Source organism: Cervus elaphus, chromosome 9 (genome assembly GCF_910594005.1).
Source record: "Cervus elaphus chromosome 9, mCerEla1.1, whole genome shotgun sequence".
In the NCBI taxonomy this organism is placed as follows: domain Eukaryota; kingdom Metazoa; phylum Chordata; class Mammalia; order Artiodactyla; family Cervidae; genus Cervus; species Cervus elaphus.
Genome location: NC_057823.1, coordinates 63257743 through 63503811, shown reverse-complemented (window position 1 = coordinate 63503811; position 246069 = coordinate 63257743). Strand labels below are relative to the sequence as shown.

At 45.1% G+C, this 246069-nt stretch overlaps 4 protein-coding genes, 1 long non-coding RNA gene and 1 pseudogene across 18 annotated transcripts in view; 4 read left to right on the top strand and 2 right to left on the bottom strand.

Annotated features, from left to right (window-relative positions):
• Window positions 1–12902: 12902 nt before the first annotated feature.
• ANXA6 (annexin A6) lies at window positions 12903–60635 on the top strand. 3 transcript variants are annotated; one of them, XM_043913336.1, is made up of 26 exons: window positions 12904–13047; window positions 22511–22554; window positions 28113–28203; window positions 29211–29305; window positions 29848–29961; window positions 30917–31007; window positions 31932–32011; window positions 33060–33116; window positions 33911–34004; window positions 34428–34523; window positions 35778–35836; window positions 36835–36957; window positions 38231–38289; window positions 39619–39697; window positions 41416–41497; window positions 42685–42779; window positions 43232–43345; window positions 44798–44888; window positions 45648–45727; window positions 46521–46574; window positions 51061–51078; window positions 51949–52042; window positions 53188–53283; window positions 55923–55981; window positions 57308–57430; window positions 60214–60635. In XM_043913336.1, exons 2-26 carry the CDS (start codon window positions 22537–22539, stop codon window positions 60271–60273), a joined length of 2022 nt encoding a protein of 673 aa, XP_043769271.1. In that variant the 5' UTR covers window positions 12904–13047; window positions 22511–22536; the 3' UTR covers window positions 60274–60635. The 3 variants fall into 3 exon arrangements, with proteins under 3 accessions (XP_043769273.1, XP_043769271.1, XP_043769272.1); XM_043913337.1 differs by lacking the exon at window positions 12904–13047 and adding an exon at window positions 13092–13270; XM_043913338.1 differs by lacking the exon at window positions 51061–51078 and having other exon boundaries at window positions 12903–13047.
• Window positions 60636–78640: 18005 nt separating this feature from the next.
• Window positions 78641–123677, top strand: TNIP1 (TNFAIP3 interacting protein 1). 3 transcript variants are annotated; one of them, XM_043913330.1, is made up of 18 exons: window positions 78642–78817; window positions 94477–94648; window positions 95849–95983; window positions 97403–97488; window positions 99090–99170; window positions 102091–102282; window positions 105663–105757; window positions 107254–107374; window positions 111167–111256; window positions 112892–112957; window positions 113119–113250; window positions 115541–115669; window positions 117994–118122; window positions 119508–119633; window positions 120142–120207; window positions 120862–121053; window positions 121873–121963; window positions 123172–123677. In XM_043913330.1, exons 2-18 carry the CDS (start codon window positions 94513–94515, stop codon window positions 123204–123206), a joined length of 1902 nt encoding a protein of 633 aa, XP_043769265.1. In that variant the 5' UTR covers window positions 78642–78817; window positions 94477–94512; the 3' UTR covers window positions 123207–123677. The 3 variants fall into 3 exon arrangements, with proteins under 3 accessions (XP_043769266.1, XP_043769265.1, XP_043769267.1); XM_043913331.1 differs by lacking the exon at window positions 123172–123677 and having other exon boundaries at window positions 78641–78817; window positions 121877–121963; XM_043913332.1 differs by lacking the exon at window positions 94477–94648.
• A 540-nt stretch (window positions 123678–124217) lies between these two features.
• GPX3 (glutathione peroxidase 3) lies at window positions 124218–132404 on the bottom strand. Its single transcript, XM_043913333.1, has 5 exons — window positions 132247–132404; window positions 127574–127727; window positions 126242–126359; window positions 125699–125798; window positions 124218–125260 (listed from the first exon to the last, which is right to left on the bottom strand). Exons 1-5 carry the CDS (start codon window positions 132331–132333, stop codon window positions 125039–125041), a joined length of 681 nt encoding a protein of 226 aa, XP_043769268.1. The 5' UTR covers window positions 132334–132404; the 3' UTR covers window positions 124218–125038.
• A 14574-nt stretch (window positions 132405–146978) lies between these two features.
• On the bottom strand, window positions 146979–175884 carry LOC122700432 (annotated as a pseudogene).
• Window positions 158294–193313, top strand: ZNF300 (zinc finger protein 300). 10 transcript variants are annotated; one of them, XM_043913320.1, is made up of 6 exons: window positions 158294–159085; window positions 180579–180705; window positions 181343–181386; window positions 189848–189974; window positions 190218–190340; window positions 191447–193313. In XM_043913320.1, the coding sequence occupies exons 3-6, from the start codon at window positions 181375–181377 to the stop codon at window positions 193024–193026; spliced, it is 1842 nt and encodes a 613-aa protein (XP_043769255.1). In that variant the 5' UTR covers window positions 158294–159085; window positions 180579–180705; window positions 181343–181374; the 3' UTR covers window positions 193027–193313. The 10 variants fall into 10 exon arrangements, with proteins under 10 accessions (XP_043769255.1, XP_043769263.1, XP_043769264.1 ...); XM_043913328.1 differs by lacking the exon at window positions 180579–180705 and adding an exon at window positions 180507–180541 and having other exon boundaries at window positions 158918–159085; XM_043913329.1 differs by lacking the exons at window positions 158294–159085; window positions 180579–180705 and adding exons at window positions 179711–179847; window positions 180507–180541.
• A 47056-nt stretch (window positions 193314–240369) lies between these two features.
• Window positions 240370–246069, top strand: part of LOC122700427 — a 7613-nt gene continuing 1913 nt past the window's right edge. The window contains exons 1-2 of the long non-coding RNA XR_006342772.1: window positions 240370–240617; window positions 241325–241417. This is a non-coding gene — a long non-coding RNA (uncharacterized LOC122700427). The remainder of the gene's footprint in view (window positions 240618–241324; window positions 241418–246069) is intronic.

The window sequence follows — 246069 nt, the reverse complement described above, 5'->3', positions numbered from 1 at the left end:
CAAGTTATGATGAAAAAGGATAGAATTCCATGAGAGGCAATGGAGAAGGGTGTATAAAGTGCCCTGGAGGAAGGGCTGAAAGGAATTTCTGAAGAAGTGCTATTTAAGGAGAAACCCACAACAATAGTAAGAGCTAGTCAGGCAAGCTTTGAAGAAAAGCTCTGATTTCATGCAAATGGACTCTTTCAATAGAATTTTGAGTGAGGCCTGGGATTTCGGAATCCCGGAAAGATGACCTTCAAGTTACAGAGCCTTAGTATCACAGAATCTTGAAAGAACCACAGATTCCTCAACAGCAAGTGGAGTCTTAGAATGTTACAGACTAAGAATCTTCACAGACAAGAAGAAAGGCAATCTTGAGATCATTTATTTCCCATCCCCTCCTCTCTACTAATGTACAGATAGTAACAAAACAAAAACTACACCGCAAGGTCATATAACCCAGCCAGAATAGCTCTTGCCTCTTACTATTTACAGACCAGGACACTATCCATTTAATAAATAATAATAATGGTGGTGGTGGCTTAGTCAATAAGTCAAGTCCAACTCTTGTGACCCCATGGACTGTAGCCTGCCAGGTTCCTCTGTCCATGGGATTTTCCAGGCAAGAACACTGGAGTGGATTGCCATTTCCTTCTCCAGGGGATCTTCCCTACCCAGGAATCGAACCCAGATCTCCTGCACTGCAGGCAGATTCTTTACTGACTGAGCTATAATGATGTTTAAATTGATAGTCTCTACTAAGTACTAATTTCTGCTAAAGGATTTATATCATTATATCAATAAATTCCAAAAGCAAACTTGCAAGGTAAATACTTTTATAATATCCATGTATTGTAACTGAAAAAACAGAATCTCAGAAGAATAAATGGTTCACGGTCGCTCTGCTAGATGTGGTGGAACCAGACCCCTACAGCTTTGATGGTTATTTGCTTTTTAATTTAAAGACTATGCTCTAGAGACTTCCCTGGTGGTCCAGTGGTTAAAAATCTGCCTTCCAATGCAGGGGACAAGGGTTCAATCCCTGGTTCAATCCCTGCTGTCACATGCCTCAGGGCAACTTAAAAAAAAATAAGACTGTGCTCTAAAGCACTGTACTGTGCCTCCTTTTCTAGTTGCGGTGGCTTTCAAGCCTGCCCTTTTCACCATGATCCCAGCTTTGCTGTGACTTTCTCCTTAGGGGTCAAGGGAATCTCTTAGTTCAGCTTTGCTGTGGGGTGATGAGGGGTCTGGAGGGTCCACAGTACCCTCTCCAGTCAAAGAAGCCTTCTGAAGACGTAGTTGCTGTTGTTCAGTCACTTGGTCGAAAAGCTGGCTTAAAAAAAGGCTGGCTGAAAACTCAACATTCAAAAAATGAATACCATGGCATCCGGGCCCATCACTTCATGGCAAATAGATGGGGGAGGGGAAGGAAACTGAAGATCTAGATGTGGTATCAAACCTAGAAGTGAGTTTGTTTATGAGACTCAAGAGACACGGTGAGAGAACCTGAGTTCGTGTCTGAGCTTGGGCACTAACCAGCTGTGTGATGTGACTGAGTCACGGAGCTTCCTGGGGCCTCAGGCTCGGTGTCCTTTAGGTGGATTATAGCGCCTGCTCTCTCTGCCTCAGCTGTGCTGAGATCATGGAGGCCAGCATGTTTCCTGATGTATGAAATACAGGTAGTGATTCTAAAGCTCAGAAGTTTCTCTTTGACAGTGTACACTGATTTCCTCTAAATGGTAATATTTACCAGAAGCCTCAAAAAATATTCACTACTGTTTTTATTTGGAATTCAAGTTTTAGAAAGTAATCTCAAAAGTGTGCTGAAAAAAACAGAATCAACCTAAACATTCAACACTAGGCAATTAGATAAGTAAATTATACTATTATCATGGAAAGGATTTGATCCAGCTACTTAAATGTTTTGAATAACAATATTCAATCACATGAAAAAATGTTTAAAATAAAGATTTATGGAGGATAAACTAATATTTGCAAAACTTCCCTGGTGGTCTGCCAATTAAGACTTTGCAGAGTGTTCGGGTTTGATCCCTGGTCAGGGAAATAGGATCCCACAGGCTTCATGGCACAGTCAAAAATAAATAAATAAATACAACTTTTAAAAATAAGTTATTTGTGAAAAAAATAAAAATCAACTTATTAAAAAATAATAATATTTTCGATATGTTAACTTTTTTTTTCTAAAGAAAAGTCTGTGTGTGGTACATAGTTCACTTCAGTTCAGTCGCCCAGTAGGGTCCGACTCTTTGAGACCCCATGGACGGCAGCACACCAGGCCTCCATGTCCATCACCAACTCCCGGAGTTTACTCAAACTCATGTCCATTGAGTCAGTGATGCCATCCAACCATTTCATCCTCTGCCGTCCCCTTCTCCTCCCGCCTTCAATCTTTCCCAGCATCAGGATCTTTTCAAATGAGTCAGCTCTTCACATCAGGTGGCCAAAGTATTGGAGTTTTAGCTTCAGCATCAGTCCTTCCAATGAATATTCAGGACTGATTTCCTTTAGGATGGACTGGTTGGATCTCCCTGCTATCCAAGAGACTCTCAAGAGTCTTCCCCAACACAACAGTTCAATAGCATCAATTCTTTGACACTCAGCTTCATTTATAGTCTAACTCTCACATTCATACATGATTACTGGAAAAACGATAGCCTTGACTAGAGGAACCTTTGTTGGCAAAGTAATGTCTCTGCTTTTTAATAATGCTGTCTAAGTTGATCACAACTTTCCTTCCAAGGAGTAAGTGTCTTTTAATTTCATGGCTGCAGTCACCATCTGCAGTGATTTTGGAGCCCAAAAAAGTCTGCCACTGTTTCTCCATCTATTTGCCATGAAGTGATGGGACCAGATGCCATGATCTTAGTCTTCCGAAATGTTGAGCTTTAAGCCAACTTTTTCACTCTCCTCTTTCACTTTCATCAAGAGGCTCTTTAGTTCTTCTTTGCTTTCTGCCATAAGAGTGGTGTCATCTGCATATCTGAGGTTTTTTATATTTCTCCCTGCAGTCTTGATTCCAGCTTGTGCTTCATCTAGCCCAGCATTCTCATGATGTACTCTGCATATGAGTTAAATGAGCCGGGTGACAATATACAGCCTTGATGTGCTCCTTTTCCTATTTGGAACCAGTCTGTTGTTCCATATCCAATTCTAACTGTTGCTTGTGACCTGCATACAGATTTCTCAGGAGGCAGGTCAGGTGGTCTGGTATTCCCATCTCTTAAAGAATTTTCCACAGTTTATTGTGATCCACACAGTCAAGACTTTGACATAGTCAACAAAGCAGAAATAGATGTTTTTCTGGAACTCTCTTGCTTTTTCAATGATCCAGTGGATGTTGGCAATTTGATCTCTGGTTCCTCTACCTTTTCTAAAACCAGCTTGAGCAACTGGAAGTTCATGGTTCATGTATTGTTGAAGCCTGGCTGTTGAGTATTACTTTGCTAGCATGTGAGATGTGTGCAATTGTGCGGTAGTTTGAGCATTCTTTGGCATTGCCTTTCTTTGGGATTGGAATGAAAACTGACATTTTCCAGTCCTGTGGCCACTGCTGAGTTTTCCAAATTTGCTGGCATATTGAGTGCAGCACTTTCACAGCATCATCTTTTAGGATTTGAAATAGCTCAACTGGAATTCCATCCTCCCCACTAGCTTTGTTCGTAGTGATGCTTCCTAAGGCCCACTTGACTTTGCATTCCAGGGTGTCTGGCTCTAGGTGAGTGATCATACCATCGTGATCGTCTGGGTTGTGAAGATCTTTTTTGTAGTTCTTCTGTTATTCTTGCCACCTCTTCTTAATATCTTCTGCTTCTGTTAGGTTCATACCATTTCTGTCCTTTATTGAGCCCATCTTTGCATGAAACGTTCCCTTGCTATCTCTAATTTTCTTGAAGAGATCTCTAGTCTTTCCCATTCTATTGTTTTCTTCTATTTCTTTGCACTGATCACTGAGGAAGGCTTTCTTATCTCTCCTGGGTATTCTTTGGAACTCTGCATTCAAATGGGTATATCTTTCCTTTTCTCCTTTGCTTTTCCCTTCTCTTCTTTTCACAGCTATTTGTAAGGCCTCCTCAGACAGCCATTTTGCTTTTTTGCATTTCTTTTTCTTGGGGATAGTCTTGATCCCTGTCTCCTATATAATGTCACGAACCTCCATCCATAGTTTTTCAGACACTCTATCAGATCTAGTCCCTTAAACCTATTTCTCACTTCCACTGTATAACTGTAAGGGACTTGGTTTAGGTCATACCTGAATGGTCTAGTGGTTTTCCCTACTTTCTTCAATTTAAGTCTGAATTTGGCAATAAGGAGTTTATGATCTGAGCCACAGTCGGCTTCCGGTCTTGTTTTTGCTGACTGTATAGAGCTTCTCCATCTTTGGCTGCAAAGAATATAATCAATCTGATTTTGGTGTAGAGCATCTCGTGATGTTCATGTGTAGAGTCTTCTCTTGTGTTGTTGGAAGAGGGTGTTTGCTATGACCAGTTTTCTTGGCAAAACTCTATTAGCTTTTGCCCTGCTTCATTCTGTACTCCAAAGCCAAATTTGCCTGTTACCCCAGGTGTTTCTTGACTTTCTACTTTTGCATTCCAGTCCCCTATAATGAAAAGGACATCTTTTTTTGGTTTTAGTTCTAAAAGGTCTTGTAGGTCTTCGTAGAACCATTCAACTTCAGTTTCTTCAGCATTACTGGTCAAGGCATAGACTTGGATTACCATGAAATTGAATGGTTTGCCTCGAAAATGAATGGAGATTATTCTGTTGTTTTTGAGATTGCATCCAAGTACTGCATTTCAGACTCTTTTGTTGACCATGATGGCTACTCCATTTCTTCTAAGAGATTCTTGCCCACAGTAGTAGATATAATGGTCATCTGAGTTAAATTCACCCATTCCAGTCCATTTTAGCTCGCTGATTCCTAAAATGTCGATGTTCACTCTTACCATTTCCTGTTTGACCACTTCCAATTTGCCTTGATTCATGGACCTAACATTCCAGGTTCCTATGCAATATTGCTCTTTACAGCATTGGACCTTGCTTCCATCAGTAGTCACATTGATAACTGGGTGTTCTTTTTGCTTTGGCTCCGTCTCTTCATTCTTTCTGGAGTTATTTCTCCACAGATCTCCAGTAGCATACTGGGCACCTACTGACCTGGGGAGTTCATCTTTCAGTGTCCTATCTTTTTGCCTTTTCACTGTTTATGGGGTTCTCAAGGCAAGAATACTGACGTGGTTTTCCATTCCCTTCTCCCGTGGCAGGTAAGTTCCCATAAACGTTGCTATTATTGCTGTTGTTGTCATGATAAATAATTATGCGATGATGTAGGCTATCTTTGGATTGGAAAATCATGACTTTAATTTTTTTTCATCTTTTGATTATCTATAATGAACACCCATTATTTTTATAATGAGAAACAAAACAATGAGAAAAGTGGGTCTGTGATTTTTAAGCCTGTCTTCCTTCAGTACACTGATTCCCCAACTCTTTATCCTCTAAGTGACCTGCCTGGCCAAAACTAGGTGTCCTCGTAAGACCCCAGAGCAGAAAACAATCTGCTTTGTGCCAGGTGAAACTCCTTATGTGCTCTTCCTTGGACAGAAGTGACCCTCAAGTGTTATGGAGAAATGTCAGGCACTGAAACAGGCCTTAGAGAACTGGTGGAGGAAAAGGTTCTTCCTGGTGGCCATGTGATCAGTCTGGGGCGCCTTTCTCAAATGAATTTAAAGTGAGACCTGAGGGGACTTCCCTGTTGGTCCAATGGTTAAGACTCTGTGCTTCCAATGCAGGGGGCTTGGGTTTAATCCCTGGCCAGGAAACTAAGATCCCACATGCAGTGCAGTGTGACCTAAAAATATAAATACAAAATAATAAAATAAAATAGACCCAGAAATTCCCTGGTGACCTAGTATTAGGACTCACACTTCCGCTGCTGAGAGCCCAAGTCAAATCCCTGGTCCGGGAACTAGGACTCCACAAGCTATGTAGTACGGCCAAAAATGTTTTTTAAAAATAAATTGAAAAAAAAAAAAAAATGAAAAAAAAAAAAAAAATAAATAAATTGAGACCCATCTCTGGACGGAGGCCGGCAGAACTAGGAACTGCCAGTAGGTGGCAGTATCTGACCATCTCCAGCTTCCCCAGGGGGCGTGCCTGCCTGTGTTCCTTCAGTCGGAGTCTGGAGTGGGTGGCCACGCCCTCCTACAGGGGGTCTTCACCACCCAGGGACTGAACCTGCATCTCTTACCTCTCCTGCATTGGCAGGCTGGTTCTTTACCCCTAGCATCACCAATCAGATCCTGAACTTCTCTCATCTTAAATCAGAGAAACCACAGTCCAGCGAAGGGAAGTGAGAAAGTCTGGAATCCCAGTCCCTTGTTCTGACCCGTGTCACAGCACCACACCGTCTCTTAACTCTTTGGGAAGGGCCACTCCGTGGAGGAGGGGGCTTGGGGCAGTGCCAAAGAGATGAAGTCATCTTAGCCTGCCCTCTCTTCCTAACACAGACATCCTTTGTCTGTCTCCTTTCAGGCTTTGTCTCCACCAGCCAGTGAGGCTGTGTGACATATGCTATTCCACAGTCCCCGGATGTTTAGGCTGTTTCATTTTTTGCAATTAAGAAATACACTGTTGGGCCTAAAAAAGCTTTCTCTGTATTTCAAACTATTTTCTTTGGACTAAAATTTCTTAGGATTAATTCCCAGAAATGAGATGATCGGCTCAAAAAGACTGAGTGATATATCAGACTTTTTTCTGTAGCTCTGCCAATAAGGCCCTGGGCTCTGCAGTTAAGGGGACCTGGCTTTCCTTCCTGCCCTCGGTTCCTTGGGCTGACTTTGGGCAAAGGCCATAATTTCTCTGAACTTCAGTTAACCTTACTGCAAATCCCTACACTTGTACACTCGATTCCACTCTTTTTAAAAAATTATTAATTGACTGCACCAAGTAAATAAAGGTCTTAGTTGTTGCATGTGGGAACTTTAGTTGCAGCATGCAAAATCATAGTTGCAGCATGTGGGCTCTAATTCCCTGACCAGGGATCAAACCCAGGCCCCCTGCATTGGGAGCTTGAAGTTTTAACTACTGAACCACTATAGAAGTCCCCTAGTTCCCACTCTTTGTCCATCATCTGTGCTGTCCCTCTTTATCTGATCATTTGCATCAGCACGTGAATATGCTGTGATGCTTCCAATCATTAAAAAAAAGAACCAAAACCCTCCTCTTGACCCCATCCTCCTGCCAGAAACTGCCACGTATCTTTGCTGGCCTTTAGAGCAAAGTTCCTGGAATAAGTAGCTGATGTTTCTAATCCTCAGCCCATTCCAATCAAGTCTGCACCCACAACAATCCATCGAGTCTGCTCTTCACAGCACGGGAAACAGGGCCTCCCATGTACTGTAACACATCAAATAAGCCTAATTAGTTTAACATCTCCCTTTTTACAAGGAGAGAAGACAAATCTTTGGTACATTTGAGAGACTCTATGAAATATTTCAAATCTCAGAGTTAGTTCTAAGAAAGACTTTGTTGAGAATTTCTTTTTGGAAAGTTTGTCAAAAATATCAAAAGTTTTCAAAACACTTGGTCAAACAGGATCATAGGTCACTGCGAAAATACACTTAGTTATCCATTTAAATATTAATAACAACGACTTCATAGGCAAACAGAAGGTTATGTAATTCTGAGCAAAATTTAGCTTTTTTAATATCCGGAGGACTAAAGACCTGAAAAGACAATGTAGAAAATAAGGTGTAATTTTGGAAAAACAAGCTCTACCTTTTACAGTCACTTATTATCAAGAGCAGACCAATAGGAATAAGCCAATAAACAAATTGGCTTTATTTACTGTGGATTAATCCTAGATCATGTGAACCTGAAAAACATTTGGCTTAGTTTCTATTATATTTTGGGGAATATACTCAATTTACATAGTGCTTTTTTGTTTTAAGCCAATTAAATAGAGCTCTTTTACAAATTAGTTGTAGCAACACCATCTGAACATAGAAAAAAATACCATATCTATACAAATAGACACAAAGATCTCACAGTTTTCATTTTAAAACTTTAGTCCTTAATCAGGTATAATACAAAACTCACTAGTTTATAGAAATTATTATACCAAGTGAAGTAAGTCAGACAGAGGAAGACAAACATATGATATTGCTTATTTGCAGAATCTAAAAAAAGGATGCAAATGAACTTATTTACAAAACAGAAACAGACTCACAAACATAGAAAATAATCTTATTGTTACCAAAGGGAAGAGGGGGGAGATAAATTAGGAGCTGTAGATTAACATATACACACTACTATATACAAAATTGGTAAGTGGGACTTCCCTGGCAATCCAGTGGTTAAGACTTTCGATCCTTGGTCAGGGATCTAAGATCCCACACGTTTAGCACAGTCAAATGATAGGTAGGTAGATGGGTACAAATAAGCAACAAGAACCTACTGTATAGCACAGTGACTATATTCAATAACTTGTAATAACCTATAAAGGAAAAGAATCTGAAAATTTGCTATATACTTGAAACTAATGGTAAATCAACTATTATGTCAATAAAAAGACAAAAAAAAACCCTCACTAGTTTATAAACAACAGTTGGAATAAATTGTCTAGTCACTCAGATGACTAAATAAAAGTCTTTCATTATTTGTGGAGAATATCTTTAAGACCTGTATTTGCCCTTGACAAACAATTTTTTTTAATTTATTTTTTTTTAATTGAAGGATAATTGCTTTACAGAATTTTGTTGTTTTCTGTCAAACCTCAACATGAATCAGCCATAGGTATATATGCCTTTGACAAGCAATTTTAAGGAGGTAATTTGAACAGTCTTTTAGGTAATTTGAGTTTTAAAATACCTCTTTTCCTTTTTAAAATTTTTTCTTCTCCAGTCTTGGGAATTGGAGATGGCTTAGGTAAGAGTTCCCAGAGAGGTTATAAGCCTTTTGAGATAAATAGGTATGGTTTTGGGATCCATGAAAAGGAATGGGTAGAATTTGACCTGCCTTTACAGCTGCATTTACAATTGTGCAAATATTTGTTAAGATGTAACTTAAATGATATTGCAGGTTGATCTACGCATCCAGCTGCACAATATCTGGTTTTAAAGGGGGTTGTCATAACAGAAAGGGCAGTATGGATAATCTTCTGCAGGGGATAAATCTCAGCGTTACAGAAAGGAAGTTCAGAGATAGATGGATAGCAGGTAGGAGAACATTGGGTGGACACTCAGAGGAACAGGAAGGAGCAGAGGGAGCTAGAGAGAGCACTCTCAGGAGCCTCAGAGGATTTTTCCAATGTGGAAATGCTCTGAAATAATTGTGTTTCTCCCAGGGAAGCGGTTGTGGGTTCATTATATTTGGAGGCTCCCAATACCAATTGAAACAGGCTTCCTGTTATTTGTTGTCTTACATCCTTTTTCTAATTAACTATGTAGATAAACTAATTTGGGAATTTCCCAAAAGCCCCAAGTTGGTCAATTTAATTGTAAATCATCCCAGGTAATTACAGTCCAGCAAGATAAACGCTTGCAGGACTGGAGCACATAGTTTTTACACAGGAGTTCCGGGGGCTGCTTTACAGCCTTTACCTTCGGTGGTGGTGGTTTAGTTGCTAAGTCATGTCCGACTCTTGTGACCCCAAGGACTGTAGCCCACCAGGCTCCTCTGTCCATGGGATTCTCTATGCAAGAATACTGGAGCCTTACCTTCAGAGAGGAAAATTTTCATTTTTCCAAGAGTGATTACTCACCACACCAAAATGGGAAACAAAGTCCTGAAAACTGGCACAGAGGACACTCAAATAGAACAGAACTTCTTCTAAGGTGGGAGGTTCAGGTACAGGCTTAGCACCACAAGCCAGGATCATCTAAGAAAACAGCAGAGCACAGTGGACTCTGGTAGGTGCTTTATTCCAGTCCATGATGATGCTGGAGTGAGGGAAGAGGCAGGTCACTCTGTATCCCATTTGTCGGACCAGGTCAAAGAAAGAAGTGTGGAAGGCTGCAAATAAGAAAAGAGATTATTTGGTCTTAAGAATTGCAATTTGGGAGACACAGATTCCAGTAAAACTGAAATAGTGTTCCAAAGAAGAGAAAGAGTCAGGGGCTTATAATTACAGGCAAAAGCCATGAAGCTGGGAATTCCCTGGTAGTCCAATGGTTAGGACTGTGTACTTTCACTGCCAAGATCAATCCCTGGTTAGGGAACTAAGATCCTCCAAGCTGTGCAGTGTAGCAAAAAAAGGAAAAAAAAAATTAAAGAAAAACTGCACTTGTATTAAAAAGCCATGAGGCTGGACTCTAATGTAAGAAAGTAAGTATTTGTCCTTAAGGGATGGCTGTTTCAAGTTCTTTTAGGGTAAGGGTTTGATGAGTACCAGTTAGCCTCTGGATGAAAACAGATGTTCTGGACAACAACAAATTCCATCAGATTCCATCTAGGCTAAGACAAGCATAAGTCACACTTCCTCAATGGCATCCAGTCTCCGTATTTAGAGAGCTCTAACAAATACCAAGTCCATTTGGATTTTCCTTTCACAAGAGGGCTGCCCAGAGAGCTAAGTAAAACATTATTTGGGGGTTAATATTTGGTAAGCTAAGAGATAAGTGTTTGATTCAGTAGACTGAGTGCAGAGGCTTGCCCTCACCAATAGCGTAGAAATCATCCAATCCATTGAGGGACCTAAGGAACAAAAGGCAAATGAAGGGCAAATTCACTCTCTCTTCTTGAGCTGGAAAATCTCTCTGTTTCTGCTTTTATTGACATCAGAAGCTACATCTTCTTATCTCCCCGCCCATCCCTGTCCCTACCTTCCCGCCCCCTCCCTCCCTCTGGCTCACTCCACTCCACTGGCCTCCTTGCTGTTCCTTCAACATTCCAGGCTTGCTCCAGCCCTGGAGCATTTGTTCCAGCTGTTTTCTCTGCTGAAAAGCCTATGTAACATTGCAACTTCTCCCATCAGCCTGGGACACATCATCTGCTTTTTCTTCTTTTTGTCCAAAGCACTTATCACCTTCTAGCATACTGTCATGTTTATTTACTGTGTATCTATCTTCCCTCTGCTGGAATGCAGATTCCATGAGGGCAGAGATCACTGTGTTTGCTGATAAAGTTTCTAAAATAGTGCCTGGTACAGAGGAGGTGCTGAATAAATATTTACTAATGAATTGTGAGGATTCAATGTGGCATTGCAAGTAAAGCATTTATAATGGTGCCTGGCTCATACAAAATTCTCAATAAATAGCAGACACTGTTATGATGCTTGAGGAGACCTCACCTCCATCCTTGCTTGGGCCAGCCTCATCACAGTCTATCTCAGTAGGTGTTGCTTCTGAAGCCAAGCAGGACCCTGTGGGGCTCCCACATATAAATCCTTTCTGCATCCCCATTTCTTGTTCGCAGAAAAACAGGCTTTAGCCCCATGACCTCCCGTGAGTTCCAAGCCTGTAAGTAAGTTCAAACAGTTGCTAATCAGGGAAGGGAGGGGATGTGGAAACAAAGGAGGAGCAGTGCAGAGAAAATAGTGCAGTCTTGAAGCAGGGTCCTGGTCCTCCTGAATGAATATACGTAGCAATACCTTTGAGTTATTCTTCAGGAACCCGTGTCCGGTAACACTTCTGCTAACAGCAGATGTCATCTTAAGTTAATCATGTAATTAATGTACTTATTTAAACCATTAATTATTTTAATTTCTTCTTAGTCTCCTACTAGATTCCATTCATCTTTTGGTCACAATTTAACACCACTCTCATTCAAAGATGTAGGTTAGGCAGGATCCATCTGCCATTAAAGCATCTTTTATTGTTGCCAGATTATAACTATATAATCTTTATTTTAACGAAGACCTAACTATCTGTCTTCCATAAGAGTAGAAGCTCCTGAGGGCAGGTCTGGGCTTCATTTACTATTTGCACACTGGTCTCCCAGCTCAGTGCCCAGCATGAAGCAGGTGCTCAATAAATGTTGGGGGAATCAATAGATGAACATACTCCTTGCTAGAGGCTTAGAGTTCTCTAAACAAGTGACAGATTGAAGACAACATTTGGAAGAAGTTTTGATGATCCCTATCTTTTGGTTGAGCAAATTGAAAATCAGAGCATCTAAGAGTCTTGCCTATGAAGACTCAGCAGCCCAGGGTTGCCATCTTTCCATCAAAGCAGAATTTCCAAGGGGTGAGTGGAGGGTGGGAAGTACTTCTGATTTTACTGCAGCATCACCTCCTGTAGGAAGTCTTTACAAATCCCCTGGGGGACAGTCATTCTCAGTTCCTCTGGATTCCCAAAGTTTATCCCTTTCTAATTATTCTATGGTTTCCCCTCGCAGCCCCGAATTATAACTGCTGGTCTGTCTCCCTTTCCGTGGGACTGTGCGCTCCCCAGAGCAAAGCTGGAGCAAGCGCCCCTCCGGAACCACCTGGCCCAGGTTGGAATCCCCGCTCCACAACTTACTAGCTGTGTGACCTTCGTTTAAAAACTGGGTTTCTCTGGGCTCTCTGGAAAGTGGCTAAGTCATGTCACAGACCTGATGGGGCTGCTGAGGGATAGAATCTGAGCAGGCAGATTAAATGCTTGGCTTTAACTTTGTTAAACTTCAAGGTCCTATTTCTCAACAAAGCTAGCGCGAGCAGTAGGAATTTGGGGGAAAGTGTACAGAACTGGAGTCAGGAGCTCTGACTTTTGGCCCTGAATGGCCGAGTGACCTTGGCCAAGTCCGCCTCCCCTCCAGGTCGCGCGGGTCCGGGGACTGAGCTGGGACGGAGGTTCTCCCGGAGAGGCCCCTCCCGGGTGGTGACATTCTAAGATTCCAGGAGAGAAAGAGTTTGGGGATGGGGGAAGGGTGGGGGTGGGGGAGGCGGGGCGAGCCCGATTGGCCCCCGCGCGCCACGTGTCCGGCCCGGGAGCCGAAGACTGTCCTCCTGGCCCGCCCCTGCGCTGCGGCTGCTAGCTCTGCTAACGGGCTCTGACCCAGCGAGCTCCGCGTCCGCGTGTCGGTCTGCCCCTCTGTCCGTCCGCTACGGGAGGCTTCCGCCGCGCGGTGAGTAGGTTGAGGCTGGAGACGGGATCGCTCCAGGGGAGCCCGCCACCCGACTCGGGGTGGGGGGGCGTTGTAGGGACCTGAAGGGAGACCCGTAAACGCCCAGTCATCGCTGACCCACGCCTGCCGCCGGCTCCGGGAGGGGCGCGGGGACCGGGAACTCGAGGGCGCGGTAACCCGAGAGGGTCGCGGGCAGCGCAGCGGAGCAAATCCACGGCCGCAGGTGCGGAGGCGGAGGGCGCGCGGGCTGCGGTTTGGAGAGGAGAAAAGGAGAGGAGGAGGGAGGGGATAGGGGGTGCTGCTCTGCAGAGGGTGTGGAGGAGGGGCGGAGGGCCCCTGGGATCCCTGCGGTGCGGGGCTTGAGAGACTTTGAAGGCCCGGGATTGGATTCACCTGGATGGGGTTTAAGGGCCCGCAGGGAAGGGTGTGGCTGGAACCGAAGACTGGGCAAAAAGAATCAGACCCTGGGGTTGCACCTGAAATGGCTTGTGTGTGTCCCCGAGGGAGGGCCCTTTGTGTGCTGACCGACGTGGGGCCGGCTGTCCACAACTCCGGGCCCCATGGACCCTCCCGCCCTCTAGGGACCACTCCTCTCTTCTTATTTTTATTTTTTTTATTAGTTGGAGCACTCCTCTCTTCTTTTTATTTTTTTTATTAGTTGGAGCACTCCTCTCTTCTTTTTATTTTTTTTATTAGTTGGAGCACTCCTCTCTTCTTTTTTTTTTATTTTCTTTATTAGTTGGAGCACTCCTCTCTTCTAAAGGAGACCCCCAGCTGTGCTCCGGGGGCCTTGTGATGGTATGGAGGCCCCACCCTTCCTCCTGATCCCCGCAGTCCAGGGTCGGCCTTTCCAAAGCTTGGGGGCCTCAGATGACACCTCAGATGCTAGCATGGGTGTGATATTCCCTGAGTCCAATCAGGGCTCCACCAGCAGCATGCAATGTGACCTTGAATCCCTAGCGTTCCCTTTCTGAGCCTCAGTTTCCTTCTCCAAGTCCAGAACTGATAAGCCCAGCCCCTCTCAGAGGAAGCAATGGCTGTGAAAATTGATTTGTCAGCTGCAGAGAATGATGAAAGATTTGGGAAGTCTGGATTACAGGCTTGGGAAGCCTGGCCTACCCAGCCCGGCCTTGGAAGGGGAAGGGGCGGGGTGGTCCTTTGCTTCCTCCCTCCCCTTCCTTTCCTCTCAACCTTGGTGGGTCTTCACCGACAATTCCAAATTTGGACAAAGGCCTGGGAGTTTGTAAAAGAGCTCTGGTTTCCCTGGTCCGCCCTTTCCTCTCCCTTCCCCTCCCCCCCACCCACTACCCAAAGCACACCTTAAATTGCCGGCCCTACTGACCCAACCTGTCGTCGTGATCTGCTCAGCCCCCACTTTGAAGGTGAATGGCCGCCTAGTTTCGGTTGTCTTGGACCCTGCCCTTCTGGCTGGCAAGCTCTGCACCAACGCTGAGGGCACTGGCCTGGGGGTCAGTGAAAAGTTGGGTCACAGTTCCAGGTGCCGGGGTCCTTGGGCAAACCCCTTCCTGCTCTGTGCCTTAGTTACCCTTCTGTAGGAAAGTCTGCTGAACTGACTGCCTCTCGCTGTGCTGGTGGTCCAGGAGTCAACTGTTCTGAGACTTAGGATTGTGGGGAATAGGGTGGGGCAGAGGCACCCATCCCCCTGGGCAGCTGTGACAGTCACTCATCCATCTTTCTTTGCCTTCCACTCTTTGTTCCTGAGGCCCAGGCTGCTGGGATACAGAAAATATTTGTGGTTTCTGGGTAAGGGCCACAGCTGTTACTGAAGCAGACTCTGTCTTGGAGTGTGCAGAGAAGGGGGCTGCCCCTGAGAAGCCAGGGAGCTGGCCTGTTGGGCTCATTCCTGAGATGGGGTCGGGGAGCTCTGCGGTGTTGGGTACCCGCCAGCGTCTGGAACATCTGCACTGCAGCACCCAGAGGAGCTCCGGCCACACCCAGCCCCAGCCTCTGCCTTGCACTAGCCAGCCGGGCCCAGGCACACTACTACCCCTCTGGGCCTTAGTGCCCTGCTCTTTAGAGGGATAAGGGCTGTGCCCAGGGGACCCAGCTGGTCAAATGGTTTGGGGCTACTGGCTCTTCATGCACCATTCTAGAATTTTCCATGGAGGTCCAGTCGTGTCCCCAGCCTCACCCCACCCAACCCCTCCAAGATACTTCCTGGGTGGGGACAAAGCACAGGGTGTGGTCTCGACCCTGATTTTCAACTTGTCTGTTGCTCTAGCTCCATCTCAAAAGAGGAGAGGAAGTCTTGGGTCAGGGTGCCTTTATTCATCCTTTAAAACGTGTGGGTTTGGAATCCAGCCACACTCCCTTTCCTTCTGGGGTTGAGAAGCTCTCCCCAGAGACTAGCTAAGAAGGACTGCCTGTCCTTAGGTTCTCTGAGCCTCAGATCCCCCGTCTGTAAAATGAGGATGAGGTTGATATTCACCCTCACGAGATTATAAGATAGCTGCTGCTGCTGCTGCTGCTAAGTCGCTTCAGTCGTGTCCGACTCTGTGCGACCCCATAGACGGCAGCCCACCAGGCTCCCCCGTCCCTGGGATTCTCCAGGCAAGAACACTGGAGTGGGTTGCCATTTCCTTCTCCAATTATAAAATGGCAGATGTGAAAGTGTTTTGAGAGCACCCTGCCCAGAGAAGCAGGTGCTACTGCTAGAATCTCAGAAGGGTGTGGTGCTTGAGGAAGCAGATGACCTGAGCCTCGGGTTCCTCATCTCCAAAACGGGTGTCTTTGTAAATAATAATAAAATAGTAACTTCTATTATTTATTGAACCTTCTAACTTACCAGGTCTTGGCTGAACCCTTGATATGTTGGATGCTGTTACCATGCCCTTTCTGCAAATGTGGAAACTCAGTTATCAGATGTTTAGGGTAGAAAGAACACTAACATTTACATACGGTGTCCTGTGCTCCAGGACGTCTTCTAATCACTCTTGTTCTTTAGTCACTAAGTTGTGTCTGACTCTTTTGTGACCCTGTGGACTGTAGCCCACCAGGCTCCTCTGTCCGTTGGGTTTCCCAGGCAGGAATACTGCAGTGGGTAGCCATTCCCTTCTCCAGGGGACTTCCCGATCCAGGGGTCAAACCCGTGTCTGTCTCCTGCATTAGCAGTGGATTCTTTACCTCTGAGCCGCCTGGGAAGCCCCCTTCTAAGCACTAGATATGTCTTAATTTTTTTCATGCTCACCACAGCTCCTCTGAGGTAGGCACTATTTTATCCCCTATTTTACATATGAAGTATGTGCCCAAGGCCACTCAGCTCCTAAACAGTAGGTCGGGCTCCAGTCTGTGTGCCGGGAGACACTGTTCTTTGTTGTTGCTCACAAAAGTGGCCTGAACTGGGATTCAAACCCAGGCCAGTCCAACCCAAACCTGGGGCATCCCAGATTGTCTCCTGGGGCCTTATCCTGCCTGAGGATCAATGGTTCTGGGTCAGAAGAGGGGAAGACACTGCTCTCTAAGAAATCCGAGTGCTGTGAGCTAGGGGGTGTGCCCGGGCACAGGGCCAGGAACGGCTTTTACTCTGGCTTCATTAAGGCAGGTCCTGGCAGGGGGAGGGGCTGGCCTTTGGTGTCTTCCTGCAGACTGTGATGGGGAGGAGCCGTCAGGAAAGGAGAAAGGGGAGGATCTAGATTTTGTAGCCCAGGAGCCTCCAAAGAGGGGTGCACACACCCTGGGAAGCACTGAAGATGATTTACTGGGATGCCAGAAGAAACTGTTAGACCTCTTACTATATATGCTTTTAATCTCATGCTTAAAAAGTATGTTTGTTTATCGTAATGAATGATCTTTTTTTTTCTTTTGTTACTGGTGGTATATGGGATCAAAAAAAAAATGCAGGTCACTGCACAAAAATTTGTCAACTTCATTGAGGTGGGAGATTCATCTGTCCTATCATCTTTTCTACCCCCAGCTCCTGCAGGTTTTGAAAAATGAGGCCCTGCTTAATCACTAATGTTTTGTATGAGAGAGGAAAGTTGCTTAACCCCTCAAGTAATTTCCTGTCCTGACTGTATAATGAGTTTGAAAACTGGTTGACAAGATGATTTCTTTTTATTCTATGATTTTTTTCAAAGGAGTCACTAAAGAAAGCTTGAAAATTACTCAGTATCTTTCACTTAACAATCCTTATAAACCACGCTTGGTAGTAGGGGGTGCGTTAAGGAAACATACACAATGATTTTCAGGAAAAGGTAAAAAGGTAAAGTGATTCTACCTTTATATCACTCACACAGATATAAAAATGATCATGTGCTAAAGATTTTGTTCTAGTCAATAATCAGTGACTGGACCAGGCAGATGTTAGAACCAGCTCAGAAGAGAATAAGTAGTTACTTTTATATTGAAAGGAATGTACAAATGGAGGCAAACTGGTTTTTCCACCAGAGGTGGGGGAGGGGAAAGGGAGGGAAATCCACCCAACTTTTTATCAGCTAGGACAGAATTAGCATGTCTCTAAGAATTGTGTTTTTATAGATTTTTTTTTTTTCCCCTTGTAATACCTTGAAGACAAACAGCCTCCATCTAATTGAGTAATGATAAATCCACAGTGGTTGACCCAAGCATCTCACGAGTAGATGGTTTCAGAGTCGTGCTGTGGTTCAAAGGTGGGAGAAGTCCCTCCTGGCTTCCTAGAAGAGTTAGAGTCACTTGGGAGAGTTCAAAAATTTCGAAAGTCCAGGCCTCATCTGTGGCCTGTTGAGTCTCTGGAGGTGGCCTTATGCTTTGCTAAGTTTGAAAAACTCCCCAGGTGGTTATTAAGGAAGTCAGAATTGAAAAAGCACTGATTTTGACGCTAGAAGACTGATTAGAAAGTGCTAGTGGAAGAGATTCCTGGTTTAGGGGGAAAGAGGGTGTGGTGGTGGGTGAAGAAGAAGAGGAGGGCAAGCAAATCAGGAAGGATGTCAAAGGCCTTGAATGCCAAGCTCAGAGGGCCTACGTTGAAGGAGGTCTTTGGAGATGAGTGGGCAGTCCCTTGGGAACTCCTGGGGCACAGAGGTTTGGGTGATTTTTTTGCATGATTTTCCAGATTATTTATAAAATTGCCCTTACCCTCTACACCTGATCTCATACCCTAATACTTAACATCTCTCTCCTCCCAAAGGTAGTGCACTCAATTCCTCCAAAGCCAGCAGGCTGCGTTTTGAAGACAGAAGTGCTTTTTCTTATGCTGATGCTGCTTCTCCCCTCCTTCTTCTCCTTCTTTTGCTTCATTCCATTGAGTCCATATTCTTGATTGTGTACTTCTGTCAGCCTGAACCCCTAATATGCATCTTTAACTTTATATGTATAGCAGACATAAAAATGGAACATGAAAGGACAAGATCAATTTATTATTTTTATCTATCTACTTAGTTGTGCCAGGTCTTAGATGAGGCATTTGGGATCTTTAGTTGCATCTTAGGAACTCTCAGTTGTAGCAAATGGAATCTAGTTCCCTGACCAGGGATTAAACCTGGGCCCCATGCATTGGGAGCTCAGATTCTTAGCCACTGGGCCACCAGGGAAGTCCCAAGATCAATTTAGAAAGTTGTAAGTTGTAGTACTCTCATCCTGCACCCCAATGGATCATTGTGTCTGGTACCCCACTTTGGAGACCACTGCTCTAATGACAGTGATTGTTTTAACAGAAGCTAGCGCCACTAATTCAACATTTACTCTGCACTTCACCGTGCTAAGTATTTTACTTGCCTTACTTTATTGAATATTCACGAAAACCTTATGAGATTGTCATTTTAGAGGTGAAGAAACTGAGTAAGAGAGAAAAGATGCAATTCACCCATGGCCATGAGCAGTTAGTTTTTGCATTTAGGCTGTGACTGCAAAGCCTGCAGTCTTAATTACAAAATGCCACGCTGTGTCCTTTGTAAATGTTTGGGACTTTATTTTGTAGATGTGGAAATTGAGATTCATGTTTAGGTAACTTAGAAAATTACAAATTGCTAGGGGGTAAAGCTGTGACTGAGTCTGACCTCCAAGCCCATGCCTTTGCAGGACTTGAACGAGACCTGTCTGGTTCTCGGTTTCTGCAATGCTAAATTTGGGCATTGGTGGTCGGGCCAACCCTGGTATTCTGTACCCCGGAGTGTTCCTCCTGGAGTCAGTCCTGTTTGCTCACAGCCTGAAGGACTAAGGCAGGAGGTAGTCACAGCAGCACAAGGCCAGAAGGCCCCTCTGCCTTGAATGGGTTTCTGGAATGATCTATCCTGATGAACCTTCATGGAAATCCATGTCTGAAGAGATTCAGAGTTTCTGGGAGGAGAGAGGCACCAGTGTAGAGTGGCCATACCTGCCAGTCTTGATAAGCTATTTCAACCAAGATGATGAAACTTGCATACTGGGGGTAGGAAGGGGATAGAGAGGAAATCTGTGGCCTTGGGGGAGAACTCTCCTAGGACTGATGTTCTGAGATTTTGCTGTGAGAATCCCTGGTTGGTATCTGCAAAAGTCTCACACCCTCTTTGGGTTTTCCCAAAGATGGAGTAACATTATCCACATTTTGCTGATGAAGAAACTGAGGTTGAGAGAGGCAACCTGGCTTGTCTGAGCTTGTCTGAACAGAGGGCCAGGCTGGGAACCGAACCTGGGTCTTTTGCTTTGGCCTCTTCCTCACGTCCTATTGCAGCGAGGGCTCATTGCTGTGTGGAGGCTTGTGATGACCTGAGTGTGGGAGGCGGAGATATTGGCCATTGTCTGGGCCTGACATGCCTTTATCTTTGTCTAGAAAGTGAGGGACTTGAAACAGTGGGTTGTTACATGTGGGATTCTGAAACACTGGATGTAAAACGTTTATTATTCAGGCAACTTGAGAAGTGTCATCTGGGTCACCCTGGAAGGGATCAGAGCCCCTCGTAAAGCCTCGATGGTGCCTCTGTGATTAGCTCCAGAGCTTCCCCCAGCCCTCAAAGGAGGGGCTATCGAAGCTCAGCTCCCTTGAACTGCACTCAGAACATGCAGTTCTGGACGATGTTTGTTTTCTATGTATACACAAGACATGCGCTCACAAGAGGCACACACAAACTGCTCTCAAAACCCAGAGCATTTTCCCAAAGACTTGGAGGCCCCTCCTCTGAGCCATCCAGATGGGCCTGGGCTGCCGCCAGCTGCTAAAGTTTCCAGCAACAAGGCCAAAGGAAAATGCTTTGAAGCCGGAGATGCAGGTGACTTCCAGCCCCTCCTGCGATCCCTTTACTGTGCTGGCCTTGCTGCTCCCTCACTTTTGCCCACACCATCCCCCTGGCCTGGGGAAACCCAGAGCTGGCTCCTGGTCGAACCTCGCGGGTAGATGTGGGCTCCCTACCCACCGGGGGAGTTGCCGTTTCCTGAGGCGAGCTCAAGTTTGTACCACAGGGCCCCTGGTTGTCAGGGAAACGGCAGGGTTTCCTCAAGCTCCGCTCTGAGCTCTGCGGTTACAGGCAAATCGCTGCCCTCTGCTCTTCGCTCAGGTCTGTCTGCTGACTGCCTGCGGTTTGGGGGACTTGAATTCAGGCAGTAGGGACACATAGATAAACACGACAGAGTCCTGTCCTTAGAATATCACCCAGCACACTGAAGGCCACCACTTACTGAGAACACATCTCTGCCTGGCCTTGACCTAAGTTGAGTCTCATCCTCCACCTCTCCAAGGCAGGAAGGGGAAAGCCCCAGTTTTGTACTTAAACTTGAGTTCAGAGATGAGCCATGTGCCCGAGGTCACATAGTGAGTAAGTGACAAAACGGACTTGAGTCCAGGTTTGTCTGTCTGACTCCAAACCTGTGTTCCCACTCTGTTGCAGGTCTCCAGTGGCCCCAGAGTGAGAGCAGGATTATGCGCTGAGATCAGGGGCTGCTTTCCCCTTAGTGTGTGGGGGTGTAGGATGGGGGTGATGGTATGCAAAGACCTGGAAAGCATGCAGGTTAAGCATCTTATTCGTTTATACCCTCTGTTCTGGTTCAGCTCCCTGTGGGGGTCTTACTGAATTTAAGTCTGATAAGAGTTTGTTACTTTTACTTTTAAAAAGTAATACTTAGACCTGATTTAAAAAGATCAAATTGTACAGTCCTGATTAAATGGAAAGCACTAGTCCTTTCTTCTCTAATCCCAAGATCGCATCTCTTCCATCTCTGCCCATCTGCCAAGAGAGGCTTCATAGCCCAGCCCCTCCACCCTTCTCTTCCCCTTTTCAAAGCAGTTAACATTCCTTTTTGCATTTCTTTTTGGGTAAGATATGTTTGTTTCTTATTCTTCCACTGTAGATTCTGTGTCCTGACACCCTTTTCAATGAGATTGTGTGTCCTGTTTGTTCAGTCTCCACCCTCACCCATGATCTGTCCCATTAGAGAAAAACCCAAAGTCTTTACAGTGGCCTCAAGCACTGGTCCCTTGATGCCACATCCTACCAGTGCCCCCACCCCACTCCCTGCCACCATACTAGCCACACTGAGCTCCTTGACCTCACTGCCCTCAGGTAGCAACATGGTTCATGATACCTCCAAACGCCCCACCCGCGATCACACCCCTTGTCACTCTCTCCCGACCAAGTTTCAGCTTTTCTCCTTAGTTTTTATCATATGCATTTATTATTCTTCCCCATTATAGAGGGGGCTCCCGAAAAGCACGGGTTTTAGAAACTCGTTTACTGCTGTATACTCCGCGTCTACAGCAGTGTCTAATCAGAGTAGAAACTAAAGAAACCAGAGCCCCTCAGAATTCACAGCAGGTGACCCAGTGCCCCTTGAGTGTGCTCATCTGCAGCCTGTTAAGCCCTGTATTCTGGGCTATTCTTGGTGACTTGGGAGGAGAGCATGTATGGTGCAGATGGCACGGACCCTGGGATCTAACTTTGTTGGATTCAGGTTTTTTCGTTTTTTTGGAGTAGAGTTGATTTACAATGTCATGTTAGTTTCAGCTGTATAGCAAAGTGATTCCATTACATATGTATATATTCTTTTTCAAATTCTTTTCCATTATGTGTTATCACAAGATATTAACTATATAGTAGGTCCTTTTTGTTTATCTATTTTGTATGTAGTGATTCAGTTTTAACCTGTATGATCTTGGACAAATTGTTTAACATCCCCATCCTTAGTTTCCTCTATGAGAAAAGGGAATTTGGTGCCAGAAAGGATTGCTGGAAGGGTTCGGTGAGATGGCATCTGGGAAAGTGTCCAGCATGGCCTGGAGGAATTGTTCTGGTCAGTGCTCATATCCTCTTTTCCTCTTCCAAATTCTCGCAGTTCCAGGATGGACCCTGAAGAGTCCATCTATTATCCTCCCAAGAATGTGCCTGTCCCTGAGCCGCATCTTTGGGTGTGATTTAACCTGAAGGGCTGGATGCAGTTGAAAAAGAGCAGGCGGAGCACATTCTCCCTTGGGAGGAAGGAAAGGTGGGGAAATCTGGGGGAAAGAATAGAGGGAGTCAAAGTGCAGAGGCATCTCATGGCATTTCTTTTTTCTCCACAGTGTTTTCTGCTGCAGAACCTGAGACCATGGCCAAACCAGCACAGGTAAGGAGCGTCTCCCCTTTCTGTAGTACTTCCCCTGGGCCTGGGCTTTTCCTGGAGTCACTGGGCCTGCAATACAGACCCCCAGTACCATCAGTTTTAAAGGAGCTGAAGAGGGTCTCAGGCTTTGTTTGCTCCTATTACAAGTCACAGCTCATTGGATGCAAGTGACCAATGAGAACACACAACATCCTAAACACAGAGTATGTGTATCGGCTCACATGACCGAGAAGCGCGGGGCTTCAGGTCTGGCTGGATGCAGGGGCCCACCTGATATTGTCAGGATTCTGCCTCCATGAACTGGGTCTCATCTGGGTGGCTTCATTCTTGGACAGATTCTTCCTTGATTTCTCCTACTAGCTACCAGAGGTTCTAGGCTTCCCTTCTGCTTCCTGGGCAACATGCAGGAAACAACATAATTTATACCACATGATCCCAGGGGAAGTCCGGGGTGTGGTTTTCGTTGGCTGGGCCTGGGTAACTTGGATCTGGGTGCTGGAGTTGCTCCTTCCTGAACTGCATGGCCCAAGAGTGGTTCCCCCTGGCAGGGAGATGGATACTAGACGGGCAAAAACATTAGACGATGCTCTCTGCTCTGGAGGTGAAAGTGTTCCCTGTCACTGGCATTTGGGATGAAGTTTCCCTGGCTTGGGAGGCCCCAGTCTTTCATGCCATCTGAGCGCTTTGCTGGGCTGTAGAATTTGAGGTGTATCAGAGATGTTACTCCTGTGTGTAGCCAAGATTACGTTCCTGCCCTGGTCAAAGGTATTGCTCTGTGCCAGGGTTTGCCTGAAAGTGATCCTCTTGGCTGGCCTTAGAGAAAAAGACATGGTCACTGTAACGATGGGGTTGAAAAGGAAGAATAAAAAACAAAGAGACCCCTGACTTGACCCCTTTAGTCCTTCACGTTGATCATAGATTGGCCACAGACATAATACAGGAGCTGCTCAATCTTGGGTGAGTTCTTTACCTTCTTGGGGGCCCCAGTTTCCATTATGAGGTGATTGAGCTAATTGAAAGTGAAAATGAAGTCTCTCAGTTGTGTCCGACTCTCTGTGACCCATGGACTGTAGCCTACCAGGCTCCTCTGTCCATGGAATTTTCCAGGCAAGAGTACTAGAGTGGGTTGCCATTTCCTTCTCCAGGGGATCTTCCCGACCCAGGGATTGAACCCAGGTCTCCTGCATTGCAGGCAGACGCTTTACCATCTGAGCCACCAGGGAAGCCCCTAAGTGATAACTAAACATTGTCCCCATCGTCATGACTTGCCACCCAGTGCACGGATGTCTTAAGGATATCTGTTCACAATTCTTGAAGAGCACAGTGTGTTATATGATGTGAGACCAGTGCTCAAAAGAGTCTTAGCCACGGCCTCCCTGTCAGCCTGAGCAGCACACTTTGCACCAGTGGCCTCTGTGACCCGGGGAGGGTGCTGGTGGTTATAGACTACGATCCAAGGCCTAATTCTTGCTGCTCCCTGTTTCCCAAATCATCCCAGAGTTATTTCCAGAGAGATAACTTGAATTGCAGGATGCCAGATGACCCTAGTGGACAGATCGGGCCCTGGGAGCCGAGTGGCCAGGACCTAGGACACGCATTTTTGGACTCTTGGTCCAGTGCTCCAAAACCCTACTGTCTGCCTGGCTGACCTGTGCTTTGTTGTCACCGTGGACCAGCAGCCACAGACATCCTGCAAGCAAGAATTCCAGGAGGAGAGAGCTCTAGGAGTCCCTTGTCCTATGGGATGAGTTGAAGCCCCCCTGTGTTCATGCATGGTGCTGGTGCTCTGATGGTGCTCTGGGGGCATGCAGATTGAGGAACTCGGAACTGGAGAGAGCTACTTGGGAAGAGCAAGGGGGCTGAGAGTAGAGGGGATCCTGGACCAGAGGGGAGAGAATGTAGTGTGTGCAGGGCAGTAAAAGCAATTTGGATGCTTGGAGTGTGAGGGCTGGGGGAGGGAGGAGGGAGCTGAAGACAGGACAGATCCTCCTTGACTTGCAATGGGGTTACCTCCCGATAAACCCATGGTGAGTTGAAAGTGTCATAAGTTGAAAATGCATCTAACTCACCTACCCCACTGAACATCAGTGCTTAGCCTCGCCCACCTTAACTGTGCTCAGAACACTTACATAAGGCTGCTGTTGGGCTAAATCATCTAACACACAGGCTATTTCATAATCAAGTGTTGAATGTCTCATGTAACGTATTGAATACTGAAAGTGAAAAACAGAACGGTCGTGTAGGTGTAGAATGGCTGTCAGTGTGTTAGTTGTTCACCGTTGTGGTTATGAGGCTAACTGGGAGCTGCCCTGCTCAGAATCACAGGAAAGGCCCCTACCCAGGAAAAGGTCAAGATCTCTAATTAGAAATAACAGTTTCTACTGAAACACTTCTTGAAAAATCAAAGTCAAATTAGTCAGGAACTTCCTGTGCTAGTGAGAATGATCTTCCCTCCGCTGAGCTGTAGTTTGTGTCCAGTGCTCCTAACTCTTAGCACCCCAACTCTGCTCCTACCGTGCCCCTTTCCCAACACACATGCGTGCTCACACATGTGCACACACAGGCACAGAACAAGCCACTCCATCTTTTCTCTGGTTCAGGTCACTCCCAGTTACTTCTGCTGTGATCCTGGTGACATGCCCCCATCTTTCCTTCCAGAAGGGTGGACCTTGAGGCCCAAACCCATGAAGAAACAGGGTGATGTTACAGAGTCCCAGAAGCATAGTCCTGTGGCCTCTGTTTTGCAGAGGGGTTCTGGTTTGAACATAAAGGTGGCAATAAGAACAGTCTGAGGACGGGGCAAGGGGCTGGTGTCTGCAACTCCAGAGCTGAGAGGGAGGCCTGGGGCAGGCCCAGTCCAGGCGGCCCTCAGGCAGACTCCCCGCCATGCAGCCATCTCTCTGAGTCACGTCGCTTCAGCTCCCGAGAGGCCTCAGGACGCCTCCTCGAGAGCAGCCTGCGTGCAGCCCAGGGTCCCAGCTGCTCACCAGCTGGCCTCAGAGCCTGCTGAATATTTCAGGGTGGAAAGTCCTTTCTCCTCCTCTCTCCCCTCCCTTTGTGGGGTACAGGGCCAGGAAACTGTCTGCTGGGGGAGCGGCAGGCAGTCAGGGTGAGGTGAAGGAGCGGTGTTGGCCGCACAGGTGGTGCTCGGAAATGGCAGATTCACCAGGTTGGTGTGAGAATGACTGATGGTGGGAAACCTGGGCGATTTGAAGGACTGTGCCTGCATGTCTAAATGTGACCAGTGCTGGCGTCCCTGGAGTCCCCCTCTCCCAGTGGCTGTGATCCTGCTGGCAGGCTATGTATTATCATTGTGCAAAGACCCACAGAGGGAGAAAGACTGCCATGCTGCAGGCCAAGCCCGCCGCTAAGGGAGCCTTTTGATCGGGCCTTGTGTCTGCAGTTAGACTTCCTCTGCTCCATACAGCCTCGTCTTTTAGCTGCAGCCTCTGCCCCAAACACCGCCTCAACCCCACCCGGGGGTGAGGAGGGGCAGGGGCCGGAGGGAAGGTAGCAGCTTGCTGCCTGGACCTCTGCTCTTCCTCCTGTGGGCTCCGCTGCCATCTTGGCCTCTTCTCCTTCCTTCCTGGCCACTTACAATCCCACCATCTTGGCAGCTTTGGACGTCCGCATAAGCACTGAAGAATCTGGGCCCGCCTCCGTGAGTGCTCTCGCCTGCTCTTAGCTCCGGACCTCTGCCATGCTGCTTCCCTATGTGGAGCCTTTCCTTCCCTCCCCCACCCCTGGGGCCAGCTGTTGCTCATCCTTTAGCGCTCTGCTCGGCTTAGACTTCCCTTCCAGGAAGTCTTTGATCTGCTCTGGGTGTATTCACAGTCACATGTCTGCCCGCACACCTGTCTACCTAAGAAGCCAGTAGAGAGTGCCTAGTTGTGCTAAGCCCTGAGCTAGGTGCTGGGATGACATAAGTGGGCAAGACAGACTCTCTTGGAGCTTTCTAAAGCGAGTGTCTCTTTTCTGGTCCGGGTAGTTGGCCTGTGTTACTCTTTCCTTCTCTGCCCAGCAGTGCGATTAGGTTGCAGGGGATTCACGGGTGGCGGGAAGGGAGCCGTGTCCCTTTCTGTTGTCTGTCCTGCCAGAACTTTAAATAGCACTCCTGTGCCCACGCATGCATACCTCGGAGGAGCCAGCAATGGCAGACGTGAACCACAGGGCCCCTGAACGCTTGGCCAGGCCCTGCAGTGCGGGCACCGGGAGACACAGGAGATGGTCCGGAGGCTCACTGGCTCCCACGCACTTCTTGTTTTTTCAGGCAGGATTGTGTGAGCTACCCCACCCGTCCTGGTCCCCTCGTCCAGCTTGAATTGCCCTCCACTGTTTTCCTGCATTCCTTTGCCTCTGTAGTGGAGTATTTATTACTAGCTCTATGCTAATTTGTAGGCTAGTCTCTCTCCTCCGCTGGGTTGGAAGCTCATGAAAGTCAGTCTTGGGTCTTCTTTCTCCCATAATCTTCAACCCTTCATGTCGCGCCTGGCACAGGCTAAGTGCCCATCACCACGCAGTGTGGTTAGCGCCCTGGGCTCTGGCATCCTCCACTCTCTCAGCTCTTGGTTGCTATCCGGGCCCCGTGGTTCTCAGGGCTGTGTGTCTGACCCACGTCTGACTTCTCTGTGAACAGCCCTTTGTGCATTCAGGTTTAACATCTAAGATTCTCTCCCCACATTTGCCCCAACGACCCAGCCAGCTTATCCTCAGATGCCAGCTCACGGCTCAGCTTACTGGGTGCAGAGGAGCGGCACCTCGTCTGGGCAGATTCTGAGGGTAACTCTGGGCCAAGGCACCCCTCTCCCCCCAGAAGCTGGCAGCTGCAAAGTTTCTGGAGCTGGAGAACCAAATGGTCACTGGACAGAGATGTGGGTCCTGTGTGACCCCAGCAAGTGGCTTCCCTTTGTGGGGCTCGGTTTCTTTGTTTCTGTGACAGATCATCTTAAGTGCTTCTACAAAATGCTCTAATGGTCACATTTATAAAGGTGAAAGGGCTTTGTACACCGCAGAGAGACATAAACACATGAGGGGCTCTTGTTTGTTTTGCAGAAACCACTCCCACCCCCCTACTTCAGTCTGGTTCTTATCTCTCCCAGATTCTGGGAAAGGGGTGCAGAACTGGGGGCTTGGCTGAGCCTTCCTGCCAAGGGGAAGAGGCACCGTCCTTGGGACAGGTGGTGGCAGGAGGTATGGGGAGAGTCCTCCCTACTCTTGCTGCAGCTTTCTGTAGCTGGTGCTCCACTTTAGGAGTAGGGAGCTCAGCCACTGTCCAGGTGAGCGGTTGCGGTCTGGGGTGAAGCAGTGCAGGTGAAGATGGAGACACATGGCAGATTCTGTCTCATCGTCTTTGTTTAGTCTAAAGACTGTGAAAATACACCCCGGCTCTTGCCATGGCTATTATGGAGACTGAGTTTGGGGATTTGTAACAAATATCTGAGCATTTTAGGAGCAGCAGGGACTTTTATCCCATGGCCAGGGTTGGGAGGTAAGCTGGGGTTGGAGCTGGGAGCCTCGTTCAGGCCAGGTCAGCAGCTCACTCTCTGCTCTTGTTTCCACAGGGTGCCAAGTACCGGGGCTCCATTCGTGACTTCCCCAACTTCGACCCCAGCCAGGATGCCGAGACTCTGTACAATGCCATGAAGGGCTTTGGTGGGTGCTCAGCCACTGCGAAAGGGACCCGCAGGAAAGGAAGCAGGGTTCACCTAGGCTTGAGGGTGTCCCCCTCTTTTGGTTATTCAGTCATTTTTTTGTCTCTCTTTTTTTTGGCCACGATACATGGCATGCGGGATCTAAGTTCCCCAACCAGTGATTGAATCTGGGCCCCTGCAGTGGAAGTGCAGAATCCTAACCACTGGACTTCCAGGGCATTCCTTGTCTCTTCTTTTTATTATTTTTTATTATAATGGACTCTTCCCATGGTGCTAGTGGTAAAGAACCCGCCTGCCAATGCAGGAGACATAAGAGATGCAGGTTCAATCCCTGGCCCAGGAAGATCCCCTAGAGAAGGACATGGCAACCCACTCCAGTATTCTTGCCTGGAGAATCCCATGGACAGAGGAGCCTGGCAGGCCACAGTCCACAGGGTCGCAAAGAGTCGGATATGACTTAAGCGACTTAGCACACATACATTCCAGGCCAATAAAACGGTCTAATGATTAGAAGAAGCTTTACCAGTAGACCTGCCACCCAGTTTGAGAACTGGCACTTGCTTGCTTATGTAGCTGAAACATCATGGTAGGTCTGCCTCCTGATAGCATCACTTTGCCTTTCGTCTTGGGAGTAAGCACTCCCCTCAATTTGCACCTTATTATTTTCCTTTACTTTTCCTGTCATTGAAAGAACCTATCCTGGACATTAAGACACCTGGGTTTTTCTAAGCCAAGCTCATTGGGAGACCATGGGGGGACTCCATGCTCCTCTCTGGGCCCCAGTTTCCTTGTGTGTGTGATGAGGTACTAGATCATGGGCTGTCTGAACTCAGATACTTCATGTGCTAGCATCTCTCTCAGGGGGGCTCATCAGGTCCCCACAGAGCCCCCCTCTGATGCCACTGCCTCTTGTGAGCAGAAGGCTGATACCGAGGACTGCAGGGAGCACCTCTGTTGGGCTTCCTGGAGGCAGGTTGGGCAAGGTGACTGCTGCCTTCCCTCTTCTAGGCAGTGACAAGGAGGCCATCCTGGAGTTGATTACTTCCCGGAGCAACAGGCAGAGGCAGGAGATCTGCCAGAACTACAAGTCCCTCTATGGCAAGGTAACCATGACAACCAGAGGGCTGGGGCGGAGGAGGCATGCTCTGATTCATCCAAAGGCCCAGGGCCTTTCCTGAGTATTTTACTCCAGCTCAGCTTCTATGCTGGCACTTCTGCCCTCGTTTTTTCTTCTCTCAGTTAGGCAGGGATCATTCAACCATAATTGCATCTAGAGCACCTGCTGGGCACTGTGCTAGGGGTTAGGGCTACCCAGATAAATAAGACCCTAGGGTGTCAACCTGTGGATTCACAGTGGGAGAGACACAGTGAACAAGTTAACACATGGTTCACTGCAGGGAGGAGGCACGTGCTGCGGACTGCAATCCTGCCGTCTGCTAGCTGCGTGCCTCTGGGCAGGTTACCTGATGTCTCTAAGCCCGTTTCTGAAGGCCGATGATAGTATGTACCCCTAGAGTGACGATTAAGTTGGATTACTTCGCCCAGTGCCTGTACAGAGTAACTCTCATTCAGTGTAATTCTTATCATTATAACTGCTCTTCCCCGTCTTCTTCCATCTCCTCCTCCCTCCATACCTCCCAACCAGGACCTCATTGCAGACTTGAAGTATGAGTTGACGGGGAAGTTTGAACGACTGATTGTGGGTCTTATGAGGCCACCTGCCTATGGTGATGCCAAAGAAATTAAAGATGCCATCTCGGTAAGAAGCAGGGTCTGTGTGTGTATGAGGGTTGGGGGTGTGGTTCATGGGAGATTGCAATTCTACAGCAGAAATTCAGTGAGCCCTACACCCACCCCACACATATACCCTGCTTTGAGGCAGCAGCCCAAGTCCTGCTCCAGAGGGCGCCACGGTCCCTCCAGATGGATGGAGGTGGCATAGATGTTGGTGTGAGGCCCACCCTGTGAAAGGGGACCCTGGGCCCACACCCCACCCCAGTCGCTTACCTGAGGAAGCAGGACATGGGGATGTGGAAACAGATTGTGTCCAACACCCAAAGGCCAAGGGCATCGTAAAGGAGATCAGGAGGACAGGCCCTGGGCTTGGGGTGGCTGAGAGGGCATCACAAAAGATGAGGGGATCAAGTTGGGCATGAAGTCTGGAGAGGGTTTGGTTGACCAGAATGGGCAGATTATTCCAGGCTGGAGAGGAAGTAGTTGTGGAAGTGTGTTCAGGATATGAGGGGCAGGCCAGTCTAGTGGAGGTGGAGGGTTTCTCCCTACAAAGCAGGAAGAGCTTAAAGGCCCTTGAGTGTACTCGGTACTTTACATTTATAAAGTGCTGTGATCTTTGCCTCAGATGAGCTATATGAACTTGTTTTCATAAGCTAATAAACTTAGCAGTGTTAGAGATTATCACCTTCTCATACTTTCTGTGAGTTCAGCAGAGCAACTAGTATCATTTCCATTTTAAAGATGAGAAAAGTAAGGCCCAGGAAGATGAAGTTTTTTTAATGAGCCATCACGAAGCAAGCTGCCTGCAGAGGCGGCACTAGAACCCCCATCTTTAGATTCTCAGGGCCACAGCTCAGGATCAGTGCCTAAGATCCTGAGTGCTGGGGGGTTTCCCAGCTCTGATCACCCCAGGTTCCCAACTCAGGGCTGATGGCCTCCCATCTCAGCCCTTGACTCACATGCCCCTTCTCTTCTCCCAGGGCATTGGGACCGATGAGAAGTGCCTCATTGAGATCTTGGCCTCTCGGACAAACGAGCAGATCCACCAGCTGGTGGCAGCATATAAAGATGGTGAGATGGGCAAGAGGGGCCATTCAAGGTTTTTCAGATGTGTAATGAAGGTGCCCATGAGAGTAGGGACCCTAAGACTCTACCCATCCACCTTTTTTCCTCCTTCCCTCTGATCTGTCTGTCCATCCATCTATCCATTTAGTGAGTACCCACTTTCTGCTGGGTTCTCAGCATATGGTGGTGGGCATCCATACCATCCTGCCTGAGAGCTAATGTATTAATGACATAATGAGGGATATAGATAATAAACAGGTAAACAAATGGGATGATGACATGTGGTAAAGAGTTATGAAGGACACAAACAGAAAACAAGCATCCAACTTTAACTGGAGAGGACATGCTTCAGATAGGTGGTTGGGGAAGCCTGTCTTGGGAGGAGACGAGCAGGAGCCAGTTATGCACAGAGTGGGGAGAAGACCCTGGCGGGAGAGGGAATGACAAGTCCGAAGGCCCCGAAGCAGAATAAGCCTGGTGTCCAGTGTCAGGCTGGAACAGCAGAGAGCGGGACAGGCTCACACAGGGCCATGTAGGCCAAGGGAAAGAGACGATGTTTATTCCAAACCTAGTGGGAAGCAGAGGAGCCCGTGATGAGTGTGGGTCTTAAGATAGTCACCCATGTTGCCATGGATCAGAGAAGCAGAAAGAGCAGTTAGAAGGCTGCAGCCGCTGTCCAGGGGACAGCGCTGTCTGGAGTAGGACACCACAGGTGAGGATAGAGAGATGTGTGCAGATTCCATCTCACCGTGTCATGAGTCAGTACAAAGAATTGTGAAAATATAGCCTGGGTCTTGCGCGACCAGCGTGGAGACTGGATTTGGGGGTTTGTAACAAATATCTGAGTATTTTAGGGGCAGCGGGGACCTCTATCCTGGTTCCCTGGGATGTCCTGGGGATGGGACTAGAGCTTGTGTTCCTTCCTGGCAGCCTATGAGCGAGACCTGGAGGCTGACATCACTGGGGACACCTCTGGCCACTTCCGGAAGATGCTTGTGGTCCTGCTGCAGGTTGGTCTAGCTTGGGGCCCTCTGAGCTCTCCCCCAGGGTGCAGAGGGCTCGGAGCACCTTGTCCCTGTTCCCCTAGACATGGTGGTTCAAGAGCGGCTCCTTGGTGGTTCCTCAGGTGTAAAGTCCTCCTCATGTTTCCTGGCCACCTCTCCCCTCTCCCCATCTTATCCTCAAACTTGAGATGGTCTCTTGGGCTTGCCTGAGTTCAGTATAGAAGCTGAACGTCCAGGGTCTGCACAGGCAGGTGACCTGCATCTCTTTTCACACACCCTGTCTCTCTTGCGCTTCTCTGTCCTTTTCTCTCCACAAGTACCCCCTCCTCTATGCGCCAGCCTCTCTCTTGCCATGGCTTCCCCAGCAGGGGCGCCAGCAGGGCCTCTCTGGGGCTGCCTGAGTGGCATCCTCCACAGACCAGCCCTGCTGCTCCCTCCCAAGCAAGGTTGACATAAAAACATAAAAAAGAGCATAAAGAGGCTGCACGGTGGTGTCCACAGCTGAATTCTACCTGTTCAAACTGTGTTTTTTCCTTTGTTCATTTTCCTTCACGTGTTTTTTTTTACACTTTGAGTTAGTTGCTAACATTTAAAACTAGGGAAATTTTGCTCTGAAATCAGATCTCTGGATTCTTTTGAATAATCGAAAAGTTTTGGGAACAGCAGGCCTGCTTATTCTCAGGACTGTCCTGTTTGGTCCACACTCCAAGGATAAAGGAAGAATCCAATGGCTAGGGACCCTGTGATTCCCTGCGAAATAGATGCTGTGGTCCTCTATGTGTGTGTGTGGCCGCACCCTGCAGCTTGTGGGATTTTTGTCCCCTGACCAAGGATTGAACCCGGGCCTGAGGCAGTGAGAGTGCAGAGTCCTAACCCCTGAACCACCAGGGAATTCCCAGGTGCTGCGGTCTTGTTCCAGTGGCAGCTGTCAGTCTCTTCTCCTGGACACCCTGGGCCACCACGGTTTTCCTAGTCCTCCCTGTCTCCACCACTGGCATCTAGGCTTTCTCCCAGCTCTGGTATTTGAACCAGTGTCCCTTGTCTTTCTTCCCAGGGTACCAGGGAGGAGGATGACGTAGTGAGCGAGGACTTGGTGCAGCAGGACGTTCAGGTAAATAAGCACCAGTGGAGATTGCTGGGCACAGCCGGGCAGCCCGAGAAGGGGGAGGGACGGAGGCAAAGTAATTTGCATCAGATACCAGAAATAACTGACTCACAGCCATCATTATATAGCGCTTTGCTGAAGGGAGGGTTGAAGTTGGCTTTCAAAGCTACATAGAATATGTAAAGCTGGTGAGATGTATTTTGGAGCTTTTATTATTTGTTCATTTTTTCATTCAGTTAACTAATATTTTTTGAACACTTGCTATATGCCAATCATTCTGAATGCCAAGCATTGGGGAATCACAAATGAGCAAAGTCAAACAGTACTGGGGAGTCAGACATATGTTAATCACACAATCACATTCTCTTTGGATATACCATATATTCCAGGTGTTTTGAATTCCCACTATATGCCAGTAATACTGTAGGTAGATACAGAGAATGTAGGACATAATTCCTATTCTTCAGGAGTCGATGCTGTAGTGGGAAGCCAGGCATATAAATATTATATATTATAATATACAGTGAATCAAAGCTATAAAGACACAAAAGTCTAGAAAAGGGAGTGAGGGAAAGAGAACTCTGCCTGGGACATAGGAAGTGCTTTGAAAACAAATGAGATGTTTAATCTGGGCCCTGAAAGTTGAATAGGAGTTTCCCCAGAAAGAAAGGAAGGAAGCTAAGAGGTGTATGCAATTACTAGCATGTTCAAGGATCTGGCAGTGGTTCTGAGTGGCTTGGCTGGTAAGTTCTGTTTCCTGGGGTCTCTTCTGTTAGTTAAGTCCCACTTCTCCCCTCCAGGACCTGTATGAGGCAGGGGAACTGAAATGGGGAACAGATGAAGCCCAGTTCATTTACATTTTGGGAAATCGCAGCAAGCAGCATCTTCGGTTGGGTGAGCTCCAGAGAAGACCTACGGCTGTCCCCTGGGGGTTGTACCAAGATTTCCTTTCTCATTTCCTTTTCTGCTAAGGAGCATGATAGTGCTTCACCCACAACCCAAACACTAGTCCTGATTTTAAGACCGTGGCTTCTATGGTCCCTCATGAGAGGTCTTAACAGGGTGTTCAGCCCCTCCGTCTCAGTACAGTCCCTGTCTTCATGTTGGAACAGGAGGTGTACACAGTCCCTCACAGCGACACGGTGAGGCTGCATGGTGGCCGGTGACATTCACGACCTTCCCGCCACCTCCCTAAGTGCCAGCCCTGCCTTCACAGCAGCGCTGTGGTCCTGACCACTACGTCTCCCCTCCTGAAGTCCCTGTCGCTTCCAGTGTTATGAGGGTGCCTTTGACACCCTGTCTCTCTGTCTGACTCAGTGTTTGATGAGTATCTGAAGACCACAGGGAAGCCGATTGAAGCCAGCATCCGAGGGGAGCTGTCCGGGGACTTTGAGAAGCTGATGCTGGCTGTCGGTATGTCCAAGGTTACATTCCCAGGGCCTTTGAGAGATTCAGGGACTCTGGCCCAGGGACATAGGGATTGTATGGTATGGAGATGGGAAGGAGAAAACCAGACAGGTGGTGAATTCTGAAGGTTTAGCTAGGGCTGTGTGGCCGAGGCCTGGGGTCTGGGAGACTGCTTGGACACTGCTGCCCCCGACTCCCTGCTCCCATGTTTGTGATGGGGCCGAAAAGCACATGGGGTCAGGGGTCAGGAAGTCATGACCAGGAGAGCGGGTTTTGTGGAGCATCTGCTGTGTGCCTGGTGCTCCGCTGAGTGTTTACTCTTTACAAATGACCCAGGAGTGGACACTGTCATCATCTCCATTTCACGGATGAGAAAACCGCAGCTCACAGAGGCTGTGTCTCTTGCCAAGGGGTAGTTTTGTAATGAATCGGGGTACTCTTGGCATGCGGGAAGCTAGGAGCTGACCAGTCAGTGGTGGAGTCAAGATTCAAAACTCAGCCTTCTTCTCAGTCTGCTGTTGACTTGGAGAAAGTCACTTATGCTAAGTGGGCCTCAGTTTCCTCATCTGGTAAATGGGGATGGGGAGTGAGCCTCCTGACCCAGAGGCTGTGGGCACGTCCTGACATCGCATTCCCAGGGCATTCTGGGATTCTGGCCCAGGAACACGGGGCTGAGAATGGAAAGGAGAACTGTGTGGTATGGAGGTGGGAAGGAGAAAACCAGAATGTCAGTTTGCCAGCCAGACGTTCCAAAAGTCACTGTGTCTGAGCCTGGGATAGGTTGCATGAGTGTGTTTCTTGGGAATGAGCTAAGGCCCAGCACTCATCCTCTTGCCCAGAGCTGTCCCCCACCAACCCTATCTCAGATAGTCGGGTTGTGGCCCGCTCTGCCAGCAAGATCCAGAGGCTGGGCCAGTAATGTTCTATCATAGCAGACTCTAAAGAACCACCTTGTCTAGCCCCACCTCAGGTCCTTCCCACCCGACCCAGTTCCTTGAAACACCAAAGGACCAGAAAGATGAAGGGGGTCTTTGCACTTCCGACATTACAACAGGCCCATGTTCTGATTTCTCTATCCCCTGGGTTTGTGATAAAAGTGGTGGGTTTGGGGTCCTCAGGGATTTCAGATTATCAGGAATCAGGATTCTTCTCAGGTTTGAACTTGGTGGCTCCCAAGGAATGGAAATAAAGAAGGGCTCAGGCCACCCCATTGCCCTTCCAAGGCAGCCAGAATAACTACCTCTTCCTTCCTCTTCTCAGTGAAGTGTATCCGGAGCACCGCAGAGTATTTTGCTGAGAGGCTATTCAAGGCCATGAAGGTGCGTGGTGGGGTTGATGTGCCCGAGGTTGGGGAGAGGGGCTCTGTGTACCCCCACAAGATTGTCGGGACTCTGGCAAATGCTTGGGAGTCCACTGGCCAAAGAGAGCATTCAAGGCTTTGGCCATAAAACCGAGTGATGGCACTTTGTCCCAGGTGAGCTCCAGAGCCCGGGGTGCTGCCTATCATACACCTTCCCACCCAGATACCTACCCTGTTCTCATGATTGTTTAGGGGGTGCAGTGACATCGTGCCCCCAGTCCAGCCAGCCAGCTGGGTTGGAAGCCCATGCTTTATTTCTAAATGCTAATTAACTAGAATGTTTATATATAATATACATAGGAAGTGAAAGACATTTTGGCATTGCCTGCCAAGACTTGTGATGTTCATCCTAGGGACTCAGGGATTCTGTTCCTGGCGAGTACTGAGAACAGATTTTCCTAGGACTTTATACACACAACACAGAAGGTGGTGATATCTTCATAGTGCACCAGGGTGAATGAACACAGTCATTTGTTGTCAGAGGCCACAGGCCCAAAGTCCCTGCAAGTGGCCCATTCTCTGTCTTCCAGCGCCAGACTGGACCCAGCTGGGTCCAGCTATCCAGAGACGTTCGCCTGTATGATGTGTTCATAAAATCATTCATAGCAGTATGGTCCATGTCATGAAAAAACTAGAAACAACCCAGTGCCTATCAGGAGTAGATGGACAAATAAATGCATAGTGGTGTATTTACAGAGCTCCAAAATGTGCAAATTTAAACCATACCTTGCTTAGAGTTACGAGGAAATCAAAGACGGGAATGACACGAAGTGGGGGAAGAAGACGATAAAAGCAGGAGGGACATCAGAGAGCTTCAGAGGGAATGGCAACATTCGGCTTCTTTCCTTCTTAATTTTAAGGTTTTATTACAAACATTGTATTTTCAGTTGAGCAGGGGACTCTTAGCAGGCTAGCCTCTTCTCAGTTCCCCATCCCCCAAACCCACTCGTCTTGCAGGGCCTGGGGACTCGGGACAACACCCTGATCCGCATCATGGTCTCCCGCAGCGAGCTGGACATGCTCGACATCCGGGAGATATTCCGGACCAAGTACGAGAAGTCTCTGTACAGCATGATCAAGGTGAGGTGCTCACGGGGCTCCAGAGGGGGCTGGGGTGCTCTCCCAGGAGCAAAGGTGTCGTCCTAGAGAGGTGGAGTCTTGTGGGAATTGCAGGGGCCCTGCCTGTGCCACCTTCAGGGAGCTGAAGGCAACTGCAGAGAAGCAAGTGTCAGCTTAGAAGCAAGGTGCTCGTAAGACGTGAGGCGCCTCTTTAGAGGAAGGCAGGACCAGGTCATGATGGGGGCAAAGCTGAATCTGGGATGAAGGCTCCATCACTAGGGTGCGCCTACCTCCTAGAGGCAGCGCAAGGCGGGAGGACAGAGGCAGGTGTCCCAGGTGAACACAGCGGGGTTCATTTGGGACTCGCAGCCCCTGGGCCAGGTGGTGACTCTGGGCTGTCCAGCCCATGTGACTTGTTCAAGAGACAGATGTAAAGCTGGATGGTTTCTGCTTGTTTTGGGTGAGTGGGATAAAGCTTTCTGAGTTCAAGCTGTGCTCCCTAACTAAAGAATTACATAGGCATTATGTGCAAAAATAGCTCATGGGAAATGTCTGAGAAAAACTAGAATAAGCAAAATAAGTCTGCTTCTTTACCAAAGAACTTCTCACAGCCTTCATTATAGTTTGTTCACTATGAGGTAGCATATGCCGTGTCTATCAAATGTACATTTGTTTGGTTTTGGCATTTCCCAGTGTTTTTGCTCAGTCCATTTTATGGACTATTTTACATAGGAGGGCTGGGCTAGGGTTATCTGGTGGCAGGGGTGTGTTGGGGCCGGCTCACATTGGCTTGGGAAGCATCTCTTCTTCTTTTTCTAATTTTTAAAAATATTTACTTATTTGGCTGCACCAGGTCTTAGCTGCAGCACTCCAGGTCCTTGTTGTGGTATGTGGGATCTTTAGTTGAGGCATGTAGGATCAAGTTCCCTGACCAGGGATAGAACCCAAGCCCCCTGCATTGGAAGTGCAGAGTCTGAGCCACTGGACTGTCAATGAAGTCCCCAAAGCATCTATTCTTAATTCCATGTGCAGTGAAGTCATACTGGTAGCTTGGAATTGTCCATTAGAGGAGATAAGCAATCGCTACAAACCAGGTCTTTTTCTCTGTTTCCCAAAGAGCCAGTTGGTAAGTGCTTACCATCACACCACTATTTGGTGGTGACCGAGAGTGACGGCTCCTGTAAATCCATGGTCAGCCTGCCCCTGTTTGGGGCTATGCAGGACCTCCCCTTCTTGTCTGAGAGAATCCCAGGGCTGGGTGAGAGGTGACCTTTCTCTCTGTCTTTCTCCCCAGAATGACACCTCTGGCGAATACAAGAAGGCTCTGCTGAAGCTGTGTGGGGGAGATGATGAGTAAGTGGCCTCCTGGCCCCAGGCTGGAGGGCGTGGCCTCAGGTGTGGCCGGTCAGGATTCTCCTGGCCTCATCCTGATAGATGGATGGATGGATAGATGGATGGATGGATAGATTAGATAGACTTGGGAATTCCCTGAAGGTCAGAACACTGCACAGGTGAAAAGACTTCTGAGTGTCCATGTACGCGCACATGAGTGTGGTCTCTCTTACATGGAGACGTCTGCTCGTGTGAACTTGGAAAGCAGTCTAGGGATGTGGATCAACAATCATAATATGAGGGTCTAGGCCCTGCTACTAACTTCTCAGCTGCTTCTCTGGTTCATCATCTGTTAAATGGAAAAAGTACAGATGCCTGCCCTGGCTACTCATTTATTCAGCATCTATGCATTAAGCACTCTCCACCTGCAGGCTTTGAGGGGAAGCATTGATGAAGCCTCCAGCCTAGAAAGGCACACAGACCTGGGCATGTGTACATGGTGGGGAAGTGTACGTGTCTATGTGCACTCTCTAGGTGGGAGTGGGGAGGTTCCTGAGATAATGAGGCTGAGATCCAAGGAGAAAGGTGATGAGTTGAAGACAGGGCCTGGAGGGAGAGTGTTTGGGGTGGAGAGAGAGCCTGGAGATAAGAAGGTGCTGCCTGGCTCATTTATGTAGCTGAGGTCACACTTTTGTGTTGCGCTGGGGAGATATGAGACTGAGAGGGGGGCAGGGCCTGGGACTTCTTCCTGGCACATGAATCTCCCCTAAGGAGAGCAGAGAACCAGCCACTGGAGGAGGATTAAACTGGGGCATGACTTGACCAGATTTGGGTTGCTGGGAAGGGAACTACAGGTACTCTGATTTCCCTTCTCCGGGACTTCTAAGGATCCAGTTAAACAGGGAATACAAGAGCCTCCTGTTTACCTTTGGTAGGTGCCTTGGGAGCTGGTTCAGTTCAGCAGGTATTTACCTGGCAGCTGATAAACCAAGGCGCTTGGCAGAAGGAGAGGTAGAGATGACATGGCTCGAAGCTGGTCGTGGACATGTTTGTGAGGGGAGACTTAGATAGGAAAGGGGAGGATGAGGGATTCGAGAAATCTCCTGCCTGGGGCTGGGGGCCAGGAAGGCTGCTGGTCAGAGCTAGCATTGTCGGGAGTCGAAACAGGGTAGAAGGTTCTCAGAAGTGGAGGGAGGGCTCTGGTGAGTGGGTGAGGCCCAGGCTGGAGAGAGGGTAAAGCCAGATGGGTTTACCTGAAGCGTGTGTGTGCGTGTGTATGTGTGTTGTATGTGTGAAGTGTGCCCACGATGACCTTCCCTCCTGTCCTCTCCCTAACACCCTCCATTCCAGTGCTGCTGGCCAGTTCTTCCCGGAGGCAGCGCAGGTGGCCTATCAGATGTGGGAGCTTAGTGCAGTGGCCCGAGTAGAGGTCAGACCCTCCCCACCTCCTGCTTGACCTCTTGACCACTGCTCTGCGCGCACCTTCCTGCTGCTCTGGTTGGCACCCAGCTGCCCCCTGGTGGCCAACCAGAGACACTGAGTCTCGCGTCTTGAAGCTTCCTGTTTTCTGCAGAGTGATGGATTGGTGGGCGGGCACTCTGGTGTTGGCATCTGATTCCTGCATTCACCTCTAACATGCTGGGGAGCCTTCTGGCCCACTAACTACGTACAGATCTTGCTGAATGGAGATTTGGTTGGTTCTTTGGAGGGGCCTATCCCATCCTGGGTCCAATAGTTGGGTTTTGGAGGCGTGGAAGCTGAGAACAGATGGGCATCCCTGGTGGTACTAGAGGATTCTTGGTTGTCCTGAGCATCCTCAGACCCAGGGTCTACACAGGGCAAAAATAAAAAGTTTCACAGAAGTCCTCAGGGCAAACCAGCCCCAAGGTAGCACTTGGCCCCTACAAAAATATTTGGAACCTTGGACTCTATTGCTCACTTGCTAGCTGCCTTTGGCAGGCCCCCACCTCCCTCTGTCTCCATCTCCAAAGAGGCTGCTGGACATGGCGGTCCGGGTGCCCTCCAAGGGCTGATGCTCTGATGCTCTGATGAAACACTAATGCTCTAGGACAGTGTTTCCCAAATTGTAAGACAAGAGCCGTCATTGAAGATGATCTTAAGTCATATGAGAAATGAGTTTTTTTGTGTGTGGAGGAGAGACCTGCATGGCATTAAATAACACTGACCCAAAAAAAAACCAAACAAAAAAAACACTGACCCTCATGCAGTGTGAAAGCTATTCCACTTTAGTTTAATCAATATTTAAATCAGTAATCAATTATTGTTAATGCCAAGGAGGAAGTCTCAGTTTGGTGCCACATCCTTGCCACAGTCGCTGATGTTCCTTTTTCATGAAGAGCTGAGAGAGCTAGCTTCAGGTTCAGAGCTCTTGGCGAGCCATGGTATCTTGTTAAATTTGGTGATATTTGAAAGCATATATTTTTGTTTTTATGGCATTTATTTTTGCGGGTTATCTGATTATGACACATGACACCAATTTTCTATTCATATAAAATTGTTTTCATTCATTAACTCATTGAGCAGATATTTTTTGAGTGCTTACCCTTGTGTCAGGTACTTGCGTTATATCAAAGAACGAAATGGACCAAAACCCTTGCCCTTTAGGAGTATTCAGTACACTTCAAAGTGAATGTATTTAAGTAAAACAGAACAGTAGCTGAATTAAGTTAAAGTGTTAAGAAATAGCATAGGGCGTGGGCAGATACAGAAAACATTGTGAAGGTCATTCGGGGGAAATGAAATCTGGGCAGCTCTGTTCCAGTATTTCAGAACATTTCAGTTACCTTTTCAGGGAGAGCATTGCCCTGTGAAACGAGAAGACCCTGGGAGCAGGGCTTTGTTGTGAGAGCCTGGTGGGGCCAGAGCTGGCTCCTGGGGCAGGAGCCCGGCCCCTCTGCCCTTGACAGCATTTGCCCTGCTCCCAAGCCTGGGTCTGTCTCTCTCCTCTTCCCTCTCTCAGCTCTAGGACAGGGGTCTGTCTGCTGTGCCTTCACCCCCGCCTTTTTCCCCCAAGCTGCTTGGTTTGGGGCTCTTGGGGAAAGCCTCCCCTCCTTCGCATGCTCCTCTCCTGGCCTGGCCCCTGGGGGGCCTCCAGACACCTGCTGACTCACTTTCTGCCTCTTGTAGCTGAAAGGAACCGTGCACCCAGCTGGTGACTTCAACCCTGATGCAGATGCCAAAGCCTTGCGGAAAGCCATGAAGGGGCTTGGTAAGGGGCACCTGGAAGGGGTCGGGTTAGACCCTGGGGCAGAGGAGGATGGCAGGTCTGCAATGGGACCGGCAGGGGCAAAAGCTGAGGCTTCAGACTGGAGTCTGCAGGATAATAAGGACTTTATTTGCCTTGAGTCTCCACCCCCCTGGAGCCTCCTCCAGCTCCCTTAAGTATAGAGAAAAGGGTAGTGAGGGGGTTTGTCAGGAACCATCCCAGAGACCAAGGTGCTCTCAGGTCCTAGTATAGAAGTGCTAGGTGATGAGGTGGGTTTTTGCTCTGGCTTTTTTGCTAACTCACCATGTGACTTTGAGCAAGTCCCATAACCCACCTAGGGGTGTCAGGATCCCATGCATAAAATAAGCAATGTGGACCCTGCAACCTGAGGCCAGTTCTGGGGTAGGGACGCCCCCTGCTGGTCACCCATGTGCAGGCCTCCGTTTGGTCCCAATGGGAGGAAGCACCTGTGGGTGGATGGTGGGTCCTCAGGAAGGCCAGCAGGGGCAGAGCATCAGGGTTTGTCTTCCATTGCCCTCTCTCCCCCATCTGTCTAACAGAACCTTCCAGGGGGCCTTGGGCTAAGCCTTTTAACTTCTGGGCCCCATTTTCATTTGTCTCATGAGAATAATACCTAGGAAGATGACAGGGCTAAAAATGCTCTTGAAAGACAGAGTCCTGTGCAGGGTCTGAGGTTGATGGAATTGGTCTGAGAGGCAGGAAGCGGTACCCTGATGCCTTCCTGAGTCAGCTTGCTACAGTTGGAGGGACTTGGGGTCCAGCTTTCAGGGATCACAGGGAAAGGACATAGGGTCCCCAGCAGGACTCCGGTTGTCAGTTGGAAGGATCCGTTAGTAATCTCTCTAGCTCTTCATGATGCAGGTGTGGAAGTCAGGTCCAGAAGGGGAGGGGACCTGCCCAAGGGGTCAACCATGGCCAGACAAGGAATAGAACTCAGAAGTTCTGACTCTCAACCCAGGGCCCTCTTTTTTCTTAACTTGTGATCCAGCAGAAAAGTGCAGAAGGAATCCAGGGGAAGTTAGTGACTAGGCCAGAAGCAAGGCTCCTGCAGGGGCATAAAGCTGGCTGGCCTGGCCTCTCCCCCGGCAAAGACAGATGGGGCCCATCGCTGGGGGAGGTGGGGGAGCTGGGCCAAGGTCTTCCTCTGATCTGTCGCTTTGGGGTCTCAGGAACTGACGAGGACACCATCATCGACATCATCGCCCACCGCAGCAATGCCCAGCGGCAGCAGATCCGGCAGACCTTTAAGTCTCACTTTGGCCGGGTAAGGGCCTCAGCCTGGACACCAGGCCCTGCATCTATGCTTCTCCTCTGATGGAGCTCGGCGTGCACACATGCCTCTCCTCGCTGCACCCCGTGTTCCCTGTGATCAGCGGTATGTGTGTGACTGGCTCCCCTAGGGCTGCGATCAGGGATATAGCTGCATTAGCAGCATCTAGCTTTAACTGGTTTCTCCCAGGATGGAAATGGTACCGCCCCCTTTCCTTTCCTGTCTCCTGCCTCCAAGGAGAGTGGGCAGGTCCCCCTCCTGCATGGTGTTTTCTCCATCCGCTTTGTGGTGCTGGTGGCGGTGGTTTTGAACCCAACATCAGCCAAGGCAGACACAGATGCCCACGATTCCTACATCCCGTGGAGCCCTGCCTCCTCCTTCCATGTCTCCTACCTGTCCCGAGTCACGTGCTGATGTTGACGTGACCTTGGCTCTGCCCTCTGCAGGACTTGATGGCTGACCTGAAGTCTGAGCTCTCTGGAGACCTGGCAAGGCTCATTCTGGGGCTCATGATGCCACCAGCCCATTATGATGCCAAGCAGTTGAAGAAAGCCATGGAGGTAAAGTGTGGGCACCAAAGGGATGGGGTCCAGTCTGTGTGGGTGCTGGGGGACACAGGCGCTCCTCCTGAGCCCAGGTGGGTTGGGTGTGAGCCCCTCCCACACCTGTCCTGGGCTCAGTGTCTTAGCTGGTAGTTCCTTGTCTTGTCAACCCACAAGGCGAGGCTTTGCTTTTGTCCCCATTTTATAGATGAGGACGCTAAGGCTCAGAGCTTAAGTTCCTTGGTCAGAGTCAAAGCACTAGAAAGTAGCAGAGCTGGAATTCAGATCACGTCTGTCTGTCTCAGGAGCCTGATTTGACAACTGCGTGAATCAATCCACTAGAGTTTTAGTCTCCTTAAAGATTAAGAGAAGAACAAACTTTCCCTGGGCAAAGCCAATTAAGATTATTGTCTTGAAAATTCCTGGATAGAAAAGTGAATGACTTACAAACACAAAATGAGGAGAAGGATAGGGCTAGACCATGGATCTTAGGACACTCTGAGGATCAGGCTGTCCTCACCACACATCAGTTTTTATTTTCATTATTTCTTAACTTTTTGGCCACACCATAAGAGCGTGTAGGATCTTAGTTTCCCAACCAGGGATCGAACCCATGTCCTTTGTCTTGGAAGTGTGGAGTCTTAACAGCCAGGGGAGTCCCCACACCAATTTTTAATAGACTGATGAAGATACCCTTCAGGTCAGAGGACTCAGGGACCGGTTAACCCCTGGGCAGTAACCTCCCAAGACAGAGACTTGTCTTACCTTTTTTATAGTCATTGCCCCAGCAGCTTACACAGTGACTGGCACATAATGGGTGTTTAACAGATATTTGAACTCATCAGTCAGTCAGTCTGTCTTGCCTGCTTCCTCCTCTCCCCCAAAGTGAGGACCTTAGCATAGTGGGCTCCCCAGCTGCCTCAGTCCATGTATCACCCATCCAATCCAGATGTAAACAAATATAGCTTGTTTTCCTTAAAGCACAGAACATCTTTTTTTTTTTCTGACAAATATGTGTTTACCATGAAAACTTGAGAAAACATAGCAGAACAAAAAAGAATATTGAAATCACCTGTGATTCCCTTGCCCACCCAGAGACCACGGTCACTGTTACACTGTGGTGCATGTCCTCTGTCCTTTTTATGTATTTATATATAAATATTTATATTGAGATATGTGCGTATAAGCATTATTATACACACACACCTGTATATGCTATATTCTTTGCTTTTTAAAATTTTTGGTCCAAAGCAATTCTCATGGGAGGTTCTGGAAATCTTTACAAGCTGGTGTAGCCCTTTGATTGTGCCAAGGTCTGGGCAAGGGGTAAAGAGAAAATGAGGGAGGCTTGATCTGAGTGTTGACCTCCTGCGCAGTGTCCTGGAACAGGAGTCTCCTTGACCTGGGCCCCTTGGGCCTCTGCATAGGGGTCAGGGCTGTGCTTCAGATCCTCTTTGCCTTGCCTTCTAGGGAGCCGGCACAGATGAAAAGGCTCTCATCGAGATCCTGGCCACTCGGACCAATGCTGAAATCCAGGCCATCAATGAGGCCTACAAGGAGGGTGAGTGCGGGAGACCTGTGGCCCAGTGCTGCGGGGAGGCCCCGGGGAAGAGCCAGGCCCCCCATCTCCCCAGCTCAGGCCACAAGGCTGTGATGAGCCCCTTGGGTGCGCCCAGCCCTGTGTCTGGGGGAAGGTGCCCCCGAGAGAGTCCCAGCAGGACAAAGGCCTGGAGGTAGAGGAGGGTTTTGACTGGGAGTGGGAGAGAGAGCACGCAGGCCCCCGGAGAGGGGAGGGCGGCTTCACGGGTATGTGGCCTGTGCCCTCACACATACCCCGTGTTCAGAAGGCCCTGTGTCTGCATGCTTTACTATCACCATCTTGCAATTCTTCATAACTTTTTAATAAGTGATTCCATATTATTCTGAAGAACCTTGAGTATCAGTCAGAAATGTTTAAGGCTTTTGTCTTCTAAGCAGCTTTAAAATGGTAGAATCTTTGAGCAGGGCAGTGACGTGATCAGAGCTGTGCCTTTGGGTTCAGCCACTGCCATGGAGGGGGGAAGGTAGGAGAGAATGAAGACAGGGAGGCTGTTGTCCAGGGGAGGGGAGATGCGCTGAGCACTCAGCAGGGACAGGGACAGAGTGAGGTGATGGACCCGCGGCAGATCAGTAGCAGGGTGGCTGGTGGCCCCCAGGAGCTAAGGACACACTCCTTCATCCCCACCACCCCGCCAGCACTGCTCTGGCTTAAATCGGTGCTTCTTGGACCCCTCCCCCACTCTCGGCCAGCAGCCGCTCACACCTCCTTTTCCTGCCTCAGACTATCACAAGTCCCTGGAGGATGCTCTGAGCTCAGACACGTCCGGTCACTTCAAGAGGATCCTCATCTCTCTGGCCACGGTGGGTGAATTCACAGCTCCAGACCCGCTTGGCCCTCTGGGGCCCTCAGTGGGGGAAGGGTCCCCTGCCTGCTACGAGAGGCAGGGGGTTCACTCCTGATGAAAAGAGGATGTCTTCCCCTGCTGCCTCCTAAGATTCTTACCACCGAGGCGGTTGCTACTTGTGCAATGCCTTCTCCATTGTTCACTTTTCAAAGCTGACTTAGTGCCCCCTTCTCCAGGCAGCCCTCCCTGATTGCTCTCAGCCTGGCTTGTTGGGCCCCCAGCTGACAGGACAGAGCCATTGTGGGTGACCTTTCCCTGTGTCATCATCCACGAGCTTCTGTTACCGAGGACCTACTGTTTAGCTCAGGGAACTCTACTTGGTGCTCTGTGGTGACCTAAATGGGAAGGAAATCCAAAAAAGAAGGGATACATGCATACGTGGAGCTGATTCACTTTGCTGTACAGTAGAGACTAAGCAACCATACTCCAATAAAAATTAAATAAACACAGGGGGGAAAAATAACAGCTGTTACCAGCTCTTGAATTCTCGCAACCCGGGTACTACACCCTGAGGCACAGTTATAGCAAGCTCACTGTGCGACTCTGGCCTTGGGCCAAGTGCCTTCCGAGTGTTCATGTTCATGTTCATGCTCAAGACCACCACCCTGGGAAGACAGGATCCCTGTCCCCATGTTACAGATGCGGGAGAGCGTTCAGAGAGGTGAGTGGCTGAGTACTGCCCTCTGGCTGCTGAGGGATGGAGAGGGTGGATGTTTGGAGGCTGACCTTTCCTTCTGGTCTTGCTGCAGGGGAACCGTGAGGAGGGAGGAGAAGATCGGGAACGGGCCCGGGAAGATGCCCAGGTGAGACACCCCATCCCACCACCCCCTTCCCCCTGCCCAGTGACTCCAGCTGACTTCTGTCCATGCCAGCCCTGGCCGTCTGGGAGTGAGGAAGGTGCCTGGAGGGGCAGGGCTGGTGTGACTTTTTGACACTGAGACTTTCAGCCCCTTGCAACTCTCCACCCTTAGAAGTGAGACTGTGACAGTTTCCACAACTTTCAAAGAGAGACTTGGGAGGGTGGTGCTGATTCTACTGACATTTCCTGTGTGAAGAGTAGGACTCAAGCCCTAGATCCTCAGATCTGAAAGGAACTTGAGGATTGTCTGAGTCAGACTCCTCATATTATAACCGGAAGATGGAGGCCCAAAGAGGGTGAATGACCCCTGAAACTCACACAGCAAATCAGTGGCCCAGGTGGAGTTGGGCCACTGATTGAGCAGGTCTTGGAGCTTACTGGGAAGGGGGCCTGAGTGCTAAAGGTCATTATTTTTTAAATGGGATCCAGGTCGAAGGGAATGTCCTGGGAGCCCTCGAAAGGGAGTTCATTGAGGTCAACCAAGGTCTTCTGCATTGCAAGCAAATTCTTTACTACCTGAGCCGCCAGGGAAGCCCTTCCTCCTTAAAACTCACCCCAAATCCATCCTCCATCCCAAAATCCATCCTCCAGGGAGTTCCACTTGGTGTTTGGGTCTCCCTGGGAAGCTGTGCTTCTAGTTGCTGCCAGCAGGGGGCAATAGTGGGCCTTGCTGGCCGCCACTCTTCAGAAGATAAGCCGGGAGAGAGAACCTGGGTGGTGTCAACTGAGGGAGCCAGAGCCAGGCCCTGTCCAGCTCAGCTGCTTCTCCAGATTTGCAGGTGCTAGACCCTGATCTTAGTGTGGACTCATTGTCTGACATCTAGAAACATTGGTTTCTCAAGTAATACATATTCTTTTGTAGAAACTTTAGAAAATACCAAAACAAAACCCCATATCCTGCTGCTAGTAATAACTATTGTTAATGGAGTATATCATTTTAGTTGTCTTTATGTATTTATAGAAATAGATTCCTGGTTTATAACAGTTAAAAAATGAATATTTTGTGAATATGGTTACTTTTTTTTTTAAATTTTATCTTTTGGCTGCACCGCACAGCATGTGGGATCTTGGTTCCTCAACCAGGGATCAAACCTGTGCCCTGTGCAGTAGACGTTCAGAACCTTAGCCACTGGACTGTCAGGGAAATCCCATATATCATTTTTTAAAAATCAACAGCATCATTTAATGGCTAAATACTATTCCATCTAAGAATCTGCCAAACTGTTTAACCAGCCCTTTGCCTAGTAACCAACTCTCATCATGTTCATGATTTTTTTTCCTTAGAATAGATTTCTAGAGGTGAGTTGGGAATACTACAAAGTGTACAAAACTTGAAGGCATTTGATATGCAGAGCCAAGGTTCCCCAGAAAAATAATGACATTAGTGCCTGATGGTTTTATACCTCTTCCTTCCCACCCTAAGTTCTTGGAGTCTGGGTCTGTTATGATCAGGTGACATATGTCCGGTATTTACCTGGTGCCCCACAGTATTGCAAATAGCTTCCTCTTTACTTAGTGTTCCCATGTGAGCAATAAATCATGTAAATGATCTCATTATTATAGACCCAGAGTGAAATAAAGAGTTGTGACCATTTTTAGATAATTCAATCTCCAGATTATTTTTTAATACAACAGCTTTATTGAAATATAATTTGCATACCATAATACTGGCCCATTTAAAGTATACAGTTAAGTGGTTGTATCTTCACAGATTTGTGCAGTCATCACTATGGTAATTTTAGAACATTTCATCACCCTAAAAAAAACCCTGTACAAATTGCGTTCCTTTTCATTTCCTCCCAACCCCCCAGCCCTATGCAACCACTAATCTACTGTCTGTTTATATAGATTTGCCTATTCTAGACATTTTATATAAGTGGAATCCTACAATATGTGGCTTTTGTGGCTAGCTTCTTTTACTTTATTATAACATTTTTATACATTTTCATCCATATCATATCATATATCAGTACTTCATTCCTTTCCATTGCCAAATAATATTTCATTTCATGGAGATATATATATATTTTACCTCCATTAGCTAATAGATGTTTGGGTTGTTTCTACTTTTTTCACGATTATGAATACTACTGTAAACATTTGTGTTTTTATGTGCATGAATATTTTCATTTCCCTTGGTTATATAGGAGTAGCATTGCTGGATCATGTGATAACTCTTTGTTTAGCTTTTGGAGGACTTGCCCAGATTAATTTTGGCATGAAGTAGCTGAGCTAATAAGGAAAAGCTCTTGTGTTGACTATCTGGAAAATTATTATAGTAACTCACTGCATTTTTCATATTACAAATATTATGATCTTAAATATGCTTTGCAAAAACAAATATATCTGGGGGTTCTCTGATCTAAAGTGAAGAAACTTTGGTACTTTAGGTTCCTTTTTGTTTAATTTTTTTAAACATCTCCCTCTTTTTAAAATAGCAATCCTAGACTTTTTAGCATAACGTTTGAAAAAACTGTGGTAAAGTACATTTAGCACATCTTACGATTTACCATCTTAACCTTTTCAAAGTGTAGTTCATCGGTGGTAAGTACATTCATGCTGTTGTGCAGCCATCTCCACCGTCCATCCACTGACCTCTTCATCCTACAAAACTAAAAGTCTATACTCATTAGACAGTAACCACCCACCTCTCTCCCCCCAGCCCCCACAGGCCCTGTTCTTTTTATCTCCATGAAATTGACTACTCTAGGTACCTCACATATTTGAAATCATAATAGTATTTGTCCTTTTCTGACTAATTTCACTTAGCATAATGTCTTCGGGGTTCAACCAGGTTTTGTGTTTTTTTTAATAGATCTTTTTCTTTAAGAGCTTTTATTTATGTATTTATTTTGGCTGTACTGCTCCGCATGTAGGATCTAGTTCCCCAACTAGGGATCAAACCCATGCTCCTTCCAGTAGAAGCGAGGAGTCCTAACCACTGGACTGTCAGGGAAGTCCCAACCAGGTTGTTTTTAATGTGGGAAAGTGTAGATAAAACTGGAAGCAGGGACTTCCCTGGTGGTCCAGTGGCTAACACTCCATGCTCCCAATGCAGGGGGCCAGGGTTCTATCCCTGGTCAAGGAACTAGATCCCACATGCCACAACTAAGATATGGTGCAGCTAAATAAATTAAAAAAGCAAACGAAGCAACAACAACAAACCCAGAAACATCCCATAATCCTAGTAGCTCTGATAGCTCCTATTTGACTTTTTTCTAAAAAATTAAAATAATGTGTTTGTATGTTGAGAAAATATGAACATAAAATTTCAGGAAAAATACAATGCCAAAGTTCTTCCCCCAGTCCTTCTCTTTAAAGGTAATCACTGTCAACAGTATCCTGACTATCCCTCTAGCACAACTTCCCAGTAAATATGTAAGAGTGAGCATACTTTATCTTTTCTTATTGAGGTAAAAGAAACACTTATATGCAACATGGTGTACTTTACTTTCTTGCTTGATTTAAATGGAAGCTCTCTCCTAGCAGTCCTGTAGACCAGTCCCATTCTTTTTACTAGCTGAGAGGATTTCCATTGCTAAATGAACCATAGCTCCATTAACAAGCAATCTAGTAAAGGTTTCCAGTTTTCCTCTATTACCAGTGAGCACCCTTATAGTGTATCTCCAAAGATATAGTTGGCTAGTTTATTTGCAAGAGAAATTCCTAGCAACATAGTTGCTTGATCAAAGACATGTGCATTTTGAACTTTGATAGACATTACAAATTTATGTGGCAAAAATGGTTTCTAAAGAATAAAGCTATTGAGAAGTTTATGAAGAGGATGATTTCAGTCTGCTCAACAGAATAAAGTAGTCAGCAGAGTTTTGGGTAAACAGGCAAAAGCAAAACTCCACCCGGGGGGAGCAGAGGGCTGACTGTATTTCGTTCCCAGGCCCTGCGAGTCACAGCCATTTGCCTAACAAAATAGTGTCCTAACCTCAGAACTTTGTGCTCAGCATGATGCAGTGATGGAAGTTCACCCTTGTGAGATGACTGGGGCAGCTGGCATTTTCCCACCTGATCAGCTGCGTGTCCCCACCCCCCAGGCCTCAGCTTTCCTGTGTCCTGTCTGTTACATGAGAGGGTGTGTGACAGGTCTCTGGAGGACCCTTCAACCCCGATGTGATGAAGGGTGTAGGGACAGGGCACTTCTCACATGGAACTTCTCGGTGGCAGGCGAGAGGGGCAGGGTGTCCTGCCCTGTGTCCTCCGGTTATCCCTCCAGTAAGCACGTCCATCGTTAATTCTCAGACCTGTCCTCGTTTTGAGTCCATCTCAAAGATCAGGGGAAGGTGTCCCCCCAGCCCCTCCTTGCCCGCCCCGCATGCCGAGCCGGGCTCCCTCACCTGCACCCCAGCGCCCCCTCTCCGGGCCTCCTCTGACTCTCGCCTTCCCCTCTCTCCCTTCTCTCTCCTCCCTGCCCTCAGGTGGCTGCTGAGATCTTGGTGAGTGCCCTGTTCTTCACGCGGGCTTTAATGGTCTGAGTCTGGCTGTGCCTCTGGGTGGGGCTGAGCGGGCAGAGTCAGGCACGATTTGGGGGCCTGCCCCCCAGGTTCTCTCTCTCCCCTTCAGGACCTCCAAAGAACCCCACTGCATGAAAAATGGGCTGGGCAAGTGTTTCCCAAACTTCACCACTCAACCACCCGCCAGAATGGTGCTATATACCACCGGCTGTGAATAGTGCTTTAAATGGACTCTTATTTTAACCCCAAATGAGTTGTTTTATTTTTTACTTTCTGAATGCGCCCTGTGGCCTGTGGGGTCCCAGTTTCCTGGCCAGGGATCAAACCCTCGCCCCCTGCAGTGGGACCACAGAGTGTTGATTGCTGAACCACCAGGGAAGTTCCCAAATTGAGTTATTTTAAAGGAAATTTCATATTGATGTAAATAGAACTGACCCGAAGATCACTGTGGAAATAAATAAGTGGTGTGTAAACACGTTTGCCTGTTTACCACACTTGGGGAAACACTGGCTAGGCCATCTTTCCTTGCACACATGCACACACACACTTCCCCAGAGAGGCTTTCAGAGGGGTTTAAAGATGGAAGAAGAATCTGAGTCTCCATGCCCAGTCCCTGCTTGCCTTTCCCCCGGGCCCAGTCCTGTGTCCCCAAGGCTAAGGTGGGGGTGCTCTGTGCTCTGGGTGAGTCCATGTGGTCCCTGGGAGCCAGAGAGGGATGTGGAGACTGAGGAAGGGCCTCCTTGGGTGACTGGGTTAGCCCAGCTTCTCACCACCCTCGACCTGGAAGTGAAAAACAACCAAGGCTTTTTTGTGTCTCCCCTCCCCATTCTTGCCCCCACCTGGACTCTGCAGGAAATAGCAGACACGACCAGTGGAGACAAATCTTCCCTGGAGACACGATTCATGATGATCCTCTGCACGCGGAGCTATCCGCACCTCCGGAGAGGTGAGGCCCAACTCCCTCCCCTCCCAAGGCAGCGGGAAGATCCCCAACCCTTGACAGGAGGAGCCAGCTGCCCACCCACCCACCCCTTTCCCCAGCAAGGGAGTTTGTTGGCTGACCGGGACTCAGGAACCCCAGGGTCTGGTCCTGGCTGTGATGCTAATAGCATCATTGAGCCTTGGGCCAACTCTCCTCACCTCCTTAGGGAAACACGGGTGATGTCTGGGATAAAGGATGGCAGGTGGCTTTTGCCTCCAAGGCCAACTCTACAGGGTTCATAGTGGCTGCCTAGAATGCTGTGTTGAGAAGGATTTGAAGGTTCTGTGTCACGGCTCTTTGGTGACATCTGCCAGGAGCAAGGCAGTGAAGGGTGGTGATGACAGAGACCACGTGCATGTCTTAGAGACACACTCAGGCTGCCACATGCACCGCTGTTTGCGGCGACCCTGACATTAGGTGGTTGTGAGGTGCCCTTGCTATTAAGACAGTGACATTTTAACGTGCACGTGACTGGTACTTGCCAATGAAATACTTAAGGGGCTTTAGCACAGTGACTAAAAGAATAGACTTGGGAGCTGGACTGGCTTGATTCGAATCTCCCACATATCAGTCATGTGACCCTGGGCAAGTTACTGAATATCTGTGCCTTCCTTCCCTTCCCTATAAATATGGGATTTTAATTCTACCTCACATGACTGTTGTGAGGATGCAAAAAATAATAATACACCAAAGTGCTTGATACCTGATAACTTCCTTAGTGTTATCATTGTGATTACTTGCATTAATCTCTATCCCAACTTGACTCGGGAGGAAAGGGGGGCCCAGAAAGGGGGAGGGGTTCACCCAAGGTCCTTTGATGAGCTTGGGGGACAGCTGTGAATAGCATGTATGCTCCTTCTACTACCCCAATCTGAGTTCCTGAAACTTGCCTGAAGCTCTGGGGCAGTGTCTGACTTGATACAGGCTTGGCTCAGAGCTCAAGGCAGCCTTGAGGTCAGAATGTTTCTTCCACAGCAGCCCTGCCCAGTGGATTTAGGTCTGGGCTGCAGCCACCCCAGCTGCTGCTGGGTGGTGGGGGAAAGGATAATGTCCCCCTAAACCCCGCATCAGAGCTCACCTCCCACCTCCGGGGCTTCTCTTGGGGCCAGTCTTCCAGGAGTTCGTCAAGATGACCAACTATGACGTGGAGCACACCATCAAGAAGGAGATGTCCGGGGATGTCCGAGACGTGTTTGTGGCCATTGGTAACTGGCGGGGACCAAGGGCAAGGGCTGGGGAGGGACAGGAAGCATGTCCAGAGTCCCTGGATGAGTGTGGCCTTTGCAACTTCTTTAACTACTAGTTCTGGAAAATAAGCACTGCCACTTCTTGGGGTCTGCCGGTGTGTGATTGGCGGGGTAACATGAGGACTCGTTCTAGGCGGCAGGGCAGGATAAGGAAAGAGCTCTCTCTGGGGAGGTAGCTGGGAGGGTGATGGCTGGACTGGGGTTCAGTGTCCTGCAGGTCTAGGGTGTGTATGCGCACACACACCTTTTCCTCCTCCCAGCACCTGGATCCCTTTGGCTACTCTCTTATTGCATAATATTAGTTCTTGCCTTTGAAAAGTCTTTCCGCTTTTGGATCTCAATTCTCCATGTATACAAATGACTGAGTAGATACAAGCAAAGGTCAGATTTGTTTTTATTAGCATTAGTGATTAGCAGTATCTTATTTTATGACTACAATACAATGCGTTGTATTGATGCACTTTTTTTTTTAATCTTACCTTGAGGTATCAGTGGAAGGTTTTCACATAATTGCCATCAATTACAGGATGCCTCTTGATTTTAGGGACTTCAAAAGCCAGGAAAAGTTATTTTAGAACATAGGAAGCAGAGGTGTTATTGTCATGATGTTATTGTTTAATTTATAGTGGATCTTTACCAGCTGGGAACAACACTTAGGAGACAGAATAGCATAGTAAATCCAGGTAGAGTCCCATCTGTGCCACTTATTAGCTGTGCAGTTATATCCTTTAGCAGGTCATGAAAACCCTGTGCCTCAGTTGTCCTCTGAAAAGTGGATGTGATAATAGTACCAGATTTAAAGGAGTTAATTATACGACACAAAAAACACAGCCTCCTGGCACATAAAAGGCACTGGATAAATATTAACTTCTATTGTTATTTCCTGTCAGGCCCTGCGTGAAGTTAGTTGCACACAGCTTTGTTTGAATCCTCACAAAGTGCTTTTATCTGCTTATTTTATAAAGTGGGATGCTGGGGTTCAGCAAGGTTATATATCAGTAGTGGAAGCAGGACTGGAACCAGAGGCTATCTGAGCCCAAAGCACAGGCTCGTATTAATCCCAGAGTAATTGGTCTGTGGAGACGCATCTAGACCTTGCTCTCCTCCTGTTGCTCCCGCTTTCCTCTTTTCCCACCTAGAACACGTGTATGTACATGTGTGTGCATAGACGTTCCGCTCCACTTCACTCCATCCCATGGCAGGCCCCGGGGTCCTTTGAAGCAGGTGGGTGGGCTTCAGGTTCCAGGGAAGGCTTTCCGGGTTGGTTGCAGAAGATGGAAGTTTCTGCCCAGTCTCCTTAACCACACTGACTGAGCCCACGCTTGCAGTCAGGGCAGGCTCCTTGGAGAAGGTGACAGGACTGGGGATGTGGATTTGGGGAGGTAGAGTAGTGGAGGGCAGACAGGAAACTTCTCCTTACCTGGGGGAAACAGAGGAGATGAGAGAACAAAGGGAGACAGGAGCTTTGATTTTCAGGTCGAGGAGCTTGGGTTTTGTTTAGGATGTGGTAGGGAACTACATATGGACCCAGGAAGGTCAGTATATGATGTGGTCTTTCCCACAGGGTCCTGAGCCTGCCTGCAGGGGTGGGTACATGCATGAGTGTGCCCTTGGGATGCATGGCTCCAGCCTCTTGGCCCCTGCCCTCCTCATAGAGATACTTTTACATCCAGAGTCATTCTAACGTTCTGGCTCTGGCGTCTGAAACCTCCTCCTTAAGCTACCTGAGACACCCCTTCTGATTCCTATGAGCTCTGGGGCCTTGGAATCCAACAGCTGCTGAGGGCTAGAGACCCACCCGCCACCCCCAGCCTTGGAGGGTGGGAGGTTGTTACATCAGGCAAGCAGTATTTGGGGTGGCGCTAGGTAGATTGATGCAAACATGTGCAGACTCTGGGGCAATCCTCAGCCCCGGGGATTGGCAGTGCCCTAAATTACACTGACAGTCTTTCTTTGGCGTAGTGTTTCTCTCCATCAGGAGTCCTCAAACATTAGGCTGTACCACAGTGAGGTGTGCAACCAGCCAGGTTTGTGCTAACACCAGGAATGCCCCAGGCAAAGTGGGGTGAGCTGGTCACCCACCTTCCAAGGTCCAGATTCAGCACATCCCGGGGGTGGGACACAAGAATGTACATTTCTACCAGGTTCTCAGATGATGCAGACAACTTCCAGGAACTAAACTTTGAGAACTTCTGCTTGAAATATTTCTTGAATCTGAGTCTCTAGGGTGGAGCCTAAAACCTGAGTTTTACTCAAGTTCTTCTTTGATTCTGTTGCACTTAGAAGTCTGAGGCCCTGTACCGTGGCTTCGCGAGTGGTTTCTTCCCTTTGAGTCCTCTGCGAGCCTTGGTTAACTACAAGCACCTCAGCAGGAAACGAGAGGCAGCTGAGTGAGAGCCAGGTCCATGGATGAGACAGAGGAGGTGTCAGGAGGGGGAGTGAAGGTGTCAGGCCTGGGGGTGACCCTGGCTTGGCCACGACCCTGGGCACAGGTTGCAGGGAGAGGATATGCTCCTTCAGTAGCAGCATCAGCAGCCCGTGGTCGGGCCACACCTCCTCTGACCAAGTGCCCTGCATCTCTTTCTTCTTCCTACCAGTTCAAAGTGTCAAGAACAAGCCTCTCTTCTTTGCCGACAAACTTTACAAATCCATGAAGGTAAGAAAACTTACTCGTGTGTTCCTTTCCCCTTGAGCACCTCCACCCCTATCAGCACAGGTGGGCACCACCTGCCGGGCCTGGAGTTGGGGTGGCTTCCGCCTGATTGATGTTTCTCAGCCTCTGTCCCAGGCCTGGTTCTAGGTGAGCAGTTCTCCACCAGGGGTCACGTTGCCCCCTGGGGAACCCCTGGGCAACGTTCAGATGCATCTGGGTGTCACAGCTGGGGGAGTGTTGCTTTTGGCCTCCAGTGGGTAGAGAGCAGGAATGCTGCTAAACAGCCTCCAGTGCACACACACAACCCCACAGCAGAGAATGGTCTGGTCCCAGATGCCGAGGTTGACAAGCGTATTCTGGGAACTTGAAAAGAACAGTCTCTGCCCCCCTGGCACTCCCATTCTAGCAGGTGAAACAGTGTCTCCTGTGACAAATGATCACAAAAGGAAGCGAGTGCTCAGCTCTGGGACTAGCTCTGGCTTTCTGAAAACCCAGGCCACTCTGGCCAGCCTCCCAACCCAACAGTGGAGTCCCAGCTGCTGACAGAGCCTGGACATTCTGTTTACTGGGAGTGAGCCTGGGACCCCTCTTAGTCTTCTGTCCTCAAACATGACAACCATCTCTTGAGCCCTGGCCATGTGCAGCCCTGACTCCTCAGCTGGTGTTCTGAGCTCCCTGGGGGGCAGAGGTGCGCCTTGGCTGCCCATATATTCCGTGTTCTGTGTCTGCTCCTTGGATGCCCTGTATTAGTTTCCCAGGACTGCTGTCACAAATTGAGTGTTCTTTCACAATTCTGGAGGCCAGAAGCCCAAAATGAAGGTGTTGGCAGGATGGGTTCCTCCTGGAGGCCCTAAGGGAGAAAAGCTCTCCCATGCCTCTCCCCCAGCTTCCGATGGTTGCCTGGAACCCTCGTGTTTCCCGGCTTGTGGCTGAGTCCCTCCAGTCTCTGCCTTTATCTGTGTGTATGTCCACATGTCCTTCACGTAAGGACACCAGTCACTGGATCTTGGGCTCACCCCAATGCAGTATGTCCTCTACTAATTTCATGTGCAAAGACGCTATTTCCAAAGTAGGTCACCTTGTAAAGCTCCAGGTGGACATGAATTTGGGGAGCATGCTATTCAGCTCATATAGGCAATTATTGCCTCTGTCTGGCCAGTCCTAGGCACAGGGGAGTTGGAGTCAGGGCTGTTTATGGAAGACAGAGGCAGGATGTCCCACCCCGGGTTGCAGGGGAAATGGACAGGAGCAGATGGACACCCACGAGCTCCTGCCTGACCTAGCCCCCTTCCTCCTGCTCTGTGTCTCCCTGGCACCTGACTCCACCAGGGTGCTGGCACAGATGAGAAGACCCTCACCAGGATCATGGTCTCACGGAGTGAGATCGACCTGCTCAACATCCGGCGGGAGTTCATCGAGAAATACGACAAGTCTCTCCACCAAGCCATTGAGGTGAGGGGCAGGTGGGATGAGAGGTCAGGGGGTAGGGGGGAGTGTCAGATGCTCCAACATGGAAGTTCTTATTGTTCCCAGAGTGTCACCTCTTAGAACAACCAAGACGTTGCTAAATGAGAGGAGATCTGCCTTACTGTCCATACCAAAATAAATTCCAGATGGACCAAAGGCTTGTAATTTAGGATTTCCCGAATAAAACAAGAGCCCCTTTTCTTGCTTTTTAAAAGCAATTTTATTGAATCATAATTTACAGACCACAAAATTCACCTGTTTTAAGGGCATGAGTCAGTAATGTCTCCTCCACAGTTCAGTGTTTTCATCACCCCACTGTCGTCCCTTGTACCTGCTTCCACTGCCCGCTCTAGGCAGCTTTCAAGTGACTTTCCATCTCTAAAAACTTGCCTTTTCTGACTATCTCATGTCAATGGAATCAGGTATATGTCTAGCTTTTTCGTTTATGAAGCCTGTTTCTTGAACGTTGAGATTGACCGAAATCTTAAAGCTTGATGCTATACTTGGTTGACAAGACCGTGGCGAAGCTCACAGGCAGTCTCAGACAGACTTGGTGGAGATGTGAATTGGTAGAACATGTTTATTATTTTTTCTTCCAGTTTTACTGAGATGTAATTGACATATGATATAATTGACATATAACACTATATAAGTTTAAGGGTACAATATAAAGATTTGACTTGTATATATCATGAAATGCTTATCACAGTAACTTTAGTGAACATCCATCATGTTATATAGAAACAAAATTAAAGAAGTAGAAAAATGTTTTTTGTGTGTAATGAGAACTTTTAGGATTTACTCCCAACTTTTGTATATTATTATATAATTTTTATATATTATATATTACAGCAGTGTTAATTATATGTTTCATGTTGTACATTGCATCCCTAGTGCTTATAACTGGAAGTTTGTACTTCTTGACTACATCATCCAGTTCCTCTTCCTGCCACCTACAAATCTGAACTGATTCCTATGAGTTTATTTGTTTTTGAGTTATAATTGATCTATAACCCTCGGTTATTTCCTATTATACAATGTAGTGATTTTTTTTCTATACATTTCAAAATGATCACCACAGTAAGTCTACTTAAAATGTGTCACCGTACAAAAGTATTAGTTATTGACTGTATTTACCACACTATACATTTCATACCCGTGACTTTCATTTTAATTGGCAACTAGAAGTTTGTACCTCCAATCTCCCTCACCTTTTTCTTTCCTCCCTCTCTCCCCTCTCCTCTGCCAATTGCTATTTGCTCTCTGTATCTATAGCTCTTTCTTTTTTGTTAGATTCTGAGTATAAATGAAACTATACAGTATTTTTCTGACTTATTTCACGTAGCACAATAATCTCTAGGGCCATCTATGTTCTTAGAAATGGCGAGCTTTCATCTTTATGGCTGAGTGATATTCCATTGCATGTATATACTACATCTTTTTCATCTATTCACCAGTTGATGGGCACTTGGGCTGCCTCCACACCTTAGCTATTGTAAATAATGCTGCTGTGAACATAGGGGTGCATATATCTTTTCTAAGTAATGTTTGTTTTCTTTGGATAAACACCCAGGAGTGAAATTGCTGAAACATATGGTCATTCTATTTTTAATTTTTTGAGGAATCTCCATACTTTTTCCATAGTAGCCTATTTGGCTGAAAGTTTTACTTTCATTTTAGGTCTGAAGGACTCATTAACAAAAGAAACCACTCATTACACACACAATAAACAATTTTAATATTTAATAGAGGATTATTTGACTTAATTTCATGTACAGTCATTTAAAGAAAAGAAATAGAAACGATCGAGAAAGGTAATAGCATATACATCACCACACTGAGCCGAAACCCACATTCAGACTTGAATAGTGCTGGGAAGTTCCAAGTAAAAGCAATCTGGTGTCTCAATGGGAAAAAGGTCTCTGGTGGTGCATCCACCCCACAGGTGAGCTCTGGGGGCTTCCGATTATAATCCCAGGCTACAGACTTGTATCATCATCAGTTTGTACACAAAAATGCAGCTCTGGTTTTCCTATAACATTTATAATGCTGTTTGTTTCACTTTGTGAATCCTAAGACTTCTTCAATACTAGGGGGCTGGCCAGGCCTCCAGGGCCTCAGGAACCTCCGAGACCTACCCCCTTTCTTACGCAAAGTGCTGCTTATGTGCTTGCAGGCAGGCACGTAGTCTAGGCAAGGTCAGAGACAGTCAGAGGCCTGCTTCTGAAGCCTAAATAAGGCTACCTCCATTTCTATTTCCCTAACATAAACCTAATGATGTTCACATAAATTTCTGCAAGGGCTAGTACCCAGCAAGTGCTCAATAATGTTTGCTCAAATAAGGGATCCCATAACACATGTATTAATGATCTTGGGGGGAGAGTATTAGCAGAGTATAAGGGAAGAGGCCAGAATAGAGGGCTTCACAGCAGAGGGGGAACCTGATGGCAGACAGGGTTTGGGGGCAGTGCAGAGGGCATGCTGGATGCAGGAGTGGTAGGCGTTTAGGTAGTAAGATGCTCAAGATGCTTCCAGAAGGAAAGGAGGGAGGTGAAGCCACAGAGCTTCATGAGGGTCAGGCCACACAAGGCCTTGAGGCCAGGCTGAGAGCTTGGACATCTTCCCTGAGGCTAACGGGGAGCCACAGAAGGGACATGGGGGCATTTATGTGTGGGGGGTGACATCCAGGCTGAGAGCAGCTGGGAGGAGGGGGCCTTGAGGTCATCGATACTGTTCCACTCACTCTGCTCTCCCTCTGACCCTGCCAGGGTGACACCTCCGGGCACTTCCTGAAGGCCTTGCTGGCCATCTGCGGAGGCGAGGACTGAGGCCGCTGGTGTTCGCGGGCACCTCTGCTGAGAGATGGTCAGCAGCACCGCCTGCCACGACCCAGCCCGCTGCTCCAGCTTCAGAGACTAAAGAAGGGACAGGGTGGGGGGAGGGGTCAGGGTGGGCGCTTGTCTTCGCTGGGGTTTAGGGAAAACTCCCACTCCCGTGAGCCACTGAGGGCCCCGCACAGTCACCCCTGCTCCCGTCTGAGTGGCCGAAGAACCGGAGCCACCGATCCCGTCCACCTCCACTCCCCATCCTCCTCCTCCTCACGCCTTCCCAGCTTCCATCCCTTGTCACAGCCACTGCCCTGGTCTGGGCTTTATCGAAGCCAAAAACATACTGAGCCTCTGTCTGTGAAGTGAGTGATGTGTGTGTGCTTTTATGGTGGGGTGTGGTGGCAGGTGCCAGTTCTAGGGGAGGGGAGGGAGGAGGAAATGTGTCGAGCCAGCTGACAGTCCTCCCACTGTTTCACTGCTACCTCATCCCGATTGTTGTGCTAGAGCACTGAACCAGGGGCACAGAGATCTGGGTTTAAGTTTGCACCCGCCTCACACCTGCTTTGTGACCTTATGCCAGTCTCTTTCCCTCCCCAAGTCTCTATTTTCTTATCCACAAAATATAGGTTCGACAAAAAGATCTTGGCTTATTCTTCTACATTGACATTCTAGGATGTGCCTCCAAATCGTTCCCTTTCCATTTCTTCTCTCTTTAAATAGAGATATGCAGGTACATAAATGCATTTCCAAGGGGGATCTGTGATTTTGATGTAGAACCTGCAGCCTGAGTTATCGCCATTGGAGCCAAGGTGTTAAGCTGCCCGGGAGGGGCTTCTGTCTTTCCACCCTTTCCTGGGAATCCCAAACAAGGGTCAGAGCTTGGGTCCAGACTGAGAAGGCTGGCCCTGCTGGCTCTAGGTTTCAGGTCTCTTCTTTCTCCTCTGCTGCCTGGATGTTGCTCTGTGAGCTCTTCGTCTGTTAACCTCTGAGCCCAGACTTCCTCTTTTGAACTCTTCAGGGGTACCAGATGTGATCGTGATCTGGGGAGGCCTGTGGAAAGCTTCCACTTTGTGAAGATCAGTGATCAACAGGTCAGCTGCACTTTCTCCATCTCCCTGACCTCAGCTCTGGTTCTGCTCTGGGACTCAGATCTCACATTGCCCAGCACCATGGCATGTGGGTGCCTGGGGGCTGGAGGGCTCTGCTCCCTGTCCCGGCTGACCTGCCCCCTCCTCCTGCAGTTCAGTGTGTGTTTATTCGCTGATCAGGGAACAGGGTGAGGGGTGTTGGGAAACATGCTGGTCTGGTCTTTTTCCCTAGCTGCGCTGTGTGTGGCGTGGGGGAATCTTAGTTCAGTGATAAGGGATTGAACCTGTACCCCCAGCAACAGAAGCTCAGAGTCTTAACCCCTGGACCACCAGGGAAGCCCCACGTCTGGTCGTGTGTGACCTTGGACCAGCCCCTGCCCTCTCTGGGTCTCTGTCTTCATGTGTGCCGTGAGGGGTTGGCCCTGACAGTTTTGAAGAACCCTCTCTCCATCTGAACGTAATGAGTCTGAAAGTCAGGCAGTTACCGTGTGTCTTCCCCACTTCCTTCCCTCCACCAGGCTGTGAGCCCAAACTCTGTGAGGGTCAGCTGAGACTTGTTTGGGTATTTGCCCAATTTGATTGTTACCATAGGTAAATTAACATGGCGATTCAGAGCTGTGGAGTCAGACCTTTGCCACTGACTGACTGTGAGCATGTTATCTCTCTGAGCCTCAGTTTCCTCGTCTCTAAGACAGGGCCCAGTCCCACCTCTGGCACAGCCTTTGTGGAGTAAATGAGATAGTTTGTGGAAGTTCAGGGCTGCCTGGCCCAGAGTGAGGGGCTGGGACCACCCACCCTGAGCCAGGCGCCACTGCCGGACCTGAGAGGTGGCATCCAAGATGTTTTCTTGAGCTTTGCTTTCAGGAAGTTGTCAGCAGTGGATCACAGAGGCATCCCAGAACGAATACGACAGTGTCCTAAAAATACGCACTGAGGGAAGAATAGGTTGAGGGTGGGAGTGGTGGAATCTGAGGGAATAGATGTCGGAAGGCCTCATAGGCCCGGGGGGGACACAGAAGCGGAGAAACCAGGAATTTCTAGAATTCCTAGAAACCAGGAAGAAGGAGAGCTCACACGGAGTCCTGCCTGTGTACACCACTCTAAACCCTCTACAGGCAGTTTTCTCAGTTAAGGGATGTTGCCTTCTGAGATTGGTCAGCAGTAGGAGGGAGACCCTCATCTGCTTTTGTTTTATTTATTTGGCAGCATGTGGGAGCTAGTTCCCTGATCAGGAATAAAACCCGGGCCCCCTGCATTGGGATTTTGGAGTCGTAGCCACTGGACCATCAGTAAAGTCCCCGCTCAGTGTTTTGAGTTTTGAGGGGAGGTAGGCAAGATTAGAAATGGGAATTGGCATCTAATTAGAGGAGCTTGTAAGTCAGGATTGTATCATAACCCAGGGGTGGCCTTTGGAGGTTCTTTGGAAAACCTATGGGAGACCTCTCTGGCAGTCCAGTGGTTAAGACTCTGTGCTTCCACTGTCGGGGGCAGGGGTTCGATCCCTGCTCGGGAAACTAAGATCCCAGGTGCCATGCAGCATGCCAAAAAAAAATTTTTTTTTTTTTTTTTTTTTTTAAAAAGAGAGGCTATGAAGAAAGAGAGACCAGTTGGAAGGCTATTAAAATAGTCCCACTAAGTCCCAGGTTCCTGCAGAAGAAACCATGCCTTTTCCTTGAAGCTGTGACGGAGGAAGGAGTCACTGCTGTTCTGAATCCAAGACACCTCGTCCATCCAGTCATCCACTCATGCAGCTTGTCCTTACTGAATGCCTCCTATGTGCCATGCCACGTGCAAGATGCTAAAGATATAAAAAAAGTTAGACCCTCGTGGTCCTCATCCTTAAGAGATTCTGTTCAAGTGTCCCTCCCACCCACCTCTCTCCAAAACATAGTATCATACAACACGGGAGCTTGTTTCTGTGGCCAAAGTTCAACAGAGAGAAGTGGTGGGGTCTAAATTAAAAACGAAAGGAAAGAGAAAGCGGAACCCAGACCGCTGCTGTCTCAAAGTGGGAGCACGGGAGGATGGTCGTGACATCCTAAGTGTGAGAGGGGCCCTCAGAAATTCTCACCTCCCTTTCAGCCAGACAGACAGCTGACACCTCACAGGCCCAGGGTCACAGAGCCTTTCAGTGGCAGACACAACCGGAACCATGCGGTTCTGACCCCAGTCCGGCACTTATCAACACCCCCGCAGGTCCTTCCACTTCCTTCAGTCTTCCCTAGAGGGCTTCAGCCTTCCTCCAGCTCCCAACTGGTCCCCTCCAGCCCTGAGCCCTGCCTTTTCCCTCAAGAAAAACACTTCCCAGCAGCTCTGGTCTGTGGTGCACTTGGGTCTTTACGGCCACGAGGAAGTGTGTGAAGGAAGTGGCTGGTTGGTAGGAGATTGCCCTTTCGACCTGAGCCGAGAGTGACGACTTGGGGATTGCCACCGTCCTATTTCCTGCTTTGGAGAGCTCCGTGGGAAGTGTGGGCTATTTACAAGACCCCGATATTTGCTGTGGCCGGCTTTGCTGAGAGCCAAGTCACCGCCAGAGTGATCCCACTGGAGAAGTCCCTCCTCGGTCATCCTCCTCTGCTGTTATGACAACTAACCGGGAGTCGAAGTGCTGAGGCAGCACGTCATGGATGGACTGAACGGGAAATGATCTAAGAGATCATCCGAACCAACCCTCCTCTATTTCCCAAGTTGGGAAGTGGAGGCCCCAGAGCTGGACTGTGGCCCTGGTGTGACCCCTGTGACCAGCGCCCACTTGTCCTGATTCCGGCTCTTCTCTCTGCTGACAGCAGAGCTGAGAACAAGAGGGAGAAATGTCGAGTTGACTGGCCCACAGTTCAGAACCCAGAGCGGTAAATCACCACTCCAGCGGGCCTCTCCGCACCCTTCAGACCTCAGGTTTCCCAGGGCAGACTTCCCCTACTTCACAGCAGCACCCAGACGAGTGGGAAATGCTGGTTCTGCACCGAGTCCACCGCTCAGTAGTCAGATCTATGGAGGGAGGCAGGCAGATGGGCCTGGATCTGAATGCCAGCCAACCACTGGGAAGTAGATAGGTCACTTGGCCTCTCTATTCCTTGACGTCCTCATCTGTAAAATGGGAACGACCAAGATTTCTATCTCACAGTGTTGTTGTGAAGATGAAATAAGGCAATGCATGTCTATCTCTGAGCACACTGTCTGGGACACAGCAAGGACTCAATAAATACCAGCTCTTTGTTATTAATCAATAGGCTGGATTCCATTTCAGAGCAGAGAAAGACAGAGAAGGAGTCTCTTTCAAGAGCCTCTGATGATTCACTGAGTCCCTGCAACTGTGCTCCTTACTCTCAGAGAAGGCTAACTGGGAAAACATTATAAGAAGAATTCAACCAGGCACACGGTAGCAACGGACCACAGATGAACCACAGACAGGCCAGAAAAAGACTCCCTGGAAAGTGGATATGTGAGAAGCACCTCAAAAGATGGGTAGAGAGGGAATTTCCTGGCTGTTCAGTGAATCAGATGGTGAGCTTTCACGGCAAGGGGTGCAGCTTTGATCCCTGATCAGGGAACTAACATCCCGAAAGCCAAGTAGCATGGCTGGGGGTAGAGGGGTGGGGGTGGGGAGAGATGGGTAGAAAAGATATTGAAGGAGGGAGAGAGTCCTTTGAGGTAAGATATGGAGGTGGGAAGTGGAGGCGGTGGGGTGTGCTCCTGAGGGCCCTGGGCCCCACATCCAGCACGAGGACACCATTCAGGAGGGTCATGGAGATTCCAGGTTGGAGTATAGCCTTTACCCTCTGGGCCCTGGCCAGCCCCTGAAGGCGCTGGGGATGGGAGTAGTAAGATCAGAGACGTCCTGAGAAAACTTTCTGGGGATCAGCATGGAGGAGGAGACCAGCCCGGCAGCTGGGAGACCATTGGACAGGCTTGCAATTATTCCCCAGATGTGGAGGGATGAGGATGCGAGCCAGGGTAGGGGAAGCAGAGATGGAGAAAAAAGAAGAAGGATGCACGGGGGAGCGAGAAACCAAGGAAATTGCCCGAACTGCTATGGGGAGCAAGAGAGGGAGGCCAAGATGAAGCCAGGCATCATCGCCTGGGAGCCAGAGGCAGCAGAAAGTGTTTAAAAGGCAAGAAGAAACCAAGGCCTCTGGTGCAGGTCATCCCTTCACCCTCTGCTCAGATAGGTGAGGCCCAAGGAGGCCCTCGAACAGAGCCATCTGGGAACGGGATCTTCCTCCCATCTGTGGGATAGTCCCACTCCTTCCTCCAGCGACCCCCTGCCCTAATGCTGCCCGCTGTAACCAGAACCCCTGAGGGGCTACTCCACTGAGATGGCCATGGACCTTGAGCTGGAGATAGCCATGGGCGAGGAGGGGAGGGCCTGATAGGAGAGCAAGGAGGATGGGGGCTGACACAGAAATCTCAAGCCAGTGCTGGGCCAACCATCTCCATTTCCACTTGCCCTTACATCTGGCATCTACTCAAAGCTCATTAAGTACTATTAACCACCCCCCACACAATTCCAAACCACAGCCACGCACAGCCACATGATATACACACTCTGTATACCCAGACTCAGAAATACATATTCGTGACCACAGAGAGAAAAATGATTAGGTCTCAAATACACAGAGGGTCACGAACAGAAAGACAGACATCGCTGCCCATAGATGCACTGGTGGCCACATGGGAAGGGCCTCACACACATAGGCACACTTGCTTTTCACACACACTTGCTAGGGCAAAGGTGAGTTCACACTTTTCTTGGCACCCAGCCTGGCTGTGGAGCACCAGGAACCTGTGACCTGCTCATTCCTGTGTATGTTCTTTGTTCTGTTCCTCCATAGGAGGAAAAACAGCCAGGCTGTCTGGGGGACAGACTTTGGGCCTAACCGTGCCCTGCCTTGCCCTCTGGGGAGGCAAGATGAGCTCCCTGGAGGAGGGGGATCAGCCTTGCAATGGAGGAGAATCCCCAGGGAAGGTTTCCCAGAGGAAGTGAGGCTCAAGGTGAGTGAAATATAAAGTTGCAGGAGGAAGAGAGAGAGATTTTCCTTTAAAAGTCTCCATCCTGTTCTTCACTTTTCTCAGCCTGCTCTAGAAGAAGCTGGTAGTGAAAGGGTTAACAGCACCACCTGCCCCACGCCCCTTCCCCAACCTCCTCTTGGGCCTGGGAAAACCTGAGCACTGGGATTTGCCCTGATGCCTTTTCGCTGTTCCCAGGATAAAACTCCCCAGGTGAGTGAGATGGAAACCTAAAATGAAACCTTGCCAGACTTCCCGGCCTGGGGCCCCATTACTGTCACCCTTGTCAGCAGCTGCAGTACCAGATCCATTATGATCCTGCCCTCTGCCTGAAGCCTGCTCTCCTCCTGGGGCTGGAATGTGCGCTTGTGACTTCCCCTCCTGGGTCTCAGGCTCCTGACCTTCCTACTCAGGAGGATGTTTCAGGAACTAAATGAGATTAAGCACACGCAGACCCTAGCACAATGCCTAGGTACCCAGGACGGTCAGGTCCTATTACCTGCCTTCCCAATTCCCTGCCTCTCCCAGGGCCCCTTCTCTCCCCCTGGTCTTCTCCCATCCTGGGGTCCAGGTTAATGGGAGTGCAACATTTGCATAGACATGAGACCTCACACCGGGGAAATTCCCCTGGTGACCAGGCTTCCTTTCTGAGGTCAGGCCGCATCATCAGACCCCGCTCCTTCCTCTCTGGCTCTCCCCAGCCTCCTGCTGGCTTTGGTCCCTTCCATCTGGCTGCTGTAGATCCAGGCTCACAGATTTAGTCCCATCCTTTCATCCTGGGTGGTGTCCAAGAGGGTGTGAGGGTAGAGGGTGGGCTGGGAATCTGGAATGTAAACAAGTTACAAGGGATACAGGAAAAGGCAAAAGGCAGGAGGTATTCTGGAAACCTGGACTGTAATGCTAATGTGACTTTGGGCATAAGCCTTCCCCTACCTGGGCCTTAGTTTCTCCTTCTCTCCGGCCAGGGTGTTGGTCTGAATAATCTCAAAGCTTTGTTCCAGAGCTGATAGGCTAAGAAGCCACTTCCTTTAGCAGCACAGTCTTGCAACATTTGTCCTTGGATCTTCCTCCTTTGACCTGAATCTTGCAACACTCTGCCCTGTATCTGTTTCCTTGGGAAACACAATTTTGCAAAACACACCCCTAAATTCCATTTTTCAGACGTTTAGAGAATTCTATGCACCTCCTTCCCTCGACTTGGCTTGAGTTTTAATGTTTCCTTTCACATTCACCATGTATGATGTCCTGTGACCCACAAAAGTGGAATAGATCTTCCAGATCCGTCCTCCTTGTGGTCTCTGCCCCTGGCACTGAAAAGACACCTTCCTTGATACATGAAAGGGGAACAGTGAGGTCCTGTGAGCACCTGCATGAGAACCAACCGTTAGAAAAGAACTTTGAGGGACTTCCCTCAGGGTCCAGTGGCTAAGACTCCATGCTCCCAATGCAAGGGGCCTGGTTTTGATCCCTGGTCAAGGGAATTAGATCTCACATGCTGCAACAAAGATCAAAGATCCTGCCTGCTGCAACTAAGACCTGGTGCAGCCAAATAAATGAATATTAGAGAAAAAAAAAAGGCAACGCCAAATAAGTATTTTTAAAAAAGACCCTTGAAAGCAGTGGGCAAACTTGTGACTTTGATTAACCTGGGGAGCTTTTAAAATACCAATTCCAGGCCATACCCCGCCCCCTGAAATTCTATTATTATTACTATGAAGTGGGGCCTGGACATCTGTATTTCCACAAAGCTCCTAAGGTGATTCTGATGTACTGCCTGGATTGAGAGTCACTGATCTGAGGCCCCCCACCCAACACCAAATGGATCAAATAATTCTGACGGACACTAAAGTTGATGCACCCCTGACCTATAATATTCTTTATGAAATTCTCCTAATGGACACCCCTTCTATACACATAGCTCTTCCCAGGGTTACAGGTGGACAAAGAGAATTGATTCCTTTTCACAAATGAGGAAGGTGAGAGACAGAGAGAGGAAATGTCTGCTGAGGTCACACAGTGAGTCAGCAACAGCAATGGGCCTAGCACCTAGTGGATGCCGAGCACCCCTGGCATCCTAGGCCCATGCCTAGCACCCCTGGACTCAAAGCATTTCTGCAGAAGTCATGGATTTGACATCTGGGTGACCCAGAGAAGTGCTCACACACTCGGTACCTCCCACTAGTTTGTGGCAGTGAGTTCTCCTTGGCTGCCTGTATCTGAGCAGGCAATTCTCATTTCAGAGTTAGAAGACCCAGTTTAGGGAACTTGGGCTTCTCAAACTCCACTAAGTTCCAAGATCACCCCTGAAATGTTATTTAAAGTGCCATCTCTAGGTCCCTAGCCCCCAGAGAGGCTGATATCTTAGGTCCATGGTGGGATCTAGAAATCTGCTCCAAGTCCTGGACTAGGTTCCAATGGCACTGGGGTAGCTTTCAACAGAATTGGTGAATCAGGAAACCCACAGAGTCAAATCCATTCATTCGCTAAATAAATATTGATTGACTAGTATGAGGCTGACTCAATGCTATTCCTACAACATTAGCAACAAGACCAGAGACGTCAAGATGGAAGAGGAAATTAAGGAGGGAGGCACGGGATAATTAAGTATCGAAGTCATTCGTCCTATTCTGTGAGAGCTTCCCCCTGTATATCCACATTTCACTCATCTTTTGAGGTTCAGCAAAGGTCTCATTTCCCTCAGGTGAGCTCTGGAGACGTTCATTACCTGAGTTTGAACTCCAGCTATGCCACGTAGTAGCTGTTGGCTTAGACCACTGTAAGCCTCAGTTTCCTCATTTGTAAAACAGCAGTGCCAATCTCACAGGGTTCTGATGAGGAATGCATTTAAGAATACTTAGTTCCATGCCTGTACACATTAATCTGAAGTATTAGCAATTAGTGTTATTATTTCCTGACCATCTTGGCCTGCTCTGATTTCTCCTTCCTCTGAACTTTTAGCTTTCCTTACAGTATCAGAATGGAAGATCCCTTAGTGATCATCTATCTGATTCCCTCCTGTTATGAAAGGGGAAGCTGAGGACCAGAGAGGTGATGGAATTTGCCCAAGGCCACACAGCAGAGCCCCGACTCAAACTCAAGTCTTTCTGATGCCCAGTCCCAGGGCTTCTTCTTCCTTAATATCTATACCTTGACCCAAATAGAGAAGGCAATTTCAGGACATCTACGGCTGGAAGAAGGAAGATGGGGAAGAGAAGGTGAGAGGAGCTGATTGCTTTCAGCATTTCGGCAGGGAAAGCCGAGAGCTAATCTTCCTACAGGGTGTGCAAACCAAATGTTCAAATTGGAGATTCCAGCTCAGGTGGGTCTAGCTCCTTGAGCCTTGATAGCTCTTTAAGTTCCCTCCAACCAGTCCTGGGTGGGCGAATTCATAGAGGATCTATGATTTTTGTGGCCTTGGGAGAGGACATCCCATGTATCGGGGGAGTTTCAGAATCCAGGAATCAGGGCTGGATTACACAATCTCCTGATGAGGAATCTGAAATTCCATTTCCTTGATGAAGGGACATTTTTTAAGTTCCCAGAAGGCTCTGGCTGACTCAGGGGGCTTATGCGGGGCTGCTAGCAGGCTTCATAAAGGGGGCCAGGAGGGAGATCTCTCACCCTGATGCTGAGTCCTGCCATCATCCCAAAAGCCTGTTCCTGAGCTGTTGGGGACATAAGGGAGGCCTTGCCATCTGGTATCAAAGGGAAAAGATGGAGCATCTGATAGCGAGGGTGTGAGAAGATATATTTTTATTCCCCAAAGAGAAAAGAGTTCATGTTCAAAGAAGCGTATTATCCTTTGTGCCTGGCCTAGCTCAAGGACTGGTGTCATTCATTCTGCAGAACTTTCTGTGAGGTTTGTCAGTGTAGCTGCTTGCCACCTGTGGCTACTGAAATATTTAAAACGTGTCTTGTGCAAGTGGGGGCCTGAGTGTGGTGTGGGAAAGAGCCCTGGGCTAGGAGTCAGGAAGTCCCTCGATTTACTCACATGGAAATTCACTTCCCCCTGTCTGTTCTTTACTTCCACATCTGTAAAGTGAGGCTGTTGGGCAGGAGTTCTCTCTGGCATTCCCTGGGCAGTCCCAATCTGAAGGGCACAGAGCAGTAGAGGATCAGAGTCAGTGGACTCTCCACTCCATCACACCCTGTCCCCCCATCTCCCAGTGCCCTGCCCCTTGATATCCAGCCGTGTGTGTTTCTCCAGACCCACCTCTGTGACATCCCACTTGCATGCTTCAGACTCCATGGTTTCAACAGTGGTTCACTCCACTGACAGTGAACAATTTTCAGTTCCCTGAATGTACTCTCTTCTCTTTGCATATTCTGTTCCCTTTGCTGAGAACACCCTTCCTTATACTCTTGCTTGGCTACTTCTAAGTCTCAGCCAAGGTGTCCCTTCCTTTGAGAAGACCTCCCAGATCCCAAATCCTGACCAGATGCTCCCTTGTCCAAGCTCCTATAGCTCCCTGTATTTCTCTTGTCAACATACATCTCTACCACACTTGACTGTAATTACCTATTACTTTGCCTACAGCCCCCAGAGCAATGCTATCCAGTAGAACTTTGTATGATGATGGAAAAGTTCTATACGTGTGCAGTCTAAGGTGGGAGCCACATATGGCTACTGAGCACCTGCAATGTGGCTGGTGCTACATTGTAGGAACTGAATTATTAATTTTATTAATTTCAACTAATTTATATTTAAATAGCCATGCATGGTTAATGGCGATTGTACTGGACAGGGCAGCCCAGAGTCTGTGAGCTCTGAGTGGGCAGGAAGTAGGTCTGACTTGTCCATTCCTATGTCTTCAGTGGTCTAGAATGTTGTGTAAGAATGAAGAAATTCCAGAACTGGGAGAAAGGTCAGTTCATCCAGATGGTCCCCAAATATCCCCCCACTCAAGTGTCTTTTCAGTAGATAATGAGCTGAGACATTCTGTTTGTAAAGTTCAATTCAGTCACTCAGTTGTGTCCAGTTCTTTGAGACCCCATGGACTGCAGCACACCAGGCTTCCCTGTCCATCACCAACTCCTGGAGCTTACTCAAAATCATGTCCATCGAGTCAGTGATGCCATCCAACCATCTCATCCTCTGTCATCCCCTTCTCCTCCCGCCTTCAATCTTTCCCAGCATCAGGGTCTTTTCCAATGAGTCAGTTTTTCACATCAGTTGGCCAAGGTATTGGAGTTTCAGCTTCAGTATCAGTCCTTCCAATGAATATTCAGGACTGGTTTCCTTTAGGATTGACTGGCTGGATCTCCTTGTAGTCCAAGGGACTCTCAAGAGTCTTCTCCAAACCACAGTTCAAAAGCATCAATTCTTCGGTGCTCAGCTTTCTTTATAGTCCAACTCTCACATCCATACATGACTACTGGAAAAATCATAGCTTTGACTAGACAGAACTTTGTTGGCAAAGTAATGTCTCTGCTTTTTAATATGCTGTCTAGGTTGGTCATAGCTTTTCTTCCAAGGAGCAAGCATCTTTCAATTTCATGGCTGCAGTCACCATCTGCAGTGATTTTGGAGCCCCCCCCCAACATAAAGTCTGTCACCGTTTCCATCGTTTCTCCATCTATTTGCCATGAAGTGATGGGACCAGATGCCATGATCTTAGTTTTCTGCATGTTGAGTTTTAAGCCAACTTTTTCACTCACCTCTTTCACTTTCATCAAGAGGCTCTTTAGTTCTTCTTCGCTTTCTGCCATAAGGGTGGTGTTTGTAAAGACATTACAAAGAATGTCTGTAAACTCTCATTTTAATTACCATCACAGGAGGCTGGCAAAGCAGGACTCATTATCCTGTTTTACAGCAGGGGAATCACTGAGGCTCAGGATGGGGAAGTGAGTCTCAAGATTGAGTGCAGAGCTGGGCTGCTCATCGGTGGGTAGATCTCTAAGGCCCCACTTAGCATCCCAGTGAGATCCGGCCCAGAGGGAAGGAGTGGGCTTTTCCCTTCCCTGTGGAGAAGCCATAGAATCTAAGTGGAAACAGATGGGATGATGGGAGGTCGGGGGTGGGTAGGAGGATGTGGGCTGGGTGTCTGGTGATTTCCTCAGGACCCTGGGCACTGGAATCCCCCGTTTTAGGCAAAGGAAGAGACCGAGGTCCTTGGGAGAACCCAAGGGTGGGGCAGGGTGGGCCGGCCAGGTGGCCTCTGCCCCCGTGTCTGTTCCTGGCCCAGCCACAGAATCACCAGCCTTCTGGCGCTCCCCCGGAGCCCCCTCCCCACCCTGGAATTCACAGCGAGTGACAGCCAGTCTGGGAAGTGACAGGTGGGGAATTGACAGAGGAGGGCCCTGCGCTCTGCCAGGGGGCGGGATGGGGCCTCGGCTGAGTTTGTGGGGCTGCCTGCGCCTCCATCTCGGGGAATTCCCCTCCTGCCTAAAAGTCAGCCCGGCCCAGCTCTTCTTCCTGCAGAAGCACAGTGAGCCGAGGCGCCTTCTCAGGCGGCATCCCCCGCTGCATAGACCCCGTCGTCTTCTCCTGCCCTTCCCCAGGTGAGTGAGCTGCCCAGGGTGGTAAGCCAGGACGGGCCAAGGCTCACCGCACAAGACGGTGGGGCCACAGACCCTCTGGCTCTGGGCCACGAGCCACCTGGCCCCCAGTTTTCCTGCCAGCCAGTGTCTGTGGCTGCCCTGGCCCAGCTCCCTCGCCCACCCCTCAGGGCCTGGGCTCTGCACCTCTACCCCCAGTCTGCCCTCATTCTCTTCTTGCTGCTCTCCCTCCATTTCTTATTTCCTCTTCCTGCCCTCCTCTCCTTGCCTCCTCAGCCCATCGTTTTCTCTCTGGTCGCCAGCAGTTTTCCCAAAGGGAAGGAAAAGAAAGATCTGTTTTTGTCTTATCCTTTTCCCAAGAGAAGGGAGCAGGTTCGTAAGTGTGAAGGCAGGTGTCTGTGTGTGTGTGTGTGTGTGTGTGTGCACGCATGCTCGAGCAGGGTGAGGATGTGTATCTATGTTCATGAGCGCGTGTCAGATCTCCCCAAGATGCTTATGTGGATGACCGTGTGAGGCAGCGCGTGTGAGCATGTTTATGTATTAGTGTGAGTGTGTCTCTGAGTGTCTGGGTCATTATGTGATTGTGTGTCAGTGAGTTTTTGAGGGTATGTGGGCGTGTGTGAGGCACTTCAGTGATCTAAAGCTAGACAGGAAGAGACCAGGTGGGAGTCTGCGCTGCCTCCCTTGGGAACACGGTGGCAGGCTGCTGCCCTCCTTAACAGGGGGCAAAAGGGCCTGCAGAGGGCTCCCCACAGGCTCTCCTCCAGGGCAGCTGGCCCTTCGATGGTTGAGCTCCTAACAGAGAGAGCCCAAGGCGCTAGGAGTGGGTGACGGCTGGCAGACAGTGGTGACGCGGCCTCCTCTTTGATCACAGACAGTCCAGATTTTCCAGAGCCGATCAGAGGCCAGCCCAGGGAAGTCCCTGGCTAGGAGGGGCAAGGAGCGGAGGCCAAGTCACCGTCACAGTGGCTTCTGGGCTAGAGAAGCATGAAGGGAGAAGTGGGAGTGGCCCAGAAGAGGGTGCATAGCAGAGGCCTTGGGGTGAGGCTGAAGGAGAATTGTTCTCAGGGCCCTGTCAGGGCGTCCCAGGATTAGGAAATGCTCTGGGTCCCTCAAGTCTGCTTCCTTCAGGGGCTGGGAGGAGCCTGGCTGACCTTTTCCCACTTCCAGGAGGATGACAAGGGGCAAACCTGGCTCCAAACCCAGATCCACTTGACATTTTGAGCTGCAGATACGGGAGGCCAGAGGGAGAGGGGCTGGAGGAAGGGAGGCCTGGGGCTCCTAGGAACTGTAGGAGGGGCCTGGGTTGGCCACGTCTGCTACAGGCCATGGCTGGGAATTCCCCGTGTCACTTTGCCCTTGCCTCTCCTCCAGCAGTGCCCCAGAAAACCTAGAGTAAAAGGCAGGCCCAGGGATGCAGTGGAAACAGCTGGAATGAAAAATAAAAAAGAAAAATAGGAAAGACACTGGAGGAACAGTCAGGAGAAATGCCTTCTAAGGCCTGATGTTTCCAAGAAAATTTCGTGAGGTCTACGCAAGTTGCTCCACAGCTCTGGGCTCTGAGGTCCTCACTGGAAGGAGATGAACGATCCCTGCCCGCCCTGTGGACTGGGTCATGATTATCATTGTCACCTCTCCCTGATGTCAAGCTCCATGATGTTCCATTCTTTCTACTCTGTGCACTGTTCTAACCCTCCTGTTATTGATGAGGACCCTGGGGGAGAGTCCTCATGAGGTGTAAGTGCCAGGTCTGTCTGACTCCAGCACCCACCTTCTCACCCTTGCGTGACATGCCTCTTGAAAGTGGGGCAAACTGTGACTATGAAATGGGTTAACTCGTCTTAAAGTGCTGAATGTATGTGAAAAGTTATGGCTTTCTTAGTACCGTCGTATCCATCCTCTTGTGTGGTTATTTGGGAAATAAATAGAATTAAAAACACCTTTTCAGGCTGAGGGTGGGAAGCAGGGACTATAGACTCTGCTCACTGATTTAGTCTTTACTCCCAAATATGATCACCTTGTACGACTACAGCTGACACCATGCGCTTGACATGCATTTCTCACTTATCACTGAAATCTCCCTCTCATACGCACACACCCAACACCAAAAAGCACCTAGAATCTATCACAGGGTTTTCCATTCCTGAGATTGCCCCCAGGCTATGGAGACGTGGGACTGGATCTAAGGAGGTACCCGGACCCAGGAATGATCTTTTCTTAGCTCATTGGTTGCTCATCACTCCTATCCAAGGCTCTGACTCACTAATTAACCTGCAGGAGTGAGGAAGGTGCTGTTTGCTTTAGAAGCTCTGTTGCCATCACTGAGGTGTGGAAATAGCATCACTCTGGCAGCAGGAGACTTAAGTACTATTCCAAACTTGCTGTAGGACTTCTGACAAGTCCCTGGCCCATGCTGGCCCTCAGTGGTTTCATCCCTATAGAAAAGGGCCCTTTCTCAGGACCCTTTAAGGACTGGCATGTTGAGTTCTGTGCCCTGCAAGCTGGCAAAACTCTACAGCCTAATGCTCAAGAGTGTTCAAGAGTTTAAGAGCCAGGATCTTCATGTTCTAGTGACTTGTGGCAGTGGAAGCCACCTAACACCTCAGAGCCCCAGTTTCATCTGTGAAGTGGGGGCTATAATGGTTCTGACCTCAGAGGCTGGTTGGGAGATACATTATGTGAAAGTGCAGACCTAGCACACAGCAAATATTCCATTGATGTTACCTCCTTATGTCTTTAATACGCAGACTTCACTCCTCTTTAGGCACTTGATTTCGAGCTTAACCACTTACAGGTTGAGAGTTTTTGGTATGTATTTTATTTCTCTCAAACATGGATTTAGGTGTGACTTTGGAGCAGCCTTGGTGGAGGTGGTAGAAGGGGGCTGGCAGTAGAAAGGAGACTGGGTAACTGCATGCCTTAAAACAAAACAAAATGAAACCACACACAGGTCTTTTGATTCTCCTCCCAGGTGGGGATTTGCATAGGTGCCTGTCCTCACTCTGGAAGAGCAAGAGGTTCCCAGTGGCCTGAGTCACTCAGTTCTCAGTGTCAGACTCAGCTTCCCAGTTTGGCAAGTTCCTTTCAGGTCTGGAAGGAGCAGAGGGTGCCAGTCTAGGGGGCCTGTATCCCACCCTGCCGAGCCCCCAGAGTTGAGGGTCCCATAGAGTTTGTGGATAGTGGGATGGAACCTAGGGAGGCTGCATTCCTGGGTTTAACACTAAAGTTCTACTCAATGCATGTGATTCACATCTTTTATAGTGGTTTAGCCACTATCTTTTCTTGAATGCCTACTGTGTGCCAAGCTCTGGGCTTGACTTACATGATCTCATTTATCATGATCACCTAAGGGTAGGTAATCATATCTCCACTTTTTAGAGAGGAACAGAGGCTTAGAGAGGTGACCCAGGAAATCAGTGTTTGAGTGGTTAGAAGCCCACTAGTTAGGTCCATAGCCTGTGATCATCATGAATGTTGAGTTTCTGTAAGAAAGTAAGAAAAATTAGGACACATAATGCAGTGGAAAGAGTAAATATGACTTGGAGCCAAGGTCCTGGGTTCCAACCCTGGTTCTGTTACTCAATGTGTGTGGCCTTAAGTAAATCCTTACTACATCAGTCCTCAACCTCTTTGGCACCAAGAACGGGATTCGTGGAAAACTGTTTTTCCATGGACTGGGGTGGAAGGGATGGTTTTGGGATGATTCAAGAGTGTTACATTTGTTTCTATTATTATTACATCAGCTCCACCTCAGATCATTAGGCATTAGATTCTGAAGGTTCGGGACCCCTGCTTTTATTACACTGAAGACTCAGTTTACTGATCTGCCAAATAGGGGATTGTGATCAATATTCCTATGGCCTTTAGCATGGTGGAATGTTTGAAAGTCAAACAGACTGGAAAGGGCGAAAGCAGTGAGTGGAGTCATCACTTGGAAGAGATGACTCTTCTCACACATTGTAAATGTTAATAAAAATAATCCGAAAGTAGGGAATCGGGCAAAAAGATGACTATGTGACCTTTTTATGCCATTCTAGACCACTGTCTAACAAGCCCACCTCTAGGAGTCATTCTGCACTTTGTGGAATGAAACAATTCACCTAATTCTCTAAGGTCAGACATTTAGAAAAACAGCTGAAGTAGTTTGGAAACAAGACGCAAATAATTGGAGACTCTTCATTTTTTAAAGTAAATTTCAGGGTTCATGAGAAGACTTGGGTTGGGCATTCTAGGAAAAGGCAAATTGGGAATTACAGACAAGAGCAGAACAAAAACTAGACTGGGGGACCCTAATGGGTGAGGGGATGCCTGAGAGCTGCAGTATGAATCAGTCCAAGATTGTAATCTCCTGGTACCCTTCTGAATTGGTTTCACTCAATGGTGCTTTGTTTGGGGTTCACATCCCTCTCTCCCTCCCTCTCTTCAATTTATTTTCGCAATTAAGATGAACTAGAATTAATATTAACCCCTTTGAAGTAACTAAAAGCATCATAGGATGTCATAAAGCCTGAAAATACTTGGGTAGGGGTGTATGTGTGTGTTTTCACATACAGTCACAGTTAATTTACAGAGCTTTCCTGTAAAATGAGGGCCTATATGGAATAGGTCCCCAGATCCTTTCTGAGGATGAGGGCCTGTCAATCACTAAATTTTCCATAGTTCCAGTGAAATGAATCTTTTAGAATAAGTTTTTCATAAAGCCATATTACCTCAATTTAAAGAGCTGTTCTGTATTCCTGTTATAAAGCTGTTCTTTATACAAGCTATTCTTTATTACAAGGCCTTTCCACTTTTTTTTTTAAATTTAATTTTACTTAAAAAAAATTTTTTTTTTTTGGCCAATCGGTGTGTGAGATCTCAATTCCCCTACCAGGGATGGAATCTGTGCCCCCTGCAATGGAAGCTCTGAGTCTTAACCATTGGACTGCTAGGGAAGTCCAGGCCCTTCCACTTTACGAAATTAAAATTTACCCTCTTTTAAATAAAATGATAGGCTTAAAAAAACAAGTGTTCCCAACCTTCACCATGTTACTGCTCCTGCCAGGTCTGGGGACTCCCACAGCCTGTTTGCATGATCTGACCCAGGTAAAGGTAGACGGTAGGAGGTGGGCTCCGGATTTGCCCACTTGGGTTTGAATTTTGGTTCAGCCACTTACTGAGGTCTCCCTGTCCCTTGTATTTTAATTTATGGCTTAAAATAAAAGTGGGGGGGTGGGGATAGAAAACCATCTCACTAGGGTGGCTGAGCAAATTAAATGAAGCTTACCAAGTCTGAAGCAATAAGGGCACAAAAAACGTCAGCTGTGACAATAAGATTCTTTAAGGGTACTTTCAGCTCAGAATTTCCATGAGCTCTGTAAGAAGTCTTAGGACCGAACTCTGGGACCCGGAGCTCTAGCTTTGGCTCAGCTACAAATGCTTACTGCTTTTTGGCAAATTCCCTCCCCGAGCTCCAGTCCGCGTGCCCCTCGGCCCAAGGAAGGGGTGGGTGATCTCTGCGGCTCGTTCTGCTCTGAAATTCCGGCTTTCGGGGTGGCCCCTTTCTGGCGCCCGGAGTTTCCGCAGCTGGGAGTGCCTCGGGGGTGGCCCGGAGGCTACCTAGGGGCCGGCCTGCGGGACGGGACTCTGGTGGCCAATCTGCAGACTCTCTCCGGCCCCCTGACCTCCGGCGGCTGCTGTTTACTTCGCTGGGTCCCACCCCGGCGGCTGCTGGCCAGCCCAGACGGCGCCGCGTGATTGGGCAAGCGGCCTGTCAATCGCTGGGGACTTTCCCAGGGGTGGGGCGGCCCGGCCCCCAGCACTTCCTAGTCCCTGGCCAGGTCCCCCAGCCCGGAGCTGGGATCCTGCTGAGTGCTGTGAGGCCAGAGCCTGGCGCGGGCCTCTACCCTATCCCTGGACTCGGGACTGGACGCGGAGAACGGGGCGCTGTCTCCCAGGGCCCCCACCCTCAGGTAAGCCGGCTGGGCGGAGCGGGGATGGAACGGAAGGGAACCCGAGACTGGGCCGTTCCGAGTCTCGGCAGTGACCGGGCGTGGCGCGGGGAGGTCAGGCCCGGCCTGGTGGCCTGGCATTTTGGCTCAAGGGCTAGCCTCGAGGCACGCAGCGCCTCCGAGGGTGGCGAGGTCCGGCTGAGTGGGGAATCCCTGATCCGCGCGGAGGGTGGTGGGCGCGCGTGCGCACTGAGTGGGCGAGCGCGTCTGGGACCAGCGTGCAGGGGATGTGCAAGGCGTGCAGACCGGCGGGGTGGGTGTGTGTGTGTGCGGGCGTGGATCTGTTTACAGTATGGGAGACCAGTTTTGGAAGCAGTGTGCACACTGTAATGAAGAGGGAAATAGCTTATTGGGCGCTTTCCAAGTGCTGATCTTAACTCGTCACATGTATTAAACTCATTTGTCACGGTCACCCTCAAAACGAATGTGATTATTATTATCCGTATTTTACAGTTTAGGAAACTGAGGCATTTGGAGTCATATAGTTAGAGAGTTGCACAGTTAGGATTTGAACTCTAGCGTTTAATTCCAGACTTCGTTCTGTACTTACTGTTTCTGTTGAAAATATTTTGCCCTCTGTTGGAGGCAACATTTGGGTGCATTTGTAGTGAGTTTGGGGGATCGATTTTGGGTGTGGAGTTTCTACACGTGTGTGTTTTCCACTGTAGAATATTTATCTGCAGGAGAGTGCAAGGTTGTGTGTACATGAAAGTGACTGTATTGTACATTCATTAATTGTATGGGAATTTTGTGGGTGGGAATTTTGTGCGATAGGTGAGACTGTTTTGGTTGGGGGGGGACTTTTGTGTGTGATGCAGAAGAATCAGCAATGTTTATCCCCACCCCCTTGCAGAATGACAGTGCAGAGAAATCTGTGGATTCCTAATGCATCATTTTTATTTCACAGTATGTCAAAATGTAATTTAATCAGCTCTTACTCATTTTCCAAACAATGTGGTATGGTAGAGGGGAATTCAGCACCTGATGAGAGATCCGGAAAGAGGACTGTCTTTTTTTTTTTTTCTTTCCTGACAATGGATACTGCATTAGGAGGCTGGAATATTTATTAGCTCAGGCTCATAGCAATCCTATGATGTATTAACATCCTTGTTTTACAGCAGAGAGAACTGAAGTAGTGAAAAACCAATAAGGGTAATGGTAACAGCTTACATTTGTCAGCACTTACTGTGTGCCGGTCACAGTGCTTTATGTTTAGTATCTCTTTTAAACTTTCAACAACCCTAGGAGAGAGTCACGATTAGTAGCCTCAATTTTCAGGTGAGGAAACGGAGTCCCCAGAAGGTTAAGACTTGCCCAAGACTAGTAAGCCTTGAACCCTGAGCACTATTTCCTTTCCACTATCCTGGCTGTGTCCTGGAAAAATAATGTGATCAGAGCCTGGCACTTCATGGAAGCACCTGATCATGTCCCTCTGGAGGCAGCAGGCCTGAGTGTCCTGTGTTCTACATACTTAGGTGAATCTGTTTTCCCCACCCATGGGCATCCGTGGGCATGGCATGGCACTCCTGCTGAGGGTTGCTGCCTGCCCCTATTCCCACACCAGGGCCTTTGGGGCCCCAGGAAGCCATGGGGTCTGACTCATACCCTTACCCCCCAGTCCTGCCTGTGACTTGGGCCCCGGATGTCCTGGGTTGGGTTGGCCGACCTGATTTGAACACCTCAGACTTGTAAGAGGTTGGCTATTGGCCTCCCTCTCTGGGCTCTCCTGAGTACTGTTTTACTCTCACACTCACTGTGATTTAACCACAGCAGCCTGCTTTTTCCCCTGTTCAACATGGCAAGTTTATTCTTGCTTGAGGCCTTTGTGGATATTGTTGCTTCTGCCTGGAACACCTTTCCCCAGCTCTTTCCACGCTGGTTCTTCCTTATCTATCAAGTCTCAGCTCAAATGTCACCTTCTCAGAGGGGCCTTCCCTGACCTTTCTATGCAAAGTAACTCATTTTTTCACTTTCTGTCATATTACTATTATATATATATTTAATACACTCATCATGCCTTGAAATGACTTATTGCATTGCTTATTTGCAAATGAGAACGCGTGTGTAGAGATACTGTATATGTCTGGGAAACAGTAATTTTTAGTGTTTGCTTGTTTGTTGTCTTTCTCTTTTCCTGGAGTGGAAGGGTGGGAGCAACGACCTCTTTAGTCTTCACATGTGCATTCCTGTCACTAGATAAGAGTGTCTGGGATAAGACTGCTGGGTTTGTTCAAAGGATGAGTAGAGTAGAAGAAACAAGAATAATGGTGCATTTCACAGATAAGAAAATTGAGACCTAGAGATGGGAAGGCCCTTGTCCCAGAGAATTAGTGTCAGAGTTGGGGTGAGAGCCAGAAGTTGCTTCCCAAGACATTATTTTTTCCTCCAGATAGTCAGCAAACAAGTCCTGACAGTCCTCTGGCGTGGTGCTGTGTAGAGTGGCATGATGCTTATGGTTCTCCGTCCTCCAGGAACATGTTGTGGACTGGGCAGAAATGTGCCCTGAGTGCTAGCTGGAAGGCATAGTGTCCCAGCAGTTGCCTGGCACTGAGTCTGAGTGGGGTGTGGTGCAATTTGGGGGGTGCGAGGTGGTCAGGGGGCTTCTGTAGGGCAATGACTTCAAGGCCAGGCCCAACCAAGATGATGAGGTACAGAGCTCCTTCTGGAAGTTAGGAAACTGGGCAGAGGATTTGGGGTAAGGCTCTCCTGGGTTGGGGGAGCTGACCAGCTAGGCTAGGAAAAACCCTAAAGTCTTGACTCCCAGGCAGAGAAGTGTCAGTTTTTCCCCACTCCGTCGGCAGCACTGGGGAGTGATCAGAGCAGTTGGTTGGTAAACCTGAGCGTGCATCAGAATCCCCTGGGTGGCTTGTTAGACAGACTGCAGGGCCGCATCCCCGGAGTGGCTCAGCCAGCTGGTGGCAGCGATGCTGGGGCTGCCAGACCAGCTGCTCTTTGAGAACCCGCGATGTGGCGTGCCTGATTTAGAGTTAGCACACCTGGACGGGCGCTGTGCCTGCTTCCTCATCTGTAAGATTCTGTGATGTAAGTGCTGCCTCCAGAGGGGTGCACGTGAATGAGACAGTGCCTGTCAAGCACTCAGCAGGGCTGGCATGGGGCTGGCACAGTGTAAGTGATCCGTCGCTGCCAGCTGCTGAACATCAGTCTTACTAACAATGCCGATCTTGAGGATGTTGAAGGGATTTCAGGAGGAGGTGATGAGGAAGGTCAGATGTTCCAGGCTTCAGCATAACTTGCCCTTCATCCTCTGCCACCTCTGGACCATGCTGTGTCCTCTCTGGATGGATCGTCCTTTGTGGTATCTCAGACGTCCTTCCATCCCTCTTTGGAACAGTGGAAGTATATACGTGGGAGGGCTGCAGAGGACATCTGGCCCAAATTTCCTCAACAGCACCCAGCACCCCACAGGTGATGAGCCAGCCTCCCCTGGTCCCCACCACAGCGTCAGGGAGTGCTCTGTGGGCGGCCCCTTCCAGTGCTGTTACAGGTGGCTCGCTGCGGTGGGCCTACCTCCTCTCTTGCCCCCTTTTTTCCCCTCTGCTCATGGCTCACTTGACCCCTTGGAGGGAGGGAGGAAGGAAGGAGAGGGAGGACAATAGGAGGTATGGTAAAAAGAGTGGACAGCTGGCCAACAGAGGATCCAGGTTTCCTCGCCTCTCTGTCTCCACTGTCCCCTGCAGCCTTGGGCGAGTCTCCCTCCCTTGGCCGGCTCTGGTGTCCCAGCTGGAGAATGAGGGAATTGCACTGACAGATGTCTCAAGGCCGTCTCTTCCAGAAAACTGTAGCCCAGCGACTGGGCTGCCTTCTCTGGCCCCGGCGGTTTCTGAGTTCTGCTGGGCCAGGCCTTTCTCTGCCCCCACCTCCTGGCTTCTTGCTGCTGCCCCTCTGCCTGCCCCTCCTTTATCCTACTCCTCTTTGGAGAGTGTCAGCAGCTCCATGAAGCGTTGCCAGAAGGAAGGTACAGCCACCACGGCCTGGCCGCTGGCAGGAAGTTTTTATCTGCACCCGCCCTGTGACCAGCTCAGGATAGTCAGCCACTCTTCTGATAGGAACGGATGACTGGGCTGAGGAGCGGTGGCTCTTTGTCCAGGGGCCATCCCCAGGCAGCGCTGAGCTCTTGTCTCCCCAGGGACCTCACCCTGGGGCTGTTCCTTCTGTCCTTGAGCACCTGCTGGTGGACAGGCCGGTGGCCCAGGCAGGGGTGTGTGTGGGCGGTGGGGGCAGTCGGGGAGGGCTGGGGATGCTACAGGAGTCATGTCACCAAGGCGTCCTACTCAGCGGTCAGAGCTGGTATTTTTAGGGCGGGCGTGGGGGTGTCCCATGAGTCAGGGGCCCTTGGTTTGGTCTCCACCCACAGTGGAGGAGGCTTATACCACTCTCAGCTGGCTGGCAGACCATGATACTGGTCAGCTTCATCTCTGTGGTCTGAGGAACCCTGGTCTTGCCACAGCCCCACTTCTGCCTCTGGGATGCAGCACCCCCCGCACCCCGATCCCAATCTCTGGGAAGAGGAACAGGAGTCTAAGGATGGCAGCTTTGACTTTTAGACAATGCAAAGGAATCTTTAGACACAGAGGGTAACATGCAGACACTTGGGAGAGCCACCATTCAGCTTAAGAAATAACCTATTTTCTGTTCAGTTGAAATTTCTCCCTGATCATCTCCTTCCCCACTCTTCCAGAAGTAACAAGGGTTCTAAATTTAGAGTTTATTCTCTTGTATTTCTCTACAGTTTTATGGATATTATAAATATATATATCCCTAAACAATATGTAATATTGTTTTATATGTTTTAAGATGTTACTTAAATGTTTCGAACTGTGTTCTTCTGTAGCCTGCTTGTTTTGCTTGTTATGTTTGAGAATTTCATCCCTGTTTGGATCTCTGGTTCTGGCCTGTTTGTTTTTCACAGCTGTATAGTATTAATAGAGGCTTCCCTAGTGGCTCAGTGGTAAAGAATCTGCCTGTCAAACAGGAGATGTGGATTTGATCCCTGGGTCGGGAAGATACCCAGGAGAAGGAAATGGCAACCCACTCCAGCATTCTTGCCTGAAAAGTCTCATGGACAGAGGAGCCTGGAAGACTAGAGTCCATGGGGTCACAAAGAGTCAGACATGACTTAGTGGCTAAACAGCATAGTATTAACATTTGCTGGTATGGAACGGCCCCGATGTCTTTATTCATTTTCTTCTTCATTAGCTTATTTCCAGTCTTCACTGTTAAAACAGGACGTCTATGGCTTTTATCTGGTTGGTAGTCCCTGGAAGCTGTTCTCTTCCTAGCCATTATGGCTCCTGTTGGGTTAGCGCTTCAAGGTCTACAGGGAGTTCTGCGGTTTCTAGTTGGTCCTCATAGCATTTCCTTGGGGAGAGGAAACCAGGAAAGTGAGGTCTGCTCAGGGTCACTTGGTGAGGGAGCAGAACCACGATCTGAACCCTGGTTTCACAGAAACCCTCTTTTCACCATATTTGGTATGAGGGGAATTCTCAAAAGTTGTCATCTTCCCCCATGGAGAAGGGCTGGAGAAAGCCTTTGTTGGACGCAGCTTTGGGCATTTTAGGCACAAGTACACAGGGGGACACTTGAGTCTCCCTTCCCTTTAGGCCCAGGGTTGGCCTAGTGTTCTTTGACCCTATAGCTGGTAGGCGAGGGGCTCCTCCTGGGTCAGCTGTGCCAGCTACTGGGTTGGGGGGGTGGGTGGGTGGGGAAGCCAGGCTTCTAGGCACGGAGTAGGTGCACCAGTGGATCCCAGGAGCTGTGAGGAGGCAAAGGCTAGCAGGCTGGAGTTGCTGGGCTGCCTTCTCAGCCCTTCTTAGGGGGCTGTTGGCAGTGGTGAGTCCAGGCTGGGGACTGATGATCAAGTGGGGGGCATTCTGCTTGGTCCTTGGGAACTGGGCCACCTTGAGCCCAGCTCTGCACCTGTCTGGACTCAGCTTCCTCTCCAGCAAAGCAGGTGTAGTAAGGCCCCATGTGAGGGCCCACGGACAGTGGACAGAAAGCCTCACCTTTGCTCCCACACCAGAGTCTTGCTTTTCTTCCCACCTTTGTCGCCTCAGACTCAGCCTTGACCTTCCTGAAGCTAGATCCTTTCTGGAAGGTTCCACGTTGAAACAATCTACAGTTGCCAACTCTCCATCTGCCAAATTCCTTGACTAGAAAACTCAACCCTGGACTTTACCTCTTGATATTTTTTTAAACATTCTGTTAGCTGCTTTATTAAGTCTTTATATGATAACTAGTCATCTACATTTTTTTTTCTCTATTAATTTCACTTTGGTCAAATATTTCCCAGAATGAAATTAGAGGACAGGAATTTCCTGCATATATGTAAATTATTTATCATGAAACAATGTACATTACAGACTGTTAGAACTGAGAAAGACCATAGAAATATTGATTTTACTAATGAGTAAGTTCTTTGGTTCAGGTGATGAAGTCCCTCCTGAGTTGTGAACTAGTCCCTATAGCCTGTCTGTACATAGGAAGGAGATTCATAATAAGGAGGCTCTCATCCCTGCCCTCGGCCAACCAGCCTCATTTGGTGATGGAACAATAGCCCTTCCTTATTGTTCTGACTTTGTCAAGCAACTTAAAAACAAAGTCAACTCTCCCTTTAAATGAGTTACAAAATAACATGTGCTCATTGGAGAAAAAAAACTCCAAAAACTCAAGGGACGCTAAAGGTATAAAGTAGAAAATGAAAGTTGTCTTTTTTTCTCTTTCTTCTCTTCTGCCTGTTTTTTAAAATCAATTTTAAAAATAGAACAGGCTAGATTACCCTTGTAAAGAGTTAAAAAAATCTAAGCTTTAAAATAAAAGTTTCCTTTGATTCCAATCCCCTAGCCCAAGTCCTTCTCTAGAGCTGACTACTAGCAGCGGTTTGGTGTGTATCTTTCCAGACCTTTTCTTGTGCATATGTAAGATTTTATAGTATATGTATATGTTTATGCACACATACAGGGCTTCCCTTGGTGGCTCAAATGGTGAAACTCTCTGGCTGCAATGCAGGAGACCTGATTTTGATCCCTGGGTGGGGAAGATCCCCCAGAGTAGCTACCCACTCCATTATTCTTGCCTGGGAAATCCCATAGACAGAGGAGCCTGGCGGGCTATAGTCCATGGGTTTGCAAAGAGTCGGACATGACTGAGCAACCAACACTAACACACATACACACACACATACACACTCACACATATAGTTGTGTATGTATAAATGCATGTAACAGGATAAATAATATCTTATTATATATACATCAATACTTTGCTTTTTGCCTTAACAGTATTTTATGGGCATCTTTTTGTCATTGCAAAGCAGTCTGCCCATTCTTTTTGATGTCTATGTACTATTCCATTGAATGAATGCACCACAGTTTATTAAACTAGTCCCCTCTTGACAAACATTCAGGACATTTTTGCTATTACAAACCTTTTGTCAGCGTACATCTTTGTCCAGTCTCTGTGTACAGTGATACAGAGATTTCTAGCTTCTTAAATAGGTGGTCACTGAATGAGTTACCTCTGGCTCTTTAAATAATTGAAACTTCCTCAAGCATACTTTTTTACAAGATAACTTTCATCTCAGCCATACGAACCTGATTTCTTTTAAATTAATTTTTATTGAAGTATAGTTGCTTTACCAAGCCTGATTGTTGACATAATTGTGAACGGACATTCTTTACTGTGGGTGACCCAGGTATAAGAAAAGCAAATGTCTACACAGCTACATCAGTAGAAACATAATACCTAAAAGAGTGGAGATGAAAGTTCCTCTGTTTGGTCAGGCAAGCCACATCTGGAGTGTTGTGCATTTTCAAGGTCAGCTACAGATAGGGTGGGAGTGGAGGGAGCTGGGTGGGGAGGGGTCCGGAAGCCTGGCCCTGCGAAGAACAGTGCAGGGAACAAGGGCTGGTCTGCTTCTAATGTGCTGCAGGTTCCAAATCTGCTCAGGGCTGAGGTGGAGAAGAGGGGCATCTTGTTCCTTATTCTCAGGGACCCCAGAGGGCACAGCAGGGGCAGTGGAAAGCAGAACTGGGAGCAGCTTCACTGCAGTTAGTGCTGGCTGCCCGGGGGTGCTCCTTGGGGGGAAAGTTGGTCTGGGTCACTAAAGATGGTCAACCAGAGTCCCCTGGCTCTCCTGGGGACTGGATGAGCGTGGGTCTGAATCTCCCCTGAGCTTCCTTTCAACCTGAGACTCTAAGCCCTGGTGACTGCTGGCAGTCAATTGCAGACACCTGATCTCACGCAGAGTTAGTGACACGTAGAGGCAGCGGCCGGGAGCCGGGGCATGTTCCGGGTCGTGGGGCAGCAGGACTGGTGCCTCCCCCTGAGCTTCAGCCTGTGCCTCTCCGTCAGTGCCGGCCAGTGGAAAGGGCACTGGTGTTGGAGTCTGATAGAATGAGGCTGGATTCTTTGTTCTGCCACTAACCAGCTGTGTTTCCTCAGGCAGATGACTTAACTTGTCTGAGTCTGCCTCCTCATCTGAAAAATAGAGATGATGCCATCCAGTCAAGAGGATTGGTTTCCTTGCTGGAAAATAGGAATAAGAATTTTCATCTCTGTGTGGTAAGAAGAAAATGAGGGAATACTGTGCATAATGATGCAGCGCAGTGCCTGGCATATGGGAGCACAGAGCTGTCAGGGCCTATCCCAGCTTTAGTTAGATGCTCCTTGGTCCTCTTAGGCAGAGTTTTCAGCCAGCTAATGGCCCGGTCCTCCCCACTGTGCCTAGGCTGGTAGTGTAGACCTTGGATCTTGGAGGCTAAGTAGGGGCAGTGGGGCTGTCTCTGTGGGTGAGTCAGTGGATGGGAGGGGGGAGGAAGGACATGGGAGATGCCAGCTGTGCTTGAGAGACATGGCACTCAGGCTGGCCTGGAGCCTGGATGCAGACCAGGGGGGAGGGCAGGACCCGGGGAAGGGCTGCAGATATCATCCGGGGGTTTCCAACTGCTCCTGGGAAGGCGACACACCCCTGAGAGCACTGCAGGAGGGTCTGTGAAGCAGGACATCCACTTGGGCGTTGGGAGGGATGGGAGCTAGGGGGCATGTGTGTGCGTGCTCAGTCATGCCCTACTCTTTGCAACCCCATGGGCTGTAACCCATCAGGCTCCTCTGTCCATGGGATTTTCCAGGCAAGAATACTGAAATGGGTTGCCGTTTCCTACTCCAGGGATCGTCCTGACCCAGGGATTCGAATCCCTGTCTCCTGCATCTCCTGCATTGACAGGTGGATTCTTTACCACAGAACTTCCTGGGAAGCTTCTGAGCTGGGGAGAGTAGCCTTTTCAAGATCAGAAGATTTTAGAAACGGATGGCAATATATTACAAGTTCTGAAATGTTAGAACTAGAAGAGGTCTTAAAAATTGCCTAGTCTGCCGCCTTATATTGTATTATTGCTATTGTCAACGACTGCTCCTTTTAGAAAACTGAGGCCAGGTGATGGAAGATGTTTGCCATGGTGTATCTAGACTAGAGGGTTTCCCTGGTGGGTCAGTGGTAAAGAATCTGCCTGCCAATGCAGGAGACGTGGGTTTGATCCCTGGGTCGGGAAGATCCCTTGGAGGAGGAAATGACAACCCACTCCAGTATTCTTGCCTGGGAAATCCCATGGACAGAGTAGCCTGGCGGGCTATAGTCCATGGGTTCACAAAGAGTCAGACATGACTTAGCAACTACAACAACAACCTCCACTAGATCCCATGATTCCTGAGCCCCGCCCATTCCTCATATTACACTCCGTGCCTGCAGCCTCTTTCTTACTGAATTGTTTGGAAAGACTGATTAAATCCTTGGCTTCTCACTAGTGAGATGCCGGGGTGGGCTTCTTGGGTACACACCATCTAAAGTAGGTGCCGTGTCTCTGCTGACAGTCATCAAGAGGACTCAGCCCGCTCTTTGACGGATGGACCTGGAGCCACAGTTTCCCTGATTGTGAAATGGGTGGAGTGGTCTGGAGGTCATCATGAAGTGTGGAAGTGGGAAGATTTTTGTTTTAGTTTGCAAGATGTTTCATAATGCCTCACTTCCCGTCAGCCCTTGGGGGACTTGCAGGATATTCCCATTTACCATCGAGGAAATTGAGGCTCAGATGATTCCTGATCTTTTGTGAACGTGGCCTTGGTCCAAGGGCTTCTCTTAGCTTCAGTTTCACCAGCTGTGGTATTGTCCCAGTGTTCCTGCTTACAGTTATTTGCAATTCACAAGAACTAAGTAGATGCCACAACCCATCAGCTGGGCAGTTAGGGGCTGCCTCAGCCTTTTAGTAAGAACCTACTAAGTGCCAGGTACTTTATGAGTTATTATAATTATTATCATTTAGGAAATCTTATTATAAAATGAATACATTTCTTTATTAAATAAGTCAAATAATCAGGAAATAGGTAAGAACTCCCTTCCAATTGTACACATATTGTTTCATTTAGTTTCTTTCATCTGACGTCCGTGGATTCTGTTATTTTTTCTGTCTTGCAGATGAGTCTCAGAAAAGGTGAGGGGCTGGTCAGTGTCACCCAGCCTGTAGGGGTGGGCAAAGCGGGGACCAGGGCAAGGCCCTGGGGCAGCATGTGAGAAGGGTTCTGGCTAAGGGTCTCATCGTGCACTTGGGCTCCCCGTTCTTTGTTGCACCCCGCGTGCCCCATCTGCTTTCGTCTCTGATCCTGCCCTGTCGGGACCCTTTTTTCCTGATCTGGGGCTGTACTATCTGGTGCGTGTGTGCTGGGTCCCCTCCTCTTTCTTGCCTTGTGGCTGACTCCCAGAGTTTGGGTCTCCATGGATCCTTAGGCCAGCATGAAGATATCACTCAGTTTCTGTCTAGTCCAGGCTCCTCCCTCTGTGCCTATGAGGGAGCTGAGGTGCACAGAATGGACAGCTTGCCTGTGGCCGTCAGAGTGTGCAGTAGAGTAGATGCCAGGACTTCTGACTTTCTGTCCTTGCCTTCTTTCTGGAGACCCTTCCCTTCGCCACACTGTCACCCCCACCCACCAGCATCCCTGCAGCCCCTGCCGTTCCCTGGGGAGGTCGCTGCTGGCCGCTGTGTCCTCCCAGTTCCCAGTGCCAGAGATCTACTCAGGCTGTCCTCCCTGGGCTAGCAAGAACTTCACTTCTGGCTGGCCTCAGGATGCAGCCAGTGCCCGGTGGCATTAGATCAGGCTAAGCTGCCAAGTGGGCCTTAGTTTCCTCACCTGTGGGACAGATGTCAGTGCTGCCTCCTTCCCATGGCTCTCTTGACAATCTAGTGGAAAAACATGCTTGAGAAATCATAGCGATTTTGCAAATGTTACTAAACAAATTCATATCATTTGGGGACCCTGGGAGCCCCTACTCCTGGCACCAGCACACAGCTAATTGAAAGACAGCCTCTGATGGACTGAAGTGTCTCAGCGCAGAAGCTGGAATGAAAACTTCATTTTGAACCTAAGCTTTTTCAACCTTTGCCTTGGGTGGAGGTTGCAATTTGGGCCTGTGCCCCACCACCTCTCCTCCCCACCCCCCACCCCGACTCCTTCCCATCTTCCCCATCCCCACCCTCCGACCCCCACTCACCCCTCCCTCCTCACCCCACCTCCATCCCCTCAGCTGCTGTCTCCTTCTCCTCTTCTGACTCCTTCAGTTTCAATAGCATCATCTCCATCTCTACACTCTGTGGTCACTGCTTGACCAGCCATCTGTCTGGGCCCTTTTCTGCCCCCAAACCAGGCCATTCTGGTTCCAGTGGGCACCCCCAGGTTTTTCGGGGTGGGCTGTGGGGACCCCACCCCCCAGCCTTGAACCAGGATCTTGTTTTGGAAGAAGGTCTGAGCTGCCTATGTCTTTACCCCCAGCTGTTTCTGTTTTTGCACAGTGGGTTGGTGTCTCCTGCTGGTGGGTCACCTGATCTGTAGCTGCTAGACCCAGGCCCAGGTGGACACAGAGTCCATGCTGACTTGGCAAGAACCGGGAGAGGGGGATCTGCAGTGCAGTGAGTGAGTGCAGGAGCAGAAATGGAGATGGGGCAGTGGCAGACTGGAGAGAGAGCAGGGCCCTTCCAGCTCCATCCTGACGTTGTGTGTGACCTTGGTCTTCATGCTCCGGAGCCTGACTGCTGCCCTCACACCCTGAGTGAGGGTCAGATGAGCTCATGTCCCGGGATGCCTAGGCGCTGAGCTCCAGTACTGCCCCAAGCGAGGCATGGGGGGTGGGGTCAGCACCTCCTTTCCCCTGTCTATACCCATCCCTCGGTCTGTGATGGAGGGAAATGTCCCGTCAGCGTGGGAGACAGGATGATGACGCAGGCCCTCATTCCAGGAGCCTTGGGGCGCCTGGTGATGGACTTGGCCTCGTTGTCCTTGGAAATTCCTATCCAGCTCTGTCATCCTGGGACTAAGTCCCCTCTCTAGGAAAGATCTCAGAACCACACAGACCAGGAGGAGAATTCCCATCTGCCCGGAAGTCATCCTGAAACTGCTGCTGACCATCTGGGCATGAGGTCAGTGGGATGTGGAAATTCCCTGTTCCCCTCTTTGTGTTTCTTGCCTCCAGAAGTCCAAGCTGTCCTTTGGGTAGCTCTTCTGGTCTCCAGAGAAGACTTTCTCACAGTAGGCTATTTGCTCTGGGCTCCCTCTTCCTGCAGCTTGTACTCTCCCCCTGCCCCCAGCTCTGCCCACCCAGGCTGGAGTCGAGAGAATAGCCTGCCTGCCCCTCAGCTGCTTCCCCTGAGCCCCCTTCCCTGGAGGCTTCCCAGTGCTGAGGGAGATCATGCATGGTTTGGAGAATGTGAAGGTGGGATTTCAATTCCTGGGTCCTGCCTCCTGCTCTGTTGCTTGGTGTTACATCTGGGCATCTCTGAGGGAGCTTGGCTGTGCCAGGGCTTGATCCAAAAGTGTATGGCTGTCCCGGTGTCTCTGGTCAGTGATCACAGTTAGGCTCTCAGGATGTTTGCACATGGCTTCTCAGGAGGCAAGTGTGGGATCCAGGGCTCCTCTGGTCCTTTCCGTCTCTCTGCTCTGATTAGAGATTTACTGGGGCTCTGTTCTGGACCATGCTGACGATACCTTGGTAGACCAGATGGACTTGGTGGCTGCTCTCCTGAAGCTTTGAATCTATTGGGCAAGCCAAGTGTGGAGCAAAAATATTCCCAAATTATCACATATTGTCAACTGTGAGTTCCATGTAGGGTGAGTGTGGAGTGGTGAGCAGGAACCCAGACACCTGCTGTCACTTATCACCAGAGGTGCTTAGGGTTCCTTGCAGGTCGCGAGCTCCCCATCTGTGGACTCCATTCAGCTGTCAGTCACCTCTCACTTTCCAAGTGCCAGGCCTGCCCTGGCACCACAGATGAGGAGAGCATGCTCCTGCCTCCAGGAGATTTTCAGTCAGATACATAAAGACTTACCCCAGTCATACGTATTCCATTCTGGGCGTAAGGGCTTGCTGGAGAGGCTCACAGGAGAAAGGGGAGCACAGAGGTAGGAACCCCCCCGCAACATCTACCAACATTTGGAGCTCCTTGCTACATGCCAGTCACTGTGCCAGGAGCCTCACCCACACTGTCTTCTAATTAATTCGGTGAGCACTTCAGAGCTTTCTTTGCTCTGCTGTGTAATGTTGATCTTTTGAGTTAAAAATAAGTCCCCCGTGAACTGGTGACTTCTGTGTTGGGTGTGTGGGCAGCTGTCCTGTGCCTCTGGGGCTCCGTGGGGTGTCGGTGGCTCACAAGTGTGAGTTTCTCTTGTCTGTCAGTCTTTGGGGGACGGGGGTCCCACTCACCAGAACTTTGTTTTTCTTTCTGGCTCATGGCATCCCAGGGTAATGGGGACCCTGTGGCCTAAATCCTTGTTATCTCTTGTGCTATAGGGCAAGGGAAACAGCCCAGAGTGGCTGGATAGGTAGCTCCATGTTATCTTGCAAACAGGCTTGAACTTGCCTGTTGCCCCTCTGGCCTGAGTCTTGGAGGGAGCTGTGTGAGAATAGCAGGTGGTCAACTCAGCTTTCTTAGGTGGACCTGGATCTGCATCTTGCCTCACTTGCTGGCTGTGTAATCCTGGCTGAGTTTTCTAACCTCACTGAGCCTCCATTATAAAGTGAGGATAATACTATATATTTTGGGGCCATTGTACAGTTTAGCTGAGATGATGCAGCTGAAGGATTTAATGCAGTGCCTGGCAAGTAGGTTAATGAATGAGCTGTTATTATTAGTCTTTTTTTTTGTACTCTTTTCTTTTAGTAAAGCACTTGTGGGTGCTCAAAGGATCTTTTGAGGATCATTTTGGCCTTTGGGGTGGTGATCTTGGGAGGGGGGTTTTGGGGCTCCAGGTCCTTCTGGAGCCCCTGGTGGTGGAAACCTTTGGAGCTCTTCTGTGGTTGGTAAGCTCTTTGTAAGGCTGGAGGCTGAATCAGTTTTTCAGCCTCAGGGCCTTTGCACTTACCATTCTCTCTGCCTGAAATAATATTCCCCCAGATATCTGCATGGCTAGTTCCCTCACCTCCTTCAGGTGAGCCCTGAAGGCGAGCACTCATTCCCTGTGAGCCCTTTCCTGACACCTTCATTTAAAATTAAGGCCCTACCTCATACTTCCTGCTTAATTTCTGTCTGTAGATATTTCCATTACCCCCAATACTGTGCTCATCTCTCTCATTGTCTGTCTTCTTCCACCACTACCATGTAAGCTCCAAAAGGATTTTTTTTTTTGTCTATTTTGTTTGCTGATAATTACCTAGCACCTAGACTAGCATCCAGCACAGAACAGATGCTCAATCAATAATTGTTGAGTGAATGAATGCAAGAAAGAAGCTTCTCTACTGTCACAGAAGTCGGATTCCTGAAATCACTTTGCAGAGAGGTTTCAGATGAAATAAAGCCAGTGAAATCGAACAGAGTAGGGCAGAGCACTTGCTGCACAAGCAGATGGTACTCTGATGGAAAATCCATCTGTTCATTAGAACTGGAAGGAGGAGGGTGACAGTGTCAATTTGTATATTAAATATTAGTCAGGGGGGTTTCTTTTTTTTCTTCTTTCTTTTAGAAAAGCTAGTGTACATATAAATGGAACTTCGGATTGGATGACTTGCTTATCCCTTTGGGCACAACATTTCACTTTAAAGATCACTGATTTAGTGTAAGACTTTCATTTCCCCTCCACAGAGAGGGGAAGGGACTGCCCACGATCCCACAGTGAGTTAATAGCTAGACTGTTTATTCATTCGATAAGTGTTTACTGGACATTCCCAGCAGAGCTGATACCCTGCTGGGCGCTGGGGATGCAGTGATTCAGGGTCCCGCTTCTTCTGGACCCCATCAGTAGGACTTGAAGCTCACGTGTTTTGACTCCCAGGCCAATGCTTTTTCTTATCCTCCACATTGCACCTCACAGTTGACTGCTGTTCCCAAGTGAACTGGGGGTGCAGTGAGGCTGCCAAAAGACACTGGTGGTGTTCTTAGGTCACCTGAATAGAGACAGAGTACCCAGATCAAAGGAAGCGACTATCCTGCCCTGCTGTGCCATGGGCAGACCAGCCTGTGGTGCTGTGTCCTCGTCTGGGTTCTGGGGACTGCCTTCCAGGGCATTGATTGTCTAGGATGCTTCAGTGGCTCGGCCAGCCCCCTGACATACTGCTGTTGTCCTTCCAGCCAGGCGGGTACCACGGCAGGGGCTGAGCCAGCCTCATGGAAGGGAGAGGACCATACCGGATCTACGACCCTGGGGGCGGCGTGCCTCTGGGAGAGGCGTCCGCAGCTTTTGAGCGCCTAGTGGAGGAGAATTCCCGACTGAAGGAAAAAATGCAAGGGATAAAGATGTTAGGTAAAGCAGACCCTGCCCTCTCCCTCCAGAGCTCCGCCCTCAGCCTGCAGTGCTGACTGGCACACGCTTCTGCCCAGGTCCCCTCTCTCCCTCCTGGCCCAGCATCGGCTCCTGCCTCACAGCTGCGTCTCTGTGTGCTCCTCTAGCAAGGTGGCAGTCTTCCCAGCCGTGCGTCCCCAGCACCCCGGAACCCTGGTGACCAGACTCAGAACACCATGAGGGACTGAGAAGGAGGTGTGGGGTGGTGGAGAGGGAGCCGGCAGGCCCGGTTGGCAGACCTGGGGAGTAGCCATGAATAGGCCATCTACGAGAAGCACCAAAAATGGGGAGAACTGGCATCACCAGGGCAACCAGGGTCCAGCCCCCAAGTGTTAGAGCAGGGAGTCCAGCTTGGCCTGAAGCAGGGCAGGAGGAGACCCCTTGATTCCTGGCTCTCACCCAAGCTGTCGCCACTGCCCAGGACCAGCCCGCTTCCCTCCACATGGCTGACTGGTCCCCGTCTGTCAGCACCCAGCTCAGATGCTGACTCTTCCTCCATGCGAGGTGTTCACTGATCTCCCCATGCGGAGGGGACCCTTTCCTCCAGATTCCTAAAGCTCTTCCTTCACCTCGCTGCCTCATTGTCTGGCCTTGGGCTTTGGGAGTTGAGTATAGCTCCCAATTTCCCAAATGCTTTCTCCCTGCTTGGCAGATCTCTCCTTGGAATGGCAGATTGGCGAAGGAGGGATGGTGTTTCCCTGTCTCTACTTATACAAGAAGGCAAACAAGGCCCAGAGGGGTGGTGGGTGATTGATGTTATGGAAGGTCTCCTCTCTTCAGGGAGCCCCTGACTACAGGCTGTAGGCTGTGGGTAGCCCCCCCTTGGGACCATGATGGTGGGCTTGAAAGAGCCCCTGGTTTTGTGGAATCCTCAGTCAGGTGTGGCAGGAATGGGGCAGGAAGAAGGTGCTGGAGGCCAGAAGTTTGTTCCCAATTCCCCTCTGCTCCTTTCCCTCTGGTTTCAAGGCCTCTTCCTTATCAGGCTGTTTCTGGCCGTGGGCTGGAATGATTTGTGTCCCATGGAGCCCCCGAGGTGATGCAGGGAGCGAAGTCCAGGACCTGGAGCACCAAACCCAGGCAGAATAGGCATAGGGGTCAGGGTGGAGAGCCAGCATGCTTAACTGAGTAATTTTGCTCCTCCTTCCCCCGTTGTCTCCCCAGGGGAACTTTTGGAAGAGTCCCAGATGGAAGCATCCAGGCTGCGACAGAAGGCAGAGGAGCTGGTCAAGGACAGTGAGCCACTCCCACCGCCATCTCCCTCTCTGGCCTCCTTCAGTGACCTGGCCGAGCTTGCAGGTATAAGGGGAGCCCGGACGGTCCTCTGCCCATACCCTCACTCTCTAGGCCCTTAACCGAGGAGTCCCTTCTGAGTCAGAAACCCACCTCTCCTTTGTCTGTCCTTAGGCTGCAGACTGTCCTCCCAATCATGTTGTGGCTACAGCATCCCCCAGAAGGTCAGATTTGGAAAGGACCTCAAAATAATCTTGTCCAGAAATGGCTGGTGACTCAGCAGTCCTGAGACCCTGACAGACATTAGAAATGGATTGCGACAATCCACTCCTTCCAGGATGTGGGCTCAGGATCTTTATCAATATAACTTACTCAATACATATTTGATGAGCAGTTGCTATGTGCCAGGCATTGCGCTCCAGGCAACACCTTTGGGTTGCTAGAGTTGGCATCTGAGTCAGAAGCTCTCTGGTCTACCCTGCCCCGCTTCCACTTTACAGGTGGGGAGGCTGAGGCCCATGGCAGAACTGGGCTTGCCTCTCGGCCTGCAGCAGCGCCTTTCAGATGTCAGGTCCATATACTGCCTATTAAGGGAAAGTGCCGAATGTGACTTAGGGTTAAAGTCCTGTGTGTGATCATATGCATTCCTCTGGCATGTCTCCACATCCAGGGCAAGGTCTGAAACTAGGGAAGAAAAGGACTCAGATGGTTCCTGCAGGTTAGGTAACCTGCAGCCTCAGCCCAGGCCAGTGTGCCAAGCTTCCATTAGGCTTCTGGTGACATTTACTGAATGGACGCGTGGAGGAGAGTGATGATCTCAGAGTCTGCTGTGCTGCAGGCAGCGGGCATTGCCAGCTTCCACTTGTCCATTCAATAGTATTTTCTTTTTTTTTTTAATTATGAAAGTATGATAACACATTTACAGACTAGGAAAATACAAAACAAGGTTACATATAATTCTACTATCTTCAATAGTATTTTCTGAGTCCTGAATGGATGCCAGGCTCACCTCAGGAAGGAACCGTGCAGCTACCCTCAGGGGGCTCCCTGGGACAATAGCCCCAGGAATTCATGGAGGGAGAGCTCAGTTCTGCAGTTGCCAGCCGGGTCAGTGGGTGACCTTTCTGTGGTTGTTTTCTTACCTTTAAAATGGGGATACAAAGCTGTCTTGAGAATTGGCCAAGATAGTAAATATAAAAACACTTTGTTAATTGTAAATTGTCATCCGTGTCATTATTGAGGTAGGTCCAAAGTAGCAAGGAGCAATGATCACCTTGGGATTTTCCCAGTGAGAGCAGGGAAGATGGTCTCTGCCCAGTTTCTGCCCTGTTGTTCCAGAGCCGTCATCCTGGGACCACCTCACATCTCCCCAGACTCGTGGAAGGAACTCTTGAGAATTCTCCGGGCCAAGGCCATTCTTAAGGGGGTGGCATCTGGGCTTTTCCTCTTTCTCTGCTTCTCACACACGTTTTGTCAATTCTCCAGGAAAGGACACAGCTGTCCCAGCAACCCCTGCTGACCCGGCACACCCAAGCAACAAGCCAGAGCCAGTCCCCAAACCTCCATCCAGTGTAAGTTGCATTTGGAGTCATGACAAAAAGTTGCCTAGATCTCAAGGTCCCGTTGGCAGAATAGGAAGAGAAATGTTTGGGGTCAGGAAACCTGGTTTCTGACTTGCCGGGTGATATTGGCAAGTTAATCTCAGTCTCTCTGGGGCCTCGGTTTCCTCATTTTCATATGAAGGTCAGAGTTCATTCTCACCAGGAAAACCCTGATATGCACAAGGAGTTCCTCCCATCTGCCTGGTTGTGTAATGTTAAGCACGTATCGACTGCACAGTGCTCGGAAAGTAGGAGGACATGACAGGCAGCTCACCTTCTCAGCAGGGGCTTCAAAACTGTCTTCTGCAGATTTGCCTTGAGAAGGTCGACTTGGTATCCTAGGACTGGAAGGGACTCAGGGTAGTCGTATCATTTAGAGTCTCCATCCCACAGATGAGATTCAGAGAGAGAAGAATGTTTTTCGAGGTCATGTAGGACAGCTGAGGAGGAGTAGAGGGGAGAGGGAAACTTTCTGGGGCAGTGCCAAGGCCTAGAAAGTTGGAGGCTGGGGGGCTCAGCAGAAGCTGAGCACAAGAGATCCCTCGATCCCTGCTCTTTCCTGGGACAAGGGAAGGCTGAATTAACCTTTGTTCGACAAGGTTTAGCAGCAGTCCCAGAGCCAGTTGTTGGTCCAGCGGGGCCAGCGACCCGTCTGTTGGTTGTACAACCAGTATCTGCTACTTGGAGTGGCTGGGAGACATGGCAAAGTCTGGAGTCCTGGTTCACCCTAGATTTGTGTGTGTCCTAAAAAAGTCTCTCTAAGTTTGCCAGTTTCTCATTGAGACTTACCCCAGATCAGTCCACTCCCCTGGGATCTCTGGGACTGGGTTGGCAAGGCGGGCACAGGACCGCCATGGCCGTGGCCACACTCACTGCTGCCTGTTTTTCCCAGATAACCAGTCGGAGACTCCTAGGTCTGGGACATGGCTCAGGTGCCATCACAGGGATGTTGGATTTGTGGTCCTTGAAATGCAGTCCTACTTTTGCATTTATTAGTGAGAGGCCCTCAGTTTCCTCCTCTGTCCAGTGGGGATGTAACCTTCTGACTACTCCGCGGGTTGCTTGAAGAAAAAATGGAGTTCATGAAAACATTTTATTTTTATTCTTTTTTTGGCTCTGCTGCACAGCATGTGGGATATTAGTTCCCCAAGAACCTGTGCACCCTGCATAGAGTCCTGACCACTGGACCACCAGGGAAGTCCTCATGAAAGTACTTTATAAGTGCAAGGCCATTAAAAAAAGATAAGATCCTAAAATGCTAAGTACTTTGAAGGTTAGCTAGCCCAGTATCCCTGATTTACAGATGTGGAAACTGGCCACGGAGAATGTGACCTCGAGTCACACAGTGGGCTGCCGGCAGACTTGCTGGGATTTATTCCTGCTTCATGGTTTGTGAGCTCAGCCTGGGCTGGCACCTCCCACACGGAGGGGCCGCCCAGAGGACTTGGATGTGAGAAGGGATTTTTGGTCCCTCCCTTCTGTGCCCCCTCCACACTCTCAGCTATAGGGTCCATAGAGGAGGGGCGAGGGGTTTTCTCCCAGGTGTTCCCTGACTCCTTTTTTCTGCACAGAACACCTCCTCTGAATTTGAACTGGTCCCCGCCGAGGGGCCTTCTTCACCGGAGAGCAGCGGCCACACCAGAAATACGATGGTGAGTGGACGGCAGGTCCCTGGGCACACCCCCCATCTCCTCTCTGTTTCAGTCACCTGGCCCCGGGTGAGAGGCACAGGACGCGCTCACATCCCCTGGGCGCCTCGGAGTCACTTGGGATAGGTTCAAGGGGCCAGCGCTGGGGCGCCGGGGGGGGGGGGGGGGGGTGTTTCTCGCTCACATATGCAAATCCGTGACTGGTGACTTCCCCGTGGGCCACACGAGCACCGACCATTGTGAAAGTCCAGGCACGTTGCCAGCCCCGCTGCCTCCGCCAAGCACCCAGCACCTCTGCACACTATGACTCAGCCTTTGGGGCTGTGGGCTCGTAGCCCGGGTAGAGTAGAAAGGGTCAGAAGAACCCAGAGCAGCTTGAGGCAGATGATTGGCATTCTGTGCAGGCTCTTGGGTTCTCCCAGACTCCCCTTTGGGGCATGTATGTAGGAAGTTAAACCTTGCGCTCACACACAGAAAAACATACACAGTCCACCAGCTCTGAGGTGTCCACCTGGTCCCCACTTTACCTTACTTTGCTGCTTTTATGCCAACTATGTCACCCTGCTCTCTCTTAAAATGGCAGACTTACTGGAGAACCATTGAGGAAGGCATGGAACATTCTTCAGAAATCTTCCATATCCTACCCTCTCCTCCTTTTCTTTCCCTCATCCCTTGGAGATTTTTTTTATTGTTATACAGACAGTAGGTCATCTAACCCTTCACTGATGCCTCGGTTTCCACTGCCTTATTTGGGGCACGAATGTTGTTCTTTAAAGTGAAAGGCTTTGGGAAGTGGGAACTGGGGAGAGGAGGGAAGTGAGGCAGAAACTACTGGTTCCCATTGCAAACCTTGGAGAACAATTTGACTCTTTAAGCTATGAGCAGTTGATTAAAAGGTTAAAATTTCAAGTTAAAAGCCGAAAAATACATTAACATATAAAAATTAAAAATATTGAATTAGCAAGGCAGGATACAAAAAGGTTGCTCTTTAGTTCACTGATTGTCTCTTGTGTGAGTCAGTCCCCAGGGTGAGGTCTCCATCAGGCTGCCACGCAGCTTACACTGGAGAGGCTTTGGGGACACGGGGCAGCTCTGGGTATTGGGAAGGTTCTGTGTTTCCTCCCCTGGGAATGTCTACCCTTGGTCCTGTTGTGTCCCTGAGGGTTCTGAGAAGCTGGCCAAGGAGGCACGATTCCCCACCCCCCGCTGCCTGCTCTGAAAGCATTTCACTCTATGACCCTGAACTTCATCTCATCAGATGATCATCCTTCGCCCCACCATGAGCTTATTCTGTGCTGAGCAAAGACAAGACAGCCTCCCTGTCCTCTGGGAGCTTGCAGGCCAGTCAGAGAGGTCAGAGAGATGACACAGGTCCCCAGCTTTAAAAAGAGCACCATTGGCTGCCTCAGACCCTGTGTGGAAAGAGGCACCTGTTAGAATAAGGTGCTGACAGTGTTACGGAGCCATTCACTGGACACTGTGCTATGGCCCTCAGGGCATTTCCACTGCTGCGGAGTTCAGACAAGGGAAGTCGCCACAGATGGAGCATCGGGAAGCCCAGGGTCTGGCCTTGGCTCTGCCACTGATTCATGGGGCAACTTTGGGCAGCTTTCTTCTCCCCACACTTTGGTTTCTAGACCCGAACCTTGAGGCTTCATGTAGCTCTGACGTCCTGTGACTTGCATCAGTGTGATGGAGGGCCTGCTAGAGCCGCTCACAGGAGGGCAGAGCCAGGAAGGATGAACAGAGGGGACACCAGGGGAATGAAGGCTGAGGAGACATGGGGCCTGGGGGCTCAGGCAGGGGAAGGTGGGCACTCAGGTACCTGGCTGAGGAGCTAGGGGCTTAAGGTGGTCAGCTGTGAGGCACCCCTGTGGATCCTTGGACGTGGTGTTTGGCATAGCTAAGGCACTGTCTGTGTTCTAGACAGAGGAGAGAGAGAGACAGGTTCCGAGACTGGACTATCTTGCCCATGGTTTGCTTCCTATCTTAATTCTCTACTAGACTGGGTATCTTTGAGCTATATGGAGCTATGATTCTTTCTTTTTTAGATTAATGAATTATTTTTGGCTGTGCTGGGTCTTCATTGCTGCACACAGGCTTTCTCTAGTTGTGGTTAGCAGGAACTAAGCGCTTGTTGTGGTACACAGACTTCCTTATTGCTGTAGCTTCTCGTTGCAGAGCATGGGCTCTTAGCATGCAGTCTTCCATAGATGTGGCTCGTGGGTTCTAGAGCACGGGCTCAGTAGTTGTGGAACATGGATTTAGTTGCCCTGCAACATGTGGGATCTTCCCGGACCAGGGACCAAACCTGAGTCCTCTGTAGGCAGACGGACTCCTGACCCCTGGACCACCAGGGAAGTTCTAGAGCTATGCGTCTTAGTGTGTTTTGAGTCTTAGGTCCTTTGAGAAGTTGGTGAATGCTTGGACCATCCCCCAGAAGACACGGGAGCAGACATGATAGATAGTTTCGATGTCTGCGGGCCGAGCCTTGCTGAGTGGAAGAAGCAGCGCTGTAGATAGACTGATTTTTTTTCCTGGGCTTGCCGCTTTCATGTGTCAGTTCACCTGCAGGGGAACCCTGTGGGGTAGAAGGGAAGAAAGGGGGTGTGTGCGTGCAGTAGATGAGGATTCTGAGGCCCCATAAACATGTGACTGACCTAGAGGCCCTCGGCGAGGCCTGGAGTGTGGGAGGAAGGCGGCTCCACCACTGGTGAGACAGCCAGTGGCCCGGGAGTCCTGAGGCCTGCACTGTGAGTCAGCCCCAGACAGGGAACCTGGGCAACTGGAGAATTTCCCCAGGCTGAGCTGGGATCAGAGGGGGAAACTGAGTCATGAGGAATGGGGAAGCAGAGGGAGAAAGGCTGGAGAGACCTGCTCAGGCTGTGCTGAAGAGCGGTCCGCCCCCACCCTCCACCCCCAGGAGCTGGGCCCCCTGCCCCAGGAGGACAGCAACCTGATGCTGCACCTGCAGCGCCTGGAGACCACCCTGAGTGTGTGCGCCGAGGAGCCCGACCACAGCCAGCTCTTCACGCACCTGGGCCGCATGGCCCTCGAGTTCAACCGGCTGGCCTCCAAGGTGCACAAGAACGAGCAGCGTACCTCCATCCTACAGGTGAGGCCGGGCCCGGGGCGGGTGGCCCAGGATTGGCCGTGTGGTTTCCCCCTCCGCTTCCTCCAGCTCTTCCGAGGAGTCCAGGGGACCACAGGCATTTCCAAGGGCGTGGTTGGGGACCCGTCTCAGGCTTCTTGTTCAAGGTGGTGAGTGGGGTAAGGAACTTGTGGGAAGGGACAAGGAAGGAAATTGGGAAATGGTGGGGTGGGTGATGCAAATTTCATGGTTGGGGTGACTCTGGAGGCAGTGGATGCAGCAGGTTGGCAGCATCCTTGTCTTTGTTCTTTGCATACAGGTGTGGACAGGGAGGGGACAGGGGCTGGCCCCTTGCATGTTACTGCCCTGCCCCCTGAGGCAGGAGCATCATTATCCCCATTTCACAGCGGGGGCCACAGCCCTCGAGAGGTGATTTTTTTTTTTTTTTGGCCTAAGGTCCCCAGTTAGTAGATGGTGCAGCTAGAATTTGAATCTCTAAGTCTTATTCCACAGTCCATGCTCTTAACTACCATCCCAGCCTGCCTCCCCAGTGGAGGAGGCTTCCCCTTCATAACCCTCCCTGTGCTGTGAGAATGAAGTTAGATTTCCTTCCTAGGCAAGGCATACAGCAGAGTGATTGTCACACACACACACACATATATTCTTTTTCAGATTTTTTTTTTGGCCGCACTGTGCGACATGCAGGATCTTAGTTCCCCGACCAGTTATCGAATCCATGCCCCCTGCATTGGAAGCACAGAGTCTTACTCACTGGGCCTCCAGGAAGTCCCACCCCTTATTTTCCGATCAGGTTCCTATTTGTTTCCTTCTTAGCTCTTACCATAGTTTGTAATAATTTTATTAAGTGGTTTCTTTGTATTTGTTTTTTTCCTTATGCTCCCTGCTAGAATGTAGGCCTCACAAAAGGGGCAGGTGCCTTGTCTGACATGTCCACCACTGCCAGTGTCTGGCACTTCATAGGTGCGGAATGCGCATTTGGTAAATGAATGAATGAATGAACAAATGGTCTCACACATGAGCTCTCTTAGCCACTTTGATGGAAGATAGTGACCTTTGTGATGACCTCTCTCATCTGCTTTGTGCCAAGGGTATTTGCCTCTTGCCCAAAAGGATAGCACATGAGGCCTTGTCCTGGCCTTCTCTTAGTGTCCAAAGCAGGACGTTCTGTTCTCTGGAGGCCCCACCCAGGGCCGTGGCATCCTATGTATTTTCCCAGCCTGTGGGTGGAGGTAGATTAATCCAGTTCCTTGTCATTCTTTCATTGATTTGTTTCTTGGTTCCCTCAGCATTTCTAAGGCCAGGCATGGCATGAGGCCTCTGCTGGACATTGCAATCAGTCATAATGGTTTTCTGTTCCTTCATGTCTGATCACCCTTGAGTTCCAGGGTGTCAGAGAGGGCTGGATTTTGCTGTGGAAACAAGCAGCTCTGAAATCTCCCTGCATACTGTAAACATTTCCCCTCCTGTTCTGTGTGGCAGGGGCTTGTTTCTGCTTTGTGGCAGAAACAAGGCCCCCACTGTCTTGTGCTCTTTGGAATATGAGGCAGCCACAGGGAAAAAGAGACCAGAGAATTGTGCATGAGCCAGCCCAGAGGTGACACTTGTCACTTGCACTCAGCTTTCATTGGCCACAACTGGTCATATGATCACGACAAGCCTGGGAAACAGGAGGGAGTGGGTGAAAGGTCCGGTGAATATCACTCACTGTTTCTGTCTCCAGCCCGACTCACAGAGTGCCACCTCCCTTCTCTGCTCTTTCGTCACAGGAGAAAGAGGCACCATTTAGGGTCTGCCAGATGGTGTTTAATCCCAGCAGTGATTCTTAAGAACTATGCAATCTTATGCACATTTTTTTATCTGTACTAGCCTAGTTTTGGTGAAAGAAATGGCAGCCCACTCTAGTGTTCTTGCCTGGAGAATCCCATGCACAGAAGAGCCTGTCAGGCTACAGTCCATGGGGTCGCAAGAGTCGGACACGACTTAGGGACTAAAGAGAGACAGAGAGAGCGCCTACGTTTGGCTGTACCCCTCAGCTTGCAGGATTTTAATTCCCCAACCAGGGATTGAACCTTGGGCCATGGCAGTGGAAGCGCCGAGTCCTAACCACTGGGCCACCAGGGAATTCCCTGGCCAGCATTAAAAAGTGAGCTGAACTGTGTAGCTTTGGGAAAGCCGTGAGGCTCCACTGAGGCAGTGAGTGGAAGAGCACCCCACTGTGTATGGGTCACAGGTTAGTTGCTCACTAGATATTTGTTGAAAGATTGAGTCGTTTAGTCCTGACCTGGTACATCTCCGTTACTAGTTAGCCACTCCCTTCCTTCCATCTGTGAGGCCCTGAATCTGGCTGCCCATCTTCCACGTCCCCCACCTCACAGCACTTCAGACATGCATCCTCAAAGCTTATCAAAGGCCTGGCAGCTGATGAGGCCCTTGTGTTCTCCCGGCCTTGTAGGTCCTCATAGCAGCCCTGTAAGGGAGGCAGGAGAGGAGTAGTTGCCCCACTTTGTAAGGGAGGGAATTGTGCCTCAGAAGTGAGGAAATCCTGAGCTACACTGGGAATTGGTGACATCTTGACCAGATACCCTGTCTTCCCACTTGCCAGCTGACAACCTCATGACCACCCCCGCTTCGATGCCTCATTCATTCTCCAAATCGCCTAAGCTCTAGGCCTGTTAGGACTCAGGTCTTCATGGTCCTTCATTCATTTGGCACTTCAGTCATTCGGTTGTACATTCCTTCAGTGAAATTAAGTGTTGAGCTGTGCTGGATGCTGGGCTAGGTGGGGGTCCTGCAGGGGACAAGAGAGTGGTGAGGGGATCCCAGCCTTCTGGAAGCTTGTGGACTAGTAGGGGGTGGGGTGGGTGGACACAAAGAAAGTAATGACACTGATGATTCTGGAGCTGTAATTGTCACAGGTACCAGGAGGGTGAGAGCAGGGACCTGTGGGCAAGGATAATGGAGGTGACCTGGCTTACCTGAGATGTGGGAGTCAGGGAGGACTTCTCGGAGGAGGTTTGACATTTAGGCTAAGACTGGAAGCAGGAGTAGAAGTCAGCCAGGGGAAAGCTGGTGTGGAAGAGCATTTTAGGCTGTGGGAACAGAGGAGGAGGGATGACCTTGGAGGACCAGAAGGCCTTGTGACTGACTCTTGGTCAGGCCTCCTCATGGCTGGCTCCTGCGGGAGCTGATGCAGAGAGGAGCCTGAGTGGGACTTTGGCTTGACTCCTGCTGTCCCAAGAGGAATTGGGTGAGGCCATGCAATGGGGATATCGTGCTGGGACGTGGTGTGGTTATAGCGCCTCCCCCATCCTCCAGCATCATTCTGCATTTGGGGTGCACTCCTTCCCTTATTTTGCCCCCATCTCCCTCTCTCTGTCTTGCAGACGCTCTGTGAGCAGCTTCGGAAAGAGAATGAGGCCCTGAAGTCCAAGCTGGATAAGGGCCTGGAACAGCGGGATCAGGCTGCTGAGAGGCTGCGGTAAGTCCAGGCTCCGCAGAGAAGGCGTGAGGAGCCGGGTGGGCAAGCGGAGGGCTGTGGTGTGTGGCACTGATTTCTGGGTTGAGAGCGCTGGGCCCTGTGCCCAGCTCTGCTTTGGATGTCAGGTCTCTTGGTCTTTCTCCTCGAGTATTTCCTCTCTGGTTCATTTAATACCGTGGAGTGTTTGTGTATAAAGTGTCTTCAGAGCTTCAGAAGTTCTGGACGGAAGTGCACTCCTTCCTTGGGAACCTGCCTGTTAGCAACAGCTCGCTGGCTGCTGGAGATGGAGTTCTGGACTTTGCTGCCCTCTGCTGGTCACCATCCTGTCCTGCAGAACCGTCAGGGAATGCTCTTCTGGGCTGGCTCCTGGTCTCAGACTTAGTTGTCTGTCAGAATCACCAAGGGTCAGGAAAGGCATTGCAAGTTTGCACTCTCCACCCTCTCTCCTGTGCTGAGATTCTGATTCGGTGGGCCTGGGGTGAGACCTAGGTGTCTGCATTTTCCAGTGGGCCCATAAACACGTTTTCTGTGGTTACAGTGTAAGCGTGTCCAGGATCACCCCAGAGAAACACTGGTCTTGACCATCAGAGCTCAGCCCTTTGAGATCACGTGTGCCAAACCCCTCACCCTGCAGAGGGAAGCTGAGGCTATTTTCATAATGAACCCAGTTGGCAAACAGAATATGAAGAAATATTTTCCACATTTCAGTCATACATGAATCCATATCACCATTTATCTTGTATCTTTTTTATCACCTACTTTATTATTTACTTAAGAATTTAATTTGCATCATGTTTTTACTGAAGATTATTATAAAGAAAACTTGCACTAGATAACTGGAAAACAGCATTACTTGGAATAAATAGAAGATGCCTCCAGCAATAAATACAACAAAAATGGAAAGATGATTAATTCTGGTGAATTGCCCACTGAAGGCTCTGAGCCTTGAGGGCTGCTCTTTCACAGTCAACACGGGACACTTGGAAGCGCTAGAGAGGCACCCAGGACCTATGAGCACCAAACAGACTTACCCGTGCAGGTTGTCTGAGGATTATTGGAAAGGGTGGAACTTTCTCAGAGAGTGTGAACCAGGGTTATTTCTTTATTTGGCTGCACCATGCAGCATGCAGGATCGTAAGTTCCTTGACCAGGGATCAAGCCACACCCCCCAGTGGAAGCCTGGAATCTTAACCATTGGACCACCAGGGACGTCCCAATCCATGGTTATTTAATGCAGTGTGGATGTATCCTGAAGATCTCACATATACAGACATCCCATAGTTGGGGATGGATTGTTGGTGAAGATCAGAGAATTCCAGAGAGGTCGTGCAGAGTGGTGTGGGGATGTCATTTGTGGTTCCACCTGAGGGCAGGTCTCAGGGACTCTCCTTACTCCCCAGGACTCAGCTGCAATTCAGACGAGTAAGATGTCTGAGACCCTCTGTCTCCTCTACCCGGGGCTGGCAGTATGACCTTTCTGTTTGCCTCCAACTCAGGGAGGAAAACCTGGAACTTAGGAAGTTGTTGATGAGCAGCAGTAAAGACGGTGCCTCTGGGCGGCCAGGCTCACCAAAGATGGAAGGCGCAGGCAAGAAGGGGGCGGCGACACTGCAGCAGGTATGTGGTCAGAAACTCCTTCCCCAGATCCGGATGGCCAGTGCCCAGCCTCCGGGGCAGGGAGCCAGTCCCACTGCTGGAAGGTTCCAGTTGTTAGACAGCATTTCCTTGGCTTTTTCTGACAGTCCACCTCCCTGGAGCTTCCACTTCTCAGCCCATATTCTGCTGCCAGCTACAGGGAGCGTCCCATTCCCTAGAACACACACTTAGCCTGTGGGCTATGACCATGGCTCTATGGGGTCCCCACATCTTCTCCAGGCTGAATAGCTGCAGCTCCTTCGATCATTGCTCATAAAGGCGATGGCGAGTCATTTGTGCTGTCTGGGCATCTCCCCTAACTCGTTCCAGTTTGTCAGTCTCTCTTACAGGGTGGCTCCCAGAATCAGTTTAATGTCTCAAATACTGCTAGTGGAATTAGGATGTTAGCTTGAGAGAGCCCCTGAGGGGACTGTGTTCAGCTCCTGTGGTCATGCTCCGGGAGCCTCTGACATGCAGAGAAGAGGGTGTGGACTCAGCAAGGCCTGCAAATGCCCTGGGCCCACTTGCCTCCTCCTCACTGCTGCTCCCAGTGCTGGCTTGCATCCAGTTCCTGCATGGGAGCTGGCTGGCCCCTCGCCTGGTCTATGTCTTCCTGTAGAGCTGAGTCCCAGCTTTTTACTGACATATTTTTCCTCTTTAATGAGGTTTAATGACTGCACAGCCATCAGTGTCTTTAACAAGCCCCACACTTGTGTAATAGCAATAATTATCTTAATAACTTAATTCCTTATTACTATGTGACAAGGTAGAGTTTACCCAGGATTTGCAAATTCATTATTTGGTTTGGCTTCCTCTCTACATGTCAGGGAGGCATGGCGGGGACTCTTACTCCATGAGACTGCCATGGCTGTTTATGGCAGTAGGTTTGGAGAGGCCGTGTGACATCACATTGTCCAGATTCCTGTATCCACCTGCTGTTGTCAGGCAGACCTGGGGTGACAGGACGACATGCTCATGATCTGCCTTCTGATTCGCAGCTCATGGAGCCATTCTATTCTTCTGTTTACATCTCGCATCAGGGCCTGCCTTGTCTGCCCTCTTGTGGAAGTGCCTTATGGATTTTCCTGATCTCCTGTGGATTCACGGCGGTATATGGGCAGCCCTCTTCACTTTTCCAAAGCCCTTGACATCACTGGTGTCTGGAAAGGCCAGATGCTCTTACTGCCTTGCCCGGGAGGAAGGTCCCATAAGAGGCTTGCATTGCAGGTGATGGTGAAGCCTGTGCCTTGCAGTTACAAGTGGGTTAAATGCAGGCTCAACCCACCTCTTGTCAGCGCTGCCACCTTGGACAGGTTACATGAACTTTCTGACCTCAGTTTCCTCCTCTGTGAGATGGAGATAATAACTCCTACCTCAGAGGGTGATTGGACAGTTCAGTGATGTGATGCCTGCGAAGTAGGTTTAGCACTTGGCAAGTGGTAAACTGAACATTGATTGTCACTTTTAATGACAGACTTGGTTTCTCTTCTCTGTGGACAGGGGCTTCCCTGGTGACTCAGCTAGTAAAGAATCCACCTGCAATGCCGGGGACCTGGGTTTGATCCCTGGGTTGGGAAGATCCCCTGGAGAAGGGGACCCACACAGTATTCTGGCCTGGAGTCCAGTCCATGGGGTCTCAAAGAGTCAGACATGACTGAGCGACTTTTATTCACACTCACTCACTCTTCTCTGTGGAGCTTAAGGGTGCACCTCCAGGAGCACCCCCTCTTCCTCCTTCCCCAGTAATGTTAAGCACAGCTCCCCTGCAGGAGGCATCAGGCTTCTAGGGGCAGGCCCATCTCTCACTTTTCTTAAAGGAGTTGGCATCCCTGGAGGACTCCTCTAGCCTTCTCCCCTTACTTCTGGGTTCTGTGGTATACTTACAGACCTTAGCTTGCAGGGGCGCTTGAGCCTCACAAGTTCATTCAGCCCGACCTGGCCAAGTCACAGGGGAGTGTGTGTATGTGTGGTGTGGGGGAGTGGGAAGGCAAGGAATGGAAAGAATGTGGGCAGTGACTCCAGGACAAATGCTGTCAGGCCTGCATGATGTCAGGTTGGGGCCTGTCCTGTTTAGTCTTGTACTGAGGGTGTGGACCTTGGCCTGCATCATTCAGGTCCTTAGAGGTAGAACTGGTGATCAGTTTCTTTCCTTTCCTTTTTTTGGTGTTCAATTTCTGAATTGATGACATCCTTCTGCTGTTTCACCACAAAGCTTCATATTTTAAAAAAATTTTTAAACTTTTTGTTTTAGTATAACTGTGGATGTGTAGAAGAGTAGCAGAATAGTGCAGAGAGTGCCTATCTCCTGATTGCCTTGACATCTTACGTAACCATGGTTCAATGATCAACACCAGGAAATGACCATAGCCACGATACTATTAAGTAAACTACAGACTTGGTTCAGATTTCACCTGTTTCTCATTCATGCCCTTTTTCTGTACCAGGATTAAATTCAGGATCCCACATTGCATCTAGTTGTACCATCTCTTTAGTCTCTGCCTGTGACAGCTCCAGTGGTTCTTGTCTTTCATGAGCTTAAGGCTTTCAGCTGTTTTGTAGAATGTCCCTCAATTTGGGTTCCTCTGGTGTTTTCTTATAATTAGACTGATGTTGTGGATTTAGACAAGAAGACCACAGGAGTGACATCTTGTAACACGTCAAGGGTACGTGATGTCAGTATGTCCATTTACACCCAATCTTGATCATTTGGCTAAGGGTCTGTCTGTCAGGTTTCTTCATAATAAAGGGACTAATTTTTCTTTTGTAATTAATAAGTGTTTATTTTCGAGGATGTGCTTGAGACTGCAGATGCGCTGTTTCTCTTTATACTTATTTTAGTAAACACTGGCAGATCTTGACTGCCGTGATTATCACTACAGCCTTCTAATGGTGATTTTGGATTTCCCTCATTCTTTCTCTGTTTACTAATTGGAATTCTTCTTGTCCCTTCTCCCCCATTTATTTTTTTATTCATCTGTTTCTATTAATATGGACTCAAGGATATTTTATCCTTTGGCTTATAACCCAACACCATCGTGATTTATTTTCTTGTTCAAATTCTTCCTGCTTTGGTCATAGGAAGTTCTTTCAAGTTGTCTCCTATGCCCATTTGACATGCCTTTCTTATGATGATGATTGAACACTTCCTTACTTTCTATAGCATCACAAGTTGCTCCATACTCACCTTATATTTTCCCTGCCCCAGACATGAAATTAACCACTTCTCCAAGGAGCCCTGTTTCTTTTTGTTGGAGAATGCTATTTAGAGACCAAGATCTGTGCTTATTGTTACCTGAGTGACACTGCTTTAGGCCCTCTCAGAGGCCAGGGCAAGGAAATACATGTACTGATCACACGTGCACACATGTCTTTATTTGTATATCTTTTAATAAAACATTTTAAAAATAAACACTTTATAAAATATTTTTAAAAGTAGGTAACTCTTGTCTTCAGAGGACTTTTGGCTGATGTGTGGAGGAGGGGAGGGCAGTCGGCAGTGCCATAGAGATAGAGCCTGAACAGGGAAAGAAGTGTCTGTGGGGAGCGGGCAGGGGTAAGAAGGGCCTCGGAGCCACTGAGGATCAGGGAAGGGGAATAACGGCCTGTGTGGATGCCCTAAGGGGCTCAGTTATGGCTGGGACTGGTGGGTGAGAGGGCAGAGAGGCAGGAGACCGGGGGCTGGGTCTCGGGGGTGAGTGGCCTTGGAGGAGCACTGAGTGGGTGAGAGAGTGCTGCCTGAGGCCCTGCTGAAGGCCCCTCTGTGTTCCTCCTCAGGCTGGTGTGACGACAGGTAAAACCCCAGAGGTGGGAGCCCTGGGTGTGGCTGAGAAGAAGGTGAGGCTGCTGGAACAGCAGCGCGCAGAGGTAGGTGGCTGGAGGCGGTGGGGGTGCCGGGGAAGATCCTCTCCCGCTTCCGGGACCAGCAGGGCAAAGGCCCTTCCTGGCCCCGGGCTCTGACTGGTCTCTGTGATGAGTTGTCATGGTGACCACTGAACCACCTGCCCAAGGATAAGACATGCTGCCTTGCCCTGGGCTCTTGTCTCCTGATCAGTCCCCCTGCCCATAGGAGTCACTCTGAGGACATGGCATTCGGGGCATGGCCTATAATTGTTGAGGGGGGGAGTTTAGAAAGTCTCCCGTGGCGAACCCTGAATGGTGGTGAAAGGTTGTGATAGGAGGCAAATGCAGCATCAGGAAAGGGGAGCCTGGGGTTCATCTGTCACCACGAAGCTGGTTCAGGAAGGGTCTGTCACAGAAGGAGAGACCCCATACCTGCTTGTAGCACTGCTCCAATTAGCCGAGAGTCTCCAGAAATTGAGGCTCTTCCCTTGTGTCTCATGCATATTCCTCCCCTGATGTTTCTGGACCAGAGGTGGGAACCTAATCTTCTCCATTGACCAAGCCCCTCCTCTCCTCACAGCTCAGGCCTTTGTCTCAATCCCTGAGCTCTCTGCCCTCCCTGGTCCTCCAGCACATTTGAAAGTTAGGCTCCATTGGTCTTTTGTTTAGGTGCATATTCATGTAGGTTTTCTTTCTGTATTGCTATAAGATTTTTTTTTATTACAAAGATACTACAAAAAATATTCATTATAAAAAGATGTAGCATCTCACCTCCTGGAAATGACCACAGTTGATAACAGTTCTTTGCATATTCCTGAATTTTGTCTGTGTACTTACTAATGTATGACATTTGTAAAAATGATATCAAAATACCACATTGCAGATTGCTTTTTTCCTTTCTTAAAATTAGCTGTATATTTGAGGGTATTTATTATATTTGTATATAAAAGCATACTCTGTGATTCTTTAATTCTGAGTACTTTTTATCATATTTTAATGTTGTTGGAATTAGAAAGGATGCCCTTTCCATTGTTTTATTAATTTAATGGTGTTGGATTGTTTTCCTTCACTGAAGAATTGTCGATACATCAAAATTATGGCAAGTAATTAGTGTCATCTCAGAGCAGAGGCAATGTATCAGGCGCCCAACTTTCTGAGTAGCTGTGCAGTGCTCCGTTTTCTGTTTAATTCTATCATTTTCTTAACCTATTTCCAGTGCTCAAGTTTGCCTCGGTCTTTTTGCAGTATAAACATTGTTGAGATGATCACTATTCCACATATTTTTTACACACTTGTGCAAGTGCTTCTTTTGGTTACCATCTTTCAGAGTGGAATTATTTGGTTAAAGAGAACTTGAAGTTAATACATAGTCCTGAATTGCCCTTCTGCATGGGTGTGGGTCCCATAATTCTTTACCAGAATTATGTACTGTTTCTGTGTCTTGGTGTTAGTCTTGCTTTCCTGGTGAGGGTAAAATGTGGCGGTTGATAAAGGTGACTCACTGGAGGAAAGGTTGTGAGAAGCACGGGATCAAGGCAGCGTGTGGACCCACCACCCACACGTGCTGCACGATGTGCCCGCAAAGCTGGTGGTGGTGGCGTTGGCTGTCTTTGGTCCTCCTCTGCTTATCTCCCGCTAACCCCAGTCTCTCCCCCGCAGCTGCTGGAAGTGAACAAGCAATGGGACCAGCATTTCCGGTCCATGAAGCAGCAGTACGAGCAGAAGGTATTGTGAGGGTGATGGGAACTCCAGGCCGCACCCCTGCTTCTCCGCGGGGCTCTCAGGGCATCCTCAGCGCTGTGCATGCTGCTTCCCTCGCCGCAGCCTTGAACTGTGGGTGTCCGCCCCGGCCCTCAGTCGATCCCTCTCTCTGCCTCTGAACCCAGATCACGGAGCTGCGACAGAAGCTGGCAGACCTGCAGAAGCAGGTGACTGACCTGGAGGCTGAGCGGGAGCAGAAGCAGCGCGACTTTGACCGCAAGCTGCTCCTGGCCAAGTCCAAGATAGAAATGGAGGAGGCAAGTGTGACTTTGGGTCTCGCAGACTCAGCTCTGGAGGCCTGCTCTCTCCTCCCCATCAGCTGGGAGCTGGGGGTGGGGGTCGGGAGACCCGGTTCCCTCTCTGACTCCGGGACTCAAGGCCTGTGTGGCCTGAGGCAAAAGCGCTTTCCTGCCTTCTGCCTCAGTTTCCCACCTGAAAATCGAGGTTGGATTAGGCATGTTTTTCATTTTTTTCTTTTTTCACATGGAGAGCTTTTTGTTAATTGAAAGTCTCATGGTCTAGGGAGCTGTACAGGGAAGCACAAAATGTGAAAAGATTCCCCAGGCCAGCTCTAGTACACTTGACGGGGGCGGGTGCTGTGGAACCTGCACAGTGGTGATGGCTGTTGTCAGGGAGGGGCTCCAGCATTAGACAGAGCTTCCTTTAGTCCTTCGTCCGGTCACTGTTCAACAGTGATGCACTAGGCACAGCGCTGGGTACACGGGGTCAGCAGTGAACGGCCACCCCCGCCCCTGGGGGAAGAGACATAGAACATCTAATGACAGAAGTAAATGAGCAGATGTGTGTTAAGTACAACACAGGAGGTTACAGGGAGAGAACATGAAGGGAGGTCAGATTCATTCGGGGGGTGTGGCGGGGGAGCAGGAACAGGTCCCTGAAGAAGGAGCTTCTGACCTGTCGTGTGTGTGACTGACACCAGCCAAGGCCCTGATCCTGGGGCAGCGTCAAGAGGAAAGGCCATTTGACCCCCAGGCTCTCTGGAGATTTTGTGTCACCATGTGTTCACCTTCGTGAGAACTAGGCAGAGGCTGCTTTTGCCTGACTTAGAAATGGCCATTTCCAACATGGTTTGCATTTCAGAGTTCGCTCCCGTCAGCAGGGGCCTTCTCCAAGCAGTCAGCCTGCCCTGGTGACCGCCCCGTCCCTGGGGATGTGTATTACGGGGGACACTGCCTGTCTTTTCTTGTGAGAGCACAGTCACAGCTGGGGCAGTCAGCCTGGCCCTGGCTCCCGTCAGTGGGTGGGCTAAATTCCTGATGCTCTTTCCGGTCAGCTGGGGGAAAGGTGGAATTTCAGAACAAAGCGTGGCCCCGTGGATAGGAACACGGAGCCATAGAGGCCGTGCAGACCAGGGCCTCTTACATGGGAGCCTGTAACAACTCCCACAAGATCCAGCCAAGGCTGCTGTCTGTCATCTCCAGCTGAAAGCATCTCACCAGCTAGTTTGTAGAATATTGACATGTTAACACAACAGTTACAGTCGGGAGTTTCCCCAGACCATCTCTCCTTACCACCCCATCCCCCAGTTCCAGGCCCTCCCCAGTGGTCATCACTGTTTCCATTTGGGTGTATCTCTCCAGGCCTCTTAGCACACATAAACACACAGAAATAGTTTCGTGTGGGTATGCCTGGCCCTTGTACCATACTGCCCTCTTCTATTTTAAACCCTCCCTTTGGCTTGCAAGGGGACAGAGGACACGAGAATTAGGAGACCTGGATTCTTGTCTAGCTCTAGCTCACTGTGTGGTCTTGGATAAGTCACCTCTGGATAGTCCTGTAAAGGGGCTAGGACTTGATGCTCTCTGAGGGCCTTTCCAGCTGTGACTATTAGCAGTAAAGAACCTGGATTGTTCCATAGTACGTATGGAAGTGGGGCTTCCACCTTGAAGCTTTCCCCAGTTTCTTTTCGGCAGGAGTGTTCTTACTTTAACCTCATAGGACTTTGTTTCTCTGTGGAGGACTCCTTTCCGCCTCATGCTGTGTTTATCTCTTTGAGGGTCTTTTCTCCACTGTACCTAGAGACTGTAAGAGCTGAGAGGTCCTTTGGAGACTTTCAGTGACATCACTTTCTGTGTGTTGTAAAAGACCCCTGTGTGAGATTGGTAGAAATTGTGACTTTTCTCTCTATAAATTGCAGTCAAAATTTTGCACTCGGTGTGGGGGCTCACAGATCTCCTGAAGCCCATCTGTGACTCCTGTTAGGAACCCCTTATCCATGGCAGATAGATGAGCTTAGACCAGAGAAGGCTGTGACAATGCCCGAGGGCTCACCTAGCTGTTGGAGGAGGTGGTGATGGAACCTGGGGCCTTCCACTTAGTTGAGCCGCCCCGTCCGTGAGGACAGGACCATGTGGACATTACTACTGTCACACGGGTGCCTTGCACGGGGCCTTGTGCATGAGCATCGTGCGGCTGCGGAGTGAGAGCTAGCAGGGGAGGTGCGGTCACCCGGGGACGAGGCAGGCGGTCAGGGGGTCCGGGCCTCCTGCAGAGGCTCCCTGCTCACCAGCCCCGTGGCCCCTGCAGACCGACAGGGAGCACCTGACCGCAGAGGCCAAGGAGCTGCGCCAGAAGGTCAAGTACCTGCAGGACCAGCTGAGCCCCCTCACCCGGCAGCGGGAGTACCAGGAAAAGGAAATCCAGCGGCTCAACAAGGTGGGTGTGGCCAAGGTCTGGGGAGGGGCAGGGCTTCCCTGAGCCCTGCTGCAGAGCCTGCCCCATGGCCAGTACCCCCAACCCTCAGCTCAGGAGGGGTGACTCCTGGGTCAGGGTAGGGGTGCTGAGGCCTGGGTGCGGCCCCGGGGTTTCTACTGCCTCTGCCCCGCTCCCCCCACGCTGAGTGCCCGGCTTAGCTCTAACACCGCTTCCCAGGCAGGCCTTCCCGAGTCTCCTTTGAGTTACCCTGTTCTATGGCTAAAGCAACAGCAGCTTCTTTCAAACCCTTCTGGCATTTTCTTGTGATTACTTACTGACAGTCGGTCCTCCCATCCAGTGTTGGGAGGTATGTGTCTTCACCAGGGCACATACCCCCAGCGCCTGGCACCAAGCATGTGTTCGGGAAAAACTCACTGAAGGGAGTGGATGAGCTCTGGCCTGAGTTCCTGCCCTTGAGAAGGGGGATCCAGGGAGATGCGGCCCGGGGCGGGGATGGGGCTGGGGCTAGGGGCGCCCAGGTAAAGGGACCCCTCTGCTCTGAGCTAAGGTGAGGGGCAGTGGGTTGGGCTGGGGGATGGTTCTAGTCCCAGTTATAGCCCCTGTAACCTATCCGGGTCTCAGTTTTGCCATCTGAACCCTGGCTGGAATCATGCTAGCCCTGCCCACCTTCTAGTGCAGGGGTTAAAGGAGTGAGCTGATGGAGAGGCTTTGAAAGGAAACTTTCTCGAAGGCTCAGGTTTTCCTCCTGTTCTGTCTGCCTGCTCTTTCGGCTCACAGCAGACTCTGTTGTGAGTTTGTATTCCTTGGGCCCCAGCCCTACTTGAGTGACTCTTTCTGCTTGGTTTTGGTGTTGGGTAAGCATTGATGATGCCAAGTGTGGGGACTTGGGATTTGTTCTCAGGGAAAAGAATGATCTATCCCAAGCTGGGGGACTTGGGGCTCTAAATCCAGGCAGAATGTTATATGTGGTGCTGGTTGTAGAGATGACCCAGGCAGGATCACTGCTGTCCGAGTTTCTGTGGTGTAGCTGGGGACAGAAACTTGTAAGGATGACTAACACAAGGCTCTCCCTGTCCCTTGACCTCAGTCTGCTCATCAGAAAAATGGGACAGATGGAGTGGGAGGTGCAGTCATAGCCTTCCCTCGAGCAGTCTGAATTTATGCTTTAAATATATGTACATAAGTTTTCTTTGTCTGCACCACGGCCTAGTTGCAGCATGTGGGATCTTTAGTTGTGGCGTAAGAACTCTGAGTTGCAGCATAGGGGATCTAGTTTCCTGACTAGGGATCAAACCCAGGCGCCCTGCATTGGGAGCTTGGAGTCTTAGCTGCTGGACCAGGAAAGTCCTTTGAATTTACTCTTGGCTCTGCAGTTTCCTCTTGTTGCTGGGGGGAGTCAAGGAGACAAAGAGGGGCCTGAGTCCAAGTTGGCCAAGGTTTCCCCAGGGTCCAGGGAGGCACTGTGGGCAGTGCTGTCACATGGCCAGCAGAGGCCCTGCTGTCCAGGGCACTAAAGTCCAGGTTGTGATGAGGATGGCCAGTCTTGAGAGGTGTTCCAAAGTTCTCAAGCAACATGTTAACAGCGTGGAAGGAGAAAACCAGTTAATGAATAACTTTCAAGAGAATGTGAGCACACTATTTATGCAAGGAAAAGTATTCTGTGAAGGTAGTAAAACAGGGCTTTTACAAAAAAAACTCAATGTTATTTGGTGATGTTCCAGTCCATTTTCAGGGTTGGAAAGGTAAAATATTAATTACATAAAAATTAAAATCCAGGCTAATCTAACTACAGAAGACCTGGGGATGGAGGGGTTAGCTTGGTGGGAATAGGTTACGGAAGCTGGAGAATCTCTGGGCAGGTCCAGGAGATTGAGCTTCTTCCTCCAAAGGACTTCGTGTTCTTTCTACATCTGGGTGCTAAGAATTGAGCCACTTATCCTCAGGGAAAGGGAGATTTCTCCCTTCTACATAAAGACCACAGTTTAGGCTGCTGGTTAAGAGCACATACTGGCTTTGAATACCTGCTTTGACACTTACTAGCTGTCTGACTTTGGACAAATCCCTTCAGGTGTCTGAACCTCAGTTTTCACATCCGTGAAATGAGGGTGAAGGTCACAATTTTTCTTCATAGGACTATGGACAGGATTCAGTAAAATGATGTGTGTATAGTGTTCATCTATAAGATGACATTTATTAAATAGTGGTGCTTATTATTATTATCCTTATCATGATCAGGGTCTTTCAGTGGTGCCTGACCCTTTCAATGGGACCTGACTTCCCGGGGCTTCTGCTGACGGGCCCATCTCCTCTCTTCCTGATTCCAGGCCCTGGAGGAAGCACTGAGCATTCAGGCCTCCCCGTCCTCTCCAACAGCGTTCGGGAGCCCAGAAGGAGCTGGAGGCCTGCTAAGGAAACAGGAGCTGCTCACGCAGAACGAATTGCTGAAACAGCAGGTGAGTTTGAGGGGAACAGGTTAGGTAGGTGGTGCCCAGTGGGAGTTGGAGCATCCCTGAGGGCCTAGGACGGACCTTGAGTCATGCAAGCTGTAATCTGCAGTCCACTGGCCATCGGCCAGGACTCCTGACTTGTATAGGTTTATCCTTGCCAGCAGTGTATCCCTATCTAGGTCATTCCTCTACCATTGTCATGATTTAAGCATTTCTATGCCCCAGCTCTGCTATTATTTCCCTAATATTTTCAAAGCAAAAAATTTTTTAATGTATATTTTAAAAATGAACTGTTATTGGAGTATATTTGATTTACTATGTTCTGTTAATTTCTGTTGTACAGAAAAGTGAATCAGTTATACGTATACATATATCCACTCTTTTTTAGGTCTTTTCCCATATGGGTCATTATGGAGTATTGGGCAGAGTTCCCTGTGCTGTACAATAGAACCTTATTAGTTATCTGTTTATGTATAGTCGCGTGTGTGTCATGAAAGCAAATGTTTTAATAAATTCAATAAATATATTTAAAAGGGAACTTTAGATTTCTCCTGCAAATGGGAAAGCCATTTATTATTTGTCATAATTAGAAAGTAACTATAAGCAACAAATACAGTAAAGGCAAAACTGTGTTGTTAAACTCTAGCTAGATACTTCTGCCTGATCACGGCTTTGTGCTGGAGTCCTCTGTCCCTTTATTTAAGGGAAATTAAATACTAGAAAGGTGCTTAAACACATAAAATGCAGACCTTCTCGTTGAGGGACACAGAGGAGTGAGGAAAGTTGAGAAGGCTTTGGTTCTCGCACGTGCTTCTGTGCTATTTGCTGCCATGCTTCGGGTCCTTCTAAATCGTCCCGAGCCTGGTCAGCTTCTCACTGATCTGCAGTGAGGATGTGAAACTGCAGAGACAGGGCCCCGCCTGCCCCTTCCCTGCCAGGGCACCGGTCCCCACCCCAGAGCCTCAGGAGGGTTCTGTAGGCCCCCTGCTCTTGGCACCAGGAGTCCTGAACTCCAGTCCTCCACTCAGATGTTTCTGTGGTCTCCACCTCTCTGTGGGTCTTGGCAGAATGGAAGGATGGGACTGGTTTTGATGGCTGTTGACCAGTTTTGTGTCTTTTAGCCATGGATCCTTTTTTCAAATAGAGCCCTAGGTTGAAGCCCAAAATATAAGATCGAGGGACCCGGAACTACTCTGTCTGCAGTTGGGGTTGGGGCCAGAGGTACACCTATTCCTCTCCCCATAGGCATTTTCAAGACAGGGTAAAACCACCTCTGATGTCTGACTCCTATCAGAGGCCCAGGATTCTGGGTCTGAGTAGGTCTGAGCCCCCACTCAGAACTGTTCCTCCTCCCTCACCCCCTTCTCCCTTCCCCTCCACCTCCCCTCTAGGTGAAGATCTTTGAGGAGGACTTCCAGAGGGAGCGTAGTGACCGGGAGCGCATGAATGAGGAGAAGGAAGAGCTGAAGAAGCAGGTGGAGAAACTGCAAGCCCAGGTCACCCTGTCCCACGCCCAGGTGAGAAGAGCGGGACCCAGGAGGGGGCAGCTGGCTGTGCCCATGGGGAGGGGGCATGGGTTGGAGGGCTCTGGTGACACTGGTTGGCAGGAGGCTCACCAATTCTCCTTCCAGCTCTGCTGACACATTTCTATGGCCCTCAGAAAGTCCTTTCCCTTCTCCACTTGTAACCCTGATTTTCCACAATCAGTTTTGACGCCTTTAAAGAGCAAAAGCAGGAATTAGCTCTAAGCCATCTACTCTTTCCCACACTGAAGCTGAAAGGCGTGAATGCTGAAGCACAGCTGCAGTGAGGCTCACGCAGCCGTCCTGACCTGTGTTCAGACCACCCGTGGTGAGCAGGCCTCACCCGCAGTGCCCAGCCTGGGCCGTGCTCTGCCCCCCAGGGCCCTTTCCCGCTGCTGGGCCAGGCAGGGCCAGTCCACCCTGGGGGTGCTTAGGCCCGGATCCAGGCCTGGCCAGGAAGCGCCTCTGCTGACAGACTTCTCTCCCTCCCTCTTTCTCTCAGCTAAAAGCCTTCAAAGATGAGGAAAAGGCGAAAGATGCCCTGAGACAGCAGAAGAGGAAAGCAAAGGTGAGGAGGCTTGAGGGTGGAGGCAGTACTCACTGCATTTTACCTCCTTCGGGGAGCCGCAGTCTGACTGGGGAGGCGTTGGTTGCTCAGGTGTCCAGCTAACTAATGAGGCCCCAGATGGCACAGTGGGGAAGAATCTGTCTGCCAATGCAGGAGACACAAGAGACTCGGGTTCGATCCCTGGGTTGGGAAGATCCCCTGGGGAAAGAAATGGCAACCTGATCCAGTATTCTTGCCTGGAAAATTTCATGGACACAGGAGCCTGGAGAGCCACAGTCCACGGGGTCACAAAAAGTCGGACACAATTGAGTGACTGAGAACACACACACCCGGCAAGTGACAGAACGAATTATGAGCTCGACTACATGTCAGGTCCTCTGTCCCTTTATTTAAGCTGTGGTGCTAAGTGCTTTACAAGCAAAACAAAAAATGCAGCTAGAACATTAAGAACAGTACATGGTAAAGAACAAGTGCTCAGGACATACCAGCTGTCATCATAGTTGATATTCTGGGCCCATGTGCAACCTTCCCTGGCCACATGCCAGTCTTCAGAGAACCGAGACCCTAAGTGGAGAATGGGAGATGGGATGAATGTCACCGGGGTGGCCCATGCAGCCTGTCACAGACCAGAGCCAGATGCCACCTTTCTTGCAGACCTCGGCAGACCGCTACCACCTGGAGCCCCACCCAGAGCACCTCTGCGGGGCCTGCCCCTACGCCTACCCGCCCATGCCCCCCATTGGGCCGCACCCCGGCTTTGAGGACTGGTCCCAGATCCGCTACCCACCACCCCCCACGGCCATGGAGCACCCGCCCCCACTTCCCAACTCACGCCTCTTCCGTCTGGTGAGTCCGTGCCCCCTCCCTCACTCCAGGACGCACACACAGGCCGGCCAGACACAGGCCAAGGGCAAGGTCAAGTGCGAGGGTCAGAGGCTGCATCCTCGGCCCCTTGGGAACAGACTGCTGTGCAGCCTGCCATCCCCCGGGCAGGACTTCCAGCTCAGGGTGGCTCAAGGGCCCTGGTATGGGACAGAAAAGGCCGGGTAAGGGAGCAGGGCCGGCAGGAGGGCTCTCTCCTGCCAGCCAGGCCAGGAGTTTGACCTTTTTCATGACCTCCACGTGTTACCAGGTATAAGGTCTTCACCATGCATTCTCTCCCTTTGCTTTTTCTTCTCTTTTCCTTCTCAGTTTCTTTACCTTTTCTCTTTTCTTCCTTTTTTTAAAAAAAGTTTTTGCTTTTTTTCTTCTTATCATTCTGTCTCCAGAGTTTCTGACCCCTTTCTCATTCTCTTCAGTGCACCTGTCACAGCCCCTCAGGCATCCCCCTCTCAACCTGGTCAGTGCCAGCTGCCCCCCATCCCATCTGCTTCTCCCCCTTTTTCTCCCCCATGACCATTCCTTACATGCATCTTTAAACCCTGGAGTGTACTGTGGGACTGTGAGCCTTGGATTCAAATCAAAGCTTGACCACTTGCCAAGCTGGATGACCTTTGACAAGTTACTCCACCCCTCTGAGCCTCAGTTTGCCAACCTGTAAAATGGGGTTGGTAACCTGGGTTGTTGTAAGGATTCAGTTACAGTTGATTAATATGAACTTAGTACTGTTCTGGCACAGTAGCTGCTACTATGGTTATTGATTACTAAGCACCAATTTTGTTGCAGCCAGAATACACCTGGCGGCTGCCCTGTGGAGGGGTACGTAATCAGAGCTCCCAAGTGATGGACTTACCTACGGCCAGGCCTACGGAACCAGGTGAGTGTGGCCCCTGGTAATGGGCCTTGGTTTATAAAAAGATAACTTTTTAATCTGCCAGGATCGTCCCAATTTGGGAGCAGTCTTGCTACCTTCTGATCTCAGTGGAGAAGAGGCCCAGGTTTCTCAAATAGTGTTGAGAAGAAAGGGGTGGTGACTGTACCATGAAGGAGTTGAAACCATTCCTTCCATTGATTATAGTTTAATGTTCTAAATGCTATGCTCTGTGTAAGATGCCAGGGAGGCCAAGACAAGTGCAAAGCCCTTGGTGGGAGGGAGTGAAGAACTGTGGCTGACTTGAGGATCATCAGAAGTCTGGCTTGGCTGGAGCCAGGAACAAGATGGAGAAGGGAGGCAGGCAAGGTGAGGTGAGGGAGGTTGGTAGGTCCCACCTCAAGGGCCTTGTAGGCCCCAGCAGGAGGGCTGGTCTTTATCCTAAGGATAGCCTGCAGGCCTTGGACATTTTAAAATGGCCTGTTTGCTGGTTGCGAAAGGACTCTGGGCCCTTAGTCTCTCGCTCACTTTCTGCGAGGCTTTTATGGGGCCTTGCCTGTGGGGGCTTCTGGGAACAGAATCGCAACTAGTGGGAGCCATGGGGAAGCCAAGTCCATCTCAGCAGAAAGAGGAGTTTTCTAAAGGCCGCAGCTGTGCAGAAATGGAGCCTGCCATGCCCGGTGGTCGAGGGCCCCTCTGCAATAGCGTGGGCAGGGGCTGCAGGGCAACTCAGGGAGGGTGTGGTTTGGAGGCTCTCGTGGCTGGGAGGAGGAGGCATTGGGCTGGTCAGTCACTTCGCGTGTTTCCCCCTGGAGCCCTGGGGGTGCTGTGGAGCTGTAGGAGCCCGCTTTGATGAGGGCAGAGGGTGGTCAAATGGGCAGGACTGTCCCTTCGCCCAGAGCTACTCCATTTCTGGGATCTGGAACCAGACTGACTGGGTGCCAACACTTCCTAGACCTGGGACCTTGAACAAGTTTTTAAAAACTCCCCTGTGCCCCACTTCCTTCCCCCATAAAGGGGTAATAATCTGCCTGCTTCCTAGGTCTGGGCAAGGATTGAATGACGAATGTACCTAAGGTGCTTTGACCAGGGTCTGGCACTCATTAACACCCAACAACCCTGGTTTTTTCCCCCACTCTTACAGTATCTGTTTCCACAGGACTTTGAAACCTACTGTACTACCTCATCTTTAAGTCCTAAATTTGTTTATTTAGAGTCCACCAAAAATGACCGTGAAGGACCTCAGTGAAACCAGTCCCTTGGCTCCACCTTCGTCTCACAGAGCCAGCCGACTTCAGATTACTGGAAAGCTAGAGGCCACAGGCTCTGTGTGGCCAGAGCTGCAGCCACTCGGGAGGCTGAGATGGATGGCCGGCTTGAGCCCTGGCCCCAACCTGGACGGTCTGCAGACTAGAGAGGCTCCATCCAGAAGGTGTCCATCTGGGCCTCTCCTTTGGAGTGACTGGGAAAAGCCCACTACTGTGCCCCCGAGTGGAGAGAGGTGTCATCTGGCCTGGACCTGCCGTCTTCTGCGGACACTGCTGGCAGATGTCAATCTCCAGGTGGTGCAGTTGAGACCCCCGTCGGCCGAGGGGCTCCAGCCTGGAGCCGCCAGGCCCTCAGCTGGAGGCTCGTGGTGTGGAGGCCTGGACTGGGGTGGTTCTTGATCCCTGGACAGCTGTTTGCACGAATCTTGGACATAAATCCTAGTTGGAGATCAGCATTTTGTGACCGGATTTCTTTTATGCCCTGGCTAATGTGCTCCTCCTTGTCAACCAGAGTGCTGCTTTCCTGGCCCCCCTTCCCTCTGCCCTCTTCCTCCCGACGCACCCCCCCCCCCACCCCCACAAGAGCACCACCGTTACTCTTGGCAGGTATCCCCTGGGATCCTGCTCAGAGCTTCTATGAGGGTGGAGCATCCAGGGGCTGGGGGTCAGGCTACCTGAGTTCACATTCCAGTCCTGCCCCTCACTTGTCAGGAGACATTGGGCAAGGCCTGGCCCTTCTGTGAGCCTTAGTTTCCTCATCTGTCAAATGGAACACCTCATCTCAGTGCTAGCTGCCTTAGAGAGAACTGTGGGGTGACAGCAGATGTGAGCTGGTTTTATAGACTTCAAATGCTGAGTGAGGAAGCAGAGTGGGCCTAGGTAGAAACCAAAAAGCAAGGACCCAAAGCCCTCCGTTCATTCCTTCCTCCCACCTCCAGCTTTCCTGCCCCCGTGCTGGGGCAGCCCCATGGAAGAAGCACAACAGTCGGCTTAGCTGCTGCAGAAAGGTCTTTACTAGGCAGACAGGGGTGAGTCTAATGCCAGCGGGTCAGGGTGAGGGGAGAGGACACACTCCCCGAGGGAGTGGGGTGGCATCCCTGGCCGGGGGCCTCAGCCTGAATGCACTAAAGGCTGGCCCCTCAGACAGGCTCAAGGGAGGTCCGCCCACAAGGGCTTCGGGCCCCTCCTTCATGGCGATGCCACCCCCTGACACAGAGAACGTGGCCCTCTGCTCTCACGGCTGCCTTGGCGACTCTCGGGACGCTGAGGGGGGTGGGGGGCGGGGGAGGGCCCTCAGGAAGGAGGGAGTCTGTGTGGTGGAGAAGGAGGGGGTCAGGCAGTGCGGAGGACCCAGAAACTTCTGGGCACTTCTGGGTGGTGTTTGGAGGCAGTGAGAGATGCCAGCCTGGTAGGGTGAGGTCCTGGTTAAAGCAGAACAATTGAATCTAGAGCTGGCTTTTCAGTTTGGACTCAGCTGAAAGTGAATGGTTATCACTGGAACAGAGAACTGGAAGGAAAGGGAAGTTCCTCTCTGGCATTCTGCATGGCACACAGCTGTTGCCACCTATACACTTGTGCAGGTTGACACATGTGGCCCTGTACTCGTGTGTACACACTCCTGTAGGCATGTGTGCAAACGCCCATGTGCAGAACAGTACAGACACAAACGTTCATCTCAGGCTGGGGCCTTGTGTAACAGTAAAGGGTCTAGCACGGGAGTATGGCGTAGTTGGAGAAATGGGTTCCTTCCTGAACAGAGTCCTCCCTAGCCCGTGTGGTGGACATGGGGGGTGGGGGGTGGGATGGGCCTCAGTTACTTCCCCTTGACCTCCATGACTGCCCGCCGCCGCATGTAGGTCAGGATATCCATCTTGACAGAGTTGACCGTGGTGCGGTGGTACCAGCGCATGATGGGGATGCCGTCTGGCCCCACCAGGAATTTCTCAAAGTTCCACCGGATGTCATGGACCTTCATGGGTTCCCAGAAAAGGCGGCCAGGTGAGCCTAGGAGCTCCGAAGTAGGAGGACAGGAGTTCTGGAGCAGAGACAAGAGAAGTGTCAACTCTGCCTGGGGCCCTTCCCACCCGCTTATCCCTCCTCCTTCCCAGGACTTCTCAGGGGAAGGAGAATAGCCTGGCATTGAGAAAAGAGCACCAGGTTGGGAGTTAGAAAACTGAATCCCAGCACCAGCTTTGGTTCTAGCAGATTGTGAGACCCTAACTTGTCCCTTCTGGGGCCTATCTGTAAAATGAGTTGATGAGCCCCTAGGGCCTACAAAGCCCTCTAGTTAGAATAATAATCAGATGCAGGAAACTCCCCAAGAGCCCAGGAACAAAGGAGGGTGGCACAGGCTCCTGGGGCCAGGAGCAGCTGCAGCCCCGTCCGTCCGGAGCCAGCATCACCCAGGGAGAGAGGCTCTGCGGAGCTTGACTGTGAACTCACCTTCAGGAATGTGGCTTGGCTGTGTACTCACCTTCAGGAACGTGTAGAACTTCTGCTCTTTCTCCCCGTTCACATCGCCTTTCTCAAACAATTGGAAATTGGGGATGAAGCCCCCACCTGGTCGAACATACCTAAGAGGAATGTTTTTGTGTGGGTCCCAGGGACATGGGCTCAGACATAAGAGGGGACAGAACTGGGGAAGAGGGGTTGGGAATCTAGATTTTATGCTATAATGGGCAGTGGGAACCTGTGACTATTAAATGGGCACAGGTATAATGTGGGTCTGCAGTCTTCCTCCAATTTGGTAACTTCTCATTAACCCCTGCCCTCAACCTGTCCTCCCCTTCCCCCAACGTGGCTGACAGCCATCATCCCTGACCCTGTCTCTCTCCTGGTACCCCTTCCGCTTGTTCCACTAAACAGAGTTCCTGGAAGGAGAGAGTAGTTCTTGGTGGATGATAAATACCCACCATGAGTAGAGGCCAGCATAAAAGATGCCTGGAGCCTGGGCTGGGGCACAGGGTGGGAGGGGCTTGCTAGAGGAGCTTTCTCAGGACACTGAATCAGCACTCACTTGAGGGAGGCTAGGATCTCCGAGTTCTCTCCTGGTTCTTGTTTTCCAAATTGGTTGCAGGGGAAGCCCAGAATGACCAGACCAAATGGTTCAAGCTCTTCCTGCAGTGCATTCAGTTCTGGAACAGGGAGAGAGCAGAGACGGGGATAGCCTGGTGAGGAGTCCCACCTCCCATGTACCATCCACCTACCCATCCCATTGTATAGCTGAAATCACTGAGGCCTGACGGGAAGGGACTTGCCCAAGATAATCCATTGAGTGTGGCATTGCTGGCATTCTAGCCCTGTCCTACGGAGTCCAACCTGGATGGGTTGGAGGTTTGGGGGAGAAGAGAGCAATGTGCTTCCTCAAATTAGTAATCAGTCACCCACTGCCTAAACCCACCACCTGGGCCTGTAGGCTGTGGGCTCCTTCAGGACTCTCAGGACTGAGTTTCCTGGAGTGAGAATCATCCATCCCTGGGCAGAAGGCAGATGACTTCCCTGGGGTGAGATGGAGCCCTTACACCCCTCCTATACTTTGGGTATTTAGGGGCCCAGGGGAGATCCTGGCCCAGCTCTCACTCCTCTCAGTGCCTCCGGGCCTCTTGTGCAGCATCTACGCTCAGCCCACCTCTTGTCCAAACGCACTCTGCTCTATTCCAAGGGCTACGTCATGGAAACATTCAAGACAGAGCGCTCACTACCCACTGGGCCGTCCAGTTCACTGTCATTCCACTTCCAGGAATTTGCCCATGACTGTCAGGCAGAACATTCTATGTTAGATTGCCCTTGCCTCCTTCCCACACCCCCAAAGCATTTTCTGGTGGGTGCTGTCAGATGCCTTTGGCTTGCCTGTCCCCTGGCTTTTGACTCTGACCCAGCTAAGGAGAAAGAAGTAGGGAATCCCGGGGATCATGAAACCTGGTTCTGTCACTAACACACAAACTCTGGGGACTCAGGCCAGGGGCCAAGAGAAGCACTGAGGCAGATGGGCTGAGGATAGGGGAGAATTTCTCAGCAAGAGGAAGCTACTGTTTCTTACTCCAATGAAAGGAAGTTCCAGGCACAAACCTAACCTCCTCCATCATTTTTCTTTTAGGGCAATTGAGATACCCAGGGATGAAGGATAACTGAGAATCTTCTAGAACATGTTTGTAGGGGATCAGACCTCAGGTTATATAATTATTTTCACAGAACCACGGAACACAGTAGGATTCAGGTACAGGGTTTGAAATCTCATGATGACCATCACCCCCATTCTCCTTGCACCAGAAAAGCTCCCGTGATTGGAATGTGCCCAACTGGCAGAAACAGCCCCAAACACAGCAAGGGAAGAAGGAGTGGCTCTTACCAACGTACTGGCCTGTCAGGCCTCAGTAGCTGGCCACGTTGACGAAGAGGATGTATTTGCCAGCATACTGCTTAAAGGGGATGTATTCCTCCCCATCGATGGTGAGGGCCCCGTACTCATAGATGGTGCCACCCACACCAGCATGGCAGTCCGTCTGCAAGACAAGACCAGTACCAGGGAGCGGTTAGACCCTGAAGGGAACTCGGACACCACCATTTTCAAGATACCAGGGAGTGGCGGAACACATTTGCCCACGTGGTCTTGACTTGCCCAAGAATTCAAACTGGACTAGAACTGAAGTCTCCTAATTCATTGTATAAGATAATAATGTTAAAAGCATTTAATAAGCTGGAGAGTGCTATGGAAACTTGGAGAAATAACTATGGTCATTATTTCTGCATCACTTGTCAGTTTAGACAGCCACCAGGCAGGCTGTGAGGGAGACTACCCCCATGCCGGTGTTATTGGATGGGATGGTGGAGACTGGGAAGCTGTTAGAATAACGCAGGCAAGTGGTGATGAGAGCCAGAAGTAGACCGTCATGAAGGAAGAGCTGAACAGAAATGAGGAAACAACAGTGTGGAAAATGGTGATTCAGGCGTTTCCAATCTGGAGAACTGGAAAGCTGAGGCTGTTGTTCAAAAAATAGGGAAGTAGGAGGGGTCCAGGAATGGAGCCAGGCCTGCTGGGAGGATTAAATGGGATGGTCAGGATAAAGCCCAGTGCCTGGCATAGATCCAATGTTCCCTGCGTTGAGCAGTGTGACAGTGACCTTAAGGCCTTCCTCTTTGACCAGTTGCTGCTCCACAGTCCACCTCCAGAGTCAGTGTACAATGGGCTGTGAGTTGGGGAACCAGCTCTGCCTCTAACTCCCTGTGTGGTCTTGGACTTGCCCTTTCTCTTCTCTGGGCCTCAGTTTCCTCATTTATAAAGTGAGAACCTTGAACTGGACCAGCTGTTCTGAACCACGATGGCTTGACAGCATCTCTCTCTGTGGGAGAAGAGGGAATGGATTACTGCCAGCAAGTGGGATGCTGAATTTACACCCACCCCACCCCCCACTCTAGCCTCATCTCATCTCTACCATTTTTTGATGCAGACTACAAAAATCTGGGTTTACTCTTGAGAGAGCATCATTGCATCACTACCACAATTAGCAGATGGGCTGGCAGTCCTGGCCTGGACATCTGAGGAGAGGCAGGAAGACAATAAACAAACTGAATGCAAGCTAGCATTATAGACCAGAGGCAGGTGGTTGGAGTTAAGAGAAGCAAATTCACGCACTCTGTTCTGGCCAGTCCTGGAAGACTTGCTGTTAAGGTGAGGTGCACCTGGGCCCAACCGAGTGAAGACAGCCGTCTGGGCTGGTAGGGTGTAGCCCTGGGCAGGCGTAAGAAAGCCACTCTGTCTTGGAGACTCCGTAGGCCTGCTGAGCTGGCGGAGCTGGACTCCTTCCACATGGCCATTCCCTGACTGCTGCAAGCATTCGTCTTGGCTCGGGTATGAATTCCCTGCTTCACGTGAGTCTAATATTCCATGCCCCGTGACTTCTGGTGGGTGCCAGAGGCAGGCCTCAGACATTCCTCCAGCCCCTGGGCCTCTTGGGCCCCAGCTGGGGTCAGCTCCAGCTCCAAATACAAACAGCCAGGACACAACAAACACACCCTAACTGGTCACAGGGGTCTAGCAGCCAGAAGGGCAGGCCTCCTGCCTGCCTCTCCACTCCGCCCTGGCCCAAAAACAAACTGTGAAATAGGGAGGAAAAAAAAAAAGCCAAGAGGGTGTCTAAATAAGGGAAGCTTGAAAACAGTGGGAGGTTCAGCTTCTAAGCCCATTTTCAGGGTGGGGTGGGGCAAGGGGACTCTCCTGTCATTAGATTTGAGTCTTGCTGGCTGTGTGTCCCTGAGCAAGTCACTTTCAATCTGAGATTTCATCTGTTGACGGGTGAGGGAAAAACCACCTGTCTCCCAAAATGGCTGTGGGAATTTGCTAGTAGATTAAAACCATCTTGAAAGCCTCTTGGAAAGAAACCCAGCCCCCATTCTCCCATCAAGGGGTAGGGTAAAGGGCCCTGACGCTGCTGTGTTACTGTGAAGAAGACTTGGATGTTCCCCAGCCGGTATGAGGAAGCTGATGCACTGGGCAGAGTATGTCCAGGAAAAGGGACCTGTGACAAAGCCTCCTGTTTTCTACTGGGGCTGCAATGCTGATGCTGTGGGTGCAGACCGAGAGGGGTCGGAGAGTGACCATGGTAGGGGAAAGAGCCACAGCCTGCTCTCAGTACTGAGCATGCGCCCCACCTCCTTATAGGCCCCGCCCCTCCTCTAGTGGGTCCCTGGAGTCCCAGAACCCTGCACCTTAACCAGGAGGTCAGAGGAGATGGGGGTGGGGAGGTTACCTCAGTTCTCCCACAGTTGCATAAGACAGGAGAGTTCAGATGGCTTGAGAGTGGGAGGTGAGTCCCTGCCAGGACCCCGGCTGGCTTGCACTGCTGGTCCTGTGTCTCTCTCCTCACTCCTCTTACCACTCCCAACAGTGTGAAGGTATGAGGGGAGAGCTGGACTGGGGGCAGGAGACCTGAGTTCTAGGCCTGGCCGGGCCTCCCATGCGACTACATGTGACTAGTCCTGTCCCTTCTCTGGGGCTCTGGCTCCTTGATTATGAGATGGGGTCAGATTCAGGGCTGTCTAGAGGGCTGTTCAGCTCTGACTGTCAGCCAGTGGTTCCTTCATTTTATCTGCCTGATTTAGTCACCTAGAAACCAGCAGTTACTAGGAGCCCATGCACGTCAGCAGCTGTTATTCTCTCTAGCCTCTGTGAAGTCCTTTTGTAAGGGAAGGACAGGGATCCTGAACAGCCTTAAGATGGACTGGAGAGGGGACAGCGAGGAAAGGCTTTGTTCCCCAGCCCCTCCCTTTGAATTGGGTGGAGGCAAATATCCCTCTGGGGCTGTCGCCCTTTGTCCATCCTTTTCTCCACTTGCCCCTGGCCTCCTGCCTTGGCCCTGGAGCTGGGGGTAAGATAAGTAGTGATTGAGTCCTAGAACCAGACGCTATGACATTTCAACCCTCTCAAGACCTAGGAGGAAAGATGGGGCAGGACCAGACTGTCATGGGCTAGCAAGTCCTAGCTGGTTGCATCTGATATGATCACACCCCACCCTAAGGCTTTTCTAGACCATACCCATCCTGTTTTCTCTGAATCCATCTATTCCTCCCCAGAGTTCTACAGAGAACACATGGCTATGATGAGCTATTCATGGGATCCATGTTCTTAGCTCCACCTTCTTGAAACAGGGCTCCATCTTCCCATCTCTGCTTCTCCCCAAACTGAGGTTATAGGACTGACTCCATGATACTGCCCTACCCATGGTTTGCCCTCACTTCAGTTCCACACCCTAATATCAAAACTCAGACCCATCCCTGCCCTGGAAAATACCTTCTGAATTGGAGATTATGAACAAGACTGGATACAAAGCCAGAGGCTAGGAGGAAGTGGCCCCATAACCATTCAGTCTCTAGGCTGACTCCCAGGAGAGGCAGACCGATTAGAATTTAGGCTGAGAACAGGACTGGGGATAGAAACAAGCAGAAGTAACCTTGCATTTTTAATAGGCTTCCTGAACAATAGATAGGATTAAGGAAATAGAATTGTGGAGTCATAAGATCTTAGAATGGAAGATTTGAGAAACACAGAAGCTCAAAGCTTCTTGATTTTATGCAGGTGAGGGGTGTGTGTGTGTGTGTGTGTTGGTGTGTGTATGTATTGGGAGGCTGGAAACAGAAATCTCTCTCTTTGGGTCTATGCCTGGCTCCTGACTCCCCACCCTGGGGAAGAGGAGAGGTCTAAACATGCTGGGTCACCCCTGCTCCTGACCTCAGCACCCCCACTCTAGCTAAGGACCACACGCTCTACTGAGGGTAGACCCAAGCTCAAGAGAATTCTGCCTCTCCTATGGAGCCAGCAGGCCAATAGGGGCTGTGGCTGGTGGGTACTGAGGCTGCCCCAAACAGGAAACCCTTCAGAGAACGGTGTGTGGATTTTTCAGCTTCTCCAAGCATCCCCTCTGAAGTCATCAGCCTCTTTGTGCCCTGTGCTCTCACCTCCAGTGGATGGAGAAACAGAGGTCCACAAAGGATGAGAGGTCTAGTCAGTGCCCTGGGCGTTCTTGCTGCGAGCCCAGAGCTCGTTCTGTCAGCCTCTTTTACCAGTATCCCAGAATCCTACCCGGGCTTGGGCTATTTGGGCACCACACGTTGCCTGCCGTTCTCCCTGGGAACTCTGCAGCCACCCAGACTCCGAGTCTCCAGGCCATTTTCTGGGCCCCCCCACCCTCTTCAGGGTCCACTGGAAGGGAAGGGTCTCAGAAACATACGGTGGTTTGGATGAAGCAAGGCGGCCCGGAGGTAGCGGTGGGGAAGAAAGTGTGAACTCTGGAGAGACAAACCTTCCTCCCTCATTCATTCCGCCCACCCGGGGCACCCTGATCTCCAGCAGATAAAACTGCGAAGAGTCTGACGACAGTCTGAGTACGCCAAAGAGGGAGGCAACGGGAGTTAAGGGCGTCTCTCGCACCTAGGTGTCACCCTTCTTGAGGGAAGCCCTCACCGAGAGATGGTGACACCTGCGGGCTGTGTTCTTTCCCCTGGCCCCCCACCCCGAGGCTCACTCACCTTCGACTTCTCCTGTCCCTGGCTCGGCGGAACGAAGCCGGCCAGGAGCAGGGAGAGAAGGCAGGATGCCCGGAAGAGCCGGGCCATGATGGGCTGGGGGCGCGTCTCGGCTCGCCGCAGACACTGTCTGATCCCGGGCCACGGTCCGTCTGAGGTGTCGTCTGCTCTCATCCACCTTTCAAGCCCTCAGCGATGACCAATCCGCTGCCGGGCCGGAGTCTTTGTAGCCAATCGCAAGGCGCCTGGCATTTCAGGGGCGGGCAAGACTTCCCCTCCGCTTCCCCCGCTGGGCGACAGTGACATAAGCAAGTCTGGGCTGAGAAATGGGAGCGAGGTGCTTGTGAACCTGTGAGGCAGCCCCCTCTTCTTTAAACTCCAAAGTGCTGGAAGAGGCAAGCACCGTATCCTCAGCCCAGCCAGAGGAGGGGCTTTAAAAAGCACCAAAGAATTGATGGAACTTCCCTCGGTGTTCCCTGTTTCCTCCTGCCTGCATTCTGGTAGATGGGATATCAAGGACTTAAAACGTCAGCAAGATCCGAAGTGAGACCTCCAGGAATATTTACTCTATGCAGGCTTAGTGCTTAAACAGCAACGAATCGACTGCTCTAGAATTTTTGAATTCAGCCCCTTTCCCTAGAAAAACATTGGGATTCCTCAGCTGGTTTGAGAGCAGAAAATACATTTACTCCCTGTGTAGTCTTGAACATATTGCTTTCCCTCTCTGGGTCTCAGTTTCCCCAACTGCATGATGGGATTGGTTGATGCTGTCTAAGGCCCTTCTGGTTCTGGCTAGATGACTTGCTCCTAAAAATAAGTGACAGACCTAGGCCAGGAGTCCCTTAAGAGTAGGGACCATAATCAACAGCTGGCACAGGGCCTAGGACACATCAGGTGCTTAGTATTTGTGGCATTAATCAGTCAACAGATTTGGGGGTTTCCCTGATAGTTCAGTGGTTTAAGGCTTCCCTGGTGGCTCAGATGGTAAAGAATCTGCCTGCAATGCCAGAGACCCAGGTTCGATCCTGGGTTGGGAAGATACCCTGGCGAAGGAAATGGCAACCCACTCCAGTATCCTTGCCTGGAAAATCCCATTGACAGAGGAGCCTGGCGGGCCACAGTGCATGGAGTCGCAAAGAGTCAGACATGACTGACTGCAGTTTCTTTTTCAGTGGTTTAAACTCTGTATGTCCAGTGCAGGGGGCACAGTTTCAATCCCTGGTCAGGGAACTAAGATCCCACATGCCAAAAAAAAAAAAAAAAAATCAATGAATTTGTTTCTCTGCTTTGAGATGCTGATGACCAGGTCAGGCAGTTCGAGGTCCATGCATGATTCTATCCATAGACAACGGTATGTGTTGGAGTCAGTGCTTCCCAAATCAGACTAAATGAGTCATCTGAGAAGCTTTTCATACAGATACCTAGGTCCCCCTTCAGAATCACTGCATTACAATTTCTAGGGGCAAAGACTGAGACTCCACCTTCAGCCATGTTCTAGAGCTGACTCTGAGGCAGGTGATTCTGTGTCTTCTGATAGACAAGTGCCTTGAGATACCATGGCTTTATCATGATTTAAGATGGTATGGTCCCCATGGGAATTTGGAAAGGCTGTCTTGATCCCACATTCTCTGTGAAGCCTTCCTTACCTCAAACCACAGCCTGTTAAAGTGAAGGGAGTCTTGAAGGCCTTTAACTTTAAGTGAGTTAAAGCACAAAGGCTTTTGAACAGTGTCTGACACAGTGTATGTAGTCAACAAATATTATTTATTCAATGGCCTCATTTTGCTGAAGCCTAGAGATGGGGAGCAATTTACCCACAGCAAATTGGTGGCCGAGACGGGACCAGAATCCAGGCCTAGAGTACATTCTTGGGCCCTCTGGACTTTGTTCTGTTGTATCTTTAAGGTCATATTTACCCAAAGATACAAACATCTGTATACATAGTTTGTCAGAAATCCATTATTCATTTGCATCAGTAGGCATCTAGGATTCCTCGCAATATGTGTCTAGCACCTTGTCAACACCATGAAAGAGGGGACTTTCCTGGTGGTCCAGTGGTTAAGACTTCACCTTTTAATGCAGAAGGCATGGGTTCGACCCCTGGTCAGGGAGCTAAGATCCCACATGCCTCACAGCCAAAAAACCAGAACATAAACAACAGAAGTAGTACTGTAACAAGTTCAATGAAGACCTTAAAATTGGTCCACATCAAAACAAAAAATCTTAAAACAAACAAAAAAACCATGAAAGATGCCAGAGAGTTTTCTGGAAGTTACAATCCCTGCCTTCAAAGTGAGTCCAACAGAGCCAGGACTAGGGTGAGGCTAGTGCAGAGATGGCACCCGTGAGTGAGTGCCTGCTTAAATGGTGCACCCTGAGTGCCTGAATTGCGTTACTCTAATCCTAGCCCTTGTGTTCAATTTCTTTGGGGAAAACAAGGAGTCAGAGCCTTAGGCTTCCAGTGGGGCCACAGACAAGTGACTTTCCTTCTCTGGTCCATCTGTTAAACAGGGGTCCTTGGCAATCTCTCCATGGTGGGCTCTGCAGCTCCAAGGGTCTAAGGAAAACCTGGGCTAAACCAGACTCGGGAGTACTGATCTCATGAACAGTGGGTGGGAGGTTAGGGAGCATAGCCTGCCACTGGATTGGGCCTTCATGTTGTATACTACTTTCAAAGGAGTTTCGAACCTCAGTACAAAGATCATGAAGACAAGGATGAATATCATGCTTGCTAGCTTTTTTACCATCAGCCTTTTTAGCACATTTGGTTGATTTGTTCCCTGGAATCCTGTTTTGAAAGATGTTATTCTGCACCAGGCTGTTTCCCCTGGCCTTCAGGTTAAAGTCCAAATTCCTGCCCTTAGGACAATATCCTCCAAATCTGGCCACTTGCTTGTCTTTTGCCACACTCCTCCTGCTCTCTCTACCCAGCTGTACTGGACTGTTCTCCAGTTGTTCCAACATGCCATTCTCTCTCATCTCCAGCTATGTTGTTGCCTCTACCTGGAACTCTCTATGTTCTCTTTTACTGGTTCTCTCCTACCATTTTCAGGTCTCAGTGCAGATGTCATTTCTTAAGGAAAGAGTTTTGTTCGGGTCCCCTTGATTTATTATAATTCCTAGAGCATTTGACATTTTATACATTAACCTTTGTTTACCATTTACTTTACCATTATTTCTTATTTGTCCCCTTTTCACACTAAATCATAAGGTCCACGAAAGTCTCATTCTCACCACTTTGCAGAGGGCTTAATACACATTAGATGCTCAGTAAATATTAAATAAATGAATGCTAAATAAACATTATTTGGCAAATTGAATAAGTAGAATTTTAGTCTAGCTCTGAGCCCACAAAACTGGTCTGATTCCAGCTGCTGGGAAGATTTGAGACACCATGAATTATGCTGAGTGAGCTTGTCAGAGGAGAGTAGATGATTTGCATTTGGGTTTCAGGAAAGGAAGGGTGGAGACAGATGTTGCAGAGGAATCATAAGCCAGTTTTGCTTCCAGCCTGAGAAGCTGCTCTACTGCATCTCAGATAAGTGAGCACCAAGTCCCTCTTCACATTCTCTTTTTTAGGCACATTCACTACCTACCTGCTTGGTGGGTGAACAGGGACTGTAGATGATTAAAAGGAGGTTTTAAAAAAAGTGCTGATGCTCTGTGTCTTAGAAGGAGATAGAACATGAGTTAATAAACAAGAAGGGCAGTGAAAAGTGAAAACAATGGAAACCAACCCTATCAGTGCTGAGTAAGAGTTGGACTCAGTGATGAGGTCAGCCAGCCCAATCCAGATGGGGGGCAGGGGGTAGCAGAAGGGAGGCCCAGGCCCCACCACTTCATGCCAACTCCAATGGTGGCCCTTTTTTATAATCAAGAAGGGATGGCAGAATCCAGGTAGGGCCCCGAAGCTGCTGGATTCCTAAATAATTGGCAGATGCAATCTTAGAGCTAGCCAGGGGACAGGAAAAGAGGTGGCTGGAGCCTCTGCTTTTGAAATTGGTGCCTTCCAAACTCTGGGCCTCAGTTTCTTTATCTATGGAATGAAGAATTGAGCAAATTAATCTCAAAGGCCAACCTTTTGGATGATAAGAGTAACAGTCAACATTCACCCAACATCCTATACATACTAGGCACTCAGTTCAGTTCAGTCGCTCAGTCGTGTCTGACTCTTTGCAATCCCATACTTATGGAATTCCTGTAACTTAATGAGGTAGCTAACATTATTATACCCATTTTAGAGATGAAGAAACTAATATATTAGTTAAATGACTTTGCTTAAGGCCATCCAGTTGGTGGGTGGCAAAACCAAGATTCTGACAAGATGCTGATCTCTAACTCTGTGCTATTTCACTTGTCAGCCACTAGCTGGGTGTGGCTAGTGAGCACTTGGAATGTGATTAGTCCAAACTGAGATGTGCTGTGAGTATAAAGTACACACTGGTTTTTGAAGACTTAGTTAGAAAAGAAAAAAATTAAAATATCTGAATAAATTTTTATATCATTACATGGTAACTTTTAATATTTTTATATTTGGGTTAAAGAAGTTATATTGAAATTAATTTCACTTGTTTCTTTTTACTAAGTAAAATGTGACTGATAGAAAAATTTGAATTATACATGCAACTGATACTATATTTCTGTTGGATAGTGCTAGTTTAAGCTGTATATTCCTAAAAGATTGCTAGGATTATGGTTGTTTCTGTGAAATCTAGGCTTATGCCCTGTCTGAAGTTCCCAAGACCACCTACCAGTTCAATGATTTACTATCAGGACTCACAGAACTCAGCATATAATCATACCCACACTATGATTTATTACAGCAAAAGTTTACAGAATAAATCAGCAAAAGGAAAAAGTGCATGGGAAAAAGACTGAGGGAAACCAGGCACAAGCTTCCAAGAGGCCTCTCCCAGTTGAATCACACAGGATGTACTTAATTCTCTAGCCATAGACTGTGACAATACATGTAAAGTGTCCTCTGAGGAACCCCATTAGATTCAGTGATTGGTTTTTATTTATTTTTGGTGGCTCTGGGTCTTGGTTGCGGTGCACAGGCTTTCTCTAGTTGCAGTTAGCAGGGGCTACTCTCAAGTTGCAGTGCGTGGGCTTCTCATTGTGGTGGCTTTCTTGTTGCAGAGCATGGGCTCTAGGTGCAGAGCTTCAGTAGATGCAGCTCATGGGCTCTAGAGTGCTGGCTCAGTAGTTGGGGCATGTGGGCTCAGTTGCCCTTCATCATGAGCAATCCTCCTAGACTAGGGATCCAACCCGTGTTCTCTGCATTAGCAGGCAGATACCCAACCACTGGACCGCCAGGGAAGGCCAGTGCTCAGTTTTTGTTGGGGGCTGGCCTTGTAGGCATCCTCCACCTAGCATGTACCAAAGTGCCAGACTCCCAGAAGAAAAACAGGTGTTCAGCAGGAGCCACATTGTTTATCCAAATAGTCTAGGCTTAAGTGAGCCACTGTTATCAGTTCTGGGAATTGTGGGAATCCCTTGAAATCAAAGTTCCGGAATGTCAACCCAGGGCCAATTGTGCAAACAGATCTTTCTAAGGATAGCAGTCTCAGGCCTGCTGTGTTAACTCTATTCCTCAGATCTCCCAATTAAACTTCAACAGGATCTGGCCTGGCAAATACTAGGTTTATTGAGTTTATCTGAAATGGAGTTACTGACTCTCACTTCCTCTAAAACTCACTTCATTTGTGGGGAGAGTTATGGAAAAGAGTCCCTAAAAACCATCTCATTCAACCCTCTCATTTGAGAGGCGGAGGTTCTGAAAGGCCGAATGATTTGTCCAGGATCCCACAGTAAATAAAGAGTCACATCTGGGCTGGATACAGTCCGAAACTTTCAAAGTGTCGCTTCCCTTCTTTGGGAAGTTCTTGTGTGTCAGTGGAACCTAACACATATAGCCTTTCCCCCGATTCTTAGTAGCAGGGAGCCCTACCTATGCTATCTGCGGGCCTCATTCCTCCTGCCCTCCATCCGCTCTGTTATTGTTTGGCTGGGAGACTATTTCTGAAGGAATAATGATCTTCATAAACAGTCACTAAACAGTGGACTACCCATATTCTACTTCCTCTGGTTAACCGACAACGCATAAAACCAATGAGAACTACTGGGGAATGAATAAACTCTAGAGTAGGACAACTGGATGGGGTGGGTAGCCTATCACCCCTCCTGCTTCTCTTTCCCCATGATGACCACAGCTAGCAAATGGCTAGATCAGGTCCACAGCATCATCACCCCTTTCCCAACACAGAGGGTCATGTCAAGGGGATACTTGAGAAAGTTTTGGACCAAGAGTCTGGACTCCTGATCCTACATTTATCCATGCCAGAGACTAATCACATCTCTCTGAGCCCTGACTCTCCCAACTATGAAATGAGGAAGTTAGACTTTTGAGGTTTTCTCCATCCTAGTCAGTCGATGAGTATACAGTATCTCATGAACTGACCCCAGGGAGGAGTCCCTAAGGACAAATGGAATGGTGGCCTGGAGAATCTGCCTAGTCGGAGTTGCGTTACAGAGTGAGGGTAGACTGTGGGTCAATCACGATGTCTTCTCCTTTGTGGCAACCGTCATTGCCACCCTGAAGCAGTTATTTTGAGTTTTAGATCAGCCAGGACACTTAGGTCAGAGTCAGCCTATGAGCACCTCCATCCACATTCCCTCCATGATGCAGAGATCGGGTATGATGTCTCTGGGGCCCCAACCTTATCTAGATACACTCTACCACCACCTGGCTGAGTAACTTCTGATGAAGTACATTCACTCTTCTTGGATGTGATCTTCCCTAGCTGTTAGGTAGGGTCAATAATTTCCATCCTGCCTGCTTGGTCAGCCTTTTAGGAGGCTCTAGTAAAGTGTTGGAGCTGAAAGATGCTGGAATATGAACTCCAGAAAGGACTGAGGAATGGTTATATTTTTCCCCAATTAATTATTTGTCTCCAAAGCCATGCTTCATCGATGCCTTTTCATCGTATTGCTGAGCTTTTAAACATTCTAAGGGCTTCCCTGGTGGCTCAGTGGTAAGGAATCCTGCCTGCCAATACAGAAGATCTGGGTTCAATCCCTGGGTCAGAAAGATCCCCTGGCAAAGGAAATGGCAATCCACTCCAGTATTCTTGCCTGGGAAATCCCATGGATAGAGGAGCCTGGTAGCTATAGTCCATGGGGTCACAAAAGAGTCAGACACGACTTAGCAACTAAACAACAATAACAAAATGTACTAAATGAAGTGTTAATTAATTCAACAGGTGTTTCTTAATCATCTGCTATGTTCTGTGCACTGTGCCAACTATTGAGGCCTCTATGATTCAGGGAGAGCAAAATATGATTCCTGCCTTCTAGGAGCTCACAGTCTGGTGTGGAGAAAACAGCAAACTGGCTGCAGAGGACGATGGATGCTCTTGAAGGAGAAAGTGCAGCACAGAGAAAGGCACTGCATCTGGATTCGTGGGAGCAGGACCGGCTTCCAGCTGGAAGTAGCTAGTAAGCCGAGAAGGAGCAGGAGTTAGCTGGGTGAGAGACATGAGAGAGGTAGTGAAAAGAGACAGTGTTTGAAGCTAAAAGAACCACCAGGTCAAGGGGCTATTGGCCCCTTCCAACTTTGATACGCAGGTTCTTCATTGCTAAAACAGAGAGCTCAAGATGAAAAGAGACAAGAGATAAAAGGCTAGAGAGGTAAATAGGGGCAGATGGAGTGGAATTTCCAGCTTTGGACTTTATTTTGAGGACAGTAGACAGAAGAAAGCTCCCCGCTGCATCATGTTTTGCTATTCTTTTATTCCTTTTCACAATTTTAAATGCTCTCACTGGTTTATTTACCTACTTATGGTCTAGCCCATTCTTTTTCCACCTAGAATGTAAACAGCATGATGTCAGAGACTATGTCTTATTCTCTACTATAACTTTAGCCCTAGAAAAGTACCAGGTACACACAGAGGGTATTTAATTAATAATTGTTTAAGAGTGAATGAATGAACTAATGAGAAAAAGGAAAGGAGAGACATAGATTTGGGAGTGTCCCGTGTACTTCGCCTTTATTGAGGGGAAAGCCTCCCCTCCCCACCCTCCATAGGGGAGAGGTGCAATTCAACAAGTTTTGTCTTTTCAGGAAGTGAAGTGCAGATGAGGGTGAGAAAAGGGCTAGGGAGAAGGATCAGGGTGAGCTGACCCAGAAACTGAAAGCCTAACTGAGGTCCGGACACCAAGTTCCTTTTCCTTAAGGCTCTGTGATCCATGGGAAATAACCTGGCCTTCACAATGAACTCCAAAAGATTTTAGGGCATCTGGGTCAGAATCAGGTCTTGTCCTACTTCCCAGGCTTTGATCTCTCAACCTCATGAGACTATCAGCCCAGAAGGTCCTTAGGGATCACCTAGTTCCTTGGACTCCCAGTGTCTTAGGTCCTTAGACTCTACTAACAGACATTCCCACTACCACCTACCCTGCTCTTGTGCTTCTTAATGTTAAACTGACAAATTCATGTCAGCTACTGTATAGACTTTATGTTTTTGAGAGGTAAAGTTCTTTTCCAGGCTACCCCCTGCCTGCTTCTTCTCCCACTTTCCGTCTGTTTGTAATCCTGCCCTGAGTGAAGTCTGAGCAAGTCAGGTCCTGATGCTTCACTCCATGTTCTAAGCCCTATTTCCTTGCCTCTTCCAAAAACCTGCTCCTGCTTCTCCCCCAAGTCTAGACAGCAGGACCATATCCATCATGTTCAAGGATGTCAAGCCTGGCATGCAGCAGAAACTTCCTAGAGAAGAGCTCTTCCTCCCCCAAAATGTCCAAGAAATGTGGGAAACTCATGGTTGAGTTTGAAGTGATCTGCCCTCAAAATTCTCCAGGCATCAGGAACCTTACTTGAGCAGGGTTTTCCTCTATAACTACCTGTGTTCCCTCAGGACCAACCAGGGACCTTTCCAGAGCTCAAGAATTTCTGGATCATTCCACCAGTGATGGACCTATGACAGGGTAGGAGGGCTCAGGGAGGGCTTTTGTACTGCTGAGTGTTTTCCTGAGAATATATTATAATCTTTCAAAGTTGTAAAAAAAAAATTAGTGGGAGCAGACAACATCAAGGCAGGGCCCCTGAAAGAAAGGATCCACCTCTCTCACACAGGGTTTGGGCTCTCCTTGTGGCTTGTGGATCAGAATAGACAGGGCTGAAAAGATGGCTGGTAGTCCAGGCTCATCCACTCCTGTTATCTGCTTGGCCAGCTCTGTCAGACAAGTCAAAGATCCTTGTTTCTGAGAGCTGTGTGTTCAAGCTCCCAATTAGGCACTGGGAAGCATAGAAGACTCTTGCTGATTTGGGCATCAGAGAAATGCGTATTCAAACCCCAGATCTGCCCTTTTCTAGTTATTTGAGAAAGACATCTTTCCTCATTTGTAAAATGGAGATTTTATGTGGGTGAGAGAATACATGAGAAAACATTTGGTGCAGAGTGTGGGATATATTCCCATGGTTATCATTATTATTAAAGATGCCAGTGATGACCGCAAGTATCCCAGCCATGCAGTCCATTCCTGAACCAAGCATCCTTGAGGGCATGGAAGCTGGGGCTCTGACCCTCAGCATCTAACTGCCCCATTGCCCCCTCAAATCACCACCCACAGTTCTACAACTCAGCACTGCTCTGGGATCTCAGACCAGTCCTTGTAGTCTCTCTGGTCCTCCCTGCCCTTTCTGAACCATTAGAAGCTGGACCACATGACCTCTAAGGGCTCCATCTGGCTTTGCAATTCTGTGTCCAGTTTCCTAGGGTCTCTCTGGGATAGTTAAGTACTTTGTGTACAAGCTCCTGAAATGTTCTTATCCAGAGGTCAACACGGAGGCAGACTGTGAGGTCTCAGGACTTTGGAATACCCTGAGAGGGTGTCCTGCTTTTCCCATGTGCACACACCCCCTGCTTTACTTCCCCATTTACACAGAATGGCTGAGCTAAGATTCACTGAGTGCCTTCTATGGGCTAGGCTCTGTTCTAAGTGTTTTGAACAGATTAACTTATCTAATCCTTATAACAACCCTACACAACATATATAATATAAATTCTATTTTAAAATCAAGGAAAATGGGGGATAGAGAGGTTAGTAACCCAAGCCAGTAAGTGGTGGAGATGAGGGTCCAGCTCAGACAATCTGGCTGCAGGGACTGGTACTCTCCTCTTTTCTCCCAACACTGCGCTGAGTCCAGAGAGTGAATGGGAACTTCAAAGTCACACAGCAGCTCATTCAGTGATCACTGACCGTTAAGCCACTGGAAGAGTCATACTGAGGGCAATAAATAATAAGCCGAAGAGTAAAATATCTTGGCCTCTCCCTTTCTACATACTCCCTCCACCCCCGAATCCTGTGGGCTGTGTACTAAAAGTGGAGAGGCTAGGGTGTGGCCTTGTGGTAAGTGCCAAGGCTGGCCTGGCCAGACTGGCCCCACAGTGGTCAGCCCTCCTCAGGGCTAAGCTTGGCTGCCTCTCCCATCCACCCAGAAGCACAGTCAGAGGGGGTGAAAGTGCCTGTGGTGGAGGTGAGGGCGGGAGCAAATCAGGAAAACATATTAGAAAGGGAAAAGGGCAGGGACCAGGATTAGGGGAAAGGATGGGGTGGAGGGGGAAAAATACCCACTGTATGTACCAGACACAGGGCTAGGGACCTTCCCGTACCTCCTGCAAGGAAGGCCCTGTCATTACCCTCATATTATAAGGTAAAAAATTGGGACTCAGAGTGATGGATTACCTGCCCCAAGTTATGGGGTGTGTCTACAGTGAAAATGCATCCCCTCTCCATTACAGAAGACAGGAAAGAGGAAGGGAGGGGGGAGAAAGGAGGAGGGAGTGAGGTGTGGGGACCTTGGTACTCTGCAAGGGCAATGACCCCAGAGCTGTTCTTGCATCTCAGAAGGTTCACTGGGAGAATGTTTATCAGAATCCTCCACATTGAGCCGGAGCGTGACCTCCCAGCCTGTCTGTGCCTGCCCCGTGACTGCCTCTAGATATAAACAGCCTATTTATTAACCCTAGGAAACTGGCTCTTCTGTCACTTAGCCTTATCTCCTGGGATGGGCGGGCTTGGAGAGCAGAGGGTGCCTGGCCAAGAGTTTCTAGACTGGGAGGAGCGGCTGCTAGAAACCTGATGATCACTAAAGAGCCGTGCCAAAAGAGGCCATGGAGAACCCCCATTCAGTCTGCGTCCACCCCCTTGCAGACTCACTCAAGGCAGCATGATGGGTTAATAAGCCCCCAAAGCCTTGGACCCAATGATTGCCACTTTAAGGGAATTAAAGCTTGACTCATTATTTTCCCTAATGATCCCCATCATTAGATCACTGTGGTGACACCAAATGAAATCATGGCTAGAAAGGCACTTGATAAATTGAACTCCCTCCAACTCCCACTCCAGCACCTAAGTTATCCCCTCATCCAGTCCCTTCCACCCCAGCCCCCCAAAATCTATGCCCCCCATTCAACTAGTTTGTCTTAACACTCACCCACCACAGGCTTACCACCACACACTAAGGAATGAGGGTTGTAATCGTATATACCTACTTGATTATTGGAGGAATTAAATAATATACTTTCTATGAAGTTTAGCACCTCTGTATGCTCAATCAGTATCTTCATCTATCAGATAGCTTCATCTATCACCAGGTGACTCTAAGTTCTGCAAAAGGCCTCCCACAATGTTCGTATAAGTAAACAGGAGTGGGAATATTTTTGAATGGGAGATCAGAGATGAGGCAAGAATTGGCCAGGATCAGAAGGGGAGGAAGTGGATTTTACGGGCAGCTTGAAGGACTGGAATGACAACACCAAGAATGCTGGAATTTCTGGGAAAGGGAGGGCATGTGCAAACACAAAAAATAGATGAAAAGTCATAGGATATTTACAACTCCGGAAAGAACAGAACAAACACCATCTCATTCCAAGGCTAGTGGTGGGACATGGTGACCTTTCAGGGACACAGGAGCTTGTGGTTATAATTGCGAGGTGTTGAAAACTCTCTGAGCTCACAAGTCTCATCCTGCTGGTTGCCTCTGCAGAGTCAGTGAGAATCATGATCCCCTCTCCACTTTGCACTTTCAGAAACTTCTCCCAGTGTTTACAATAATATTGCCTTATCCAGAGCCTTGGACTATGTCCCTGTTTCTTCCATTCTCTCTTATTCCCATTGTATATATATATATATATATATATTTAATAGTTTGAATATATATATATATTTAATAGTTTGGGAATTTTTATTCATGTAATTATAATTGCATTCTTCTTATAAAATTAAAACTTGGCAACTAAGGCTGAAAATCCCATTTCACTCCTCTTGCTCTTCATTTTTGTCATGACTCTTCCCCTACAGCTTAATTAACAGTATGTTTCTCCTTCCAGAATTTTCTCTGTGTACACACACATACCCACACACCATTTAAAATATATGTGACAACATTTTTTGGTTTGGATTCTTTTCTTCTTCTTTTTTTTTTTTTCTTTTCTTCTTTTTTTATAAGTAGACTTACACATTATTATTGTGCTACAACTTGCTTTTCTCACCCACTATATGTTGTAGAGATCTGTCCATGTTAGCATTTTTTATCTACTTAATTTTTAACCACTGCACAATGTGGCTGTTTTATGGCTTATTTACTCATTTCTCCCCTCATTCCACATTTCACTGCTACAAGCAATGATGCTGTGAACATCCTTCATACACTTTCTTGTGTGCATGTGATTTTATATCTCTACGGCAGAAATCTGACAGTAGAAATGCAGGTTATCAGGGTATGAACAACGCCTGCTGAATCTTAAATATGGATTTTCCCTGGCCACTCCCAGTCATTTCTTTTGGTCCAAGGGTACCACATTTAAATCACCAGCTTCCTGCTCCTAACTCCCCTCTACCCAGAGGTCCCTGAGTTTCCTCAAACCTGTACCTGAAGAGACCGTCCCTCCCCACAGCACCCCCTGCTGGTGTACACGCTACATTCTCCCAGTTGCCCAAGGGTGGAAACTGTTCAGGGTTCTCTCCTCTCTCCCGTGTCTAGTAAGAGGTCAGATCTTGTGGAGTTTATCTCAGTAATGTCTTCTGATTCTCATTTCTCCTCTGATTACCTTTGGCCACGATTATTTAAAAAATCTAATAGTCTCCTTGTTCCCTTATGCAATACACCATATGTATCTTAATAAAGCACAGTTGATGTCATTCTCTTTTGGTTGGTTCCTACCAATATAAAACACAGTAGGATCTCCTTGGTTTGCTCTTCACAGACTTCTCCAACCTGGCTGTTTTCTCCCTCTAATTTTTATCTTTTCACATCCCTCCTCTTTCACATTCTAGGCACACCGATCCTTTTGCATTCCCAAATGTGCTTGTATTTCTTGCCTCCAAGACTTGGTTTCTCTGTTTCCTCTCCTAGAAGTCTCTTTCCTAGCTCTGGCTATTAAGGGTTTATCAATCCTTCTAGGTCCTGCCAAATACACATTAAAAATTTGAGTTGAAGGGGTCTGACACAAGTAGCCAATTTCCTAGCCTCTCTAATCATCCATTTTCTTCCTTATAAAAAGGACATTAATGCTGTCCAGATCCATGAGGAACTTCTGGTTAAATGATACATATGAAGCTCTAAGCACAGTGCCTCCTACAGAGTAAATACTAAATAAACCTTAGCTCTTATTGGCATCACACTTCTTTTACAAAGCTGTGCCTGGTCTCACTGTCAAATGGACTTTCCCACCTTCCAGGGCTCTCTATTCTAGTGGACATTTAGCCATTCCACTTCTTATGTCTAAGTCTGTCTTCACACTTGATAATGACCTCCTGAGGGTCAGGGATCCTCTAATTCATTTCTGCATGCCTCAGAGTGTCCCCAGCACAGTGTCTAGAGCTGAACTGAATGTAGGGAGAATAACACACTGTTCTCCATTTGGAGGTGCTGAGAAGGAAAGAGAGCCACTTCTACAGAATCAGGAGACAGCTTTGGATTCCACCTTGGCACTCACTGGTTGGTGAGAATCCATACACGTCCCCCAGTTTCCTTATCTATAAAATGAGGAAAATACTACTACCAGCCTTACAAGGTTGAGGTGAGCTTCTGTGTGCCACATAACCACACATCCCCCAACCCATCCCCAAAGCAAAATAGTAAGAACTTTCTAGTTGTTTTTTGAATCTTAGTTTGCCTGCTCACAGTAGCTGGCCTCCCCCTTGTGGAAAAAATTCAGATTGCATTCTATGAGTCTATAAATAATCTGGGAGCCAGAGCTTATCTCAGCATTGTTTATATCGTTGAAAAACTGAAAACCAACCAGGCCTTCCAATAGGAGGTGGCACTGGTGGTAAAGAACCCACCTGCCAATGCAGGAGACGTAAGAAACCCAGGTGTGACCCCTGGGTCGGAAAGATCCCATGGAGAAGGACATGGCAACCCACTCCAGTATTCTTTTTTTTTTTTTTTTTTTAATAGTCCTAAGTCATTTATTTCCCCCATCTTGTCCCATGCCTTGCTGAAAAGTCAATCAATCAATATAAGAATTCTGAGACACCCACTAAAAGAAACTCTGTTCTGGCCATTTCTTCCACTATCATATATAGACTGTTTCTGAATTTGAAGGACTATCACTCTTATCTCTTGTAGACCTAATCCACTGCTAGATTATACAGTACGTACTTTTCCATGATAAGAGTTTGTGGACCTTCATTTATCTATTTGATCATCAATTAAAAGTCAAGAAGGGAGATTTGATGTCTGATCTAATTTATTTGTTACTCTTAGAACATCTCATTTTTGACTGGACTCAGACTTAGAAGTAGAAGCTCTCAGAGAGGACAGCCTCCGTCTCTTGGCAATCTGTTCCTGCCATTTTTCTTTGGCCTCCTTCATTCTCTTGGCCAAAAGTTTAGCATATTCTGCAGCCTCTTCTTTGTTTTTCTTAGTACGCTGTTTCTTCAGAGCAATACACCGGCGTTTGTGTTGCAGAACTCATGGAGTCACGAGACGCTGAATCTTGGGTGCTTTAGTCCTAGGTTTCTTACCTTCTTTGTTTAGGGGCTTTCGCACAACATACTGGCGGACATCATCTTCTTTAGAGAGATTGAAAAGTTTGCGGATTCTGCTAGCTCTTTTGGGACCCAGGCGACGAGGCACTGTAGTATCAGTGAGTCCAGGAATATCCTTCTCCCCTTTTTTCACGATGACCAAGTTGAGAACACTCAGATTGGCATCCACAATGCAACCCCGTACAGATTTGTGCTTTCTCTCTCCAGTCTTCCTTGGTCTGTAACAGGAATGCCCCTTACTCAGTAGCAGGCGAACTCGGCCATGGGTCAAGACACCCTGCTTCATGGGGAAACCCTGCTTATCGTTCCCGCCACTGATTCGGACCACATAACACTTCCATTCTTCACCCAGAGCGTCAGCAGCAATTTCTGTGGCCATACGCTTCTCGTAGAAGATACGAAGTTTTCGTTCATTGTCCACTTCAATGAGCTTCTGGCAGCCAGTGGCCGGGAAAGAGATGTTCAGCTTCATTCTGAAGTGGCCGACAGCCTTCGAGGCGCCACAAAAAAGAGGCACTCCAGTATTCTTGCCTAGAGAATCCCATAGACAGAAGAGCCTGGTGGGCTACAGTCCATAGGGCTACAAAGAGTCGGACAGGACTGAAGCAACTTAGCATGCGCGCACACCATACAAAGGGAAATAATCGAGCAATTTGAATATAATGAAATAGATGTCTAGGGGGTACTTATAAGTAAAACTCTAATTATACACATATAAACTTTGTACAATTTTGTAAGTGTCTACACATATATGGAAGGATAATACATTAAATGTTAATAGTGCTTATTTTGGATAGTGAAATTCAGTTGTTTTTCACTTGGGGTTCACTTGGATTCAACCCCAAGTATGTGAATCCTGTTGAGGGGCAGTAAAAGTCCAAATCCTGCGACCCCATGGACTATACATTCCACGGAATTCTCCTGGCCAGAATACTGGAGTGAGTAGCCAATCCCTTCTCCAGGGGATCTTAACCAACCCAGGCATCAAACCAGGTCTCCCACATTGCAGGCAGATTCTTTACTAGCTGAGCTACCAGGGAATTCCATTGATAAGGAAATCCCAAGATAAATGAAAACAGATCAATATGCGCTCCCTGGGCCTGCTGCATGCAGACAGCCCAGGCAGGAAAGGGTGGAATGGAAAGCCAAGGGGAATAAAGGATCTTGGGCTGGAGTTCTGGGAGCCTCTCAGAAGTGGGCCGATGGGGGCTGTGTATCCACTGTTCTTGGCCAGGCTGATCTGAGGTCCTGAAACTGACCCTTTGTTCCCAGCAGCCGCCAGACATGCAGACAAAGGCAAAATGCCAAAACCATCCAGGCCTTGCGGGAGACACTGACTGGTGAGTAAGTGTATCCTCTGAGGCTCTAGTCTAGACTGGGGGAGCACCAGAGCGTGAAAGAGGATCAGTGTGGTAAGTGTTGGATACCAGGAGCACCTTTGGAACTCCGGGGACAGAAAGAACCTCCCAGCAGTTCAGGGGCAGGGAAGGTTCCTGGAAGGGGTTGCAAATAAGTTGGATACACATTTGTTCAGCATTTTACCCAGGAGTTTTCAATGATTCAGCACCCAAAGACCACCTAATGGATGGATAGCCAGAACATACAAAGACTGTACATTTTAAGCTTTTTGTTAGTTAGTACTTAAAATTTAAACAATATAAGAAGTAAAACTCTTATATCAGTGAAAAGGACAAAACTACTTTTAGTCTTCATCCAAAGTGTATATATCTGGCTCCATGAGGGAAGGTCAATTTTACTTCTGGTTGTTCTCTTTTCTTTTTCTTTCTGCTATATTAGAAAAATCTGAACTTAAAACTGTAGGTCATCAGTGACTGTGGAAAACAGTATGGTGGTTCCCCAAAAAATGAAACACAGAATTATCACGTGATCCAGCAATTCCACGTTTACACATAGACCTAAAAAATCTGAAGCAGGGACCAAACTTGTGCTCTTAACCGTTGAGCCACACTACCTTCCCAGATGTCCAGAGACAGAAACTTTTAAACTAGAATGACAAAAGCTGATTCCAATAGTACCAGAGCGTAAATGAATGTCAAAACTGACAGTTACATTCAGGGCCTTGGAGGAGAGCAGCCATTTAGAGAGCCATGAAAATACGAGGCAAGCTAAAGTGTAGGTGCTTGGTTGTCTTCATTGCAAACAGAACCTCACTCCCCATTAAACAGGAAGTGTGATCTCGGAGTTCTAAGTCACAGACTTGTACAAGCAGCAGAGTTAGGCTACTCTCCAGAGTTTATGACACAGTGTCCTCCTGTCCTTTGCTTATGTCCAAAACACTGAGAAACCAACATAATATCTGCAAGCCTGGGAGCTCATTCCCAGAATGCAAGGCTGGTCCAATATTCATGAATCAACGTAATTCATCCTATTAACAGACTAAATCAGAAAAACCATGAGATCAAGATATGAGGCAAAAAATGTATTCAACTAAATCCAACACCTATATATGATAAACTAAGAACTGAAGGGAAATGACACATCCAGATGATGGAATATTATTCAGCTCTAAAAAGAAATGACCTGTCAAGTCTTGAAAAGACATGGAAGGAACTTCAGTGTATATTGCTTAGTGAAAGAAGCCAATCTGAAAAAGCTATATACTGTGTGATTCCAACTATATGACATTCTGGAAAAGGTGAAACTATGGAAGCGGTAATAAAGATCAGTGGTTGCAAGGGGTTAGGGGGAGGGAGGGAAGCAATGGCAGAGAATAAAAGATTTTACAGGTGGGTAAATATATTCTGTATGATATCATAATGGTAGATACATGTCATTATACATTTGTGGAAACCTGTAGAATATATGGCAGCAAGAATAAACCGTTATAGAAACTATGGACTTTTGAGTGAATATAATGTGCTCATGTAGGTTTATCAGTTGTAATAAATGTACCACTCTGGTAGGATGTTAAGACTATTGGATGCTGTGCCTATGTAGGGAAACTCTGTCCTTTCTTTTCAGTTTTGCTGTGAACCTGAAGTTGCTCTAAAGAATCAAGTTTATTAAAAATGACTGGCACATCCATACAATGGAGTGTTATTCAGTGACAAAAAGAAATGAGCTTGTTTTCACAAAAACTTATGACTTTTTAAAATTTATTTTTTAATTGAAGGATAATTGCTTATGACTCTTAAATGCATATTATTAAATGAAATAAGTCAGTCTGAAAAGGCAACATGCTGCCGCATGATTCCATTTGTATGACATTATGAAGAAGGAAAAACTACACAGAGAGTAAAAACATCAGTGGTTTTCAGGGATGTTGAGAGAGGAGGAGAGAGTTGAATAGGTGAAGCACAGTAGTTTTTTAAGGTGTTGAACTATTTTGTATCATGATATTAATTATTATATTAATACCATACTTAATATCATGATACTATAACTATGGATATACATGGCACTATGAAATTGTCAAAACCCATAGAAACTTTACAGCAAAAACCTTGAACATTATGTTCAATTTAAAAAAATAATTTATGCAGTAGGGGGACTCTCATAATGGAATTTAAACTTTGATAAAATAAAGTATATTACATATTTATGCAATAACCTCACCAAATAGGGTGAGAGGAAAAGGTATTGACCCAATTATCTTGGGAAATGAGTGAAGTGAGACTAGAGTCAAGTAAACTACATATAAGCAGTGTACTCTGGTTGCTAAAGTTGTTTTCCACAGGGGTTCAGGTTAGTAATCCTAAAGCTACTACACATGTATACTGGAACTGAACAATTAAATAAATGAAGGGCAGATGGTGAAACCCTGGAGTGAGAGATTACTGTTAAGCTAGTGGGGAAGGCTAGAATGACCTACATGATACTGGATTAGATTTGGAGATGTCAGTATGAAATGATGTTTAGCTTCATGCAGACTCAGATGAGTACATATAGAGAGATGTATAGGTATGCTTACATGCATGGGTTAATATAAACATATATGTTTCTTTGCTCTCTCAGCTGGGAGGGCCAGAAACTGACACTCCAATAGCAGCAAGCATATCCAGTGTTCATATCTTGGTTTCATTTTTATATAACAGCTTTATTGAGATTTAATTCACATACATCTAATTCACCTATTTAAAGTGTACATTTCAAAGTTTTCCAAAGCAGCTGCACTATTTTGCATTTCTATCAGCATTGTAGAGTATGAGTGTTTCCAGTGTCTATACATCCTTTCCAACAGCTACTGTTGTCCATCTTTCCAATTACAGCTGTCTTTGTGGGTATGAGATGGTATCTCACTGGGGTTTTGATTTGTATTTCCCTGATGGCTAATGATGTTCAGCATCTTTTCATGTGCTTATTGGTCATTTGTATATTTTGTTTGAAATAATGTCTCTTCAGATCCTATGTCTATTTTTAAACTGAGTTATTTTTCTTTTCAATGGGAGTTCTTTATATGCAGTCACATTGTGAGGCACTGGGGGGTTAGGGCTTCAACATATGGATTGGGGGGGCAATTAACAGTTGTAAGAGGGGGTAATTTAGCCCCCCAAAACAACTATTTAAATTATAATGAGTGTTATAAGAGGCCCTGACTGTTTTCTTTTGCTCACTCTCCCATGATCTCTATCTCACATTTATATACTTTATGTAAATAACAATACATTTACATACTCTCTCATTGATCAAGAAGTAGAAGAAGTCCTTTATATATGCAAAAGAAAATAATAGGAAAAAAGTTTATTTTATACTTCAGAGTTCTTTAGGATGCCCTATGTTTCATTACAATTCATACTTCGTAAAAAGAAAAAAAAAATAGGGAATTCCCTGGCAGTCCAATGGTCAGGACTTGACACTTTCACTGCTCTGGCCCAAGTTCAATCTCTAGCTGGGGAACTAAGATCCCGCAAGCCATGCAACATGTCCTAGATAAGTAAATAAACCCTGACACAGGTGACCATGACAACCCACACACAGCTGGATCAACAGGGTTGAAGAAGCCACTGAGGGAGAATGTCCCCTGGGTCCTCCAGACCTCACTGAGAGAAAACCATAGATTTGCACTAAGATATAGCTACAAGGATATTTGTTCTAGCACTTTTTAACAAACTGAAAGTTGGAACAAAGTAAAGAACTGATTAAACAAATGGATACATATATCCCAAATAAATTTGTAATGATCAAAAACAATGTTGCCAGATACTTATCAAAATGTAAATGGTAGCTGAGTATACCTCGACATTAGTACACCTTCTCTGACCCTCTAACCACGCCTTCTGTGGACTCTAACCAGGGTTACAGGAATAGAGACAGGCTAGAGTTTGAAGGTAGGATGCACAATATCAGGTTCTCAGCAGGACCCAGGAACCGGCAAGGACATCAATAGTCTTGGAAATACAATGTGCACATGGTGAGATTCATTCAGCAGTCTCTCTGGAATGTTCCCCAGGAAAACTGAGATGCAGGTCCCTGTGGTTTCAGCTGAGGAGGAGCAGAATTCAGTCAAATGCTGTGTTTTAGATTGGGAGATGTTGTAAGAAATAGGAGATTTGAAGACAAATATCTGGGCTGGGATTTACCTGCTGGCTATTTGACCTTGGGCAAATCACCTCACCTTAATGAGCCTCAGTAAAACTGGAAATAATAACTGTGTTGTACTAGTTACTTTACTCTGCACCGCCCCCCCCCCCCCGGCTTTTAAAAAATTAAGGAAACAAATATATTTTACAAAACAACCTAATTTAAAGTAGGGATGTATGTGGGTGCACACATGCATGCTAACTGTTCCCTCTGCCCAGCACACTTCCACTATTTCATTAAGACTTTCCTCAAAGATCAAGGAGGCCTTCCTGCCTACCTAATCTAAACTTAACCCTCTCCGCATTTCCCTTACCCCATCTACTTTTTCTTTGTGTACAACACATCACCTCTACTATACTATGTAACTTACTTATATATTGTGTTTATTGTTTATTGACTATCTTTACTTACCAAAATAAAATTTCATAAAGGTAAGGGTTTTTGTCTGATTAATGTTGTATTCCCAGAACCAGGAAGAGGGTTTGGCTCATAGATGCTGCTGCTGCTAAGTCACTTCAGTCGTGTCCGAATCTGTGCAACCCCATAGATGGCAGCCCACCAGGCTCCCCCGTCCCTGGGATTCTCCAGGCAAGAACACTGGAGTGGGTTGCCATTTCCTTCTCCAGTGCAGGAAAGTGAAAAGTGAAAGTGAAGTTGCTCAGTCCTGTCGGACTCATAGCCTACCAGGCTCCTCCATCCATGGGATTTTCCAGGCAAGCGCACTGGAGTGGGGTGCCATTGCCTTCTCCATCATAGATGCTAGTCATTGAAAAAAATATATATGTAGCTGTAGTATGTTTCATAAAACAATGCTTATCACAAGGGATACATATGTAATACTTTACAGTATTTTATTTTTTAAAATGGTCACATACAAGATTCCATTTATACGATGTTCCAGAAAGGCAAAATTAACCTATAAAGATACAAATTGGAAAATAGGTTGTTTCTCAGCATGCAGGGGAAAGGATTGATTGGAAAGGGGCAGAATTTTCTGGGGATATTAAAATGTCTTATATTTTGATGGCATGGTATACAACAAATTTTATATTTTATTCTCTGTGATTTACATGCAAATTATTCTATTTAAAATTTAACCCAACTTTTATTTATTTTTTTAATTTAACCCAACTTTTAAAAAGAACTGGCAAATAAAAACAATTAGTCTTAATAAAGATTTCATCCCACTTACTGCTGTACTGGGTTTCAACCCATAGTTTGAAAAACTGACTTACGGGTTGCTGTGGAGTTAAGGCTAGACACCTTTGGTAAGGCAGGTAGCACTCCACCTGCATCTGGTACCATCACTTCATGGCAAATAGATGGGGTAAAAAATGGAAACAGTATTTTCCTGGGCTCCAAAATCACTGTGGACTGTGACTGCAGCCACAAAATTAAAATACCCTTGCTCCTTGGAAGAAAAGATATGACAAACCTAGACAGCATATTAAAAAGCAGAGACATCATGTTGCCAACAAACGTCCCTCTAGTCAAAATTACGGTTTTCCAGTGGTCATGTACAGATGAGAGTTGGACCATAAAGAAGGCTGAGCATGGAATAGAATTGTGGTGCTGGAGAAGACTCTTGGGAGTCCCTTCCACAGCAAGGAGATCAAACAAGTCAATTCTAAAGGAAATCAACCCTGAATATTAACTGGAAAGACTGATGCTGAAGCTGAAGCTCCAATACTCTGGCCACTGGATGGGGAGGGCCGACTCATTGGAAAAGACTCCGATGCTGGGAAAGATAGAGGGCAGGATAAGAAGGTGGCGACAGAGGATGAGATGGTTGGATGACATCACTGACTCATCATTGATAAGAGTTTGAGTAAACTCTGGGAGATAGTGAAGGACAGGGAAGCTTGGCATCCATGGGGTCCCAGAGTCCAACAGGACTTCAGTTCAGTTCAGCCTCTCAGTCATGTCTGACTCTGCGAACCCATGGACTGCAGCATACCAGGCCTCCCTGTTCATCACCAACTCCCGGAATTTACTCAAACTCAGGTCCACTGAGTCGGTGATGTCATCCAATCATCTCATCCTCTGTTGTCCCCTTCTCCTCCCACCTTCAATCTTCCCCAGCATCAGGGGCTTTTCAAATGAGTCAGTTCTTCACATCAGGAGGCCAACGCATTGGAGTTTCAGCTTCAGCATCATCCTTCCAATGAATATTCAGGGCTGATTTCCTTTAGGATGGACTGGTTGGATCTCCTTGCAGTCCAAGGGACTCTCAAGAGTCTTCTCCAACACCACAGTTCAAAAGCATCAATTCTTGGCGCTCAGCTTTCTTTCTTTATAGTCCAACTCTCACATCCATACATGACTACCGGAAAAACCATAGCCTTGACAAGATGGACCTTTGTTGGCAAAGTAATGTCTCTGCTTTTTAGTATGCTGTCTAGATTGGTCATAACTTTTCTTCCAAGCAGTAAGTGTCTTTTAATTTCATGGCTGCAATCACCAACTGTAGTGATTTTGGAGCCCCCCCAAAATAAAGTCTGTCTCTGTTTCCACTGTTTCCCCATCTATTTCCCATGAAGTGTTGGGACCAGATGCCATGATCTTAGTTTTCTGAATGTTGAGCTTTAAGCCAACTTTTTCACTCTCCTCCTTCGCTTTCATCAAGAGGCTCTTTAGTTCTTCTTCGCTTTCTGCCATAAGGGTGGTGTTATTTGCATATCTGAGGTTATTGATATTTCTCCCAGCAATCTTGATTCCAGCTCGTGCTTCATCCAGCCCAGCGTTTCTCATGATGTACTCTGCATATAAGTTAAATAAGCAAGGTGACAATATACAGCCTTGATGTACTCCTTTCCTGATTTGGAAACAGTCTGTTATTCCATGTCCAGTTCTAACTGTTGCTTTCTAACCTGTACACAGATTTCTCAAGAGGCAGGTCAGGTGGTCTGGTATTCCCATCTCTTGAAGAATTTTCCACAGTTTGTGGTGATTCACACAGTCAAAGGCTTTGGCATAGTCAATAAAGCAGAAATAGATGTTTTTCTGAAACTCTCTTGCTTTTTCAATGATCCAGCGAATGTTGGCAATTTGATCTCTGGTTCCTCTACCTTTTCTAAAACCAGCTTGAACATTTGAAAGTTCACGGTTCATGTACTGTTGAAGCCTGGCTTGGAGAATTTTGAGCATTATTTTACTAGGGTGTGAGGTGAACGCAATTTTGCAGTAGTTTGAGCATTCTTTGGCATTGCCTTTCTTTGGGATTGGAATGAAAACTGACCTTTTTCAGTCCTGTGGCCACTGCTGAGTTTTCCAAATTTGCTGGCTTATTGAGTGCAGCACTTTCACAGCATCATCTTTTGAAATAGCTCAACTGGAATTCCATCCTCCCCACTAGCTTTGTTCGTAGTGATGCTTCCTAAGGCCCACTTGACTTTGCATTCCAGGATGTCTGGCTCTAGGTGAGTGATCATACCATCGTGATCGTCTGGGTTGTGAAGATCTTTTTTGTAGTTCTTCTGTTATTCTTGCCACCTCTTCTTAATATCTTCTGCTTCTGTTAGGTTCATACCATTTCTGTCCTTTATTGAGCCCATCTTTGCATGAAACGTTCCCTTGGTATCTCTAATTTTCTTGAAAAGATCTCTAGTCTTTCTCATTCTATTGTTTTCCTCTATTTCTTTGCACTGATCACTGAGGAAGTCTTTCTTATCTCTCCTTGCTATTCTTTGGAACTCTGCATTCAAATGGGTATATCTTTCCTTTTCTCCTTTGCTTTTCCCTTCTCTTCTTTTCACAGCTATTTGTAAGGCCTCCTCAGACAGCCATTTTGCTTTTTTGCATTTCTTTTTCTTGGGGATGGTCTTGATCCCTGTCTCCTGTACAATGTCACAAACCTCTGTCCAGAGTTCATCAGGCACTGTGTCTATCAGATCTAATCCCTTAAATCTATTTCTCACTTCCACTGTATAGTCATAAGGGATTTGATTTAGGTCATACCTGAATGGTCTAGTAATTTTCCCTACTTTCTTCAATTTAAGTCTGAATTTGGCAATAAGGAGTTCATGATCTGAGCCACAGTCAGCTCCCAGTCTTGTTTTTGCTGACTGTATAGAGCTTCTCCATCTTTGGCTGCAAAGAATATAATCAATCTGATTTCGGTGTTGGCCATCTGGTGATGTCCATGTGTAGAGTCTTCTCTTGTGTTGTTGGAAGAGGGTGTTTGCTATGACCAGTGTGTTCTCTTGGCAAAACTCTATTAGCCTTTGCCCTGCTTCATTCTGTACTCCAAGGCCAAATTTGCCTTAACTTACTCACAAATTTGCCAACAGGACTCATTTACTGAACAACTCCACCAGCAACATTTCAGACCTTCAGTAAAGCTTGGTTTTCTTTTCACATCCCTGAGGGCACTTCTCAACGTGGAGTCAAACACTTGTATGCCCCGGCCACCACAGGTTGCTCTCTGGGGCGCCACACCTGTAGAGCCCCCATACTGTCCAATTCCAGGAGCCCACTCACCTGGGACTCATGAACTTGGGCTGGGAAAGCTTTTGACACGTGCCACATGTAGCCACATGCCACATGTAGCTTTTGACACATGCCGGTCTGTTAGGTGACGTGCGCTGACTGAAACCGCCCATCCTGGCCAGGCACCATAGTAACCATCTGCATGAGCTGCTTAAGGACAGGAGGTCCTGGGAATGAACACTGAACTAGTAAGCCACCACCAACCGGAAGAGTTCAAGAAAGGTCAAAAGTAGACAGCATATGTTCCGACCACCTCCCAGAATCCTCGCTGGCATCCATCTTTGCTAAACAAGGCTTGCACCACCAGGAAGGACTCTGAGTCAGAATGATTGGCTAAAGACAACCCAGAAACTAATCCCATCACTATACAACCTGAGACTGCAGAGTCACATGGCAGAGCTGTTCTCCTGGGTTTCCTTAAACTACTGCTCTTCACCCAGGTGCCCTTTCTCAATAAAATCTCTCACTTTGTCAGCATATGTGTCTCCTCGGACAATTCATTTTCGAGTGTTAGACAAGAGCCCAGTTTCAGGCCCTGGAAGGGGTCCCCCTTCCTGCAACAGATCCACGCCTCTACCCCAAAGCCTGGCTGAGACCCATTGTTCACCACGGCTCCCTCACACCCATGCCATCTTTCTCCACACAGCTCAACCTCCAGCCCCGAAGAAGGCCAGCTAAGTGAGCGGCTTGACCCCTCTTGACTCAATCCTGTCTGGGGACCACCATCATCAGGACCTGGAGGGCACACAGGCACAGAAGACGCCGCCACGCGCCGGGATAGCTAGAGCAGGTTCCCTCCGACTGCAAACTACATCTCCCAGAATGCCCGCGCTGCCGTGCCGCACATGCGCAATGAGAGGCGAGGTGCGCCTGAGGCGTGGTCCTGGCTAGTTCTGTCTGATTTCACCGTGCTTGGGCGCCTGGGTCCTCCGTGAGAACGAGGCACAGGCGCAGTGCGCTGGCAACCTTGCGGACTTACTCTATTTTAAGAATTCTCCCGGCAGGATCGTATTTCACTAGAAATTTAAGGACTTAACTCTGGAATTTGAGTTTGAGTCCAAGGCCTTTCCTTGTGGGTCTGTGAATATGAAGTAACAAAATGAGAGATACATCTTAGAGGCTTCCTTAAAATGCCTGCAAATCGAAGCTAACAATGGTTGAAGTTAGTACTGAGCGAGTGGGATAATCTCTAGGAACACACACACACACACACAAATTTATACTGATTACACAAATATGATGACCAAGAGCTAACTCGCCTGAGTAATACTTAAAGAGAAAAATTTGAGAATGCTTGGGGAACGTTTTCCTCTTCAGGGCAGTTCAATATTAATGAAAATGTGTTACCAGTCCTTTGGAGACAGCAGCAAGAAGGTCTACTTCAGAAGTAAAGGAAGCACCTGGTTGCACCTCTCCATTTTTCGGTGACAGAATGAGAGGTGCAATCTGGTATTGCAGGGCACACGTGAAGCACAGTTCTCCAGGAAAGACCGTTAATGGTGCTGCTTTCTAGGGTTCTTGTCAGTGGTGGGAGGGGTGACCTGCGGTCCAGCGGTGTTCTTGGAGGTTAGGTGAGTTCTCGCGGGTGAGGAGCAGTTCTCCCGGGTCAGGTGCAGGCCTGTTCGAATGCTGCCGCCGCCATCTTGGGTTGCAGGGCCTGTGCAGGCTTCTGCTCACCACAGGCGGAATTGGGGCTCAGCATAGCGGTTCTGCACCGGGAGCTGCAATGTGCAAGGCCTCTGCAGAGTGTCCTATACAGGTAAGTGAAACTAGATTAAGCACAAAAGAAGAGGTTAGACCTTACGGCTTAGATTCCCTTTTATTTTTCCTAGGGACCCTAGTGGCCTTTACTGAGGGCAAATCCCTTCTCTGTCTTTTGACTTTCTCCTCATGCTTGAGGGGAGCTGAGGGATGATGGATGGTCTGATTTCTGTAACTGTTGCTGAGTTTGGCTGTTGTCTTCTGTGTGGAAGAGCAGGACGTCTGTGCTGCCTTGAGATAGGTATGTCATATTGTTAACGGGCTTCAGCCCTTACTCTTCGTATTCCTGAGCGACCGCCAGTTGAAGTTTTATAGATTCTAATCTTTTAGAGACTGAGGACAGCAGACAATTTAAAATAGATGGCCCAAATGTCAGCAAGAGGACAGTACTTATTAAGAGGCCCAAGAAATGTAGGTAAGGGCTTGTTTTGTTGCTGTTGTTTGGTCACTAAGTCATCTCTGACTCTTTCGCTGCCACCCCATGGACTGTAGCTCCCACCACGCAGCAGCCCCAACCCGCCCCAGCTCATCTGTCCATGGGATTTTCCAGGATATGAATACTGGAGTGCATTGCCATTTTGTTTTTCAGGAAGTCTTCCTAACCCAGGGACTGAACCCTCATCTCCTGCATTAGCAGGCGTATTCTTTACCATCAAGGAAGCCCATGGATTTTGTTACAAAACCAAGTTGGTTTTCTAGTAGCCTGTCTACACTTTCTTCGATAAGGTCACTTATATTGATGTAAAAGCAACATGACATTTTGACCCTCTCACAGACTCCTTCTTGGTCAGCTAAAATCAAGGGCAATCCAGTTGTCCTAAAATCCCTGCTGCTTGGCATATAGGATTAACTTATCTTTTGCCATTTTTCAGAAAAGGAGTTTCAGGTTGGAGAGTGGTTCGCAAGGGTCATTGTTGGGGGTGGGGGAGTGGGGGAGGTTGGTTCTGTTGTCTTGGGTTATTTCTCTGGAGGGTGGGTCTCAGGATCCCTCTTCATTCAAGTGTGATGTACCCACAGAGTGTCTCCCCTACAACTTCAAGGAAGAATGGATGGTTAGGATCACTCTGGGGTACCTTCCACTTAGGAGTGAGCTGTTCTTGTGGCCTGCTGGTTTTCCATGTGTTTAGGTACACCCAGTTTCCTGGCCCAAAGGGGTATAGGGCCAGGTCAGTGTGTGTGGTCCTCCTGGTTATCATATTCTGTGAGACCTTTCACGGTTTCTCCTACCTGGAAAACTTGAGTTGTTTCATTCCAAGGGGGTTACGTGTCCCTTCTTGGACTTGGGGAACGGGTCTATCATACACGAGTTCAAATGCTTTTAACTTATCCCTACCTGGAACTAAGCATATGTGGAGCAAAGCTATCAGAAGCGCCTTAATCCAGTTTTCTTGAGTTTACTGGCATAGTTTGCTTGCTAAGGACCATTTCAAGGTTTGATTGGATCTCTCTGCTTTCTCTGATGAGTATAAGGTCCACTATCACACTATTCCCTTCATCACTTGAGACACAAATGCTGAATTATTATCATTTTGTAGGGCTCCTAGGAGCCCAATCCTGGGGATTATTTCTTTTAGTAATGCCTTAGTCGTTTCAGCTTTCCTTTCAGTTCTAGAGGGGAATGCATATATCTGAAATTGCCTGGTACTCTCAGCATGACAATGAAATCAATCTGCCAGTGTTCTCCAGGGTATGTCCCTCTGGTTTGAACAGGTCTTCTTTGGGGGTCTCTGGGGCCTCTGGTGTTGGAGTTATTTATTGTGCCAATGGGGCAAGTGTCAACTACCCAACCGATTATGTTTTTCATGGCTAGGGTCTCCATGATTTCAACCGGCTAATAATTGATATATAGGACTTCCTTCCCACAGTGAGAGCCTTAATGGTCCTCCCTGATGGCTTGGCAAGCTACAGTTTAGGGCATTAACTAGCCACCCATGGCTCTCCAAATCCCTATTGAAGCCCCATTTTGGGGCTTTGTGTAATTCGTTTTTGTGTAGATTGGGGAATAATCTGACATTCAAAGTATGTGGGTTAGTTGCCAAGTTACTGGTTCTAGGTCCACCCTTTTTGGCAGTTCTGGAGAAGGGAAAGGCTCTCGTATTCTGGCTTGGAGAATTCCATGGACTGTATAGTCCATGGGGTCGCAAAGAGTCAGATGACTGAGCGACTTTCACTTTGGCAGTTATGTCCACCATGTTGTTATGTACACCATTATTACCTCTGCATCCTCCTTTTGGTGACTCCAACAATTAATCATTGCTACCTTTTTTGGAAGCTGTACTACTTATGACAGTTGTACTTAGAAGAACTGTACTGCTTCAATAGGGACTTCCCTGGTGGCTTAGACGGTAAAGCGTCTGCCTACAATGTGGGAGACCTGGGTTCAGTCCTTGGGTAGGGAAGATCCTCTGGAGAAGGAAATGGCAACCCACTCCAGTACTCTTGCCTGGAAAATCCCATGGACGGAGGAGCCTGGTAGGCTACAGTTGATGGGGTCACAAAAAGTTGGACACGACTGAGTGACTATACTTTCACTTTTCACTGCTTCAATATGCTTAAGACATGTACTGCCTGTTTATTCTCTGCAGTAAGCATAACTCTTGCCCTCCAAATAGCTCCATGTCTGGGTAGGATGGCATATGCATATCAGGAATCTGTGTAAATATTTAAGATCTTCTCTGTCCTGAGCTCTAAGTTTTAGGTAAGGGTCATCAGCTCTACCTTTTGGGCCAAAGTCCCTGGGCATAGGTCTCTTGGTTCTATGATTTGGGTCTGGGAGGTTACCACATATCCCACTAGCCTTTTCCCCTCACCCATCCTCTTCAGCATTCAGGAGAGACTCACTTCCTAGGTTAAGGCAATTGGGATAGACTGATTCTATTGTTTCTATGCCCTCATGTTCAAGGGCCCTATTTCTGTAGGTGGTTAGATGACAGGATTTAGTGTACAGCAAAATTGACAGATTTTTGTTTGTTTCTGCCACACCATGCCCCAGTGAAAGTGCTGAGTCCTAACCACTGGATTGCCAGGGAATTCCTGAGGTTTTATAGTAACCACTGATTTGTCCAAAAATGTAGCCTGGACTTGAATTGACCTTCTGGGTAATAACAATTTCAGTCATGTTCAACTCTTTGCAACCCCATGGACTGTAGCCCACCAGGCTTCTCTGTGCATAGGATTTTACCAGCATGAATACTGGAGTGGGTTACCACTTCCTCCTCCAGGGGATCTTCCTGATCCAGGGGTGTCTCCTGCATTGGCAGGCAGATTCTATACCACTGAGCCACTTGGAAAGCCCATTCTGTTCCCTTGGAGCTTATTAATGCTTGAAACTGGTGTGCATTTCATATGATGATTGACTGTCAAAACATTTAAATTCTCAACCTTCCTTAGCCAGTAGCTGCTACTGCCTATAGGCAAAGAGACCATCCCTTAGCAGTTTGATCTAATTGTTTAGATATGTCCAGAGAAGTTTGTCCTCAGCCATTAACATTTACATTTTGTGCCCACTGTCTAGGGGAATGCCAGTCTCCAGTTTGTCTCCCAGTAGGTGAATATCCCTTCCTATCAGGGATATAGGACATTTGGGGATGTATAGGAAGGGATGGGTGAGACTGGATTTGTCCAGTTTGCATTTTAATAACTCTGTGAGAACCTGTTCTTGGGCCTTCCCTGATACTCCAATAATTTTACAACTCTTGTAACTGAGTTTGCCTTATCTGGTGTTTAAAAATGAGAACACTGGTGGCACCAGTATGGACTAAGAATTCAACAAACTTTCCCTCTATGACCAGTCTCAGATGGGGCTTCTAGGTGGTCAGTTGGAGTGCCGACTTAGGAGCCCCTGGCCCCATCATTCTTCATATATTTGGACCATCTGCATTTGAGAGTAGTGGCTGGGATCTGCCGTTTCTAACCCCCTTTGGGGGCGCTGAGGGCATTCTCCTTTCCAGTGTCCTTCTTGTTTACATGTGGCACTGATCATGTACTAGTTTCCTTGACTTGCTATCCCTTAATGGAGGCGGAGGGGGCTACTCACCATGTTGAGAATCTCCATGGGCACCTAGTCCAGATTCCCTTCCCACCTGGTTAACACTGAAGGGCAACAACATCCGATCACTTGGGTGGCCTCAACATGCAGTGGCTTGGAGCGGGGCTTGGGTTCCTAGCTGGAAATTGAAACTGGGTCGCAGCAGTGAAAGTACCAGATCCTAACCACTAGATCAGTGGTCAGTGACAAGGGCCCTGGCCTTCAGCCTTGCAGAAAAGAATTCCTACAAAGATGGAAAGTAGTAAAGCTAGTGAAGTATTTATTAGGAGGAAAAAGAGTACAGTATGTGTGGATAGACACATAGCCAGAGTCAGGGAGAGAAAGTTGCTGAGTCATGACCTTGTGACAGTTTGAATCACATTTATGGGGCATTTCTTCCAGTCTCCTTCCTTTGACCAATCATTTTGATTTGCCTGGTTCACAGTCCATGTTTGGTATATCTCAGGATCCTCCCATGTGTGTGCATGCATCTCTTAACCAAGATGGATTTTTCTGAAAGGCATCTGGTAGAACATCCCTTGACATAACTCCCCTTTGGCCTCCAAGGGGCCTTTCTGTGTGTGTGTGGTCATGGAGATCTCCTGACTTCAAGAATGAAAGTAATTGATCTGAGCAGGGCCCAGCCTTCTCCCTTGATTGTCCTGCTATTCTCTTCTTGGAATTTCAATTCATAGGGAATGAATCTCCAGTTGCTTTACCCTGAGGGGCAGGGGGCCCATCTACTTTGTGCCTCACAACTAGTAGGTGGATTTGCCTCCGGACCCTTTAACCCTCTATATCTTGGTTATTAAACACCTGGTAGGCAACCTCAACCAAGTGAGAAGTGTGTCTAATGTTGAGAGCACTTTGGGCCTGTTGACAGATTTCTTTACTGCTGCCTGGGTTACCTTTAGGAGTGATCTGTCTAATTCAACAGCTACTATTTTCAACTCAGCATTGGTGTCTTTTTGGGAGACCAAAATAAACAAACAAAACCCAAAAAACAAAAATCCTTTTATTTACTTAGAAGTATTTCCCTGTCTCATTCTTGAATTTTAAGTTTCATTTTTCACATGTGCTTTCATTCTCCTCCACCATATCCGATCCCAAATTCTTCTTTTTGTCTTTTGCAGTTTGCACTGTTTTAGTTATTTACTTCCCTAATCCAGATGTGAATATATTTTTATATATTGAAATATTAAAACAAGAGTCTTTGAATCATAGCTATAGAGAACAAACTTATAGTTACCAAGGGGAGAAGGGGTGGGTAGATTGGGATGGACATACATACACTACTATGTATAAAATAGACAGCTAATGAGAACCTGTGTATATCACGGGGAACTCTACTCAATGATCTGTGGTGACCTAATTGGACAGGATATCTAAAAAATGATAGTCTTCAAGGATTCTTCCCAGTTTCCAGTGATTTTTAGTTATGGTCCACTGGGTTCTGAATATGTGTAATTCCATCACTTGCTGCTTTTTATTTAGTTTGGAAATTTTGCTTATGACCGTTTAAGACCCTGTTTTCATCCTTTAGCCTCTGGTTGGATGCCTTTAGGTCTGGTAACATTTTGAGCTCTTCTTTCACTTCAGATAGCTCAGTTGGTAAAGAATCTGCTTGCAATGCAGAAGACCCGGGTTCGATTCCTGAGTCAGGAAGATCTGCTGGAGAAGGAAATGGCATCTCACTCCAGTATTCTTGCCTAGAGAATCCCATGAACAGAGGAGCCTGGCAGGCTACAGTCCATGGGGTTGCAAGAGTCAGAGACAACTTAGCAACTAAACCACCATATCAATTCTTTTTAGAGCTCTTTGTCCCCAGTTTCTCCCAATTTCTAGTAGTGGCCTATATGGAAATCTTTATTGTCTCTGCGTGGCCTCTTCCAACTGCAATTTAAGATCTGTCAGTTCCATATATGTGTCATGTAGCTATGCTTTCAGTCTTTCATATTTAGTTATAATTTTTTCACAAAGCTTTTTAAAGTCAATTGAGTCATCCTTTTCTAGCCTACTACTGTAAGTCTTTCTTTTTTCTAATAACTGTATGATCGAGAACGACTCAGCAAGGAATTATACCAATCCTTAGATGATATGGAACTTGTTTCACATCTGGAAATGGAATTCATCTGAATTTCTTTCTTATTGGATCTCCCATCTGTATCTGGATGTTGTTCTTTTTCATTTTAATTTCTCTCTTGTGTCCAAAATTAAACTCCTATACATCTTTTCTTTCTCTGTCACTGTTTTTCTCTGATTGATTTAGTTTCTAATTTATTTTCTCCTTTTTCTTCTTCTCTCTTTTCTCCCTCTTTTTCATTTTCTTTTATTAATCTTTTGGAATAAGCAGAAGTTATACCTACAAGGTGGTTTGACCTGTCTAGATGACTTGAATCATAGAGTTAAATGTTCACGGTAGAAAGTGAACAGGATGGAATGGTTGAAGTTGATTCTGGTTTGTAAGGCTGATATTTTTTTTTTATAGTTTATTACAGGATATTGAATACAGTTCACTGTGCACTTCAGTAGGACCTTGTTGTTTACCCATTCTATATATAAGAGTTTACATCTGCTATTCTCAGACTCTCAACCCATCCCTCCCTACCCCACCCCCAACTCTCCTTAGCAACCACAAGTCTGTTCTCTATGACAGTAAGTCTATTTCTGTTTCTTCACTTCAGTCAGTTTAGTCACTCAGTCAACTCCAGCTCTTACCATGCCCATGGACTGCAGCATGCCAGGCTTCCCTGTCCCTCACCAACTCTCGGAGCTTGCTCAAACTCATGTCCATTGAGTTGGTAATGCCATCCAACCATCTCATCCTCTGTCAGCCCCTTCTCCTCCTGCCTTCAATCTTTCCCAGCATCAGGGTCTTTTTCAAGGAGTCAGTTCTTCACATCAGGTGGCCAAAGTATTGGAGTTTCAGCTTCAACATCAGTCCTTCCAATGAATATTCAGTACTGATTTCCTTTAGGATGGACTTGTTTGATCTCCTTGCAGTCCAAGAGACTCTCAAGAGTCTTCTCCAACACCACAGTTCAAAAGCATCAATTCTTCGGCACTTAGCTTTCTTTATAGTCCAACTCTCACATCCATACATGACTACTGGAAAAACCATAGCCTTGACTAGATGGACCTTTGTTGGCAAGGTAATGTCTCTGCTTTTTAATATGCTGTCTAGGTCGGTCATAGCTTTTCTTCCAAGGAGCAAGCATCTTTTAATTTCATGGCTGCAGTCACCATCTGCAGTGATTTTGGAGCCCAAGAAAATAAAGTCTCTCACTGTTTCCATTGTTTCCCCATCTATTTGCCATGAAGTCATGGGACCAGATGCCATGATCTTCATTTTTTGAATGTTGAATTTTAAGCCAACTTTTTCACTCTCCTCTTTCACTTTCATCAAGAGGCTCTTTAGTTCTTTGTTTTCTGCCATAAGGGTGGTGTCATCTGCATATCTCGGGTTATTGATATTTCTCCTGGCAATCTTGATTCCAACTTGTGCTTCATCAAAACTGGATTTTGTATGATGTACTCTGCATATAAGTTAAATAAGCAGGGTGACAATATACAGCCTTGATGTACTCCTTTCCCAATTTGGAACTGGTCTGTTGTCCCATGTCTGGTTCTAACTGTTGTTTCTTGACCTGCATACAGATTTCTCAGGAGGCAGGTGAGGTATTCCCATCTCTTGAAGAATTTTCCACAAAGCAGAATTTTCTGTTTCTTAGATAAGTTCATTTGTGTCATATTTTAGATTCCACATGAATGATATGGTATTTGTCTTTCTGACTTACTAGTTGCGTCTGTGTTTCTGCAGATGGCATTATTTCACTCTTTTTTATGACTGAGTAGCATTCCATTTATAGCTGAGTAGCATGCTCAAACTACCTCACAATTGCACTCATCTCACACGCTAGTAAAGTAATGCTCAAAATTCTCCAAGCCAGCCTTCAGCAATATGTGAACCGAGAACTTCCAGATGTTCAAGCTGGTTTTAGAAAAGGCAGAGGAACCAGAGATCAAATTGCCAATATCCTCTGGATCATCGAAAAAGCAAGAGAGTTCCAGAAAAACATCTATTTCTGCTTTATTGACTATGCCAAAGCCTTCGACTGTGTGGATCACAGTAAACTGTGGAAAATTCTGAAAGAGATGGGAATACCAGACCACCTGACCTGCCTCTTGAGAAACCTGTATGCAGGTCAGGAAGCAACAGTTAGAACTGGACATGGAACAACAGACTGGTCCCAAATAGGAAAAGGAGTACATCAAGGCTGTATATTGTCACCCTGCTTATTTAATTTATATGCAGAGTACATCATGAGAAACGCTGGGCTGGAGGAAGCACAAGCTGGAATCAAGATTGCCGGGAGAAATATCAATAACCTCAGATATGCAGATGACACTACCCTTATGGCAGAAAGTGAAGAGGAACTAAAAAACCTCTTGATGAAAGTGAAAGAAGAGAGTGAAAAAGTTGGCTTAAAGCTTAACATTCAGAAAACTAAGATCATGGCATCTAGTCCCATCACCTCATGGGAAATAGATGGGGAAACAGTGTCAGGCTTTATTTTTTGGGGCTCCAAAATCACTGCAGATGGTGACTGCAGCCATGAAATTAAAAGACGCTTACTCCTTGGAAGGAAAGTTATGACCAGCCTAGATAGCATATTAAAAAGCAGAGACATTACTTTGCCATCAAAGGTCTGTCTGGTCAAGGCTATGGTTTTTCCAGTGGTCATGTATGGATGTGAGAGTTGGACTGTGAAGGAAGCTGAGCGCCAAAAAATTGATGCTTTTGAGTTGTGGTGTTGGAGAAGACTCTTGAGAGTCCCTTGGACTGCAAGGAGATCCAACCAGTCCATCCTAGAGGAGATCAGTCCTGGGTGTTCATTGGAAGGACTGATGCTAGCTGAAACTCCAATACTTTGGCCACCTCATGCGAAGAGTTGACTTGTTGGAAAAGACCCTGATGCTGGGAGGGACTGGGGGCAGGAGGAGAAGGGGACGACAGAGGATGAGATGGCTGGATGGCATCACCGACTCAATGGACATGAGTTTGAGTGAACTCCAGGAGCCTGTGATGGATAGGGAGGCCTGGTGTGCTGCGATTCATGGGGTTGCAAAGAGTCGGACACGACTGAGCAACTGAACTGAACTGAGCATTCCATTGTATGTGTGTGTGTGTGTGTGTGTGTGTGTATTCTTTATCCATCCATCTGTCAGTGGGCATTTAGGTTGTTTTCCTGTCTTGACTGTTGTGAGTAGTGCTGTTATGAGCATATGAATCTTTTCAAATTATAGTTTTGTCTGGGTTTGTGCCTAAGAGTGAGATTGCTAGATCACATTTCAACTCTAGTTTTAAAAGGAACCTCCATACTGTTTTCCATAGTGGTTGTGCCAATTTACATTCCCACCAACAGTGTAAGAGGGTTTCTTTTTCTCCATACCCTCTCCAGCATTTATTGCTTGTAGACTTTTTAATAATGGCTATTCTGACTGGTGTGAGGTAGTACCGTGTTGTAGTTTTGATTTGCATTTCTCTAATAATTAGTGATGTTGAGCATCTTTTCATGTGTCTGTTGGCCATCTGTATGTCTTCTCTGGAGAAATGTCTGTTTAGGTCTTCTGCCCATATTTTGATTCAGTTGTCTCTTTTTTTGTTATTGAATTATATGAGCAGTAGATATCTTTTGGAAATTAAGCCTTTGTCAGCCACATCATTTGCAAATATTTTCTTCCAGTCTTTCCACTTTGTTTATGGCTTCTTTTGCTGTGCAAAAGCTTATAAGTTTGATTATGTTGCATTTGCTTGCTCTTGCTTTTATTTCTATTGTGTTGGGAGACAAGGCTGATAAATCTGTCATGTTCTGAAGTACTTCTGTGTATATTTATCTGCTCTAGATGTTTCTGCTTTCTTCTTTTCTTCTTTCTTCTCTTTATCCTGCTTTTATTTCCCCCCTTTTTCTTCATTTTCTTGTTCTGTGATTTGGGACTTTCCAGGTGTGCTAGTGGTAAAGAACCCGCCTGCCAATGCAGAAGAGATAAGAGATGTGGTTTGATCCCTGGGTCAGAAAAATCCCCTGGGAAAGGGAATGGCAACCCATTCCAGTATTCTCACCTGGAGCATCCCATGGACAGAGGAACCTGATGGGCTACAATCCATGGGGTTGCAGAGTCGGCCACAACTGAAGCAACTTAGCACACACACACATGATTTGGGTATAATGACTTCCTCATATTGTTTTTTTTTTCAGCTTCCTAAAGATCAGTCTAAACTATGTTGATCTTCTAGCCTATGTTGATCTTTGAGACTGTCTTGCTTGTCTAGATCTTGCTTTTCTTTGGGTTTCAGAACCTTTCATCTCTAACAAGGGTGAAGTATGATATTCATGTTTCCTTGACTTCTAATGTAGAAGAAAGTGTCGGCAACAGTTGTAGTCAGGGTTATTTGTTGCAGGGTTTTTGATTACTTATTCAGTCTCCTTAATGGGTTTAAATTTATTCAGATTTTCTTCATAATTTAGTATTGGTAAGCTTTGAGTGTGTAGGAATCTATTTCATCCAGATTATTTGTTAGTGTACAGTTGTTCATATTAGTGGTTCTCTCCTACAATCTCTTTTTAGTTCTATAAAATCATTTGTAATGTCCTCTCATTTCTGATTTTAGTTATTTGAATCTTTTCTCTTTTTTCTTAGTCATTCTAGTTAAATGACAATCTTTTTGATCTTTTTGAAGAACCAACTCTTCGTTTCACTAATATTCTCTATCAGTTTTTATTGTCTGTTTTGTTTATCTCTGCTCTAATCTTCATTATTCTTTCTTCTGGTAGACTTGGGGAACATTCACTTGTAATTATCACTGTATAGTTGTTGTTATTTTTTTTTTGTCTGTGCTGGGTCTTCATTGTTGTGCATGGACTTTCTGTAGTTGCATTGAGTTGCAACTATCTAGTTGCGATGTGTGGGCTTCTCATTGTGGTGGCTTCTTGTTGCAGAGCACAGGGTCTTGGGTGCATGGGTTTCAGTAGCTGTGACATGTGTGCTTAGTAGTTGTGGCTTGTGGGCTCTAGAGTACAGGCTCAGTACTTGTGGCCCACAGGCTTAGTTACTCCATGGCATTTGGAATCTTCCTAGACCAGGGATTGAATCTGTGTCCCTTGCATTGGCTGGTGGATTCTCAACCACTGGACTACCAGGGAAGTCCCATTATATAGTATTTTATCACTGTAGAATTACACTGTATTATGAGTCTGTGTTCTTAGATGACTGATTAGATCAGAATTCTCTCAAGATTAGCAGACCTCCATGTGTGATACAGCAACGGTCTCCTAAGCAATCCAACTTTCCTTGATTATTTCACTTTTTAAATGGTACTTTTATCATATTGTAACTTATTTTGTTTATTGTTTATTCAATTTGGTATCATTTAAGCACAAATGGGTCAGGAATATTTAGCTGTACTAAGATGATACAGCTCAAGCTCTAGAAGAGTACATGACAAATAGTAGGTGTTTTTTGAGTACTTGCTGAACAACTAAATGATAGAATGAATGAACGGTTTTACTGGTTTAATAATCTTTGTGAAATTACATTCCAAAATTCCATATATCACGAAGCTTTTAAAGTGTGGGTAAGCTGGGAGTAAGAAAGATGAGAAGACCAGAAGAAAAAGGTGTTTTCATTTTGGTGAGATAATCTAAATATGCCTTATTTGCTACAGTAACTGGTGAGAGTAGTGACAAATCTACATACTAGTAAGAGAAGCATTCTCAAAAGCCCTAAGGTGAAAGTGAATTGAGGAAGAACAGAATGTCTGATGTTAAATGAATCAGGGGAAGTGGTTTATAATGATGTCCAAATATTTGAAGAAGATAATATAGGGCATTTTAAGGCTATAGCATTTTTAAAAGAGCAGATTTCTTGAGGTTTAATGGACAAATAATAAATTGCATTTATTTTGGTAACATTGGCTTATTCATACACCAGTGAAACCATCACCACAGTCAAGATAATGAAAACATTCATCATCCCCCAAAGTTTCTTCTTATCGTTTGGAAATTCCTCTTCCCTGACTGGCTCTCTGCTTCATCCCCAGTCAACCACTAACCCTCTTTTCTGCCACTATATATTCATTTGCATTTTCTAGAGTCTGATGTAAGTAGAATCATAATGTATGCACTATTATTTTTACGGATTTGTTTCAGCACACTTATTTTGAATTTAATGTAATTTTCTGTGTATATCAAGAGTTCATTCTTTCCTATTGCTGATTAGTATTCTTCTGTATGGATAGTTTGTCCATTTGCCTATGATGGACATTTGATTAATTTTAGGTTTTGGCTTTCACAGATGAAGCTATGAGCATTCCTCTACAGATGTCTGCATGCTTGTGTCTTGGATATTTTATGTTGTATGTGTACATGCCTAATACTTATTCTCTTGGATAAACATTAAAAATGGAATAGCTGCACCATATAGTCAGTAAATATTTAACCTGAGAAAGTGCCTGTTTTCCAAAGGGATTGCAGCATTTTACATTCCCACTGGCTGTGTGTAAAAGTTCATTTCTCTGTATCCTTCCAAGTACTTGGTAATAATTAGTTTTTAAAATTTTAGTCATTTTAGTAAGTGATTAATGCTATCTCACTCTCTTAAATTAGCATTTCCCTGATAAGTGATGATGTTAGGCATCTTTTCCTGTGCTTATTTGACATCAGTATGTCTTTGGTGAAGTGCATATTTAAGTCTTTTGCTCAGTCTTAAATAATTTCCTTGTTAGAGGTCTTCATATATTTTAGCTGATGGTTCTTTATTAGATATATGATTTGGAAATACTTTCTCCTAGTCTGTGGCTTGTCTTTTCACTTTCTTAAATTGTGTCTTTTGAAGACCAGAGGTCCAGTTTACCCTTTATTATTTTATGGTTCATGCTTTTGGTGTTATCTAAGAAATTTTTGCCCCATCTAGGTCTCAAAGGATTTCTCCTATATTTGATTCTAGGAATTTTATAGCTTTTGTTGTTTGGTTGCTGAGTTGTGTCTGACTCTTTGCAACCCCATGGACTGCAGCATTTTATATTTAGGACTGCAAGCCATTTTGATTTTTTTTTTTTTTTGTACGTAGTATGAAGAATGGAGTAAGATTCAATTTAAATTATAGATATTCAATTATTCAAGCACTGTTTGTTGAAAAGGCTATTCTTCCCCCCCCCCCCCCACGGAATTGTATTTGTGATTATATCAGCTGGATCTATTTCTGAACTATTCTATTCTGTTTCATTTATACATTTTACCACACTTTCTTGTAGCATGTATATAATAAGTCTTGAGATCAGGTAGTGTTAATCTGTAAACTTAATTTTTTCCTCAAAACTGTTTTGGCAATTCTTGGTCCTGTTCCTTTCCATATGAATATAAAACTGTCCTTTTTATATAGGGACAGTTTTATTTCTTTCCTTGTCAGTTTCTTCTCAAAAGCTTGATACCATTTTGAATAGGTTGCACTGAAGCTATAACTCAATTTGCAGAGTTTGACATTATAACAGTGGGGCTCTGACACATGAATGTCATATAGCTCTTTTAAGTCTTCTTTAATTTCTGTTAGTATTGTTTTATAGTTTTCGGTGTATTGGTGTTTCACATCTCTTGTCAAATTTGCCCCCAAATCATTCATATTTAAAAATTTGTCTTAGATGTTTAAAATGTTATTATCTCATTTTTTAAAAAAATTTATTATTTAATTGAAGGATAATTGCTTTACAGAATTTTGCTGTTTTCTGTCAAACATCAACATGAATCAGCCATAGGTATACATATATCCCCTCCCTTTTGAACCCCCCTCCCATCTCCCTCCCATCCCACCCCTCTAGGTTGACACAGAGCCCCTGTTTGAGTTTCCTGAGCCATACAGCAGATTCCCATTGGCTATCTATTTTACATATGGTAATGTAAGCTTCCATGTTACTCTCCCCATACATCTCACCCTCTCCTCCCCCCACGATTTCTGATTATTTATTGATTATATATGGAAGTACAACTAATTATTGCATATTGATCTAGTATACTTCAACCTTTCTAAGTTTACTGATTACTTCTAGTACCATTTTCTTTGTAGAATGCATTAGATTTTCCACATGGAAGATCATGTTATCTACAAATGAATGTAGTTTTACTCTTTCCCTTCCAAACTCAATAGTTTTAATATATTTTTTGCCTTATTGTGCTAACTAGAACCTCCAACACAATGTTTAATAGAAGTTGTGGGAATAATTCCTTCCACTTTATTCTTTTCAAGATTATTTTAGCTATAATAGGGCCTGTTCCTGTCCATGTAAGTTTTTTTTTTTCCAAAAACCAACTTTTTATTGAAGTGTAGTTGAGTGTTGTGTGTTGTGTTAGTTTCAGTTGTGATTAATTTATATATATAAAGTGATTTATATATATATAAAGTGATTAATTTATATATATGTGTATATATAAATATATTCTTTTTCAGATTCTTTTCCATTATAGGTTATAACATGATATTGAATCTAGTTCCCTGTGACAATCTTGTTCCCTAGTTCCCAGTAGGTCCTTGTTTATCTGTTTAATATATAGTCATGTCTATCTGTTAATACTAAACTCTTAATTTATTCCTTCCTCTCTTTCCCCTTGGTAACTGTAAGTTTGTTTTCTATGTGAGTCTTTTTCTGTTCTGTAAATAAGTTTATTTGTATCTTTTTATAGATTCCACATAGTGATATCCTATGATATTTGTCTCTGACTTACTTCATTTAGTTGATAATCTCCAGGTCCATCCTTGTTGCCGCAAGTGGCATTATTTCATTCTTTTTTATGGATGAGCAATGTTCCAGTTCATTTTACACACACACACACACACACACACACACATACATGCCATATATTCTTTATCCATTCATTTGTTGACAGACATTTAGGTTGGTTCCGTGAACTGGCTATTGTAAATAGTGCTGCTCTGAGCATTAAGGTCCATATATCTTTTCAAATTAGAGTTTTCATCTTTTTTGGATGTATGCCCAGGAGTGGGATTGCTGGATGATATGGTAACTCTGTTTTTAGTTCTTTAAGGAATTCCATATAAATAGTTTTGTCTAAGTCTGCAAAAAATAACTTGCTGTCATTTTTAAGACAAATTGCTTTAAATCTGTAGGTCAATTTGGGGATAATTAATATCTTTACTATCTACAGTCTTCAAATCAGTGACCATGGTATGTCTATTTATTTTATTTCTTTTAATGACATTTTGTGATTTTATTCCCAAAGATTCTACATGTTTGATAAGTGTAAGTCTAAGTGTTTCTATTTCTTTGGAGTGATTAAAAATGGTATTAATGTTTTCCTTTCTGTTTTAATGTTTTTATTATTAGTATATAGAAATGTGATTGACTTTTGTATCTTGTATCCTGTTCCTTTGCTGAACTCACTAGTTTTAGGCATAACACTGGTAAATTCCTTTGGATTGCCTACATAAACAATCTTTATGTCATCTGTATGTAGGGACAGTTTAATTTCTTTACTTTCTGATCTGTACACTTCTAATTTTGCTTTCTTGTGTTATTTTAGTGGGTAGAATTTCCACTACTATGTTGAAGTAAAGTGGTGATAGTAAACATCATTCTCTTGTTCCTGGTCTAAGAGTGGAATCATTCAGTCTTTCATCATTAAGTATTATATTTTCTGTGGGGTTTTTTTGGTAGATGTTCTTTATTAAGTTATGAAAATTCTTATCTATTACTATTTTGCTGAGAGGTTTTTTGTTTTGTGTTTTTTAATCATGCATGTGTACTAGATTTTTAGCAAATGCCTGTTCTCTGTCAATTGATGTAGTCATTTACTTTTTCTTTGTATCTTGGTTAATTTTCAATTTTTAGTTAGCTTTGAATACTTGAAATACATTATACTTGGTCATAGTATATAATTCTTTTGCTATATTACTGGATTTGGTTTGTTAATATTTTATTGAGTATTTTTATGTTTTAAGTTCATGGGAGACATTGGTCTGTAGTTTTTTTTTTTTTTTTAATTGTACTGCCTTGGTATGGTTTTGGTAACAATTTCCTGATAAAATGGTTTGGAATACTGAAATTTTGGTAGAATTCTAGTTATGGAGCCATGCAAATGATCTATCTAATCTTAGTTGAGTTTTGGTGTTTGAAGAAATGGTCCATTTCTTCTACCTTGCCAAATTTATGAGGCTGAAGTTCATAATATTCTCACATTATTGTTTTAATGAGTGTAAGGTCTATGGTAACAATATATAGTTCTGCAATTTCCAACATCTTTTAAAATTCTGAACTGTTTTTTTTCCTTTGGTTTATTTTTCTCTTCATTATGAGTATCATTTTCCAGTTTCTATACATGCCTGATAATTTTTGATTTGGTGGCAGACAGTGTAAATTTTATCATGTTGGATGATAGATACTTTAGTATTCCAGTACCTATTTTGATACTTTTTTCTGTATTTCAGCTAAGTTACTTGGAAACAGTTGTTAACTGGCATCACAGTAAGAGTTAAAGGTAGAACTAATGATTTCCCACTATTGAGGCAAGACCTTTCCGTGTATTCTTCCCAGTAAATTGTGAAATTTTCCAGTCTGGCTGATGGGAACAGGCATTAATCTTGGCTTATTCTTAAACTCCAGTTACTGCTTCCTTCTTCCTCTCCAGAGTCTCTTTTCCCAGACGCTAACTTTCCTTATACACACGCACTGACCAGTACTCTCCTGAACACTTGAAGTGGACCCTCTGCAAGCCTCTGGAGCTCTCATTATGTGCAGCTTTCTCCTCTTTGATCTTTGCTCTATGACTATAGCTGCCTTGGTCTCTCTGTACTGTTAGTTCTTTTTCTACCACTCTGGAAGTCTATTGGCCCCTGCCTGGACTTGCTTTTCATGTCATACCTGGAAATGTTCTCAAGGCAGTAAACTGGGCAATCAGAAGGGTCACCTCAGTTTGTTTCCCATCTCTCAAGGATCACTGTCCTTCACAGCCTGATGTCTAATACCTTTAAAATCATTGTTTCATACACTTGTCTGGTTTTTCCATTGGTTCAGGTGAATGTTCCCATCCATTCCCTATTACTTCATTTTGGTCAGAAGCAGAAATTTGCAGTTGATTATCAAATTTAATTTTGTTTTATAAATATGTAAAATTTTTTGTGGTTACATAGTCAAATCAACAGAACTGTGGTATATTCAAATATAAGATGTGATCTGTGTCCCTTCTGTCTTATTTCTTTCCTCCCCGGGGTAGGAAGTGTCTAAGATAGCCACCAATGAGTCCCACCTCCTGATAAAATACTCTACATAAGTAAGCAGCTTCTAACCAACGGCATATGGCAACACTGAGGGGATGTCATGTATGTAATAAGGTTATAAAAGATTGTGACTTCCATCTTGCTTACAGCCTCCTCTCTTGACTCCCTAGATAAGCAAGTTGCAAGTTGGAGAGTCCTGCATGGCAAGATACTGAGGGTGGCTTCCTCACAATTCTCAGCAAGGACATGAATGCCCTTAGTCTAGCAATCTTTGAGGCATTAAATTCTACCAACAATCATGTAATTGAGCTTGGAAATGAATCTTACCCCATTTGAGTCTTCACATGAGAGACCCCAGCCTGGATCAATACCTTGATTATAGATTTGTAGAACACCTCGAAGCAGAGGATTCAGATAATCCATGTCCAGATTCCTGACTCACAGAAACTGTGAAACAATAGATGTGTGTTGTTTAAAATCACTAAGTTTTGGGGTAAGTTGCTATATTTCAAAAGATAACTAATAATACCTTTTGTAGTTTATATTTTATTTGGTGACTTATTTTTCCATTATTTGCTTTTTATTTTTAAGGTAAACACATATACAGTTGATCTTCATTATTCACAGATTCTGTATCTACAAATTCACCTACTTGCTAAAATGTATTTGTAACCTCAAAAATCAAACTCAGTGCTTTTTCAGTCATAGGCAGACATGCCCAGAGTACCAAAAATTTGAGTTGCCCCATGCACACATTCCCGGCTGAGTTTAAACAAGGGAATGCTCTGCATTCTTGTTCCAGCTCTTACACAGAGGTGAACAGATAATGAGGATGGTAGGGGCAATGCAATGTGGTGCAAGAAACTCCAGCTCTGGGGGCAGCCAGACAGGGTTTGAATATAACTCTGGCCTTTGTCATTGGACCTCAGGCAAATTACTTAACTCTTTTGAATTTTGCTTTTCTGGTAAAATAAAGACAATAGAATCCACCAACATGAGTTGTTTTTAAGATTATAATCTTAATTATACAGAGTTGTAATTTAAGATTGTAATCTGTTTTATATTGATTTATTTCCCTCTGGAGATATGGTTTGGTATTCACTAGTTCTGTGTTTGCAGCAACTTAATTGAACATAGCTACCATGAATAAGAAGAATTAACTATATACTTATTCACATTTTAGAAACTAAATGATAACAACAAACTATTCTCATTTTTTCTACCTTTTCCCCTCATAGAACATTATATCCTCTTTACCTCCATAGTAGTACATAGAGATATTTCTGTCTCTCTCTCACAGCTGAATAGTACTGTTTTATGTGTATACTGTAATTTATACAGCTGGACCTGTTGGCAAATGTTTGGATTGACTGTTGTTTTTAGGTATTAAAAATAGTACTGCAATGAGTAACCTATTTTTTTGGGGGGGGGGCGGTAATGTATATTTGGGATATATTCCTGGAATGGAGTTTCTGAGTTCAGGTGCAAAAGCTTACATGTAGTGTTGTGGTTTTAGACTTTGCTAATCCTCCTCTTAAGAGGTAGAGCTTAATTCCCACTCCTTTGTTTGCGGGCACCCTTAATGATTCACTTTCAGCACACAGAATACAGAAGTAATGAGATGTCACTTCTAATATAGGTTATAAGAAGACTATGGCGTCTGTCTTGTGTGTGCTCTCTCACTGGCTTTCCCTTGACTCATTTGGTCTGCAGAGAAGCCAGCTTATATACTGTGAGGCAGGCCTGAGAGAGGGAAGACCCACCAGGTCATGAGGATAATTGAGTAGCTGAAGGAAATGTCCTCATGATGGGCAATTGAGCCTGGAAATTGAAATTCTGAGGCTTATCACCAGCTTCTTCATTGAGCTTAGAAGCATAACCTTGAAATTTAGTTTAAATAACTACAGTTATTTAGCCTTGCAATAACTACAATCCTGGCTAACGACAGCTTGAGTGCAGCAACCTCTTTACAGACTAGATCTGAACCACCCAGCTCAGCTGTTCCTACATTCTCAACTCACAGAAGCAATGAAACAGTTAACTGCAACATTTATAGTTTCAAACTGCTACTTTCTAGTAACTTGTTACACAGCAATAGGTAACAAATACATATAGTTATGAGTCAAGTCCGACCCTTTGCGACCTCATGGACTGTAGCCCGCCAGGCTCCTCTGTCTATGGAATTTTCCAGGCAAGAAGACTGGACTGGGTTGCCATTTACTACACTAGGGAATCTTTCTCACCTAGGAATCAAACCTGCATCTCTGGGGTCTCCTACATTGTCAGGCAGATTCTTTACCACTGCTGCTACCTGGGAAGCCCCTATTGCCAAGTCTTCTATATAGTGAAAGTGAAACTCCTCAGTTGTGTCCGACTCTTTGCGACCCCATAGAATATACAGACCATGGAATTCTCCAGACCAGAATACTAGAGTGGTTAGCCTTGTCCTTCTCCAGGGGATCCTCCCAACCTAGGTCTCCAGCATTGCAAGCAGATTCTTTACCAGCTGAGCCACAAGGGAAGCTCAGCTCTATATAGGGCTATGTCATTTTTCTGTCCCATCAGTAATATATGAGAATTCCAAGTTCCCATGGCATTCTTACTAACACTCTGTATTTCCAAACTTAGAATACTGTTTTTAAAAAACAAGGTAATAGAAGAGAAATAATATCTCACTGTAGCTTTTTTATTTCTTTCATTATGACAGAGGCCTCCTTTCCCTTCAACTTCTCTCACTTTTATTTTCTTCACTCGGCCTCTGCAACTTGTTACTGCAGTAGTAGTGTACCCTAGAGAATTCCTTATAATCGTTCTTAACGTAAATTTCATTATTAATGTGTATCCTCTTTCCTTACTCCTTGGTGAACTCTTCCACTACTTTGGCGGGTTTCCCCCACAGTGGAATTTCCATTCCACATTTTCACCCCTCTCAGCAAGTAGAATCTCCTGGTATAGGGTTGCGTCATTTACAAACACTTTTAAGTGAAGTCGCTAGTGAGAATATTTTACTATTCCAAATTTTTCGTCTTTTACCAAATGCAGCCTTCTAATGGAGGACATTATCACTCACACTTCTTACCCAATCCTGTAAAATCTCTCTGCAAAATTTTGTACGTTACAGGTTTGTATAATCCTCTTTTATGTTCTCTTTCCCCCCTCCCCTTGCTGCCTCTGTGGTACAGCCCAGACAAACGCTCTGAGCAAACTGAATTCCTCTGCTTGTACGGAACTGACCAATCTAGCAAGATGGTGGCTCCCACTGAGACACATAGCATGGGAGTGGCCATATTGCCTCCTGAACAAAGCCGCCCAGGGTGCAGAGTGGGTAAAACTCCGCTGTACGGAACAGTGCACGCTGGGGAGCCCCGCACAGGAAGCGGGAGAATTCACCGCTATGGATGTGACAGCCGTCTTGGGTTGAGCCGTGATGGGCGTTTCTGGAACTGTAGGTCAGAAGGCGGACATGTGTGGTGATGAGTGTCTTTTGGATTGGTAATGGGATGAGAGGGGTCCGTGAGCGTCAGTGATTGGAGACTGACAAAGTCACTAGGGAAGGTGTATGTAGGATTAGGGTTGGGTTTATTTGGGAGTCAGGGATGGGGTTAGCTGTAAGATTAATAATTGGATAACGGTGTGTCAGTTATGGGATTATCTGTGGGATCAGAAATGGTGTGTAGGGGGACTGACTGGTGTTGACAGGGTCAGGGATCTAGGGGACTCTGAAGACTCAGTGATTGATGAAGGAGGCTGTGGACTAAAAGATGAGGGCATCCGTGTGGCAGTCAGTGATGTGGTGGGCATGGGGGAGTTCTGTGGAGTATGTGATTGCTAGGCCCCAGGATTCAGAGATTTGGAGGGAGAAGTAATGACCAGAGTGTCTTGGTCTAGTTTTCGTTTACATACATTAAAATTTCCACAGGTCATAGGCAACTTTTCAGGTCACATCCCTTCTCAACCTGTCACTATGCCCTTAACCTGGTGGCCCTAACAAAAATGATCATTCTGAAACAGTAACAAACAAGTCAGAAAGGATAGGATTATTATGAAAATTATGATTTTTGTCCTACCTCTATCTAAATTTATTGAAATCATTTTATATTTTATTCAGGAAACATTTATTGAACACCTGCTGGGTGCCTGGAGGTAAGTATGACTATTTCTCCCAATTGTTTCCTTACAGATCTATTTTGACAAAGCTTAGAATACCCCGTATAAAACAGTATCCCTGTGGCAGGAGTACTCAGTTTCTCTGAACCAGTTAAATCTTGTCTACCTAACTCCTTGTGGGACTGAGAAGGATTTACCAGGTATGTACCTTCCTGTATTAGGGTATATTCCCTTGTATCAGTGGTCCCAACTTACTGCCATTTTTATATGCAGACATCCATACTGTTGGAAATCAACAATAAACGTTTAAACATATTGATTGGCAGGAGTATCTGCTGAGTTGCAAGGAAAATATAAGAGCTCTTGGGAGATTAGATGTTAGCTGCTTATTTGTTTCTGGGGAATAAGGGGAAAATTTCTCAGTTTTTGATTTGGTCATTGCTGGGGAACTTACCTTGGGGGGTGTGTGTGTGTGTGTTTATCTTGGTGTGTGTGTGTGTTGCCTTATGAACTCCTGTGAATGGAATTGCTAGTTAATGGCGGCGGGGGGAGGGGCAGATAAGTTGTTAATAAATCAAAAAGAAACATATCTTCACATTCATACAATTAAAAAACCTTGTTCAAGTTCTGTATGATCAAAGTATGTAGTTACAAGAGAGCTTACTTTACATTATACTTGCTGATTTTTCTATGAAGACCAAACTATCTTCTCCCACAGGTTTGGTTATCATCTACCTAACTTCTGTGGTTGTTGTTTCTAGACTGGTGAATAGAGAAGCTGCATTTTGCAGCCGATCTGTGAAAATACCCTTCTGATCACCAATTTTGCCTTTTCAGGCATCTGCCATTTTAGAGGAGAGCAGAAAGAGATGAAGTCCCAGGTTAGTTGCTTTAATTTTTAATTTTTTAAATTTCCTTTTTTGGTTCTAAGTGCAATCAAATGGAAAGTGAAGAGAGCTAAAATCTAGATCAGGGAAAGATAGCCAAAATAAAGATCCAGACCTAGAAAGAATTGCTAGGTAATATGCAGATAATTTGGCTTGAAACCACTTTAAAAGTTGGTGTACAGTTTTTCTTATCTTTTTGCTGACATCATCAGTTACATGATTTGCAGTCCTCTAAAGAGAAAGAAGATACATTTCCCATAGGAAGAAATTATTTCTTGCCATATAAAACTAAAACAACTTTCAGTTTTGGATCTTTCTTTCAGTAATGGGATATGCAGTGTTCTCACCAACACTCCTGTGGTAAATGCAATAATAAATTTGTAACTGCATCATGGAGTGATTTCTTTTAGAAGGAAGTTATCATAGCATCATAACCTAACTCTCTAACTTTATCCTTTAGAGCTGGAGTCATCAGACTGTTGCCTGTGGGGCAAATTCAGTTTTCTGTTTTGTAAATAAAGTTTTACTGGCAGCACAGCCATGTCATTTGTTTACATATTGTCTATGGCTTTTTTTGTACTACAGTGGTAGAGTTGGATAAGCACCATATGGCCTGAAATGCTGAAAATATCTGCTTTGCTGAAAAAATTTGTTGACCTCTGCTTTAAAGGACTAAATAGAGTATAGAGGCTTCCTGTTGTCCACTTTTATCTATCAACAAAGTCTAGATAATACAGAGTAGATATGTTTTGAACGGTCTTCCAAAATATTCATTTCTTTCAAAAAGTAGTTCTTATAATTGTCAGGAATTCCCTTGCAGTGGTTAGAGCTCTGAGCTTCCACAGAATGGGGCACAGGTTCAATCCCTGGTTGAGGAACTAAGATCCACAACTGAGTCATTTGTAGTCATGTGGATGGACCTAGAGTCTGTCATAGGAAGGACTAAGTCAGAAAGAGAAAAACAAATATCATATATTAATGCATCTCTGTGGAATCTGTTAATAGAAAGATGGTACAGATGAGCCTGTTTGCAGGACAGGAATAGAGATGCAGATGTAGAAAATGGACATGGGGTGGGAAGGCGAGGGTGAGACAAATTGGTAGAGTAGGATTGACGCATACACAACTGTGTGTAAAATAGACAGCTAGTGGGAAGTTGCTGTATAGCACAGAGAGCTTAGCTCAGTGCTCTGTGATGACCTAAAGCAGTCAGATTGGGGGAAAGTGGGAAAGAGATTCATGAGGGAGGGAATATATGTGTACATATAGCTGATTTACTTCACTGTACAGCAGAAAGTGACACAACATTGTAAAGCAATTATATTCCAGTAAAAAAGATAATCATAACTTTATATGAAGTTTACCTTCTTGTATGAATAGATGGAATCTAAACAATTAATATTAATAAATAAATGATTTTTTAAAATATATAATTGTCTTTCAAAGCTTTGGAAAGCAGGGGTCCCTGATGTTCTGAAGTTGAATATGTTCTGAAGATGAGTATGGATTTTTTATTGGCCCAATAGATTCAACTGCCATGGCTAATACTAATAACTTGCTTATTCCTTTAGGATTAAAGATTTGTATTTTTTCCATACAGTCCAGAAGTAGAAATCATCATTTTCACACACATCTATCTTTTCTCCCTCTAACACCTATTCCCCTTCCATCTCCTCCATCTCTTCCATTGTCTCTGTCACTCAAACTGTAAAAATTGCTTGTAATGATACAAAAAATATAATTTTCCACTGATACATTTCCACTGATTATGTGCTGTATTTTACTTGAAATTAACAAAATTTATACATATATAGTATATTAAAGCATTCTAGTGTTATTGATAAAGCAAAATTAGAATGTTAGCATTACATTTATGAATTTTCTTATAAGAATGGATTTCTTCTATTTTCTACATTTATTATCTTTCTCATGTTACTGTTCTTTAGATCACAAGAATATTATTCAAAGTGTGCAAAACCATTTTTAACTAAGTATGAACTTTATTCTCTATAATTTTCATTCATTCCTTTTCAGCAGACATGTCTTAAATATTCAGTATATGTCACAGATGCTGGCTAGCTGTGAAATAACTCAAAATTTAGGCATGGTTCTTTCTTGGGAAGAATACAGAGAAAAATGGGGCAAACAGATGTGGAAACTAACAATAATACATAAAAGCTCTATAATAGACATGAGAGCAAGGAACTTTTTTAGTGGAGAAGGAAGAGCAGCCGGCTTTATAGAGAAAGCAAGGATAAGAGGCTTAAAAAATGATTGAACTTTGGATCATGAAGGAAGTAGGATGAGGATGGGAAACAGCATTTGCAAAAGTGGAAAAGGCTGAGAATTTGAGGAAAACTAAAAGTTGGCTTAAAGCTTAACATTCAGAAAATTAAGATCATGGCATCTGGTCCTATCACCTCATGGGAAATAGATGGGGAGACAGTAGAAACAGTGTCAGACTTTATTGTTTTGGGCTCCAAAATCACTGCGGATGGTGACTGCAGCCATGAAATTAAAAGACGCTTACTCCTTGGAAGGAAAGTTATGACCAACCTAGAGAGCATATTAAAAAGCAGAGACATTTCTTTGCCAACAAAGGTCCATCTAGTCAAGGCTATGGTTTTTCTAGTGGTCATGTATGGATGTGAGAGTTGGACTGTGAAGAACGCTGAGCACTGAAAAATTGATGCTTTTGAACTGTGGTGTTGGAAAAGACTCTTGAGAGTCCCTTGAACTGCAAGGAGATCCAACCAGTCCATCCTAAAGGAGATCAGTCCTGGGTGTTCATTGGAAGGACTGATGCTGAAGCTGAAACTCCAGTACTTTGGCCACCTCATGCAAAGAGTTGACTCATTGGAAAAGACCCTGATGCTGGGAGGGATTGGGGGCAGGAGGAGAAGGGGACGACAGAGGATGAGATGGTTGGATGGCATCACCGACTAGATGGGCATGAGTTTGAGTAAACTCCGGGAGTTGGTGATGTATAGGCAGGCCTGGTGTGCTGCGATTCATGGGGTCGCAAAGAGTCAGACATGACTGAGCAACTGAACTGAACTGAACTGAAAGTGGAGGTGTTTCATGGAAAGTTTGTCTAAAGGAGGTATTAGTGTAATAAAATATTAATTATTTTATTGGTCTTAATTGCAGTGTCAAGGAAGGCATTATGGAGTACAGTGGCCAAAAAACCAAAGTATTGAGTCAGGATACCTGCTTTTAAATCTGACAGTTGATCAGTCATATATATTTAGTGTAACCTCTGGCACAAAGTGATTTAACCTCAGTAATCCTCAGTTATCTCATATGTAAAGTGGGAAAACTAAAGGGATTGTTATGGGAACAAACTAAATGTGTGGTAGGTTGATGGTGTGGGATGAGAGAAACCTTAAGATCGAGATGATTGAGATGAGAGTAATTATATATATAGATAGATAGATAGATAGATAGATGGAACCAAAGGAATCTTTTTAACCAGGGAATGTTGATATTTAATTTTTTTCATTCTGAAAGCAGTATTTGATAATAAGAGAATAATTAGGGAAAAACCCTTAAAAATAATTTTAAATAATGCAAATCATTTAGATTCCAGAGCAGCTGTGAAGAGATACCCCACGTCCGAGGTAAGAGAAACCCAAGTAAGACAGTAGGTGTTGTGAGAGGGCATCAGAGGGCAGACACACTGAAACCATAATCATGGAAAACTAGCCAATCTGATCACAGGACCACAGCCTTGTCTAACTCAATGAAACTAAGCCATGCCATGTGGGGCCACCCAAGATGGTCGGGTCATGGTGGAGAGGTCTGACAGAATGTGGTCCGCTGGAGAAGGGAATGGGAAACCACTTCAGTATTCTTGCCTTGAGAACCCCATGAACACTATGAGAATGCAAAATGATAGGATACTGAAAGAGGAACTCCCCAGGTCGGTAGGTGCCCAATATGCTACTGGAGATCAGTGGAGAAATAACTCCAGAAAGAATGAAGGGATGGAGCCAAAGCAAAAACAGTACCCAGTTGTGGATGTGACTGGTGATAGAATCAAGGTCTGATGCTGTAAAGAGCAATATTGCATAGAAACCTGGAATGTTAGGTCCATGAATCAAGGCAAATTGGAAGTGGTCAAATAGGAAATGGCAAGAGTGAATGTCGACATTCTAGGAATCAGCAAACTAAAATGGATTGGAATGGGTGAATTTAACTCAGATGACCATTATATCTACTACTGTGGGCAGGAAGCCCTTAGACGAAATGGAGTAGCCATCATGGTCAACAAAAGAGTCTGAAATGCAGTACTTGGATGCAGTTTCAAAAACGACAGAATGATCTCTGTTCATTTCCAAGAAAAACCATTCAGTATCACGGTAATCCAAGCCTATCCCCCAGCCAGTAATGCTGAAGAAGGTGAAGTTGAATGGTTCTATGAAGACCTACAAGACCTTTCAGAACTAACACCCAAAAAAGATGTCCTTTTCATTATAGGGGACTGGAATGCAAAAGTAGGAAGTCAAGAAACACCTGGAGTAACAGGCAAATTTGGCATTGGAGTACAAAATGAAGCAGGGCAAAGGCTAATAGAGTTTTGCCAAGAGAACGCACTGGTCATAGCAAACACCCTCTTCCAACAACACAAGAGAAGATTCTACACATGGACATCACCAGATGGTCAACACTGAAATCAGATTGATTATATTCTTTGCAGCCAGAAATGGAGAAACTCTATACAGTCAGCAAAAACAAGACCAGGAGCTGACTGTGGCTCAGATCATGAACTCCTTATTGCCAAATTCAGACTTAAACTGAAGAAAGTAGGGAAAACCACTAGACCATTCAGGTATGACCTAAATCAAATCCCTTATGACTATACAGTGGAAGTGAGAAATAGATTTAAGGGACTAGATCTGATAGACTATGCCTGATGAACTATGGACGGAGGTTCGTGACATTGTACAGGAGACAGGGATCAAGACCGTCCCCATGGAAAAGAAATGCAAAAAGGCAAAATGGCTGTCTGAGGAGGCCTTACAAATAGCTGTGAAAAGAAGAGAAGGGAAAAGCAAAGGAGAAAAGGGAAGATATACCCATTTGAACGCAGAGTTCCAAAGAATACCCAGGAGAGATAAGAAAGCCTTCCTCAGCGATCAATGCAAAGAAACAGAGGAAAACAACAGAATGGGAAAGACTAAAGATCTCTTCAAGAAAATTAGAGCTATCAAGGGAACATTTCAGGCAAAGATGGGTTCGATAAAGGACAGAAATGGTATGGACCTAACAGAAGCAAAAGATATTAAGAAGAGGTGGCAAGAATACACAGAAGAACTGTACAAAAAAGATCTTCACGACCCAGATAATCACAATGGTGTGATCACCCACCTACAGCCAGACATCCTGAAATGTGAAGTCAAGTGGGCCTTAGAAAGCATCACTACGGACAAAGCTAGTGGATGTGATGGAATTCCAGTTGAGCTATTTCAAATCCTGAAATATGATGCTGTGAAAGTGCTGCAGTCAATATGCCAGCAGATTTGGAAAGCTCAGCAGTGGCCACAGGACTGGAATAGGTCGGTTTTCATTCCAATCCCTAAGAAAGGCAATCCCAAAGAATGCTCAAACTACCACACAATTGCACTCATCTCACACCCAAGTAAAGTAATGCTCAAAATTCTCCAAGCCAGGCTTCAGCAATACATGAACCGAAAACTTCCAGATGTTCAAGCTGGTTTTGGAAAAGGCAGAGGAACCAGAGATCAAATTGCCAATATCCACTGGATCACTGAAAAAGCAAGAGAGTTCCAGAAAAGCATCTATTTCTGCTTTATTGACTATGCCAAAGCCTTCGACTGTGTGGATCACAATCAACTGGAAAATCCTGAAAGAGGTGGGAATACCAGACCACCTGACCTGCCTCTTGAGAAACCTGTATGCAGGTCAGGAAGCAACAGTTAGAACTGGACATGGAACAACAGACTGGTTCCAAATTGGGAAAGGAGTACGTCAAGGCTGTATACTGTCACCCTGCTTATTTAACTTATATGCAGAGTACATCATGAGAAATGCTGGGCTGGAGGAAGCACAAGCTGGAATCAAGATTGCCGGGAGAAATATCAATAACCTCAGATATGCAGATGACACTACCCTTATGGCAGAAAGTGAAGAAGAACTAAAAAGCCTCTTGATGAAAGTGAAAGAGGAGAGTGAAAAAGTTGGCTTTAAGCTCAACATTCAGAAAACTAAGATCATGGCATCTGGTCCCATCACCTCATGGGAAATAGATGAGGAGACAGTGGAGACAGTGTCAGACTTTATTTTTTTGGACTCCAAAATCACTGTGGATGGTGACAGCAGCCATTAAATGAAAAGACACTCCTTGGAAGGAAAGTTATGACCAACCTAGATAGCATATATATATTTTGTTACAGTATGATATCATTTTTATGTAGAATCTAAAAAGTACAACAAACTAGTGAATAAAATGAAAAAGAAACAACTTTACAGATAGAACAAACATGTAGTTACCAACTGCGGTGGTGGCATTACTAGGATGGGAGGGAGAGAGGTACAAACTAATGGGTGTAAGATAGACTTAAGGATATATGGTAAAACATGAAGAAAAGCCAATATATTGTAATAGCTGTAAATGGAAAGTAACTTTTAAAAATTATATAAAAATAAAATTAAATTTTAAAAAGACATTTTGTTACCTAGATAGCATATTAAAAAGCAGAGACATTACTTTGCCAACAAAGGTCCGTCTGGTCAAGGCTATGGTTTTCCAGTGGTCATGTATGGATGTGAGAGTTGGACTGTGAAGAAAGCTGAGCACCGAAAAATTGATGCTTTTGAACTGTGGTGTTGGAGAAGACTCTTGAGAGTCCCTTGAACTGCAGGGAGATCCAACCAGTCCATCCTAGAGGAGATCAGTCCTGGGTGTTCATTGGAAGGACTGATGCTGAAGCTGAAACTCCAGTACTTTGGCCACCTCATGCAAAGAGTTGACTCATTGGAAAAGACCCTGATGCTGGGAGGGATTGGGGGCAGGAGGAGAAGGGGACGACAGAGGATGAGATGGCATCACCGACTCGATGGGCATGAGTTTGAGTAAACTCTGGGAGTTGGTGATGGACAGGGAGGCCTGGCGTGCTGGGATTCATGGTGGGGTCGCAAAGAGTCGGACATGACTGAGCGACTGAACTGAACTGAACTGACTGATTGTGAACATACATAATGGTGACATGATTAAAATCATTAGTTTACCCTCCAGAAACGTCTATGGCTCTACAGTTACCCAAGTCCTTTATTTCAGTGTCATGTCAATACTTTGTTTTGGCTTTTTCATAAATGTTCCCTGCATATTTCTTAAGTGTGTTCTTTTTCAATATTGCTATTATAACTGATGTATTTTGTTATATTCCTAGCTATTGTATATATGTAGGAGAATTGTTAGATTTAGAAGAAGCTAAGATTTCTTTCCTATGAAATGAGGAGATACGGTTAGAATCTTCAATAACTGACATTCTCTGACTCTCTAAATGTGACTCTTCTCAAAAATTTTGTATGTGTTATACTTTAAAAATCCTTCTCTATAATTATTAATAAAAATCCTCCCAGCCAGGTTTTGTTGTTATTTTATAGTTTTTAGTATTTTTAAAATTAAAATTTTTCTTCATTCAGAATATATATATATTTCTCTTTTCCAAGACATAAGATATCATTGTATTGTAATTGATATACTTCGTTATGACAGCTAGAACTGGCTTAGCCGAATACCGCAAACTGCATGGATTAAATGACAGAAATTTTTTATCTCACAGTTCTAGAGGCTGTTAATTCAGTTAATCAGCAGGGTTGGTTGCCTCTGAGGGCTTGAGGGAAGGATCTGTTCTAAGTCTCTCTGTTTGGCTTATAGATAACTTATCTTCTCCTCAAGTGTCTTCATACTGCCTTCATTCTATGTGTGTGTGACTCTGTTCAAACATCTCCTTTTTTTATGGATATCAGTTATATTGGGTTAGGGTCCACCCTAATGACCTCATATAACTAATTATATTTGCAATGGCCCTGTTTCCAAATAAGGTCACATTCTGAGGTTCTAGGGGTTAGAACTTCAACTTATGAATTTCCAGGGTGTACAGTTCAGTTTCTCACATATGGATTCAACATTATTCTTTTCCTGTGTAATTTCCAGTTGTTTCAGTACTATTCATTGGCTAATACATCTTCCTTTCAGCTATTTTAATGCTGCTTTATCACTTACTAAATTACCATTTGTATTAGGTAGGCATTTTATGATTTACCTCTTTTGTTTTCCTGTCCTGTCTGGCTCTTGTTAAAGGCAGGATTTGACATTGATTCTCCCAAATACTCTGATACAAAACTAAGTGTAGGTATAGTTTTGCATGCTATAGTAGAAATGATAAGAATGATGACTTTAGATTGAACAGGAATATTACTGTTACAGGGATTAGTATCTTTCAAGGATGTAGCTGTGGATTTCACCCAGGAGGAGTGGCAGCAACTAGACCCTGCTCAGAAGACCCTGTACAGGGATGTGATGCTGGAGAACTATAGCCACCTGGTCTCAATGGGTAAGAGTGACTTCCCTGTATAACTCAGACTTGACCAGTCAAGTACCTTTCCTTACCAGTCACTATAGTTAGGTGGTTCCTGACGTGTATATAATGACTTTGATGATCTTAATACCTTCCCCGATGGAGGTCATTACTTTCTGAAGGTTAAATGAACTACTTCATTGTAGGCCTCCTTAAACTGCATCTTCTCTTTTGCCTTCTGTGCAGTCTCTCCCAATTCCTCTGATTTCTATTTAATAGGGCATCCAGTTTCCAAACCAGATGTCATTTCCAAGTTGGAGCAAGGAGAAGATCCATGGATCATTAAAAGAGACATACCAAATTGGATCTGTCCATATGAAGTTCAGACAGATGGGCGACTAGGTAAGTGAAATATCAGTTCGCTTGTTTTGTTTTTATTTTGGTTGATTGATGCCTGAGGCTTATGTTTCTATCCTTAGTGAATTCTCTTACTGTTTGTTCCTGTGCTGAAAATTTAGTAGGCACTCAACAAATAATTAATCAATTAAATAATTGTGAACCTTTATAGGGGATAGCTATTTCTTATTGATTCTACATGTATATCTTTTGTATTAAATGTATATTGTTTTATATATTTAATGCATTTTATGAAAAGGCTTAATAGGCAATAGAAGGCAAATTTCTTCTAAAAACACAGGTTGCATTGCAAAATTAAATGTCAAATACTGCTACTATTTTTAAAATTTCAGAGAAAATTAGAGTCTAAAGAAATGCAACAGAATTTGAAAAGGCATTTTTCAGAGCACGCATCTGTAGCTGCTTTGAAAGATAAATTGACTATTGATGATCATGAGAAAGGGTGGTGAAGGCAAACTGTTGATGAAGGTGGGCGAGAAGAATATATGAACAAAACCTAGAAGATAGGGAAATACAGCTTTTCTGGGAGAACTTTGCTAGTTTTATTTGATAATATATAGAAGGAACAGTGCAATTCAAGCTTGGATTGTTGGTGTGACTCTGATACTGAATCCACAGCATGATTTTGGATTTTTCTCTTGTTTATATTAGTTGTTAATTAGGAAAGTAGAATGAGAGGAGATAAAATATTTTGAGTACAGAAGAGACCTTGTTTCTTCAGCTAGAGGTGGCAGGATAATACTAGCCAAGTGTATAGCAGATGGTTTATAAAATAAATGAATTTGAATGGTGAAAAGCATTTACACTCTGAAAGCAGGAGAAATGGGAAGATTCTAAAAGAGTAATCCAAGATTAGAGTGATAATAACTCAGATAGTTTTCTGTCTCCTTCAGGTCTAATTTTTTCATGAATATTTCTCTTTAACATCTTTGTCTATTCATTCCCCTGATCATAGTGTATGTTTTACTGTCTTCTGAAATGGCATCTCATCCCTGTTTGGGTTCATCACCTTTATTAGATCATTCATTTTTTATACTCCTCTGTGTTTTGTTAATTATCCTATATGACTTTTTAATTTTCCTTTCTTTTAGACAGGAAGAGTAACCTTGACAACCCCCAATCATGTATTTTGGGGTCTGTTTCCTTCCATAATAAGATATTGAAAGGAATCACAAAGGATGGTTCATTATACTCCATTTTAAAAGTCTGTCAAAGTGATGGCCAGTTACAGAGATGTCAGAAAAACAGACTTTCCACGAAAGTAACAGTCGTCAACAACAAAACAATGATTGTAGAGTCAGACTACAAATATAATGCACTGAGGAAAATATTTCAAGAGTGCATAGAGTCAGATGCTTCAAGACAAAGACCCTATAACTATGATGCCTTTAAAAAGAATTTGAAATCTAATATTGACCTACCTAGTTGTAATAAGAACAATTCAAGAAGAAACCTTGATGAGAGTTTTGGATGTGGAAAATCATTCATCCACAGTGTGGCCAATTCTAACCTTGAGAAGATTCACAATGGAGTAATTCCCTGTAATGATATTGAGCATGGAAACGTTTTCAGCAAGAAACAATCCATTATTCATTATCAGAATGTTGAAACCAAGGAGAAAACCTGTGTGTGTGTTACATGTGGAAAAGCCTTTGCTAAGAAGTCACAGCTCATTGTACATCAACGGATTCATACTGGGAAAAAACCATATGATTGTGGTGCATGTGGGAAAGCCTTCAGTGAGAAGTTTCACCTCATTGTACATCAGAGAACTCATACTGGGGAGAAACCTTATGAATGTTCTGAATGTGGAAAAGCCTTCTCTCAAAAATCATCTCTTATTATACATCAGAGAGTTCATACTGGAGAAAAACCATATGAATGTAGTGAATGTGGAAAAGCCTTTTCCCAGAAATCACCCCTCATTATACATCAGAGAATTCACACTGGAGAGAAACCTTATGAATGTAGAGAGTGTGGTAAGGCCTTCTCCCAGAAGTCACAACTGATTATACATCATAGAGCTCATACTGGAGAGAAGCCCTATGAGTGTACTGAATGCGGGAAAGCCTTCTGTGAGAAGTCCCATCTCATTATACATAAAAGAATTCATACCGGGGAGAAACCCTACAAATGTGCTCAGTGTGAGGAAGCCTTCAGCAGAAAGACAGAACTCATTACACACCAGTTAATTCATACTGGGGAGAAACCTTATGAATGTACTGCTTGTGGGAAGACCTTCTCCCGAAAGTCACAGCTCATTATACATCAGAGAACGCATACTGGAGAAAAACCCTATAAATGCAATGAATGTGGAAAAGCCTTCTGTCAGAAATCACATCTTATTGGACATCAGAGGATACACACAGGAGAAAAACCTTATGTTTGTACTGAATGTGGGAAAGCCTTCTCTCAAAAGTCTCACCTCCCAGGTCATCAGAGGATTCATACAGGAGAGAAACCATACATATGTGCTGAATGTGGAAAGGCGTTTTCTCAGAAGTCAGATCTTGTTTTACATCGGAGAATTCACACTGGGGAAAGACCCTATCGGTGTGCTGTATGTGGGAAAGCTTTCATCCAGAAATCACAACTCACTGTACATCAGAGAATTCATAGCAGTGGTAAAAATCATAGTGAACTAAAAACACAGACAAGCTTTCAGTATTAGCTCAATGCTTAATACATAACAGGAACTTGATTAATTTGATAACTTTGTTGACAGCATCTTTATAGAGAAAATTTTACAAGAGAATACATATCTGTAGTGTGGTGATACCTAACTCAGCAGACATGATGGAAAATTATTACATTAATGAAGGCCATTTTCACCATAGCATGTAGAGCTTTTAAAGTTATGAATTGAATGGTTAGTAGAACAAATTATGTATATAGAATGTTGTCAAAGTACATATTCCTTATTATGCCCCATAACAATAAACATTGTGAAATTGCTAATATTAACTTGGCATCATTTTGGTCATATACATTAATTCCCTATAAAGGACATGAAGAATGCTTGATTTAAAAAAATCAATTCCAAGAAACTGCATTAACAAGGAAAGGCTTGGGAGTTCCCTAATAATAGGACTCAACAATTTCACAGCTCTGGCCCAAGTTCAATTCCTGGTCAAGGAATTAAGATCAAGTTGCACAGTGCGACCAAAAAAAAAAAAAAAGTGGGGTGAGGGGCTTAGCATGACCCCTAAAGATACATGTAAAATTCTTATACAAAGATGGAAGGATAGGTTGATCAGATTCAGCAAAGGTGATAGTTGCACATTTTCCCATTTCAAGCATATAAGTTGATCTGTATTTTTGGAAGGATCGTTTTGAAACTGTTGCTTCTTGACCATCTCTCCTACTCCTCTTGAAATATCTATTTACTTTTCCTTACTGAAAATTTGGTATTGTGGAAACACTTTGGTACTGAACCACATTGTCTGGGTTTTAATCCTGGCTCAACTACTCAAAAGATTGTATGACTTCAGGCAAGCCTGCTTTACCTATCTGAATATTTTTTCTTACTGATAAATAGAAGTACAGTGTAGAGAACATTTTTCAGTTAACATGAGTTCTTTTTATCCTTTGTCCCTCAGTTTCCACTTGATTCCTTCACATTTCATGCCCACCTTATCTGTTTCCTGCATGGCTGAATTATCTATTATAAAACTGGATGAGAATTTCTGCAGGGGGAGAAGGCATACCTGACAGAGAGGGATGTGGAACCTGTGTGGGCAAGTTTCTGATCTCATTATGAACACTGAGTTGAGAGCACTGACATCAGATATAACTGACTATTCATATCTTAGATAGAAGGTCTAAGGTTGAGCTGCTCTGAAATTTCTTCTTGAAACATGTCCTAACTGCTCCTATGGAGGCATGAGAAAGACTAGGGATCATATTGAGAATATAGGGAAATTTAGTGAGGAGGGTGTTTTATATAGTGACAGCTTTGGACCTTATGTAGGTTTGAACAGTTTCATAGTTCCCACCTTATAGACTTGCCGTTTGATCCTTCCACCATCACAGCTCCCCGGCAGCCTCATTGATCTGATAATAGATTTCTATAAAATCTCATTTCAGATTTAGCACTTTGCCTTCTTGTTTGACTTTTACCAGTTCTTTTTCTCCCCAGCATTTTACTAGAGGAGCTAGCCAGTACAGTTAGGCAAGAAAAGGAAATCATAAGCATATTCATGTTCTACAGAGACTTTAAGTTATTGAAAAGATTTGAATACAACTAAATAAGAAAAAAAGCCAATTCTATATTATCTATTCCAGAAAAGAGGAGGGCTCCCTGACATACTTTATGAGACGACCATTATCTTGATGCTAAAGCCAGAGATATTACAAGAAAATTCTAAGTGACCAGTATTTTTCCTGAACATAGCCATAGCCATTTTTAATAGACTATTTGCAAATCAGATCTAGAAATATTTTTTTGAAAAAGGTACATCATGGCCAAGTAGAGTTTCATTCAAGAATGCAAAGTTGGTCCAGTATACAAAGAAAAGATTTTGGTATACTTCCACATACCAAGAGCCTAGAAAGTATAACTATATGGTCATTTCTATATATAGGGGGAAATTATTTGACAAAAATTCCATATCCATTTAGAATAAAACTCAGTAACAGAATAAAGGCCAGCTTCCTCAAATAGTAGAAGGACATCTATAGAACATCTAAAGTTAGTATATTTAATAGTGAAAGACTGTTTGCCTCAAGATTGGGAAAAAGTTAAAGATGTCTGCTCTACTTTCCTTGGTGAATATTGTACTGGTGATCTTAGCCAGTGCAGTAGGGAAAGCAAAAAGACAGGGTGGGGTGGAATAGGTGAGTGGAGTATAGTCAGGAAAGGAAAACAAAATTGTCTTTATTTACAGACAACATGGTCTTCTACACAGAAGATTTCAAAAGCTATTTAAAATTCTAAGGACTTCCCTGGTGAGCCAGTGCTCCACACTCCCAATGCAGAGGGCACAGGTGTGATTCCTGGTTGGGGAACTTAGATCCTGCATGCCTCGTGAGGTGGCTGAAAAGTAGGTTAATTTTTAAAAATCTACTAGACCTGATAAATGGGCTTCACAAAGTATCTAAGTAAACAAGGAGATACTCTATATTTACAGATGAAAAGATTCAATATTGATAAGGTATGAACTTTCCTCAAATTAATCTATATATTTATTGCAATCACCCACAGAAAAGATCTCAGCACGCATTTGTGTAGAATTTGACAGCCAGACTCCAAAATTTATATGAAAATGTAAAAGACCTAGAATAAACAAGATATCTTTGAGAAGAAAGAAAACTCGTATTACCTGATTTCAAGGCTTATTATAAAGTTAGAGTAATCGAGTACATAGTATTGTCATAAGAATAAATAGGTCAATGAAATAGTATAATCTAGAAATCAAACCACACATACAACAGATTTTTAACAAAGTTGTCAAGGTTGTCAATGGACAAAAGGTAGTCTTTTCAATAGACAATGCTGGAACATTTGGACCACTGGCAAAACATTTGGCAAAAACAAAACAAAACCCCTTGATTCCTAGTTCATACTCATATAAAAATCAATTTGAAAAAAATCATGAGCATGAAATACCCATAAAATTCTCTTTATGTTATCTTTGCAGATGAATTCTTGACATACCTCCCCACATTGATTCTTAATATTTAAGGTATCATTTTTGTTTTGTTATTGCCAGCTCTACATCATAATACTTACACACCAGGCACAGCCAGGTTAGTATCATTTCTATTCATGTAGTTATAGCCAGGAATTTCACCTTCCTCTTGTGCTGGTTAAGTCTCTCAATGTTTGAGTCCTTATCTGCAGTAGCCCCGGAGGGACCCATTCAATCATTTTGATGAGGACTTTCGGTGGTACAACATATGATGCAAATTGAGGGTTCTGCATTCTTATGGCTGGTGCTCTAACTGAATTACAGAGGTTTTAATATGTTTCTGTGATAGGGAAATACTGAATTTCTGACTTGGTGAGGAGATTGAAAATTCATAGAATTCTCTAGGAAGTCATTGTTACTGTCCAGCAGCTAGTTTTGTGAATTTAGATATGTGAGGGATCTCAGGTAATCCTTGAGGTGGTTATCTGGGATCATCTCCAGTCTCCTAAAGGACTGAACTACTTTCTCACCACCTGGAGCTTCATCACCTTGTTGGTAATAGGCAGCACACTCATCATGGCCAGTGCATGCCATTGTCACCACAACCTCCTCTCAGAATCATCACCAAACTGAAGAAGAGCATCTTTATGCAAAGGCTGGTATCAATATTTTAAAGCCAGAAAACTGCTTTAAAGGTCAGCACACATTTTCCATCTTTAAAAGAAAAACAGAAAAACTGTCTTTAGTTCCTTTATACATAAGAGAAAATCGAGATATTAAGAGTAAAAGCAAAACAAAGAGTAACTTGGTTTCCACTCATCAGAAATCATAATTCAAACCCAGATATTCTGATGCCAGGGTCTATACACTTAACCACTGTGTTAGACTGCCCCTATTTCCATTGTAGACTGTTTCTTGAACTCTTATTATTTTATGGGTTTTGATGCCTGCTCAAAAGGTACTCCCCTTCTATTTAGCCAAATTTAATTATTGAAAAAAAATCTCCTTTAAAAGTCACTTTTAATTGATAAAGATTTAATTCTAATTTTTGATGTTCAGAAAGGAGCTCTCCTAAATCCTAGAAATGAGATAGCTTGTTGATAAACATGGAAATTGAATCATGGATTTTTAAAAGAGCTCAGAGAATCAGAATCTGAAGAACATAGGTAAAGCCTTTGATACTATGCATTCAGTGACCCTCCTAAGCTCTGGCCCTCTAAAATTGAAACATCTAGAAATATAGTCCCTTAGGAACTGTGTCCTGATTGATACTCTGTTGCAGGTGGTACCAACAGATACTGGCTCCAGATTTTGTTGAGATGATCAACAGGAAATTTAATGTCTCATATTGCTTTGGGATTCCTTATGTAAGGAGATTCTTGGAGAGCTCCCAGATATGGCTGTCTGAAGAGTGTCACATCCACTATTGTACTTGCCAGAGGTAGGCCAAGCCAATCTTTGGAGGGGTCATATGTTCATATAATGGCAAAACATGACCATGTACTTACTGTAAGACTTTTATACTATATATGAAGTGGTATATTCAGTTCAGTTCAGTTGCTCAGTCGTGTCCGATTCTTTGCGACCCCATGAATCACAGCACGCCAGGCCTCCCTGTCCATCACCAACTCCTGGAGCCTACCCAAACCCATGCCCATCGAGTTGGTGATGCCATCCAGCCATCTCATCCTCTGTCGTCTCCTTCTCCTCCTGTCCCCACTCCTTCCCAGCATTAGGGTCTTTTCCAATGAGTGAACTCTGCGTGAGCTGTCCAGAGTATTGGAGTTTCAACCTCAACATCAGTCCTTCCAATGAACACCCAGGACTGATCTCCTTTAGGATGGACTGGTTGGATCTCCTTGCAATCCAAGGGACTCTCAAGAGTCTTCTCCAACACCACAGTTCAAAAGCATCAATTCTTTGGTGCTCAGCTTTCTTCACCATCCAAATCTCACATCCATAGATGACTACTGGAGAAACCATAGCCTTGACTAGACGGACCTTTGTTGACAAAGTAATGTCTCTGCTTTTAAATATGCTGTCTAGGTTGGTCATAATTTTCCTTCCAAGGAGTAAGTGTCTTTTCATTTAATGGCTGCAATCACCATCTGCAGTGATTTTGGGGCCCCCCACAATAAAGTCTCTCACTGTTCCCACTGTTTCCCCATCTATTTTCCATGAAGTGATGGGACCAGATGCCATGATCTTAGTTTTCTGAATGTTGAGCTTTAAGCCAACTTTTTCACTCTCCTCCTTCGCTTTCATCAAGAGGCTTTTTAGTTCCTTTTCACTTTCTGTCATAAGGGTGGTATCATCTGCCTATCTGAGGTTATTGGTATTTCTCCCGGCAATCTTGATTCCAACTTGTGCTTCTTCCAGCCCAGAGTTTCTCATGATGTACTCTGCATATAAGTTAAATAGGCAGGGTGACAGTATACAGCCTTGACGTCCTCCTTTTCCTATTTGGGACCAGTCTGTTGTTCCATGTCCAGTTCTAACTGTTGCTTCCTGACCTGCATACAGGTTTCTCAAGAGACAGGTCAGATGGTCTGGTATTCCCATCTCTTTAAGAATTTTCCTCAGTTTATTGTGATCCACACAGTCAAAGGCTTTGGCATAGTCAATAAAGCAGGAAAAGATGTTTTTTTCTGGAACTCTCTTGCTTTTTTGATGATCCAGCAGATGTTGGCAATTTGATCTCTGATACCTCTGCCTTTTCCAAAACCAGCTTGAACATCTGGAAGTTCACGGTTCACATATTGCTGAAGCCTGTAGATTGGGAGAAGCTAAAGGTATATACTACAAATGCTAAATAAACCACTAAAGTAACACAACACAGTTATAGTTAATAATCCAAAAGGGGATAGAAGGAATCAGAACAAACATTCACTTGATCCAACAGAAGGCAGAAAAAAAGAAAAAGAACAGATAGGACAAATAGGAAATAAAATGGAGATGATAGACTTAATCTAACAATATAAATTATCATGTAACAGTCCAAACACACCAATTAGATAAAAGTTATTATATTGGCTAAAACAACACAGCCTAACGATATGCTGCCTATGAAAAGCACACTTTAGAGACACGGATAGGTTATTTTTTTCCTGTACAAATATTTGTTTTTAAATTTCTATTTTACATTGGACTACAGTTGATTTGCAGTGTTGTGATAGTTTCAGGTGTACAGCAAAGTGATTCTGTTATACATACACATATATCCTTTTTAAAATTCTTGTTATGACAGAATATTGAACAGAGTTCCCTGTAGCTCCTTGTTGGTTATCTATTTTAAGTATAGTAGTGTGTATATGTCCATCCCAAATTCCCAATTTATCCCTCTCCCCCCATCTTTCCCCTTTGGTAATCACAGGTTTGTTTTCAAAGTCTGTGAGTCTGTTTTTATATAAGTTCATTTGTATTGTTTTTTAGTTTATTAAGGAACCTCCATACTGTTCTCCATAGCAGCTGTCCAGATTTACATTCCCAACAGTGTAGGAGGGTTCCCTTTTCTCCACACCTTCTCTAGCATTTACTTGTAGACTTTTTAATGATGGTCATTCTGACTGGTGTGAGATAATATATCATTGTACTTTTGATTTGTATTTCTCTAATAATTAGTGGTGTTGTGCATCTTTTCATCTTTTCATCTCTCTGTCTTCTTTGGAGAAAGGTCTGTCAAGGAATCTACCCGTTTTTTGATTAGAGTGTTTTTTTTTTTTATTTTGAGCCACCTGTGCTGTTTGTAAATTTTGGAGATTAATCTCTTGTTAGTTGCAGTGTTTGCAAATATTTTGTCTCATTTTGTGGCTTGTCTTCTTTTTTTAATGGTTTCCTTTGCTGTGCAAAAGCTTTTGAGTTTAATTTGGTCCCATTTGTTTATTTTTATTTCCATTACTCTAGGAGATGGATCAAAAAAGATATTCCTGCAGTTTATATCAGAGAGTGTCCTGCCTATGTTTTCCTCTAAGAGTTTCATAGTATCTGGTCTTAAACTTAAGTCTTTAATCCATTTTGAGTTTATTTTTGTATATAGTGTTAGAGAATGTTCTAATTTCATTCTTTCACCTGTAGCTGTCCAGTTTTCCCAGCACCACTTATTGAAGAGGCTGTCTTTTCTCCATTGTATATTCTTGCCTCTTTTGTTGTAGATTAATTGACAATAGATGTATGGGTTTACTTCTGGACTTTCTCTCCTGTTTTGCTGATATGTATTTCTGTTTCTGTGCCAGTACCATGGTGTTTTGATGACTGTAGCCTTGTAACGTAGTCTGAAGTCAGGAAGCATAATTCCTCCAGCTTTGTTTTTCTTTCATTTTTCTTTCTCAAAATTTCTTTCACTATTTGGGGTCTTTTGTGCCTCTATACAAATTAAGATTTTTTTTGTTCTAGTTCTATCAGATTACCAATGAAAAATGCCATTGGTAATTTGATAGAGTTTGCATTAAATCTGTAGATTGCCTTGGGTAGTATAGTCTTTTAAAAAATATTTTTTTTTCTAATCCAAAAGCATGGTATATCTTTCCATCTCTTTGTGTCGTCTTCAATTTACTTTATTTGCATCTGAGAGTTTTTCAACTACAGTTCTTATGACTCCCTAGGTAGGTTTATTTCTATGGAATTTTATTCTTTTTGATGCAGTGGTAAATAGAATTATTTCTTTAATTTCTGTTCTTTCATTGTTAGTGTGTACTATTGCAACAGATGTCTGTGTATTAATTTTGTACTCTGCAATTTTACTGAATTTTTTTATGAACTCTAGTAGTTTTCTGGTAGCATCTTTAGAGTTTTCAATGTATAATATCATGTCATCTTCAAACAGTGACAATTTTAGTTTTTCTTTTTCAATTTGGATTCTTTTTTTTTTCTCTGACTGCCATCACTAGGACTTCTAAAACCATGTTGAATAAAAGTGGCAAGAATGGATATCCTTGTCTTGTTCCCGAATTTAGTGGAAATGCTTTCAGCTTTTCCCCATTGAGAATAACGCTAGCTGTAGGTTTGTCATTTATGGCCTTTATTGTGTTGAGGTAAGTTCCCTCTATTCCCACTTTCTAGAGAGTTTTTAAGCATAAATTGGTGTTGAATTTTGTGAAGAGATTTTTCTGGATCTATTGAGATGATTTTATGGTTTTTATTTTTCAATTTGTTGGTGAGATGTATCACACTGAAAGATTGTAGATATTGAAAAATCCTTGTATCCCTATGATAAATTTCATTTGATCATGGTGTATGATTTGGTTTGCTAGTATTTCATTGAGTACTTTTGTGTCTGTGTTCATCAGTTATGTTGGAATGTAATTTTATTTTTTTATGGTATCTTTGTCTGATTTCGGTATCAGGTTAATGGTGGCCTCAAGAGCAGAAGCTTGGGAGTGGTCCTTCCTCTGTAATTTTTTGAAAGAGTTTCAGAAAGATAGGTGCTAATTCTTCACTAAATGTTTGATAGTGTTTGCCTGTGAAGCCATCTGGTCCTGGACTTTTGTTCGTTGGAAATTTTTAAATCTCTTGTTTCAATTTCAGTGCTTATTATTGGTCTGTTCATATTTTCTATTTCATCCTGCTTCAGTCTTGGGAGATTGTACCTTTCTAAGAATGTGTCCATTTATCTTGATTGTCCATTTTATTGATGTATAGTTGCTTGTAGTAGTCTCTTATTAGACTATATATTTCTGCAATGCCAGTTGTAACTTTTCGTTTTTCACTTCTAATTTTATTGATTTGAGCCCTCTCCCTTCTTCTCTTGATGAGTCTGGCTACAGGTTTATCAATTTTTAATCTTTTCAAAGAACCAGCTTTTAGTTTCATTGATCTTTTCTATTGCTTTCTTTGTCTCTATTTCATTTATTTCTGCTCTAACCTTTATGATTTCTTTCCTTCTACTAACTTTGGGTTTTGTTTATTCTTTTTTCTCTAGTTGCTTTAGGTATGAAGATTAGGTTGTTTATTTAGGATTTTTTCTTGTTTCCTGAGGTAAGATTGTATTGCTATAAACTACCCTCTTAGAACTGCTTTTGCAGCATTTCCTAGGCTTCGGATCATTGTGCTTTCGTTTTTATTTGTCTCTAGGTATTTGTTGATTTCCTCTTTCATTTCTTCAATAATCCATTGGTTGTTTCATAGCATATTGTTTAGACTCTAGGTGTTTGTGTTTTGGGGTTTTTTTTCCCTTGTAGTTGATTTCTAATCTCACAGCATTGTGGTCAGAACAGAGGCTTAATATGATTTCAGTTTTCTTAATTTTACCAAGGCTTGCTTTGTGGTCCAGCATGTGCTGAATCCCGTGAAATGTTTCATGTGCACTTGAAAAGAATGTGTATTCTGCTGCTTTTGGAAGGAATGCTCTATAAATATCAGTGAAGCCCATCCAGTCTCATGTCATTTAAGACCTGTGTTTCCTTATTGTTTTTCTGTCTGGTTGATATGTCCATTGATGAATGGGGTGTGAAAGTCCCTCACTACTGTTGTTTTAACTGTTGATTTCAGGCAAATTCAGTTGCAGTTGGAGCTTTTAATCCCTCTCTTAATGATTAATAGAATAAGGTAATAAACAGTTAGCAAGGATATAGTAGATAGAATTGAACACCACTATCAACCAACCTGACTTAACTGACATTTGTAGAACATTTTACCCAACAATGGCAGAATACACATCTGCATACAGAACATTTACCAAGGTAAGTCATACTATGAGGTCATTAAAAAAAAAATTAGAAAGAAAATGAAGTATTCTGAACTGAATGAAAATTAAACACAATGGATCTAAATTTTTGAAAAGCCTCTGAAGCAGTACTTGGAGGGAACTATAAAGTGCTAAATGTGTACATTGGGAAAGGTGAAAGGTCATAAATCAATGACTCATTTTCCACCTTAAGAAATTAGAAAAAGGAAAAAAGTGAAACCCATTATAAATCAGAAGAAAGGAAATAATTGAGTTCAGCAAGGATTAAATGGAAGAAATAGAAAAAATAAACAAAAATAAAAGTTGAGAAGGCCAGCATTACCCTGATACAAACCAGAGATGATATAAAAGATAAAACAGAACAATATTCCTCACTAAAATAGATTTTGAAATTCTAAACAAAATTTTAGCAAAATTATTCCTTCATTATATAAGTGAGATAATACATCAAGACTAAGTGGGTTTTTGGAGAAGGCAATGGCAGCCTACTACAGTACTCTTGCCTGGAAAATCCCATGGATGGAGGAGGCTGGTAGGCTGCAGTCCATGGGGGTCACAGTCGGACACAACTAAGCGACTTCACTTTCACTTTTCACTTTCATGCATTGGAAAAGGAAATGGCAACCCACTCCAGTGTTCTTGCCTGGAAAATCCCAGAGACAGGAGAGCCTGCTGGGCTGCCGTCTATGGGGTCACACAGAGTCAGACACGACTGAAGCGACTTAGCAGCAGCAGCAGCAGCAAGTAGGTTTCATTTCAGAAGTGCCAGGTTGGATTAACATTTGAAATTCAGTCAATGGAAGTCACCACAGTAATAAACTAAAAAAGAATATGGTATCTCAGAAGATGTAGAAAAAGTACTTGACAAGGTTCAACATCTGTGAAAACAAATTTATTTATTCTGATAATAGTAAGTGCAAAATCAAGAGCTAGCATCATACTTAATGGGAAGGGATGAACCATTTTTCCTCTAACATCAAGAACAAGAAAAGGATGATTTCTTCTATTACTTTCATTCAGTAATGTACTGGAGGCCCTAGCTGGTACTATAAGCCAAGAACGTAAAATGACATCCTGTTTGGGAAAGAAGTTTAATTCTCCTTATTCGTACATCATATGCTCATCCATGTAGAAAATCATAAGTAATCTACAAAAAGAGCTATTAGAACTAAAAAGTGAGTTTAGCAAGGACATCGTATACAAGATCAAAATACAAAAATCAAATTATAGCCACATACTAAAAACGTAAATTGAAATTTAAAAAGCAGTACTTAGAATAGCATTAGAAATATGAAATATGAATACAGCTAATAAAATGTGTACAGTATTGTACCTATACACTGAAATCTGTAAAACATTGCTGAGAGCAATAAAAAGGACAAAAATAATGGAGATATAATCCAATTTTTTGGTTAGAAGACTCAATATAGTTAAGATATCAGTTCTATCTAAATTGGTCTATACATTCAACACAATCCCTGCCAGTATCTCAGCAGACAACTTTTTTTTTGGTAGAATTTGACAGACTGATTTTAAAATTCATATGATGATGCAAAAGACCTAAAATAGCCAAAAATTCTTATAAAGGAAGTATAAATTTGGAGAACTTACTACATAATTTCATGTTTTTTTTGTAAAGCTGCAGTATCAAGACAGTGTGGTATTGCTTAGTGTTAGTAAAATCTAGATGACCTCATTTATACAATGTTCTGAAATAGACACAATTTTATGGTGTAAGAAATCAGCGTTTGCCTCAGTGAGTGGATTAGCTGGGAGGGAACATAAAGGAAATTTCTCATTTGATGGAAACGTTATGTATTCTGATATGGTTATGCATTTCTTAAAACTCATCAAACAATATCATTTAACACTTTGAACTTCAGTATGGTGAATTATACCACAAAAAGAGGAACTCCCTGGCAGTCCAATAGTTAGGACTCTGGGCTTCCACCTCAGGGACCACAGTTTTGATTCCTGTCAGGGAACTAAGATCCCACATGCTGCATGGTGTGGCCAAAGGAAAAAAAAATTATACCACAAGGAAAGAAACAAGACAACAAAAAATCATAAATTTAAAAAATTTATCATTAGAAATGAAACTTATTATACTAGAAGAACAGACTATGAAAGGTGCAACCTTCTTTGTATTTTCAAATAATAGTTCTTGGTGTTCTGAGGTTCTGATTATGAAGAAAATGATCTTCATAATTAATTATAAAGCATTATTTGGAAAAGCTGCTATAGTATCTGTATTTGTTGGATATTTCCTCCTTTTTAGAACTTCTACTTACGTGGAAACTTAGTCTCTTTCCTTTGGTTAGTGGCAGAGGTTTCTTGTCCAGCTTTCTTGGATCACATGTGAATAAAAAAACAAAGCTGTTGGTTGTGTCCTGTGTTCAGAATTTCAGACTTCCCTGAGTTAACCAGGCCAAGCACTCTTCATGGTGCTGCCTAAAAACTTGAAATTCCTGGCCAATGGGCAGAAGTGTATGTTCAATGTGGAAGAAGAAAAAGAGACCCATGTCCCTCTCAACACAAGTGGTTTTGCCCCAGAAACCAATTGTGACCAACCGCCTGAAACCCAGGAAGAATGCTGCTGTCTCAGCCAGATCTATGAGGAAAGAGGACCTAATGACTGGTTTGACATAGATAAAATTCTGCCTGCCAAGCTGAGCAGGTTAAAAATGAATGTGACTTCTCTGGGTACAGCCCACAAATGCCTCCAGGAGGAAAAGTCAGGGCCAGGGCTCCAGCTGCAGTCTCTTAGAGGCCAGAGATGCCACACCTTGAGTAAGATGGGCCGGTTCACCTCTCTAGGCACCAAGGGGTGATGGTGAGGGATCTCCTGGTGGTGAGGGGACAGCAGGACCAGCACAAGCTGAGCCGCCAAGTGGCAACGCCAGCCCAGCAAGAACCACGTGGCTACAGCAGCCACAACAGATGCATAGGCCATGTGCCTCTTGCAACTTGGTAACTCATCTCACTGAGAACTTGAAACTCAGGAGCCTCTGCCTCTCTGCTAGCTTCATGAGAGCACCAAGTACATCATTGATCCACAGAAAGATTTGCTATTTTCTAGTGTGAAAGTCCATGAGAACTTCATGTAGGAAATTCACATCAACTCCACAGGAAACGTGGGGGCAGCCCCCAGAATTGGGTGGCTTAGTTTTTCTCTGATCACCTGACAGACACTACCACTGAGTTGAATGGAATAAAGAGCTAGAACTGGAAAAATAACATGTGACAGCTATATCTGTGTGCAAAGACCATCTCTGTGACAACCCAGTGGAAACCCTAGGAGGAGCTGCTGTGCCCTCAGCCTGGCCCCCTGCTGCATCACTTGACTGTGGCCCAGCCTGAGTACCACCACTAGGTCTCAGAGTAGTTGGGACCCATTCACTTCACTGTTCCCCTGTCACTATTTGAAATTGCCATATGAACAATTATTACCAGTTTCATTTATGTGCCTGTCGATGTGGCAATATGTAGTCTTTGTGCATGCTGCTAGACAGTGCTTTCCCAAGTGAAATTCTTGTGTACTTCTTACATTTATAATTTTACTGTGATGATCACATTAAGAGTTATATTAAAATGTAAATTTCAGTTCAGTTCAGTTCAGTCACTCAGTCATGTCTGACTCTTTGCAACCCCATGGACTGCAGCATGCCAGGCTTCCTTGTCTCCCACCAACTCCCAGAGCCTACTCAAACTCATGTCCATCACGTTGATGATGCCAACCAACCATCTCATCCTCTGTTGTCCCCTTCTCCTCCCACCTTCAATGTTTCCCAGCATCAGGGTCTTTTCCAAGGAGTTGGTTCTCCACATCAGGTGGCCAAAGTATTGGAGTTTCAGCTTCAGCAGCAGTCTTTCCAATGAATATTCAGGACTGATTTCCTTTAGGATGAACTAGTTGGATCTCCTTGCTGTCTAAGGGACCCTCAAGAGTCTTCTTCAACACCACAGTTCAAAAGCATCAATTCTTCGGCGCTCAACTTTCTTTATAGTCCAACTCTTACATCCATACATGACTAGTAGAAAAACCTTAGCCTTAACTATACGGACCTTTGTTAGTAAAGTAATGTTTCTGCTTTTTAATATGCTGTCTAGGTTTGTCATAGCTTTTCTTCCAAGGAGCAATCGTCTTTTAATTTCATGGCTGCAGTTACCATCTGCAGTGATTTTCGAGCCCCCCAAAATAAAGTCTGTCACTGTTTCCATTGTGTCCCTATCTATTTGCCATGAAGTGATGGGACCGGATGCCATGATCTTAGTTTTCTGAATGCTGAGTTTTAAGCCAACTTTTTCATTCTTCTCTTTCACTTTCATCAAGAGGCTTTTTAGTTCTTCTTCGCTTTCTGCCGTAAGGGTGGTGTCATCTGCATATCTGAGGTTATTGATATTTCTCCTGGCAGTCTTGATTCCAGCTTGTGCTTCATCCAGCCCAGATATGGATCCTAATAAATTTGGAGCCTAATAAAATGAAGCACTTAGAAATTTGATGTTCTGCAAAAATAACTTAGAAAGATAAAAATGCTCATTTCCTTGTGATAAATCTAAATTCCCTTCTAACCTTCTGTGATACATTAGCTCCATGCTCTGAGGCACACTCTGTGGTGTCTGAGACCCTCATAAACCGCTTGGGGTGTGTGTGTGTTTGTGGGTTGTGTGGTGGGGTCGGGAGTGTCATGATTAATGATGATGAAACGTTCCCGTTCTTTCCCACTAGCTGGGTTATTTTTTCCTTTTGCACTCATTGCCCAACCTTTCCCTACACTTGTCATTTTTCTGTAGATGCTGTGTGACAGCCCCATGAATCATCCCTTCATTGTATGGCTGTATGATCTGTTTGCCCTGCAATGAATCATCAAGTCAAGCACTGTAGAATGGGGCTTCCTTCCATAAGATCTCCACTCAGCAGGGAGAATTCATTGAGTTCAAAGGTTTTTTCTGAGACCAGTAAATTCCATAGACTCAGTCCTTAATTTGTTCCTTGGTCTTACCATACCCATGTAATGATCCACCTCTGCATAACTCCCAGATATCAGACAACTTCAAGCTCATCCAGTTCTGTGTACATAGGATGGGCTTAGTTTCTCTAGCATTCAAAAAACATTGTTTTCTGGAAAACAATCGCATTGTCAAACACTTTCAGAGTGGGGCTGTCTTCTGCAGAATGGATGAAGTTGACTCAGGACATGCATCGATGCTTATGTCTATCAGTGTGAATTCAGCTCATTTCCACCGGCTGGAGAGTGAGTTGAGTGCTACCTGAAAATATGGGGTGAGGTGGCGGGGGAGGGTGTTTCTTTTCCAAGCCTGCTAAAACTATGTTCTTCAATTCTCAGGTCTTCTGAGACCTTAACTCTCTACTTTCCTCTGGTCTCCCACTCACTAAAAACAGCTAGGGGTTCTGTGTTTCTTGCTGCTCCAGAGCCTGTTGCATGGAGAGAGGAAAGGGTAACTCGTGGTCCATTGTACATTTTAAGATCAACTATAAGAAGTGGAGAGCAATGCTTATTCTCCCAGCCTGTATGTGTATGTGCTTAATTGCTCAGTCATGTCTCTTTGTGACCCCATGGACTGCAGCCTGTCAGGCTCCTCTGTCCATGGAATTCTCCAGGCAAAAATACTGGTGTGGGTAGCCATTCCCTTCTCCAGGGCATCTTCCTGACCCAGAGATTGAACCCAGGTCTCCCACATTGAGGGCAGATTCTTTAACCTCTGAGCCACCAGGGAAGCTGTAACCTACATCAGGAATGTAAAGAGTTCTGGGGATACAGGTGGAAGATTTTTCCACCCAAGTATTCGTGGTCATGGAGAATTCCTCCTTACCATTCTCAATTTAGGACTCCCAAACTCCAGTTCCATTTTGGGAGCATGTGAAGTTTGTTGCTTATTATTCCTGGAGGTTCAGTAGGAAATGTTGGCCCTTTTTGATGCCTGTGTAACCCCAGCCATTCCAACCATGGTAGTATACAGTTCAAAATAATGATGGAACAGGGGGAGAGCTGAGTCCAGCCCTTGGGCATGGAATTAATGGGTTTTCTCATTTTTCAAAGCTTCTGAATTTTTTCTATAAAGGTAGTATTATAAAAAGTATTAAGCAGGGTATCTTCAGAGATAAATGGAGCAACTTGAGATGGTAGTGGGTACCATGCCACCATCACTGGCACTCCCTAACTCTCATCAGCTTCAAGAAGTGAAGCCAGCTCTCAGTCAGAGAGAAAAACTGACTGCTTGCTTTTCTCTAAGCTCCAGTTCTTGGGATACTCTAAACTTCTCACAAATGCAGCAGAGACAAAGGACACCGTTCTTCATTTAGAATAAATATATTTGAGACTATGGAAAACTGAGCACAATGTCTTCAGTAGTGAGAGAACCAGCTAATTTCCTCTGTATAGAAACATTTGAGAGAAATTTTGCTGGCAACAAAAAGGGAATAGAGAAGGACTTTATGATTGACCAGAAGAAATACCGCCCCCCCCCAACCCCCAGAGACAGGTCCTGGGGCAGGTATGAGAATGGTCTGTTGGACCTGGCATCCTTGGTCCAGGCTCCCTGACAAGGTTCAAACACAGTAGCTCATTCTGGAAGCTCACAATTTTCATGAGTTTTATGATTCTGTGACCTGCCTATTGTTTAGAGCATTTAGCAATGTAAGAGTCTACTTGAAGGGGTCAGGCTGTGTTCCTCATCCTTTTCTTTTCCACAGTGTTGTAGGGATCTTTGTAATCACAGGAAAATATCTTTGAACTCAATCTGGGCCTTGAGTTACTCAGGCAGACTTTCTTTCCTTGATTAATTCTGTACCTAATCTCAGTTTTTCTTTAGGATCTAGCCAGTGGCTGACTTTTCTTCTGAGTTTCAATATCCCCTTTGCCCATAGATGCAGTTCTGATTTCTAGTTAATCTGAGCTCTGCACAGAAGTTGACAGTGTCTTGGTTTTGTGCCATGAATCTGTCTTCTATTCAGCGGATAAAACCACTGGAACACATGTCTATTCCTGTTTTCTAAGTACTCTTTTGTCAGCTTTATGGTAGGTAGGAGGGTGGCATGTTACTAGAAGTCCCTGCAACAAGACTGTCCTGTGTAGTGGCTGTCCTGTTTAAGGTCTCCAATTCTGCATCCCCTTTTTGCTTCTCTCTAGCTAAGGGTTTCCTATGGTACTTAGGATCTTCTCTCTCTTAAGTTGGTGATAGATTCTTGTCCTGTTTGCTCCCCTCCCCAGCCTAAGCCAATGAGCAAAACCTTAGGGGGATGACTATGTGGCCATCTGGCCCTCTTCACCCACAGGTAAGCATGCAGGAGATGAAATTTTTCTTCTCCTTGATCTGCTTAAGGGGTTTCCTCCAAGGGGCTTGCAGCTTCAGCTATATAGTCAGCCTTTGAAATATAGATGGCTGAAGAGGGAAAGGTCTCTTCAGAAGTATGGGGTCAGGTGAGGAGTTAGGGTACAGAGACAAAAGGGGTCTAGTTGTAAAATAGGGTCCAGAATCTGAATGTTTTGAAGGGTAGGAAGGAAAAGGGAAGAGGTGATGTGAAAGAAGATCCATCTATATGTTGGATTCAGCGTGAAATGGAACTCTGATGGAAGTTGGGCACCCAATGTTGATGGTGAAAACAAGGAAACCAAGAAAGGAGCTCAGTCCAGTGGGAAGTTGGAGGCCAGAGAGAGTGATGACTCATGAGTCCCAGAGGAGACAGAGTCAGAACAGCACTTCTCCCAGATCCTTCTGCAACAGAGTATCTCCTTCTGCAGTTGCTCTCTTACACTCCTCAGGGCAGGATCTTGCTCTGATGGCTCTAAAAAGCCACATCAAAAGAGCTTGTGCAGGTGCCTGTAAGAGACAAGAGGTAAAAATAGCATCCAGCAGCAGAATGGGGACAGGCTAGCGAAACAGACCTGACAAATGGCATGTTTCTCCACATTTCCTGGTACCCTTATCTCAACCGAAGGTTTCCTTTCACTTTCCATTCTCCATATGTCCCCTTTTTGTGCCATCCCAACTCCTATGGGGTCCTGGAATTTCCAGAAACAAGCCAGGAAGAAGGATATATGGAAAAATAAGAGATTACTTTCTTCTAAAGAGAAAATTGATGCCTTTAAGGGAAGCTCTCAAGTTAGGAAAATAGCCTATTGGTTGAAAGGAGAAGCAAGGGATCTTATAGGAAGCTTTGTAGAATGTTCAACTGAGAAAAGACTATTTCAAAATTTGCCAAGAGCCCCAGGAATTAAGACATAATGTGAAAAGGTCAATGAGAAAATCATTAGGCAGACATAGGTGGCGTGCTGTGTCATTTACAAAGTGCTTCCATGCACATTGATCCCAACTGACAGTCACAACATTCCTGTGAGGGTGGCAAGCCAGATGCTCTCTCAAGGAATGAGGCTGAATATCATGAAAGTTAACAACTTGTACAAGGTCAGGTCCCAAAATGTTGCCTCCAAAACAACCTATACTGCTTCTGCCATCTCACACCACCACCCCGTGGGCACAACCCACTGCCCAGCTCCACTGAAATTCCTGTGGAGAAGAGAGAAGGAATTAGAAGTGTGCCAGTTTCCGATTTACTGTCAATGTGCTCTCCTCAGGGGGCTATCCTTTTTGAGGGCTGGCTTTAGGAGCTGATGTCCCAACAATTGTGGACCTGAGATCTCATGAAAGGAACTAAAAGGATATCCCTCGGGGAGGCCTGGGTTGAGTAGCAAAACCTTAGCTTTTTAAGTTCCCACTTTCTCCTCCTGCCACTGAGTTGATGTGAAAGACAAGGGGAAAAATGAAAAAGGGGATCCATTTCTTATACTTCCAATTCTAAGCAAGCAGCAGACCTTCATTAATGAATACAGTGACATTCTATATTGATAAAACTGAATTCTGTACTGTTTCCATGTTGGAAGGAGGAGAAAGAGATCTTATAGGAAGCTTTGTAGAATGTTCAGCTGAGAAAAGACTATTTCAAAATTTGCCCTGAGAGCCCCAGGAATTAAGACTTAATGTCAAAAGGTTAGTGAAAAAATCATAAGGCAGACATAGGTACATATTTGCATATTTGCGTACATAAGGCAGACATAGGTGTGTATTTTCAACTGATTCTTCTATGTCAAACTCAAAGAATGACTTACTGCCTTTGGTCCTCAGTTGATATTTCAAATAGTAGTCTACTGTAAAGGGGCACCGAAACTCACATTTTCTGGAATGTGTGTGCTCCATTCTGTAGGATTCTGCTTCATGAGTAGAATCTGTATTAGAGGCTTTTAGAGGCTCAACATTGCTCTCTTGAGTCAGCCCAAAAACAAGGGAGAGGCTTGGCCAGGTAACACTTATAATAGGAAGGCAGCTGCTGAATAAGCATTGAAGGCCTGTTCTCTTCAGGTGCTCTGAACTCTTTAGGAACCAATCCATGGCCCATGAATCACAGTTACCACATCTAAGTAGGTGGTCTGTGAACTTTGGATAGAAACCCTAGTCTCCACTATATCTCTTGTCCACCCAACCAGTCTTGTTAGTCAAATGATATATATTGATCTCTCCTGAGAATTCCCATTCCTGTTATCTCTCCATTCCAATAATTGATTTAGAATAGTGGGAATAGGAAAAGGAAAAATAAGAGTCAAGTCAGTCTCTATTGTGAACTGAGCCTAGAGTTCCCTTACCTGACAAATGTCTTTTTCTTTTTTCAAACATTGCTAATTATGTACACCACTGGATGCAGTATCAAGGCAGAAAGGAGACCCCAACTTTGTGCAAAAATAAAGGATGGAACCAATGCACCAGGACTCAATAAATTCTGCAACCAGCCAAAGTTTCCTATCGCCTAAAATGCACTTCTACCCAAGGAAGCTGAACACAGAAAATACCCACTCTGGTCTGGACTTCCAGACCTGCTTCACAGAGCTATGGAATAATCACAAAGGGTTCTGGAGTATGGGAGAAGGGAAAATGAGGAAGGTGAACCCCATCCTCATCTTCCACTGCCCAGCCTAGCAGGTCTCATCATGAGCCCCTGTATCATCCTGGTTTTTCCATTTACTGCCAACAAGCTTTTAGCATATTATATATGTTATATTGATTTATATAAATTTCATGTAAATAAATATATAATTGGTTGCTTTTGCCAGGAACACTTTTATGCCTTTCATATGTTCTTACTCATGTAATCTCAATTATAGTTCTATGATTTAAATACTATTATTGTCCCCTTGTTAAATAAAAGGAAACTAAGGAGCATATAATGTATGTTATTTGCCAAGGCTACACTGATAGCAAATAGCAGAGCCAGCATCCAAGCTCAGGACTTTGGCTCCATCACATTGTTTACCAGCAGACTGTGTCATGTAAAATATCGTGGCCGTATGGATCAACAGTCCAAATCAATACAATCGGATGACCACTTATCTCCACTTAGCACTTTGCATAGGAATTTCAAATGTACTCCTGATACCTTTCACTTGTGGCTCGGAACAGTGTAAAGGCATGAGACTCTGAGAGGAGGGACTTGCCTAGGGTCACAAATGTTAAAGCACAGAGACAGATTTGAACCCACAACAAATTAGGGTGCATTGTTTTCTTCTGCATTTCTCAGAAGACCCAGAGGAAACTGAGGCCAGGAGAGGTTAAATGTGTAGCAGTGGCCTATCTCCAGCTGGTCCGGCTTGTTACTCTACATGTGGTTGTTGCTACACTTGTACAAAGTCCTAGTTAGTCCTTTTCTCTGTATTGAATATTTGGTTGAAACTTGACCCTTCAGACTCCTTGGGGGGAGTCAGGATTCTTGACAGCACTATCATAGCAGGTGATAGGAGTTATTTTCTTAGACCAGACAGGTGATATGAGAAAGTAAGAAGAGAATTAGGGAGATGAATAAGGCAGAGGGTGAGCAGGGCAGAGGCTGTCTGTGAATCAGGGGATCTGGTAGCAGTGACTTGTGAACACGTTACCTTTCCTTAGAGCCCACAGTAACCTTTGGAGAAGAGTTATGGGCTTAAGTGTTTCCATTGGCACAGCTGGGTTCAAATCATAGCTCTGCAAGTCACTGGGTGTATACCCTGAATAGATCATTCAATCTTTCAGGATCCAGCTTTCTTTATTTGTAAAATAGTGTTGATAGTGTGACTACTCCCAAAATGACAGTTTTATTAAATAAGGTCAACTGTTATTTACTTTATAAGTGGCATGAAAGTTGCCATCAATACATTTAATTTCTCTTCCCTTATATCCTGTCTTTCTTGATACTCCCCCCTTGATACTGATCTAGGGTAAGTATTAATGAGATATTACTTCTTTGCAAAAGAGAAATGGAAAAGTGTTTTTTTTTCCTAAGACCAGTTTATTTGTGTATGACTCAAAGAAAAAAGCTGTACATATTTAATATATACAATTGGATGAGTTTGGAGATAATAGAAATGCTTTCTCTGAATGGCTTCTTAGTGTTGGGTTGTTTTATCAATCTTGCATGACTGGCAATAAGAACTCACTTAGGAGTATTCAACAGAGAGAAAAGAACATTGGATATATAGGCAGAATGACTGTGAAAGAGAATAAAAACATGTTATGTACTGATGAGCAAGTTTAGGAATGACAGAAAACTTGTCGGTGGAAATAATGCAAACCAGAAGACAGTGGAGTAACTTCTTTACATTACTAAAAGAAAGAAAACTGTCCATATGGAATTCTTGGCCCATTAGAAATATATTTTAAAAACAAAGGTTAAATGAAAATGTCTTCAAAACCACAAAGCTGAAATAATTTATCACCAACAGACATGTACTGCAAGAGAGTTTAAAGAAAGCCCTGAAAGCAGAATAGAAAATGACAAATGTGGAGCAGTAGGGTAAACGATAGTGTTTGGAGGGTAGCCACAAGAGTGGGAAGCTGAAGGTGAATTGAGACAGAGATCATTGAAACTGAGCAGAAAGATACGGACTCAGATTCACTTTCAACAACACTGATATTAGTAATGCTAGTATTATTAATAGCAAATACTGCTGAATGCTGGCTCTGATGCCAGGCACTATGCAAAGAGATTAACATTATTTAAGTTCTTATAATGTCTATAAAAGTAATATCTGCATTATTTCCATCAACAAGTTTTCTGTCATTCCTAAACTAGCCCAGTAGACCCATTTCACCCAAAGTAAGCTAATGTTAGAAAGAAGGATAGTGTTAACACTTCATATCTATCAAACAGACTTGTCATCAAATCCCAGTTCTTTATTTTCTATCTTTATGACTTTGGGTAAATTATGTCACGTCTCTGAATTTCAATGTCTTCATTTGCAAAATCACCTGCAGTGTGGGAGACCTGGGTTCACTGCCTGGATTGGGAAGATCCACTGGAGAAGGGAAAGACTACCCACTCCAGTATTCTGACCTGGAGAATTCCATGGACTGCATAGTCCATGGGGTCGCAAAGAGTCAGGCACGGCTGAGCTACTTTCACTATCACTATTTGTAAAATGTGGATAATATTAATTTTATAGACATTATGAAGACTTAAATAATAGATGTTAATCTCTTTGCATAGTGCCTGGCATCAGAGCCAGCATTCAGTAGTATTTGATATTATTAATAATACTAGCATTACTAATATCAGTGTTGTTGAAAGTGAATCTGAATCCTTATCTTTTGCTCAGTTTCGATGATCTTTGTCTCAATTCACCTTTAGCTTCCCACTCTTGTGGCTACCCTCCAAATACTATCTTTTATCCTACTGCTCCACATTTGTTATTTTATATTCTGACATTACATTTCTTGAGTACATCTTCCTAACTTTCCACATGTCACAGTAACCTACTTTTATCATACTTGCTCTTCAATTTAAGTTCTAAGACATTATTTCTACCTTATCTAGCAGATGGCCTACTTTGTTTCTTCAAGAAAAACATAGAGGTGTTCAGGAATGGAATTCATTCATGTTGCATCTTCTAACACACAAAATTGTCTGCAAGCCAATCATTTTATTTTTCTCTCCAGTCTCAGAATTATCCAAGGGTAATCATTGCATCTCTTCCCAAACTTTTTTAAAAAGTGGTCTAGAACTCCTTTCTACAGCTTTACTTTCTATTGACTAGTCATTTCAATACATCATATCACCATACTCTGTTTCATGGCAATTACATATCTCTCTTTTTGTGTCACATGTAAGAGTCTTATTTTCCAAATCTGATAGACACTAACCTTAAATTAATGCAACCCTGAGAAGAGTCTTTCAGTGTGATTGTATATTCATTCCATTATCACTCTTTTCCATCCCATCACTCTTTGGTTTTCCTTTTTCCTCTCTGGTCATTTCCTCTCAGCTCCCCGATAATATTCTTCCTTCCTTCATCTGTCCCAGAAGGGTTATTTAGCATTTGCTAGACTCTAACTTTCAGTCCTTTTCTGTCAAGGGGCAGCCTCAGTCCAAGATCAAAGAGTGGGCCAATGTGTTCACACTTTCTGTCCCTCCCCAACTTCCCACATCCCTCCTGGTCTTGGAAAGTAGTAGCTCTCCCCTGTTCCTAGCCAGAGGATGCTTCTCCTCCAGGGATGTCTCTCTTGAATCAGCTGTGTCAGTCAGCTTCAACTAAGTTATGTTGCAGATAAACACCTCCCCCAACATCTTAGTGACTTGCAACTAAGAGTTTATTTCTTATTCCGTTTACATACCTAGAGTGCATCAGCTCCGGGATTCAGGTTGATGGGTTATCTGGGATATTGCTAGTCTTAGCAGGAAGGAAAAAAAAGAGAAAGTGGTAAATGATGATGATTCTTAAAGACCTTCTTCAAAGGAGCACATAATTCACATCCATTAGCTGAAATAAGTCATATGTTCAGGTCTTAAATGTATGGTACAAAAGTCTAATTATCCCTCAATGAGGGACGTCATGTGGCAGACAGACTTGAAGACAGTCCCTGTTTATACCAACACCTATATGGTCATCCTTTGTGCAATTCCCTTGAGTGTGGTCACAGGATCTATGACTTGCCTCTAACATAGACTATGGCAAAAGTGACAGGGTGTCACTTCCGTTATTATGTAACAAAGATGAAAATCTCATACTAGTAGATATTCTTCCTTGTTAATTTTGATGAAGTACTCTGCTCATGTTGAGAGCTGCACTGAGGGGAGAGTGCCACGTGACAGGGAACCTGAGGGTCTACCTGACAGCCAACAAGGAAGAAAACGTGAAAAAATGAGTTCTGCCAATAACTTGAGTAAGCCTGGAAGTACATCCTTGTCTAGGTGAACATTCAATGAATTCCAGCCTTGACTGACAACTTCATTACAATATATGAGAAACACTGAAGCAAAAGACCCAGTTAAATTGTTCCTGGACTTCTGAGCTACAAAATCTATGAGATAGCAAACCTGTATATTTTTTTTCAAATCATGAGTTTGGGGTAATTTTTAATGTAATAGTAGCCATAATATAGCAATGTTCAAAGGCTCTGATAAGATAGAAAATATTTTTGAAAAATAATTAAATTTGCCTGGTCTACTTATATGGCCACAAGTATTACCTCCTTTAACTTAGCATGCAAAATATCCTCACTCCTTTCCAAAAGGAGGCAACCAGAATTTCTGTCATTTTGGCCTAAGGCTGAAGGGTCAAGATTTCATCATAGTTTCTATGTAAGTTTCAGATACACCTTCTCTTAATTCAGAGACTTGTAAACTAAAAATTACAACTTACCTGCCTCCAAAATCCAGCGTTCAGTGAAAGAACAGAGACAGAACAACCACAGTGAACATTCCCCATTTTGAAAGAGAAAGACTGGTTGGCTGTGGTTGTCTCTTAAACTGATAGCCACTAATGAACAACTCCTAGAGTGTGCCTCTTTTAGTCCCCTCCTTTTGAATTTAAACTGGTCTTGTGACTTGTTTAAATAGTAGAAAACTACAGAAGTACATTTGGACTAACTCCTGTCCTAAGCCTTAAAAAGTCCTGACAGCTTCAAACTGTATACTGCCAGGGTCCAGGGTCCAGCCACCATAAGGAAGATGTGTGATTATCCTGAAACTACAATACTTTTAAGGAAACCTACGTGAGCCACCTGGAGAGGCCACATGGAGGAGAAGCAAAATGCATCAAATGACAGCCTCACCCGAGATTCCAGCCAATAGCATAGACCAACTGCCACCATCAGGGACATTCCAAATCAGTTGAAGCCCCAGTGAGCCATCTTGGATATTCCAGACCAGTTGAGCCTTACGATGACTGCAGCCACAGTTCACACCATACAGAGAAAAACCATTCAGGTGAGCCCAACTAATCCACAGAGTCAGGAGCAGCAATAAATGGTCGTTGCTGGTTGCAGCCAGTGAGCAAGGCAGGTACAATGTCCCTGAGTACCTGGCCTACTGGTTGTGTCTGTATGTGTACAGGGGCCCTAAGATGGGAGGCCCCAAAGCAGCAGCAGAAGTGGCAGTGGGCACAGCCCCAAGAGAGTAAAAGGGGCACAGCTTTCAAATGGGACAGCACAGGGACCTGGGTGGTAGGCTGTTTGCCTCCAGACCTCATCTCTAAGAGTTTGCAATGATTAACTCTTGGTGCTGAGCACTGGGACAGGTACTGCAGATGCCCAGCCTGTAAACTTTGTCAGTAAATTATTATAAAATAACATCATATACATGGACATTGCAATAAAACATATCAGAAAGTTATTAGTATTATTCTGATTTTGGAAATTGCTGAGTCATTACAAAGCAAGTGCCCATAGGCTTAAAGATAGAAATTAAATTTAAAGATCACACAATTTAACAGAAAAAAGCACTATCTTTATATGAAACTTTGCATAAACCAATTATTCAGAAGGCACCTTGAAAATTAATTTTCCCTTGTAGTGCATTAAATTGCCATTGCATGACCTTTCAATTCAGACAAAAAACTCACTTGTATAAAGAGTTAAATCTTTCCAGAAAAAGTGTTATGTCAGACTTAACAACTTTACATGAACTATAGTTTATCCTTCAAAATAGTTTATGAGAAATATGTTCCAGGGTTGTCACCACCAAAAAAATACTCATCACAGCTCCAGTAACAGTTCTAGTAGCAGAAAGATCCTTTTCAAAGTTATATATTAGGTACAATCTTACATTTACTAAAACTACCTTATGTTGCTTTCAGTTATATCCATATGAAAGTAAAGTTGCTAAAGCTTTGAATTGTGATGACCTAATAAATTTGCAGAAAGGTAAGCCAAAAAATCAATGATCAATCAAGAAGTCACAAGAGTGTAGTATTTTATTCATTACTTTATTTAAATTATAATGCCTAAATAGTAGTTTTTACAACTTAAAAATATCACTATTACCTCTATTATATTTTCTAAGTAATAAACATTTTAAAGGTAAAATCTTTATATTTTAGTATTTTCAGTAATCTTTTCTTTGAATTTTGAACAGGGTGCCCATGTTACCATTTTGCAATGGAACCTAAGATTGTGTAACATATCACACACACCTATTTACTCAATTATTTTTATTTTGTAATAAAATTTTTCATTTATAAAGCATATATATTTTGTTTTAGTATTCTTTCAGTAGATTTATATGTTGGTGCATTTTATAAAATTGCATACCTTTAAGAAAATCCTAAAATTTGATATTATGCCTAGAGCACACTGCAGTTGTATATCAGCTCTTCTTGAAGAAACATAAACAGTAATTTGTACTATTTGAAGCAAAATAACGAGAATTCCTACTACTCTGTGGTTTTTTTTAGCTTAATGGGAGGATCCTTTTTTTACAATATTGTGTTGATGTCTGCCATACAACAATGTGTATCAGCCGTAAGTATACATGCGTATCCTCCCTCTTGAACCTCCCTTCCACCTCCCACCCCGTCCCAGGCCTCTGGGTTACCACCGAGCACCAGGGGGAACTCCCTGTGTTACACAACAATTTTCTACTATCTGTTTTACATACGGTAATGTATATGTTTCAGCGCCACTCTCTCAATTCGTCCTACCCTCTCTTTCCCCTGCTGTGTCCACAAGTCTGTTCTCTTAAGTGAAGTGAAAGTTGCTCAATCGTGTCCAACTCTTTATGACCCCATGGACTATACAGTCCATGGAATTCTCCAGGCCAGAATACTGGAGGCTTTCCCTTCTCCAGGGGATCTTCCCAACCCAGGGTTCGAACCCAGGTCTCCCACATTGCAGGCGGATTCTTTACCAGCTGAGCCACAAGGGAAACCCAAGAATACTGGAGTGGGTAGCCTATCCCTTCTCCAGCAGATCTTCCCCACCCAGGAATCAAGCCAGGGTCTCCTTCATTGCAGGTGGATTCTTTACCAACTGGGCTATCAGGGAAGCCCTCTGTTCTCTTTATCTACATCTCTATTCCTATCTTGCAAATAGTTTCATCAGTACCATTTTTCTAGATTCCATATATATGTGTTAATAATATACAGTAGCTCTTTTTCTCTGACTTCCTTCACTCTGTATAACAGGCTCTAGGTGCATCCACGTCACTAGAACTGACCCAAATGTGTTCCTTTTATGGCTGAGTAATATTCCATTGTATACATGTACCACATCATCTTTATCTTCATCTATTGATGGGCATCTGCATTGCTTCCATGTTCTGGCTATTTTAAATAGTGCTGCACTGTTTATAATAGCCAGGACATGGAAGCAACCTAGATGCCCATCAGCAGATGAATGGATACCGAAGCTGTGGTACATATACACCATGGAATATTACTCAGATTATTAAAAAGAATTAAAAACAATCCATTTGAATCAGTTCTCTAGATGGATGAAACTGGAGCCCATTTTACAGAGTGAAGTAAGCCAAAAAGATAAAGACCAATACAGTATACTAACACATATATATGGAATTTAGAAAGATGGTAACGATAACCCATCAGAGACACAGATGTACACAGATGTACAGAACAGACTTTTGGACTCTGTGGGAAAAGGCGAGGGTGGGATGTTTCGAGAGAACAGTATCGAAACTTTATATTAAACTGTATTGAAACAGTATATTATAGGGTGAAACAGATCACCAGCCCAAGTTGGATGCATGAGACAAGTGCTCAGGCCTGGTGCACTGGGAAGACCCAGAGGGATAGGGTAGGGAGGGAGGTGGGAGGGGGGATCGGGATGGGGAATACATGTAAATCCATGGCTGATTCATGTCAAAGTATGACAAAAACCACTACAATATTGTAAAGTAATTAGCCTCCAACTAATACAAATAAATGGAAAAATAAATAAATAAAATTTAAAAGAAAAAATAATTAATAGTGCTGCAATGATCACTGGGTACATGTGTTTTTTTAAATTATTGTTTTCTCGGGGTATATGCCCAGTAGTGGGATTGCTGGATCATATGGTAGTTTTATTCTTGGTTTTGCAAGGAATCACCATACTATTCTCCATAGTGGCTATAATTTACATTCCACCAACACTGCAAGAGGGTTCCCTTTCTACATTTCCTCTCCAGTAGTTATTGTTGGGAGAAGGCAATGGCAACCCACTCCAGTACTCTTGCCTGGGAAATCCCATGGACAGAGGAGACTGTGGGATTGCTAAGAGTCAGACATGACTGAGCGACTTCACTTTTGACTTTTCACTTTCATGCACTGGAGAAGGAAGCGGCAACCCCCTCCAGTATTCTTGCCTGGAGAAGCCCACGGATGGGAGCCTAGTGGGCTGCCGTCTATGGGGTCCCACAGAGTCAGACACGACTGACGTGACTTAGCAGCAGCAGCAGCAGTTATTGTAACCTTGGTTTTGATCCTAGTACTCTAAGTCACTCTCTGGTTGCTGTTCTTGGAGATGTCCCCCAAATTTAGAACAGTTCTGTCAATTCTGCTGAATTACTTGAATAAGAATTTCTTCATTCTGTGCTAGGGAAAAGGATTTAGGTAGCTGCAGCTATTAAGTGTATTGAATGTGAAAGTGTTACTCAGTGGTGTCTGACTCTTTGCGACTCCATGGACTGTAGCCCACTTGGCTCCTCTGTCCATGGAATTCTCCAGGCAAGAATACTGGAGTGGGTTGCCGTGTCCTTCTCCAAGGGATCTTCCTGACCCAGGGGTTGAACCCAGGACTCCCACATTACAGGCAGATTCTTTACCGTTTGAGCTACTTGGGAAGCCCAGTAAGTGTATTAAATGTTACTTAATATTACATATTCTGTAGGGGCAGAGAAGATGACCTAGGATTGCCTATAGCTGAAAAGGTGGTTGTTAGAGAAAAGGTTGGCCTGGGAGTTTAGAGATAAGAGTTAGTGAACATTAGTTGAGATTGTCAGAAATGAGATGGATTCTATGATAAATAGCAACTATGTAAAGACTAAATCACCCAGTAATTTTGATAGGTTAATTTATAACTTCTTATAACTTCTTTGTGTTCATGGTGTCTTCCCCCATTATTAGCCAGAAATCTGTGAATCAGACCTGCTGATGCTGGCCTCTGAATATAGTGGCTACTGTGATACTGGCAGCCATATCTCAGGGAGTGAGATCATGAGAGGATTCGTTTGACATTTCATTCAGTTGACAGAGTCTGTAGAGAAAAGTCTAGAATAAGTTCTTAAGTTGTCATGGCCATTATTAAGATACTGGACTGAATGCTTTGAGAAACAAACATCAAAGCTCTCAAAAATTATAATAAGCATGTGACTTGAGGTTAAAGACTGGCAAGAAAAATTAAATAACAGTGTAGGTGATCTACTTGACAACTCTTTCTTCTACATCTTAATTTTTTTAATATGTTTTGCTTTAATTTATTTTGAAAGTATTTATATGGGATAAACATTTTAACTGCATTTCTCTAAAATGCTTATTAACTCACTGTAATTATATGTATTATATATAGATATATATGATTCATCCCAGTTGAATGATTTACTTTGTCCCAAATGTTCTTTCTTGTGCTGAATCCCCTTAGATTTTAAATTCAAAATCTGAATAGTGTTGCATGACATTTGACACCTAAGTTCGATCTCTATGGAAAACTAAGCCAAGTATCATGGGCTCCATGATAAAATATCTAGTTCATAAGCAAGAACCAAATTAATCATAATATGGAGTAGTTTTTGTTTTCTAGTTGTTGTGAAATTGAGATTATCATTTATGCAAATAGTTCTCAAATTTTAGTGTTCATTATGGATATTAGGTTCACTCCAGTTCAGTTCAGTTGCTCAGTCGTGTCCTACTCTTTGCGACCCCATGAATCACAGCACTCCAATCCAACTGAATTTTTGGAGCTATATAAATATGAATTCAAAATCCACAAATGTTTTCTAAGCTCTAGCTAATGGAAAGAAAGCTTGAAATATGGTAATATGGAGATGTTTTCTGGAAATAGCAAGTGATAAGTCTTTCTAGTTATGCTGAAGCCAAGTACCAAGATTTTGAACTCTGTTGTTCCCAGATTCATTTAGAACACCAAACAGACAGTATGTATTGCACATATACTCTGTAGATTTTGTTAAGTGTCGAGTAAATAGGATATCCTGAAACAAGCATGAGAGAAACAAAAATTTCATAACTGCTTGATGTTTTTTGGCCCAATCTAACTGGAATGATGAAACTGCTATTCATTGAGTCTGGGATAATTGTTGGAGAAACAGGTTTTGGAGGGAAAGTATAATGGTTTCATATATAATGTTCTTTTTATCTATGGGCTTCCCTGGTGGCTCAGAGAGTACAGAATCTGCCTGCAGTACAGGAGACCCAGGTTCAGTCCTTGGGTTGGGAAGATCCCCTGGAGAAAGCAATGGCAACCCACTCCAGTATTATTGCCTGAAGAATTCCATGGACAGTGGAGGCTAGCAGGCTACAGTCCATGGGGTTGCAAAGAGTCTGACACAACGAAGTGACTAACACTTGCACTTTCACACTTTTTTAATTGATACGTAAGAGCTTCTTAATGGTAAGTGAATATAGCTTTCACTTGATACAAGTTTGTAATTTTTATTGTTTTATGGGTTATTTTTAACATAGGTAATTATAAATATTGTTAAATTAAAAATTTTTGATTATTGTATCTTTTATATTGATTGTATCTTTTATATCATGCTTTTATATTCCTTTCACAGATTTAAAAATTTTTTTCTCTTCATTTCCTTGAATATATTTTAATCTTACTTATATAATATATAAAATTTTTGTATATGTTTGAGCTTTTTGTGTTCTTTTGAGAAGATAGTATATATAATCCAAGTCTGAAAATTTGGATATCAAGGGCCATTGGCACATCTGTGCATCTCTGCATGCTTCCTCTAATTTGTCTCCATTGTTCATAATTTTCTGCCTCATTGAAGTCTGCTGTAATGCATATATTGAAACATGCTTGAATTTCATCAGATGCAAACTGATTGTATCATTTCTATTTCTAATTTGCTCTAAATTAGATCATTCCATCTTTCACTTTTTCTGCCTCTAGCCTTTTTTCCTGACTGCACTGCATGCCTTTTTGGTCCTCAATATGGATCAGAAACAGAGAGCTGGGAAATGTATAAAAAGAAGTTTGAAACTGTGAAGAATTATGAGTCCAGAGGATAGTTCATAAAGGTGAGGATCAAAAACATTCTCATTGGAGCCCAACATCCTTTCATGCATGCTCAGTAGCATGTTATTGTCTTTGACCAGGTGACCTAAAAGAAGCCAAGTTCCACAATGTGGAACTTGTACAATATGGTGTCTGTGGAGTGCCTCTGGGAGTGATCTGACATATACTGACTCATTCCCCTGCTACTCTCAGTACGCAGTTCATTTTATGCAGATCCCTGCAAAATGAAAAGAATTAACAGCAGCTCTGTAACCCTCAATGTAAATTTCCAAGTACAAAGATAACCAAAGAAGTTCTCATCTGAGAATGTTTTGTATCCGAATTTTTGCATTGCTTATTGTGAGAAGTTTGCAATTTACTGATTATAGAGCAAAACTTAGAGAGCAGAAGTCAGTCTTGTAGGTTCCTTCTCTGAGTGACTGATGGAACGCATAAAAATAAGACGCTCTAGACTTAAATGGCTCCCTAGAACTGACTAGTACAGCACATGTCCGTCACACACAGTGAACACTCATCTCTAACTCTGAAACCAGAATACATCCTAGAACAAAAATCTGTTTTTTGGAGGTGTATATGGTAGTTTGGACCCTTCCAGAGATAGACGTTATGCTTACTGTTTGCTTGTATCCATAATTAATAATTAGTAAAATTTGCCATTAAGGTGCATAATTTCTCTGCTTTGACAATTTGACTTCTGTTGTAGTATAATATAATGACTTTTGATTAGAACTGTATCATTCAACCAACTTTTAGGGTGCTTCTGAAATTACTGTAAATTCTTACTCAGCTTCTCATTATTATCTTCTTTCATATTTTCGTTCTCTCAATTCTTAAAAATTACTTGTTCTTGCCTTTTTCTTCTATATTTGATTACTTAGAATAATCATTTATTTTAAAGAAAATTTTTCACTGTTGCTCCCCTAATGACTCAGACAGTAAAGAATTCACCTGCAATGGGGAAGACCTGAGTTTGATCCCTGGGTTGGGAAGATCCCCTGGAAGAGGGCATGGCAACCCACTCTAGCATTCTTGCCTGGAGAATCCCCATGAACACAGGAGCCTGGCGGGCTACAGTCCATGGGGTCACAAAAAGTCAGGCTTGACTGAGTGACTAAGCACTCTACAGGAGATGGGCTGTCCTTCCATTTAGTCCATCATTATCAGAATACTGAAAATAGAATCAAATCACTTTCTGATTTCTTAATTGAGCTGCTTGTTCCTTTCTCATTTCACAGAAACAGTAAGTTCCTCACATGTTCTCATCAAGAACAGTGTTGCCAGAGTTGTCCATCTGCTTTGTAAAGATGCAGGATGGTCCCAGAACCTGAAGCAAGCTGGACCTCCAAAGACATAATTTAAAGCCACACTCTGAAAATAACAGAGCAAATGGGAAAGGCCTGTTCTCCGCTGAGTTTTCAGTCCTGGTAACTGAACTAAAAAAGACTGTGGCCTCTTCCAACCTCAACACCAGACTTAACCAGAAAAATGAAATAAATATTTCTTATTCAGGTTAGTTTGTCTATAATTATACCTCATTGCCTGGAAAAATGTTCTAAGACTGAGTGCACACTGCTGAGTTTCTAATTGGAAGAGAAATGATATTGAGTTCCTGTACTGTATTTCTTAGGCAACTTTCCCTAATCTATATTATTTCCTTCTTTCTGCTAGCTTTGGGTTTAGGTTGTTTTCCCAGATATTTAAGAGATAGAGTTAGGTTGTTGACTTAAAATCTTTCCTCTTGTTAAATGTAAGCATTTACAGCTATAAACGTTTCTGTGCCATTCAGTCGTGTTGCCTTAACCCTGTGAGTTTGGCATGGGGGGATCACACTGCAACAGGCTTCTATGATCACCACACTCATAGGCCCCCTGGGGGGAGATTGGCAGTTCCTGGTGACATACTAGAAGTGCCCTCTATGACAAGGCCAGGCTTGGAGCCCTTTCTATAGCCATTTTAAACATTTTTTAGTATACTTCACAAATGCCTGCCATGGACGTGCTGGCTCCACTTCCTCCTGGGTACATGAAGGCTGCTCTAGCCAGACCTGAGATTAACTGTCCTATGTCTGCATCCTCATCCTCTCATGTTTATAGCACCTGTAGTGAGTGCGTGGTAAGTGTTGTCACTGCTAATGCTACCCCTGTTGTTGTTAGGCCCCACCGATTTCTGGATTGCAAGAAAGAATGTGCTTGCTTCTCTGGAATAAAGGATAAATTCAGTAGGCCTGGGTTGTCTTAAAACCTGCATGTCCCAAAGAAAGGTTTGACCCTTGCCAGGCTCCCAGGAGTTAACCTCTAAGTTTTTGGAATATACTGACTGATAAAAGCTCATTTTTTACATAGGGCTTTGGTACACTTGACATCAGTTTGATATCTGAGAGTCCAGAGACTAAGTAACTAAGGTCAGCCATGTCACTCCTTTTCTAAGTGACTGATCCCAAATAAAAACTCTGGACACCTGGCTCAGATGAACTTTGTGGGTTGGTAATACTTTGTGCATGTTGTCTGTCATTGTTGCTAGAATTAAATGTCTGTATCAGTTCATGGGGAGAGGACAAAATCTGCATTGATGGTTCTTCTAGACTCTTCCTTTTCCTTGGCTAATTTTTTTTTCACTGCATTGTGTGGCATATGGGACCTTAGTTCCCAAAACAGTGATCAAACCTATCTCCCCTGAGCTGGGAGTTGTTGTTATTGTCCAGTCTCTTAAGTTATGTTCAACTCTTTGTGACCCCATGGACCCCATGCCAGGTTTCCTGGTCCTTCACCATCTCCGAGAGTTTGCTCCAATTCATAAATTGGAAGCATGGAGTCTTAACCAGTGGACTGCCGGGTAAGTCCCCCTTATCTAATTTTTTTTTCAATTATTTTTATTAGTTGGAGGCTAATTATTTCACAACATTGCAGTGGGTTTTGTCATACACTGACATGAATCAGCCATGGAGTTACATGTATTCCCTATCCCGATCCCCCCTCCCACCTCCCTCTCCACCCGATTCCTCTGGGGCCCTTATCTAATTTTAATCTGTATCTTTTTTTCTCTTTTTAAAATTGAGATATAATTCGTTGATAGTATTAGTTTCAGGTGTACAGCGTAGTGATTCAAAGTTTTTATAGCTTATATTTCATTTAAAGTTATTATAAAATATTGGGTATATTCCTGAAAGGTTGTTGCTGCAAGCCTGTGTTACACCAGGATTCGTATCCCATCCCCTGAGGAGAGGATTTCGATCCAGGGTCAGAGACAAGGCCTGACATCTTGGAGCTTTTTGTGTGGCAAAGTTTTATTAAAGTATAACAGAGATAGGGAAAGCTTCTGACATAGACAGAAAGGGGACAGAAAGAATGCCCCTTTGCTAGTTTTTAGCAAGGTGTTTTATGTCTGTTAGAAAGCTATTAATCAGATAAGAAAGACACCTCAAGGCTGAGGGAGTTTTACCAGGCCCCTTCCCCACAATATGCATTTTTGAGATAGGATGGCACGAGGTATGTCATCCCCCGGCCATACAATTGACATGAATGCTGGTTTGTTGAGCCATTATCATCCTAAGGTTTGAGAAAAGAAAAAAAGTTAGTCTTAGGCAGAACCATTTTGAAGAAAGGCAGATTCCAAAGCAAATACATAGTTTCATTACACAGCTTAAGAAAAACATTTCCATGAAAAAAAAAAAGCAGTGGTTAGCTCAAGGAAGAACCAGGTGTCACAGAATTAAAAGCTTCTTTTAATTTTGTGTAGAGAAGTAAAAAAAAAAAGTGTCTGCCACTTGCAGTTTTTCTTCCTGCCACTTGGGGACTTCTGGCCTTCCCACCTGTAACCCTCTTATTCCCTATGCTCTAGCATATATTCTTGTCACTTGTTATTTTGTACATAGTTTGTACCTCTGTATCTCCTACCTTTTTCCCTTTTGGTAACTACTACTTTTTTTTTTCTATATCTGTGTATCTGTTTCTGTTTCATTATAGTCATCTTTTTATTTTTTAGATTCCATATATAAATGATAAGATAGAGTATTTGTCTTTCTCTGACTTACTTCACTAAGCGTAATACCTACCAGGTCCATTTCATTCTTTTTTCTCTTTTTGAGGTCAGATGGCATGTGAAATCTTAGTTCCCTGACCAGGGAGTAAACCTGTGCCCCCTGCATTAGAAGCACAAAGTCTTAACCACTGGACTGCCAGACAAATCCCCGAAATTGCATTTTTATGCCTGAATAATATTCCATTTGTGTGTGGGGGTGTGTGTGTATACACACCACATCTTCTTTATCAGTTGAGGGACTGATCATCTGTTGTTGACTATGGTAATTCATGCTGCTATGAACATTAGGATGCATGTATCTTTTTGAATTAGTGTTGTTTTCTTCAGATACGTACCATGGAATGGAATTGCTGGATCTTTATTGCAGTTCTGTTTTTAGTTTTTTGAGGGGCCTCCATCTTGTTTTTCACAATGGCTGTACCAATTTACATTTCTACAAACAGTGTCTAAAGGTTTCCTTTTCTCCACATTCTCACCAACATTTATTATTTGTGGTATCTTTGAAAATAACCATTCTGACAGATGTGAGGGGATACTTATTTGATCTGCACTTCTTTTACTAGTAATGTTGAGCATCTTTTCACATGTCTATTGGCCATCTGAAAGTCTCCTTTGGAAGAATGCCTATCAGCTCCTCTGCCCATTTAAAAATAGAATTGTTTGCTTTTTGTTGTGAGACAGTATGAGTTCTTTATATATTTTGGATATTAACCCCTTATAAGATATATGATTTGCAAATATTTTCTCCCATTTGGTAGACTGTCTTTTCATTCTGTCAGTGGTTTTCTTTGCTATGCAGATCCCATTTGTTTATTTTTGCTTTTGTTTTCTTTACCTTAGGAGACAGATTTTTTAAAAATATTGCTACAATTTATGTCAAAGAGTGTTCTATGTTCTATTCTTGGAGTTTTATGGTTTTCAGTCTTACTACATTTAGTTCTTTAATCCATTTTGAGTTTATTTTTCTGTATGGTATGAGAAAATGTTCCAATTTCATCCTTTTACATGTAACTGTCTAAATTCCCCAGACTGCTTATTGAAGAGTGTATCTTTTCCCCTTTTCTATTCTTGCCTCTTTTGTCATAGGTTAATTGACTGAAAATGTGTGGGTTTATTTCTAGCTCTCTACTCTATTCCATTGATCTTTGTGTCTGGTTTTGTGCCAATACCATACTGTTTTTGCAACAGAACAGGGATAGCACAGCCCTTAGCAGGTAGCATTGCTATGCCTAATTACTCTGCACTCTGTTACTAGGCAACTAGGTCTTGCCCAGCCATTGGTCGATGCCCCACACCCACAAGCAACCAACTGTCAATGAGCAACCGTTAGCTGTCCTGCTCAGCTGTTGGTCAGCACTGCAGTGGGCCCTGCCCCCTGGTAACTGTCAATGAGGGACCACTGGGGAAGTGATTCAGCCAAGGGGTGGTAGTATGGTGGTCATCAGGTGGAGAGTGAGGTAAGAGGCAGATTCAGGCCTTCTCCTGGAGGCCCTCCAGCTTACCTAGCCTTGGGCCAGTGAGTGAACTAGAGGCCCCGGGGAACAAACTAGAGACTACATGCTGCAGGTCTCCAGAACCTTTCACTAAGGCCCTCCACTAGCTTTGGCCCAGGCCTCGAGGCAGCAGTGAGCCTCTCCCCTGTCCCTGTCTCTACAGCCTAATAGCAGTGGCTGTCTGTATGGGCTACAGTCTGTGAGCCCTAGTCTCCCTCTTTGGGCAGCCTGAGAAGACTAAGGGCCATTTGGGTTGGGTGCCTGGTTCCCTCAGGGATGACAGCTTGGCAGGATGTGGGAACCTGGCCCTGAACAAGCTGCCTGCCAATGAGATCTGTCTCCTCTGAGCCAGGACTGGGACCTTGGAGGGTAAAAGTCGCATCTTGGGACTTCGCCCTTTCTGTTCAGGAGAGAGAATAACAGTCATCTGGTAGAAATTTACAGGAACATCATTACCTGACTATGACCAGACCTCAAGAACAAAGACTCTGACACAGAGAAGTCTGCAACAACCAACCACACCCATCCCTCAGCTTTTGCTTTTAAAGGGACTTGCTGAAAGCTTTCAGTAACTTTGGGGTTCTCAGGGCATGAGCCACCCGTTTCCGTGTATGAATCTGTAATAAACCCTTTTCTGTTCCAAACTCTAATCTTCAGTATTGATGGGCCTCACTGTGTGTCAGGCACATGGGCTTGCGAATTTGGTTAACATTTTGATTACTGTAGCTTTGTAGTGTAGTCCTAAGTCAGAAAGCAATTTCCTATCAGACACAAGCTCAGGCTCCTTCACAAAATTTACCTTAAAAATTTTCTTCAGAATTCAAACAATTTTAAGAACATTATCTCTAAAATATTCTTAATATTACTTATATTAATATATAGTATATGATAATATAGTATATATTTAAGGTATATATATTATATAGTTTATATATTATAGAATATATTTTATGTTATACTATATTGACATTGTAATATGTATTAAATTATCTAATACATTACTTTGATAAATATTCACCTTCCTTCTTTTAATGTGCAAAATATCCTCCCTAAGGTAGGTGCCCAGAATTCCTATCATTTGGCTTAGTCTCAAAGTTCAGCATCACATGATAATTTCTGCATAAGTTTCAGATCTGCCTCTCTTAATCCAGAGACTAAACTCACACGTAATGTCCAATGAAGAAAGAGGGACAGGATAACCACTGTGAACATTTCAGTTTGAAAATAGAAAGATTGGGAAACTGTGGCAATCTCTACATCAGTGACCAGGAATGAATGACTCTTGGCAGTCTCCTCATTTGGTCCCCTCCTCTTGAATCTGATCTGGCCCCATGGCTTGCTTTAATAGAATAGAATGTGACATAAGTGCTATTTATTATGTTACTCCTGTCCTGAGACTTAGAAGGACATGACTACTTCTAGTTTTGTATTCTTAGGGTTCAGTCACCATAGAAGAAGTCTGATTATCCTGAGACTACCAGACTTTTACGAAAGCCCAAGTGAACCTCTTGAAGATGTCATATAAAGGAGGATCAAAGTGCTCTGATTGACAGCCCCACAAAAAATCCCAGCCTTTAGGCAGCACCAACTGCCACCATCTGGGACATTCCAAATCAGTTGAGCCTCCAGTGAGCCATCTTGGACGTTCCAGACCAGTTGAGCCTTCAGATGACTGCAGCCACAGCTCACACCGCATAAGGAAGGAACTACCCGGGTGGACTCAGCTCATCCAGACTCTTGAGCCATGATGATAATTGTTGCTATTTGAAGCCACTAATTTGAAGGTGATCTGTTACCTAGAAACAGATAATTGAAACAGAAGCTTGCAGAGATCCCTGCTCAGAGCAATTCTTCTCTGTGTAGATCCTGTGAAAGTTTCTAAGCTGTGGGTGGGGATGTGTCTTATTTAAACCTGAGGTGCCTTAATCTCTGATAGCCACAAGGGAAGGACCTTTTCTGAATGATAGCCGCAAGGAGGGACCTTTCCTGAATACCTCTTTTCTAACAAGTATAGGTTCTGAAAACACAGGACACATTCTCTCATGCTAACTGTAGCATCACAAGGCTTAAAGAAAATCACCCTTTAAAGCTTTACAACCAAACATAGCATCCTTTGATAATATTCTCTTACTTTCTGTAAGCTTATATTATTACCTATCTGTATTCTTCTCCCTCTCCACATAAGATTGCTAAATCCTCTGTACAGCAGTCAGCAAACTGAATTCATAAGTCTAAGTAGAAAGCATGTTACTCTTTCTGACTCCCAGCAGGTGTCTCTAGATCTCAGCGCCCTACCACCTATGCATTCTTGTGCTCATGGCAGCCTTGACTGGCGCAAACAGCTCTTTGCACCTCAGTATCCTGCATGGCAGCTTCCATGAACACTTACCCAGATTTTCTTCTCAGCTCAGGCAAGCCTATACCTGCACAGTTTCTTTTTAGCCTTTGAGAGATGTGGCATGCTGGATCCCAGAAAGACTCTTGGGTCTTAGTTCAAGACCTCTGGGATGCAGATTGGAGATGAACATTTGAGTGCACCTTTATTAGGAAGAAAGTGGGGAAAGTGCAAGGTGAACTGCGAGGCAGTGATGAGAGACTTTGATCCCACAAGGAGCTCTGGAGCTGGAATGGCCTTGCAGAGTGATTTCAGATTGAAGCAAGTGACTGGCACTTTGTGTGAGCTGTATCCCTTCAGCTCCTGACTACCAGTGGGCAGTTACACAGCAGTTGTAATGAGATGTGTGTGGGAAGCAGAAGATAAGTGATCTCCCATGTGCAGTGTCATAAAGAGTAGCCTGAACACTAGCTGGGATGATTTTGTCACAAACTCTATGGTTTAAACCTTCAGCTATTTTATGGCTTAAACATTTTCTCATTTGGCAATGAATCTTTTGGGCAACACTGAGGCAGAAAACCTGAAAAGTTTACATTTAATAAAATATTAGATGATTAAATTGTGTTTCTTTTAAAGAGAGTTGATCGTGTATGTGCTCCTTGCAGGAAGTATTTTCCACATCCCTTAAGAGCAGTAGTGATATCACTGACCCCATGAAAATTAGAAGACATGATTAGCTGAAGAAGCTTCAGTGTTTTTTTAAAAAGTAAGTTTCCTAAGAAGACTTTAGCCAAAGATGATAAATTTACATATAAGACAGCAGAAGGGGGCTTAAATGTCAGTTTGTGACACATATCCTTTTATTTAGTCACTGTTTTTCTAAAACAGTTTTGTTCATTTTTCCTTCAAGTTTTCTTGTGCACCATTCTAATGTTACTGTGTTGTTTCACAGGAAGAATTTTGCCAAGAGTTTGAATGAGGCCAGTTTTTATCAATGCCTTTAGCTGCATCAACCAGGAAATCAGTTAATTCTAATAACAATTTGTTTCTTTTATTCAGTTCACACAGTAAAAAAAAATATTTTGGAATCTCATTTTGTTGAATATGAGACAAGTTACATAATTGAAAGTATAAATTTAGCTCAAAAGTTTAACATTGACTGTGAAATTGCAGTTGATTCTAGAGCAGTGCAAAGGTTAGGGGCGCTGACCACCCCGCCCCTTGCTGTAGAAAATCCATGTATAATTTTTGATCCCTCAGAACTTAATTTGAAGTAGTCTACTAGTAGTTATGTAAATCTATACAATATATAACACATTGTATAATATATATTACATTCATGACATACCTAATTTTTTCAATATTTCTAGTCTGTGCAGTTCATCTACAAGTTTCTTCAAATTGTTGCAGACCTCCAAAAATATTTTCCAATATTTTTATTGAAAAAAAATCTGTATATAAGTGGACCAGCACAGTTGAAACTGTGTTGTTCAAGGATCAACTGTATTTTTGTTTTGTTGTATTTTTGGCTGTGCTACATGCCTTGTGGGATCCCAGTTCCCCAACTAGGGACTGAACTCAGGTCCTTGCAGCAAGATCACAGTGTCCTAACCACTGGACTGTCAGGAAATTCCCCAACTGTATGTTTTATGATGGTAATAAAATAAAAATACTGGAGTCATAGTTAAAACTGTATTTTTACTAAATTAAGAAACGCATGAGAAAATTTGTTATAATGCACACAAAATTCATTTTTCATTCTAACAAGCTGCTATACTCCACCAAAACAAGACTCCAATAGTCCAAAGAAAGGGTTTAATGTTTTTACATTCATAGAGGAGTTAAATTGTGTATAGTATAGCTGATGTTGAATATATTAAAAAAAATTATTATTTCTTCATGGTTGTACACATTTTCAGTTGGTTCCTAAAGATGTTTGAACTTGAACTAATTTGGAAGTGAAAGTGTTTTGCAACATTTTTGCTGGATATAGAATTTTAGATAGAAATTTTTCCATTTTAACCCTATAAAATTGTCTCTCTGCTGACCTTCATTATTTGTGACAGTAAGTTTGCAGTGATTCTTACCTTTGTTCTTCTATGTGTGATTTCTTTTTTTCCTTTGGATGCTTTAGAATTTTTTATCTCATGTATAGAATTTTATTATAGTTTTCAACTTGTTTTAAATATTTTCAACAATTATTTTTTCTTTTTCCTCTTCTAAGACTCCAGTTCCATGTCCTGCTTGATATATGTCACACGTCCTGAGACGCTCATCATTAGGTAAATTTGTTTTAAAATCTTTTATTTTGTGTGATGCCTGCTATTACACCTACAATTTCACTGATTTTTTGGTTTTTTTCCTCCTCAGAGTTACAGGTGCTTTTAGTTCCATTTAGTGACATAATTTCAGATATTATATTTTTCATATCTAGAAATTCCATTTCATTCTTCTTTATATTGTCCATTTATCTCATTATGTTTATTTTTTAAATACTTGAACATACATGTAAATCCCTTGTCCACTCGTTCTGTTTTTGCTTTTTCTTCTTTGTCTCCTGTGGTTACCAGTCACATATGCCTATTTCTTCCCATTTCTACATATTTTAATTGTATGCTGGATGTGTGATTTTTACATTATTGAGTGACAGGTTTTGCTTTATTCCTTTAAAGAGTTTTGGACACAATTCCCTAAGAATGGCAGGGTTTCTATTGATCCCCACTTTTTGTGCAGGTGCCTGGAAATCACCAGGTAGAAAACTGGGGCGATTTTAGGGCTTGGTTTGCTTGTTTCCCTTCCTCACCAATCACAAGCCTGTATTACCTGTTGTCCATTATCTAAAATAGCTGTTTCAGAAATTTTATTCAGTTCACTCACTTAGGATGGGAGAACTTTTTGTGAGGCTGTTACCTTTTCATGGATGGAAGTAAAAGTACATAAGATGACCTTCCTTTTCAAAATGTGTGTAATTTTGGATCCCTACTTTGTTATGCTTATTGGTAGGAAACTGATTTTCTCCATTTTCAGAAAGCATCATCCTTCAGAGAACAGGAAACACTTTGAAACTCTGGTGTTTACAATGAGTGAAGAGAGGTTTTCTGATGGTAATCAGTACTGGGAGGTGAAGCTCCCAAGAAAGTCCACTAGACCTCTGTTTGGACTTGGGTCACGGGGAAGGAAGGGATGTATGTAGTTAGTTGACCACGGTTTCCTGTTCACTGAGCATCAAGAACAATCTGTTTGAAATTCTTTCTCAGCATTCCCTCCTTTCCTTCAGACAGTTGTGTCAGAATGGAGACAATCTGGTCTATAATGTGACAGAGTGAACCCATACTTACAGTTTTAACTTAGACCTTCCTCCCAGTCTCTTCCATATTTCTCCCTTAAGATCCTAGACAGTGGAATGGATCTTCTCTCACTGATCACCCTGCAGTTGCAACTGATTTCAGTTGCAATTTCTGCTGCAATTTTCAGTTTCATTTTCTGGACAACCAGTATGTCATGACCCAGGCTATGAAGCTTCCATGTGCTGATTCCTGGATCTTGTGGTCTCTTAGTGCTGCTTATACTGGGATAACAATTCATTGAAACAAAACAAGACTGCATTTTCTACCATTCACCCTCAGAGGGGAATGATAACAGTGTAAGTTTTTCACAGTTATTTCAAAAGCCTGTGGTATTTGGCACAGAAAAGATATTCAGTGAAGTTATATTCTGGAACAGTTTATGTAATCACAGATACAGATCCCTATCGTTGCTGGTAAGCCAAAACTCACATAGTCATCACTTTAATCATCTATTTTGAAAATATTTAAAGTAATATAGAAGTATGGATTCCACAACTTTATTAAAATTAGCATCCCTCTTCCATTATTTGTATCACAAAACTTTTTGGAGACACCAATTTTTCACTCTTACACCAAGTTTTCATTGTTAAAGCAATTTTTTTTTTCTCTTATCCATGCTACCCTGCCACCTCAGTCTCCCCGTCCATCTCTCTCCCCCTGTGCATCTCTGTCTAACCCTCAGTCTGCCTACATGTTACATCCCAGCATGTTACATCCGCAGCATGTTACATCCAACAGCAACAACTTTGTGTCTGCCTGGTGGTTTACTTTGGCTCTGGGGGGCTGAGGAGGTCTTCTCAAGAGTATGCCCTGTCAGGCTTCTGTTCTTATCTTCTCAGAGAATGTCGTTGGGGGCAGGGGAATTAGTACCAGATGAACAATGTGGATATAGGTAGGTAACCTCTATGAGTAATTTGTAAAGTAGTTTGTAAATTAGGAACTTCAGTTTTGATTTCCAGTGGATGATGCTTCAAACTGCTAAAATAAAATCATTTTCTGTAGAAATCCAAACACTTTTCCCACTGAAGCACAGTCAACTATTAATATAAAATATTTTAATGAGGTTTCATCCTATAAGACAAAAATTTAGACCAGGTCCCAACTAATGAAGTGTCTTGACCTTTCATTACGTACTCTGTAAAGTATTATTATTACTTTATTGCCTTACTTGTTTCAAATACAGCATTATTTAAACAATATTGAAATTTGAGGAAACAGGGAAGGATAGCCACTCTTGAACACATTTTTTTGTTGTTTTTGCTTGTTTTTTTTTTTGGTTTGTTTGTTTTAAGTAATTTCTCAATTCCTTTCAGTCTACTTGTAATAGACTTCCTGTTACATTATTGTGTTAGTGACCTGCTGAATTAGAAGACCAAAGTGGGAATGCAAACATATGTTTCATTAAACCTACAAAATGAAGTCACAAGTTTGTGCAATAATTCTTCAAAAAATATTTCCCTAAGGATTTCAAGGTAGATTGAAAACTTTCTCGTTCTGACACTTAGTGCTCTCTGTCAACTCAACGCCTAATTACCTTTGTGATGCAAGTTTCCCTCCCCAGTAGTGGTATCCTCTTGCCCTTTGTGATGCAAGTTTCCCTCCCCAGTAGTGGTATGCCTTGACCTCCAATCATCTACACAAAGCCGCTTCTGGGCAGTTGCTTGTTTTATATTCCTCCAGCTGAAATAGTTCACCTCTCTCACTTTGTTTCTAAAAAAAGAAATAATGTTTGCTTTATTCTTATTTTCATTCCCCCTTTTTCTACAAAGAATGTTCATTGTTTGTATTTAAATGTATTTTTCACATTATATATGAGTCATTGTTTGAGCCTCCATATCCATTTGAAGACCTGGTTTTAGTACTGAGTAGAAGGCGCAGTGTTGGCTAAAATGTGCCCTTAGAGTGTGGAAAAAGCATCTAACGGGCTGAGAGGACCCAAACGGTCCCTCACCACATTGTTTGCACTTACCTCTTCTCTGGTGTCTCTCAGAGACAACAAGCCAACAGCAGTGGAGTTGCTCCATTCCATCTCCAAAACTCTGAACATTTTTGAAATATTATTTAAATACTATCTATATTCAAGAAAACCCAGGCCCAGCAGAAGAGAAAGATATTGAGTCCGTTCACCTTTCTTCTATCTATACAAAATAAGGGATTACCACACATTTTGGGAGGTGTACGTGTGTGTGTATGTGTGTGTGTGATGGAAGTTCTACCACTTATGGTGAAAATGATTCTACCACTTATGGTGAAAATGACCCAATATTCTGAAGTAGCATCTGGGAATAGGCAGGGTAAGGTCCACTCTGATAGTGGTATGGTTGGCCCTACCCAGCTCGTGATGGAAGCCACTTTGTCTCTACTCAATAACCCCAGAATCAGTTATTTTAATTTTAATGATGATGAAATCTTAGAATTCAAGGGACTTTTGTTTGTTGATTTGGCTGGTTGGTTTGGCTTGTTTGCTTTTCCTATACAGGTTATCTAATTAGTTATAACTGTAGGCTAAGAGCTAGGATCAGAATCCCTGTTCTTTGCCAAGAAGACACTAAACAAATCTGTTAGCTTCCCTCTATCTGTTTTATCAACTATAAATGAGGATGATGGTACTCACCTTTCTCATAGCCTTAGCAGAGAAATCTGTAAAAAACAAAAAAATGTCTGGCAAAAGGGACTAAGATAAAAGTTTCAAACTGGCAGTCTGTTAGCCTACCTAGGGCTATATACATGCATATATTTTCCAGTGGGATCACACACCACAAATAGAGCAATCTCTTGTTTCTGTACTCTCATTGTAAATGTATTTGCTACAATGACTTTTAGATATTGAAGATTGTGAAGGAGTGAACCCTGCTGGAGAAAAGTGCTTACAGACAGAGGGAACTGAATTTTCAGAGTCCTTGAGTTGAGATCGTGTCTCACTTCCAAAAGGAAAACCTTGTAGTAATTCCACAGACTTCCAGTGAAAACATTTAAATTGTACTGTAACAGTCCAGGCAAGAGGACAGACAGTGTGCTGCAGTTATATTTCAGCTGTGCTTGAAGGAATAGCAACAGTGACTTGGCATTATTTGAAGGAAACATAACAGGAATAAGCCATAACTAGCCAACCTGCTTTCACTGCCAGTGCTCCAGACACACTGACCTCCTTACTGTTCATGACAATACATGCTCTATTCTTAAGACTTGGAACATGTTTGTCATATAGTAGATGTCTTAGTCCATTCAGGTTGCTTTAACAAAAATACCATAGACTGCTTAAAATCAAATTTATCCTCACAGTTCTAGAGGCTGGGAAGTCCAGGATCAAAACACTGGCCAATTCAGTGTCTCATGAGAGTCCTTTTCTTGAATCATAGATGGTGGTCTTCTCACTGGGTCCTCATAGTGCAGAAAAGGTGAGGGAGCTCTCTGGGGTATCGTTTACAAGGGCACTAATTTCATTCATGAGGACTCTACTCTTATGACCTAGTCGCCTCACAACAGCCCCACCTCTAAATACTATCATTTTGGGTGCTAGTTTTCAACATAGGCATTTTGAAGGGATACAAACTTTTCATCTATAGTTGTGTGTGTCCAATAATAATTGGCTGAATGATTTGAATAAATAAAATCTCTCACATATGAGAGTGAGAACATGGAGATTTTGGTAGCTGAAGTTAAGTGTGCCTTAACATAAATTTTGTCAGAGCAGAGAACTTGCCCTGGGATTCCATACAGCTAAGAAGGCAGTACTTGGAAGAAAGGATGACCTGAGACCTCAGCAGTATAATCTGAGAGTCTGAGCATCTGTTGAGACTGAGAGAATAGAGATGAAATCAATAAGAATTCAGCTGTGAAAGGACTGAATCACCCACTGATTATGGCAGGTTAATTGACCGACGTAATGACTTAAATTTATCTTCATGATACCGTCCCTCTTTGTCGACCAGAAAGCTCCATGAATCAGACCTGCTGTTGCTGACCTGAGAGGAGGCTCTTGTGACATTGACGGCCATATCATTAGGGAGTGGGGTTATAAGAGCATTACTTTGGCAACTGATTCATAGTGCAAAGTCTATGGAGGAAAGTACAGATAAATTTTTAAGTTGCATTTGTCCCAAGAGTAAGACAAGTTTTTTTGGATCTTGAAAGTAGAATTCCAGAATATATGGTTTTTTCTTAAGCCAAGTATCATGACTCCATCAATAAAAATATCTTTTTTTCATAGATAAGAGCTAAATGAATCAAAATACAGAGTAATTTCTGCTTTTAATTTCTTATAAAAATTTTGGTTATCATCTAGAAATATGGTTCTCAAACTTAATTGCTTATTGTAATTATACTACACGTCACTCCAGTCTGGCTGAATGTTTGGAGTTATGTAGGTATGGACTTGGAATCCACGAATGTTTTCTAAGCTTGAACTAATGCAAAGGGAGCTTGAAAATTTTTAATTTGGAGCAGTTTTCTGGAAGTAGCAAATGATATTCTTGAATCCAAAAAGTTTCAAGAGTTCTGATTCCTGGTTTCTTGGGCTCAGGATTCTCTTATACAGTTTTGGTTGTTTTTGTATTTCTTTGCAAAGCTCCTTTTTCCCAGGGAATTTCTCAGTGAATCTGCTCTGACAGTTCAACATCTGTGGCAGTGTAATGACTTAATCAGAACTGTCCTCAACAAGCCTCTGAGATTACTATAAATCCTAACACTCAACTTTTTATTATTACCTTCTTTCCTTGACTATTTGTTAATACCTCATTTCTTCAAGATTTCTTATTCTTTTTCAGCTACCTTTGATCTCTTAGGGTAATCATTCATTCTGAGAAAATCATTTACAGAATCTTTTTCTTACCTAAGTTACACAAGAGATGGACAATCATTCTTTTTGGTTAGATGTCTAAAACCTAGGATCAAAATGATTTTTGGATGTTGCTTACTTAATTGAGCTCCTTGTCCCTTTCACATTTTATAGGACTAGGAAATTCCCCACACTTCCCTCATCAAGAACAGTGATGCCAGAGTAGTCCATCTGGTGTGTCCGGCTGCAGGCTGGTACCTAGAACCTGAGGCAAGCTGGAGAGATCCCTAAGGACAGAATTTAAAGCCACACTCTGAAAATACCAGAGCAGATGGAAACAGCATGTTCTCCAATGAGTCTTTAGTTCTGGTTAACTGTGATCTTTTTGGTCCTCAACCCCAGACTCAACCAGAAGAAGGAAATGATTATTTCTATTGGCAGGTTAGTTTCTATGTTATTACATCTCATTGCCTTAAGTGGTGTTTTATCAGCTGTGTTTCTTGTGTAATGTTGAATTTCTAATAGTACAGAAAATGATTGAGTCCCTGCACTATACTTTTTAGGCAACCTACTAATACCAAATTGAATTATTCTATTCAAAGGCTTACTTGGACTAGGGTTGTTAGCATATCTTTGCTACTAAGTGTGAGGTGTGATATTAAATTCAAAATATTTTTTCTTGAGGTTGGGTTTCTTAGCAGAGTCTGATTTTAAATAATGAATATAGTAATTGTTAACAGCAAATTGTTGACTGGCAACACAGTGAAGTAGCAGCTTTCTGTTATCCCTATATAAGTTCCTCTTTTATTCATAGTATTTATACAATGACACAGTAAATAATTAAATTATATTAAAATCATTAAAATGATTGTTTTGTCTGTAAGACACCAGGGAGGTGATTTAATTACTGGTTGGTTTAAAAATGGTAGGGGCATGTGTGGCATGATCAGATTAGTACTAGGCCACCCCCTCTAGTGTAGACAGGGGCTACAGTAAATAAAGTGTTTTCCAAAACTAAAAGACAGAGAAATGGTAATATGCTTTAAGGTCAGCATGAACTAAATATCTGGCTCTTTTGAGAAATTGAGTATATACTGACAGACAGTGCTACTTATCCTAATTGATGTCTCTATTTTCCTTCTTGACAGAAATAATAATATGGATAATTTTGAGTATTATTTTAACTGTGGTCTGCATTTCCATGGTTGTTTTCTTCATTGCGGTACAAGGAAGATCTAAATGTAAGTGGGCTGGGGCAATGTGATGACTGTCATTTGAGTTTGCCTATTGTTGGGGCCTGGTGAAGTAATGTGGTAACTTGGAAGAGTAAATGATTATAAGAGTTTTATATGTATTTAATAGAGACTGAAGGCTTGGAAAGCAGGAATATGAAGGGTCATTTCTTGGTAGCACTACTTTGGTTAGGAATCTTGGTTTTATTTTGGCTGAATTGCTTATTATTCTCAATCTTTCTGTTGTGAAAAAGATGTTATTTGCCCGATACAATAGATTCCCATGTGGACTTTAAACTTCAGCCTCCCTTAGTCTGCCTTCAGTTAAGAATAATGTAGGGGCCCTTTCCCTTAATTCTACCAGCCTGAGTAGCCTGGTTCCCATAATGGAGCAGGTGAGACGTCCACCAGTGAAGTATGGGACACCACTAGGTAACACTAGAGCAAAAGACAAACTGTCACAAGAAGTAAAGTAGAAAGAAACCCAAAGTGTAGATACAGCTCACTTTCAAATAAGGGGATAACTTAGAGATAATTTAAGCTTTCTCAAATGTTCTCCTGAAGAAAACTTTCCCCAGTGTTAATTTAGGAGAATACCTAACTAAATAAAGTTAAAATTTCTTACTTTAAAAGTAATCAGAGATATGAAATACAATATGAATTATAAATCTCTGAAAGTGTTTAATTTCATGAATGAATATTTCAGAAAATACTAAGTTAAAAACATAAATGTCCATATTTTAAAAGTAAATATATAATGTGAAAAAATACTTCAGATGGAATGAATTAGTTTTCTTTTTATATCCATGGATGATATTTATTTTCCATGTATTTCTGATCCTCCCAGTTAGGCATTATAAAGAATGTATAGTACTCTGAAAAAAAGTTTAGAAAAGACAGTCTGATAGTTTTCTTCCCTAGCAATACTTTCTATGCATATCAATCAGACAAAAGGTGAGGATCCCTCTTTAAGGAGAATTGTAACAGGAGCCCCCAAATGGTAAGAATCCTAACAATTTCTTATTCCAGTAAAATTCCTGGAGCATATGAGACACTTGAATTATGTTACGTTGAATTACATGTTGAACCCAATCCTTTGTTTTCCACGTGGAGAAACTGAGGTCTAAAGACATTCACTGATGAATTTAGTCCTGTTAACAGAACTGAGATTGGGATTCTGAACACCCAGTTTCCAGTCTTGCAGTCCTTTTCTCTGCCATGATATCTATCTTAAGCAAGGACAATTTCGAGTTGAAATACAATGTTGTTAATATTTGTGTTCAACGCCAGCTGCCAATTGGGACTGTTCTTCTTTCCATGATCTAAGTAAATCTATGCCCAAAATGCTGCTGCATTTTCCTAATCTCAGTTCCTCCTAGATCTAGTATACCTGCTATAGACCCATACATTTCACAGTGCTCACTTTGTGCAGAGTGACAACTAGAAAATAGGTGAAGTCATCCTCAACAGTCACCCAGGAGGACATGACTTGGCATTGCCACTCATCACCCATTGAAGACTACATATATTTAATTTGTCCAATTTGGCTAAGTAGTTCATATTAAGCAAAGCTTAACAGAACAGTGATGGGGTAAAGATCAGTGCAGTTTCTGGGAGAAACTGCACACTTCTATAGGGAGAAAAAATGTTCTGCAATAAAATGACTCAAAACTCTTTAATCTGGGATTGATCCTTTTACCCAAGGCGCAGTTTCTGTTGCATCTTTCTGAAGTTTGGTTTCTGGGTAGTTCGGAGCAAACCTCTCTCTGGCATTGCCCAAATTCTTTCTCTTCAGTTTTGGAGGACATGAACATTTTCCATGGTGTGGGCTTGCCTGGCCTCAAGGATGAATGTGCTTGGAGAGCACCTGTTGGATTAGAGCATTTATTCTCCCCTCCCTAAGACTCTTCTAACACATCTCCAAAACTGTCCAACCTTTGTTACTTTGGAATTAACACTTGGAACGTTTCTTTATTCCCAATTTTTGTCTGCATTTTTCCATACAGCCTTCATATTTTATTCAAAAGCTTTGTTTTCACAGTCTAGCTCATAAAAACCATATTGAACAATTTTTAAAATATTTTCCCTCTCCCTCCCTCCCTCCCTTGCTTCCTTCCTTCCTCTCACCTTCTCTCATCCACAGCCAAGTTGGTATGAAAAAGCCCATTTTCCCTTTAACCACATATTCAATTGAATGCACATCACAGGTAGTTTATGATCTAATCATCTGTTTGCCATGAATAATATTACAATTTTGATATCTAGACTCACAATCTTATAACTTTTAAGACATAATCAAAATAAATTTCTCTATGGAACTTACTGAGACCACTTCCAGGAATTCAGAGTATGCTTCACTTTGCTAATTGTAGTAGTAGAGAGCTAGTAATTACTCATACTTGTGCGCTGTTTTTTTCCTATCTCTTCATTTCTCTGTGTCTTCTGAATTTCCATGTTCTACTAGGAACATCTTCATCATAGTTAACCTTGTTCTGAAAATTTATAATTCCCATCTTTTTACTCTTCATCAATCTCTCTAATATGCTTATTTTTAACTAGAGTAAAATTATAGACATTTCAGTACGTTGAGTTTCTACCACGATTTGGCTATCTGAAACAGTAAATTTTGGCAGAATATTTTTGTCATAGTCTTTGGCCTCTATTTTTCACACTGCATAGTTTTATTACCAATAACAGTTTATATGTCTGACACTGGTGGAAATATGACTCAAACTTCTGGATACTTTCTGATCTGTCCATTCAAATCCTGTCTCTCAGTTGTTGAAAAATATGGATTCTTTTCCTTTCTCTTAAAATTATCTTTACTGTTTTTTGTGCTAGAAGTATATGAAAGTTAAAGTCTCCTGGGGATTAGAGTTAATATTGTCAGGTTTCCATCAGTGCAATAATAAATTCCACTTGAACGGACCATCATATAGTTGATTTATCAGAACAGTGGAGACCACTACTGTGGTCAAAACTTCATCCACATTGATTCCAGTTTGTAATACAGGTTCTTCTCTTTTCCTTCCCTTACTGGGTTCTTTTACTGAGCTTCTCTTGCCCCTGTGTGATACTGATTCCTGCCATCCATATCAAATCCTCTCCTTAGGTGAATCAAGTCTCTTGGGGAGGTGGGTGAAAACATGGTTTGGTAGCTTTGGTGCTCTCCAGTCAGGCTCCAAGAAGCTTGGCTCTAGAGTAATAAATCATCCCAGTTTGCCTGGGACTAGCCTGGTTTCAGTAATGAAAGTCATGTATCTCAGGAAACCTTTACATGATATGAAAATCCCCAGTTTTCTATCATAGGTACAGAAGGTTGGAGGAAAACAAAACTAATGCAACAGCCCCCCAAGACAGGTTTGAAAGCAATATTTTTAATACCAGATGAATACAGCATAGATTATCTACCTTTTTTAGTCACTGTCACTGTTTTTTTTCCCCCTGATTACTGATATTGGCAATCATGATTTGCAGTTCACAGTGATGAATCACCTATTGTTGCATCGGTCTGAGTGATATGACTTTTGTGCATGTAAATGCATTGTAATCATGAGCATTACCCATCCGTCTTTCACTTTGTTAGTCAATTGTTGTGCATTGTGTTGAGATAGTGCTAAAGTTCTTTGAAAGAATATTGGCTGATGTTTTTCAAATTTGATAGTGAAAACTCAGAGCTCTAAGAAGCTCAGTGAACCGAAAGCATGAGAATCATGAAGAAAATGACACAAAATCACACTGTAGTTAAATTACTTAAATCTAATGATAAAAGGAAAATCTGAAGTCCAGAAACACAAAAAAGATGCATTATTCTTATCCTGTAATAAGAATTACAGCAGACTTGTCAGTGGAAAAAAATGCATGTCAGAGGAGAGTAAGGGTAACTTCTTTTAAGTATTAAAAAAATTTTTTTTAATCTGTCAGTCTACAGTCTACCCACCAGAAATAAATTTCATACACAAAGGTAAAATACTTACTCATCCCTGCAAAAGGTTAAAGAATTAATTGCCAAAAGAGCTTCACTGCAAATGTCAAAGGAAAGCCTGTAATCTCAAGGAAATAGAGCATGTGGAAATCTGGATTTGTACAAGAAATGAAATTCATTGAAAATAAATCTAGAACAAATACAGGACTTTTTCCTCTTACAATTTAAATCTCTTCAGGAAATAATTGACTATTTAAAGCTAAAAAAATGACATTTGTAGTTTTATGATGTATATAGAAATGAGTGATAAGAATAGTACTTAGACAAGAATGAGGTAAATGGAAGTGTATTATTATATGGTCCTCAAAGTGCCATGAAGTTTAATATTGCTTGAAGGTGGTCTGTATTTAAAGATGTATACTATAAATAGTTATCTAAGAAGTCGTCATAATGTAAAGCAAAATTATAAAACATAATTAAAAATAGTCTAATAGGAAAAAGAATGCAAAGAGGTAAGCAAGTACAAAACAAATAGAAAGGTGTTGCACACAAGCATATCAATAGTAACATTACACATAAATGGTCCAACGTGAAGTGAAAGTGAAAGTCGCTCTGTCATATCCAACTCTTTGTGACCCCATGGACTATAAAAAGTCCATGGAATTCTCCAGGCCAGAATACTGGAGTGGGTAGCCTTTCCCTTCTCAAGGGGATCTTCCCAACCCAGGGATCGAAC

What these genes read in the sequence shown, in the direction of transcription:
- ANXA6 (XM_043913336.1), top strand. An exon ending in GTGCAGTGGCCCGAGTAGAG is followed by an intron (nt 39,698 to 41,415) that starts GTCAGACCCTCC and finishes TGCCTCTTGTAG; the next exon opens with CTGAAAGGAACCGTGCACCC. An exon ending in TTAAGTCTCACTTTGGCCGG is followed by an intron (nt 42,780 to 43,231) that starts GTAAGGGCCTCA and finishes TGCCCTCTGCAG; the next exon opens with GACTTGATGGCTGACCTGAA.
- TNIP1 (XM_043913330.1), top strand. Translation starts at nt 94,513, where the DNA reads ATGGAAGGGAGAGGACCATACCGGATCTACGACCCTGGGGGCGGCGTG. An exon ending in CAGGCTGCTGAGAGGCTGCG is followed by an intron (nt 105,758 to 107,253) that starts GTAAGTCCAGGC and finishes CCTCCAACTCAG; the next exon opens with GGAGGAAAACCTGGAACTTA. An exon ending in AAATCCAGCGGCTCAACAAG is followed by an intron (nt 115,670 to 117,993) that starts GTGGGTGTGGCC and finishes TCCTGATTCCAG; the next exon opens with GCCCTGGAGGAAGCACTGAG.
- ZNF300 (XM_043913319.1), top strand. Translation starts at nt 179,862, where the DNA reads ATGTGTGGTGATGAGTGTCTTTTGGATTG. An exon ending in CACCTGCTGGGTGCCTGGAG is followed by an intron (nt 180,542 to 181,342) that starts GTAAGTATGACT and finishes TTGCCTTTTCAG; the next exon opens with GCATCTGCCATTTTAGAGGA. An exon ending in TAGCCACCTGGTCTCAATGG is followed by an intron (nt 189,975 to 190,217) that starts GTAAGAGTGACT and finishes TCTATTTAATAG; the next exon opens with GGCATCCAGTTTCCAAACCA.